At 36.0% G+C, this 288358-nt stretch overlaps 5 protein-coding genes and 1 non-coding gene across 24 annotated transcripts; 3 read left to right on the forward strand and 3 right to left on the reverse strand.

The window, feature by feature from the left end:
- Window positions 1-10915: 10915 nt before the first annotated feature.
- Window positions 10916-73891, reverse strand: TMTC3 (transmembrane O-mannosyltransferase targeting cadherins 3). Of its 2 annotated transcripts, none has more exons than XM_032644611.1 (14): window positions 73630-73891; window positions 59018-59234; window positions 56169-56387; window positions 54728-54827; window positions 49653-49768; window positions 49029-49201; window positions 42708-42960; window positions 37468-37616; window positions 28616-28736; window positions 27033-27144; window positions 19093-19196; window positions 17637-17806; window positions 15482-15708; window positions 10916-12317 (listed from the first exon to the last, which is right to left on the reverse strand). In XM_032644611.1, exons 2-14 carry the CDS (start codon window positions 59204-59206, stop codon window positions 11503-11505), a joined length of 2748 nt encoding a protein of 915 aa, XP_032500502.1. In that variant the 5' UTR covers window positions 59207-59234; window positions 73630-73891; the 3' UTR covers window positions 10916-11502. The 2 variants fall into 2 exon arrangements, with proteins under 2 accessions (XP_032500502.1, XP_032500503.1); XM_032644612.1 differs by lacking the exon at window positions 73630-73891 and adding an exon at window positions 73475-73537.
- A 13-nt stretch (window positions 73892-73904) lies between these two features.
- On the forward strand, window positions 73905-171698 carry CEP290 (centrosomal protein 290). 8 transcript variants are annotated; one of them, XM_032644615.1, is made up of 54 exons: window positions 73967-74044; window positions 74421-74479; window positions 74751-74880; window positions 75032-75109; window positions 76094-76163; window positions 76526-76572; window positions 78277-78420; window positions 82604-82657; window positions 83410-83559; window positions 83949-84131; window positions 84771-84860; window positions 88162-88284; window positions 89230-89353; window positions 93230-93402; window positions 94132-94294; window positions 95831-95931; window positions 96004-96091; window positions 97816-97928; window positions 99491-99575; window positions 100115-100257; window positions 112971-113135; window positions 113533-113700; window positions 115272-115387; window positions 116848-116950; window positions 117041-117271; window positions 120935-121108; window positions 125216-125327; window positions 128984-129189; window positions 130127-130278; window positions 131869-131980; window positions 132593-133048; window positions 133851-134015; window positions 134980-135087; window positions 135307-135441; window positions 136653-136919; window positions 137534-137641; window positions 138297-138496; window positions 141128-141341; window positions 142291-142428; window positions 144355-144576; window positions 144926-145048; window positions 148994-149139; window positions 149472-149627; window positions 152200-152323; window positions 156715-156849; window positions 158223-158309; window positions 158997-159161; window positions 159678-159800; window positions 161811-161983; window positions 165215-165356; window positions 166500-166573; window positions 167146-167240; window positions 170117-170196; window positions 171159-171698. In XM_032644615.1, the coding sequence occupies exons 3-54, from the start codon at window positions 74779-74781 to the stop codon at window positions 171402-171404; spliced, it is 7452 nt and encodes a 2483-aa protein (XP_032500506.1). In that variant the 5' UTR covers window positions 73967-74044; window positions 74421-74479; window positions 74751-74778; the 3' UTR covers window positions 171405-171698. The 8 variants fall into 8 exon arrangements, with proteins under 8 accessions (XP_032500507.1, XP_032500510.1, XP_032500508.1 ...); XM_032644613.1 differs by having other exon boundaries at window positions 74028-74216; XM_032644620.1 differs by having other exon boundaries at window positions 74028-74216; window positions 113533-113682.
- Window positions 87632-87755, reverse strand: LOC116761423. Its single transcript, XR_004351990.1, has one exon. It is a non-coding gene; the product is annotated as a U6atac minor spliceosomal RNA (small nuclear RNA).
- Window positions 152425-156353, forward strand: LOC116760169. Its single transcript, XM_032644630.1, has one exon. It carries the CDS (start codon window positions 152724-152726, stop codon window positions 153420-153422), a length of 699 nt encoding a protein of 232 aa, XP_032500521.1. The 5' UTR covers window positions 152425-152723; the 3' UTR covers window positions 153423-156353.
- A 132-nt stretch (window positions 171699-171830) lies between the features above and the next one.
- On the reverse strand, window positions 171831-183383 carry C10H12orf29 (chromosome 10 C12orf29 homolog). Of its 9 annotated transcripts, XM_032644627.1 has the most exons (9): window positions 183116-183382; window positions 182642-182804; window positions 179961-180078; window positions 178764-178860; window positions 177270-177365; window positions 176394-176510; window positions 174584-174781; window positions 173356-173525; window positions 171831-172057 (listed from the first exon to the last, which is right to left on the reverse strand). In XM_032644627.1, exons 3-9 carry the CDS (start codon window positions 180030-180032, stop codon window positions 171869-171871), a joined length of 939 nt encoding a protein of 312 aa, XP_032500518.1. In that variant the 5' UTR covers window positions 180033-180078; window positions 182642-182804; window positions 183116-183382; the 3' UTR covers window positions 171831-171868. The 9 variants fall into 9 exon arrangements, 7 of the variants coding, with proteins under 7 accessions (XP_032500518.1, XP_032500519.1, XP_032500517.1 ...); XR_004351671.1 differs by adding an exon at window positions 172175-172302 and having other exon boundaries at window positions 179961-183383; XM_032644628.1 differs by lacking the exon at window positions 182642-182804.
- A 3342-nt stretch (window positions 183384-186725) lies between these two features.
- C10H12orf50 (chromosome 10 C12orf50 homolog) lies at window positions 186726-221048 on the forward strand. Of its 3 annotated transcripts, XM_032646331.1 has the most exons (13): window positions 186745-186804; window positions 189237-189356; window positions 189640-189760; window positions 202112-202270; window positions 203480-203557; window positions 203639-203752; window positions 210926-211036; window positions 212445-212552; window positions 213896-214012; window positions 215466-215570; window positions 215822-216025; window positions 217421-217513; window positions 220734-221048. In XM_032646331.1, the coding sequence occupies exons 2-13, from the start codon at window positions 189345-189347 to the stop codon at window positions 220757-220759; spliced, it is 1248 nt and encodes a 415-aa protein (XP_032502222.1). In that variant the 5' UTR covers window positions 186745-186804; window positions 189237-189344; the 3' UTR covers window positions 220760-221048. The 3 variants fall into 3 exon arrangements, with proteins under 3 accessions (XP_032502224.1, XP_032502222.1, XP_032502223.1); XM_032646333.1 differs by lacking the exon at window positions 213896-214012 and having other exon boundaries at window positions 186726-186804; window positions 215825-216025; window positions 220734-220960; XM_032646332.1 differs by lacking the exon at window positions 213896-214012.
- The last annotated feature ends 67310 nt before the right edge of the window (window positions 221049-288358 follow it).

Consider the following 288358-nt stretch of genomic DNA (forward strand, 5'->3'; position numbering starts at 1 on the left):
ACCCTCACGACCTCATCTAAACCTAATTACCTCCCAAAGGCTCCACCTCTAAATACCATCACATTGAGAGTTAGAGCTACAACATATGATTTTGGCGTAAACACATTCAGTTCACTGCAGAGTGAAAGAAGTCAGACAAAATGTATGATTCCATTATATAAAACTGTAGAAAAGGTAAACTAATCTATAGAGACAGAAAGCAGATCAGTAGTTTAGGGACAGGGCTAGAAGGCAGGGATGGAACTGGAAAGGTTTCAAAGGGCATGAGGAAATTTTGAGCAGTGATAAATAAGTTCACTATCATAATTGTGGTGATCTTTTCACAGGTGTGTTATTTGTGTCAAAGCTTATACAACTTAAATATTCCACTTTTCATGCATATTTTGGTTATTTGTTGTGGCCCTAAGAATCCTGCTAAGAATATTCTTATAGCTGTCTTTTAGTGCACATTATATGTATTTCTTTCATCTACGCAACTCAGAGTGGGAATACTAGGTCATGGATATTCACATACTCTTAAAAAGTTCCCTTGGGCTCCTTTGCTCCTGGCCCCAACCCTGTAGTTCTAGACAGCCGCTATAGATTAGTTGTAACTGTTATGGGATTTCATATAAATGAAATTGTATATAATGTACTCTTGTGTATGGCTTCATCTGCTCAGAGATTCATCTATGTAGTTGTATATGTCAGTTTTTTTTTTTTGTAATTGCTGAAAGATATTCATTGTTGGAATATATTACAACCTTTTTTTCCATTTACTTGCTCATGAGCATTTGGCTTGTCTCCAGTTTTGTGTTACTATGAATAAAGCTGCTAAGAACATTTGCATTATGGTCAAAGAACATCATCTTTTGGAATTTATTAAGGTTTCCTTTGGAGACTGATACATAATCTACTCCTGTAAATATTCCATATGTGCTAGGAAATGTGTATTCTCCATGTGTCAAGTAATTCTACATAAATTTACTAGTTCAAACTTATTATTTAGGCATTTATCTGCTTATTTTTTTCTCTGCTGCATTCATTAGTTTCTCAGAGGGTTCTAACATATCCAGTTACAATTTATCTATTTCCCTGTACTGTTGTTTGTTGTTGCTTGGTTTATTTTTAGATTGTAATGTTAGGAGACATGTACATTCGTGATGGACATATCTTGTTGTTCTATTGTTCCTTTTACCAGTATACACCACTCATTTTCCCTTATTTTTTTTTCTTGTTTGGCCTTAAATTCTATTTTGTTGTGTATTAAAATTGCTACCCTAGCTTGTTTTAGTTCATATTTACTGGTAGACTTCTTGTCATAGTTTTATTGTTGGACCTTGTATTTATAATTCAATGTAATATATATATAATTTAATTGAATATAATTAAAATATTAAAAAAAACTATTTTGTTAGGTTTAACCCATTTACATTCACTTTAATTACTGCTACATTAGCCCTTTAGTTTAACACCTTTTGTACTGCACTTTCTATTTATTTGCCCTGTCCTCATTACTACATTTCATTGGATAGTGAATTTACTTCTGATGGATTACAAATCATAAATTTTTTGTGTACAATTATAGTATCTATTTTTAACCTAAGTCCCATAATCATGTTTATTTACCCTATTGCTGTCTTAAACTTTGAGTATTTGAGTAGATACTATACCATTATCAAGATCTCATGTCCCTTTGGACTCTACCTCCCTTCCCTGCTTTAAGCTGGATATATTTTCTTTCTTAGAGTAAACTTATTATCCAGTAGGCATGAGATTTGGAAGAGAGGATGGGAGGAATGAATGCCTGTGGATGTAATGTTCAGTAGACCACTGGACTCATAGGTCGGGGGCATAGAGAAAATCTGGGCTGGACATTTGGAATCACATATAGCTAAAACCATTGCTCCAAGAAGAGGGGGAAGAAAGGATGGAAGAGAGAACACTAGATTTTAAGGTATAAGCAGAGAAAAAGCCTGCAAATGACACTGTAGATCCACCTAAGGAAATGGTGTCATATAAAGGGGCCATTTTAAATGTACACACTATATCTACTGCCCAGGAATTAATTTTACAGATATCGCTATTAGGTGTAGGTGCAATTCTGCTGACAGCCCAGTTATGCTGATTCCACTTCCAAGGGGCAGTCACCTCCCAGAGCCCATCAAAACCAGGACTCTGGTCAGGAGTGGCCTTGCTGTGGTTACAGATCTTTTTTGTGGCCTCTTTCAATTTTATGCAGAATTCTCCCTCAATTAAGAATGGGGGAGAAACTCCATATTCCTCAAATAGATCCTACTACACTGCCTGCAACTTTACAAAGCAAGAGGTTCACTTGAATTAACTGTTGAGATGGCCACCCATCACCCATACTTTAGTAAGGATTAATTTAATCAGACTGTGCTCCTAATATCAGAAACTAAAGCCACAGGGGAAAGAAGGAGTAAAGAAGACTGAGTTTTAACCATATAAGTCTTTAAGAAAGGGCAAAGTAGAATGGTTTGGTAAGGGGTATTCCGCTCAAGGCAGAAACATGAAGGTAACAGGTTCTTGCAGAATATATATGCTACTTAATGGGAAATACGCTACCCATTACTATAGTCACAGAATTCATCAAGAAAAGTATCAAGTCTCCAGAGACTTTTAGGTGCTAATATTTCATCTTATGCTACCTCTTAATGGCAGTGAAGAGAAACAGTGAGGTAGTACAATTTTAAGGTCTTAGTTTGAGTTATTTGTGCATTTTAATAATTTATTAAATAAATTTATACACTTAATATTTAATAAATATATATTATTTTAGGTTATTTATGTACCTGATGCCTATGGAACAAGCATTCATATTATATTTCTAATAATTTGTTTGCTATCATGACCATCATTGACATTACTTCTGCTAACACATATATAAATCAAATAATATACATCAAATGCAAGCCCAAATCTTGCAATTACATTAATAACTAACATCTATTATTTACTATGTGCCAAGAACTGTCCTAAGCAATTTAAATCTATTAATATATTTAATATAAATATATAACATATTTCCATTTGCTGAATTTATTTAAACAAAACACAACTTGACATGTAAGCATACTATCATGTTCCTGAAACAGACGATACCTGATAAAAGTTAATAATTGCTTGTTGGAAAGCTGTCCATAAATAAGGCTAGTCTTCAGCAAAACTAAAAATATTTTGTTTCTTTAGCTTTTCTCGTATGACAATGCAATACTATCAAACTATAATCAAATATAATAAAGAAAACATTGGATGGATCCATCAGTACCACTGGTTACAGCTGTTAAAACTGTTTAGTTCTTGGAGACACATAAAAACAATTAAGCCAAACACATCAAATAATTTTCATGGCTTAAAAAAAATCACAATTCACTGAGTGATGTTAATTATGGTTGTGGTCAAAACTTTTGGTAAAGGCTATTTACAGTGTGCATGGCTGAGCATGCACTATTTATAAAGATACTTGCCGAAAAAAGATGTGGTACATATATACAATGGAATATTATTCAACCATAAAAAGGAACGAAATTGGGTCATTTGTAGAGACATGGATGGATCTAGAGACTGTGATACAGAGTGAAGTAAGTCAGAAAAACAAATATTGTGTATTAACACATATATGTGGAATCTAGAAAAATGGTACAGATGAACTGGTTTGTAGGGCAGAAATTGAGACACAGATGCAGAGAACAAACATGGACACCAAGGGGGGGAAGCGGGGGTTGGGGGGTGGTGGCGGTGGGATGAATTGGGCAATTGGGATTGACATATATACACTAATATGTATAAAATGGATAACTAATAAGAACCTGCTGTATAAAAATAAATTTTTAAAAGAAAAAAGATACTTGCCAATTTGTTATGAGATATATATATCCATTATAATACATACACATAAATATGTAACATACATTTTACATATATATGTATATATCCCCTTTTAATAACTTTATGAGGAAAGTATTTTCCCCAACCTGCAGATGGGGAAACTGAGGACATACAGGTTAAACAACTTCCCCTAAGTTATACTAGCAAGTGTGGTACCAGTATGTGAATCCAAGTAGATTCATAACTTAAACTCCTAATTATTTCACTACACTGACTTTCAACTGTGTATGTCTATAAAATTTCACATTTGAGTTTGTTTCATTTTCTTAACTGAGTTTCTGTCACTCTGGGTTGGAAATGTATCACTGTTAGGAACTAAGTTAACATGTATCTTTCTCAGGTCATTGCTTATAAAACTACTGGCCAGCTCTTCTTTCTTTGTGGGGGAAGAAATTTCTTGATATGCTATTATATTTTTCATTTTAACACTAAAAGGCAATTCAGGATAAGGTTTTTAAAAGTATCAATTTAATACTGAATATTTAGAAATATGGTACACACAGACACCACAGTAATATAAAATGCATACAATTATCAACTATTTTATGAAAACTTAACATGGATGGCTGACATCTTCCAACAGATAAAACTCTAGACAAAGGTACCAGATATATTTGAGTTTTCATTTTAAATACGATTTAGTCATGCAGACAATTAGGTTTTTAAAAAAATAAATATGACAAATATATGGATTTCTGAAGTATAAACTGACATACAAATCTATATATTTTCATAATATTTTTCATTAAAGCATCCTTAAAGAAGCATTCTGTAACATGAAGTTGAGAGCTCAAATTAGATGAAAGGCATGAGGTTTTTTTTTTTTTTTAACTTTTTCAAGCAGTAAATAGTATTTATTTTCATATAAGAGGCATGATTAATGCAAATGAATATTGACAATTCATTCAAACCAGCGGAGCTGATCTGTTAACTGCCAACAATTTCCTGGCCATTGCCATGGATAACAGTAATGTTTATTTTATTTTTATTTTTTTTTTATTTTTATTTTTTTTTAAACATCTTTATTGGGGTATAATTGCTTTACAATGGTGTGTTAGTTTCTGCTTTATAACAAAGTGAATCAGCTATACATATACATATGTTCCCATATGTCTTCCCTCTTGCGTCTCCCTCCCTCCCACTCTCCCCATCCCACCCTTCCAGGCTGTCACAAAGCACCGAGCTAATATCCCTGTGCCTTGCGGCTGCTTCCCCCCAGCTATCTACCTTACTACGTTTGTTAGTGTGTATATGTCCATGACTCTCTCTCGCCCTGTCAAAACTCACCCCTCCCCCTCCCCATACCCTCAAGTCCGTTCTCCAGTAGGTCTGCGTCTTTATTCCTATCTTACCCCTAGGTTCTTCATGACATTTTTTTCCCTTAAATTCCATATATATGTGTTAGCATACGGTATTTGTCTTTTTCTTTCTGACTTACTTCACTCTGTATGACAGACTCTAGGTCTATCCATCTCATTACAAATAGCTCAATTTCATTTCTTTTTAAGGCTGAGTAATATTCCATTGTGTATATGTGCCACATCTTCTTTATCCATTCATCCGATGATGGGCGCTTAGGTTGTTTCCATGTCCTGGCTATTGTAAATAGAGCTGCAATGAACATTTTGGTACATGACTCTTTTTGAATTTTGGTTTTCTCAGGGTATATGTCAAGTAGTGGGATTGCTGGGTCATATGGTAATTCTATTTGTAGTTTTTTAAGGAACCTCCATACTGTTCTCCACAGTGGCTGAACCAATTCACATTCCCACCAGCAGTGCAAGAGTGTCCCCTTTTCTCCACACCCTCTCCAGCATTTATTGTTTCTAGATTTTTTGATGATGGCCATTCTGACTGGTGTGAGATGATATCTCATTGTAGTTTTGATTTGCATTTCTCTAATGATTAATGATGTTGAGCATTCTTTCATGTGTTTGTTGGCATTCTGTATATCTTCTTTGGAGAAATGTCTATTTAGGTCTTCTGCCCATTTTTGGATGGGGTTGTTTGTTTTTTTGTTATTGAGCTGCATGAGCTGCTTGTAAATTTTGGAGATTAATCCTTTGTCAGTTGCTTCATTTGCAAATGTTTTCTCCCATTCTGAGGGTTGTCTTTTGGTCTTGGTTATGGTTTCCTTTGCTGTGCAAAAGCTTTGAAGTTTCATTAGGTCCCATTTGTTTATTTTTGTTTTTATTTCCATTACTCTAGGAGGTGGGTCAGAAAGGATCTTGCTGTGATTTATGTCATAGAGTGTTCTTCCTATGTTTTCTTCTAAGAGTTTGATAGTTTCTGGCCTTACATTTAGGTCTTTAATCCATTTTGAGCTTATTTTTGTGTATGGTGTTAGGGAGTGATCTAATCTCATACTTTTACATGTACCTGTCCAGTTTTCCCAGCACCATTTATTGAAGAGGCTGTCCTTTCTCCACTGTACATTCCTGCCTCCTTTATCAAAGATAAGGTGTCCATATGTGCGTGGGTTTATCTCTGGGCTTTCTATCCTGTTCCACTGATCTATCTTTCTGTTTTTGTGCCAGTACCATACTGTCTTGATTACTGTTGCTTTGTAATATAGTCTGAAGTCAGGGAGCCTTATTCCTCCAGCTCCTTTTTTCGTTCTCAAGATTGCTTTGGCTATTCGGGGTCTTTTGTGTTTCCATACAAATTGCGAAATTTTTTGTTCTAGTTCTGTGAAAAATGCCAGTGGTAGTTTGATAGGGATTGCATTGAATCTGTAGATTGCTTTGGGTAGTAGAGTCATTTTCACAATGTTGATTCTTCCCATCCAAGAACATGGTATATCTCTCCATCTATTTGTATCATCTTTAATTTCTTTCATCAGTGTCTTATAATTTTCTGCATACAGGTCTTTCGTATCCTTAGGTAGGTTTATTCCTAGATATTTTATTCTTTTTGTTGCAATGGTAAATGGGAGTGTTTTCTTGATTTCACTTTCAGATTTTTCATCATTAGTATATAGGAATGCCAGAGATTTCTGTGCATTAATTTTGTATCCTGCTACTTTACCAAATTCATTGATTAGCTCTAGTAGTTTTCTGGTAGCATCTTTAGGATTCTCTATGTATAGTATCATGTCATCTGCAAACAGTGACAGCTTTACTTCTTCTTGTCCGATTTGGATTCCTTTTATTTCCTTTTCTTCTCTGATTGCTGTGGCTAAAACTTCCAAAACTATGTTGAATAAGAGTGGTGAGAGTGGGCAACCTTGTCTTGTTCCTGATCTTAGTGGAAATGCTTTCAGTTTTTCACCATTGAGGATGATGTTTGCTGTGGGCTTGTCATATATGGCTTTTATTATGTTTAGGAAAGTTCCCTCTATGCCTACTTTCTGGAGGGTTTTTATCATAAATGGGTGTTGAATTTTGTCGAAAGCTTTCTCTGCATCTATTGAGATGATCATATGGTTTTTCTCCTTCAATTTGTTAATATGGTTTATCACATTGATAGATTTGCGTATATTGAAGAATCCTTGCATTCCTGGAATAAACCCCACTTGATCATGGTGTATGATCCTTTTAATGTGCTGTTGGATTCTGTTTGCTAGTATTTTGTTGAGGATTTTTGCATCTATGTTCATCAGTGATATTGGCCTGTAGTTTTCTTTCTTTGTGACATCCTTGTCTGGTTTTGGTATCAAGGTGATGGTGGCTTCGTAGAAGGAATTTGGGAGTGTTCCTCCCTCTGCTATATTTTGGAAGAGTTTGAGAAGGATAGGTGTTAGCTCTTCTCTAAACGTTTGATAGAATTCACCTGTGAAGCCATCTGGTCCTGGGCTTTTGTTTGTTGGAAGGTTTTTAATCACAGTTTCAATTTCAGTGCTTGTGATTGGTCTGTTCATATTTTCTATTTCTTCCTGATTCAGTCTTGGCAGGTTGTGCATTTCTAAGAATTTGTCCATTTCTTCCAGATTGTCCATTTTATTGGCATAGAGTTGCTTGTAGTAATCGCTCATGATTTTTTTTATTTCTGCAGTGTCAGTTGTTACTTCTCCTTTTTCATTTCTAATTCTATTGAGTCTTCTCCCTTTTTTTCTTGATGAGTCTGGCTAGTGGTTTATCTATTTTGTTTATCTTCTCAAAGAACCAGCTTTTAGTTTTATTGATCTTTGCTATTGTTTCCTTCATTTCTTTTTCATTTATTTCTGATCTGATTTTTATGATTTCTTTCCTTCTGCTAGCTTTGGGGTTTTTTTGTTCTTCTTTCTCTAATTGCTTGAGGTGCAAGGTTAGGTTGTTTATTCGAGATGTTTCCTGCTTCTTAAGGTGGGCTTGTATTGCTATAAACTTCCCCCTTAGAACTGCTTTTGCTGCATCCCATAGGTTTTGGGTCGTTGTGTCTCCATTGTCATTTGTTTCTAGGTATTTTTTTATTTCCTCTTTGATTTCTTCAGTGATCACTTCATTATTAAGTAGTGTATTGTTTAGCCTCCATGTGTTTGTATTTTTTAAAGATCTTTTCCTGTAATTGATATCTAGTCTCATGGCGTTGTGGTCGGAAAGGCATGAGGTTTTTAATAGAACTGAGTAATTCACATACCAAACATCTACATAAAAGTAAAGACAAAATTGCAAACATATTTGCTTTATCCTCCAAGTCATCAACTTCATAAAATTACTTACTGGAATAATTATTATAAGATAAAATTCCCAATTCTGAATGTTAGTAAGGACACACATATAGGAGCAATATGAGAAAAAGTTTCTTTTGTAAAACAGCAAGAACTAAAACTACATCCCCTTATTAGTACATAAACCTATGATAAGCTTTCTTTTTCAAACTTACAGATGCTCACAACTGTGAAACACAGGTTAGTGAATTGGGCTAAAATGTCCCTACCCTCCATTTCCCCCAAATGGCAGCTTCAAAGGAAAAAACTCTCCATTGACTTTTTCACCTCAACAGCTTGAATAAAATTTATATTACGAATTTAAAGAGAAAAAATAATCACCTCACACATAAGCAAACTTGATGGAACTTAAGATGGAATAAATACTAGGTATCAGAAGAGCATATTCCTTAATGGAAGTTAAAACATCAAAATTAATTGGATTATGTCACTAATTTAAAAGTTAACACAGGAGAGATAAGAGGATTTTCTTGAACGAATTTAGAGCAGTGGTCCCTAACCCTGACTACAAATTAGAGAGCCTCTGGAAAAACTGAAGCATGGCTCTACCCATAAGAAATTCAGATTTAATTGTTGTAGGGTGGGGTCTAGATGATTCTAATATGAAATGAGGGTTGAGAAACAACTGATTTGGAAAAGCTATTGATTACTCAGGGTGAATTTGATTTAAATAAATTATTCAAAATATGAGCACTTCCTACATGATAGGCACTCTTCTAAGTGCTAATGTGGAGAAAATTCTTTTTTCTATAAAAATCATTGGATATTAATATATCTTTTATCTTTTGAATAGTTACATAATTTTATTAAATTATTACTCAAAGCTTTTATTATGGTCTGCTGTCATAAAAGATTTCCTTCTACTTTTTTGAACTATCCTCAGTTGATATTATAACAGAATAGATCAAACTCAAACTTCTTCTCAAGATATATGTAGAGAATGTAACAATAACAGTTTCATTTTTCAAGTCATGGTATATGAGGTATTCTCCACCTTATATCTGGAGTCACAAAGCTATAATTTAAAAACTGAAATTAGGTATTGTTTTAATGAATCAAAAATGTACTACCATTGATGTCAGTGCTTGCTTTATATTGCCTAAAAAATAATCTATGACAGCGCCTCAGAGAACCTAGTAAGAGTAGGTCTTTAATACAGACCATGTTTCTTATGACCTATTTATAAAACATCCCTTTAAGAAAAAAGTTACAGGAATATGGGTTTTGAAACATAATTAGAAATTAATTATTTCAAAGGAACAGAAATATAGTTTTTGAAATGCTACATAATTAGAAATTAGTTACTATCCCAAGACAATAGCTTGAGCTTTAACATTTTAAATTAAAGCCAACTTTATTAGGTATTATAAAATGCATTTTAACTCATGAAAAAAGTCAGATTTAATAAATTTGATTTGTATCTACTCTTCAGAATAACATTTTTCAGGTTTAAATTTGCTAAAACCAACTGATTAATTTATTAATCACATACTAGGCTAATTATCTTTTTTCTAGCTGGACAACAGGCCAAAACTGATGAAATTTTGGTTCAACCATAATATATGCATGTATAGAAAAATACAATAGCAATTTATTTTCCATACTCGATGGACTTAAAACAGCATTAAATTTTTTTTTTTTTTTTTTTTTTTTTGCTGTACGCGGGCCTCTCACTGTTGCGGCCTCTCCCGTTGCGGAGCACAGGCTCCGGACATGCAGGCTCAGCGGCCATGGCTCAGGGGGCTAGCCGCTCCGCGGCATGTGGGATCTTCCTGGACCAGGGCATGAACCTGTGTCCCCTGCATCAGCAGGCAGACTCTCAACCACTGCGCCACCAGGGAAGCCCCAACAGCGTTAAATTTTTTGTGGAAGCTCAGTAGTCAAAATAAATATTTAATAAAAATATACACCATAAGATATCAAGAACTTAGTGTTTAAAAATAAACTTTGTCACATTGTTTTGCCTTCAGTTAAACAGAACTCAATTTAGGTATCTAAGGTATCTTAAGAATAATTAAGGTATGTTTTTGGAAACAAAATTAAAATTCAAGTAACACTAGAAAGATAACACTAAGATGAAAGAGAAACTTACTATGTTTTAGCTCAAAAGTTTAATCAAGTTATAGCTACTGGGACTTCTCAATATGACTATGACCCTCATAAACAGGAATAGTTTGGGAAACAAAAGTCAAAGAGTCATGATTATGTGGTTCATGCTGTGAAACCCTCAGTACGTAACAAAATGAAAATACAGTATATATGAGCACCATCAGAAATGTGTGTGCGTATATGTATTTAAAACTTTACCTGATTAAAAGTTGCCATTTAGAGTGAAGGACAAGCACACAGTTACGAAAACACATTCTTAAGCTAACATGTCATACGACTTATTTTAAAATGTTTAATCTGGTGTTCCTTCTAAAAATCAAAAAAAGAATACAACATAAAGAAAGCCAGCCAGCATTCTTTTGTAGTGCAAAGTCCCTTGGAAATAGAAGGTTACTGAAGAAAAAGAATGTGTTCAGTAAGTGTTTTCAAATCCATAGTCAAATTCCAATAGTTAAAGGAAAAATGAAGTTAACTAATAAATATGAATTCACAGAATAAACCAGCACATGTTGGATTTGCCCCCATGGGATTACCATTCAGGCCTCAGATTATTTTTAACTGAGGGTAATCAATGTTATTCTGCTGAAAGAATCTTCCTTCTATAAGAAAAGATACAAATTTGCCACCTGTAATTTCTGCTATAGTCACCAAAACTCTAATAACTACTGTCATATATAATACATACCCTGGGGTAATGAAAGGGTCTTTAATGAAAATCTTATTTTGATCCTACGTAGAGGCAGCTTATGATAGACTGTTAGTATCCTTGCTATTTTTCAAAGCTCTCAGTATAAGTAATCACGTGATATAGACTGAAGTTCTTTGAAACCACTGTCATGTGATAAAGGGTAATGCTATTCACCATTTAAAATACGTTCAATCTCTTCTAGTCTTTTTAAAGCAGCAATTCTTTTCTTCTCAATTTCTTTGATTTCTTTTGTTGTTTTGTGGGGGGTTTCTTTGTCTGTATTTTTTCCTAATTGTTTGTTGGATTTTGACTGACTTTTATTATCACTTGTTTTTATTATCTGTATGGGTCTGGGTTTACTTTTGATTTCTTTTTCATTTTCAGTTGGAATTTTGTCTCCTTCTATACCTGAAGTCTTACCAGCTGGGAATACTGGCTGTTCTACAAAACTAGATGAAGAAATTTTATCCCTGACTATATTCAAATGGCGTTGAATATATTCTTCATGTGGTGCTAATGCCAATGTTTCAACCAGGCATCTTTCAGCTTTTAATAAGTCCTTCTCTTCAAAATAAACAACACAAAGATTGTGTTTTCCTTGCACATTGCTTGGATCCATCTCCAAAATCTTTTCAAAACATTTTTTTGCTCCAAGTATATCTTTCTTTTGATTCATCAGAATGTCTCCTTTTAAAATGAGACCTTTGATGTGATCAGGATAGTATCTGAGTAACTCTTCCAAGATTGGCAAAGCCATTAATTCCTTTGCAGTCTGAGAATACAGGAGAGCCAGATTAAACAGAGCACTTCTGAAATCGGCTTGTAATTTTATGGCTTTCTTCATCCACATCTCTGCTTCAGTGTCCTTTTTGTCATCCATGGCAAGCATTCCCAGATTGAAATAACCATTAGCATCTAGTGGCTCCTCATTTACATAGCTTAGAAGTCGTTTTCTAGCTTCAGGTCTGAGTTTAACCTCACCTAAGAATTTAAAAAGAAAAAAAATTATATTATGAGCAAATGAATAAGTCTGAGGAACAAAGCCACTTGCAAATATTTATCTAGATTACAAAAAGAGAGCATCAAAACAATTAATTGCTGTGCCTAAACTAAAAAGCAGAAAGAAAAAATCTCAAAGTTTTCATAGGAAAAATGTGTATGAAGCACTGAAATGGTAGCTCATTTCCTTTCCTTTAAAACAGTAAAAGTGCCTCAAAAACTAAAAGGGGAGCCAAAGCAATCTTGAGGGAAAAAAACGGAGCTGGAGGAATCAGACTCCCTGACTTCAGACTATATTACAAAGCCACAGTAATCAAGACAATATGGTACTGTCACAAAAACAGAAATATAGATCAGTGGAACAGGATAGAAAGCTGAGAGGTAAACCCACACATATATGGTCAACTAATCTACGACAAAGGAGGCAAGGATATACAAGGGCGAAAAGACAGTCTCTTCAATAAGTGGTGCTGGGAAAACTGGACAGCTACACATAAAAGAATGAAATTAGAACACTCCCTAACACCATACACAAGAATAAACTCAAAATGGATTAGAGACCTAAATGTAAGACCGGACATGATAAAACTCTTAGAGGAAAACATAGGAAGAACACTCTTTGACATAAATCACAGCAAGATCTTTTTTGACCCACCTCCTAGACTAATGGAAATAAAACCAAAAATAAACAGATGGGACCTACTGAAACTTAAAAGCTTTTACACAGCAAAGGAAACTATATACAAAATGAAAAGACAACCCTCAGAATGGGAGAAAATATTTGCCAATGAATCAACAGATAAAGGATTAATCTCCAAAATATATAAACAGCTCATGCAGCTCAATATTAAAAAAAAAAAACCCAATCAAAAAATGGGCAGAAGACCTAAATAGATATCTCTCCAAAGAAGACATACAGATGGCCAAGAGGCACATGAAAAGCTGCTCAACATCACAAATTATTAGAGAAATGCAAATCAAAACTACAATGAGGTATCATCTCACACCGGTTAGAATGGGCATCATCAGAAAATCTACAAACAACAAATGCTGGAGAGGGTGTGCAGAAAAGGGAAGCCTCTTGCACTGTTGGTGGGAATGTAAATTGATACAGCCACTATGGAGAACAGTATGGAGGTTCCTTCAAAAACTAAAAATAGAATTACCATGTGACCCACCAATCCCACTACTGGGCATTTACCCAGAGAAAACCATAATTCAAAAAGACACATGTGCCCCAATGTTCACTGCACCACTATTTACAATAGCCAGGTCATGGAAGCAACCTAAATGCCCATCAACCGGCAAATGGATAAAGAAGATGTGGCCCATATATACAATGGAATATTACTCAGCCATAAAAAGGAATTAAATTGGGTCATTTGTAGAGATGTGGATGGACCTAGAGACTGATACAGAGTGAAGTAAGTCAGAAAGAGAAAAACAAATATCGTATATTAACACATATATGTGGAATCTAGAAAAATGGTACAGATGAACCGGTTTGCAAGGCAGAAATAGAGACAGAGATGTAGAGAAAAATGTATGGACACCAAGGGGGGTAAGTTGGGGGTTGGTGGTTGTGGGATGAATTGGGAGATTGGGATTGACATGTATAAAATAGATAACTAATAAGAACCTGCTGTATAAAAAATAAATTTAAAAAAAACATGAAAACAAACAAACAAAAAAACAAACAAAAGGGATGAAATATTTCCTGATAGTTTAGATTCTAACGGGGAGTAGACAAAGAATAGAGAATTAAGAGGAAGAGGCATGGGATTTGCCAACAAAAACAGATGTTCAATCTTGATTCTGTTAATGTTATGACTTTATGCACTAAACAAATTATTAACTTGTCTGGGTTAACCTACTGAATTTTCTAATAATTACATGAGATATATAAAAAATGCTCAGTAAATAGTAACTATGACTGGATAAACAAAATGTTCTAGTCTTATTAAATCAGATATTTTCTGTATGTTATTTAAAATTTTTAATACTTTTCAAAGGTAAAAATACACCATTATATATAAAGCCTATGTCCAATGTCTCACTACACATAAATCAGGTTTTAGGAAACAAATATTTTATTGAGATAATTTCTATTGCAAATAAATACAAAAAAATTCAATTTCTAAAACTACACACCCCAGGGTGCAATCTTGTGTCAGATAATGGGCACCTTTCATGATTACTAAGGTTAGCTAACTTTACAAAAACATTAGTTTCCTAAACATAGCTTTTTTGAATAACAGACATAAAGATCTTCCTCTATTCTTTTATGTGACAATATGATAAATAAAGAAAATGTGAAATAAATCAGTAGGCTTAAGTTCTTGTCTTGGACTAGTTACTAACCTAGCCATATAAAGTTAGGGTAGTTATTACATCTGTTTGGTCCCGACTCTCTAATCTACAAAACAGATGACTGGCAAAAACAAACTCAAAGGCCCTCTTTAGCTATAAAATATGATTCTTACATTTTTTGCAAAAGTTTTATAAAAGTATCTAACAATTAATATAGATTTTTCCAAACATAAAAATTAAGACTATAAATTATATATATTGCCTTCTGAAGCCATACTAAAATATATCAAAGATCCTGATTTATTGTGATGAATAATTTAGTTTTGCTAAATTTATAGAAAATATAGGAAATTATAATAACGTCTCAGAAAACAGTAAAATGATACAAAATGATATCAAAAGTATTTGGACTTATAAATCAAGAGAAAATAGAATATACTATTTTGTCTAAAACATATAATGCTCCTGGCTCCCTAGAAATAATTACCTAAAAATTTTTACAAATTCAGATTATTTGAATAGTATGATATTTATACATAAGATATATTTCCAAGAATAAAATGACAAAATAGATAAATATGGTATTGCTTAATAGACTGTCTGAAAAATCAGTTTTAACATATACCAGAAGAACTAACAATTAGTATTGTCATATATGTTAAGGCTATTACTTGAAAAGTTTACTGCAAGTATTTTAAATATTCTTCTTATAAATTATTTATGCAGTTTTGATATAAACCATCCATTCATAAAATGTTTGCTGGGGGTAAGATTAGGTTTTATTATATTTCAAACTAGAATATGTTTAAATATAGAAATATTTTGAAAAAACATACCTGATTCTTGCATTAATATAGCAGAATTGAATAATGCTAGCTTATGCTTTGGATTTAGTTCTAAAGCATGATTAAAGTTTTTTAGGGCTTCATTTGGTTCTTTAAGTTCAATATGAACAATCGCCAAGTTGTACCAAAGATCTGCATTGTTTTTGTCCAGCTCTAGTGCTTTAAGATATGCTTCTTTTGCTTTGACAGGTTTATTCATTTTTAAAAGCAATTCTCCTCTGTGGAAAAATCAAACACAAGCTTTACTTACATTACCGTGTCAGTCTATAGATACTATTTTTCACAAGTTTTAAGCTTTTCCACATATTCACAGCTTTTCTTTTAACTTAGGTTTTTAAAATTTTCTTTTAAAAATAACAAACTGTCCTTAAACCTGAACACATTAGTTTAGCAAATTTGGCTTGATACATTTTCAAATATGTTTAAAGAAGGAAAAAGCATGCCTGATGCTAGAGAGTAAGATGTCAGGAGGTATCAAAGAAAGGGTAACAGAGAAAATATATTCTTTGAATATATCTTGAAAAACAGCAGACTAGTCTACATCAGAAAAATGATAGCAACTAGAGTGGGAGATTAATTTGTCAGATCAAGTAACAGCATTTGAAGAAGGAATATAAATACAGTAGTGATGGGGAAATTCCAGTATTCAAATCTGTTAGCAACGTCTCACTATACAAAAAGAAGAACATTAGGAATTGTTTACCCCTTAAAATTATTTAGTTTTCTTCGATGTATTCTTATAAAATGACCATTCATTAAAAAGAAAAGGAATTTAAAAAGCCGATCTGGTAGGATGGAAGGGCAATAGTGCCACCTGTAGATACTTTTGAGGAACACATCTGAAACTAATGATCATAGTTTGAAAATCATTTTAGAAATCATTCTAATATGGTTACATTTTCTGTTACAGAGCTTAAAAAAGTCATTTTTACATACGTGCAAATCAGTTTAAGTACTGAAATGAGTTACTTTTATTTTAATACTACTCTTTCTTGAAGTATTAGCATAGGCATGAAATCAAATAAACTACTAATATTCCCAATTTCTAGAATAAGTGTCCAAAATGTGATTTTTTTTTTTTTTTTTTTTTTTTTGCGTGACACGGGCCTCTCACTGTTGTGGCCTCTCCCGTCGCGGAGCACAGGCTCCGGAAGCGCAGGCTCAGCGGCCATGGCTCACGGGTGCAGCAGCTCCGCAGCATGTGGGATCTTCCCGGACCAGGGCACGAACCCGTGTCCCCTGCATCGGCAGGCGGACTCTCAACCACTGCGCCACCAGGGAAGCCCCAAAATGTGATTTTTTTAAATGCAGAGATTATTAATTCTTTATAAATTAACATATGACAGGTTTTATTTATAGAAACAACCCCAGTAAACTTAGTGAATTTCACCAAGTACTAGATAAGGCTGAACAAAGACAGCTTCCAGCTATGAATGGATTTTATTTCAAAAACTTAAATTCTGAATGCATTTTCCCCATATAAACAATGTGACAAATTATAATTAAGTTTCTGGAGCACGCTGCAAAACAAAATTCAACATAAAATTTTCCTCAGGTACAATACAAATGATAAGACTTACATGAGAAAATATATCAACTTCTAATATGTATTACAAAAATTTTTTTACTGGCAACTAAAAAGTTTCTTTGTAGTAACAATAACCAGTCAATTCTCAGTATTAATTTAAGAAAGCTCTTGAGAGTTTGATATTATATAATTATTTCTTAATTAATTTTATATATAATGATTTCTTAATTATTCTATAATAATTAAGAATAACTTCTTGTAAAAATAACTTAATTATTTTGTAATAATTATGAATTATAAAAGGTAAATTTCAGCTGTTTTAAATAAAAGTGAATTTGTGATGAGAAGCAAATGAAATTAAAGAGGAGCTTTTCTTACCCTTCCTTTTGTATAAATAAACCTAAGTCTGCTATTATGAGTTATGGACTTCCTTGTCAATTTAAAATGAAATCAATTAAATTTGTTAGTCTAAAACAGGCTGTAATTTCTATGCTCTTGGTTGCTAACTAAGATTTACTAGAAGAAGAAAAAAAAGCCAAATTAGTCAAAATAGCTTAAAAGTATATGCAGGTGCAGCTTTAATCTTCTATAGTGAAAGCCTAAAGCGAACTACAACACCTGCTAATGTAAGCCTGCTTGAAGTCGGGTCTCATGCTTATTGCTTGTCGGTACAGCTGATCTGCTTCTTCCAGTCGGGACTCATTTGCTCGTATCAGGTTGGCCAGATTAATGTAAACATTTAAGTGGTTAGGTGCAATTCTGGCTGCATATTTTTTACCAGGAATAATCTGTTAAAAAAAAAGGGGGGTTTATAATTTGACATTTCAGTACCAAATAAAATCTGAAGTAAGTAGTCCTAGTGTTTTATTTAAAATTTACATAGAACATAAAAAGATACACTGCAATACTAAAATAATACATAAAAAATGTGAAATAATCTGCAGTATCCACAAAATGTAAGTAAAATAATTAATGTTTAGTAGCAATGAAGGTTGTATTTTTTCATTCATGCCAGCTCAACAGATAACTGTTAGATTTTTATATATGTATTATTTTATGAAGTCATAGAAATCAGAACTTCTAGAGGCTAAGGTCCCTTAGTATGTTTGAGTCAGACCAGGAATAGAACTTGGATCTTTTCTCTCAGTCTACTGTATTTGTTACACTATGTCAGCTTTCATGTTGTCAGCAAAATATTTACTGGTTGTGATAACAGGGTAGTTAATTTTACTTCAGAGCTATAGTAAACCCTCACTTGTTTGGTGGAGTTAGGAAATAAAATTCTCTAATTAACTGATTATTCAGGTTAAGTAAAGGTTATTATATATAATATATATGAACCCAAATTCTCAATGAACATAATAAATTATATCTGATAAAAATCTTTATTGAACAGAATTTAACTTTAGGATCTTAGGACTGAAATAATTCTTAATGTATCATGTGGTCCAACTCTATTTTTAAAACATTTAGCAAACTGTCAAATCATTTCAATATTACTACTGTTATTAATACAGTATTAATATAAACTACAACTGAGAAAACTGTAGCCCAGGGTAAACTATCTTTGCAGATTACACACAGCTAGCTGGCCAAGGGCAGTATCAGGTTTTCTAACTTTGACTTTGTATTGTGGATATCCAAGAAATCTTGTACTTGTGACATTATAGCAAATGATGGGCACAGGACAGCAACAGAGATGTATCCACTCATTTTATCACTTTGTTTTCTTCATTTATTTCTTGATAGGAGTAATGTTGAATTTAGTGCTTACTGCACATAAATAAAATTCTTTTCATTTAAAGTCACTTTACTCATAAATAACTTGTAATCAAAAATATCTAAAATTCATAATATCATAATTTGGTTTTCACAGACTATAAATTTTTATTAAGTGAGCTATGAAAGTGAATGTAATCTTTTATAACACTTACAGTAATAGATGGTTCACTGGACAACTTACTTTTAATATCAACAAATTGAAGAATAGATAAAGATTTTCCATTTGGATAATTCTATTCAATATGGACATCTAGCAGACATGACACAATAGAAATAATTTATGACTACTTACTTGAGGCATCAGCGACTTAGCTGTCATATAAGATTCTTCAGCTGCTTTGGTTCTATTTAAATTTTTATAAGTTCTTCCTACATTCATGTGGGCACCAATATCATCTAAAATTAAAAAAAAATCATTTGTTGGCAAATACACTAAATAGCATTCAATGTAAACTACTAAGAAGACATGTTTCTAGAAACAAACACACTAAAGCAAAAGAATGCAAAAGGAGGCAATAGGTCCTGCTTCCTCCTTAAAGCTCTTCTAACACAATTTATTATAACTTATGAGCAAGGCCACACTAGAAAATTATTAAATAAAGTACCATAAGAACAGAAAATACACATATGACATGAAAAAACTATTTGAATGGCTCCTGGAAGGGTTAAGATATGAGAGGGGAGAAATAAAGGTAATGATTAAATTTACATCTTTTTTTTCCCACTATATTTTACTATCCTATACTAAGGCTTACTCTTATTTCCTTAATCTCATAGCTTTGGAATTCACTCAAAAGCAAAAAGGATTTACAAGTGAAAAGGATCACCATGATTACTAGAATTATTTCAAGTATTATAAATAACAAAAATGAATCCATGGTGGCATAGGGGCAAAGAGCCTGTGAAAAAAACTTTGTGACTTTGTTTTTAAAAATTTTTGTGAATGTGGTTGGAGTGCAAGTTATCTGGATTCTATAATATTACTTAAGATGCAGCAGCCCAGATCTCTTAAATGATGATACATTCCCATATAATTTAATTAAAACTTTTAAAAAGGTTGTCTTAATATCGAATCCTCAGCAAATTTATTCAGGGATAGAAAAATATAAAATTTAAATAAAAAAGATATGAGGGTTCATTGCACACTAGTTTTAAGATATACTTCCCAGTAAATATTTCAAAGCTTTGGAATAAAGATAGAAAGAAGGGAGATCTTAAATTAGACAAATTTTACTCAACATGAATCTCTAACAGACATGACAAGGTTTCAAATTATGATTACTACTTGCCTGTGACACCAATGATGATTTTGCAGTTGTGGAATAGTTCTCTGCCTGCAACTCCCAGGACACATAGGGGCCAAGCATATATATTTTAGGCATTCCTCTAGGAGGAGAGTAACAGTCCTAAGATCTTGCTAAATTATGTTTCAGGTTGGCAATTGTGTGCACTGTACAAAAACTGTTAGATGCCATATGGGTTTAGTTAGAGAACTAGGGGACAGGATTGGGGGAAAGAGGTTGATTTCTTGTTTTTAGACATATTGCTGAATCTCATGGGGTCTCAGGAGGCGGTCAAGCCAAAAAAAAAAGAGAAAAGAAGAGGAAAAAAGGCTTCCCAATACTGGCTGCAATTCAGAATACTTGTGTAGCTTTGAAAAATTCAGATACCTTACCCTACCCAGCTCGATCAAAACAGAATCTTCAGGAATAGGATTGCAAAAATGTTTTTAAAAAGTTTCAGAGGCAATTCTGATGTAGATCCAAGGTTGAAATACATTACATTACCAAGAGTATATAGAGTTTTTGCTCTTATACAGCTGTTAAAAAAAAAAACCTTTTTATTGAAGTATAGTTGAATTACAGCATTGTGTTAATTACTGCTGTACAGCAAAGTGACTCAGTTATACATATATACATTCTTTTTCCTATTCTTTTCCATTATGGTTTATCACAGGATATCCAATATAGTTCCCTGTGCTATATACAATAGGACCTTGTTTATCTAAGCTCTTTTTTTTTAAACATCAGATAAATCTATACCATTTACTATAGAGATCAGAAAGTTACCCAGAAAAAACTAAGGGTATATAGAACCTGAAAAAATTATTTATACAGTAAAAATTTAATCTAAGAAAAGAACAAACTGAAAGTTTAAGTAAATAAAAGTGAAATTATGTCAGGTAAGTATTTAAAATGTTACTGAAAAGAGCCCCAACCAACCTTAGAAGAGGCTATCCATTAGGATGAAAGACAAGGCAAATTACTATCTACTAATCAGGTTCTTAGAACTATGGCAAGGAGATACTCTCATCAGTGAAGACCACAGACACTAGAGTAAGGCACCCTTACTTTCTCAAAGAACAAAGATGGCAATCAGATAGCATTTAGCATCAAAAAAACCTACACAACACAGCTAATAAAATGAAACAATTTTTAAGCAATTTTTAAAATAAGTTACAAAGTTTAAGATTCTAGGAGGAAACAGCATTACTGGTAAGGTAAATCTATATTTGAAAAAAAAAAGGTAAGAAAGCCAGCAAGATATAAAAATCAATTACATTAGAATGACTAAAAAGCTACAGAATTTCAAAAAACAATCTTGCTATTATGAGTGCGCTATCCAAACCAACAGCAGCCTGAATCTAGCAGTCTGTCTTTAATTCAATGTAAACGAGGACTGGCAAATATCAGGCAACTCTGTGCCTAATAATTCTTCAGCCACCAACAGTGAAGTTAAGTATTGTCACACTGATGGCCCAGGCATATTTGCTTTCCAGTTATTTCCTACTCACAAATTTGTCAATTTATTTAAAAAGATATATTTATAAATGTCTGGAAACTCCTGAAAACTCTAAAAATCATTTCTACCTTGATGGCATCAAAGTTGAACTAGAAATCCATGATTATTTTCGTTTCAAAGATTTGAAGTTAGATAAAAACGAAATCATTGATTTTAAGGCAAAAATTAACCTTGGAGAAATCTGGTGTTTCTCGAGAAAAACCTACCCTCGTCTTACAAAGGTGTTTACGGAAACTGTAATTCAATTTGCAAAAATTTTATCTTGTGAATTGATTTTTTAAAAAAACTTGTAACCTTGATAAAGGAGGCAGGAATGTACAGTGGAGAAAGGACAGCCTCTTCAATAAGTGGTGCTGGGAAAACTGGACAGGTACATGTAAAAGTATGAGACTAGATCACTCCCTAACACCATACACAAAAATAAGCTCAAAATGGATTAAAGACTTAAATGTAAGGCCAGAAACTATCAAACTCTTAGAGGAAAACATAGGAAGAACACTCTATGACATAGATCACAGCAAGATCCTTTTTGACCCACCTCCCAGAGAAATGGAAATAAAAACAAAAATAAACAAATGGGACCTAATGAAACTTCAAAGCTTTTGCACAGCAAAGGAAACCATAAACAAGACCAAAAGATAACCCTCAGAATGGGAGAAAATATTTGCAAATGAAGCAACTGACAAAGGATTAATCTCCAAAATTTATAAGCAGCTCATGCAGCTCAATAACAAAAAAACAAACAACCCAATCCAAAAATGGGCAGAAGACCTAAATAGACATTTCTCCAAAGAAGATATACAGACTGCCAACAAACACATGAAAGAATGCTCAACATCATTAATCATTAGAGAAATGCAAATCAAAACTACAATGAGATATCATCTCACACCAGTCAGAATGGCCATCATCAAAAAATCTAGAAACGATAAATGCTGGAGAGGGTGTGGAGAAAAGGGAACCCTCTTGCACTGTTGGTGGGAATGTAAATTGATACAGCCACTGTGGAGAACAGTATGGAGGTTCCTTAAAAAACTACAAATAGAACTACCATATGACCCAGCAATCCCACTACTGGGCATATACCCTAAGAAAACCATAATTCAAAAAGAGTCATGTACCACAATGTTCACTGCAGCTCTATTTACAATAGCCCAGAGATGGAAACAACCTAAGTGCCCATTGTCGGATGAATGGATGAAGATGATGTGGCACGTATATACAATGGAATATTACTCAGCCATAAAAAGAAATGAAATTGAACTATTTGTAATGAGGTGGATAGACCTAGAGTCTGTCATACAGAGTGAAGCAAGTCAGAAAGAGAAAGACAAATACCGTATGCTAACACATATATATGGAATTTAAGAAAAAAAAATGTCATGAAGAACCTAGGGGTAAGACAGGAATAAAGACACAGACCTACGAGAGAATGGACTTGAGGATATGGGGAGGGGGAAGGGTAAGCTGTGACAAAGCGAGAGAGAGGCATGGACATATATACACTACCAAACATAAGGTAGATAGCTAGTGGGAAGCAGCCGCATAGCACAGGGAGATCAGCTCGGTGCTTTGTGACCACCTGGAGGGGTGGGATAGGGAGGGTGGGAGGGAGGGAGACGCAAGAGGGAAGAGATATGGGAACATATGTATATGTATAACTGATTCACTTTGTTATAAAGCAGAAACTAACACACCATTGTAAAGCAATTATACTCCAATAAAGATGTAAAAAAAATAATAATAAAAATAAAACAAACAAAAAAAACTTGTAACCCAAAACAAACAAAAGACTGTAATCAACTGTTTGTCTAACATGTCATTCATGTTACCTGGTCAGCGACCATTGTATAGTTTATATTCTTATTCTGGCTAAGCAAAAAAAGCCTTCAGACTGAATGTCTTTTTTTTTTTTTAAGCTACTTTAAATGTTAAGAATCTCTGCTCTCTGTGATCCTATACTGTTCTAGGATTTTAAATACCATCTATATGCTTGTTACTTCACATTTTTATCTCTAGTCCTGACCATTCCCCTTATCTCCAGACTTATAGTTCTATCTCCACCAGTATATCTAACAGGGACAAAAAAGACTCTTGATTTCCTTCCCTACATGTCGTTTTAGCTGTCAAATCTATCTATGAAGAACACAGCTGAAAAACACAGAATGAGCCAAGAAGTCTCTGAATAACAAATTCAATTTTCCCAAGACTATGTACTTTTTCATAATAAATTGTAATAAAATGATTTGCCTGTTTTCCTAGCCCACTGTTTATTAGAGACTGCAATTTTGAGAGTATGGTAGGTAAGTCATACTAACTAAAGCAGATAGGTTCAAGTAAGTATCTTTTTTTTTTTTTTTTTGCGGTACGCTGGCCTCTCACTGTCGTGGCCTCTCCCGTTGCGGAGCACAGGCTCTGGATACGCAGGCTCAGCGGCCATGGCTCACGGGCCCAGCCGCTCCGCGTCATGTGGGATCTTCCCGGACTGGGGCACGAACCCGTGTCCCCTGCATCAGCAGGTGGACTCTCAACCACTGCGCCACCAGCGAAGCCCCAAGTAAGTATCTTAAAAACAGCCAAAAGTGACAACTGACAACGAGAAGAAAAATGATTTTAAACCAAACATCCACAATCACACCCACCCACCAACACGATTTCATTTTGTCCTGACAATACAATGAGATAGAAATTACTGTCCCAACTTAGAAATGGGAAAGATAGGGCTGAAGGGGCCTAAATATCACCTTCTAAGTCTCCAGGTCCCTGTGTGTCTGACATAAAGATGACGTTGCTTCTCTTTTTAAAAACTCCCAGAATGGGGCTTCCCTGGTGGCGCAGTGGTTGGGAGTCCGCCTGCCGATGCAGGGGACACGGGTTCGTGCCCCGGTCCGGGAGGATCCTGCATGCCGCGGGGTGGCTGGGCCCGTGGGCCGTGGCTGCTGAGCCTGCGCGTCCGGAGCCTGTGCTCCGCGGCGGGAGAGGCCACAGCAGTGAGAGGCCAGCATAGACAAAAAAAAAAAAAAAAAAAAAACTCCCAGAATGAACCTAAAAGGCTTCAGAAAGCAATGAATTGAAACTGCCATAGTTAGTGATCACTGACTGTGTGTTAAGACTATGCTAGATGACGCAGGGCCTATGAAGATGAATCAGATGTTCATGCTGCCCCTAGGAAACTCCTCAGTTTGAATACATAGATATTTAAAATGAATATTTAAATAACAAATATCACAGAAAAGATACAAAAGTTGTAAGGAGTCTTAAAGAGGAGAAATATTTGCTTCTAACTGGAAAGATAGGAGGGTTTTTTTGTTTTGTTTAGAAAAGAAGCCATGTGAGATGGGTTGCAAAAGATCGGTAGGGTGTGGTAGAAGGTGGATGGGAAGGAAAGGAGAAGGGAGGAATTCTAGGCTCAAGAAAGAACACGAAAAAATGCAAAGAGGTGAGGAAGCTCATGATATGTATCCGAGATTTCAAGAAAAATTAAACTACATGAAGAGCCAGGAGAGATAAAATTGGAAACATAGCTAGACCATCAGTTACATATTTCTACAACATTCTCTAACAGGAATTTGGCTTTGCTTTGGGGACACTGGCAGCTTTTCCAAGTGGTGACTGTGGTCTTTTTCTTATCTCTTGCAACACTGGGCCTGGAGTTAGGTGTCCTCCTTGATCCTTACCACTTCCAGACCACTGTAATTCCTTAAAATCACTCAACTCTGAATTTCAGATCATTAAACTCTATTATCCACTACCCTTCCTTATTGCAGTCACCGATCTCATATATAGCTCCTGGCTCCTTGTTGTTCTTTCCAACATCATACAGTTGTCAAAATTCTTAGTAATTTCAAAATCTATATAGATGTATCTTCCAATAGTTGCCTTGATATCCTTTCTTCCAATAATTTTCACCTCCATTCTCCTTTAACTAGTCAGTTCAATGGCCACAGTCATATCTAGTCGAAATACAGGGGGCACTGCCCACCACTCCCCACCCCTCCGAGTATATTTAGAAATGTGTGTGTGGGGAAATACTTTTTGGTCATCATACTGAATGGAAAGTAATGATTGTACTCGGTAGGTGGTGGCCACGTTTGGTACATATCCTGGAACACTGAAAACTAAAAATGCTCTAGCTAGACCTTACTCAGACACCAACAATTTTTCAGATCTATAAACAACTGATCTGATCACCTTTTCCTCATCTTTCATCCTCTCTCACATCCCTTCATAACCAGCTTAGGTTGTGTCTCAATATTCCCTTATCCCTTTGTTTAGTAATACACATCTGACAAAATTCTAATCCTGTTTAACCAAATTCTCCATGGCTGTACCACTGCACTTATAAAGTAGTGGGAGAAAACTTTTAACCACATCAACTGGTTTAATTGTAATTAAGTATTGCTAAGCTCAAGTAGGGTGTTAGAGCTGCTTGACAGTCATACCATATTTTCCTACTCTATACATTTTCCTAGATCTTTGTTTCTCAACACATGATTCATGGACTAAGTATCACCTAGGAACTTACTAGAAATGCAGAAATTCAAGCCCTACTCTAAATCTCTGTATATCAGAACATGAACCATATGATCTCCAGGTGATTTACAGGTACATTAAAGTTCGTGAAGCTATGTCCTAGATGATTACTTCAGACCCTCTCCTGGTCTTAGATTTCCAGCACTTCCTCTCCATTCCCCACACTTTACTATTGATTTTACTTTCTGTTTCACTGAGAAAACAGAAGCAAACAAAGGACAACTTCCAGAAGCTATTCATCTATTATTCACCTGCCTATATCATGTCTCTACACTCTGCTTTCCCTGTTACCACAGGTTAACTATTGGTTCAGTTGACTGAATGAAATCCTCACCCTGAGCACTAGATCCTATTTATCTATTCTCATCTGTTCAAGGATATTGACCCAGTACTTCGGTTCCCCACCTTGAATTATTATTTTTCCCAGCTTCAATGGATTAGTCACACACATGCTTTGTTTCTCTCACCTTAAAACAAAACCCCCCAAATTCCCAAAAAACAAAACAAAAATTCATCCTACTATCCTCTCTTGACCCCATACTCAGCACCAACATTTCTTATCAACACCCTTTAAAAGAGTTTTTAATATCAACTGTCTCCAATTATTCTTCTCCCACTCTCTTAAACTCACTATCAAGCTTTTGCATCTATCCCTTCACTAAAATTGCTCATCAATGCCACCCAACAACTCTATTTAAAAAAGACTCCTTAAATGTCTGATATAAATAGCCCTAACATATAATCCAATTCAGGAATAAGCCAGCACCAAACACTGTACCATTCCAGTCAGTTGGAATAAAGCTTGAAAATAAACTCTACCTATTTTCCACAAATATAATCATGTTTTTAAAAAGAAAATAAACTACCACAATAGCTTTATTAGTTAATAATGCTTACCTGGCTGAACATGGGTAGCCTGTAAGAAGTATTTCAAAGCTCTCTCAAAGTTCTTTTCATTTTCCAGAGCATGACCCACATTATTCCATAATTTGGCATTATTTTTATTTACCTTAAATATGGAAGTACAGATAGAAATTAGTTAAATTAAAAAAAATGAGTCTAATTAACACAGACTTTGTTTGGTATACTATTAGGAATGGAGTACTCCATAGAAATGTCCATGAACAGATGAAGTGGGTAAAAAGGTACAAACTTCTAGCTTTAAGATAAGTAAGGTCTGAGGATGTAATGTACAGCATGGTGACTATAGTTAACAATACTGTAACTATATGAGGTGACGGATGTTAACTTATTCTCGTAGTCATTTTATACACATATACACACACACACACACACACATGCATATAATCATTATATTGTACACCTTAAAGACAAAGTTATATGTCAATTATATCTCAATAAAACTGGAAAATAATCATTCCGATTTCTTCCAGAAAAAAAATGTGTATATATATGTGTCTGTGTATGTATACATACAACTCCAATTAACATGGATATCTGTTTGGTATATTATTAGGAATGGAGTGTTCCATGGAGATAAGGAAGAAGTCAAAAGAACACTGCTTCATGAAGTTTACCCTCTCCTCCCTTTCAACATTAAAATACTAAAACCACAGTTTATCTACTTTACATATTAAAATTTTACTAAAACTTTTATTTCATCAAAACATAGAACTGTTTGAAAACTCCTGCTCTATTATTTATGTTCTTTTGGGAAAGACAGAATTTGAACAAGTGAATATGTTTAAACACTGCACTGATGACTTATTTTGAGGCTCGACATAAAGCTATTTATGTAGTCTATTATGGTAATGGGAACCCTGGCGAGCACAGAAACAGCCAAAAGGAAGTTAAGAATTTAGAGATTTGAAGAGAGGGAGCATCTGAAAAAAAATCACTGCTTATAACTTTTGCAGAAAACAAATTTTGTGACTTATTCTCATTTATGCTGTCCATTCTATAAAAATGCAGTATCACTCCTTTCTGTCAGTTCCTATCTTTCCTACAGTATTATAACCATTGGTTATTCTCCATATGGAAGGGCACCATTTTTTGCCATGTATTTTACTTCATTCAATCTAAGATGCCATCAATTATAAGGCTCACCATTATTTTAGGTACCATTAAGAAAGAAAAAAGGTCACTAATTAATTGTAAAATGCCTTTTACTGTAAGATTTATTCTGATTTCAGAGATGTTGAGAGGTATAAATAAATAAAAAGGTACACCTTAAGAACCAATGAAACAAAAGCATTCATATTTAAACATTTTATCATTTGAGTGTCTAACAACGGTATAGCATTTGTGCAATTATTCACATATGCTCTAGACATACACCTAAGCACTAGTCAGGGCACTAGTTATGGTATATATTATACAAAGAAAAAATTCTTTTTATTAATTTTGTGGTGAAGTACTTAACATTGACAGTTAACTGCCTAGTTAAAAGTAAAGTTAAAACACTGTATCAGGGATGGCTATAAGAAATAATTGATGACATATTCTGAATAATACTTTACCTTCAAGGCTGACATAAACAGCGTATATTCAGACTCCCAATCCCAATTTCTATGGAGTGTTTTTAAGGCATGAGTGAGTATCACCATAGACAGACAAACCCAGGATAACTTTTTTAATACACTATTTAAGAAAAAAAAAAGCAGAACAAAAAAACATTGTCTACATCACCAAAACAGAGGTAAGAAATATGCTAAATATCTCTAAATATAATGTTTGAATTTATTCTAAAGATTAGGGATTGTTCTAATAATCATCCAACTTGAGAGGGAACAACACCGAAAAAATTAAATATTATGAACACTTATACACTTACACTTCACTCTTTAATTACATTAAATATTTCAGTATTTGCCTTTATTTCAAAAATTTTGTTTCGATTTAATGACAAAAAATTGATAAAACCATTTTTTAATTGTGAATTTTTATATTTAGAGTTCTTTTGTACCATTTACCTATAACTTGCATATTCTTAGTAGTGTTTATAAAGGGTCAATCTTATCCCCGGCTATATTTAAAAACATTATTGTTTTACAATAAATACCACAGATTATCACGGTATTCTTGAAGAATTTTACATTTTAAAGCTAGAATTATTTATTAAAAGTCATAGTAAAATTAACTCTATAAAATAGATGTAAATTACTTATATAGCTTTAGGTTAATCACTTGGGACTGAATTTCTCATTTAAAAATGACGGTTATGCAGAGATCAGTTCAAGATGGCAGAGTAGAAGGATGTGCTCTCAACCCCTCTTGTGAGAGCACTGGAATCACAACTAACTGCTGAACAATCACCAACAGGAAGACACTGGAAGTCACCAAAAAAGATACCCCATATCCAAAGACAAATGAGAAGCCAATGAGACAGTGGGGGGGGCGCGATCACAATAAAATCAAATCCAATAACTGCTGGGTAGGTGACTCACAAACTGGAGAATACTTATACCACAGAAGTCCACCCACTGGAGAGAAGGTTCTAAGCCCCACGTCAGGCTTCCCAACCTGGGGATCCAGCAACGGGAGAGGAATTCCTAGAGCATCAGACTTTGAAGGCTAGTGGGATTTGACTGCAGGACTCCGACAGGACTGGGGGAAACAGAGACTCTACTCTTGGAGGGCACACACAAAGTAGTGTGTGCACTGGGACACGGGAAAGAGGAGTGACCCCATAGGAGACTGAACCAGACCTATCTGCTAGTGCTGGAGGGTCTCCTGCAGAGGCAGGGTGAGGCTGTGGCTCACCGTGAGGACAAGGACATTGGCAGCACAAGTTCTGGGAAGTACCCCTTGGTGGGAGACCTTCATTACCGCCATTACCCCACCAAAGAGCTGAGTAGGCTCCAGCGTTGGGTGGCCTCAGGCCAAACAACCAACAGGGAGGAAACCCAGCACCACCCATCAGTAGAGAAGCAGATTAAAGTTTTACTGAACTCTACCCATCACCAGTCTCTCCCATCAGGAAACTTGCAAAGCCTCTGAGACAGCCTCATCCACCAGAAGCAAGAAAAACTACAATCCTACAGCCTGTGGAACAAAAACCACATTCACAGAAAGATAGACAAAATGAAAAGGCAAAGGGCTATGTACCAGATGAAGGAACAAGATAAAACCACAGAAAAACAACTACATGAAGTGGAGATAGGCAACCTTCCAGAAAAAGAATTCAGAATAATGATAGTGAAGATGATCCAGGACCTTGGAAAAAGAATGGAGGCAAAGATCGAGAAGATGCAAGAAGTGTATAACAAAGACCTAGAAGAATTAAAGAACAAGCAAACAGAGATGAACAATACAATAACTGAAATGAAAACTAAACTAGAAGGAATCAATAGCAGAATAACTGAGGCAGAAGTACGGATAAGTGACCTGGAAGACAGAATGGTGGAATTCACTGCTGTGGAGCAGAATAAAGAAAAAGGAATGAAAAGAAATGAAGACAGCCTAAGAGACCTCTGGGACAACATTAAACTCAACAACATTCGCATTATAGGGGTGCCAGAAGGAGAAGAGAGAGAGAAGGGACCCGAGAAAATATTTGAAGAGATTACAGTCGAAAAATTCCCTAACATGGGAAAGAAAATAGCCACCCAAGTCCAGGAAGCGCAGAGTCCCATACAGGATAAACACAAGGAGACACAAGACGAGACACATATTAATCAAATTGGCAAAAATTAAAGACAAAGAAAAATTACTGAAAGCAGGAAGGGAAAAACAACAAATAACATATAAGGGAACTCCCATAAGTTTAAGAACTGATTTCTGAGCAGAAACTCTACAAGCCAGAAGTGAGTGGCATAATATACTTAAAGTGATGAAAGAGAAAAACCTACAACCAAGATTACTCTACCCAGCAAGGCTCTCATTCAGATTCCATGGAGAAATCAAAAGCTTTACAGACAAGCAATGGCTAAGAGAACTCAGCACCACCAAACCAGCTCTACAACAAATGCTAAAGGAACTTCTCTAAGTGGGAAACACAAGAGAAGAAAAGGACCAACAAAAACAAACCCCCCAAAATTAAGAAAATGGTAATAGGAAAACACATATCGATAATTATCTTAAATGTGAATGGATTAAATGCTCCAACCAAAAGACACAGGCCTGCTGAATGGATACAAAAACAAGACCCATATATATGCCATCTACAAGAGACCCACTTCAGACCTAGGGACACATACAGACTAAAAGTGAGGGGATGGAAAAAGATATTCAATGGAAATCCAAAGAAAGCTGGAGGAGCAATACTCATATCAGACAAAATACTTTAAAATGAAGAATGTTACAAGAGACAAGGAAGGACACCACATAATGATCAAGGGACGAATCCAAGAAGAAGATATAACAATTAGAAATATACATGCACCCAACATAGGAGCACCTCAATACATAAGGCAACTGCTAACAGCTATAAAAGAGGAAATCGACAGTAACACAGTAATAGAGGGGGACTTTAACACCTCACTTCACCAATGGACAGATCATCCAAACAAAATTAATAAGGAAACACAAGCTTTAAATGACACAACAGATCAGACAGATTTAATTGATATTTATAGGACATTCCATCCAAAAGCAGCAGATTACATATTCTTCTCAAGTGTGCAAGGAACATTCTCCAGGATAGATCACATCTTGGTTCACAAATCAAGCCTCAGTAAATTTAAGAAAATTGAAATCATATCAAGCATGTTTTCTCACGACAGCGTTATGAGATTAGAAATGAATTACAGGGAAAAAAATGTAAAAAACACAAACACATGGAGGCCAAACAATACATTACTAAATAACCAGGAGATCACTGAAGAAATCAAAGAGGAAATCAAAAAATAACTAGAGTCGAATGACAATGAAAACAGGATGACCCAAAAACTACGGGATGCAGCAAAAGCAGTTCTAAGAGGGAAGTTTATAGCAATGCAAGCCTACCTCAAGAAACAAGAAAAATCTCAAGTAAACAATCTAACCTTACACTTAAAGGAACTAGAGAAAGAAGAACAAACAAAATCCAAACTTAGCAGAAGGAAAGAAATCATAAAGACCAGAGCAGAAATAAATGAAATAGAAACAAAGAAAACAATAGCAAAGATCAATAAAGCTAAATCTGGTTCTTTGAGAAGATAAACAAAATTGATAAACCATTAGCCAGACTCATCAAGAAAAAGAGGGAGGGTTTCCCTGGTGGTGCACTGGTTGAGAGTCCACCTGCCGATGCAGGGGATGCGGGTTTGTGCCCCAGTCCGAGAAGATCCCACATGCCGTGGAGCGGCTGGGCCCGTGAGCCATGGCCACTGAGCCTGGGCGTCCGGAGCCTGTGCTCCGCAATGGGAGAGGCCACAAGAGTGAGAGGCCCGCATACCGCAAAAAAAAGAAAAAGAGGGAGAGGACTCAAATCAATAAAATTAGACATGAAAAAGGAGAAGTTACAACAGACACCACAGAAATACAAAGCATCCTACGAGACGACTACAAGCAACTCTATGCCAACAAAATGGACAACCTGGAAGAAATGGACAAATTCATAGAAAGGTATAACCTTCCAAGACTGAACCAGGAAGAAATAGAAAATATGAACAGACCAATCACAAGTAATAAAATTGAAATTGTGATTAAAAATCTTCCAACAAACAGAAGTCCAGGACCAGAGGGCTTCATAGGTGAATTCTATCAAACATTTAGAGAAGAGCTAACACCCAACCTTCTCAAACTCTTCCAAAAAATTGCAGAGGAAAGAACACTGCCAAACTCATTCTATGAGGCCACCATCACCCTAATACCAAAACCAAAGATACTACAAAAAAAGAAAATTACAGGCCAATATCACTGATGAATATACATGCAAAAACCTTCAACAAAATACTAGCAAACAAAATCCAACAACACATTAAAAGGATCACACACCATGATCAAGTGGGATATATCCCAGGGATGCAAGGATTCTTCAATATACGCAAATCAATCAATGTGATACACCATATTAACAAATTGAAGAAAACCATATGATCATCTCAATAGATGTAGAAAAAGCATTTGACAAAATTCAACACCCCATTTATGATAAAAACTCTCCAGAAAGTGGGCACAGAGGGAACCTACCTCAACATCATGAAGGCCATATACGACAAACCCCCAGCAAACATCATTCTGAATGGTGAAAACCTGAAAGCATTTCCTGCAAGACCAGGAACAAGACAAGGATGTCCCCTCTCACCACTATATTCAACATAGTTTTGGAAGTCCTAGCCACGGCAATCAGAGAAGAAAAAGAAATAAAAGGAATACAAATTAGAAAAGAAGAAGTAAAACTGTCACTGTTTGCAGATGACATGATACTATACATAGAGAATCCTAAAGATGCCACCAGAAAACTACTAGAGCTAATCAATGAATTTGGTAAAGTTGCAGGACACAAAATTAATGCACAGAAATCTCTTGTATTCTGATACACTAATGATGAAAAATCTGAAAGAGAAATTAAGGAAACAATCCCATATACCATTGCAACAAAAAGAATACAACACCTAGGAATAAACCTACCTTGGGAGACAAAAGACTCGTATACAGAAGACTATAAGACACTGATGAAAGAAATTAAAGATGATACCAACAGATGGAGAGATATACTATGTTCTTGGATTGGAAGAATCAATATTGTGAAATGACTATACTATCCAAAGCAATCTACAGATTCAATGCAATCCCTATCAAATTACCAATGGCAGTTTTTACAGAACTAGAACAAAAAATCTTAAAATTTATATGGAGACACAAAAGACCCTGAATAGCCACAGCAGTCCTGAGGGAAAAAAACAGAGCTGAAGGAATCAGACTCCCTGACTTCAGACTATACTACAAAGCTACAGTAATCAAGACAATATGGTTATGGCACAAAAACAGAAATATAGATCAATGGAACAGGACAGAAAGCCCAGAGATAAATCCACGCACCTAGGGTCAACTAATCTATGAAAAAGGATGCAAGAATATACAATGGAGAAAAGACAGCCTCTTCAATAAGTAGTGCTGGGAAAACTGGACAGCTACATGTAAAAGAGTGAAATTAGAACACTCCCTAACACCATACACAAAAATAAACTCAAAATGGATTAGAGGGCTTCCCTGGTGGCGCAGTGGTTGAGAGTCCGCCTGCCGATACAGGGGACACAGGTTCATGGCCCGGTCCAGAAGGATCCCACATGCCGCAGAGGGGCTGGGCCTGTGAGCCATGGCCGCTGAGCCTGCGTGTCCGGAGCCTGTGCTCCACGACAGGAGAGGCCACAACAGTGAGAGGCCCGCAAAAAAAAAAAAATCGATTCGAGACCTAAATGTAAGACCGGACACTATAAAACTCTTAGAGGAAAACATAGGAAGAACACTCTTTGTCATAAATCACAGCAAGATCTTTTTTGATCCACCTCCTAGAGTAATGGCAATAAAAACAACCGTAAACAAATGGGACCTAATGAAACTTCAAAGCTTTTGCACAGCAAAGGAAACCATAAACAAGATGCAAATACAACCCTCACAATGGGAGAAAATATTTGCAAATGAATCAATGGACAAAGGATTAATCTCCAGAATATATAAACAGTTCATGCAGCTCAATATTAAAAAAACAAACAACCCAATCCAAAAATGGGCAGAACACCTAAATAGACATTTCTCCAAAAAAGACATACAGATGGCCAAGAAGCACATGAAAAGCTGTTCAACATCACAAATTATTAGAGAAATGCAAATCATAACTACAATGAGGTATCACCGCACACCAGTTAGAATGGGCATCATCAGAAAAGCTAAAACAAGAAATGCTGGAGAGGGTGTGGAGAAAAGGGAACCCTCTTGCACTGTTGGTGGGAATGTAAATTGATACAGCCACTATGGAGAACAGTATGGAGATTCCTTAAAAAACTAAAAATAGAACTAACATATGACCCAGCAATCCCACTACTGGACATATACCCTGAGGATACCATAATTCAACAAGAGACATGTACCAAAATGTTCATTGCAGCTCTATTTACACTGGCCAGGACATGGAAGCAACCTAAGTGTCCATCAACAGATGAATGGATAAAGAAGATGTGGCCCATATATACAATGGAATATTACTCAGCCATAAAAAGAAACGAAATTGAGTTATTTGTAGTGAGGTGGATGGACCTAGAGTCTGTTATATAGAGTGAAGTAAGTCAGAAAGAGAAAAACAAATACCATATGCTAACACACATATATGGAATCTAAGGGCAAAAACGGTCATGAAGAACCTAGTGGCAAGACAGGAAGAAAGACACAGACCTACTAGAGAATGGACTTGAGGATACGGGCAGGGGGAAGGGTAAGCTGTGACAAAGTGAGAGACTGGCATGGACATATACACTACCAAATGTAAAATAGAGAGGTAGTGGCAAGCAGCTGCATAGCACAGGGAGATCAGCTTGGTGCTTTGTGACCACCTAGAGGGGTGGGATAGGGAGGGTGGGAGGGAGGGAGACGCAAGAGGGAAGAGATATGGGAACTTATGTATATGTATAATTGATTCACTTTGTTATAAAGCAGAAACTAACACAGCAATGTGAAGCAATTATACTCCAATAAAGATGTTAAAAAAAACTGAGAAAAATGATTAATTTAACTACTGTATATTAAATTTGCATTAAAACAAAAGAAAAAAGACGCATGCACCCCAATGTTCACTGCAGCACTATTTACAATAGCTAGGTCATGGAAGCAACCTAAATGCCCATCGACAGATGAATGGATAAAGAAGATGTGGCACATATATACAATGGAATATTACTCAGCCATAAAAAGGAACAAAATTGGGTCATATGTAGAGACGTGCATGAATCTAGAGACTGTCATACAGAGTGAAGTAAGTCAGAAAGAGAAAAACAAATATCGTATATTAACGCATATATGTGGAACCTAGAAAAATGGCACAGATGAACTGGTTTGCAGGGCAGAAACTGAGACACAGATATAGAGAACAAACGTATGGAAACCAACAGGGGGTAAACAGTGGGGAGTGGGGATGGGGGATGTGGTGTGATGAATTGGGAGATTGGGGATGACATATATACACTAATACCTAAAAGTGGATAACTAATAAGAACATGCTGTATAAAAAAATAAAATAAAATTCAAAAAAAATTAAAATGATGGTTATAATTCAATAAGCCCTATGATCTTATTTAGTATTAATAGTATTAATGTTCTCTGAGTCTGTGCTTTTTGTCTCAGTAACAGAGTTCAATTTCTTTCATTTTGATAGATCCACTTAACCAGGATAATAGTGTGTGGATCAGAAGGAACATGGACATTGGAAGTAGTCAGGTGTAAATCTGAATCAAGACTCGGCTGTTGACTAGCTGCGTGGTCTTGTGTAATTCAGGTAACTTGTATGAGCTTCAATTTTCAAATGTGCAAAATGGAATTAAGGAGTGTCAAGATTAAATGAGAAAAATCTAAAGAGTGTATCCTGGAATTGGTACATGATAGGCACTCCAAAATTGGTAGTGAGTATAACTGGATATATGGATAGAAGCTAAGAGAAAAGGTTTGGTAGATGGCATTGAAAGTTGTAATCATGGATGAGATCATCCAGGGAGAACATGCAATGTGAGGGAAATGGCTATTAGTAAAACTCTGAGAAATAAAAAATATTTAAAGAGCAGGTGCAGCAGGGAGAATCTGAAAACTGAGCAGAAATGAACAAATGTGGAAGAGAATCAGGACAGAGACTTTTAATACATGCCAGGGAAATAAAATTTAAATAAAAGCATTGACTGGATTTAGCTATGAGAGGCAATTTGTTACATGTTAGTAAAGTGACGTGGAGAGAAGTCAGAATTCTGTGGGTTGAAGGGTGACTGAGAAAGTAAGAAAAAGGAGATAGTGACTATTCTGTTCCTTAACTATTGGTTTAAGGCAATTAGGACATGGTGGTTACGATGAAGCAAGAAATTACAGATTGCCTTCTATATGCATTTTACATATATTAACCTGATATAACTCACTTAAGGAAGAAGACTGTTATCTGAGTTCACTGCATATGGAAGTAGCAATGATCACCTGAAACTTTAGTCTCAATAATATTCTATTTTGCATTTGGGTCTGACTGAAAGTTTGTTATGTCTCAGGCTTTAAAATAAAATTATATAAATATGAGGAAGACCACAGGATGAGGTAGGGGTTATGTAGCTTTCCTAACCTGAATTACAGACAATGAGGAGACTGTCAATGTGAAAAACAAGAAGGTATAAAATATGACATAAAAACTAAATAAACATTTTAAATACTTAAATGTATTCTATAGTTAATAAGCATTAAATGCACTAACATTTTAATTCACCTTTTGTTTGATATTTTCTGCCATCCATGGGCTACCAAAATACAGAACCCCATGCTAGGAACATATAATACTCTCTCAGCAACAACAAATCCAACTGGGAAAAAAAGGTTTGATGCAGGAATAAACGGTAATGCCATTAAACAAAGTGCCTACAAAGAAAAAAAAGACATTTTATTAAATTAAAAAATATATGCACATAAACAGTCAAATCCAAATATTTTATCATTTAATTTGGATAATGTACTGGTGGACCATTTTTAATAATACTATAATGGATACTGATTTAAACATAAAGAAGGACGCTTAAGGATGGTAACAACAAACATGAGGAGGTATGTCAGCAAGGTGGAATGAAGTCTTCTTGAATGCTAGAACTTATACCTAAGGCTCATTCAATTATCAATAAATAAAAAATATTTTTTTAAAATATATCTAAAATAAAAAAGCAGTAATTTTTATATATCTAACTTATGTGCTTGTGGTAAAAATAAATTGAGAGTAAAATATATTAGGTTTTAATAAAACTACAAATTGTAGGTTGATAAAATAGCCAAACATATCAGTTTTTATTATTTTACTACTATCTGTAATACTGGAAATTGATAAGGTACATTTCAGACAAGACAGTAGACTACTTCTATACATTACTTCAGCGTTACTTTTCATAGTATTCTGATGGGTCACATACAATTAACGGAGACTTAGTATATGTATAAAAATAAACCTGGTCCCTTTAAATCAACAGTCTTATTCTATGAGAATTTCTAAAATTCTAACACTGTACACTGTGTTAGAAATAAACATCACAAAATGCTTAGACTTTTTGCCATTTTGAAAATGGGATGGCATATGGTTTCCAGATTACAAAGCCATTACAAAAGATAAGACACAAATAACTAGCACACAAATAACTTATGGAAAGAAATAAGTTGGTTGTCATTAGGACATCTGTTTCTATGGACATCTGCTTCCATATTTCATTACCCTGATTTGTTTTATAGTACCTAATGGAATAAAATTCTGAAGTTTGAGAGTCCTCTAACAGTTTGAGAGGAAGGAATGCCTATTTTATACTTTATTAGTAAAAATCGATGTAGAAATGTAAATACAGTGAAAAGAATACTTTCTCCATGAATCACAAATTAATAACTTGTAATAATACAAAAGATTGAATCTGAAGAAAAGCACTACCATCGAATTGCTCAGTATCATATCGACTTATATGTCTGAAATTGTAGTGTTTTCTTTTTAATCAAAAAGGTAAAACATTAAGAGTGCATAATTCACTTTCCACTTCGCAGAAATGCTTGATTTAAAAACAACCAGCTAGCTGTGAAACAGAGATTTGTTTATAAATACATGATCCTTTAAAAAAAATATATTCCCTACTAATTCATGGATGCCCTAAGGCAATTTCGCCGGAAAAAATTAAAAGTTTTAAATTCAGCCAAAGATGCATCACAGACTGATGCGTAAGCTACACAAAAAAGAAAAACCATCTCTCAAAAAAATCTGTTTTTTGAATAAGAAATGTCTCAATGATTAACTTACTCAGAAGTTCTAATATGCTCTCTATTAATGTATGCCAACCAAGTTTACTGTAACGAACATAATATCCTTCTTCCAGTGATGTAAACTCTCCTTAAAAGGAAGGATGGGGGCTTCCCTAGTGGCGCAGTGGTTATGAATCTGCCTGCCAATGCAGGGGACATGGGTTCGAGCCCTGGTCCGGGAAGATCCCTCATGCCGCGGAGCAACTGAGCCCGTGCACCACAACTACTGAGCCTGTGCTCTAGAGCCCGCAAAGCCCGCAAACTACTGAGTCCACGTGCCACAACTACTGAAGCCTGCGCACCTAGAGCCCATGCTCTGCAACGAGATGCCACGACAATGAGAAGCCCGTGCACCACAACAAAGAGTAGCCCCTGCTCGCCGCCAACAAGGGAAAGCCTGTGCACAGCAAAGAAGACCCAACACAGCCAAAAATAAAAACAAATAAGTAAATAAATTTAAAAAAAAAAAAAAAAAGGAAGGATGGTAGTGGAATAAGCCAGGAGTTTGGAGGCAAATCTGTTTCACTTCTTGTTATACAACATAAGGAAAACTATTCATATCACCTCGTGACTTCATTTCGTTATAAATAAATCAGGGATTAATAACTACTTACTAATATTGTTGAGATACATGACATCTTATTTAATAAGTGCTTAACGTGGTATCTGGTACCTGAGATACTCCTTTGATCTATGTATCTTGTTCAGAGATCTTCAGAAAATTATCACCATTAAAAAACAACATGTTTAGTTTTATACATATTTTCAGATTATTTTCTATTATAGGTTATTACAATATATTGAATACAGTTTCCTGTTGTTTATCTATTTTATGTATAGTAGTTTGTATCTGTTAATTCTATACTCCTAATTTATCCCACCCTTCCCTCCCCTTTCCCTTTGGAAGCCATAAGTTTGTTTTCTATGAAATTAACACAATACTGTAAATCAACTATATTTCAAATTAAAAAAAGTTTAAAAAAAGTATGCTTAGGACTATACTTAAAGCAGTTATACCTAAGGTCACAAGTGTTCGTTTTTTATACATATAAAACATAATTAATGTAATTAATTAATATGTTTATTTCACTGGCAATATCCTATTTTTCATTCAGCTTGAACTACACAAATCATTATTTTATTTGCCAAAACTCTGTGTATTTACCCACCCCTCCTTTTTTGCCTTTCTTTTAGTTAGAACCCTGGCTTTGGATGTATTCTACCACATATACACTTCATCTTTATTTATGAGAGCAGCAAAGCACTACTAGAAAGTCCCAAAGCAAAATAGATTAATATCATCATAAACTCATGATCAACTTCAAATTGATCCTTAAGACTGTTGAGGATTCCTAGGCTTCTTTGGTAGGCTCACTCCCACTCTCTTTGACTATTTTGAATCTTGACTACTTTTCTCAAACTTTTGACCCATGTCACTTTCAGCAGGTGACCACACTTCCAAATTTTCAGAGAAAACTAAAGCAATGAAACAAGAATTCCTTCAATTCTCCATTACTAAACCTACCAACATCCACATGCATGTTCATTTCCATCTTTCCTGTAACCATAAGCGGTGTCTCCATCTGTCTCAGGCCAAACCTGAGCTCTATACCTCTAATCTATCAATCATCTCTTCTTTCATTTACTTAATCACTTTCTTATGAACTTTCTACCTATGTTAAAAATGCTCTTGCATCTCCAACCTTAAAAATCTTCTTATCTGACAACACATCTTTAAGTTATCTTACCCAATTCATTATACCCCTTAAGTATAAAACAAGTTCCCACACTCTTAGGAAAATTGGTTGTAAATTGGTTGTAATCTCACTTAATCAACATTTCAACTCAATGAATATGTTTTTGTAAGCCAACCCATTAGTGATATAAACATTTCAACTCAATGAATGTTTTTGTAAGCCAACCCATTAGTGATATCTCTTTGTGTCAAAAAGAGACAGCCAACTGAGTGCTCCAATGAAAGTGATTCTACATGCCAACCAAGCAATAGTCTTCCCCCACCATCAACCCACTCCAGCCTCTGAAGGTCCATCAATTCCAGATCTCTGTGCTTCCCCCAAGCCCTACAGAAGATCAGCAGTTTATTACACTTGAAGCCCTTGCCTGACTGGCTGTCTTTCCTAAGTTAGGAAATTCAAGCTTGTCTCATCCTTTGAAATATTCAAAGTTAAAGCACCCCTACAGGTTACCTACACTAGCAATCTTCACTTCCTCACTTCCTAATCAAATCACTCCACAGAAATAAATTTCATTTAAGTAACTAACATACGTAAAAGAGGTCAAATCCAACTGATCTCACTTCTCTACTTGACAGCAGCTGTGTTAACCATTCTATCTTTCTTGAAACACTTTCCTACCTTTCTGTACATTTCGTGTACCTCCCATTTAGGTTCATTTTCCTTTATATGGTATGTAATGTGGAAGCTTTTCAAGACTTAGATATAGGCTTCTTCTCTTTCATTCTATAAAGCTCCTTCAACTATTTATTGAGGGAAAATTAAGACCAAATACTCTAAGGCATGCGTTATGTGTATGAATTAACTTCTGTACACCTAGAATGGTGCCAGCTAGTTACCATCTCTAAGAAATATGACAAAATCCCAGTTGAGAAAGGCTGCTCTATAACCTCTCCATAGGCCTTCTTCTCCACATCCTGGTTTCAATTACTATCTCTACGGCAATTATCAAGTTTCTCTACGGTAATCAATCAAATTTTTACGTGTAGCTCAGTCTTCGCCACTGAACTCCAGGCACAAAGTGCTATTCGAAATCTCTATCATATTGTTTCATAGGTACCTCAAACTCAACAGGTCCAAAAAGAATAGTAAATATTCTTTTTTCAAATCCTATATTCTTTCAAATCTCTCTAGAATGCAAGTTCTCTAGAAATGGGGACCCTGTATTTCCTTTTATTATCATATACTCAGTGCCTAAAATGCTACCTGGTACACAGGCTGAAAATCAAAAATTTTTATTGAATGAATAAGTGAATCTAGTGGCTGCAGCCAGAAATAATATATTTGCAAAGTATTAAAGCCACTTTTTGGCATATAGTAAATGCTCAAGAAAAGTTAAAGATTATTATCTTCTTCCATAATTTAAAGTAAGAGGCAACAGAATTATTATGAGTAAGATGTGAGGGCAGAGTTAAGAAAATTACAAAGAAACAGATCTCAGAAAAACAAGAAAAGACTTTAATCAGAGTTCTCTGAACACAGTAAGAAAAACCTCAGGGAGTAATGAAAGTCTTGCTAATGAAAAATAAAGAGCTATGTATTTCTGGTTGCTTATCTTACCTGACACTCTTCTCTGTGCCAAGAAAACAAAGAAGTATATAATATGACTCATTTCTTTAAACAGTGTATAATCTAGTTGGGTAAAGGTAAGAAATATATTTTTAAAAATGATGCTAAAAAGAATGCTTCATGATTTCAGAGTTCCCATCAAATTATGGAAATTCATAATCACTCTTTGTTTCATATGCTGAATGTGCAGCATTAGTCAAATTCTGACATATAATTCTAGGATAACCTAAAATAAGTTCATAAATTAGGATGACATGAACAAAGAAAGACAGTAGTTCTTTAAAGATGCTTTTGATGAATTAAAGACACTCTTAATTAATAAACTGAATATAATATCACCTAAAAATTTAAGAAACTTTCTTACCATTAAAACAGTCTTGGAGGAATTACCAGGGTATCTGAGACTGAATACTCCCAAAGCCCCCAAAAAGCAAAAAAAAATAAATGTGGCAAGATTTCGAATATCTAGAAATGAATCTATAAGTGGTATTGTTCCCATGGTCCAATCGCAGCAGAGCTCTGAAGGATTTAACAAAAGCCAAGCATTCACAGGAAGGAGGTAGTTAAAAGTTAGCTGCCTTGTAGGAGTTGGGCTTACAGCAGCTGGGTTATCAAACCTGTATAAAGAATGAAAAAAAAGTTATTTAAACTAAAACATTTTTTAAACACAAAGTTAATACATAACAGATATAAATAAAGTACTGAACAATAATAATAAAAGCAATATTCTACATGTAATCTTGTTAAACCAAAGACAAATATTTTTATGGATATTTCAGACTCTTGCCAAAGTTCAAACTGTCTAACCTTTATGAAATGCCTAGTTGAGAGCAATGATATTTATGAAGAACTGTTTGAAGGGCAAGCAGGTGATCTATTTTTAGTTTATTATGATTCAGACATGCATTCTATAATATTATGACATTCTGCAGAAGCGCTTTCATTAAATTATGACCTTCTGATTAAAAGTCATAAGAAAAGTTTTATAAGATTCATTGTTGCATGTGTTTATGAATGCTTCTGAGAACACTAACCAATGTTTTCCTACATGAGACGTTTCTTTCACCACTAAATGCTAATAAAACTTATGCTTCCTAGAAAGAATTACTATGTTTTTCTTTTGTCACGAACAGAAAAAACTATATTACCTATGGGCTTTTCCTCTTTGCTTAGACTTCTAGAAAGCTAAAAACCAAATTCCCAGTACAGAGGAGTAACTGTACCTATGTAACATTTTATTTGTGTTCTACTTAATATAAGCTTATATCCTAGTTTATATAGGCCATGATACATTAAATGTACATTTCATTAATTTAGTCTATTTTCTGCATATTAAGTCAATTCATTTTTTTTAAAAGTACATTTAAATGAATCATTTCAGATTTTTATTTCTTTAGGCTATGTTCTAAATTGTATTGGCTATATTAACATATAGTCCTTTAAAAACCCTATTTCTCATTAAAATGAATAAGCCAATGAAAAATCAACCTCTACTACTTATTTGACTTGGTCTTCTTAAAAATATCAAATGGTTGAGAAAAAGTACACAATTTTTGAACAAATAATATTTTCTAAACTTTCATATTTGAATATATACATATATGAAAAATACTAAGTCTTGAAAGTCAGGACTTGAATTCTCAAAATAACCAACAGAACTGAATACAAAGCTTTTCCCCCGTAATCCACTTTCAGAGCTCATTTTAAAAAATTAACAGTTTATCTAGGATAGGTGATTTAATAATTGAACTGCAGTCAAAGAGTACATGTCAAAGCAAGCCAAATCATATTACAATCAACCTCACAGGGTAATAGAATAAAATTTATATAACGCACACAAATACATACACACACACACACACATTTTTAAATGCTTATATTTGGAAAATATATAATTATAACATACCCCATACAGTCATCCACACACACATATACAAAACAAATACATTCACACCTATAAACCACATTTTCATATTGTAAAACTAGAGATAGAAAACAGTTGATTCAAATTGTCTGAAAGGAATGATAAACAGAACAAAAACACTAAAACTAGTGAAGAAGGAAATATAAAATATCTATCTACAATTCAATTTATTTCCCATACTATCATGCTTAAATGAGCTGTTTAGTTCAGCATGGCTAGACTCAGAAATTCTGAAAGTTAAAAAGTAATTATTTTTTAAAGAAAAAAAATGCTGTTAAGAAGGATAATTATTACACAATGGAATACTACACAGCCATAAAAAAACAATGAAATAATGCCATTTGCAGCAACATGGATAGACCTCGAGATTATCATACTTAGTGAAGTAAGTCAGGCAGAGAAAGACAAGTATCACATGGTATCACTTATATGTGGAATCTAAAATAATGATACAAATGAACCTATTTATAAAACAGAAACAGACTCACAGGCATAAGAAACAAATTTATGGTTACCAAAGGGGAAAAGGCGGGAAAGGGATAAATTAGGAGCCTGGGTTTAACAGATACACACTACTATATATATTGATAAAACAGATAAACAAGGTCCCACTGTATAGCATAGGGAACTATATTCAATACCTTGTAATAACCTATAATGGAAAAAAATCTAAGAAAGAATATATATATATATATTTATGTAAAACTGAATTACTTTGCTATACACCAGAAACTAACACACTGTAAATCAACTATATCTCAATTTAAAAAAGAAAAAGCAAAGAGAGAGAGAAAAAAAAGGATAATTATGTGAAAATCACAAAGAATGTGTTGGGCATAAAAGAAATTATCTGAATAAAATTTATTCTAACCAGGGCCAGAAATGAACTATCATGGATAGCAACATGAACAATATTTTGGGCTTTTGTTTAAAAAAAAAGTTCTTGCATGTAATGTCTGTCACTTAAAACTGAATAGGGAACTAGTCTAAGTTTCCTCTTAAACTTTAGATAAGTAAGGTGAAATGGAATAATCCTAATCTTAGAGCAGGGAAAAAACGATATGAAGACTGTTAAAATTCAGTAAAACTTTTGCTTCTAGCCTTAAACAACTAAAAAATACACAATATATATAAAACAACTTTTTTTTTTTGCGGTATGCGGGCCTCTCACTGTTGTGGCTTCTCCTGTTGTGGAGCACAGGCTCCGGATGCACAGGCTCAGAGGCCATGGCTCATGGGCCCAGCCGCTCCGTGGCATGTGGGATCTTCCTGGACCGGGGCACGAACCCGCGTCCCCTCCATCGGCAGGTGGACTCTCAACCACTGCGCCACCAGGGAAGCCCTAAAACTTCTTTTAATATACTGAGTATCAGGCAAAGAAGGACAATGCCTGATAGGAAAAAAAAAAACAAATGAGGGGAGCCCTACCTGGAGAGATTAAATAGAGTTTTTAGTCTGTGCAGCAAGAGAGAACCTGAGTGGAATCCACTTGGATCTCTGAGTTGAGAAAATAGAGCTGGGAGCCCTAGAAGTCCAGGGGGTTAGAATTAGTGGGCAGAATATCAGAGAGAAGAAAGCTGCTGAGAGAGAACTCAGATCTGTAGAGGATCTCTCTCCAGTTTCCAGTACTAATGAGAACTGATCAGCACACATATGTGGGGAAATACCTAGGGGACAGTGTAGTGGGTTGATTCATGTCTCCCCAAAGTTCATGTCTATCAAAAACCTCAGAATGTGACTTTATTTGGAAGTAGGGTCTTTGCCAATGTAATTACAGTTAAGGTGAGGTCATACTGGATGAGGGTGGGCCCACTATTCAATGACTGAGGTCCTTATACACAGAAGAGAAAATACAGAGAAACAAACATGGAAGAAGTCCAGGTGAAGATGGAGCAGATTACAGTGATGCAGCAACATGCCAAGGAATGTCAATACCAGAAGCCAGGAAAGAGGCACAGAACAGATTCTTTCCCAGGGCCTTCAGAAGGAACCAACTATGCCTGACACCTTGATTTTGGACTCTGGCCTCCAGCACTGTGAGAGAATAAATTCCTGCTGCTTTAAGCCACTCTGTTTCTGGTAATTTGTTAAAGCATGTCTAAGAAAACTAATACAGTTAGGAAAATACCTTCTGAAAGGATTAAACATTCACAAATATAAAATACAACTGGGAATAGTTCCTCAGCAGCCAGAGTGGAAATCCTCATAATTTGTAGTCTATTGGTAGAGTGGTCAGAAGGGTCTTGTGTCAGCAAGGAAGCAAAATTAGCCCTATCCTAAATGCTACTGTGGTCTCCCAAAACAAAGCTTAAAAGCAAGACTTGAAGATGAAACATTTTTCAAATAACTTACATGCATCCCAGAACAATGGTCTACGATACAGGAATACATTAAGGTAAAGTTCACATATGGCACCTATTAAAAAAACTACCAGGCATGTGAAGTAGAAAAATACAATCCATGAGGAGAAAAACTATACAATCTAAATTGACCAACAAGTGATAAAATTAGAAGACATTAAAGTACTAGAACATGTAGAAACATGGAATACACAAAAAAGGCCCCAAAAGAACTCAAACAGAGATGAAAACAATGTCTGAGATGAAAAATAACTAGAAAAAATTAAGGGCAGATTAGATTATGCAGAAAAAAGATTAGTAAACTTGAAGATACAACAAAAGAAACTATCCAAAATGAAAATGGGGAAAATAGCTTTGGAGGGAAGGGGAATAAACAGAGCATCAGTATGACTTCAAGAAGCCTAAAATACATGTAACTGGAGTCCTAGAAGAAGAGTGGAGAGCAAAGTAAAAAATATTTCAAGAAGTAATTTCCAAAATTTATATAAAGTAAGACCTACAGATTCTAAAAAGCTCAATTAACCTAAGCATAAGAAACAAGAAGATAAAAGAAACATTAACTGAAAGTTTGTACCTTTTGTCCATCTTCACCCAAACTTCCAGTTATAAGATAAATAAGTCCTGGGGATGTAATGTACAGCATGATGGCTGTAGTTAACAAGACTGTATTGTATATTTGAAAGCTGCTAAGAAAGTAGATCTCAGAAGTTCTCATCAAAAGGAAAAAAAAATTTTGTAATTATGTGTGATGATGGATGTTAACTAAACTTATTATGATAATCATTTGTGTGTGTGTGTATATAAAACCATTATATTGTACACCTAAAATTAATACAATGCTATATGTCAATTATGTCTCAATTAAAAAAATATATAAGAAGAGAAACAATGATAAAGAGAAACTATTAAAAGCAGGCATAGAAAAAAAAGATACTACATGCAGAAGCATAAAGATAAGGATAAGATTTCCCATTTAAAATAACACAAGCAGAGAATACAGAGCAACATTTTTATATTAGTGAATGAAAAACAGTCAATGTAGAATTCTACACTCATGGGAAATATTTTTCAAAAATGAAGGTAAAATAAAGATTTTTTAATATACAAAAGCTTAAAGAATTCATCACCAGCAGTCCTACATGTCAAGAAATGTCAAAGGAAGTCCTTCAGTCACAAGGAAAATGGTGCCAGATGAAAATCTTGATCTAACAAAGAAATGAAGAACACTAGAAGTGGTAACTCTACGCGGTAACATAAAAGAATTTTTAAATTTAAATCTCTTCCAAAGATAATTGTTGAAAGCAAAAGTTAACAATGTATTGTCAGATTTACAATGTATACTCAATAAAAATGTATGCAAATAGCACCAAGGCTAAGTTCTTATTTATAATAAGTTTATATATTTACATAAAAATTTATTGTATACATAATATTTGTACTATATATGCTGACATTTATACTATATATACTTGCAATTATAATATGCCTTTCAGATAAACTGTGATAAGCAAAGAACATAAACAAAAAACCCTAAAGCAATCACTAAAAATACACAGCAAAGATATACAGCTAATAAGCCAACAAGGAGCTAAGAACAGAGTATTACAATATACTCAATTCAAAAGAAGAGAGAGAGAAAAAAAGGGAACACAGAACAAAACAGACAAGACAGAGAGGAAATGATTAGTTAGATGGTAGATTTACAACAAACTATCAACAGTTGAACCCCCCCATTTAAAAGACAGATTATCTGACCAAACAAAAAAGGAAGACCCAACTATATGCAGCCTACAAGAAATCTACTTTAAATAATAAAGATATAGATAGATTTAAAAAGTAAAAGATAAACCATGTAACACGAACAAAAGATAGCTGGAGTGGTTACATTAATATAAGGCAAAATGAATGTCTTAGTAAAGACTACTACTGGAGATGAAGCTCATTTAATAATGATAAAGGGATCAATTCATTAAGAGGACATCACAATCCTAAACACTGATACACTTTATAACAGAGCTTTAAAGAACATGAAGCAAAAACTGATAAAACTTCAAGGCAAAATAGACAAATCTACAGCTATAGTCAGCGATTTCAACATCCTTCTCTCAATAATTAATAAAACAAGTAGACAAAACTCACTAAGGATATAGAAGACTTAACCAATTTTGGGGGGTCATTATCTTGACTGTGATGTTTTCATGAGTGTACACGTATGTCAAAACCTATTAATTTGTACATTTTATATATATGCAGGTTTTTAAAAAGTATTAATTATACCTCAATAAAGCTGTTAAAAAACCTCAATGTAAATCAAAGACTTTCTGGAACATTTACAATCACTTAAAATGCAAAGTTAAAAAAAAAAAAGATGGAAGAAAACAAAAGAACCAGAATATCATACCTGGTGAATACTGGAAGTTGGGATTGAATAACCTGGACTCTAATCACAACAAGTAATAGTGTACTGAACATCAAAACAATGAGTTTTATTAGTGTCTGCAGCATAGAAAATGGAATACTACCCTTTCCGCGAAGAAACTGTCCGGCAGTAGTACATAATAATGGCAAAGTATACTAGAAGAGAAAAAAAAAGTTTAAGTAACAAATAGCACTTTACTGTAATTTTTCAACAATTATCATACTTTCTAAATGCAAGATTAAATAAAAATTGACCAAAATTATAAAACCAACATGGAGCAAATGGTGGAGCTGATAATCAATAAAACTGAGCCCAATAATCTTATCCAATAATTAATTATACTGTACAGTATTACTGTGTGCTTTCCCAAGTTGCTTAATGGTTTCATTATTGAAACTTTCTTAAAAAACTGAAGGTATAATATAAAATGTTAAGTAATTTTCAGTGGGTATGAAGGCAAAACATGCTTGTTTCTTGCAAATTTTTAATAATCATAATTGGTAAACAGTCCAATTTATATAATAATACACTTAGAAAATAAGTTTATTATAATCTGATTCAAATAGGATAAAAGATAGCAACAAGGAAATTTAGATTTCTCCTTACCCCCTGGGCAATAAATACTTCATACACACAGCAAATTCCCACAACTGTTATTCCCTGCTCTTTACACAGTGTTGCAACAGCCACTAAAAACACTGTCAACGCGATAGGAGTCCACACTGCAATTTAAGAACAGAAAAATATAAAAACACACAAAACAATTTTATAATATCATAAAAGGATATTTTAAGTTAGACAACTATTAGACATTACTGAAAAACTTTACTTGTGATTCTATGTTCACATTTGTTATTTTCCACTGACATACTTTATATTTTAAAACATATTGAAATGCTGTAACTTTTGCTTTATATATTAAAAAAATCAAGATATATAATTTGAACTAAAAAATTTTTGTGGACAGGAAAATTATCTAACCAAATGCTAACATTTAAAAACAAAGGTAGAGTGGCCAATCTGGAGAAGGGAAACTTACAGGGTTGAGTGTGGTAATTAATGAACTATCAATTTGAAATGAAGATAAATACCTGAAATTATCATAGAGGTACCTATATACTTTATTATATCTGTGAGTAATTAAAAAAAAACTTGAAAGTGAAAAATACTGGGCAAACTACAGTACGATTCTTACTAAAAAAAGACTATAAAAACTAAAACATGTTAGCAATAAGCATTTAAATCAATACTATTCTTTAAAAATTTGTAACAGAATATTCACAAGTTCTATTTAAGTGGAAAACCTACTTCATCAATTTTAAGTAAATGTCTACTACTCAGTAGTAATTTGATTAAAGAACCATGAATTGTGAGAGTAAATCTGGATCTACTACTAACTTGCTTTGTGATTCTGGGCAACTTTTCTGAGCTTTAGTTTTCTTATTGGCAAATACGATTTCTAATTCTTTTCTAGTTTAAGAAACATGGTACTTTGATTGTGTGACCTCAGTTTTTATTAAGGACATTAATCAAAGTAAACTCAAATAACTGACTTAAATCCAGGTATAAATAAGAACAGAATTCATGAATCTAATACATTTTTCTTTTGTCACTGGGCTTCATATAGAAACATCTGTTTTTGAAATCATTTTCAATTTTAAAATACTCTATAGACTAACATTACCGAAAGGAAAAACAACTGAAAAAAAAAATGAGAACACTATTGGAAATACTAAGTATTGATATAATAGTATTCCTTCCTCAAAAAAGTATCTCATATTCTAGTTAGGCCTAAACCATCAATATTAATGTAACAGATTATATCAAGGGTTGAACTATCCTGCTAAAGTCACCAAGAAATTCACAGAGCAAAGAAATTAGTAGATGATTATTTACAAAACAAGTTGAACCTAAGTTGGACCTTGAAGGATATACAGGACATGAAAGAATTGGGAAAGGGGTATGTATGAATAAAGGAATAGAGGAGGGAATAAGCTTGGCAAATGAATGATACAGATGATACAGAATGGTATGCCTGAATGGGTATGCACAGATTAAAAACTAGTGGGAAACAATGGCCTTGAAAATAGGTATATTAAACAGTTTATATAACCAGTTTATATTACCAGTATATTTCATTGCATTTCAATCACCTAATGGGATATGAGGGCAGGTGCAATCGTACTCATTTTGAAGGTTTAAAAAGGGTCATGCACAATAAGGAGACCATGACTTTAACTTGGTTCTTCTGATACTAAATTCAGAGCTTCTCACTAATTTGTATTTTCACTCCAAGGAAGAGAAATCAAACAGCTGCCTTCCAAGATGCTGGATTCAATGTAAGCAACTAATAGTTCTAATAAAGGCAAACGTTTTGCTGAAACCAGTCACTTCAGTTCTTTGGTGACTAAATTACTTTATGAACATACACACTTTGATTTTCATAATCAGGTCTCTGTGGCTAAAGTTACCATGTGTGATTTTGTCCAAAACAAGTACCCGTGCTAAATAAGTTGACACTGAAAAAAAAAAATACATGTATAAGTGTAGAATCAATTTCAATCCTCAAAATCTATTCCAATTTCAAAATATAGGTTTCCAAGCTGACTTTACATGTGTAAAGATACACACCTTCAGTAATCATGTATTTAAATAGTTATTTTAAGTATTTACTGCATTTGTAGGGGAGAGAGATAACAATAAATAAATATTTTTTGTCAAATGGTGACCTAAGTATTATAGAGAAAAACAGAAAGTGAAGGGAAATAAAACGGAGGGGGGAAGATGAGTGGCGCTACTGATGACATTTGAGCAGAAACCTAAAGTAATGAAAACTCAAGTGCAAAGGGCCTATGATGAATGATGCTTGTGAAAAGGGTATGGGACATGAATAACCCAGAATTTGAATTGATTAAATAATTACAAATTGAAAATCTTTGCATAGGACAAATACCTTAGATAGAATGGAGAATACAAAGATGATGACAAATCTGTGGTCTCAGGAGTGAAATAATGAAATGTGGCGTACAAAATACCATAGCGGAAAAGAGGACAGAGAGAGGTCCTGAGCAAGTTTCAGTATGTTTTCAATTAGAATTTAAAATATATTATATTCATTCACCTAAGCATTTCCTCAACAAATATATACTGAACACTCACTGTATACCAGGAACCATCTAGGAAATGGAGATAAGAAAGCGAGAGAAAGTTACCTACTCCAATGAAGGTTATATCCTATTGTAAGAGAACAATAGATGGGTTAAAAAAATTATGTATTTTTAGATTAAAAATGAGTTTTATGAGAAATGTAGGTTAAAGGGATAGAAAGCAACATGATTTGGTTTTTGTTTTGGTCAAGTGGTAAACTAGCATGACCTGTTGACCTGTTAGCCCCTTTCCCCAAAATCAAGCCTAGAAAGATTAAGTGAGAGGAAAATATGGCTTCTAAGATATAAAAAAAAAAAAGAGAGAAATTCCTGGGCATTGAAGGTTATCTTAAACATCATGTATGTTTGCATGGGTGTTTCGAGGGACTACATCTAAAGCAGAGAGTGAGAAAATTTTTTTTAAACGTTTTTCCTAGCCAATCCTGACTGCCCTGGGTAAATCATTATTTGCGCCTTTACTGTAGAAATCTGCAGCTACCGTAGGTTGTGGGTGTTCCAGGGATTAAATGAGAATACTTCCGAAGCCCTGCTGGGATAAGGAGTAAGATTTTTTTTAAAAGTACAAAATGACCAACCACTCTTCAGCAGTCTCTTCCACCCACAGACCTTCCATCTAAATGCAGGGGGGTGGTAGACTGGCCTGTTCTTAACGCTGATTCTCTTTAAGAGACCAGAGCAGGTGGTTGGTAGAATGGTAACAATAGTGATCAACAGTGGCCCTGGGGAACCTGGAGATCTCCACCCTGGATTTTAATGAGTCACCAGATGGACAGAGTGGCACTGGTCTTTCTCTTTATCACTTTCTCACAGTGGTTGGTAACTTTCAGAGAACATGTGGCCTGAGCTCACAAGTCAAAATAAGTAGATACCTGAAGGGTACCACAGTTACAAAAGAGAGCGCACAAATATAACAACACACATGACTAATTAATAATTAACTGAAAAGACTAAGAATTTAAAATAAGTAATTCTAAAGGAAAAATACTGGAGTTATAAAGAATATGAAATCATTAAAAAGGACCAAGTAAAATTATTAAGGATCAAAAATATAATAAAATGAAAGGATATTTTAGTTAGAATGAAGAACTTCTCTAAGAGGGAGACCATTGAGCTGAGGCCTGATGATGTAAAGAATATAAATGAAACAACTATGTGAAGATCTAAAAGACGAAAATTCAAGAAAGAGGGTACAACAAGTATAAAGGCCAGTGCTTCACTTGTTTAAGAGTAGCAAGAAGGTCTGCTTGGCTATAGTGAAGTGACTAGGGCAAAACTGCAGGAGACATGTTTAGAGAGATAGGCAGGAGCCTGATCATGGTCTTGAAGTTCACAGTATTTTCTAAGTTTATCATTCATGTTTTGCTTAGGATGGTATTTAAAGACGATATTAGTTTGCAATTCAATATTAGCTACTGAACTACCTCTCACTGCATTACAGGCAACAGGGAAAATAGGGACACTGCTTCCTATGAGCCAGGTACTGCTTTAAATCCCTTAACATGCTTAACTCAACTAATCCTTCTCAACAGGTAGGGACTATTATTATCTACATTTTATAAAGAAACTAAAGCACAGAGAGGTTATGTAATGACCAACATAGTAAATGGAGCTACTAAATGGTGGACCTGAAATGTGAAACCAGACTCCAGAGTCCATGCTTTGAACCACTATGTTATACTGAACTCAAAACTGTTTTAAGAAGGCATTGTGCATAGCATCAAGAGGGAAACCTACTCATATTACAGATCTAAGAAGCTGTTTAACTAAATTGCTTCTCTCTTGACACTTTGTTTTCATACATACAAAATTAAGCTCCTTATCATCAGTGCCTTGGGTTTATAGTGAGAAAATTCTCCAACAACATAGAAAAAAACCTCAGCATTAAATTTTAAGATTAACCAAGTACAGGTTAATGTCATAATGTGCTTCACAGTATGTGCCCTTTCATGCCCATTGGGCCCACACTCTTAAAAAATCATTTTTATTGCCTGGAATTTGTTTTCTGACATCATTAGGGCTAATGGGTTAATGTATACAAAGCATTTTCCAGGGTGGGCTACATGGAGGAGACTCATTAAATAGCTGAACTATGATCAACACATAATAAAAGTTATACTCTAACAGGCTTTTAACTTTGCCTAAACAATACAATTCATAGCCTTCACATGTGTTACCTATAGAAAGACAACTGAAGTATTGGTACTTCATCATTTACAGGTAACAGCAAATGGAACTAAGAATGATCCTAAAACTCTTACATTCTAGGGAAATTTTTAAAAATTAGATCAAATAGAAACTGTTAGTCATGATAAAATATAAACTACAAACAGTAATTTTTAATATTGACAATGTCACATACTTTTCTTATGTCCATAGATGCTAAAGTACAATAGCATGATATATAAAGATAAATACCAAAAATGGCATATGTTTTATAAGAACCACTTGAAGTAAACAGAAATTACTTGATTGAGTTTTATAGCTAAAGTAAAAAGTTAAATGTTAGACATTTACCTATAGAATTATCTGGTCCTTTTGATTTGGTATATGACAAAAATGCAGCTAGAAAAAAGATAGATGACAAAAGTTCTGCTCTTCCTACAACACCTGTTACCTAGAAAGGGAAGGAGAGGGGTTCATATTAATAAAAAGCATCTTGAAAATTTAACTATAATTGCAACAGCAGTTTAATTAGAAATTAAACTGCCATAACTTTTCAAGTGCACATTTCTGTTTTTTAAGCATTCTTTGAGTGCCCTCATGTGGTGAATTTGTATGTCTTCTATAAAAGTAAATTTATCAGTGACTGTAACAGTTTTTTTATTATTCTGGAGTAATTATAGACTCAGAGGAAGTCGCAAAAATAGTATAGAGAAGTCCTGTTTACCCTTTACCCAGCTTCCTCTAATGGTAACATCTTACACAATTATAGTACACTATCTAGATGTAGTTCTTACATGTTTTCTTAAAATACAAGTGTTCTTAAAATACAAAAATATAATAAACTCAATACATTATAGCTCACAAATAAACCTGCAAACTAAAATTTAAAAAGACAATAAACTTTAAAACATCCTTTTAAATTCAAAAAATTTAAATATAAAGCCCCCAAATCCCTTTAAAGTATTCTGAACTCACTATAAAACTTAAAACAACCTATTATTTTTGTAGACGTATAGAAAAATGTTCAGCTAGACACCAAAAGTTTCAAGATACTGGGAGAGACACACAACTCCCCTCCAACACACACACACACACACACACACACACACACACACACACACAGACACAGACACACACACCCCGGCAGAGTTTAAGCATACAGACTCTTGTTTAAAATTGAAAGCTTGTAACAAAGCAACTGAATAGAGTCCTCTTTGCTCTGCTGAGAGGCAATTCTGGAGTCTCAAGATTACCAAGAAAAATACAGTTATAGTTTGTGAATGTGATGAGATGAGCATATTGGCAATAGTAGAGACAGCTCACAATTTTTAAACACATGGCAATAGAAAATAAGAAATTACTGAGCATGATTTGTTAGGATATCTGTCCATGTTTGCATATATTTTGATAAATTTTGATCCCTTACATAAGTTTCTCTTATTATTTTCTGTCCTTTGAAACAAAAAAAATGCCAAGTTGACAAATATTTAAAATCTTTATTCATAAAAAAATTAGCAAAGAAAATTACTGTATTCATTTATATTTTACATCGCTAAAGTTGAGTGATTACATCTTATGTTCTTGAATAAATGTTTGTTTCAAAATTTGTTTTAAAAAATTTTACATAGTAGGAAAGTTAGACTCTACACTAATAAGTTAAGACACTGTACCAATAGGAGTCTTCAAATACTTGGATTAAAGTCATGGTTAATTTTTTTTTCCTTAAAAATATATACCATTATAGACACGTATAGGAATAATGCAAAAAACATCAATTTATAGTTTTACTTACTGCTTCTGTGTGTATTGGGTGCACTGCAAAAAGTAAAGAAGCAATCACACTACTCCGGTTATCCAGAAAGAGTTTGCAGACTTTAAGAAATATCACACTAACCACAGCATGAAAAATCATATTTAGGAGATGATATGACATAGGTTTCAGTTCACTAAACAAATAATTTAAGCGAAACGTCAATACTGTTAAGGGACGGTAAGACTTGTGGCTTCTCTCCTAAAAGGAAAAAAGAATCATCAATCATTGATTATTAAAGTATCTCGGCTCTTCTGGGTACATGAACTAATCACTGCTTTTACTACATTTGGCTGAGAAATAACAATAAAATAATGAAATGCCCCAAGAATAATACAAACATAAAAGATAGCTCTACGTGGGTTTTTTTTGTGTTTTCCTATTTCCTTTGTACAAAAACAAGGCAATTTCATCTCTGATATATAGTAGTCAAAGAATTAACAGTAAAAGAAGACCTAACTACTAATTCCTCTTCAATGCACAAATTTTAAAAAGTAGGACAAGAGTGATATTAATCAAGTTGTAGCACAGGATTTCTTTCCAAAACCAGCTACCCAAACTATTACCAATACAAGCATTCATGTAATTGCTGGCTAGATCTTCAAAAGAAAACATAAGAACAGAATGCTTACCCAGTGCAGTTTAAACAATGATGACTCAAAAAGGTACTGTCTAGTTGTCTTTTGAAACGACACCTCCATAATGTATAAACCTGAATATATTAAACCAAACATACTACACAGAGAGTAATACAAGAGCAAAAACTTTCTTAGAGAATAGATACCTTTGTTATTGCAGTCTCTATTGGCAATAAATCAAATTCTATGTGAGGTACTGAATTTCTTTATAAACTACAAGTTATATTTAACAAGAAATATTTTTACTCTAAGACAAAATCAAACCAGATTTAAGAATAAAACACACAAGTTAAAAAGATATAAAATATTATCTTATTTATTTTTTGTAATTTTTTTTTTTAAGATGTTGAGGGTAGGAGTTTATTAATTAATTTATTTATTTTTGCTGTGTTGGGTCTTCGTTTCTGTGTGAGGGCTTTCTCTAGTTGTGGCAAGCAGGGGCCACTCTTCATCGCGGTGTGCGGGCCTATCACTATTGCAGCCTCTCTTGTTGCAGAGCACAGGCTGCAGACGCGCAGGCTCAGTAGTTGTGGCTCACGGGCCTAGTTGCTCCGCAGCATGTGGGATCCTCCCAGACCAGGGCTCGAAGCCGTGTCCCCTGCATTAGCGGGCAGATTCTCAACCACTGCGCCACCAGGGAAGCCCTATTCTTTGTAATTTTTTATAAAGGCATTCACTCACCTTCTTTGCTCTCCTACCTCTTACCATAATTTGCTGTAACTCTGGTATATAGCTATAGACTTAAGCCTGCTCATCCCCAATAGGGAACATTAGGAAGCACAAGAAGCAGACAGTTCCCATTTTGAAATTAAAAGCATTTTAATATCTCTGTCTGTATTGACTATACACAACATGAGTGCTATCTACCTAGAATGCATTTTCCTGCTTGGCTAATTCCTATACATCCTTCGAATTTCACCTCAAGCACACAAAATTGCTTTTAAAGGCAATGTACTGAACTGAAATGACTTGTAACAGAAAGCAGAAAAATGTTGTAGAAACCTTTTGGTTTCAAACCTTTCAGGTCAAAATCTAATGACATGATTAAAATCAAAATAGATATTAGCATAAATTGGGGGAATGGACATATTTCTAAGAGTCTCTGGGGATAAAGGGTATGGGTAGAGGGGAATAAATTATCTAGAATACATGTTATAATAGTACCATATTTTCCCCTTGTTATCAAAAGACTTATTTCTTCTAAAGGCTAGAATTCGGTGAGAATAGGAAAGGTTGCAGGAAAATAAATAATCTGCTTATTTAATAAGAAAAAATACTTGTTTGTGACGAGAGGAATGAAAGATTCCATACCCCTCCTTGAGAAGCTTCCAGATTTGGAGAATGCGGAAAGGGGCCAAGAATGACAAATGACAAAAAGTGTTATATGTTATGTTTCAACAACTATGGGCTATGTACTACAGACAGATTAATTAATCCTCAAGGTATTATTCTTTTATAGATCAGGAAAATGCCTCAGTCATCTAAAAGCTGTGTTCCCACCTATTTCACACAGCTTTTACATGACAGAACTAAAATTAGAATCTAATCTTTATGATCCCAAGTTAACAAAGATTTAATCCCAAACAGTTTACCAGTGACCTTCAAAATAAAGTTACTGGCAAAGTAAAAATATCTCCATAAACATGAACTAAACTTTTGGGTTCTCAATATAAAATCAAATTAAGTATCAGGTAGGAGATATGGCACAAATTAAAACTTTTAATAAATCATTTTTTTCTGCAGAAAAACAGGCAATATGTATACTTAGCATTTTTACCCTTAAAGTCTAATCTATTTATATTGAAGTTACATATATTTTTAAATGGTTAAATACCACAAGCAGTCATCTCTTCTGCCTGACTCATAAGAGAGAAAAAAGAGAAATAAATTCAGTTAGATTTGTGTTACGCCTACTGTTCTAACACATTTGGTTTTTACACACATATATTATTTCTAAAGAGATTAAGCCAAGGTACACAACCAAGGAAAGAATCAAGTACTATAAAAAATATGATCACATTTTCAACTTCCTATCTAATTTATTACAAACATGTTATGTCTCGTATAAAATTTTTGAGGAAAAAAATCCATAATTACTATGATGATGGCAATGCAATGTTGATAAAAAATTAGGAGTACTAAACTACTGGAATAATTTAAAATCTGAGATACATATAAGTAATATATACTTACTTCAGACATAGGGGTTCCCCAGAAATCATTCTGAAATAAAGTTTTTAAAGGTGTAGATGGATGCAGGTCTTTATTATCCAGTATTGCTGACACATCATCAAAAACAAAACCACAAAAGAGGCTGTTCCAATAGCAAGCAGCAACTACGCCTATTATTAAGGTTACTTCTTTGAGGTTAATATCAGCCATCTTTTCCACAAGCACTTGTGGACAAAATCTGGGGGGGGAAATCATGAAGATAAAATGAAATAAGCAACATTTTTTTCTCTAATAAGTATAGTTTTAATAGAAGAATAAGCAAAATAAAGATAGAATGCTAATTCTCACAGAGAATTAATTCTTTAAAGCTCAGTTCAAATTCCATCCACTTAAGGAGTATTAGCTGACCACCTCTCCATATTCCTAACCTAAGACAGAATTAATTGCTCTTTCATGTGTGTTTTCATACCTCTAATACAGCCTTTTTCACATCACTCAATCTTTAAACCTATCTCTTTAGCTAACTAGATAGTGAACTCCTTATCAACCGTCACAGGTCAGGTCACCTGGGAAACAAATATATATAAGATATCTAAAAAAAAACCTGGCATGATGTGCTCCAGCAGTATCTAAATGAATCCTTGTGGGAAAACAAATACATACTTAAAAAGACACTGATCATGGGTTTTCTGAAATGTAAATAAAGCTGTTTAAGTACCTTATGACTATAAAGATCAACTATTACCTAAATCAGGAGTCCAAACTTGAAGCCTGAAGCCCTGTTCAGCTTGATCAAAAGCCTTTTAAAAATATATGTCTTGCATGCCTTTATGCTAACTGTACACTAGCCAGTTTAACTACTGTTCCTTTATCTTTTACTGGATTGAGTTATTTGATGGACTTACCTGTTTGGTCCCTGGGGCATAGGAGTAGTTTATGAAACAGATATAAACTATGGTTTTTCTTCTTCCCATTGCAACAAAAGCTTTTAATCTAGAGACTGGTCTTCATACATGACAATTCATAACTAAGTCATTGCTTTAGAAAAGATTCAGTGAGGGAATGTTTATAGAGTAAAAAGAACTATATGAACTGGAGGATACTGGTGAATCAACCCTACTATAAAAATAAGGTTTGAAGGTATACTCTAAAAAAACAAGCTGATGAGATATTTTTCTAGCTTGAGTAGTGTCATTAGTATCACTTTAGTGTTACCACTTGTGGAGGGAAGAATAATGGTCCCCCAAATATGTAAATCATCTGAACCTGTGAATATGTTACCTTACAGAGCAAAAGAAACTTTACAGGTGTGATTAAATTGAGGATTTTGAGATAAGGAAATTATCCTAGATTTTCTTGGGTGGGCCAATTCAATGATAAGAGACCTCACAAATGAATGAGGGAGGCAGGAGACTTGAAAAAGCAGAGGTCAGAGTGATATGATGGCTGCCTGTGGGCCACAAGCCAAGGATTGACAGCAGCCTCTAGAAGCTGGAAAAGACAAAAAAACACATTCTTCATTAGAGGTTCTAAAAGGACCCCAGCCCTACTGACATCTCAATTTTAGTCTAGTGAGATCCATTTTGGACTTCTGACTTCCAGAACTGTAAAATAATAAATTTGTTATTTTAAGCTACTACATTTGTGTTAATTTGTTATAGGAGCAATAGGAAATTAATATATCACTCACAGAGCCAGAAGATCTGGAACCAGAGATATATCTGCAGGAATTTTTGTCAGATCAGAGAAGAATAAGGTAGAGACCTTAAACCAGATATGAGCTGTATAAGAATATATATATATATATATATATACATAAACACCTATGGGAAGGTATTGAAGTTTCTTTAGAATGAGACAGAAAAATTTCAGAATACATTAGACTTTTGAAAGAAATGTTAAACTGAAACCAACAAATCAGAAAGGAAATTAGCTGTACCTTTTGAAGAAGTCTAGTTTTCAATTAACAGAAAAATTATCTAAGAGTTTATCTTGAATCCAGAAGAAATTTAGCATCTCTAAATGGTATGGTCTTGTACACATTATTATCAAAAAAAAAGTTGATGGTGTGTGTTTAAAGATTGGAGAGATCTGGCTCAACTTCTCAACCACAGTAAAATGACAGTCAATAATTTTTTAAAAAAGGAAGGCTATAAATTCACAAGGATAAAGACAATTGGAAAGGAGACCACAGCACATTTTGGAAGCTGGAAAGGTAAAATGTTTAATAAGTGACTCAATAGAGATCAAGAAAGTGAATCCTTACCTGAAGGGGGAAAAGCTGAAAAGTTTTCTGCACTCCTGCCGGCATCATCACAAAAACTGATGCCAAGGATCTCAGGAAGTAGGGCTAGGAACAGATGGACCTCCCGGGTGGGGCAGTGGCTAAGAATCTGCCTGCCAATGCAGGGGACATGGGTTTGATCCATGTTCTGGGAAGATCCCACATGCCGCAGAGCAACTAAGCCTGTGTGCCACAACTACTGAGCCCTTGTGCTGCAAATACTGAAGCCGGCATGCCTAGAGCCCACGATCCAGAAGAGAAGCCACCGCAATGAGAAGCCCGTGCACTGCAATGAAGAGTAACCCTCAATACCCTTCTTAGTATAGTTTTAGACCCTCCAGCTATCTTCTACCAGTTGAAAACAGAATCTTATAAAATTTTACAACACTGGAAACAAAGAGAGGGTACTAAAAGCTTCCAGAAAGAAATAATGCAGGTTCCATACCAAAGGTTACGAATCCAAATAAATCACTTTTTTTTTTTTACCAACAACGTTAGAAGCTCGGGGGGCAGGTGAAATTCAGAAAACAAAAAGGGAATAATGCTTCAAATTTCTGATGGATAATAATTTCTACCTTAAAATTCTATATTAATAAACCCAAATTTGCCAAGTAGAAAGTAGAATAAAAATACTTTAAAACATTCAAGGTCTCAAAAATGTACCTCTAATGTTTTTCTTCTCAGGAAACTAATAGAAGAGATACCCCAATAACATGAGGAAGTATACTAAGAAACATAAAGATAGGGAAATCAGGAGATAAGGGATGCAACACAGAACTATAGCCATGCAAGCAGGTCTACTACCCAGGCAACAATGAGATAGGTCAGCACATTCCTGAATGACAGTCCCAAGAAGATATAACTGACAGAACACCTGATGTGTTTAAACACAGCATAAAGAACTATTTTCCCTTTAAACTGTGTGTGTGTAATTGTAATTCAGAAAAACAAAAACAAGTCAGGATATCCACCATCGGGTAGTGAAAATCAAGTCTTGTGTATGGGGTCACAAACCTCTCAGGTTGGGGTGACAAACTGCTGTTTGGTTAAATGTTTTCACAAAAAGAAACTTTAAAATTAATAGAGGAAAAATAAGTAAATTAAAACTATGGCTTTAATACTTTGAAATTATATTTGGGAATAAGATATATTTGATTTTTAGAGTACTTATAATGTTTAAGAGTATTTACATAGGGCAGACAGCAGAAGCAAGAAGAACTACAATCCTGCAGCCTGTGGAACAAAAACCACATTCACAGAGAGACAGACAAGATGAAAAGGCAGAGGGCTATGTACCAGATGAATGAACAAGATAAAACCCCAGAAAAACAACTAAATGAAAAGGAGATAGGCAACCTTCTGGAAAAAGAATTCAGAATAATGATAGTGAAGAGGATCCAGGACCTCGGAAAAAGAATGGAAGCAAAGATTGAGAAGATGCAAGAAATGTTTCACAAAGATCTAGAAGAATTAAAGAACAAACAAACAGATGAACAATACAATAACTGAAATGAAAAATGCACTAGAAGGAATCAATAGCAGAGTAACTGAGGCAGAAGAACGGATAAGTGACCTGGAAGACAGAATGGTGGAATTCACTGCTGCAGAACAGAATAAAGAAAAAGGAATGAAAAGAAATGAAGACAGCCTAAGAGACCCCTGGGACAACATTAAACGCAACAACATTCGCATTATAGGGGTCCCAGAAGGAGAAGAGAGAGAGAAGGGACCCGAGAAAATATTTGAAGAGATTATAGCAGAAGACTTCCCTAACATGGGAAAGGAAATAGCCACCCAAGTCCAGGAAGCGCAGAGAGTCCCAAACAGGATAAACACAAGGAGAAACACACCAAGACACATAGTAATCAAATTGGCAAAAATTAAAGACAAAGAAAAATTATTGAAAGCACCAAGGGAAAAATGATAAATAACATACAAGGGAACTCCCATTAAGGTTAACAGAGGATTTCTCAGTAGAAACTTGACAAGCCAGAAGGGAGTGGCATGATATACTTAAAGTGATGAAAGGGGAGTACCTACAACCAAGATTACTCTACCCAGCAAGGATCTCATTCAGATTCGAAGGGGAAATCAAAAGCTTTACAGACAAGCAAAAGCTAAGAGAATTCAGCACCACCAAACCAGCTCTACAACAAATGCTAAAGGAACTTCTCTAAGTGGGAAACACAGGAGAAGAAAAGGACCTACAAAAACAAACCCCCCCAAATTAAGAAAATGGTAATAGGAACATACATATCAATAATTACCTTAAATGTGAATGGAGTAAATGCTCCAACCAAAAGACACAGGTTTGCTGAATAGATACAAAAACAAGACCCATATACATGCTGTCTACAAGAGACCCACTTCAGACCTAGGGACACATACAGGATGAAAGTGAGGGGATGGAAAAAGATAATCCATGCTAATGGAAATCCAAAGAAAGCTGGAGTAGCAATACTCATATCAGATAAAATAGACTTTAAAATAAAGAATGTTACAAGAGACAAGGAAGGACACTACGTAATGATCAAGGGATCAATCCAAGAAGAACATTTAACAACTAGAAATATATATGCACCCAACATAGGAGCACCTCAATACATAAGGCAAGTGCTGACAGCTATAAAAGAGGAAATCGACAGTAACACAATAATAGTGGGGGACTTTAACACCTCACTTACACCAATGGACAGATCATCCAAAATGAAAATAAATGAGGAAACACAAGCTTTAAATGACACAACAGACCAGACATTCCATCCAAAAACAGCAGATTACACTTTCTTCTCAAGTGCGCATGGAACATTCTCCAGGATAGATCACATCTTGGGTCACAAATCAAGCCTCAGTAAATTTAAGAAAATTGAAATCATACCAAGCATCTTTTCTGACCACAACTCTATGAGATTATAAATGAATTACAGGGAAGAAAACGTAAAAAACACAAACACATGGAGGTAAACAATACGTTACTAAATAACCAAGAGATCACTGAAGAAATCAAAGAGGAAATCAAAAAATACCTAGAGACAAATGACAATGAAAACACGACGATCCAAAATCTATGGGATGCAACAAAAGCAGTTATGAGAGGGAAGTTTATAGCTATACAAGCCTACCTCAAGGAACAAGAAAAATCTCAAATAAACAATCTAACCTTACACCTACAGGAACTAGAGAAAGAAGAACAAACAAATCCCAAAGTTAGTAGAAGGACAGAAATCATAAAGACCAGAGCAGAAATCAATGAAATAGAAACAAAGGAAACAATGGCAAAGATCAATAAAACTAAAAGCTGGTTCTTTGAGAAGATAAACAAAACTGATAAACCATTAGCCAGACTCATCAAGAAAAAGAGGGAAAGGACTCAAATCAATAAAATTAGAAATGAAAAAGGAGGAGTTACAACAGACACCACAGAAATACAAAGCATCCTAAGAGACTACTACAAGCAACTCCATGCCAATAAAATGGACAACCTGGAAGAAACAGACAAATTCTTAGGAAGGTATAACCTTCCAAGGCTGAACCAGGAAGAAATAGAAAATATGAACAGACCAATCACAAGTAATGAAATGGAAACTGTGATTAAAAATCTTCCAACAAACAAAAGTCCAGGACCAGATGGCTTCACAGGGGAATTCTATCAAACATTTAGAGAAGAGCTAACACCCATCCTTCTCAAACTCTTCCAAAAATTGCAGAGGAAGGAAAACTCCCAAACTCATTCTATGAGGCCACCATCACCCTGATACCAAAACCAGACAAAGATACTACAAAAAAAGAAAATTACAGACCAGTATCACTGAATATAGATGCAAAAATCCTCAACAAAATACTAGCAAACAGAATCTAACAACACATTAAGAGGCTCATACACCATGATCAAGTGGGATTTATCCCAGAGATGCAAGGATTCTTCAATATATGTAAATCAATCAATGTGATACACCACATTAACAATCTGAAGAAGAAAAACCATATGATCATCTCAATAGATGCAGAAAAAGTTTTTGACAAAATTCAACACCCATTTATGATAAATACTCTCCAGAAAGTGGGCATAGAGGGAACCTACCTCAACATAATAAAGGCCATATATGACAAACCCACAGCAAACATTATTCTCGATGGTGAAAAACTGAAAGCATTTCCTCTAAGATCAGAAACAAGACAAGGATGTCTATTCTTGCCACTGTTATTCAACATAGTTTTGGAAGTCCTAGCCATGGCAATCAGAGAAGAAAAAGAAATAAAAGGAAAAAAAAGAGTAATTAACATACACTCGAGATTCTGATATATTAGCTTCAAAACTGTAATTTTAAATACAACGTTATATAATAATATATATAACATACATAATATTAAATTATTGACCATGCTATTTTTGGATTTAAGACTTTTAGTTGAAAAATATTAAGAATTTAGACAAGTTTACAAATAAATATTCAAGTTTTTATAAGACCTTGGGAGTTGCTACGGCTTTAAGTTTAGTTTACTAGCTTTATAAAAGTTGTTTGAGAAAGTCTTGCTTGTTAAGTTAGGCATCTGAAGTCCTCAAATAAAAATGAATATACTAAAACTATAAATGCAGTTTTAAATTCAGGCAACTTAATTAGGTTTTAAATGTAGCTGATTAAGGGTATTCAGTCCTTTCAATTATTATTTATTTGTTATACGTTGAAAAGGGATATGTTACTTTATAAACAGAATAAGATTTGTAGGTTGAATTTAAAGGCTTAAAGAACACAAGGTTATAAAATGTTACTTAAAGAAACTTGGACTGATCTCATGATTTCTAAATACAATTAGGTAATAAAAAGTTATGCAGTCACTTTAAGCTGCAAAGCAAATTCATTCAGTAATTGAAATACTCAACTCCAACTTAATAATCAAGACCCTGAACTCGATTTAACTCTTGGGCACTGTCCTCTGCTCTAGGCTTGGGATCACTGCGTAGGAGAAGCGTGTTGTTATGGAATGAGGATACAGTTTATTCTTCTCTTTCTTTACCTACATTCTTGTTAAACATAATTTCTGAGCACTATAGTGTTAGAGCAGAATGGAGAGAGAAGAAAGGAAGGAAAGCAAAAGAGCTTACTTGACCTCTATATTCAAGATGAATCTCTTATAGGTGTTTGAGGGTTCTTTGGGGACAAACCCCACACCATTAGGGACTGTCACCTGAAATTCCCTTTATGTCTACTTCCTCCTTAGAAACTGGTGGTATCCAGCTTTTCTTTGCTGGGTCCCTTTGCAACCACCACCCCTACCTCCAAGCTCTACTCCCACAAGTGGTTTTTTGGGGCAGGGCTTCAGATGAGTCCACAACTGAGCTCATGAGCATACACTAAAACTAGCTCTCTCCCTTTCTCTCATTATTAAGCTCCCTGGGGTAATGTTTTAAAATTTTATTTTCTTGGCCTTTTATAAACTTGGTATGGGTGAGGTGTTTAAGCAGAACCAAGCAGATTTATCAATGGGGTGCTAATCTTCACTGAGTCAATGGCGTCGCAAAATGTTTACTGTTCATGACTACCACCATTATGGTTAGTTTTATGTATCAACTTGCCTAGGCTATAGTAGTATTCAAACACTAATCTAGGTGTTGTGAAGGTATTTTTTTTTTTTTTTTTTTTTTTTTGCGGTACGCGGGCCTCTCTCTGTCGTGGCCTCCCCTGTTGCGGAGCACAGGCTCCGGATGCGCAGGCTCAGCGGCCATGGCTCACCGGCCTAGCTGCTCCGCAGCATGTGGGATCCTCCTGGACCGGGGCATGAACCTTGTGGACCCTGCATCGGCAGGCGGACTCTCAACCACTGCGCCACCAGGGAAGCCCCCTGAAGGTATTTTGTAGATGTGGTTAACACCTATAGCCTGGTGATTTTAGGTAAAGGAGATTATACCTAAATTATACCAATGTGGATGGAACTCATCCAATCAGTTGAATCACCTTAAAAGCAAAATTGAAGTTTCCCTGAGAAGAAACTCTACCTCATGACTGCATTATCAGGTCCTGCTGAAGAGTTTCTAGCCTGCCAGCCTACTCTACAGATTTTGGATTCACTAGTTCCAAAATCCTCTAAGTCCATCCTTTCATATAAATGTCTTGATTTGATATATGCTTAGTTATCTGGTTTGATTAAAGCTGGATATCTAAAGGGTAGGTGGGGGGGAGTCTCAGCTTGGAAAGCTAGCCTCTGCTACTTGTGGTCATATCCTTCAACAGGTAGCCTAAACTTCTTTAAATGGTGTCCTCAGGAGAGCTGGAGGGGAAATCCCAACGGACAAGCACTTTTCAAGTCCTGCTTACTGCATAATTTTTACTATCAATCAAGCAAGGTAAACCCAGAAGCAATGTGGGAGAGGTTATAAAGAGTCAAGACAGGGCTTCCCTGGTGGTGCAGTGGTTGAGAGTCCGCCTGACGACGCAGGGGACACAGACTCGTGCCCCGGTCTGGGAAGATCCCACATGCCGTGGAGCGGCTGGGCCTGTGAGCCATGGCCGCTGAGCCTGCGCGTCCGGAGCCTGTGCTCCGCAACAGGAGAGGCCACAACAGTGAGAGGCCCGTGTACCGCAAAAATAAAATAAAATAAAAGAGTCAAGACAATACTATTTTTGAAGGTTCTCCAAGGAAGCATATTATGAGAGAAAGGGAGAGAGCGCGCTACTTCTCATGCATGTCATGAGCTTAGTTGTGGAGTCATCTTAGGTTTTGTCCAAAAAAAACCACCTGCAAGGGAAGAGGTTAGGGGAAAGGAAGAGGGTTACATAAGGACACAGATAGAGGGCAGCATAATTCACTGGGGGCCATTATTATAACAATGTAACACATCACTGTTAAATGTTAGTTGTGAGAATGCTATAGACTGGATATTTGTGTCCTCCCAAAATTCATGTTAAATCCTAATGCCTAATGTAATGTCATTTGGAGGTAGGGGGCCTTGGGGAGGTGATCAGGTCATGAGGGTGGAGCCTTCATGAATGGGATTAATGCCCTTATATAAGAGATCTGAGAGAGATCCCTTGCCCCCTCTGCCATGTGATGACACAGTAAAAAGATGCTCACTAGGAACCAGCTCCTCACTAGAGACTGAATCTCCTGATGCCTTGATCTTAGACTTCCCAGTCTTTAGAACTGTGAGAAATAAATTCCTACTGTTTATAAACCACCTAATCTAGGGTATTGTGCTAGAACAACATGAACAGGCTAAGAGAGGGAACTTCCAGTTCTTTATCTAGGCACAGAAGCATATTCACCCAGATGCACATAGTCTGAGCAAATAGAATGACTGATTTATGTTTGCTTACCAAAATGGGATGTCACTATATATGTGCAAAGAATCCAAACGCAATTGAAGACCACTCATGAGCATGTTACAGGCATACAAAACAATATAATTCCTTCAACACAATTGTACTGAATGCTCACTTTTCCTAATACTCCCGCAGTACAATTATGGAAAAAACAAGCCTAGAGGAAAAGTTTATATGAAATCTGGGAATATTTAGTCTGGAAAGGATAGTCTTCTCAGCTCAATAATTTCATGATTATATCTTTTTCAATAAGTAAAACTTTGGCTTGCATAGTTTGCAAAGTCTGTATTCACAATGACTCCTACTAATCTTTCCAGTCTCCTCATGTTGGGAGAAGACAAGTGTTTGCTTGCTGCACACTGATTCCTCTCCACAAGAACAAGGCAAAACAAAACATTTTCTGTACACAGTGGAGACTAAATTTCTCACAGCCATGCTTTATGTTAGAAGCTGGAAAAGTAAGCTACCATTCATTTTCTTGATAAGACAGCATAAAAGGAATGGAGATTAACATTTGGAATATAGGTTGATTGGTACATAGAACAGAGGTAGCAATTATAAAAGGCAAGTCTTTTTTTTTTTTTAACCGCTTTACTGGAGTATTATTGCTTTACAATGGTGTGTTAGTTACTGCTGTATCACAAAGTGAATCAGCTACTCATATACATATATTCCCATATCCCCTCCTGCTGCATCTCCCTCCCACCCTCCATATCCCACCCCTCTAGGTAGTCACAAAGCACAGAGCTGATCTCCCTGTGCTATGCGGCTGCTTCCCACTAGCTATCTATTTTACATTTGGTAACGTATATATGTCCATGCCACTCTCTCACTTTGTCCCAGCTTACCCCTCCCCCTCCCCGTGTCCTCAAGTCCATCCTCTACATCTGCATCTTTATTCCTGTCCTGCCCCTAGGTTCTTCAGAACCATTTTTTTTTTTTAAGATTCCATATATATGTTAGCATACAGTGTGTTTTCTCTTTCTGACTTACTTCACTCTGTATGGCAGACTCTAGGTCCATCCACCTCACTACAAATAACTCAATTTTGTTTCTTTTTTTATGGCTGAGCAATATTCCATTGTATATATGGGCCACATCTTCTTTATCCATTCATCTCTCGATGGACACTTAGATTGCTTCCAGTCCTGGCTATTGTAAATAGTGCTACAACGAACATTGTGGTACATGACTCTTTTTGAATTATGCTTTTCTCTGGGTATATGCCCTGTAGTGGGATTGCTGGGTCGGGTGGTAGTTCTATTTTTAGCTTTTTAAGGAACCTCCATACTGTTCTCCTAGCGGCTGTATCAATTTACATTCCCACCAACAGTGTAAGAGGGTTCCCTTTTCTCCACACCGTCTCCAGCATTTATTGTTTGTAGACTTTTAAAAAGCAAGTCTTTCTTGTGAAGTGATTTTGGTCATCTAATACTGCTCATAAAACAACAGAGATGAAAGAAGGCAGATTCAGGCAAGCGTTCCTGTAGTAAGGCCATTTATAAAATTGTCAGATAATTTCCCTTGGTGAAAACTGAATGATTCAGAAAACTTCATGAAAAATAATAGTTGGTTTTAGTGATTTTCTCAAAATTATATATAGTGAGCAAATGAACTAGAACTTGAGTTAAATTTCTTAGTTAACAGTTAGATACAAACATATTTTAGTGCATTAGAGCCTAGACCCTAGCTAACTTGTTTCCTACTGCATCCCTGGTGTCTAGCACAGTGTATAAGCCCAAAAATATTGTTAGAGTGAGTAAAGTAATAAAATTTAAGCAAGATTTTGGGGCTTCCCTGGTGGCGCAGTGGTTGAGAGTCTGCCTGCCGATGCAGGGGACACGGGTTCGTGCTCTGGTCTGGGAGGATCCTGCATGCCGCGGAGCGGCTAGGCCCGTGAGCCATGGCTGCTGAGCCTGCATGTCCGGAGCCTGTGCTCCGCAACGGGAGAGGCCACAACAGTGAGAGGCCTGCGTACCACAAAAAAAAAAAAAAAAAAAATTTAAGCAAGATTTTGCACTTAGTCGGGACTGTAACTGAGACCTGGCTTACAACCTTAGCTTCACTAATTATTGTGAAATTGCTTAGGTTCTCAGAACCTGTTTTCACTTCAGAAAAATGAGAATAAAACTTGCCATTACGCCAGGTACCTTCAGTTCCTGAGAATATAAATATGAATAAGAAGGTGAAGGAAGTAAGGGTAGAAAAGACCAACACAGACAAAATGAAACGAATAAATAAATAAATAGAAAATAACAGTTGTAATGAATGAAAAAACAAGAAGAAAAATAAGGTGTTGCAATAAAAATAACAGATTACTACTACAAAAATAAATATGCAATTTTAAGCATAGTAAATGGCATAATATGTGCTCCATAAACATTAGCTTTCATCTCTGCCTTCCCCTGCTAAATTATGAATAAAAACAATGAATGAAAAAAAATAAAAACAATGAATGTGGGAATTCCTTGGTGGTCCAGTGATTAGGACTTTGCACGCTCAGAGCCAAGGGCGTGGGTTCGATCCCTGGTTGGGGAACTAAGATCCCACAAGCCATGCAGTGTAGTCAAAAAACAAACAAACAAACACTGAACATGAAGAGTATCTAATTCAAATTCTTGAGTAATCAAAGTTACATAATTAGAATATGATGATATTTAATGTAGATTGTAAGACTGAAGAATAAGTACATTACAAGTACTGGCTCCCAGCATGCCTGAGAAGGCAATATAGCAGTTATGAACATATCCTTTAGCCAGAAAGATTCGTGTTCCATCATACTATTTAAGTTTGAGCAGAGTATTTAACCTTTCCAAACTTTGCTTTCTTAACTTAGCTGGAAAATGAGGACAAATTAAGCAGCTATTTCATTGGATTGTTATGAAGATTAAATAATGAAAAAGCTATAGTAATCAAAATAGTTTACAGCTAACATAAAAACAAACACGCAGATCAACAGAACAGAATAGGGAGGCCAGAAATAAACAAAGGAACCAAGAATATACAATGGGGAAAGAATAGTCTCTTTAATAAATAGTGTTGGGAAAACTGGAGAACCACATGCAAAAGAATAAACTGAACCCCTATTTTATACCACTCACAAAAATCAACTCAAAATGGATTAAAGAAGTGAACTTAAGACCTAAAACCATAAACCTCCTGGTAGTAAACAAGGGGGTAAGCTCCCTGACACTAGTCTTGGCAATGATTTTTTGGATTTGAAACCAAAAGCAAAGGCAACAAAAGCAAAAATAAATAAGTGGGCCTATGTCAAACTAAAAAGGCTTCTGCACAAAAAAGGACACCAACAAAATGAAGAGGCAACCTATGGAATGAGGGGAAATATTTGCAAAAATATATATATGAAAACAGGTTAATATCCAAAATATATAAAGAACTCTTACAACTGAATATCAAAAAAAAAAAAAAAAAAAAAAAAAATCTGATTAAAAAATGGGCACAGGAACTTCTTTCCAAGAAGACACATAATGGCGGACAGGTACATGTAAAGGTGCTCACCATCACTAATCATCAGTGAAATGCAAAGCAAAATTACAATGAGATTATCAATTACTTTACACCTGCTAAGAATGGCCATCATCAAAAAGAGATAACAAGCATTGGCAGCAAGGATGTGGAGAAAAGGGAACAGCTGTGCACTGTTGGTGGGAATGTAAATTGATGCAGCCATCACAGAAAACAGTATGGAGTTCCTCAAAAAATTAAAAACAGAACTACCATACTTTCCAGCAATTCCACTTCTGGGTATATATCCAAAAAAAACAAAATCACTATTTTAAAGTGATATTCATTCAGCATTATTTACAATAGCCAACCCATAGAAACAACCTAAGTATAAATCGATGGATGAAAGGATAAAGAAAATGTAGTATATACACACAATGGAATATTATTCAGCCACAAAAAATAAATCTTACCATTTGTAACACCATGACAACACGGATGGACCATGAGGGCATTACACTAAGTGAAATGCCAGACAGAGAAGGACAAATACTGAGTGATCTTGTTTATACGTGGGATCTAAAAAAACCGAATTCATAGAAACAAACAGATCCATCAACAGGTACAAACTTTCATTTAAAAGATATATAATTTCTGGGGATATAATGTACAGCATGGTTTAAAAAAACGTTAATGAACAGTGTTTGACATATCATCTTTCAGTAAAGGACTAGACAAAATTATAATTCCTACAAATCTGATGAATGTCTTTAAATGTATCTCACAAAATCAGTATATATGTTTTTATTTTCTACTGAGCTATTTCTACTGAACGGTTTGGAAAGAAATCTATTGTTTTCAAAAGTAAACTTCAATATCAATTACAGGGAATAAATGCAAGAAAGTGCTTAAAATAAATAAATAAAGATGAGAGGCACTGCTCCAAAGAGTTGAAAATGTCATTTGGTTTTCAAGTCTACATCTTCTTAAGAAAGTTTTCCTAGTGGTGTATCATACTCCAGCACGGCTGAGCAGCCAGATGAGCAAAACTTGCACAAATAAGAGCTGTAAACACCTGAGAAGGCGTTTTCATAGGAAGGCACTCTCCGTCACCAAACAAGTGACAGCAACAGGGCTGGTGAGTACTGAGGCCCCTTCTCTCTCCACCCCCCGCAGTGGCCTGGGCAAGTTATAACCTCTCCTCTCTAGAACCTTCCCTCTACACCTACTAGCTCCTCAACCTTCAAGTCCTTCAATCCGCGAAGGTAATAGCGCTACAGGTAAGGCGACCAGGGTCAGAAGATGCGGTGTCCCCAATTCCTCACTCGCCGCCAAACCATGATCGCGGCCCCCAGTCCACTATACAGACAGATTCTGATACAGAAGAAGGCTAAAACTTTTTCTTCTTACAGAGGGCACCACCCGGAGCGTCGCCGGCAAACGCCCAAGGAGAGGGCGGGGTCTTCCCACCTCTTCAGACTCCAGCCCCAACGTTAAGAGCTTCTCTCAGCCGGGATCGCTAACCTCAACTCCTCCCCCACCGCTGACCGACAGCCCGACCTCACCTGGAAGCGGTTCCACCAGGGAATGGCTTAGAGAAACCTCGGGAAGAGCGGTCCGGCGAGAGACGCCACCGAAGACACAGTCATGGTCCGCCTCGTTCAGCCGACCAGTGCAGACACGCCTCGGCCGCCGCGCCTCCCGCCTCGAGGCGGTTCCCCCGCACCCCGGTACAGTCGCAGCCTCCCGCACTGCACGCCGGGAACGGCCTATCTCCACTTCTCAGACTTCAGCGTCCAGGACGCCCCGGCCTCCAAGCAGAACTGCACTCTGGGATTTGCAGTCCTCATCCCAGGCCTTCTCCCCGCCCTTAACACAGAGTCCAGGGACCTCGCTGCGGAATCTAAACGTAAAGCATCGCCCACGGTCGTGAAATGTAGGCGATGCTTGCATTCGGGCTCTTGTTCCGGCCTCGGCTAGGTGGGAAATGCGTCGCTTAGCAGCCGCTGCAGCTATTACTCGCTAGAGAACAGTTGGCGGTATCCAGTGTCCGATTGGAACCGCGCTGGGGAGTCGTCAGGCGTGGCGGCGGGGCTCGGCTGGGTGGGTGCGGTAGCTGAGGGGCCGCCGCTGGATGCCAGGCTTGGTTTAGGTGGGTGGATCCTGGAGAGCGCGGACAGAGAGTTCTTCCCGCAAAGGTTCTTTAAGCCTAACGGCCCAAATAAACAACAGCCCCTTAGCCTTTGATTTGCAGTCCATCTGCCTTCCCCTCGCTTCAGCCCTGGTTTCTTCGGCCCAGCTGCACTCATTTCAATCGTTTACATTCTCGCTTTTTTTTTTTCCCCCTTAATCCTAGCTCCTGTCTCTCAGAATCAGGGGTCAATTTCAGCCTTCCAAGCATCGCACGCTTTGGTGGTAAGGGGGCGTGGAGGAAGGGGGCACAGAATCCTAGTTCTAGCTTACATTAGTTTAACCATGGAAGCCGTCATAATTTAGCCGATAAAATATCTGATGATTTGTCGCAACTGCTGTAATTTTGATCAAGGCTATTTTACCCACATATCTGTTATACAGTTAAGGAGCCATACCTCTTTGCTAACATCGTGGAGAGTTGTAATAGCGTAATCTGTAAAAACAGTAATGCTGTTTACCTTGAAAATGCTAATACCCACTTGTATTGTTACAGAAAGTAAAGCACAGTGAAAGAATTCAAGATGCCACCTAATATAAACTGGAAAGAAATAAGAAAAGTTGACCCAGATGAGTTGCCTCGTCAAGAAGAATTGGCAGATAATTTATTGATTTCCTTATCTAAGGTACTTAATTGATAAATAATGCATAGATATATACATACAACTATGATAGTCTAAGTTGTCCCTGAAATCACTGAATGGTACAACTGGAAGATTTCTTGTATTTTGCTTAAGGGTTATAAAATATGAAATAGTTGCTTTTCTCTTTACTTAGGTGGAAGTAAATGAGCTAAAAAGTGAAAGTCAAGAAAATATGATACACCTTTTCAGAATTACTCAGTCTCTAATGAAGGTTTGTATACAGTAGGTTTTAATAATAGCTTTGACTATTAGAGAAAGTGTAAGAATCTCATCTTAGATAATTTAATCTCTGTGAAAGTACTTTGCAAAATCTAAATGACCACTAAAAAATGAGATATCTTCAAATGTCAACTGAGAATTTTAGGTGAAAAACATTACTAGTTTCTGCTCTAAAGTTCCTAAAAGAGTGTGTAGGGGAAACAGAATAGTTATGTTTAAAAAAGCATAGAGAGGTCCTATGTTAATTATGATACAGCTTGTTACAGTAGCTGACTACTTTTGGGATTTGTTAGGAGGGGAAGAGATTTAGGTGTGAGAAGACTGTAAGGGTGAAAGACTGATGAATAGTTTTAGGTAAGTGGAGGGCAGTGATAAAATGTTAAGGAGATTCTAGAGCTGGAGGTTACTATAAATAAAAACTGGGAATAGAAAGTATGCATGTTCTTTACATTTATCGAGACAAGTGCAGAAAGTTTATAATAGCAGGTTGTAGAGGAAACAATGTTGGCTATAGTTTAGAATAGGCTGTCTAGGGCCTTTAAAGACGTATTTTATGATATCAGCAATTAGGAGCCATTAAAGGTTTTTGATTTCTAATTGGTAGATACAAAAATATGTCTTAAGAGGGTTAAACTTATGAAGGAAGTTAGACAAAATTATGGACTAGAATAATGAAAATTAGAATAGAATAAAAGAGATAGTTGAAAACATTACAAAGAGAAAAGTTGCAATACTAGATGTAAGACTTGAGGGAAAAGAGGAATAAAAGATATTTCAAACTCTTAGGAATCTAGAAATTATAGCCTTAAGAAAATCATCTATTCGTTCAACAAATGTTTGCTGAATGTCTCCTTGTGCCAGGCATTGCAGGCAGTAAGTATTGGGATAGCAAATACAAACAAAATTCTTATTTTCAGTGCTTACATTCTAGTGTAAAGGCATACTGAAATAACTTTTTTTTATTCTTAACGTTTAGATGAAAGCTCAAGAAGTAGAGCTAGCTTTGGAAGAAGTTGAAAAAGCTGGAGAAGAACAAGCAAAATTTGGTAAATGCCTTGGGGAAAAGATTATTATGGTGTTAAATAGTGGATTTCATTTATTCACTAAGCAGTGAAGAATTAGCTTTAATATATTGGGTTGACCAAAAAGTAAGATCTTATGGACAAATCCAAACAAACTTTCTGGCCAACCCAATATTTTATAAAATGTGTATACTCAGTTTATTTTGAAATATTTTTCTACAACTCCTATTTCATGGATCAGGTACAAAATAGTTATTTTCTTATGTTACCTTATCATTACAACCATGATGGAATCTTTAAAACTTAATTTTATTTTATTGAAAATTATTGAAAAGTTTGTTTTGAGATAAATCTGACCAATTGAAATATTTATCTTTTTTCAATAGAAAATCAATTAAAAACTAAAGTAATGAAACTGGAAAATGAACTGGAGGTATGTTCTTTTGTATTCCTTAGGGTGTAATCGTTGTAAATATTATTTTCTAAAAATTTTTTCATTGTAATTAGCTGGAAAAAGTCACTGGAATGATATTGTGTTTATAATTGTTCAGTATATATTTTACGTGCCTATTTATGTATCTTAAATTCTGCTAGGGATTGCACATCCAATTGTGAACAAAATAAAAACATTGAATAACCTCATGGAGCTTGTAGTACAGAGAAATATACAGAGAGATTACTATAACTGAGGTGGAATGAGGCATGTTGGAATTTGAGGAACAGTGACAGAAGGGTATAGGAGAAGAGGTAGCTTTTGAGAAAGCCAAGAGCCAAAATGTGAATGTATTGTTAAGGAACTGAATACATTGAGATTACTGAGACTGTGGGAAAGAATGTGATAGAAATGGATTAGCCTTTATAAGGAGGAAGGACCTTTTTCCTTGGTAAAAGGGAGGAAGGAAGAATGGATATGAACAGAAGCTTTTGATGTTTGTAGGTTTAGTGCCTGGAATTTGAGAGGATGGAGAGGTCATCTGCTAAAAATAAGAGTGAAAGATGTGTGGTCAAATTTTAAAGGAGTCAGATAAAACCAGAAATATGGTGGGGAATGAACTGGAGATTTCAGGATCTGGAGTCAGATAGTTTACGTTCAAACCCTGTTTTTTTAGCATGTTAACTCTGCGAATTTAGATGGTTTATTTTCTATTCCCTGTCGTATATCCAGCTTCTAGGGAAATACCAGTCATTCTCAATAAATACTTGTTGAGTTATGAAGTAAGGTCGATTCTGTGTTAGTGTTTAGCAAGGCAACTACTACAGAATAGAAGGATAGGACAGTTGGAGATGTTGGTAAGAAAGTGCTTTTTGAAGGAGGTTAAGAGTAAGAAAAGTTTAGTTAAGGTAGAAGAGTAACACAGCTGTATGCTAGGGAGATGAATGTGAGACAGATTAGATGACTAAAGGATTTTTGATGTTTTTGACTATGACCCAAAGCAACAGGAAAATGAAGCAAAATGTATTTAGTCTGCTGCAAACTTTTAAAGATAATCTAATTTTGGGTGTTCAATATGGTAGCACTAGCTACATGTGGCCATTAGCATTTAAATTAATTACAGTTAAAGTTAAGAATTCAGTTCTTTAGTTGCACTAGCCACATTTCAAGTGCTCAGTAGACACATGTAGATAGTGGCTACTGTATTGGGCAGTGTAGAGAACATTTCCTTTATCCTAGAAAGTCCTTTTAGAGAACACTGGTCTAAATAGTCAGTGGTATGAGGGAAAGGACAGGTTAAGAGCACCATGGCTCGGTGGCTAGGGTGGAGGCTCTGGTGATTTGTAGCCTGATTTCAGAGCTCTGATACTCAGGGGAAGCCTAGATAGTTCATCTCAAGGATCATTGTATGCCTTTGCACTTTACCCTGGTGTCTGTGGCTCAGCGGCTATAACAGAGCCTGAGTGATTGACTGTTAATTCTTCATACTCTGGATGGCTCAGGAAGAGCTTAAGGGGTTGTCAGCCTGTGAACTAAAGCTTAAATATGCTTAATTTTAAAAAATTGTTTTTAAGCAACATGATTTTAAACATCTCGTGCTGATTATGATAAAATTTAAAGTCAAGATAATTATTTTTGTTGTTGATTCATTTGAATCTCCAGATATAATGGAATTAATTTATACTTTTGGTTTATTACTTTAAGATGGCACAGCACTCTGCAGGTGGACGTGACACTCGCTTTTTACGTGATGAAATTCGCCAACTTGAAAAGCAATTGGAACAAAAAGATAGAGAATTGGAGGACATGGAAAAAGAGTTAGAAAAAGAAAAGAAAGTTAATGAGCAAGTAAGGCCCAGTTTTTTAATGACTCTTAACTGTTCAAGTTACCAAAAACACCACCTGTTTATGCTTTTTATAATTATTACTGACAGTTTCAATTTTTATGTTTTATGTTATTTGTGGGAATTGATGTATGCTTATTGATAAGGTTTTATATAACAGTTCATGTTGTCATCATGTCTTTAAAATGTAATGGATCAGGTACATCTAGTGAATGAATATGACCTAGAGATTAATTCTTTATACATGGAGGTACCTTTTTCTCCGGATGTTAGAATTCTTCACATAAAGTTGATGATTTGATCTGGAATATTGGTATGAAGAAATTAATAGGCATTCAGAAACAATTGATTTGGGCTTCCCTGATGGCACAATGGTTAAGAATCCGCCTGCCAATGCAGAGGACACAGGTTCGAGCCCTGGTCCGGGAAGATCCCACATGTCACAGAGCAACTAAGCCCATGCACCATGACTATTGAGCCTGCGCTCTAGAGCGTGTGAGCCACACTACTGAGTCCGCTTGCTACAACTGTTGAAGCCCGTGCCCTAGAGCCCGTGCTCCACAACAAGAGAAGCCACCACAATGAGAAGACCGTGCACCGCAATGAAGAGTAGCCCCCGCTCGCTGCAACTAGAGAAAGCCCGTGCACAGCAATGAAGACCCAATGCAGCCAAACATAAATAAATAAAATTTAAAAAGTTTTTTTATTTTCTTATTTTTCATAATATATTTTGGGAAAAAAGATATTTGTATCTATATTAGTAGTAGACTTAGAAATTAATCTTTTAGTGATGTATTCAATAATAAGTTTTTTATTTTCAGGTGTACCTCGCTTTATGTAATACGTAGGTTCTTAAAAAGTGTTAATCTCACCATTTTGTAAATCACTTCATATTTTAAACCATGACATGTCATCTTTTATACAAGCATAGTTTATTATTACCTCTTATGTTATACTTGTTATTTACAAAATAACTCATGCAATGTTCACTTAAATTTAGTTTGAGGAAAAAATTATTTTTTTGCTGATAAGTTTGTATTTCCTGTCAGAAAATAGTATGCTTTCTTTTTTTGCCTCAGCTGTCAGTGAACTTAGTACAAAATCTGGTGCATGTATTAACTGTCCCATCCCTGGTGCCCAGAAGCTTTTTCTACCTTTGTGTCCTTTATAAGGTCAATATTGTATCACATCCTGATAATCTTATTTTGTCCATTGTTCTCTTGGAAATAGATGGTTATAAATTTTAAGTAAATGACATTGATTATGAGGTAACATTGCTATTTAAAAAGAATTCATCATAGACTGATTTGTAAGGAAAAGCATCCCCATTCTTGATATATCTATTTTATTATATAGTTTGGAAGTCACGTAAAAGTGAGCCATCTGTACAGTTTTTGCAGTGGAAAAAGTATGGATTGATGCCACCTGAAGGTTAGGAATAAGCTCTTAGAGGATTATGTGTTTAGTTGACTCAGAGAAACATAACAGATCTATAGATTTCTTAATCATAAAGGGTCCAACCTATGCTATACAGTAATAGAATTGCTTAGGGAGGTGGCCGTGTATGTGTTTTTCTGGGCTATTGTTCTTTTGTCTAGCCCATATATTAGTCAGCTTCTCACCAATGATACCACACACTGTTAGCTAATCAGAACCACCATGTCTATTCATATCTTAGACTACTATCTTCATTCATAGGCACACACACAGACAACTTGAATATATGGCTTATGTACCTTTCCAGCTGCTAGATTTCTTGAAGTAGAATATGGATATGAGTTGCTTTAGCAATTTTTTCTTTGCCCTTAACCAGTCATTCAGTTTTACTGAGTACTTATAGCATGCCAGAGACTGTGCTAAATACTGAGGATACAGTGGGCAACGCTATTCTGCTTCTCAACGTTATTCACTGTCAATAACAAAGGTAACATAAGATAATATGATAGTCTGGGGATACATAAGGATATAAGAATACTCTGGAGTACTCTGGAGAGGTATACCTGAGTCAGTCTTGAGGTTCAAGAAATGATCTATAAACTGAGACCTGAAATAAGAGTTAGCCTGGAAGAGGGAATGAGATGTAGGTGGTGGTTAAGGAAAAGGCATTCTGCGTAGAAAATACAGTGTTTACTAAGACCTAGAGGTAAGAGATAGCATGGTGTATTCAGGGAACTACAGTTACTCATTCTGGCTGGAATATAGGTAAAAATAGCTAGTGTAGAGTCCTTACTATGTGCCAGACACTTTATATGCATTAATTCATTATTCCTCATTTGATACTTATATGAGAGAGGTGACATTTCCCCCAGGCTACAGATGAAGAAACAGACACAGAAAGGGTAGGTAATTGCCCATGGTTATACAACTAATAAATGATAAAGCCAGGATTTGATCCAGATTTATTCAAATTCTGTGCTCTTATCTACTGTGCTACCCTACCTTTCCAGCTTTAACATTTATGATCCTCTAGAGAGATAAGCAAAGGCCGGTACCTGAGGAATTTGGTCCTTTTTCCAAAAAGGAGCCAATGAAGGATTTTGAACTCAGGGATATCATGATCAGATCTGTACTTTGCAAGTTTACTCTCCTTTGTGGAGAGTGGATTGAAGGAGGCCAAGACTAGTAAGGAGACATTTATGCTAAGTCAGTGTGACGATGGACTAATTAGTGACTGAGGGGGATTAGGGACATAGACATGTTTGAGGGATGTAGATGTAATTGGATATGATGAATGATTGGTTGTTGGTGAAGAGGGAGGAATGGGTAGTCCACCTAATTTTCTGGGTTGGGCCACTGGATAGGTAGATAGCGCCATTCACTTAGAAGTGACACAAGGGGAGTTTAGAAGGCTTGTGATTATTATTTGTTTTGTACATGTTGAGTTTGAGGTCCCTGTGGGCATATTCAGAAAGGATATCTGGATAAGAAACTCAGAGATACCGGATAGATGATAAGAATTTGTGGGTCATCAGCATAGATACTGAAGCAATAGAAGTGATTGTAAGGCAGATGTCTAGATATAGAAATGTCTAATGCAAGAGGAAGTGGTGCTTCAAGGAATAGACCAAGAAAGGACAAATATCAAGAGTATGATGTTTCAAAACCAAGGAAAAGGAGCATCAGTAGTATTAAATACTTCAGCCTTAAGTTCCTGACATGCCTCTTCTTGTTAAAATTTTCCAATTCAAAACAGGATGGGACTGTTTCTTAACTCCCAGATGATAATAATAATAATGGTAAAATTCTAAGATTCGTATAGCACACTGCATTTTATTATGAACTTTCTTTAAACTTTTTTTTTGAAAACTTTATCTTCATAAAGATGGTAAGAAAAACAGTAAACACATAGTCTTCATATAGGTTCACCTGTTAACACTGTGCCACATATGCTTTATCTTTGTACACACAGACTTATTCTCCTCCCCTCCCCTCCCCTCCCCTCCCCTCCCCTCCCCTCCCCTCCCCTCCTTTCTTTTTTGCTGAGACATCAGAGTTAATTGCAGATATCATGATACTTCATACTTAAATATTGCAAATATCATGATATTTCATTCTTAAATATTTCAGTGTGTTTCCACTGAAAGGAAGTAGTTATATTTCCTTTATAACTATATAAGTATTATATTTTCCAATATAGCTACTTATATAATTAGCGTACTCAGAAATGTAATATCAATTCAGTACTGTTGTCTAATATGTAGTCCATAATCAGATTTCCTCTATTGGCCCAATAATGTCCTTTTAGTCTCCCCACCCAATATCCAAGCATCCATGCTTCTTTTTAACCATTATGTTCTACTGCTTTGTATTTCTAAGTAATTTAATGCTCACTGAGAGCAAAGAGTATTCTAGCTCTGGTAATAGAACTGCAAAATGATGAAGATCTTGGTTGGAAGACTACTCATTTTTAGGTTTTACGCTGGGGGAAGAGGGTAATGTTTTGTTTTCTGTATCCTTTGGTTAGAGGTTTTTGTTTTTTGTTTTATAATCTTTTAAACTCAACCTGCTTCATCCTTCCTAATCCTTAGTTAGTTAGTTTTCAAAATTTTGGCATATAATTCATGTCTTGGGTCGACCTGAAGTCCTCAGTAGTTAAACATTCTCTGTGTTATTGGAAAGGAACTGAAAACCTGGCATTACATAGAACTACTGCTGAATTTTATCTTATTTGTTTTTTGCTGTTTTAGTTGGCTCTTCGAAATGAGGAGGCAGAAAATGAAAACAGCAAATTAAGGAGAGAGGTTGGTAAAAAATTTTAGTAGTTGTGGTGGTTCAACAAAGATACTTATTAAAAAAGTGTTCATAAATTAATTCTGTAACCAGAACTGGCATCGTCTAAGTAATTGATGTTTTCAAACCGTGTTTTATGATATGACTTTGTCTTAGGGAAATAGAAAATAAGTTGAAAGGTGAGGCCGTTAAGTACTACATTCATCTCTTAGGTCTATGTGGGTAAATCTTGCTTTGTTTTTTTAAGCTGTTCTTTGCTAGTTTGCTAACTGAATATATGACTGGATTTCTGCCTTATTTCCTCCTACTTTATCTGGCATTCTTTTAAAACTTTTGTTTCTCATTAAATATTACAAATTCTGATTATTATTTGGTTCTTCTGAGCCAAATAATATTTGTACATTGTTTATCCTGATAGTGCTTATCTTTTTAACATAATCAAAATGTTTTTTTGTTTTGGTTGGTAATTAGTATTCTTGCTTTCTTTGATTATCCAAAATAATATCTCATTCTCCTAAAAATTTTTTTTTTGTTTTCTTTAATTTCTAATTATTATATTTAATTATATATTGCCTTTCTTATTTCTAATTAACTTTTTCCTGTCCTCTTCTGGAGAACAAACGTCTAAAGAAAAAGGTGAGGCTTTAAGGGTGGTGAAACCTTGGAATTTTAAAGATGTGTTTTGAGATCACTATTCAGAGGGTGAAATTTTGTTTCTTTGGATAGTTTTTTTAATAGGATACTGTGTTTGATCTGCCTTCAGAATGAACAGCTTCGTCAGGATATTATTGACTATCAAAAACAAATAGATTCGCAAAAAGAAACCCTTTCATCAAGAAGAGAAGACAGTGACTACCGATCACAATTGTCTAAAAAAAACTATGAACTTGTCCAATATCTAGATGAAATTCAGGTAAAATGGATAGAAGTCATTTCAAAGCAATGATCTTTATAAAGCTTTAATTTCATTATAATATAAAATTAGTATTTAGCCCTACATTTCAATATATTTAGTATAAATCTGCAACTATGTATTTGTAAAACATGAAATAAATTGCATCTTTGAAGTTGCAAATCTTGCAAATTCATTCTTGTTATATGCCTATCTTGGGCATTGTTTAAGAACTAAGTACTTACACTTTTCTTGATATTTAATTTGGTTTAATTGACCAATAGCAATTGATACTAAATATCTATGAAGAATTCTGTTTTCTCCAGCAGACACGTATGACTCCATTTAGTATTAATTTAAATTTTAGTTTCTTAAATTGTTTTTAACTGTAGCATCTTTACCTTTCTTAGACTTTAACAGAAGCTAATGAGAAACTTGAACTTCAGAATGAAGAAATGAGAAAAAATCTAGAAGAGTCTGTACAGGAAATGGAGAAGATGACTGATGAATATAATAGGATGAAAGCTATTGTGCATCAGACAGATAATATAATGGACCAGTTAAAAAAAGAAAATGATCATTACCAGCTTCAAGTAAGAATTCCTGTTTGACTTATTTGGGCAAACTTCATATTGCCTCATTACTATTTATATGAAACTAGAAAGTACTTTTAACTTTCTAGGGTATGAATTTTTGTCTTATGCTCTAGTATGTCATCTTATACTGTAATATGTTGCCATGGTAATATACTTGTCTCTATGTGTTTCTCTAGTCCCCTTACATATACCTTGTAATTACTGCCATGTAGAGTATATGGGTGATACCTGAATGAATATGTAGATAACAATCCTGCAAATTTTCTGCTAAAGCCTCTTAGAAGTCCTGTGGATCATCAAGCTTAATTTTATACCTTAAAATAAATACACTCTAAGTATCATAGAAACCAATATATTGTTTACTACTTACAGGGGATTAAACTTGTTTAAAAAGTAGAATAATACTTAAAAATACAATTCTCTAATGACAAAAAATAATTATACAACTGTAAAGATGCACAAACAATTAAAGGTCACCTTAACTACAGAACTGCTCCCATAATGAATATGCATTTGTAATGTATATGTATATATGTGCATGTGTATGCTTATCATGTGTGTAAATATTCATATACAACAAATACATGTATAGTACACTAATTTGCAACAGTTCTTGAAATAGTTGTTGCCTTTTAGGTGCAGGAGCTTACAAATCTTCTGAAAGCAAAAAATGAAGAAGATGATCCAATCATGGCAGCTGTCAACGCAAAAGTAGAAGAATGGAAGGTGCTTTTTTCAATTGCTATAATAGCTTGTTCATTTTCATTTTAGATTTCAATTTTTTAGTCTTAATTTTCTTTAAAGTTCTTGTACTAGTTAATGACATTTTTATTAGGCATTTAAAAAAGTGTATTAAATGTTTTAGCTGGAAAACTCTAAAACTCGTGTGTAGACCTCTAGCTTATCTGTTGTTGAATGAGCTCTTCTACATCAATGAGTTAAATTTAAAATTTTTAGTTTTCTGATAGAAATCTAAGTCTAAAATATAATATGTCATCTAAAATAGATAATTATAAATAAAATTTAAATGTTTTCATGTAAACCATAGGTACCTTGTATATATTAGTTATATAGTTCCAGGTTTAATTTTAGTTTTTCTGGCTCTCCTTCCATGTTAGATTAATCAAGGTATTGGCATTCAGTGGAAATGGGAGTAAGGAAGTGGATCAGGAATGGAAGTAAGGGAAGGGATCTTTCAGAATTACCTGAGAAGTCTTTTCAGAAGTCTGTTCCTCCTCACCACTCTCTAACTCCAACCACAACCCCAAGCCTTACCATATCAGAAGTTAGGATTGTGATGATTATATATTTTGAAAAATCTGAAATGATTCTGAATAAATCTAATTTTAAAAGCTATCACTTTTATAGTCTTTGTTTCTAACAAGGTTCACATAAATCTTGTTGGCTATTTGAAATTATCATGTGGGAATCTCAGCTAACCTATATTTTAAACAAGAGCAGTAGCAGTGGAAATGAAGTTTATAGAATCAATCAGAGGTCAATAAACTTTCTGTAAAAGACCAGGGAGTAAATATTTTAGAATATTTGGTTTCTGGTGTATCTATTCAACTCTGCTATTATAATATGAAGGCAGCCATAGACAATACATAAATAAATGAGCAAGGCTGTTTTCCCAATGAAACTTTACAGAAGCAGGCAGCAGGCCAAGTTTGACCTGTGAGCCATAGTTTACCAACACCAGGAAAAAAAGAGTTGTTTTTAATCGTTTAATTTTGGGGGAGAGATGTTAGCAAATGTATTCTTCTGCACTTCATTTTTACTTAGTATCTTTTACTTAGTTTATATCAGTATGTATGGTATTACTTTGTTCTTTTTAATGTAATTTTTCTTGTAGATATGTATGTTATTGATTCCCTATTATGTGGCGTTTAGGAGGTTTCCAATATTTGCTATTAGAAACAATGTTTTAATGAATATCCTTGTATATTCATTTTGAAAATGTGTATCTGTAGAATAAATGCTACAAGTGTAATTGTGATATATATTGCAAATATATTCCTCTAGTTGGTCACTTGTCTTTTGGCTTTATGGTGTTTTTTTACTATGAATTTTTTTTTGTGTGTGTGTTATGCGGGCCTCTCACTGTTGTGGCCTCTCCCGTTGCGGAGCACAGGCTCCGGATGCATAGGCTCAGCGGCCATGGCTCAAGGGCTCAGCCACTCTGTGGCATGTGGGATCTTCCCGGACTGGGCCACGAACTTGTGTCCCCTGCATCAGCAGGCGGACTCTCAACCACTGCACCACCAGGGAAGCCCCTGAAGTATTTTTTTTATATTGCATAAATTTAATGTTTTTTATGGCTTTTGGCCTTTGTATCATAGTTAGAAAGGATTCTGAGTATAAAATTATTTTCTTATATTTTCTCTAGTATCTTCTAGTTTCATCTTTTACATGTAAATCTTTGAAGCATATATTATTTATTTTGGTATGAAGAGTGAGATATGGGTGTAACCGAGCTACTCTGTTGTCTAAACATCATTTATTGAACATTTCATTTTTCTCCTACTAAAATACACTTCCATTTTTATTACATACAAAACTGTTGAATTTGAATTTATTTTGGGACTCTCTTCTTTATATTGATTGATCTGTTTTCTAACCATGTACACTTTTTTTTTTTTTTTGGCGGTACGTGGGCCTCTCACTGCTGTGGCCTCTCCCGTTGCGTAGCACAGGCACCGGACGCGCAGGCTCGGTGGCCATGGCTCACAGGCCCAGCCGCTCCACAGCATGTGGGATCCTCCCAGACAGGTGCATGAACCTGTGTCCCCTGCATCGGCAGGCGGACTCTCAACCACTGCGCCACCAGGGAAGCCCCACTTGTTTTAATTATTATGCTTAAATATTTGAAAAAGCTGTTCTCGTTATTTATGTTTTTTAGATTCTTATAAATGTGCTTTTTAAATACAAATTTTAGAAATAGTTCTTTAAAATATTTTAGGTATTTTATTGGGTATATATTAAATTTATAAATTAATTTATAGATTGATTTTGATATTTGGTCCTAGCAAAGAACACAAGGTACCTTTCATTTTTTTAAAATTGAGGTAAAATTGACATAACATGATACTAGTTTCAGGTATACAGTGTAATGATTCGATGTTTGTATGTATTGCAAAATGATTACCCCAGTAAGTCCAGTTAACATCTGTAACCATACATAGTTACAATTTTTTTTTTTTCTGGTAATGAGAACTTTGAAGATCCACTCTCTTAGCTATTTTCAAATATGCAGTACAGTATTAAAAAATGATGATTAGAGGCTTCCCTGGTGGCGCAGTGGTTGAGAGTCCGCCTGCCGATGCAGGGGACACGGGTTCCTGCCCCGGTCTGGGAAGATCCCACATGCCGCGGAGTGGCTGGGCCCGTGAGCCTTGGCCGCTGAGCCTGCGCGTCCGGAGCCTGTGCTCCACAACGGGAGAGGCCACAGCAGCGAGAGGCCCACGTACCGCAAAAAAAAAAAAAAAAAAAAAAAAAAAAAATGATGATTAGAGGCCATGAAGTGGATGGCAATGCCTTAACCATATGCATGTTGTCAAGCCTGAGGACCTCTTCCATTCTTGTCCAGAGGAATGCTAGCCTTTTCCTTTCATACAACATAACAAGATACCTTTTATTCATTCAAGATATTTTATGCTTCTTAGTGTCATTTTAATGTTTTCTTCATAAAAGATTAGTTGTACAAAACCTTTTATAATTGCAGGGAGTTATTTATAGCTTAGTGTTCTAGGAATGGGTTTTGGAAACTAGAGATTGTTTAAAAGATTGAGTTTCTTAAAAAGCAAAAAATACAGTGTATATTTTTGAATCATTTCTTATTTGAATTTCAGGTTGTATGCACAAAAGAACAGTGGTCATTCCAATAGTTGCTATTTTCTCACTTCAAAGAATTTTATTTCCTGTATTTTCTCGAAATCTGCTAATGGTATATATTAAAATACCATAAATGAGGAATGGTTTATTAATTTTGCTCTTATGTAACAGATTCTATTTTGTTTGTTTCTAGTTAATTTTGTCTTCTAAAGATGATGAAATTATTGAGTACCAGCAAATGTTACATAACCTGAGGGAGAAACTGAAAAATGCCCAACTTGATGCTGATAAAAGTAATATTATGGCTCTACAACAGGTAAAACTTTCTCAAAATTTGGTTTATCAACGAGGTTTATTAAAGTTGGCAATGAAACTCTAAATTATGTCTTATTTATTTCCTGTGCCTAATCTAGTCACTTGCACTTTTGGGTATATAATAAAGTCTTTTGAAATTTCTTACACCGTCCAGTCCCAAGAAAAAATTAGAATTAAGTTTAGAGTTAGGAATAAAATTATTTTATGTATTTTTCTCTATTGATGCAGATAATACATTTATTGTTTTGCTTGGGAATTATTTAATAAGAAACTTTAAAAACTTTTAGAAATTAAAAAAATATCTTAATTCTCTGTTACTAAAGTCTATTATGTTGTGTTTTAGTGCTGAACTATCCTGTACAATGTGAAATAAGCTAAAGTATGGTTATAATTTGTACTATATAAAATTTTTGTTTTTATTGATAGTACAAATATATTCATATAGAAAGAAGTTACACTTGCATCAGCTGTGCTCTCTAGTCATAGTCCAAAAGAAAGAAGGAAATTTGGAAAGTATTTGGAGAATAAGGACGATCGCAAGGGACAAGATTTTTGAATGAAGTACTGCAGGGGTGAAAGCTAAGTTGAGTAAAGGAAAAAGCACAAGGTAAAACACAAACATAAAATGATAAAAAGATAGAATTGGATGATGAGGAAAAGTAACACAAAAGGAGTTATTAGAAGCCACAAATATTAGAGAGTTCTGGAATTTGTATTTGTGAGAGTGCTAGCCCTTATATCATCTTTAAGTACTAGAGTGACAGCAGTATTCCTACAGTGATTAGTGCAGTTGAGGTATACAAAATAGTAAAAGCACAGTTTTGACTCACAAGAAATATATTCTATAGTCTTGTTGAAAAAAACAAGACCTACCTTTTCTCTTACTTTAAAAATGTAGATTAATATTCATGAAGTGATAATATGTAATATTCAAAATATTTTACAGGGTATACAAGAACGAGATAGTCAAATTAAGATGCTCACTGACCAAGTAGAGCAATATACAAAAGAAATGGAAAAAAATACTTTTATTATTGAAGATTTGAAAAATGAGCTCCAAAGAAACAAAGGTAATTCAATGTTTTATAAGTATATAGTCATTTTATATACCATTAAGTTTTTAAAATATTTTATTTTTATTAAAATGAAATTATATTATGCCAACAGATATATTAGTGATTTTTCTGTATTTGAATTTTGTATTCTTAAAAAATTGTACAAGGTATTATTGACTACTGTATATATGATATTAGTATTTACACATGTAAATGATGGCAGTATTTTCTGTAGTTTTTCTCTGATGAAAACTACATTAACCCCTATTACCAGATTGGCTGTATAAAAGAAATGAAAAATGGTGATATAATTGTATTTATCCTCCTTTTTGTAATTAACAAAGAATGGAAGAAAATAAAATTTTGATCAGTGTAGCAACATTGCAGAGATTTTTCAGAAGTAATTGACTTGTCAACATTTGAATTAACCTTACCCAACTTGATATGTCATCATATTCTCCCTACCTTGGGTCATGCTAGCTTACCTAACTCATCAAATCCTTTGAATGTAAGCCCTTACAACATTAGTGATCTTGTATTTCCAAAAGACTATATACTGTAGTTATACCAGAACACATTAATGCAAACTATTCATAATAAGTTCATGACATATTTATTGTAATTGCTGAAGATAAAAAAAAATTAGACACAAAGGGGAAATAATGAGTGTGTGTTTGTGTGTAAGTGAAATAATGGTAGTGTGGTTGTAATTTAGGTAGTGAGGCAAAAGCCTCACTGAGGAGATATTTGAACAAAGACTTAAAGAAGATGAGGGAGTGAGCCATGTGGATGTCCCTAAGCAGTGAGGATAAGTGCAGGGCCCTGAAGCAGGAGTGTACTGAGCATGTTTGAGGAACAACAAAGAAGCCTTTGTGGCTGGAGCAGGGTGAGCAAGTGGGCAGTAGTAGGTGATGAGATCAGAGAGGTAACGAGGGGCCATATCATATGGGGCATTACAGTTCATTGTAAGGACTTCGGCTTTTCTTTTAAGTGAGAATGGACATCAAAAAATTTCTGAAGAAAGGAGTGATATATTTTGACTTGGACTGTGTCTGCCATAGACTCTAGGAGTGGTAAGGAGAGAAGCAGGGAACCTGTTATAAGACTACTGCAATAACCTGGAGAGAGGTGATGGTAGTTTAAAGCATGGAGGTAGCAGTGGAGTTATATGTAGTCAGTTCTGGATGTATTTTGAAGGTGATAGAAATGAAATTTGCTGACAGATCAGATCAGATGTAGGATGTGAAAGTTATCAGAGCTTTTGGTCTGAATGCTGGGGAGGGCTGTGGAAAGAGCAGGTTTAGAGGTGGTCAGGTACTTAGTTAAACAGGACATGTTAAGTGTGAGATGGCTATTAGACATCTGAGTGAAAGTGTTAAGTAGGTACTTGTATATAGAAGTCTGAGGTTCATGAGGACAGTCTGGGTTAAACATATTAATTTGGGAACTTTATGCATAAAAATGGTACTTGAAGTCATGAAACTGGCTGAGATCATCAAAGCAGAAAATGTTGGTTAAAAAGAAAAATCTTAAGACTGAGCCTTGGGATGCTTTTACTTTAGAACTTGGGGAGATGAAAAGGAACAACCAAAAAGGCTGAGAAGGAATGACCAGAGAGATGGGAGGAAAACCGGGAGCACGTAGAGCCCTGAAACTCACAGTGGAATGTCATCAAGGAAGAGCCTAAGCAACTGTGTTCCATACTATATTCATTGCTGCTGATAAGACAAGAGGAGCACTAAAAATTGACCACTGGATTTAGCAGTAGTCATTTTTGGTTCAAGAGAAAATGGGTAGAGATGAAATAGAGCCAATACAGAGACTTTTGAGGAAAAGGAAAGGAGAAAAATAGAGTGGTAGCCTGAGGGGAAAGGGGGATAAAGAAAATGTTTTTCTCTTTTAAATGGAAGAAATAATCATGCTTCTAAGTTAATAGGAAAGATCCATTAAAGAGGAAGCAATTCATGAATTGATGAAGCAAGGGAGGGAGAGAAGGACTTCTGGAGTAATATTCCTGAGAAGGCAATGGGATGGGATCTAGTGTTCAGTGGAGTAGTTGGCTTAGGAGCGCAGAGAGTTCATCCATAGTAACAGGAAGAAGGGTGGGGTGTGTAGTTACTGTCTGATGTGGCTGGGTAGATGTCCTGACAGTAAAAGTTTTGGTTTTCTCAGTGAATGAGAAAGCAAGGTTCTCAGCTGAAAGTGAGGATAGAGGCAGATATATTAGAAGTTTGAGGAGAGAGAAGTAAAGAGAAGGTAGGAAATGGTCATCTGGAAGAATGAACCAGACTAGGGAAATATAGTGTGACTGTTGAGCAGCGTCAAGCCCCACTTGCTATACTTATTTCTACATGTGTCTGTATTATGTATGTACTAGAATTATTCTTTGACAATAGCTTAAATTGCTTTAAAAGGATCACTGATGTTGTGGGGTTTGCATATTCCAGTCACCAGGAGAAAAAGTGGCGGTTGATTTCTGCTGTCAAATACGGAAAGGTCTTATATAGTGACGCTTTTGTCAGTCCATAGTCATGTAATTCCTAAAGTCCACAGAAGGTGTGTGTACTAGACTATACTCTGTATCTTGAATTTAACTTGTGCATGACAGTTAATGGTGGTCTCCTTTATTGGTTAAGATTAGTTTTAGCTCGTAGAAGCATCTGAAAAATGGTGGCAAAATCAAGATAGAAGTTTATTTCTCACTTGTGTATTGGTCTAGTTAGGCAGTCTAGGGTATTGCCTTCATCTGCCTCATGCAAAATGGAACTTTACCCTCACATCCAATCCCAAACAGCGAGGTAGAGGAAGAGGAGGCAAGAAGCAAAGAGCATGTACTGAAGGATAGGCAGGTAATATATTGTGGAGGGCCTTGCAGAAGAAAGGGAGAATAGATTTTGGGGACAGGAGCCTCTGTCACATTCTCCAGCTAGGCTGTTAACTCCAGAGAACAGGGCTCACTTCTTATAAATGTGTGTGATCTCCCACACTAGTCCAGTTCCTGTATGTAAGTATATGACCTATAAATCAGTAGATGTTTATTATGGATGAGTGTAAGAATGATTGTCAGTACATTTTAGAATGATATGAATACTATATTTTGGTCTTAGCAACAGTTTGTTAAGATGTACAAGTAGGAATTTTTAAACTATTAGTTACAGTTGAGTTTAGCTGCAACTGACAGAAAAAAATCGAATGTAACAATGGTTTAAACAGGATGGAAATGTATTTTTCCGTGATATAATCAAAGTTGAGGCAACTAGTTTAGTGTAGGTGTGCTACTTGTACAAATACCAGATACCAGGGACCCTGTATCTTGTTGCTTTGACTATCAGCATGAGGTTTCCATCTCATGTTCTAAGAAGACTGAGCTCCAGCCCTAATGTCCATATTCCAGCTGGCAGCAAGGAGGAAGGAGAAAAGAAAATTTCACTCCTCTCCTTTAAAAACATTTCCTGAAATGTGCACATGGTCTTTCTGTTTATATCCTATTAGTCTTATGACCACACCTAGCTACTGGAATGTAAGTGGAAATTTAGTCTTTATTTCAAGTGGCCATGTGTCCGTCTAAAAATCCATAGTTCTATTACAGTGGACGAAAGGGAGCTAACTATTAGAAACAGCAGCCTTTGCCACAATTATCATTCTTTGTAAAGCAGTGTTTTCCAATCTTTTATAATCCATACCCTTTCAGCTAAGATTTTATTAAAATTTCCTTTTTAGTTTTATAAATAAAACCAAATCAAAACTTTATTTTACAAATATAAAATTATAATATTAAATGGACTTTTTTTAGTGACATACCACATTTCCTGCTTCCCATGCTTCAACCAGTGTTTTATAGGAGTAAGTAGTCAATTCAGTTCATTCATGATTTTAATTTTTACCCTGTAGGAGCTTCAGCACTTTCTCAACGGACTCATTATATGAAAATTCAGTCTAAGTTTCAAATTTTAGAAGAGAGAACTAAAGAGGCTGAGAGAACAGCTGAACTGGCTGAGGCTGATGCTAGGGAAAAGGATAAAGAACTAGTTGAGACTCTGAAGCGATTAAAAGATTATGAATTGGTATGTATTTTTATCTTGTCAATCAAGGAGCTTAGAATTATCTTGCCACTTATAGACTGTTCTGTGCCATTTTCTTTATACCATTTAAAAACATTCCAGAAGTATCTCGTGATAAAGATTATCCTAATTGATTTATACTGAAGTGTTCAAACTTTTGTGCAGCATTTACTTTTTGGCAGAATTGTTTTCAAGCCATTTGATTAAAGCATTTTGCCCAGATAATCAGCTTTGGTGAGGCAGCAGGATTAGATTCTTTGTAATCTGTGTCATTGTACCACCATGTAGATGTGACACCACTGATGAGTTGTCTAAAAGTTGTAACAGAGACAGTTTTACCACCTACTGTGCCAACACAGCCTTACTTTGTACTTTTTATATTTTTAAATCTGATTACTGCTAAGTCAGGCAACTAATAACCTACATATTCTAATGGTATTGCTGATTCTCCCTTACTATTCCTTTTCTGTATTTTATTAAGTGTTTTATGTGTAATATTCTGAGTCACTTTGCCATTAGGATGCTATACAGGGAAATTTCAACTGTTCCATTTCCCGTTATTATTATTACTGGATTTGTTTTTTAAAAGTACAGTAAAAAACACAGTTTATAGTTGTAAATCTTAGTTATATGTGTACTTCCCCTCAGACTTAATAAGAAAACAAGTTCATGAATTTGACAGTTTATTCAAATAAACAATGTTATATTTAAATTACATTGGGTATTTTTCAGGGAGTTTATGGCTTAGAAGATGCTGTTATTGAAATAAAGAATTGTAAAAACCAAATTAAAATAAGAGATCAAGAGATTGAAGTATTGACAAAGGAAATCAATAAACTTGAATTGAAGATCAATGATTTTCTTGATGAGAATGAGGCACTTAAAGAGCGTATGGGTAAGTCATCTTTTAAGATACGTAGTTTGCTCAACCTAATTGTCACGTCATTTTTTTTTGCATGTGATTATTTTTAAATATTTGGATGCTTTTTTTAATTTAATAATTCCTCCTATAAAAATACTTAAAACAAGTAAAAATGGAGCTGTTCCAGTTGAAGTGGGATTATGGATTTGATGGAGCTGCGATGGTGGTTGGACAGACCTGGAGCACTGCTATATTCAGTCGGAGATCTCCTCAATAATAATTGCATGCTTAAAAAATGGAAAGCTACTTAGTTAATACCACTATTAGAAATTAACCTTTTTTTTTTCCAACAAAAGTAGTGTGTTAGTTTGCAAAATGCTCTAGTTTCAGATGAATGCATGGGGACATTTAGAAATACTGTTTAATCCTTTTTAAGACTTTTAAATACTTGACTTTTATAATTGGCACTAAGTTTTACTTGGGTTAAGTATTTTAAGGTTACTATTGATTCTAAGAAGTAATTAATAAATATAGCTTGAGAGTTTATATATTGATATCAATTAATAGTTCATTAGTGAATATTACTAGTTTGAATGTTACGACAGTCCAATCTAAATTGCTACTTTAAAATGGAAATAAATATCTAAATCATGATTTCATTATACTTGGTAAATACCAGTTAATGCTTTCTTAGAGTTAAAATGATCACCTGTAAAAACTATTCTCTAAAGGAAGGAAAAATAAATATTTTATACATATTATTTATTCGTAAAAAAGTGTCTATCTAGGACCCAGAGTAATGCCAGGACCTCAAGTTAGACTTAGTCTAATCAACTTGATCTACCAGATCATGGCCAACTTCAATCTGGACGTTCCTAAAGGTGACTGAGCCGTCACAAACACCAGATTTTCTGTTTTTTAAAGGCCCCAAATCTTGCTTTATAATTACTTGAGACAATCTTGATATCTGGTTTTCAGAGCATAGCTGCTTAGTAATGGGAAGTTAGGAAAGTGGCACACTGAGAGCATCAGTCTAGTCATGATAAAATATAATTGATAATGATATTAATATTGACTACTATGTGCCAAGCACTGCTATAAGTACTTTATTTGGGTTAATTTTATTATACCCCTGACAACAAGCCAAAAAGAAATACGTGTATACATTCATACACATGTACTTACATATAGTATTATCCTTACAACCAGTTAATAGTTGAAAGTGGGAATTGAACCCAACTTTGTTTTATTACAAAGCTTCTATTCTTAGTACATTATAGTACCTCTCTGACAGTCCAACATGGAAGACAGATCATAATATGTCTTTGTCAGGATTTCCATTAATAATTGTGATAAAAAAAATAAAATAAAATAATTGTGATAAAATTTTAGCTTGTATGGTTACAGTTCAAATACCTGAAAAATTCTTGCACAAAAATCCCCCATTCTTCAGTGATGGTGGCTAAATAGATTATAACCAGTTGCTTGATGATAACCAGTTGCCGTATGAAGTTTTTGTAGTTCATTTGAATATTAATAAGGTTTTAATCATTCTGCTTTTTATTTTAGGCCTTGAACCAAAGACAATGATTGATTTAACTGAATTTAGAAATAGCAAAAGTTTAAAACAGCAGCAGTACAGAGCTGAAAACCAGATTCTTTTGAAAGAGGCAAGTGCAGTAGTCAATTGGTTATTTTCCTGGTTGAAGTAAAGAAAAATACTAACAATTTTAATTTTGTAGATTGAAAGCCTAGAGGAAGAAAGACTTGATCTGAAGAAAAAAATTCGTCAAATGGCTCAAGAAAAAGGAAAAAGAACTGCAACTTCAGGTATACTGTTATTCCAAATCTTTAAAAGAATCATTGGAAAATGAATTGTCTGGATCTGTTATTTTCTGTATGTGAGAAATAGTATTGCTGTATTACTGTGGTTTTGCTACAAGTTTGATAAATGAAAATAATGGCCTGATGAAGAGTGTATGAGTGAGTGTCATTGAGTTTAGTCCTAAATCTAAACAGTTAAAAGAATGATAAGTGAACAAAAAACAAACATCAGAATCATGGACTTTTGAAAAATTTACAATATAGTCTGTATTAATTTCTAGACAATCCCAGTATGTTGTGATTAGTAATGATAAAACAGTAATTTTTGTTAATATATGTTACTGTTAATATTTTCTTTTTCTTTAAAAGCTATGCATTGGAAGCTTTAATTGTACATTATTCTTTACTAAGTGAAAGTAATGTTTTATTGAATAAAAATAACAATTTTTTGTTTTGTTTTATCTTACATGATATAAAGAGAACAGCTGGTTTATTTTTTAATAGCTATTACAGTGCTTTTTTGTAAGACCATAGAGAAGGCATTTTTTTTTCTAACTTGGCCCAAGCCCATAAGTATCTATGAATAATAGAGGTTTTTTTTGCTTGTTTATTTTTGTTTTATTTTTTTTTTAGCATTATGCTGTCTATAGTACAATACATCAAAAATTTCTAGAAGGGCAAAACTTCATAATTTATTAGTGTATTAAGCAATTTAGTCATTATTCATGATTCTTATCTACTTTCTTAATATGTGTCTTTTAACTATTTAAGTACTTATTAATATGGGAAAAGAATGATAGCGAAGATAAAATTTGTAATTGTTTTTCATTAATATCTTTTTTAAGATTATTTTTATTATATTTTATTTATTTTTTTGAATACATCTTTATTGGAGTATAATTGCTTCACAATACTATGTTAGTTTCTGTTGTACAACAGAGTGAATCAGCCATATGCATACATATATCCCCATATCCCTTCCCTCTTGAGCCTCCCTTCCACCCTCCCTATCCCACCTCTCTAGGTCGTTGCAAACCACTGAGCTGATCTCCCTGTGCTATGCGGCTGCTTCCCACTAGCTATCTATTTTACATTTGGTAGTGTATGTGTGAATGCTACTCTCACTTTGTCCCAGCTTCCCCCCATGCCCCCTCTGTGTCCTCAAGTCCATTCTCTATGTCTACATCTTTATTCCTGCCCTGCCACTAGTTTCATCAATACCATTTTTTTTTTTTAGATTCCATATATATGCATTAGCATACAATATTTGTTTTTCTCTTTCTGACTTGCTTCACTCTGTATGACGGACTCTAGGTCCATCCACCTCACTACAAATAACTCAATTTCGTTTCTTTTATGGCTGAGTAATATTCCATTGTATCTTAAAAGCTTTTGCACAGCAAAGGAAACCATAAACAAGAAGAAAAGCCAACCTTCAGAATGGGAGAAAATATTTGCAGATGAAACAACAGACAAAAGATTAATCTCTAAAGTATACAAACAGCTCATGGAGCTCAATATCAAAAAATAAACAACTTATTAATATCTTATTAAAAGTGAGCTAAATCAGGAAGTTGTATAGGAGGCTACATATAGATCAAGGATTTTGGAAATAATTATTCTACATTTTGTTTGAGTTAAAATTTGATTCTAGTTTTTAAGAGTTAAAGTATTGGAATAATAGCAGAGTTATTTTTATGTTTCTCATTTGTTAATTCTTTTATATGTAGGATTAACTGTTGAGGACCTGAACCTAACTGAAGACTTTTCTCAAGAGAATAAAATGGAAGGAAGAAAATTTGATTTCATGAGCCTCAAAAATATGAGTGAAGCACAATCAAAGGTAAATAGTAAGGTACTGCTATGGTGAAGAGAATAAAGAAAAATATTATTATCAGGGCTTTCATTTCTGCCCCCATTGTCTCATTTTGGACACTGCTTCTTTTTATACTTGTTAAATAAAAGGAAAATGTTTTATTTCAATAACCTGTCAATCCCAAGATTCATTAATGAGACATTATTTACTCTGAATACAGATTAGGAGTTCAGATAAAGTAGAGCTGCCGCATAGGAGACCATCATTCAATATTCCACAGTCATGTCAGAATGAGCCTGAAGAGAATATGACCATAGGATCATTATCAAGAATGTTATCTGAAATTCGTCATAGTGTAGAAAGTGAAGTGGATCCTTTTGTCTCTTTAACTAGACATTCTTCATCTATACAAGTGAAAGATAATATTTCACCTCCAGAAACTATTACAATAAGAGAGATTTTTAAAGCACCCTGTCTATAGTCTTTAACAAATCTAGAATCATTAGTCAATACCTTTAGTAGGGAGAATCGTGAAGAAATAAATGACCATTTATACTCTGTTTCTGATGAATCTATGAAGAAAGTATCAGGAAGCCATCAGGCACTTGAGAAGACTAATTTCACACAAAAAAGTGATTCTTCTTTACGAGCCTTATCAACAGCTTCAGACTTAATGCAGAAATTATCACTTAGGCAAAAATCTGCAATACTTTGTCAACAAATTCATGAAAATAGAGCTGACGTGGCTAAATCACTAGTAGCAACATCAGAAGATGAACAGGTTCGTACCCCAATAAACTACGCTTATACCAATTTCAAAGAAGATGTAGGAAAAAGTGAAGTACCCGTACAGACAGAGATTTTGAAAAGTAATCTTGAAGTTAATGTTCTGGACCCTGTGCCAATTACTGCACAATCAAAATTATCTCAGATAGATCCACTTGCAAATCTTATAGAACAGCTATGGACAGAACTAGTATTTCTTAGATCTCAGGTGAGCTCTCCTCCAAATTACATTCCTGGGATTTTTTTTAAAAATTCTTTTTTATGACTAACAGAATTCGATAAGTAGCAATTATAATAAGAATTCTTTTATGTTTGCACATTAACACTAATTTATACACATTCTGTCTTTTAAAAGATCTAAAAATGCAATACATCTGAAATGAACTCATTGACTTGCCTAATTTATTAAATGTTTCTTTAGAATGAAGCCATAGCACAGGATTTATTGATCAAAGAAGCACAAAGTAGAAATGCAGAAATAGAGCTTGAACGTCATAGAAGCCAGGCAGAACGGGTAGTGTAAAGGCAGATCATTAAAAGAGATGATTGTAGTGCCAAAGACAAAAACCTTCCTTATCTGTTTGCCTTTTGCCATGGGTGTGGGGTCGGGGGGCGGGGGGAGAAGGTGGGAGGAGGATCATTATCTGTTTTACCTTTCAGATTTTATTTTATTTTTGTGAGTGCTGCTACGTTTCTGTAGCTTGCTGTGGGTATGTTAAACCTCAATTGGTCAAACTTCTTTAAGCTTCAAAACTATTGTCATTTTTTTTAAATCATTTTTTTTCTCTTTATGTTTTGTTTAGAATGAATTTCTTTCAAGAGAACTAATTGAAAAGGAAAGAGATTTAGAAAGAAGTAGAACAGTAATAGCCAAGTTTCAGAATAAATGTAAGTCACTATTATCTCTTAGTTTTCTTATTTATTTAGTCTGTACTGAAAATTATGGGATTGAAAGGACTTTACTCCATTCTGTTTTCTAGTCTGTTTTAGCCTTAACTAACTATAATGTATAGACTTCAGTCTCTCATTCATCTATTTGGTTTGCCTTGCTATATTCATTTTCAGAGCATGTTATTAGTCTGAATTTATTGTGATGATAAATAAGTCTATTTTTCTCTTTTGTTCTCTAATGAAAGTACAGTTAGAAAAACAAATTTAAGAAATTTTTAATATAAAGTAAAGGCAAAGTATGCTTATGGTTTATTTCTTTCAGCCATGAGATATATATGTATATGCACAGGATTTAAATAGGTGTGTGATTTAACTTCATTATTCACACATTGGATTTATAGTTGAATTTTTTGTACATTTATTTGCATTTTATAAATGGGTTATTTTTACTGTGTGTGAAATATTTGTAATCTATATAGCATAGTGTAAATTGTAAAAATATCTATTCATTCAATGAAAAAAATATTTCATTTTAGTAAAAGAATTAGTTGAAGAAAATAAGCAACTTGAAGAAGGTATGAAAGAAATATTGCAAGCTATTAAGGAAATGCAGAAAGATCCTGATGTTAAAGGAGGGGAAACATCTCTAATTATTCCCAGTCTTGAAAGACTAGTTAATGTAAGTTATTTTTATATTAATGGTTTTATTTTGTTGTTTCATCACTTCAAAGATGTTGTTCCATTCTCATTGATCTCCACAGTTTCTGATGAAACATTTGCTGTCATTTGAATCATTGTTCTCCTGTATGAAATGTGTAGTTCTTCTTGGGCTACTTTCAAAACTTTCTCTTTTTATTTGGTTTTTGCCAGTTTGACTGCAATGTGCTAAGGGTGTGTGTGTGTGTGTGTGTGTGTGTGTGTATGTGTGTGTGTAGCTTGTTTGGGGTTTGCTGAGCTTGAATCTGTTCACTTATGCTATTCACCACAATTGGGAAGTTTTCTGCCATTAATTTCTTCAATCATTTTTTTGCCTCATTTTCTCTGGGACTCCACTGAAACAGTTAGACCTTTCGGTATTGTCCCACAACTTCTTTAGGCTCTGTTCATTTTTTCATTCCTAATTTTTTATCTTTTCTGTTCCCAGTTGGATAATTCCCATTGATTTATCTTCAAGTTCACTGATACTTGCTTCTGTCTTCTCCATTTTTCTGTTTTAACGGTCAGCTTGAGACCTGGCAGAGCTTTTACACAGAATTTGAAGATCACTTTTGTTGGTTCTTTTCTTTCTGGAATTCCCCTCTCACTATTCTGTGGCTTTGGGTCCTATCCTCTGGTTTTTAGGCCAGAAAGAAGACAGGTCACTGGAACTGCAGCTTGCCCTCTCAGTTAAGCCTTAAAAACAACAAATTTACTGCTTGCTAGTCCTGTCTTCCAAGTTTCAAGTCACCTCCAAAATCTGTTGCTTTTGTTCATTTTCTAGAACTTTTATGTAGTAGTTTTTTGTATTCACTTGTTAAATGTGGGAGGGTAGGTCTGTTAGGACCTTACACCACAAACCTAGAAGGTAATAGGATGTAGTAAGAATATTTTGAATACTTAAAGACTTAAGAATTACTATGAGAAAGATTTTAGCCATTAAATGATGTTCTATTTATATTTACCATATAGGGACTAAAGAGTTCTACAGTATTGATGAGTGTCTGTTATATAAACTTGAATAAAACATAAATTTTTAGATTCTTAATATTTAAATCTATGTCAGTTACATGATCTGAACATACTTAACATGAATTATTATACTATGCTTGATTTATATAGAAAAAAGTCTTATTCATTGAATTGCTTTTTTTATGATTAGTCAATAGTTGAATACTTTTTTTTTGAATTTTATTTTATTTTTTTATGCAGCAGGTTCTTATTAGTTATCTATTTTATATATATTAGTGTATATATGTCAGTCCCAATCTCCCAATTCATCCCACCACCACCAACGCCCACCACTTTACCCCCTTGGTGTACATACGTTTGTTCTCTACATCTGTGTCTCAGTTTCTGCCCTGCAAACCGGTTCATCTGTACCATTTTTCTAGGTTCCACATATATGTGTTAATATACGATATTTGTTTTTCTCTTTCTAACTTACTTCACTCTGTATGACAGTCGCTAGATCCATCCACATCTCAACAAATGACCCAATTTCGTTCCTTTTTATGGCTGAGTATATTCCATTGTATATATGTACCACATCTTCTTTATCCATTCGTCTGTCGATGGGCATTTAGGTTGCTTCCATGACCTGGCTATTGTAAATAGTCCTGCAATGAACATTGGGGCGCCTGCGTCTTTTTGAATTATGGTTTTCTCTGGGTATATGCCCAGTACTGGGATTGCTGGGTCATATGGTAATTCTATTTTTAGTTTTTTAAGGAACCTCCATACTGTTCTCCATAGTGGCTGTATCAGTTTACATTCCCACCAACAGTGTAAGAGGGTTCCCTTTTCTTCACACCCTCTCCAGCATTTGTTGTTGTAGATTTTCTGATGATGCCCATTCTAACCAGTGTGAGGAGATACCTCATTGTAGTTTTGATTTGCATTTCTCTAATAATTAGTGATGTTGAGCAGCTTTTCATGTGCTTCTTAGCCATCTGTATGTCTTCTTCAGAGAAATGTCTATTTAGGTCTTCTGCCCATTTTTGGATTCGGTTGTTTGTTATTTTAATATTGAGCTGCATGAGCTGTTTATATATTTCGGAGATTAATCCTTTGTCCGTTGATTTGTTGGCAAATATTTTCTCCCGTTCTGAGGGTTGTCTTTTTGTCTTGTTTGTAGTTTCCTTTGATTTGCAGAAGCTTTAAAGTTGCATTAGGTCCCATTTGTTTATTTTTCTTTTTATTTCCATTACTCTAGGAGGTGGATCAAAAAAGATCTTGCTGTGATTTATGTCAAACAGTGTTCTGCCTATGTCTTCCTCTAAGAGTTTTATAGTATCTGGCCTTACATTTAGGTCTCTATTCCATTTTGAGTTTATTTTTGTGTATGGTGTTAGGGAGTGTTCTAATTTCATTCTTTTACATGTAGCTGTCCAGTTTTCCTAGCACCACTTATTGAAGAGACTGTCTTTTCTCCATTGTATATCCTTGCCTCATTTGTCATAGATTAGTTGACCAAAGGTGTGTGGTTTATCTCTGGGCTTTCTATCCTTTTCCATTGATCTGTGTTTCTGTTTTTGTGCCAGTACCATACTGTTTTGATTACCGTCACATTGTAGTATAGTCTGAAGTCAGGGAGCCTGATTCCTCAAGCTCCGTTTTTCTTTCTCAGGATTGCTTTGGCTGTTCGGGCTCTTTTGTGTTTCCATACAAATTGTGAAATTTTTTGTTCTGTGAAAAATGCCAGTGGTAGTTTGATAGGGATTGCATTGAATCTGTAGATTGCTTTGGGTAGTAGAGTCATTTTCACAATGTTGATTCTTCCAATCCAAGAACATGGTGTATCTCTCCATCTATTTGTATCACCTTTAATTTCTTTCATCAGTGTCTTATAATTTTCTTCATACAGGTCTTTTGTCTCCTTAGGCAGGTTTATTCCTAGGTATTTTATTCTTTTTGTTGCAGTGGTAAATGGGAGTGTTTTCTTAATTTCACTTTGAGATTTTTGATCATTAGTGTATAAGAATTCAAGAGATTTCGCTGCATTAATTTTGTATCCTGCTACTTTGCCAAATTCATTGATTAGCTCTAGTAGTTTTCTGGTAGCCTCTTTAGGATTCTCTACGCGTAGTATCATGTCATCTGCAAACAGTGACAGCTTTACTTCTTCTTTTCCAATTTGCATTCTTTTTATTTCTTTTTCTTCTCTGATTGCTGTGGCTAAAACTTCCAAAACTATGTTGAATAATAGTGGTGAGAGTAGGCAACCTTGTCTTGTTTCTCATCTTAGTGGAAATGGTTTCAGTTTTTCACCATTGAGGACGATGTTGGCTGTGGGTTTGTCATATATGGCCTTTATTATGTTGACATAAGTTCCCTCTATGCCTACTTTCTGGAGGATGTTTTTCATAAATCGGTGTTGAATTTTGTCGAAATCTTTCTCTGCATCTATTGAGATGATCATCTGGTTTTTCTCCTTCCATTTGTTAATTTGGTGTATCACATTGATTGATTTGCATATATTGAAGAATCCTTGCATTCCTGGGATAAATCCCACTTGATTATGGTGTATGATCTTTTTAATGTAGTGTTGGAATCTGTTTGCTAGTATTTTGTTGAGGATTTTTGCATCTATATTCATCAGTGATATTGGCCTGTAGTTTTCTTTCTTTCTGACATCTTTGTCTGGTTTTGGTATCAGGGTGATGGTGGCTTTGTAGAATGAGTTTGGGAGTGTTCCTCCCTCTGCTATGTTTTGGAAGAGTTTGAGAAGGATAGGTGTTAAGTCTTCTCTAAATGTTTGATAGAATTCTCCTGTGAAGCCATCTGGTCCTGAACTTTTGTTTGTTGGAAGATTTTTAATCACAGTTTGCATTTCAGTGCTTGTGATTGGTCGGTTCATATTTTCTATTTCTTCCCGGTTCAGTCTTGGAAGGTTGTACATTTCTAAGAATTTGTCCATTTCTTCCAGGTTGTCCATTTTATTGGCATAGAGTTGCTTGTAGTAATCTCTCATGATCCTTTGTATTTCTGCAGTGTCAGTTGTTACTTCTCCTTTTTCATTTCTACTTCTATTGATTTGAGTCTTCTCCCTATTTTTCTTGATGAGTCTGGCTAATGGTTTATCAATTTTCTTTATCTTCTCAAAGAACCAGCTTTTAATTCTATTGATCTTTGCTATTATTTCCATCATTTCTTTTTCATTTATTTCTGATCTGATCTTTATGATTTCTTTCCTTCTGCTAACTTCGGGGTTTTTTTGTTCTTCTTTCTCTAACTGCTTTAGGTGTAAGGTTAGTTTGTTTATTTGAGGTGTTTCTTGTTTTTTAAGGTAGGATTGTATTGCTATAAACTTCACTCTTTTTTTTCTTTTTCTTTTTTTTTTTTGCTGTACGTGGGCCTCTCACTGTTGTGGCCTCTGCAGTTGCGGAGCACAGGTTCCGGATGCGCAGGCTCAGCGGCCATGGCTCATGGGCCTAGCCGCTCCGCTGCATGTGGGATCTTCCTGGACCGGGGCACGAACCCGTGTCCCCTGCATCGGCAGGCGGACTCTCAACCACTGCGCCACCAGGGAAGCCCCTATACTTCACTCTTAAAACTGCTTTTGCTTCATCCCATAGGTTTTGGTCGTCGTGTTTTCATTGGCATTTGTTTCTAGGTATTTTTTGATTTCCTCTTTGATTTCTTCACTGATTTCTTGGTTATTAAGTAGTGTATTGTTTAGCCTCCATGTGTTTATATTTTTTACAGATTTTTTCCTGTAATTGATTTCTAGTCATAACGTTGTGGTCAGAAAAGATACCTGGTATAATTTCAATTTTCTTAAATTTACCAAGGCTTGATTTGTGACCTAATATATGATCTATCCTGGAGAATGTTCCATGAGCACTTGAGAAAAATGTGTATTCTGTTGTTTTTGGATGGAATGTCCTATAAATATCAATTAAGTCCATCCTGTTTAATGTATCATTTAAAACTTGTGTTTTCTTATTTATTTTCATTTTGGATGATCTGTCCATTGGTGAAAGTGGGGTGTTAAAGTCCCCTACTATGATTGTGTTACTGTCGATTTCCCTTTTTATGGCTGTTAGTATTTGCCTTATGTATTGAGGTGCTCCTCTGTTGGGTGCATAAATATTTACAGTTGTTATATCTACTTCTTGGATTGATCCCTTGATCATCATGTAGTGTCCTTCTTTGTCTCTAGTAATAGTCTTTGTTTTAAAGTGTATTTTATCTGATATGAGATTTGCTACTCCAGCTTTCTTTTGATTTCCATTTGCATGGAATATCTTTTTCCATCCCCTCACTTTCAATCTGTATGTGTCTCTAGGTCTGAAGTGGGTCTCTTGTAGACAGCATATATATGGGTCTTGTTTTTGTATCCATTCAGGCAGCCTGTGTCTTTTGGTTGGAGCATTTACTCCATTTACATTTAAGGTAATTATCAATATGTATGTCCCTATTACCATTTTCTTAATTGTTTTGGGTTTGTTATTGTGGGTCTTTTCCTTCTCTTGAGTTTTCTGCCTAGGGAAGTTCCTTTAGTATTTGTTGTAAAGCTTGTTTGGTGGTGCTGAATTCTCTTAGCTTTTGCTTGTCTGTAAAGGTTTTAATTTCTCCATCAGATCTGAATGAGGTCCTTGCTGGGTAGAGTAATCTTGGTTGTAGGTTTTTCCCTTTCATCACTTTAAATATGTCCTGCCACTCCCTTCTGGCTTGCAGAGTTTCTGCTGAAAGATAAGCTATTAACCTTATGGGGATTCCCTTGCATGTTATTTGTTGTTTTTCCCTTGCTGCTTTTAATAATTTTTGTTTGTATTTAATTTTTCATAGTTTGATGAATATGTGTCTTGACATGTTTCTCCTTCAATTTATCCTGTATGGGACTCTCTGTGCTTCCTGGACTTGATGAACTATTTCCTTTCCCATATCAGGGAAGTTTTCAACTATAATCGCTTCAAACATTTTCTCAGTCCCTTTCTTTTTCTCTTCTTCTTCTGGGACCCCTGTAATTCAAATGTTGTTGCATTTAATGTTGTCCCAGATGTCTCTGAGACTGTCCTCAATTCTTTTCAGTCTTTTTTATTTATTCCGCTCTGCAATAGTTATTTCCACTATTTAATCTTCTAGGTCACTTATCCGTTCTTCTGCCTCAGTTATTCTGCTATTGATCCCTTCTAGAGGATTTTTAATTTCATTTATTGTGTTGTTCATCACAGTTTGTTTGCTCTTTAGTTCTTCTAGGTGCTTGTTAAACGTTTCTTATATTTTCTCCATTCTATTTCCAAGATTTTGGATCATCTTTACTAATAATATTCTCAATTCTTTTTCAGGTACACTGCCTATTTCCTCTTCATTTGTTAGGTCTGGTGGGTTTTTGCCTTGCTCCTTCATCTGCTATGTGTTTCTCTATCTTCTCATTTTGCTTAACTTAACTGTGTTTGAGGTCTCCTTTTCGCAGGCTGCAGGTTCGTAGTTCCTGTTGTTTTTGGTGTCTGCCCTCAGTGGCTAAGGTTGGTTCAGTGAGTTGTGTTGGCTTCCTGGTGGAGGGGACTAGTGCCTGTGTTCTTGTGGATGAGGCTGGATCTTGTCTTTCTGGTCGGCAGGTCCACGTCTGGTGGTGTGTTTTGGGGTGTCTCTGACATTATGATTATAGGCAGCCTCTCTGCTCATCTGTGGGGTTGTGTTCTTGTCTTGCTAGTTTTTTGGCATAGGATGTGCAGCACTGTAGCTTGCTGGTCATTGAGTGGAGCTGGGTCTTGGCTGAGATGGAGATTTCTGGGAGATTTTTGCCGTTTGGTATCCCGTGGAGCTGAGAGGTCTCTGGTGGACCAATGTCCTGAACTTGGCTCTCCCACCTCAGAGACACAGCCCTGATGCCTGTGTGGAGCACCAAGAGCCTGTTATCCACACAGCTCAGAATAAAAGGGAGAACAGATGAAAGAGAGAATGAAAAAGATGAAATAAAATAAAATGAAATGAAATGGTTATTAAAATAAAAATATTAAAAAAAATTTTAATGTAATCAAAAAAGAGAAAGAAGAGAGCAACCAAACCAAAAAACAAATCCACCAATGACAAAAAGAGCTAAAAACCATACTAAGAGAAAAAGAAAGAAAAAACAGACAGACAGAACCCTAGGGCAAATGGTAAAAGCAAAGCTATGTAGACAAAATCACACACAGAAGCATACACATACACACTCATAAAAAGAGAAAAAGGGAAAAAATATGTATCGTTGCTCCCCAAGTCCACGTCCTCAATTTGGGATGATTTGTTGTCTATTCAGGTATTCCACAGATGCAGGGTACATCAAATTGATTGTGGAGATTTAATCTGCTGCTCCTGAGGCTGCTGGGAGTGATTTCCCTTTCTTCTCTTTGTTCGTCCAGCTCCTGGGGTTTAGCTTTGGATTTGTACCCGCCTCTGCGTGTAGCTCTCCTAAGGGCATCTGTTCCTCGCTCAGACAGGATGGGGTTAAAGGAGCAGCTGATTCTGGGCTCTGGCTCACTAATGCTGCGGGGAGGGAGGGGTACAGTGTGGGGCGAGCCTGTGACGGCAGAGGACCACGTGACGTTGCACCAGCCTGAGGATCTGTGTTCTCCCAGGGAAGTTGTCCCTGGATCACGGGACCCTAGCAGTGGCAGGCTGCACAGGCTCCTGGGAGGGGCGGTGTGGATAGTGACCTGTGCTCGCACACAGGCTTCTTGGTGGCGGTGGCAGCCGCCTTAGCGTCTCATGCCCGTCTCTGCGGTCCGCACTGATAGCTGCGGCTCGCGCCTGTCTCTGGAGCTCGTTTAAGCAGCGCTCTTAATCCCCTCTCCTTGCGCACCAGGAAACAAAGAGGCAAGAAAAAGTCTCTTGCCTCTTCAGCCATTCCAGACATTTTCCCGGACTCCCTCCTGGATAGCTATGGCGCACTAGCCCTGTTTAGGCTGTGTTGACGCAGCCAACCCCAGTCTTCTCCCTGGGATCTGACTGAAGCCCGAGCCTCAGCTCCCAGTCCCCGCCCAACCTGGCGGGGCAGCAGACAAGCCTCTCCGGCTGGTGAGTGCTGGTCGGCAGCGATCCTCTGTGTAAGAATCTCTCCACTTTGCCCTCCGCACCCCTGTTGCTGTGCTCTCCTCCATGGCGCCAAAGCTTACCCCCTCTGCCACCTGCAGTCTCCGCCCGCGAAGGGGCTTCCTAGTGTGTGGAAGCTTTTCCTCCTTCACAGCTCCCTCCCGCTGGTGCAGATCCCATCCCTATTCTTTTGTCTCTGTTTTATTTATTTTTTTTCTTTTGCCCTACCCTGGTACGTGGGGAGTTTCTTGCCTTTTGGGAGGTCTAAGGTCTTCTGCCAGCATTCAGTAGGTGTTCTGTAGGAGTTGTTCCACGTGTAGATGTATTTCTGATGTATTTGTGGGGAGGAGGGTGATCTCCACGTCTTACTCTTCCGCCATCTTGAAGCTCCTCCCTCCCATACACATTTTAAGATTTTTTGTTCTAGTTCTGTAAAACATGCCACTGGTAATTTGATAGGGATTGCATTGAATCTGTAGATTGCTGTGAGTAGGATAGTCATTTTCACAATATTGATCTTTCCAATCCAAGAACATGGTATATCTCTCCATCTGTTTGCGTCATCTTTGATGTCTTTCACCAGTGTCTTAGGGTTTTCTGAGTACAGGTTTTTTACCTCCTTAGGTAGGTTTATTCCTAGGTATTTTATTCTTTTTGTTGCAATGGTGAATGGAATTGTTTGCTTAATTTCTCTTTCTTATCTTTCGTTGTTAGTGTATAGGAATGCAAAAGATTTCTGTGCATTAATTTTGTTTCCTGCAACTTTATCAAATTCATTGATTAGATCTAGTAGTTTTCTGGTGGCATCTTTAGGATTCTCTATGTATAGTATCATGTCATCTGCAAACAGTGACAGTTTTACTTCTTCTTTTCCAATTTGTATTCCTTTTATTTCTTTTCCTTCTCTGATTGCTGTGGCTAGGACTTACAAAGTATGTTGAATAATAGTGGTGAGAGCAGACATCCTTGTCTTTTTCCTGATCTTAGAGGAAAGGCTTTCAGTTTTTTACCATTGAGAATGATGTTTGCTGTGGGTTTGTCGTATATGACCTTTATGATGTTGAGGTAGGTTCCCTCTGTGCCCACTTTCTGGAGAGTTTTTATCATAAATGGGGTGTTGAATTTTGTCAAAAGCTTTTTCTGCATCTATTGAGATGATCATATGGTTTTTCTTCTTCAGTTTGTTAATATGGTGTATCACATTGATTGATTTGCATATATTGAAGAATCCTTGCATACCCTGGATAAATCCCACTTGATCATGGTGTATGATCCTTTTAATGTGTTGTTGGATTCTGTTTGCTAGTGTTTTGTTGAGGATTTTTGCATCTATACTCACCAGTGATATTGGTCTGTAATTTTCTTTTTTTGTAGTATCTTTGTCTGGTTTTGGTATCAGGGTGATGATGGCCTCATAGAATGAGTTTGGGGGTATTACTTCTTCAATTTTTTGGAAGAGTTTGAGAAAATTGGTGTTACCTCTTCTCTAAATGTTTGATAGAATTCACCTGTGAAGCCATCTGATCCTGGAACTTTTGTTTGTTGGAAGATTTTTAATCACAGTTTCAATTTCAGCGCTTGTGATTGGTCTCTTCATATTTTCTATTTTTCCCTGGTTCAGTCTTGGAAGGTTATACCTTTCTAAGAATTTGTCTGTTTCTTCAGGGTTGTCCATTTTATTGGCATAGAGTTGGTGTAGTAATCTCTCATGATCCTTTGTATTTCTACAGTGTCAGTTGTAACTTCTCCATTTTCATTTCTAATTTTATTGATTTGAGTCCTCTCCCTCTTTTTCTTGATGAGTCTGGCTAAAGGTTTATCAATTTTGTTTATCTTCTTAAAGAACCAGCTTTTAGTTTTATTGATCTTTGCTATTGTTTTCTTTGTTTCTGTTTCATTGATGTCTGCTCTAATCTTTATGATTTCTTTCCTTCTACTAACTTTCGGTTTTGTTTGTTCTTCTTTCTCTAGTTCCTTTAGGTGTAACGTTAGGTTGTTTATTTGAGATGTTTCTTGTTTCTTGAGGTAGGCTTGTATTGCTCTAAACTTCCCTCTTAGAACTGTTTTTGCTGCATCCCATAGGTTTTGGATCATCGTGTTTTCATTGTCATCTGTCTCTAGGTATTTTTTGATTTTGTCTTTGATTTCTTCAGTGATCTCTTGGTTATTTAGTAACATTATTTAGCCTCCATGTGTTTGTGGTTTTTATGTTTTTTTCCTTGTAATTGACTTCTAATCTCATAGTATTGTGGTTGGAAAAGATGTTTGATATGTTTACAGTTTTCTTAAATTTACTGAGGCTTGATTTGTGACCCAAGATGTGATCCATCCTGGAGAATGTTCTGTGTGCACTTGAGAAGAAAGTGTAATCTGCTGTTTTTGGATGGAATGTCCTGCAAATATCAATTAAATCTAACTGGTCTATTGTGTCATTTAAAGCTTGTCTTTCCTTATTAATTTTCTGTCCAGATGATCTGTCCATTGGTGAAGTGAGGTGTTTAAGTCCCCCACTATTATTTTTTTTTTTTTTTTTTTTTTTTGCGGTACGTGGGCCTCTCACTGTTGTGGCCTCTCCCGTTGCGGAGCACAGGCTCCGGACGCGCAGGCTCAGCGGCCATGGCTCACGGGCCCAGCCGCTCTGCGGCATGTGGGATCCTCCCGGACCGGGGCACGAACCCGTGTCCCCTGCATCGGCAGGTGGATTCTCAACCCCTGAGCCACCAGGGAAGCGCCCCCCACTCTTATTGTGTTACTCTCGATTTCCTCTTTTATAGCTGTTAGCTGTTGCCTTATGTATTGAGGTGCTCCTATGTTGGGTGCATATATATTTCTAATTGTTATATCTACTTCTTGGATTGATTCCTTGATCATTATGTGGTGTCCTTCCTTGTCTCTTGTAACATTCTTTATTTTAAAGTCTATTTTATCTGATATGAGTATTGCTACTCCAGCTTTCTTTTGATTCCCATTTGCATGGAATGCTTTTTTTTATAATAATACCATTTTTTTAGCAGAGAGCGATACTAATATGTTAAAATCTTTCTGAGGTAGAAAATCATTTAACAAAATTTATGAAACCCTTTTGATTCCCTTTGTTCCCTATATATCCCTTTATAGTTCTGACTTTTCTTCTCTGGTTGGTGACTTTGTTTTTTCTCCACTATTTTAAGTATCTAAAATGATTCTTCATACTTTCTTATGTGACCATCTTTTGTCTGTGATGCTGCCCACTACTAATACTCAGATCAAACTCTGTTCTACAAGGGAAACTCTATTTAGTGACCAAATAGAAACAGAATAATAGCCGAGAAAGATTCTACGTTTTTTTATTTTTATTTATTTATTTTTTAAGTTTTTTTATTTTAATTGACAGCCTGTGGCCTTCCTAGGATTCTTGTTTCCATCGATTTTGTCTGCTTCTCTTCTGGGTTATCATTTTTTTTTCTGATTGATATGCCCCATCTGAATGACCTAACAGTACGTCCTCTAAGAAATCATCAGAATCAATGACACTTTAGATCAGATAATTCCAGCTTCTGCACTTTAGTTCACTTTCTATTGCTATAGGGTGTTTTTCAGGGCCCCTAATCACCATCTACTTCAATCTCATTTTACCACAAGGATCTACAGATAACATGTTGCTATTTTTCAGCAAGACAACTAACTAGACTACTTTGTCATCTGTCAGAATACCTCCTTCTGCCTACCTCTTTCTGCTATCCCCTTTGAATTAGTATAAATTATTACTCCACATGGCCTGCTCTCATCTCCTTAGGGTAAAGGCTTACTCTTACAGACCTACTGCCTTGAGTTAAATCCCAGATCACCCTCCTGAATAGGATATTACATATGATTTTACTCATCTTACTTTCTTTGTCTTCTGCCTTCATTTCTGAAGCTTTACTTTGCATTTAACAGTTTTGTTCCATAAAGTCCAGATCTGTTGGTATGTATGTATTGTGTATATGTGTACGTGGGGGTAGGTATATTTATATATGCCATTATTGGGGAATTAGGAGCAGTGAAGCCTCTTGGATAGTATTTTAATATTTGACAGATTATTTTTGCTTATCCAGCACTCTTGGATAACACTGTTTTATCATACTTTGCCTTTGTTATTATGTATGCTTCAACTGGAGAGGAAGCAATGAAAAATTTAATTAATTAAATGTAGTAGCTATTTCATTCCTTTGCTCATGCTTTAAATTCAGATGCTTCATGGTTTCAAAGCATTTACATATAAATTATCTCATTTTGACTGTATACAAACCTTGTGAAGTTGACAGAGCTAACATTATTTCCTCTTCTTTAGAGTTAAGGAAGCTAAGGTATAAGAAATTTCAAGTCACTTGCCCAGCAAATAAGAGATTGGTTAATATTTGAACCCTAGTCATGTTGTTCCTGTCTAGCTGTTTTTCTGGTCTACCAGTCTGTTTGGATTAGCTAGATATTGTTAATTGTTAGAAAGAAGTGATTAGTATGCTTGGTAATACTGTTGTAGGTTAAACTGGTATTTTATCAATTTAAATTTATAAATAAGAGATAGATTTGGTATATTTTATTATACATGGGAATAGTAAAATGCTTAAATGTGAATTTTACTTAAACATAGATTTTTTACTATGACTTTAGTGTTTTTCTTCACATTTCTTCTATATAATTTAAATATATTAGGCTATAGAATCAAAGAATGCAGAAGGAATATTTGATGCCAATCTGCATTTAAAAGCCCAAGTTGATCAACTTACTGGAAGGAATGAAGAATTAAGACAGGAGCTCAGGGAATCTCGGAAGGAGGCTATAAATTATTCTCAGCAGTTGACAAAAGCAAATTTAAAGGTGAGAATTTTATTATATAAAAGAAAATGCTAAGCATATGAATAAAGATTTAATGTGAAACATTTAATTTTTTTTTAAATGACTATTTTATGAGAAAATGCCCCTTGAATTAATTCTTTCAACATTCGGAAAGCTTCTGTTTGAATTTTTTAAATTAAATTAGTGGAAAAATAAGTACTGTGTAACATAAAAGGATACAAAAATTCTAAATATATTCCTAGACATTTCTAAGTAGTAGTAATTATAAATTAAACTATAATTTAATTAATACTTGGCAGAGCATTCATATATCTACTTGTTCAAGATATTCAGTAGGAAGTGTTAGTTACTGCTTTTAAATTTGTCTTTCTTTGGGTATAAGAGATGAGATTCTCATTTCTGAACTGTTCGTTTGCAGATAGATCATCTTGAAAAAGAGACCAGTCTTTTACGACAATCAGAAGGATCAAATGTTGTGTTTAAAGGAGTAGACTTACCTGATGGGGTAGCACCATCTAGTGCCAATATCATTAATTCTCAGAATGAATATTTAATACATATCTTACAGGTACTGAACATTTTATATGTGAGTAACAAAAATAGTTGATAGTATGTTTTATAATTTAATCATCATATATTCCTTTGCATTCTTAGAATATTAACAGTGAAAAATTTTTTAATGATTTTGATATTAGATGGAATGTTATGAATAAAAGCAGTTTATTCCATTCATCTGAATGAGAAGCATGCATGCCATTCATATGAAATATATGATTGACAGATAGAATAACATGCAGCTACTATGAGGTAGTAATGTATAAATAAGGTGAGCTCTTTTATTTATTGCTGGTTGGAAAAGCAATTCACATGAATAAAGTCTGACACAGCTTTTTGCGTAGTGATTAGAATCGTTCCTTTTTTTGTGTGTTAACTACGAGAAGAAACTTTTAAACAAAATTGTCTTTTATCTCTTTCTTCCCTTTACCCTGTAAGGTATTAGTTAATCTGTTAGCAAATTAGAAAGGATACTGCTTGCCTTGTGTTTGTTTCTCAGTTTTGCTGTCTATATTACAGTCATTATGAATGGCATAATGAGAGATGCTTTTCATTATTTCATTTGAGTGTGAATACCTGTAATATCACATACACTGCAAATATAATCACAAAAATGTGTTCAGAATCAATGAAAGTAAGTTTTTGATTATAAGCACTGCTGTTTCCCTTTCCTAAATAATCCATTTGTGAATATACTTGCATTATGATTATCAGATGCTTGTATTTGTATATTAATTAATCATTTTTTGAGTATTAGAATTTACTTATTAGAACATTATAATTCATGTTATATCATTACTTTTAAATTTATAATTTTAGCATTCTTCATGAATTTATTCTTCTTCAATACAGGAACATTGTCAATAAGTGATAGAAGTATTGCATTGTCATGTTACTTGTGATAAGATTCATTTTTTTCATCTTTATATAAAAAACACATGAGAAGCATTGTGGTAGATTAGAGAACCAATTGGGAATCTGAAAACCTGTTCAAAGTGGCAAAACAAGTACTTGGACTCCCAATCCTAAGGCAGCATAGAGTGATAGAAGTAGCAAGGTCTTTGGAGTCAGCCAGACCTGACTGCAAGTGTTAGATCTGCAATATGTAAAGCACCTGGCACTGAGCTTGGCATGTGTGCTTAGAAAATGGTTACCAAGGGTAGTATTAATGAGTTTTTTAATGTTGAGTAAGTTACTTGATCTTTCTAAGTCTCAAGTTTCTTCATCTTCAAAATGAAATAATTGGAAAGGACAATTTGACTGGAGCTATGAATGCATATGTTCACTAAAGGGTATGTGGGACTGAGTGGCTAAAGGTAAGTTTGTAACCACTGTATCTGATCATTTGTATGGTTACTGTAACTATTCTGTATGATGAAAATAATTTTATCTGTTTCATAGCACTTCTCATTTACACATATTACCTCATTCCATATGCCATAAGGTGTTCAGAATAATCATAGAAATGACCTGTGCTGCTTATGGATTTGCTATTATCTTTTGTATATTTTTCTATAATCTTGTCAGAATATGAATTTATACCTTCAAATTTAAAATATGTCCTGATGCTTTTTTCATTCTCATTTTTAAACCAATTTTTAGGAACTAGAATATAAAGAAAATAAGTTAAAGAATTTAGAAGATTCTCTTGAAGACTATAACAGAAAATTCGCAGTAATTCGTCATCAACAGAGCTTATTATATAAAGAATACCTAAGGTATAGGTGTTAGCAAAACTTTATAAATGTAATTGAAGAATATTCGTGTTAAAGCTAAGTAACAAAAAATATTTAGATATTTTCTTTTACTTTTTCTTCCTGCCTCTTCACCTCCGCTTTGTGTCTTAGTTCCTTATGTATAAAATTCTGTGATAGTAATACTTTTTCATAGGGTTATTATGAAACTTAAATGAATTATGTGAAAATGCCCAGATATGAGCATTTTGTGAATATTATAGCACATATGAACTGTTTATAAATGTCAGCTGTTTGCATCATTCTTCATCATCACCATCATCGTTATTCATATATTTTCATGGGGAACTAACCTGTTTGTGCTTATCTCTGCCATCTCATCTGTACCAATGGACTAATATCCTTAGTAATAGTTAGAATACCTGATTAAAGGTGATTTAAACACTAAGAGTGACTACGATTTGATCTAACAAGAAAACCAAAGCTAATTATAGGGTAGGTCATGTTTGGGAGTCTTATAATATAGGTCATATTATCTCCTATGTTGGTTATAAAATAGCTGAAGGAAGGAGTTAAGGAAGATGGAACCATGACCATTGAAGAAGAGGGGCATTTTTTTTTTCACATAACTTTTTATTTTTACATGAAACTTTTTCCAGAGGCTGCTGGCAGACTTAGACCTCATTAGTCAGAATTGGGTTAATGAGCTGTCCAAGTCATATGTCCAGGTTTGAATCATTCAGTTCAAAGAGAATGCTGACACCATAATTGGTTTATGCCAAGCAGATTGCAGGTCTGGGTAGGCAACAATGTCTTATACACCTTCTTTTAAGTCTAATTATTTCTCATTTTGTTTGTATTCTAGATATTTTATAAGTAACACTCAAATTTTAAGAGTACAGTCAGGGGCTTTCCTGGTGGCGTAGTGGTTGAGAGTCCGCCTGCCGATGCAGGGGACATGGGTTCGTGCCCCGGTCTGGGAGGATCCCACATGCCGCGGAGTGGCTGGGCCCGTGGGCCATGGCCGCTGAGCCTGCGTGTCCGGGAGAGGCCACAACAGTGAGGGGCCCCTGTACCGAAAAAAAAAAAAAAGAATTTTACTGTAAGAGTAGGGTCAGAATACTGAGACTTGATTTCCAGAATTAGTTTGGGGTATTGATTATTTTCTTAATTGTTTTCTGTTTTTAATAAAATGTTTATAAGATTCAGCTGCAATTGTTATATTGTAACAATTGTAAAGTAATAATTTGTAGATTAATGAAAATAATTTGATAAAATAATTTCTTTACCTCTCATTTATTAAATAAAAATATAACTTTCAGGATAAATCCTTTCAAGTGGCATTTCTACTTATGTTATCAGATATTGACTAGTTATGATTTCTCTTATTTTATAGAAACTAAATTTCCATAATCTATAGCTATCTCTTCCTATAGTTAAATATTTTATTAGGTTTACTGTATTGTCATTTTTATTTTTTTAAGTGAAAAGGAGACCTGGAAAACAGAATCTGAAAAAATGAAAGAGGAAAAGAGAAAACTTGAGGATCAAATCCAACAAGATGCTATAAAAATAAAAGAATATAATGTAAGTAAAGCACTTTTAAAATCAATATATAATACCATACAAACTAAAATAGCTAGATTTAACAAGTAATATAAATGTGACTTTGTGCAGAATTTGCTCAGTGCTCTTCAGATGGATTCAGATGAAATAAAAAAAACACTTTCAGAAAATAGCAGAAAGATCACAGTCTTACAAGTGAATGAAAAGTCACTCATAAGGCAATATACTACTTTAGTAGAAATGGAGAGACAGCTTAGAAAAGAAAATTGGAAACAGAAGAATGAATTGATATCAATGGAGGCTGAAGTTGGTGAAAAAATTGGACGTTTGCAACGTTTTAAGGTATGTCTGATTTTTTTCAACTCTGAAAATTTTCAAACGTGAAGAAGAAAGGATAGGGCTTCCCTGGTGGCGCAGTGGTTGAGAGTCCGCCTGCCGATGCAGGGGACACGGGTTCGTGCCCCGGTCCGGGAAGATCCCACATGCCGCGGAGCGGCTGGGCCCGTGAACCATGGCCGCTGAGCCTGCGTGTCCGGAGCCTGTGCTCCGCAACGGGAGAGACCACGACAGTGAGAGGCCCGCATACCGCAAAAAAAAAAAAAAAAAAAAAAAGAAGAAGAAAGGATAGTATGATGAATACCCATCACCTGGATTAATAGTTAACATTTATTAACATTCCACTCTAATTGCTTCATCTGTTTTTTTGTAAGAATATTTTAATTGCAGACATTTCTCCCCTAAATATTTTAGTATGCATCTCTAAAAAAGTCTTTTTCTGTTTACATAACCACAATAACTTTATCACACTTAACAAAATTGACAACAATACCTTATATTATCTAACATCCAGATCATATTCACATTTCCTCAGTTGTCCCAGGACCCAGTCAAGGACCCTGCATTGTATTTGGATGTTACATGTCCTAAGTCTTTTAAATATAGAATCTCCCCCTTTTTTTCCTCCTCTCTCTGAAAAATAATGAATATTTATCTGATTATTTTCTTTCATAATTCTACTTGTTCCTGTATCCATTGTATTTACTAAAAGTTAGCTTTGAAGCCTTGGTTATATTAAGGTTAAACATTTTTGGCAAGAACACTTCCTAAGTAATGTTTTGTACTTTATAAGTAATACTTTATAGTGTATCACTTCAAGAGATGGAATGTCTGGTAGTCCCATGTTTCATGATTGATTACTTTGTTAAGGGGGAGACAGCCATATATCTCTATTATTAAGTGATTTAGTTAATTCTTCAGTGATATTTTGATACCATGCAAATAACCAGTTCTTCATCAATTCTCCTAATGGTTTTAGTGTTCACTGGTGATCGTTGTTGCCTGACCCAATTATTTCATTAAGAATTGCAAAAATCATGATTTTCTAATTATATTATGTTCTCTTCATTTACTAGCAGGTATTCTTTATAAAATAAAGAGCTTCTCCTCATTAGCCCAAGCTCTTTGGTTATCTTGAAGTATGATTCCTAACTAGAAAGGCAAGATAAAAACTGGTCATTCTTTCCTTTTAATGACCAGTTTTCAGAATACAGAGTTTGTATAGTCTGCTTATGCCTATCCCCTCCCACCCACTGCACCCTCCAGCTTTCTCTTCTTTAAGTATCATAACAGACTCACACACTTTTAAATATTCAGTGTGTTTTACTCAGGTGTAGTCATTATTCTTTTGTCTCAACTTTGGCCAGTGAGAGCCCTTTAAAGAAGATTCTTGTATCCTATTTGACAGAAATACATTAGTCTTTGAACCAAGCTGCAAAACTTAGTTTGTTTTCTGGAACAACATATGTCCAGGATGTACCTTGTATACTTCTTAGGCAGGCTTGGAATAAGCCATTTCTCTAAAGAGCCCTGGTTCGTTTTAGTGGGGACAGCATTTAGATACCAAAAACCAGTCCTAGGTGTCATTGCTCTTGGAGTGTCATTGCTACTAGTCCAGTTAGGAAAATATGTATAGATTTAAATCATGAGTTCATATTGTTATTTTTAATTCAAATTTAACATTTTAGGATAAGTAAGAGTATGGAGTTTTTACTAACCTTTGATTTTGTACTTTATTTTTTTAACACGGAAATCTATTAAAATAACATTAAAATCATTATATTTTTATACTACAATATTCATACATTAATTTGAAAACAATAATCTTGTATTGGTATTAACAATAACAATACCAGTGTTACTAGATATAAAGTTTCTTTACAGTTCTTATTTTCTTTAGAATATCTCTCACTAAGGATGTATCGTCATGGTAACATATTCTATAGTGACTTGAAGTAATTCTCCTCTTTGTGTGGTTATGCCATACAATTGCTATATAGTTAGGTTCATTTATTTTACATTTGTTTTCAGTTTTAGGGATAACTTTTTAAAAAATTAAATTTGAATATATAAAACATTTACATGTACAAAAGATGTCAGCAGAGAAATCTTATGTCTGTCCTTATACCTTTCACTTCATTCTACTTCATCCTTCCACCCCCTTTAGGTAACTGATAATCCTTCTAATGTTTCCTTTTGCAAGTTATTAACAAAGACACAAAAAGTTGCATGCCATGCAACTCTTCTGCACCTTGCTTTACATCTGATCAGACCTTATTTAAGCATGTGTATGTTCATTTGACGTGTCTAAATTTACATAGGAGCATGTAAATAGAAGAATTCAAAGTAAAATTAAAATGAACTTGAGTTCCTTGCCACCCCCTTTTAAATATAGTAATGGGTGAAATTGTCATGCTAATAAACCTATTTTCAATATGAAATGTTCTTGTTTTTATTTTGTGTTAGATTTTGTAGAATGTACTTTTCTTAGAGTATTACAAATATAGCTAGTGTTTGAGATAGAAGGGAAGAAAGAACTAGAATCTTCTTCCTCTTCAACCTGATTGTTCAACCTGGATTTTTTGTTTGTTTTTGCAACAATTGGAAAGCCAAAAAGAGGGATATTTTTAAGGATGGGAAACATGATTTCCCTCACCACAAAGCAAAAGTGAAACTGAATCCCAAGGGTAAGGTAGACTAGGGTGTATTTATTTATATAGAGAAGTTTTCAAATTGAGATCTGAAGCACTATTACAAATATTTTCCCCTCATTACTCTACTTCAGAATGAATTATAACCATAAGTTCTTTTTATTTTTTTTAAATTTTTTTATTTAAAAAATTTTTTGGCCAAGCCGCACAGTTTGCGGGATCGTAGTTCCCCAACCGGGGATTGAACCCAGGCCACCACAGTGAAAGCACTGAGTCCTAACCAATTTATGAGTTCTCCAGGGAACTCATAAATTCTTTATCTTCCTCACTTCATAAATTTGGTTTTATGTTCAGTCATTTCTTTTTGGTGTTAATACAGTGTCTTTGAATAGTGACTCTTATAGCTCTGTAGCTAAAGAGTTGAAGATGAACCAAGTAATTTAAAGCCTTTGATATTATTTGTTACAGATAGCTCTGATGCAGAGAAGTTTTTTTTCCCTAAATAATGTTTCTTTCCTGTGAACAAAAAATTTTCTTTTATTATAAAGCTAGTTTGTTATTAATTATAAATAAGCAGAAATAGCAAAGTTGGAAATGTTACCTGTGATGATGCAAATTTTGCCATTTAAAAGACAAGTTTTTTTTTAATCTTATGAAATTTAGAAAAGCCATCCAAAGATATATTCTAAGTGATATGTTTTTTTGCTGCTGTATATTACGCATTTCTCAAATTAACTGAATTTCATTTAACTATGACAGGAGTTATAAAAAGATTCACTTTATTTTTATTATGATTTAAAATTTCCAAATATTATTTCTTGTATGAAAGTATTTAATAGTTATTGTAATATATTATAATATATGCAATATATGCAATTCTTACTTGAGAAATCTAATTTTTTAAATTATTCTAAAATCTGTTTTGCTTTCAGCTGTATTATCTTATCCTCATAAGTGGCTAGTGCCTTTACCAGAAAAAAATACACCACCTTAATCCAGTATATCTTTATTTACATAGGAAATGGCTGTTTTCAAGATTGCAGCACTCCAAAAAGTTATAGATAATAGTGTCTCTCTGTCTGAACTAGCATTGGCCAATAAACAATACAATGAACTGACTGCTAAGTACAGAGACATCTTGCAAAAAGATAATATGCTTGTTCAAAGAACAAATAACTTGGAACACCTAGAGGTAAGTATGTGTGATCCTTAAACCTTGTGATTTTAGCCATTCTTCTTTGGTGATATCTTATCTATAGGTGCAAAATGACTTCTGGATGACTTCTTCCAGGTTATCTTCCTTAGCCCACTTGTGTGATTTAGCTGAATGAAATCTCTTTCCATCAGGTACTTAAAAAAGAAAAAAGAACATGGAACAGATAGGATAATGTAGTCAGAAGAGGAAGCATTATTAAGTACCCATTCCTTTCTCTTGCCCTGATCCCAGTGTAAATTATTCCCTCATGGTCCATGGCTCTTTGGGGTGGATGTAGCAGAGAGTAGATGAGATATCCATGGTTCTTCCTGGACCTTGGATGAGTTCTGCAAATCCCTATCCTTTCTTACTGTAGAGAGAGAAGAATAGGATGGAGTATCATTAGTTTAATTAAAGGAGTCTATGAATGTGGCCCAGACCCTTTGTAATTGTCTTGTAGCCACTCGACCTTCGTACCTTTTACAGCAGGCAAAACAAGCTCCTGATTTTGTTTATCTTTATGAAAAATAAAGGCTTATGTCTTTTGGTTCATTCTCTTTTATGATCCTCTCATTGGAATGGAAGGAGATATAATTCTTTTGGCTCAAAAGTTCTCACTTGCTTAGGGGGACATATTCAAGAAAACATTCTGAATAGCTTTCAATGACTCCTACAAAGTTATCTGAGTCATTATTTATTAATATTAACTAGAAATAATCATGATCAGTTTACTTTTTATTACTTTTGAAGAGAGATGATTATGTTAATTTTTATGGAAAATTCTAAATATTTAAGTGTGATAAAAATTTATTTTTTCCCATCTTTCATGTCTGTTGTCTTCTCTTCTCTAGCATTAGACAATCATAGATAAGAAATCTCCTGCAGGTAGCGTATTAATGAGTAATTTTTAACTTTTAAAACTTATTTTCCCAGATAATATTTTTCATCTCTACTCAAACCTTAAAAAATTTTGTCTCTGTATTGTATCCTTTTCTCTCCTTTACTTCCTGTATCTCAGTTATAATTCTGAACATATGTCCCTCTCTGTTGGCAATGTCTTAGTTTTATTCTTTATTATCTTCACTGTGGTAACCATTACCCATACCATTACCTCCAGTGTTGTATCCTCCTTGCTGCCACCAAAGTGATCATTCTAAACCTGCATCTGACCATGTCCTTCCCTTGCTTAAAACCTCTCAAAAGTTGCCAGTCACTTAAAAAATAAGTGACTTTTGTGATTAGCCCGCACGTAACTCATGTCATCTACTGTGACATTCTAAGGAGTTTCACAATTAATGTTTTAGAAAGTGAACTACCAGTTTTCTCCACCACAGTGTTTCGTATGTTCTTCTGTACATGCAGTTTTCTTTGGTTAGAAAGCCCTTCCTCCTCTCCCAGTTTTTCTGCTCAGTGAATTTCTATTCATGTTTCAAAACTTTTTTCAGACACTACCTCTTTTCCTGTAGCATCCTTCTTTATAGAAAAAACTCACCCTCTCTGTTATTTCTATATTTTGTACCTAGTTCTGCTATTTATATCACATCATATTATATGTGTTTATATGTGTGCCTCTCCTACAGGAATATAAGCCTCTTGATATCAGAAACTCTACTTAGTTCATTTTTGTGGGTTTGGTACCTGCTGTTTGGCACAGAGTTAGAGCTAATAGATGTTAACTTCAGGGATTGAATAAAGGTGATGAAAATCAAATTTTAAAAGATGAAAAACAGAGTGGGTGGTAAAGAAATAAAAAAACCGAATGGGTGATAAGGCAATTAAAAACATGGAAATTTTGATAATAGCAGACAAGAGAAATAGATATGGACTAAGGTAAAATTAAGAAGAGGACTTGCTGTGTTTTTTCAAAAAATTTTTTTTTGATAAGGAGACCAATGAAGTTTGAGAGGAGAGGAAAAAGAAAATTTAGAGCTAAAAGGGAGAGAATGATTGAATATTAGAGGTAAGAGTGGTAATAAATGAGGGTGCAGTACCAGGGCAGGAGTATGGAAATGGGATATGGAGCAAGGCCACAGTTATCCTTTGAAAGAGTCTGGAAGTAAGAGAAGCAAAAAGGGTAGCAAGATATTTAAAACACCTTAAGCCCTTTTTTGTTTTTCTCCTACGAATTTACAGTACCTAGGAACTGAGCTGTAATTGTGCGTGTTACCAGAGAGTCATGTTTTATTCCCTTATCTTCCTTTTCATTATAACATCGCCCTTTAAAAAAAAACAATCTTGGGACTTCCCTGGTGGCGCAGTGGTTAAGAATCCACCTGCTAATGCAGGGGACACGGGTTCGAGCTCTGGTCCGGGAAGATCCCACGTGCTGTGGAGCAGCTAAGCCCGTGCGCCACAACTATTGAAGCCCGTGCGCCTAGAGCCGGTGCTCTGCAACAAGAGAAGTCACCACAATGAGTAAGCCCGTGGACCGCAACGAAGAGTAGCCTCCGCTCATCGCAACTAGAGAAAACCTGTATGCAGCAACGAGGATCCAACCTAGCCAAAAATAAATAAATAAATTTATTAAAAAAAAATTTCATTACCCTGTTTTATTTTTCTTCATAATGGTTATTACCTGACAGTATGTTGTATATTGGCTTATTTTCAAATTGCTCCATTAAAATACAAGTTTTAGGATGGAATTTGTTTACCATTGCAGTCCAGTGCTTAGAATACCTGGCACGTAGTAGACATTCTATTTGTTAAAATGAAGAATAAATTAGCTTAAAATATTATACTTATGTGCCAACTCCTACATTTTATGTTTCCAGCCTGACTTCTCAGAACTCTGTTCTTCTGTATGGAATTACCTACTTAACAACTCATGTTTCAAGGGGATCTCTAATTTAACGTGTCCAAATTTAATTCCTGATGTCTATCTATTTCTGTCATAGTTGTTTCTGTTTCAGTGTATGCCACTATTATCTACTCATTTAGTTAAGGCAGATATCTTAGAATTATTCTCTAGTCATTCCTTTCCTTTATCATTTTCCACCCAAATGTAATTAATTCTTATGTGTCCTCTTTTCTCCATCTTCCCTGCTATAACTGTAATCTAAACCAGTGTCATCTCTCATCTGGACTTTACAGTATCTTCCTGACTAATTTCTCATTTCTCTATTTACCCCTTTATTGATTCTCCACATTTTATTCAGAATGATTTGTTAAAAGTTCTTCCTTTAAATCTTTAAATGATTTCCTGTTATACATTAAGTTAAATTCCAGTTACTTGTCTTGACATACCATGCCTTGCCTGGTATGGCCCCCTATTATCTCTCCAACTTTTTTTTTTTATTCCTCTTCACTCTGATTGTTGCTCACTGTGTTCAAGTCCTCTAATACTCCAGACTCTTTCCTGCTTTGGAGCATCTGGGTTTACCAGTAGTATATCAGTTCTTTCCATGGCTGGTTTCTTGTCAAGATTGGCTCCTTCTCTTACCATCAGTTTCAGCTTAAATACTACCTCTTCAGTGGTTAATACTTTCTTTAAGCACTCTATCTGGATATGCTACTTTTTATTATTCTTTGGTTTTGTACTCTGTTTCTTTCTAGATCTTGACCTGTTTAGTGAATTTTTTTCTTTGATTATCTGTTCACATTCTGCTGCATTCCACACTCTCCCCAACTCCTACCACACATATATCCACAGACACCAAATGGTGAGGCCTATGAAGGCCAGAAGTTTGTCTGTTTCTTTTCATCATGAACATACAGTACCTGTCACCGATGGCATGCTATGGATGCTTAGTAACCCTTGGTATGAATGAGGGAAGTAAGCACTGGTTTATGAAGATTGTGAGACTCTTCAGTGTTCCACGTTGGCCAAAGTGAACATGGCAGAAGCTAATACTCAGGAGTTTAGGGCCACATATCGGATATACAAGGTTTTGATGATTATTTTAAAATAATATATGTGTGTGTATACAACATATATGTTATGTGTATGTCTATCTGTATTACATGCAGAGGAACTTCTACATTCGTTAAAAAAAAACTAGATTGTGAGCTTTAGGAGATTATTATATAAAGTTCAGACAGTGTCACATCTGTGGTATTAATCTGAATTACAATGTAGTTGCTCAGTGATGTTTCTATTTTATTCAGTGTGAAAATGCATCCCTAAAAGAACAAATGGAGTCTGTAAGTAAGGAACTGGAGATTACCAAGGAAAAACTTCACACTATTGAACAAGCCTGGGAACAAGAAACTAAATTAGGTAAGTATTATGACTCATAATATAAAATGATTAAGGTCTGATAGTGAATATTTTTCATTTAAAGTGCCTATCTATACCAGATAAAACGGAAGTATTTTGATAAAAATTCACTCTCTGCCTAACAGTTTAATTTAACAGGCAGTTGATGAATAATATCTTGTACTAACCTTTACCAAAGTTAGGTTTTTAGTTATTAAATTGGATTTGTTTCTAATGAAATCATATATGTTAAAAATGTATGACTGAGCATTAGCTATACTGAACCATTTAACAATTAAGACTGATGATAATTTTGAAATACCTGTATTTTAATGATAGTATTATGAGTTTTTTCACTGTATAAAGTTATATTAGGAATATATCATTTTATATTTTTAAATTAAAAGATCACCTAGAACATCAGAAAATTTGAGAAGAATTTATATTGCTCATAGTTCCACTACTGTATCATTTTTTTGTATGACCTTATACATGCTTATATATTTTATATACTTTAAATTATAATAAACATTATATGCTATATTTAGTAGATATCAAAATATTTCATTTTTTATTCATCATACTTAAAAATATTCATGCAGTAAGTTACTGTGTTTGGGTGATTAAATCACTAGCTTTTCCAGTTTTTGCTATTGCTTATAGTGCTGCAGTGAACATCTTCATTTACATCTAACAGAGATATTGTCTTAAAGGGTATTAAAATCTTTGTGGCTTCTGCTAGGATTTTCCATGTTAGTTTTTCAAATGGTTATCCTAGTTCACAACATTTAAATAATTTTATCTCACTAGCATTATGCTTTATAATTTTCAAATAAATTTGCCCCTTTGGATAAAATGTTTTAATTTGTTTTCTAGACCTTAGAGTGCTAATGCTATTCAAAGTTTCTGTTACTATTAAATTGGTAACTGAGACATGTAGCTTAGAGAGGCTTAACACTGGGAAGTCTAAAATAAGCTACTCTTAGAAATGTACTTTTTAATTCATTAAAAGATTAACAGTGAATTGACTTCCATGTAGCTCTTACACAAAAGAAGATACCATTTTAACTAAGATATAGAAAAGGATATTATATACAGTTTTAGTAAGCTCTTTGTTCATTCTATCCTGTGTTTCTTTAATAAGTGCTGAATTCCCTATAGAAATTCCTTAATTTTCAAATACCTTAATCTCTCCAATACATGGCTTTATAGCACTGAAGTTTTTTTTTTTAATATAAAGTCTAGCTTTATTTTTTTTAAAGATTTTACAAGTCTGTCAACCTCAAACATACATAGGTGAATTATTCATATCTTCCATCAGATGAGGCTTACAGTTTCAATCCCTCTCAGAAAAAATAAGTAAAAAATAAATTTTTTCACAAATATTTATCCACTACATTACTCAGCTTAGTTCTGAAATTTTCTCTCTATAAATACTTTAACACAGCTGCTAGTGGTAGTACTGTTGTTGTACAGCTGCACATGGCTGTAATTTTAAAAGCATGCCTTATTCTTGCTAGCTCCCTGGTTTGGCTCCAGGGTCCAAATCTTATAGAGGAAAAATAAAGGTTAACTGGGCTGCCAGAAAAGCACACTGAATGCATCCTGTAGTGCTCTGTGACAAGCCAGAGAAGAAGTACAGCCTCCAGCAAGGTCCTGTGGAGAGGCAGCTCTGAGGTGGTTTAAATACCTTTGTTTAAGGTGTTCCCTTACCTTTGAATGACCTCACCATTGCCTGTCTTCCAAAGCCGAGGTTCGAATGTCAACCCCTCAATTCTGAACAGAGACATGAGAAGCTTCGCTCCAAATTCTGGAACTCCACAATACATCACTGAAGTTTAAAAGCTTTTATTTCCTGGTGCCCTTATATCTTTGTTTAAAAGTGTCACTTTTTTAGCTTTTTCCATGCAGGAATTGATTGGTGTTGGACTGTTACCCTCTCTCTAGGACACTCCGAACACAAGAATATAGAGTAGACTAGTGTCTATTGCAGCCCCTGTGATGTGCCTCTTTTCATTATCAAAGTTTAGCACTAAAGAGAGTGGAGAAGAGTTTTTATGTTCCTAGTATATCTGTATTTACTGCAATTTTTTTTTCTTTTCTTCATGGTGCTTAGGGTTGCCTGAATGAATCTCTGTACCATAATGGTTTCCTAACACTTTTAGCTTCTTTCAGTAACATTACTGTTAGCTATTTGATCACTGCTTGCAGCAGCTATTCTAAAATCATATACTATTTAAAGACACATACAGAACAAAATGAAGCACTTCTTAAAGCTGAGACAGACACCAAAACAGTTTAGTTTCAAAAATACATATATCTTTGAGCAAACTCAGTTATAAAACTCAAGCTTGTGAAGCTAGAAAGATAGGAGGTGGCATTATCGGTGTTACGACTGTTTACAGAGTAAATCACTTCTTATTAGTTCCTTAAAATAATTGGCTTCCCTGAACATATGGTTAATTGACTCTCTAAAAAAAATAAAACTACCAAATTTTTTTTCCTGGAGCATGTGTGTTATGCAAAGCAAAAGTATTAGTTTTCTCTTCTTAAAAGGTGACTAACTTATGATAATCCTACATGATGCCTTTTCATGGTCAATGAGGGGGCTTTCGTTCTCTTTTCATTTAACCACAAATTTCTGTGTCCAAAGATAAGCTATACAACTGCATACATGAGATAAGGGTATAATAACTGATAAAATAATTTAAAGTAAAATATTTGATATTAGATGTATACAAAGGCCAGAAAAAAGTCAGGGTTAAAGAAGATACTTGGCGAAATCCCTAAATCACATGGCTTCAGATTTTACTTTTTTACTCTGAGTCATTGCACTTGTATTCACAAAGTCGTGTTGCTTCACTGTATTGCCTCTTAATACAGTTTATCTCCTTTCAGTTAAAAAAATATATTTATTTGCCCTTTTTTGACTGTCTGCATGTGACACCTCCTACACTACATCTTTTACATTGTTATTTCAGTTCAGGCATACCTTGGACATATTGCACGTTTGGCTCCAGATTGGCACAACAAAACAAATATTGCAATAAATGAGTCACAGGAATTTTTTGGTCTCCCAGTACCTATAAAAGCTATGTTTACACTATACTATAGTCTATTAGTGTGCAACAGTATTATGTCTAAAAAAAAATGTACATACCTTAATTTTGAAATACTTTATTGCTAAAAAATGCTGATCATAGATACCATAACAAATATAATAAAAAAGTTTGAAATATTGTGAGGATTACCAGTGTGACACAGAGACATGAAGTGAGCAAATGCTGTTGGAAACATGGCACCGACAGACTTGCTCGACTCAGGGTTGTTTGCCACAGACCTTCAATTTAAAAACAAACAAAACCAAAAAAATGCAGTATTTGCGAAGCTCCATAAAGCAAAGCACAATGAAACAAGGTATGCCTGTAATCCTATGAAGAATAATTTGTGTTATCATTTGATTGACGAAACATGTAAATCCCAGAGAGATTAGGATAGGCAGCATACGGATAAGAAGTAACAGAGCTGAGACTCTAGAGTCCAGGTCTGTCATAATTCAAAAGGCTCATGTGTTTTCTGCAGAACAATATTGCCTCCTTACATACAATGTCTAAAATATCTGGGATAAGCTTTAGATAAGAACAGTGTGAGATTTACCAAAGTATTGTTGCATTTAGGAAATGAATCTAACATGGATAAGGCAAAGAAATCAATAACCAATAGTGAGATTGTTTCTATTTCAAAAAAAATCACTATGCTGGAGATGAAGGAATTAAATGAAAGGCAGCGGGCTGAACATTCTCAAAAAATGTATGAACATGTGAAGACTTCATTGAAGCAAGTGGAGGAACGTAATTTTGAATTGGAAACCAAATTTGCTGAGGTTTGATATTATAATTTTTTTCATGCAGTTAGAGAGTAAAAAAATTAGTCGTGGTAGCCATTGTATTATTGGAAGAGGTTTGTTTGTAACTCAGAAGTAGCATATTAATATAGTGCTTGTGTTTCATGTAATGGGTAAATAATATATTTTTAAATCTGAAATGTTTAAAAAGAAAGCAGGTATTTTTGTGATTGAGTTTTTATTTCTCACCAGCATTACATTATTAGATTTAATGTGCAAAAAGATGTTATTTGCTTAATAATGGAATTGCCTTCCACTACCATCCCTTCATTTAACAGTTATTATTTCTGAGTGCCTAGTACATGCCAGATGCTGTATGGGAACTGGAGTTATAGCATGAAATAAAATAGACAGTAATCTCTCCTTTCAGGGACTTCATTCTAATAGGAAGTTTTAGACTTTTGATATGGTCAAAATTACTAAATTGGCTGGTAATAATATAGTTTGCAAATATTCAATAATTTATGATGAAGTAGCACTCATAATATTCCTTTACCTTGAGGATGTGTATTTCTCAAATCATTCATGTTATTTTGTTTATTTTAAATGTCATTATATATTAATAAGATTTTATTAACTATTTAGATTTATTTATAGATGATATAGTTGAAGTAAAATATAATGAGCATATGGCATTTCAAGTAAATTAAGAATATCAGAGATTCATATCTTATTAGATTGTGAGTTGATTAATATAAATGACTTCGGGTGGGTTGACATACAACTAGAGTTTTCATAATTTGTTCCTGGCTTTTTCTCCCCTTATCTTCATCAATCTATTCTTAATACTTCACACCCAATGCAGTATCTGGACTAATGCAAAGTAAAGAGGACTGCAGTGTGCTGAAAGGTATAATAAAAGGAAAATGTCGCCAAAAACTAACGTTTCTGAACGGTTTTTGTTACTTTTTCTCAGCTTACCAAAATCAATTTGGAAGCGCAGAAAGTGGAACAGATGTTAAGAGATGAATTAGCTGATAGTGTGAGCAAGACAGTAAGTGACGCTGATAGGCAACATATTCTAGAATTAGAGAAGAGTGAAATGGAACTAAAAGTTGAAGTATCAAAGTAAGTTCATGTGGAGTTTTTAGTCATTTGATTAGCTGTGTCTACTCTAATTTGTGTTTATGAACTCTAATTACAGTGGTAAAGGGGTAGTATCCGTAGTGGCAATTGTTACTGGTTTCTTTTTATTAGAACAGGGTTAAACAATATTAACAAGATTGATTTTTAACTAGCATAAGTAATAATATTGAAGAGGAAATAACTTCTCAAGATTTACATTTTTCAGAGCCCAGGAATAGTATTACAGGAAACACTGAACTTGAAATCAAGACTCTCTGAGATCTAGTTTTTCCACATACTAATATTTTTTTGGAGGGAAGGGTTGTGGCCATTTAATTTGTTTAAACTTAATTTATTAAGGGAGTAATAATACTTATAAGGTTGCTGTAAAAATAGAAATAAAATACAGATTTTGATTCAGTTTACATCTATTAAACATAAACATATACTGACTCATCTAATTACACTTAATAACCCTGATAACAGTGTTGTTTTCATTTTACATAAGGAAACAGTTTATTCTCTTAGAATTCAAAGTGTCAATATATGTAAGGAGGAAATACTGTGTATACCAGGTAGATTCTGTCTAATCACTCTTTTGTAATTATGTGTTACTTCATTAGAAAAGTATGAGGATCCCTGAGTTGATCTGTCTAGCACAGATAATTAGTAAAAAGGGTTTATGGCTTACCCATAAAGTTATAGCCACTGTTTTAGAGTCTTGATAGTCCTTTTGGGAATATCAGTTGTTCCCAGCCCTTTTCACTATGAATGACCCCATTTTTTATTCTTCCTTTCACCTCATGTACTTCATCTTTTGAAGTAAACTAATTTATAATTACTCATTTTGTTATATTTTAATTGGTGAAAACTTACATAATTGGCGGTAAGAGCTTCTAATCAATATGAGGAAACCTGACTTATCTGTTACGCTGAACTAAAGTTATTCCAGCCCAAAGTAAAATGCATTTTATTTTACCTGTTTAATCTTATCAAAATAGTCATATAGGAAATTTAATAACTGACCATCAAGCTCCACCCTTTTTTTGCAATTGTAGTAATTGTGTAATCTCTTTTTCACATTTCTGGTAACTAGCAAATTAAAGCGAATCAAAACATACATTAATTGATCTAGGGAACCTGGCAATTTTAAATTTCTGTATTCTTAACTGTACAGTTTATCAAGTAAGCCTACTTAATACCTTATTCCGTCTATACCAAACCATGATAATAAGCATCTCATGAAAAAAAGTGTGAGAGAGGAGTTCTTTGACCATATACATTTGGAAAATGCAAAAAATGTACAGGTTGAAATAATTTTTTACTCTAGAACTTCTCAGAGCATTTGATATGATATGTATATGAGTCTTCAAGGGAGAGGAATGTTGGGAATGGAGTATTTTTTACAGAACATTTGTTAACTCCTCACGGAATTATGTTTCATGAAACAGTTCAGGAAACTTTAGTATTTCATACAAAGAAGAGATGCTGCAAACTAATGGCTTTTCCAAGGGTCTAGAAATTTGAAATTTTAATATTTATTTACTTAGAAAATGTACCCAGTTGTATCTGAAGTATCTTATCACTTCCTAGACTAAAAGAGATTTCTGACATTGCCAAAAGGCAAGTTGAAATTTTGAATGCACAACAACAGTCCAGGGAAAAGGAAGTAGAGTCCATCAGAATGCAGCTGTTAGACTATCAGGTATGTGCAGTATTAACTCTTCTATATAGATTCTTTTCTTTTTCCTAAATTTACATTAGATATTGGGATGATTTTGTAGTTTTAATCAGAGGATATATCAGATAGAGGCTCCTATTTTTGTTAGTTGTAAGTTGATTAGAAAAACTCGTTAATTTGAAATGCCATTCATAACACAGAAAAGCATTTAAATGCTTACAGATGCATTGTGCTGGCTGCTGATCAAAGTCCAGACAGTGAGGAGAAACATGTCTTTCATAACAATATTTTCTCTTGTATTTATATATAGTTTTTCACATATTCTCACATTATAAGTTTTTTTAGGATTAAAAAACCCCACATTGTCTGCATTAGTATTATTATCAGTACTGTTATTAATTTATGGAAGTTTTCAAAAAAACAGTAATATTCCAACTGTTAGATGCCAGATTTAGATTTTAAATAAGTTTGATTCTAGGTTTCTACACTTTTGCAATTAAAACAAGGTTAGATTTTTGTAGGATCTCATGTAGCACCCTGTTTTAAATTTTATTTAGTAAATTGTGATTTTAAAACCATGATAAGTTTCATTGGGAAAACTTGAAACTTCCTACAAACATATATTTTTTATATTAGGCACAGTCTGATGAAAAGGCACTAATTGCCAAGCTGCACCAACACGTTGTCTCTCTTCAAGTTAGTGAGGCTACCGCTCTTGGTAAGTTGGAGTCGGTTACGTCTAAGCTGCAGAAGATGGAGGCCCATAATTTGCGCTTAGAGCAGAAACTTGATGAAAAAGAACAAGCTCTCTATTCTGCCCGTTTGGAGGGGAGAAACAGAGCAACACATCTGCGCCAAACAATTCAGTCTCTACGACGGCAATTTAGTGGAGCTTTACCCTTGGCGCAGCAGGAAACGTTCTCTAAAACAATGATTCAGTTACAAAACGACAAACTGAAGATAATGCAAGAAATGAAAAATTCTCAACAAGAACATAGAAATATGAAGAACAGAACACTGGAGATGGAATTAAAGTTAAAGGGGCTGGAAGAGTTAATAAGCACTTTAAAGGATGCCAGGGGAGCCCAAAAGGTAAAACATTGATTTTAAGTTCAGTATTTTCAAAAGAGTTATGTAATAACTTAGAGTTAATATGTGCCTATGTGAATAATGCTTAATATATGAACAAAATTCCATGTATAATTTATTAATTCAGGTTTTATAAATTAGGAGTTTGGGCTATTTGGATATCTTTTTATAAATAAAATGAGACTCCTCTAAGCCATGGTTTCAATAGAAATGCTTAGATAGTATAATATCAAAGAATTTTAAACACTCTAGGAAAGTTTATATATTAATTAAATACTAATTATAATTATTCTTAAACATTATAGTGGTTAGTTGAATTCTACTCTTCATAATTATTATGTTTAAAATTATTTACAAGTAGTAGGCCCACATTTATTTTTTAATATAAATTTGTTTTTGCCCTCATTTGGAAGGAATTAAACGAAAAATAATTATTTTGAAATTAAATTTTATTCTCTAGGCTAGAAACATTTAGGATTTTTATTTACGAAAGTAAAATGAATGTTGCAATTACATACATACACTAAGGACACAGTAAATATGTGAAAGTAAATGAATAAATGAAAGTGAATGTTAGTGATATCCATTCCAACATCATTTGAAAAATGTTTTATGTTAAGATCCCACATATTAGAAAAGTCTGGAAATTCTAAATAAACTTTTCCTTGTGGAACAACCAAGGATAATTTTATATCTTATTTTGTTATAGAATGTCCATTAATTTGAATTAAAATCATTAAGATCAGTGGAGAAATATTTGTTTATATAGTATTTACATTTGTATGTATAATTTGTAAATCTCCAGGTAATCATTTGGCATACGAAGATAGAAGAACTCCGTCTTCAAGAGCTTAAACTCAGTCGAGAATTAGTCAAAGATAAAGAAGAAATAAAATATTTGAATAATATAATTTCTGAATATGAGCATACAATCAGTAGTCTGGAGGAAGATATTGTGCAGCAGAATAAGGTTTCATTTTATATTTACTTTCGTATTTGTTGCTAAGATTTTTAACATAACAACATTGCATGGGTGACTACATTATTTTCCTAATTGAGTGTAGCTCCCATTATTATTGTTATAAAATATTCTGTTCCTTATTTTTTAAACTATTCTAAAAATACATATTTATTTAGTTGCATTAATAGTCTTAAAAGGAATAATTCATAAGCAAACTTATTTGGTAAGTTAATTTTTATTTCAATATTAGTTATTTGACTTTTCATGGTTACAAGTTTCTACTGGCTCTCACTGATGGAATAGGAGAAGGCAGCTTGGTGTAGAATAAAGCACAAAGGCTTTGGAGGCAGATGATATTCACTAAGCACATGCTTGCTTGCTTCAGAAATGCTGTTGTTCCTTCTGCTTAGATTGTTCTTACCCCAGATAACAGTATTGATAATGCTTTCATTGCCTTCTGGTCTTAGCTCAAATGTCTTACCTTATCAGTGAGGCCTTCACTAGCCACTTGGTCTACAACAGTAAATCTTATCATCAGGATTCCCTGAATAGGGATTACCTAGTTTCATTTTACTCCATAGCACTCATCACGCTCTGACATATTACATACTTACTTGTTTATTGACTATCTCCCCCTCAGTAGTGTATAAGTTCTGTAGTGAAAGGTACTTGGTTTTGTTCACTGCTGTGTTCTCATTGTCTTGAATAGTGCTTGCCACACAGAATGTGTCATTAAACATGTTTTGGATGAATGGATGGATGGGTATATGGATGGATTGAAATCCTGACTCCATATCTGCCTGTCTCTGTGATCTTAGGCAAATCACTTCATCTCTGAATTTACTTCCTTTTTCCATAAAATGAAAATAATAGTGACCTCAAAGGGTTGTTGTGAGGATTAAATAAGAATAATGTGTGTAAAAATTCCTGGTGAGTATCTCTGTGTGTGTCTGACCCAAACTGTCTTTTTCAGTTTCACGAAGAAAGACAAATGGCCTGGGATCAGAGAGAAGTTGAGCTAGAACGTCAACTAGATGTTTTTGACCGTCAGCAAAATGAAATACTAAGTGCAGCACAAAAGGTATGAATGATTAGTCTTGTTTGCTACTCTGTAGCACGGCCTATAATGTTAACAAATAGAAATATTTTCTGAGGTCGGATGGAATTTTAATTGATGGTATCTTTTTATGTTTCAACTGTAAGTGGAGTTTAACCATGTCATGTCATACAGTTGTAAAAATTAATATTGTTCTTCTCAATGCTGCAACTGCTTTTTTAAAAAAATTCTATTTCTCAATAGTTTGAAGAGGCTACAGGATCAATGCCAGACCCTAGTTTGCCCCTTCCAAATCAACTTGAGATTGCTCTAAGAAAAATTAAGGAGAATATTCGAATAATCCTAGAAACACAGGCAACGTGCAAATCACTAGAAGAGGTAATTAGAAGAATTTGCATTTTGATTAGTGCATTATTAGGTATGCTTGTGGCATTTTCTAAGTAATATTTTTAAATGAGGATGAAGTGTAAAATGATGAATCTGTTGCTTATTCTGTTCTCCTTTTTTATTCTCCTATAATGTTTCTAGTAGCTGATAAAGAACAGCAGATATGGCTAATTTGAAATTACTCTCCTTTTAATCATTATTTGCCACTTTTGGGCATGTTCTTCAGTTGCTAGCGTGAAAGGAAACAAAAAGAGCATTTGACGGTAGCTTTATGAGCAATGTATTTCTTTCCTCTCTATGATGAAGAACTGTTTTCATCCTTGTTTATTTTTATGTTTTATTTTGAAGTGCATGTTTTATACTCTGAATCAATTTTCAGTTTATTCCTTTTTGTAGATAGTTAAAGGATTTGAATGTAAATTAGAAATTATTTCTTAGTTTAATCTAAGTCTTAAATTTGGTTAATAGATGATTAGATCTGTCTTCTTTATTAAATTCTACAGAAAATACTATAAACTGAGTATGTTTAGATGTCAACTAAAATGAAAATCATATTAACTGTAAATACATTTAAAATAATTTTTTAAATTGTGCACTTCTAAACCAACTGAGGAAACTTAGATTGTCTTCTGTAATTGTAAATTTGTTGTTTATGTGTATTGCCGCTGAGTGTACTAGATTTTAAATATCTGCCTTAATTCTGTTGAGGAGAACACACTTTCTTCTGTTTTGTTTTGATAAGCTGCAGATTTTATAATAGTGACCCATTGACTCAGGCCACTAAAATTCCAATTTTTATACTTTGTTGACTTTATAGGTTACTCTTCTAGTGCTTTAATAGTCAGTGGACCAAAATAAAAGGAATGGTTTATTACATTTTCTTTCTAAATCTATCACCACCACACATTTCTAGTTCTAAATCTATAAGACCTAAATAAAGTACTGTAAGTAAATTTCATTTTCATCATAACAGTGAAATTTCTAACACATGTGATAATCTACAAATAAGTAAAATATACATGTAGATAACTGCTGTCACATAGAAATAGTCGATTAACCTTATTAAGTATCATTTGGCTATTATAAGTATGATGTGAAAAATAAAATGAAACTCCTTTCCTTGCTTATAGCTAATCTGACTAAAATTCAGATGAAGCATTTTTAAAAGAAAAATGTATTTTTTTATGATTTGATCATTGCAGAAGCTAAAAAAAAAAGAATCTGCTTTACGGTTAGCAGAGGAAAATATTTTGTCAAGAGACAAAGTAATTAATGAACTGAGGCTTCGATTGCCTGCCACTGCAGAACGAGAAAAGCTTATAGCTGAGCTAGGAAGAAAAGAGGTGGAACCAAAATCTCATCACACATTGAAACTTGCTCATCAGACCATTGCAAACATGCAAGCAAGGTTAAATCAAAAGGAAGAAGTGTTAAAGAAGTATCAACATCTTCTAGAAAAAGCCAGAGAGGTATTTTATTATATTATGTTATGCTCTTTTATTTATTATGATGTTTTTTAGACAAATGCCAAATACTGTTCTGCCCTGAAGTGGTATTTCATTTCTTGTTTTCAAATGATTCTATTCAGGTATTGTTACTTTCACGTGATTGGATTACAGATCTGTCAGTAAAACTGGCAGTTGTGTTATGGACCGACTAAATTGCTAAATTAGGCTTTCATGGTGAAACTGTGTGATTTTGAAAAATATCATTTGAGTTAATAGGTAAAGACTGAGGCAGTAAGTTAGAATGAAATCTGTCACACAGGTATCAGTGGACATCAAATTTGCTAGAACTTGGAGGGGAAAAAAATCTGACATTTAAAAATTTGCTAGAAACAAGTTAAAAGCTGATGGATACATATTATTCTAATATTAACAATAAATTATGCTCTAAGGCTGGGCTTGTCAGTTTGAACATGTGCTAGGGGAAATACAGGTATAAATAAATATATGCAGATGTTGTTCCTTCCCTATCTCATAAGGATTTTAGAAGGTAAAGATAAGAAAATATTTAAGACCTTTAGAATGTGAATTTATTTGAATCATAATATAAGATATAGTTTTGATTTCTTGTAAAACAGGAACAAAGAGAAATTGTTAAGAAACATGAAGAGGAACTTCATATTCTTCATCATAAATTAGAACTACAGGCTGATAGTTCACTCAGTAAATTCAAAGAAACAACTTGGGTAAGATTCTAAGAACTTTGTTCTATTCTTTATTGATTTTTGAGACCATGCAATTGAAAATTTAGCTCTCCCTTTTTTTTTTTTTTGGACTAGAAGCCATCCTACCTTTTTTTTTTTTTTTTGCCAGAATAATCTTCTGAAGACACAGCTGTAATCATTTTTTTCCCTAAACCGACATTTGTTAGTAGCTTACTGCTGCCTACAAAATCATGTTTATGTTTCTTAGCCACGTACTCAAAGCCTTCCATGATCTGACCTCAATCTTTCTTTTCAAATCTGCACATTAAGTTTACCTGTGTCTAACTGCTTTCCATGTTCTGAATTCAGTTCATTCTTGCCTCTTTTGATCACTGTGTTCTATATGTGCGAAATGACCTTAAGCAAACCTTAGCTTCCTCAAGCCTTAACTCATTAATTCAATCAACATTTATTTATTGATCCCCCGCTACATGTAGGCACTTTGCCATATACTGGGAATACAAAGAATAAGATCCATATTTCCTATCTTCTTTAAGCCTTCATTACCTATTAAATCATTACATTTTAGATTTGATATTATATTTTGATCATTTAAGGAACCAAGTTAAAATTATGGAGTAAGTATGGCATTGCGTTGTACCTGCTCATGGCTAATATAACCAACCATATTTCGTAGGATTTAATAAAACAGTCTCCTACTCCAGTTCCTACCAACAAGCATTTTATTCATTTGGCTGAGATGGAACAGAGAGTAGCAGAACAAGATGACTCTCTCTCCTCACTTGTGATCAAACTAAAAAATGTATCTCAGGATTTAGAGAGACAAAGAGAAGTCACTGAATTAAAAGTCAAAGAGTTTGAAAATATCAAATTACGGTAAGTCTTAGAAATGTAGATATTGGCAAATGGGAATAATGATATAATAAAGATAAATGTAAGCATTTGTTATGTCATGCACTGTTCTAAAAATGTTGAATATATTATCTCATTTTATACTACTTGTGACATAGCATATTCACTCCATTTTGCAGTTAGGAAACTAGGCTATAGGAAGCCTCAGTTACATGCCTAGGAGAAGATGGGAAAGCCACGATTTGAATCTAGTCAGTCTGACTCAAGAGCCAACTCAGATTCTTGTATAGAATCTCATCTTTAACCTTTTTAAATTTCCATTTTATTATCTAAAAAGTGAAATGACAGTGCTTACCCTGGCTCTTTCAAGGTGGTTATATAAAGGCCAAATGATGATGTATGTGGAAGTAATTTGAAAATTGTAAAGTAACATATAAATATAAAACTTCTATTTACATACCTATAACAGTTTCTGGCATACATTAAAGGCTCAAATATTTGTTGAATGAAAAATTAACCAATCTTTTTTATTAACCACAGTGACGGTAGAGGGCTCACAGCATTCTCTATATTAGAGATTCGAAACATTGTTCAACCATTTATCAGAATGTGTATTTTAAAACTAAAATAGGTTTATATTTAGGTATTTTGTAATCATTGTAGAACTATCTCTCTGAGGCTCAGTTTCGTATCTGAAAAAAATAAGAAAGCTAACTACTTGACTTATAATTCCATTCCATCTCTGAAGCCCTTATTAGAACCTTTGCTTCTTTTTTTCATTTATCCAAGATGCTTCTGACAAAACTAACACTATTTGTGCTTAAGAAGCTGCTACTTTAAATAAGTTATTCTCTAAGAGAAAAGAGAATTAGCAATAGCATATGGTATATTTTCAATCTGATTTTCCCCATTCTGTTAAATTTTATACATGAGATGCTATTTTTGATATAGTAAGTTTCTGTCATATTTTAGAGCATAAAATTTCTTGCATTTTTTTTAATGTTTTTTTTAATTTCTTGCATTTTGAATCTAATTCCTGGATGTAGAAAATAATCATTTTTTTGACATTACCTTGTATATATAATTTTTTGCCACATGAAATACTTGAAGTTGTTGTTTTGTACCTTACCATGTCATTTTAGCCTAAAATTATACTTCTATTCTCTGTGTGCACATTGGCATACATATTTTAATGTGTCATAAGAAATTATAGTTCTTTGTCATTTTTTTAGTGAAACCTTGTATTTTTACACTTTGATGATTATTTAAAGTGACTTAAGTTTTTGCTGTAAGCAACAAGTCTCAGAGTGTTTAATACCTGTTCGTGGTTTAACAGACCTTCCTCTCACTGATCAAAGTTTAATCATTTGAATCTCCGTATTGGTGACCTTATTAATGCAGTGTCTATATAAGCACAGTGAACTGGATATAATTCAGTTTATAAGGGTAATTAATACTGACTGGGCAGTAGGATTAATTGAATTAACTAAGTCTTTTGATAGTATCTACTTCTACATAGTATACAGCTATAGAGTTATAGATACAATACTAGTGACTTTAGAACCATAATACATGTGATTTCTGTGAAGGTTTATATTTTGTCTTTGTAACATGTTGTTATAGGGCAGTGGTTCTCAAGCGGAAGTAATTTTGCTCTCCTCTCCCCGCTCCAGGGACATTTATTATTGCCTGTAGACATTTTTGATGAACAACTAGGAGGTACTACTGGCATCTGGTTGGTAGAAGCAAAGAATGCTGCTAAATATGTTTTAAAATGCATAGGACAGGGCTTCCCTGGTGGCGCAGTGGTTGAGAGTCCACCTGCCGATGCAGGGGACACGGGTTCATACCCCAGTCCGTGAAGATCCCACATGCCGCGGAGCGGCTGGGCCCGTGAGCCATGGCTGCTGAGCCTGCGCGTCCAGAGCCTGTGCTCCACAACGGGAGAGGCCACAACAGTGAGAGGCCCGTGTACCGCAAAAAATAAAATAAAATAAAATAAAATAACATAAAATAAAATAAAATAAAATGCATAGGACAGTAACCCCCACCCCAATAAAGAATTATCTAGTCAGAAATGTCAATAGTGCCATGGTTGAGAAATCCCTGATACAAAGGAAGCAGTCACATCTCGCAGGAACCATAATATTTAAAGTGTTATTTTGTTCATTCTCTATATTATTTCATCTAGAGCCACAAATTACTTGATGCAATTGCTGCAAAAAATAGTAGAAACTGGAAGAAAAAACTCTATTTTATGTTAAGTTTAAGAGTAGTTAAGTAGAATAAAGAATTGTTCATCTTTTGGATTTGGATCAAACCTTAGATTTTTTTTTTTTTTTTTGCAGTACGCAGGCCTCTCACTGTTGTGGCCTCTCCCGTTGCGGAGCACAGGCTCCGGACACGCAGGCCCAGCGGCCATGGCTCACAGGCCCAGCCGCTCCACGGCATGTGGGATCTTCCCGGGCCGGGGCACGAACCCGTGTCCCCTGCATCGGCAGGCGGACTCTCAACCACTGCGCCACCAGGGAAGCCCCAAACCTTAGATTTTAAGGATGCTGAGGACCAAACATTTGTTCTTTGTAAAATTTGTGTCAATCAAATTGTTAATTGCAGCAACTACTCTATTAAGTACATATGTTTGCTTTATATTAGGCTCCAAGAAAATCATGCAGATGAAGTGAAACAAATAAAAGCACAAGTAGAGGATTTGAGGTGTCTTCTGGCCCAGTCACAAAAAGAGTCGCAGAGTTTAAAATCTGAACTTCAGGCTCAAAAAGAAGCAAATTCAAGAGCTCCAACAACTACAATGAGGAATCTAGTAGAAAGGCTGAAGAGCCAATTAGCCTTGAAAGAGAAACAACAAAAAGTAAGTAACAATAGAAAATTATCAATATTTAAGAAAAACATGTGGTAGATTGCTTTTACAAAAGATTTGTAGAAGATGATAGCATGTATCTCTCTCGTAATAAAAAGTATAAGCCTTATCTTGAACAGGGTTGGGTCTTTATAATTCTTTTAAATAGCTTTATAGATAGGTGTTGTTTTTAAGTTCAGATATAGTCTAATTTATCTTTTTATGTTTTCAACCTGATTTGTGGGTTAGCTGTAGGAAATAAAGGGAAATCTTCATTACATTATTTATTTTCTCTCCTTTCCTATTAGGATTGTATGTTACTGAGGCTATTTTGAACAATTTGAATAATTGAAAAATTTTAAGTAACTCTGGGGATTAAGAGGGAGTTAGGATAAGAGGAGGAAAGGTTAAAGAAGGAGACGCAGAGATAGTGTTATGAAAAGGAGTTGGTCAGTGGATTAACAGATTTATTAGTTTTTTTATTTATCTCATTTTATACACTTAACTGTTTTAGAAGGTGCTGCTGTTTTTCTGTGCTAGCTCATGAAATTTATTGGCAAATTTTAAGTCTTCTAATCTTGTAACTTTCCTTGTCTACTTACATTCAATTAATTTCACATGGAAGTATGTACTAAGTGAGTAATTTAAATAAATATTTCAACTTGGAAGTTTGAAAACAAAACATGCCTGGGTTTTGTAGTACAGATTGCTTGATTCGATGCTGGGTTCTCACAATTATTATTATCAAGATTTTGAATTCACACTCAATTTGGAGAGAATTGAATTCACTTACTAAAGGAAATTCATTTGAAAAAGTTGGGTTGTTAGTTTGTGAATTCTGTTTGATTAAACACATGGTATTTTAGGAAAACAGTTTAAAGTAATAAAGCTTATGTATATTTTGTATTGCTTATATGAAATACCAATTTTTAAAAAATATTACGTATGTTGTAACTTTTAGGCCCTTAGTCGGGCACTTTTGGAACTTCGGGCAGAAATGACAGCAGCAGCTGAAGAACGTATTATTTCCACGACTTCTCAGAAAGAGGCAAATCTCAATGTTCAACAGATTGTTGATCAACATACTAAAGAGCTAAAGGTGAGTATCGACATGTGCATTAATATAACAGAATTCCTGCTAATTCCCATTGGAAGAGAATCCACTTGGATATATAGTAATTTTAATAATGAATAGGGAATTTATTCTAATGAATTATTGGTGGATATACACATGTCCACACAGTTGGGGTTTTTAAAAATAAATTCATTTATTTATTTATTTTTGACTGCTTGGGTTTTCATTGCTGTGGGCAGGCTTTCTCTAGTTGCAGTGAGCAGGGGCCACTCTTCGTCGCAGTGCGCAGACTTCTCATTGCAGTGGCTTCTCTTGTTGTGGAACATGGGCTCTAGGTGCAAGGGCTTCAGTAGTTGTGGTGCACGGGCTTAGTTGCTCTGTGGCATGTGCGATCTTCCTAGACCAGGGATCAAACCTGTGTCCCCTGCATTGGCAGGCAGATTCTTAACCACTGCGCCACCAGGGAAATCCTACACACAGTTTTGAACACTAAGCATGTTTATTGTACTCACTGAATAGCATCTTGGGGATTAGCAAAGGATAGGCCATTATAAGCTATTTCTCCTAACAGAATTAAATTTAAGAAACATTTTTCTTAGGATTTTAAATTCTATATTGATAAGCAAGATAGGTGTACAGATTCCTTTGTTTTGTTTTATTTCTTTTGCCTTTACAGAATTTTCCATTTAGTTTTTGCTAAGTTCATAATATGAGTTAGTTAGCTTTCCCTTTTTAGCCCCTGAAATAGTTTATGGAAATCATGTGGTCCTTGACATTTAATCTACAGAGCTGCCTAACTTTAAAGCCTTTTTTTGAAGTTATTTATTATTTTTTGACAATGTATTTTATTATTTTCTTACCCAATTGTTACGTTTGGAACTGTATAAAATTTTTTCTCCAAAACATATACATTTAATGATGATTTTCAAATTTCTTCACATAAAGTTTCATATAGTATATTTTGAGTAAAATGAAAAATCTACTTTGTATATGTTTTGTTTGTAATTTTTATTTGCTCTTGGTTTATTTGTATATACCCTTCATCGCCATTAAACCATATACCCTTCATTGCCATTAAACCATGTAAGGACTGGATTTTAGTCCGATTTTTAAAATCTCTTGTGCCTATCAAGATTATTAGCATAGTTGACAGTAAAAATCCATTCAGTAATAAATTTATAAATAGGTATAGCCCTTTGATGATGTCTTCTTCAGTACCTTTCTCTTTGCCTGAAATTTCTGCTCTGAATTCTTTACATTCTTCCAGTCATTTTTCTTGAAGCCTTTTTTGACTCTCCAGGAGAGTTTGTTTGTCTCGTAACTGCACTATAATACTACTAGTTTCCTATTAGTGCTATTGGTAATCCCTCTTGGCCTGTAATAATTTACTCAACAAGACATATAATAAGTACCAGTATTCCCATCAATGTTACTATATGGGACAGCTAAGAACTCCTTTCTAGTGGCTTATATATACTGTCTAGTATTGTGAGCTACCCTTTTATGTCTTGTCTTTACAAAGTAGATTAGAAACTACTTAGAGTAAAAGATTTTGTTTTATACTACTCTTATGCTTCAGTGTTCAAAAAAGAAATTTCTGTGTACGTTGATATGTACTTGTTTTTCTAATAAATTAATTCAGCCATAATGAAACATTTGCTTATTTGATGAAATTTTGGTTCTAGGTGTTTGTTAAAGATGAATTGCTTTAGACAGCTTCTTCATGTTTTGTTTTTTTTTTCCCCTCAAAGTAAACTTGGTTCATTTGAAATGAAGCTAGAAAAATTTATGTAGTTTGTGGTGGTTTTTTTTGCATGTATGTGCTTAAAAATTTAGACTGAAACTTTCTTTTTAGTAAGTATTAATGGTGTACTTTCTCTATTATTGTTGCTTTTATCATTAATACTTGCTGAACATTCATGAATTAAACCTTTCTTTATCTTGTATTAGTCACAAGTTGAAGATTTATGCGAAAAAATTTTAAAACTTAAAGAAGCTCTTAAAACAAGTAAAAACAGAGAGAACTTACTAACTGATAATTTGAATGACCTAACCAGTGAACTACAAAAAAACCAAAAAGCCTATAATAAAATGCTTAGAGAGAAAGATGGAATTGATCAAGAGAATGATGAACTGAAAAGGCAAATTAAAAGATTAACCAGTGGATTACAGGTAATTTTATATTTAATTGTGATAATGTTTTGATTTATAATATACAGGTAGTAGTTTATTCCCACTTTTTAATTCTGTCTATAATATTTGCTGAAACTAGCTTTCAAATCACTTTGATTAATGTAGTTGCTAATTCTCTCAGTGACCTTTACTGTATTTGTAGTTTCAGGGTAGCATATCTTATTAAAATACAGAAGTAGCTACTATGTTATTCTTAAATATCAATAGTGTCATTTAGAAAGCATGGTTAGCTGTAGTCTCAGAAAGTTTCTACAACTGGAGTATTTGTTGTGTATTTTGTTTGATACTTTTTTATTTGTAAAATGTAAAAATACATCTTATTTTTCAGGGCAAAGCTCTGATAGATAACAAACAAAGTTTAATTGAAGAACTCCAAAAGAAAATTAAAAAGCTAGAAAGCCAACTGGAAAAAAAGGTGGATGAGGTAGAAATAAAACCTATGAAAGAAAAGGTACGTGAAGAAATGTACTGATATGTTTAAGGTAGTGATGGACTTAGTTAAATATGTAATTGAAGAACAGATAATTCATTGATCTGAGGACCTGATACATATACCATAAATGGTACTGGATAACATAGAGAAGTTTAAGACAAGTTTCAGTCCTTTAGGAATTTACAGATCAGCTTGAAGAGACACCAATAATGTAACTCTTATTCAGAAATTACTATATCATCTTCCTGACGTTACAGTACATCCCAAATCCCTTCATACCATACATACCCAGCTGTATTTATCACTTTTCTCAATATAATTGTTTATATAGATTGGTTTATATAGACCTTTGGGAAAGAAAGCTGGGCATTTTTATTCTACTATCTTGACCCACATGTGTCCTTTTTAATCCTTCAATGAACTGGACTATTATTTCAGGGTAAACAAAGTGACTTGGAGTATATTCAATATTTGCAGTAATAATCAATAACCAACCCACTCATAAATTGATTCTGTAATGTGAGAAAAATAGCTTAAAATTTTCTTACAAGTTAACTAGTAAGCTATTTTGTAATAAAAATTACTGATAGACATAACCCAAGGAAAAACTAAAACTGGCTAAAATCCACATAATTAAATATGTTGTAAATAATAAACTGGAGACAAGATATAAGTAGCATTGACAAGATCAAAAGTGACCTTGGAAATATTGGTGTTAGTAGTAATGTTTGCCCCTGAAGAAAATCTCAGTGGAGGAGCCATAGTTAGGAAGAATGTTTATTGTAACGTTTACCCAGAAAATATTCATATCTATAAGATAATTTCAATAACATGAAAGAAAATTAAGTATCTTTAATGGCACTGAATAGAAAATAGGTAATGGGATTAAAATGTTTTAGTAGGGTATGTTCTAGAAAAACATTTTCCTCATGAAAATTTATCATTGTCAGTATAATTTTGATCTAAATGTTTGCATTTATATACATGGAACCACAACATACTTGTCAGAAGCTTTGCTGGTGAAAACTGCAAGGTCAAAATGTCCTTACTCTTCAGGATTGCTTTCTTTGCTGCCTCCCTACTTGGCCTTAAGTCTAATCCTTGGGTACTAGTTCCTAACCTGATTCCTATCAAAATACCTCAGTAGCCTTGTGGCTTTGCCTAGACCTCTAACTTCTGTGCTTCAGTTTATTTCTCCTTAAAATAGAAATAATACTATTTGTAATTCCAGCTTCTCAAGATTATTTTGACATGAAATGAAATAATATATGAAAGTCTTTGTAAGCCATCAAGTCTATACCAGGGTATGATATTAGAAAAAGAGTGAGAACACAGAGAGCTACAATAATATTACAATCTATATTCAGGAATTTGATGAGACTATTCTTTCAGATTCCACAGCACTGGTCATTTCTAATTTTTTTTTTTACTCAAAAAATGGTTTCATATTGAAATTTCAACACCTTTTTCTCTGTAAACAATGTTTGAGGGGCTTCCCTGGTTGCGCAGTGGTTAAAGAATCCACCTGCCAGTGCAGGAGACATGGGTTCGAGCTCTGGTCCACAAAGATCCCACATGCCACGGAGCAACTAAGCCTGTGCGCCACAACTAGTGAGGCCGTGCTCTAGAGCCTGCGTGCCACAACTACTGAAACCTGCGCACCTAGAGCCCGTGCTCCGCAACAAGAGAAGCCATTGCAATGAGAAACCCACACAGTGCAACGAAGAGTAGCCCCCGCTCGCCACAGCTAGAGAAAGCCCGCACGCAGCAACGAAGACCCAACGCAGCCAAAAATAAACTAATTTAAAAATTAATTAATTAATTTAAAAATTAATTAATTAATTTAAAAAAGAAACAATGTTTGAGGCCTATCTATATAAGATAACAAAACCCACCCCCAATCCTTACATTCCTGTGTTTCTTACACTTCTCTGCTTGTCTCTGTAGCATTTATTACTATCTGACATACTAGAAATTTACTTATCCATGTGTTCATCTTTTGGACTGTTAACTTTGATGGCAGGAACTTTGCTGGTTTTGTTTATTTTTGTATCCTCAGCCACGGGGACAGTCCCTGTCACGTAGTAGATGTTCAGTATTCGTTGGATGAATGAAAATTTTAAAATGCAATAACATTATCCTGAAATTTATGATAAGAAGCTATTGGTACAGAAAATACAAAAAGAGAACTTCTCGTCCTCTCTTCTCCTCTTTTCTCCCCCAGTCAAGATCAGACCGTTGGTGACATTTGCCTTTGTTGTTTTTCTGTTTATTTTTAAATTACTTCAGTCTTGTTTCCCTACTTCACTCCTACTTCAGAGAATAATATCACATGGGATAGAACTGCCCAATCTCTACAGAATACACCATGCTGCAGAATTGTTTACATATACCTTTTGCCCTCAACTAATACTTACATTTCTGGAAATACACAAAATTCCTTGTATGTATTTTAGAAAAAATAGAAGTTAAAAACTATCAAACACTTACTGAAGTCTTTTACATTTTTTTAAAGGATACATGTTAGCTGAACTAGATAAATAAGGTAAAAAATTGGCCACTATGGGAGAAGATCGTTTTGATAGGGCTACTTATCTTAGTTGGGTATTTGACTTTAAACTGTGGCTTTTAATCCTTTCAGCCCCAACATTCTCTTTTATAGTAAATACAGTGTTTCATAATGTCCCCTTTACTATTCCAAATGAAATTTTTAGTTAATATAAACTACCTACGTGCATAATTTCAAAATTTCACCATAAATGCCCTAAATGAAATATGGAGAAACATAGAAGGAAAATAATTTATAAAAATAATAAACATATTAATATATTTTTCATAATTCACCATGTAAATGCTTCATAGAATACCTAATGAAATAGTCATGTGCTTCCACCTTTAGGAAACATCGATGTGAATTCAGAGCTACAAACGCAGACTAATACAAATGTGGTCTGTTGGCTCCCCACATGTCACAAAGGCATTGCCATTTGTTAATTTGATTTCCAAAGTGGTAAACAGTTGTTTCTGTAGTTCTCAGCAAAATGACGTCTATAGTCTTTACTTTTATAAGACTGCTGTATTCCTAGAAAATTCAGTACATAATAAAACCATTAAAAAATTGCTTGGTGGAAAGGACATAAATTCTTAGCTCAGACAATTGTGAACAGAATTTTTAACTATATGAATGTTCAGTAGGACACTTGATATTTCTTCAGTACATGGGACTGTTCTGCATTACATAGACTTTCCTTGGACACCTTATCTCAATTATAACAAACCATAACACCTAGCCCTGAAGTATCCTAGTTCCTTCCCCCCCTTTTTTTTTTAAAGCACTTATCACCAGCTAACATACTTCAAAAAATTTTTTTTCTTGTTCTTTGTCTGTATTTTGCTCCCTTCCCCTAATCCAGCCAACCAACCAACCAACCAACATAAACTAGACTGTAATTAATACCCATGAAGATAAGCCTTTTTTGTCTGGTTTATTCATTGTTTCTATTCCTAGTACTTAGAGTAGTACCTGGTGCATGATTCATGCTAATAAGTAAATATCTCTTGAATAAGAGAAATAATGTGCATTGAAGATTTGAAGGAGTTGTGGCACTAGGAGATTGCTATGGGCTGACAAGATCGGGTTGGTCATTTATACATATACATTTTTTGTTGGAAGTTTACTTTAGTCATCATCCATTTGTATTAGACTCCTTTAGGAGTGTTGCTATTAGTCCAGACTGTTCCCCAGAATTTTATCTGTCAAGTTATAGAATACAGAATCTTAGACTGAAGGGCATTTTTGCTTACAGCTTGGCAGGCCTAAAGATTCTGGAAGTGACATAGCAAAATGAACCTGTTTACATATTCTTTAGGAAATATTGGTTTACCATTGTTCTAGTAAATTGTAATTGATCATTCTAAAAAACAATATTGGTAATTTTCTTCCTCCTTTATTATTATTTACAGAGTGCCAGAGAAGAAGTAATTAGGTGGGAAGAAGGTAAAAAATGGCAAACCAAAATAGAGGGAATTCGAAACAGGTTAAAAGAGAAAGAGGGGGAAGTCTGTATTCTAACAAAGCAATTGAATACTTTGAAGGATCTTTTTGCCAAGTGAGTTTAAATTTAATGTAAACCTAATTAATTATGTATAGTCTTTAATTGACCTGGAAGTTAGTTTTTTGATAATATGAAAAATGTTTTAGTTTTAATTATCATTTATTATCTATAGTTCAATTTTTATTTTCTTTAAAATGTGTATTAAATATATTTTAACAATTTATAAGTGTAGTTTCCTATAATTTTGAAATAAATTAGCTCATAGCAAATACAGAATGATCCAATTTTTGTATATTGGCCTTACAATAAGGAAGCTACAATTTAATAAATTGAACAAGCCAAACAGTGAATGGTATCTTTTCATGATTCTGTATTAAATCCCACAGAGCTGATAAAGAGAAACTTACTTTGCAGAGGAAACTAAAAACAACTGGCATGACTGTTGATCATGTTATGGAAGTGCGAGCATTGGAGTCAGAAAAAGAGTTAGAAGAATTAAAGAAGAGAAATCTTGACCTAGAAAATGACATATCATATATGAGGTAAGCTAATACATGGAAATATAGAAACTGACATAATAAATGTGTGTCATCTTAAGCTTGGGTTCTGTTGATTCTTTTCCTATGTGAGTTGAAATATTCCTGCTTCTTTTTATGCCACATAAATATGGATTATATTCTTGAACTTTTGAATATTATATTCTGTGACTCTGGATCTTGGTTAAATTGTATGGAAAATGCAGGTATATTTTTGTTTTAGCAAGTCTGGATAGGTTCAGGCCCCATGTGCTAACCTGATTTATGTGGGCTGTGGTTCCGGTATCATTTTCAAAGCTTTTACAATGCTCTTTGGCTCTGTTCTGCCTATGCAACTCCCTATTGACAGTCTGCTATGTGGGCTGTCTTCTATTCAGTTCTCAGACTCTTTAATATTCTGATTAGGATCAGATCCATGCATTCATGCTCAGGGGTGAGCCCAGAAGTTCATAAGCAACTTTATAAGGTTCCTTTCTTGAGCTCCTTTCCTTCTGTGATTGATCTCCCTGATACATTTGGTTTCTCTCGGGCTCCCCTTTCTGGTACTTCGAACCAAATCTGTTGCCCTGTTGCATCGTGCACTTCAGCTATTGTGATCTTGTCTGCAGCTAAGCCAGCAGCTGGAGGGCAGAAAGGGGACATGGCGGAGGGGGAGGGGCACTACTTTGCCTTCCCACCTTATTAATTACAGCTCTACCAATTGGAGAAGAAGATTCCTCTCCCTAAAAGTTTTGGCTCCTGTGAGTTCCCCTTGCAGCCTCTGCCACCACTGCCTTGGAATGGCCTGAGGGTTGGGACATGAGAGAATGCATAGAAGAGAAAAATAAGAGGGATTTTTGCACTGTCTGTGAGAGTTGTTAAGCACCCTTTCTCCTTACTGGAGCTAGAACTTTAAGCCTTGCCTGTGGAGCTCTCTCCCTCTGTGCTGAGGCTCATCTTCAGGTTTCAAGCTGTGTTGTGTTCAGGTCAGGAAATACTAGAGGAAAGGAAAAGGTAAATTTACCACCTCTTTGCTGATATTTCAGCTTCTCGTGTTTTGTCCCAACCTGTAAAATATTTACTTTTCAAGGTCCTTGTGAGCTTTCAACCTACGTTCCATCTCATTTCCTTCTAAGTCATTGTTTCTTAAATTCTTCAGAATTTTCCTTGATGGAGAAGAACAAAATGAAACATTTTTCTTTGTTTTGACATCTATTTATAGCTACTGTCTGGTCCTAGCTTCCCTGTTTTTCTTAGTCTAAACATATGTTCAGAATAAAACCGAATCCTTTTATTCTCCTTTGCAGTTTTCTCAAGGATCAAAATATTTTAGTTTTGAAACCTTCTAATACTTTTAGATATTTAATAGCTTTTTTAAAACATCTTTATTGGAGTATAATTACTTTACAATGGTGTGTTAGTTTCTGCTTTATAACAAAGTGAATCAGTTATGCATATACATATGTTCCCATATCTCTTCCCTCTTGCGTCTCCCTCCCTCCCACCCTCCCTATCCCACCCCTCTAGGTGGTCACAAAGCATGGAGCTGATCTCCCTGTGCTATGCGGCTGCTTCCCACTAGCTATCTATTTTACGTTTGGTAGTGTATATATGTCCATGCCATTCTCTCACTTTGTCACAGCTTACCCTTCCTCCTCCCCATATCCTCAAGTCTATTCTCTAGTAGGTCTGTGTCTTTATTCCCGTCTTGCCCCTAGGTTCTTCAGAACCTTTTTTTTTTTTTCAGATTCCATATATATGTGTTAGCATACGGTATTTGTTTTTCTCTTTCTGACTTACTTCACTCTGTATGACAGACTCTAGGTCCATCCACCTCACTACAAATAACTCAATTTCGTTAATAGCTTTTTTTCTAATATGAATCTGTGGAGGCTGAAGTAATTGGAGAAGACTTTATAAAAGAGATTGAACTTGTCTTCTCAGTTCAAATGTGAATTTCCGAATTTTATGAATCAGATCTAGATTTTAAAGGTGGAAGGGACATTCTGAGAAAACAGAACCCTAGCAGAGACATAGTGGCAGGAGTGAATCTTTCATGTGTGGGTAAGAGTGGATTTATTTGCCGAAGTAAGGGAAGAGTCCTGGACAAATGTGCTGAACAGGTGTGCTTGTGCCAGATAGCGGAGGGCCTTGTAGGCCATGCAGGTGAGTAGTATAGATTGAAGAAATAGATTATTATCTGGCTCCACTAAGAACCTTATAAAATGCTTGACCATCTTGAGAAGTGCATGGATGTTATGAAATTATTATATAATGTTTTAAAAATAGTAGGTATTTTTATTCAGCTATTTTACACAATCCCCAAAATAGATGCATGTTCTTTACATATATTAATGTATTTTTTTAAAATCAAAATACCCTTTTTAATTCATAGTTTAAAGGAGGCCAGCCGTGAATCCTCTGTAGAGGATCAGTTTATAATATAGTCATGTTTTAATTTAATTTTGTAAAGTTTTCAAGTTTTGTAGAATTTAAAAGAAATACAGTGTTAAAAATATTTTTTTCTATTTTTTAATATGATAAAACAGTAAAAAGTTGGAAGTTTGAACAGTAAAGAGTCTGTGATTGTTGTTCATAGGACCCATCAGGCTCTTCCTCGAGATTCTGTTATAGAAGATTTACGTTTACAAAATAAATACCTCCAAGAAAAACTTCATGCTTTAGAAAAACAGTTTTCAAAGGATGCATATTCTAGGCCTTCAGTAAGTGCACATCTTTTCATTTTTTGTATTCTAAAGTTTAAAAGTGAAATCAACTTCTACCTTTAGCTAGCTAAAAACAGATCCTTCTCATTCATATTAATGCAATAAATCCAACTTTTATTTTTACTAGGTAATGATGTATGTTAACTTCTATAATCCTTTTTACATAATAATGGTAAACTTATGATTCTTATGCTTTGCATAAAATGTCATTACCAATGATTTCTGGAGATTTTTAAATGTAGTTATGAGTTTTGCTGTGACAAGAACATATAGTTAGATAAAATAGGAAGGTGTGTTATAACATTATTTCCATTCAAATATGTGATACATTTCTCGTTTTTCTTTATAAAGTCTCATTAATGTAGAATTATTTGTTGTATCTTATTTTAAAACATTCATGTGTATATTTTTATTATTTTTTTTCCTTTTCTTTTCCTGTTTCTTCTCTTTCGTCTGCTTCAAGCAGAATCTGTTATGTGATGCAGCTACGCTTTCTCCTCTTGCTACCAGTGTTAATAAATACAGTCATAATATTTTTCACAAAAAGAACAATTTACACAGGAACCAAAAAAAACCCATAACAGTACTCAGAATCAAAAATAGGAAAGGAATAGATGTTAGGGGCAACTTATATCATCAGGTACCTAGGAATATTCTACAGTGTTACAGTAATGAAGAAAATCACAAAGCAGAAGATATTGTAGATCCTACTGAGTTAAATAAATCTGAGTCAAGACCAAATAATAAATCACGTCCATTTAGGTCAACTAATGGTACCTTGATGGATTTTAACTCCAATTTTGAAAAGGAACCAGATTGTAAAGTTGAAAAAATTAATCAAGACTGTTGTGAAAATAATAAACAGGAATATAAAAACAAGGAAGAGAATGAGCTAGGCAAGAATGAGAAAGAAAAGGGACACATAGCTGAAGATGTGAGTCACAACCACCACATGGATCCAGAAGAATCTGCTGGGAAGGACTGTGGTTACGCCACAAGCGCTGCTGCAGTGAGGCAGTGTGCTGAGGAGGATGCACAGGCAAACTCTGAAACTGCTGTGTCAGTCCAGCCAAGAAATGAAGCGTCCCAGGTTTGAGTACATGGCAGTCCTTTATTTCTCTTGGCTGAGTTTTCTCATAGCAAGTGGTGTACATATTTGGTGCAAATGGAAACAAACTGTGTAGGATTTGTAAAGAATATGAATTGTTAATAAACTTCTCCTTAAACCCTAATATTTGACTAGTTCCTACAAAAACTTAGTGGTTGTACACTTCCCGATTCATTTTAGTACTCACTGTTTTACCATTGGTATTGGTATTGCCATTAGTACTCACTGTTTTACCAAGTATTAGATTAGATAACAGAATAACAAAAATAAGGCACTTTAGATGAGTTCGTTTTGCCTTAGAAATTCCTACTTCAGCATGCTGTAAAATCTCACTGTGAGTAAAATTTCACTACAATGAATAATATCAGTAAAAATCTGTTATGATGCTGTGTAACATTCTAACATATATAGCAAGTTCCTTTAATGGTCTTTTTGCCTTGTAACAGATGCTTTTTTATAATGAGAAAAGGAAGCTTACGTGTATTGCCTAGGTATAGTTTTCACAATACCCTGCAGAGAATTATTTCTACTTTATGTGGGAAGCTTGGAGAATAAGTAACATCTCTAGTGATCAAGAAGATGCAGAACCAGGATTTAAATGGAGGTCTGATTCTACAGTTTATGAACTTTCTACATACACACACTACTTTTGGTCAATTTATTCAACAGAATAAGAAGTTTGTTCCCAGTTGAAATCAAATAGCGTTCATTCATTCATTCATTCCTTTCCACTTTGGATATTCCAGTCACCTAAGTCCTCATTCTCATTAGATCAGACATTTAAATTAAGAGAAAATGGATGAAAATGTCTTAATTCTTATTTCGTTTCCTTATCCAGGTACATAATGCTTCTTTTTTTCACTTGATAATAAGTAATTGAGAATTTGAGACTTCCACTGTGTGTTATCACTAACTCTCATCCACTAAGAATTTGACTTTTGGCAGTGTATACCTTTTAACAGGATTCTTCTTCTATAGAACAATTTGGAAGTCCCCCCAAAATTGATTACACAAGAATTTTATTTAACTTTTATAGAAGTTTCATTAGAATTTATTTTCCAAAAATTTGGACAATCTCAACTAATACTTTTAGTTTTGTTTTCTGAGAATAGGAAGAAAAAATGATCCACATTCACTTACACAAAGAATTGCATCCATATTTTAGTGAGGAGAACTGTTGAAAAAATTCAGCAGTTCATGTAATATCATCAGATAGAATTATTCTCTTCTGTGAATGAAATTTAGTATATTTTATATTTATCAGTTAGGGGTACTTATTATCATTTATTAAATAGCTATCATAGACTGAAGAGGTGAAGTAAGGGAGACAGAAGAGCTCAGGGATAGGGAACTATAGATTTCCACGTCTGAAGAGACCTTAAAAATCATCCTGTCTAGTGCCTTCATTTGTAAGATGCAAAAACAGAGGACCCGGGGGCTTCCCTGGTGGCGCAGTGGTTGAGAGTCTACCTGCCGATGCAGGGGACACGGGTTCGTGCCCCGGTCCAGGAAGATCCCACATGCCGCGGAGCGGCTGGGCCCGTGAGCCATGGCCGCTGAGTCTGCGCGTCCGGAGCCTGTGCTCCGCAACGGGAGAGGCCACAACAGTGACAGGCCCGTGTACTGCAAAAAAAACCCACAAAAAAACAGAGGACCTTGCAGGTGGCATGATTTGCCTAGTGTTAACCTTAATAGTAGTAGAATCAGAATGTATACTTGGGTTATCTGACAGAGAATAAGTAGGAACATATTGCTCTAGTTTACTGACACCATGAAATATGTCTGTCTTCTTTTTCTTGCCACTGTATATGTTCATATGCACACACATTCCCTCAAACAGTTAGAAATCAGGTAGATACATGCAATGTTTCTGCCCGTGTTGTGTTGTATGCCCTCAGGTCAGAATCAAAGTTCAGCCCAGAATATCTTTACATTTCTGTATCCTATTTTCTAATTTCTTTACTTTTACTGCATTTTACCTAAGAAAACTTTTTCTTTTTTTTACTTTTTTTTTTTTAACCTAATGGTGAATATGTCAGAATGTATTTAACCTAGTGCTAATTAAAAAGATGTTACAGAGCCATGTATAATAAATGTATTTATAGAATATTATACTTTAATAATAATGAAATGTGTAATATATAACTGTATTATATAATAATATGATAATCATCATAATGTCTGTGGAGTTATTGAGTTGATCATCAATCAAGCCAATAGAGAATGGAATGGGGGAGAAAAAACTAAAGCTGTTCTGAGTGCTTTCACAAAATTATCTCATATAATGCTCTTAACAAGTTTATGAAGGTAAGGGGTATTCTATCCACTTTATAGGAAAAAGTAACCAAGCACAGATTTCTCTTTCAAATAATCTATAGCTTAGAGTGAGAACTGAAATTGAACATAAATAATAACCCAAGGTGGATTCATGCCAAAAGAAATGCAAATAAAGTGTTACTGGATTTCAGAGGAGGGAGTGATTACTTTAGCTCAAGGAATGATGAATAGCTTTCTAAAGGAGGAGGAATTGAGGCACTTTTTGTAGGCTTGTAGATTTGTTTGCTAGGGCCACCATAACGAAACACCACAGAGTTGATGACTTAAACAAGAGAAATGTATTCTCTCACTTCTGAAAGCTGGAAGTCCAAAATCAAGATATTGGCAGAGTTGATTGCTTCTTTAGGCCGTGGGGGAAGGCTCTGTTCCAGGCCTCTCTCCTTGGCTCATAGATGGCTAGCTTCTCCCCATCTCTACAGTGTCTCCCTTCTATGTATGTCTGTATGTCCACATTTCCCTTTGGTATAAGAACATCAGACCTTGTTGAATTAAGGCCCACCCTAATGACCCTGTTTTAACTTAGTTATCTCTGAAAAGGCCCTATCCTCAAATAAGGTCATTCTGAGGTACTGAGAGTTAGGACTTCACATATGAATTTGGGGCTGGGTGGGGCTTGGGGCATGAGACAATCTGTAACAGGTAACAGTACTTTATTTTTGGATGGAAGGACCACTACAAATTCGTTTAGTCATTATGAGAGTATATATGGAGGCATTATATGTGTGGACATTATTAAATCACACTGACTTTGCTTTCTGTATTAATTACAACAGACTGATTACCTTTTCTCATGTGAGTTTGTTTGTTTGTTTATGGTTGTTTTCTCTAGAGCTCTCCAATTTTCTCATTCCTTTGAGGAAAAATGTTCCTTTTCAGCGTAGTGTTTCAGCGTAGCTTTTATTTGTTACACCTTAAAAATATTCCTAACTTCATTTTCCTGAAGACTTCAGGAATAGAGTCAGATGATCATTATCAAAGAGAACAGGAGCTCCAGAGGGAAAACTTGAAGTTGTCATCTGAAAATATTGAATTAAAATTTCAGCTTGAACAAGCAAATAAAGATTTGCCAAGATTAAAGGTAAATTTAATATTCTTTATTATAGTTACGAAATCTAATGCCTTTTTCTCCCTACTTAATTGTTATGTTTACCATGTTAGCTTATGTAGAAGTCAGAAACTCATATTCATAAAATATCATGGTAGTGTTATACTTTCTACATTTGCTCATTTAACAGTTATTTGTTGAGGGCCTTTTTTGTGTGAGGTACTCTTCTAGGTGTTGGTAAACAGCAATCAAAAAAATTCTCGCACTTGTAGAGCTTACATTCCAGTAAGGGGAGGCTCATAATAGGTAAGCAAGTCAATATGTAGTACGTCAGCTGATGTTAAAGTGCTAAGAAGAAAAAGCACAGTTAGTGTGAAGGGTGTGTGTGTGTGTGTGTGTGTGTGTGTGTGTGTGTGTGTTGCATAGAGGTATAGCTGACCCTTGAACTGCGAGGGTCCACTTATATGGGGATATTTTTCAGTAGTAAATACTGCTATACTACCTTTTCCGTGGTTGGTTGAACCCACGGATGCAAAGGAACTGCAGATATAGAGGACCAACTATAAGTTATACCTCCACATTGTTCAAGGGTCAACTGAATATGGGATTGCTCTTTAAAATAGGGTAGTAAGGGGAGGCTTCCTTAATAAAGTGATATTTTAGCAGAGAGCTAGGGGACAGGTAAGGAAGTAGGTCATACAGATACTAGAAAAAGAGTTCCAGGCAACAGAAATAGCAAGTTCAAATGTCATGTGTGTGGCAAGATGATGGTTGGTGTATTTAATTAACAGTTGTCACACTTTAAAATATTAGGATAGCTCTAAAAATATAGTCTTTAAATTAAAATATTTTAGGATAATTGTCTCTTTTAGAAATTTATTTTGATGTTTATAATAAGTTTATTTTTGGTTTTCCAAATCTTATCCTATTTAAGGGAGTCCTTTTCTCTTGACTGATTGTTTCATTTGTGTTTTTTAACTTAGAATATCAGCAATCTGTTAATTCCACTGGTAACAGTATAATTAAGCTATATCCTGCTTCTCTCATTCTGATTTTTACACTTAGAACCAGTGTCAGAAGATCAGTTGTCTCTTTCTCTGTACTATATGGGTAAGGTTCTACATATGTAGTCTCTGGGAGAGTTGAAATCAGGAGTTCTAAACTCAAATTTCTATTGTATACTAAGGCAATAATGCAGGAAATATTTCTTGAAATTCATATACAAAATGCTGTTATATTAATTCAGCATATGTCATGGTTCAAAATCCTCCTCATTGGTGTAAAGACCCACTTGTTTAATTCAGCTATACAGTTGAAGAGACTGGTAGGTCAGATGAATTGTTTGCCTTTCCTTTTCAATGGCTATAGCTATGTTAAATTGTTACATGTTTTCTTTAATCTTCTAGAATCAGGTAAGGGATTTGAAGGAAATGTGTGAATTTCTTAAGAAAGAAAAGGCAGAAGTAGAGAGGAAACTTGGCCACGTTAGAGGGGTGAGTATGTGAGAGTATGCCATATGTTTGTTTTGGCTTCAGAAGTGATAAGCTGGAAATGAAAAAAAAAAGTTTGGATATGTCATAACAGTATTGATATGCCTTTACTAGTGCCTCTAGTTTCAATTTTATTCTGCTGCATCTATAATGTAAAACATCATTAAGCTTTCTCTGTTTCAAGTTAATGTATTTTATCATCTGTCTCATCTTACATGCTTTTTATCCCACTTGGACTCTATACCATCTCTTTTTTCATTGCATATCCCTCTACACCTTGAAAACATTTAACTTCCAGGAATCTTCCATCTGTTCATTGAGGTAACTGCTAACTGCTCCTTGGTCTGATTCTAACATTTTATAATTACTTTTTTATGATATCCATGGCAGCTTCCTAGTTATAATGCTACTATACTAATGTTCTTTCCAGTATACTAGGGTTTAAGGTGTTACTTATTAGCTGCATGACTTTAGGAATATCAAATTCTCTGAGTCTTGATTTTCTTGTATGCAAAGTAAGGGTAATTCCTCTTTCACAGGGTTATTATAACGAGTTGAAGTCGTACAAGCCTTGGCTTCAAATGTTAGGAATCAACAATGAGTTTAATAATAAACCTCTTATATTCTTGGTACTTTATGTTATACTCTCTAAAATATTTGATTAAGTAAAAAGTTAACATTTTTTCCTAGTCTGGTAGAAGTGGAAAGACAATCCCAGAACTAGAAAAAACCATTGGTTTAATGAAAAAAGTAGTTGAAAAAGTCCAAAGGGAAAATGAACAGCTGAAAAAAACATCAGGAATATTAACCAGTGAAAAAATGGCTAATATTGAAATGGAAAACGAAAAACTGAAGGTAATATTCTTAATGTGGTCATTTGTACAGAATGTTTTACTGATATAATTTTTAAAGACAATTTAAAATATAGTGTATAAAGTGGCTTTAATGGATGCAGTAGATATTTTACACATACAGAAAAAAAAATGTTGGAGACAAGGCTAAGAGTAGTTAGAGTAGCACCACTTGGTCATTTTATTATTTCCAGACCATTGCTTCTCAGTCTGGCAGCATAAAATAATTAACTGTATCTATTTTCAAAAATACATCTGCCTAAGCCCCCAATTTTGAGATTGATCAGATTATTTTGGGATTGGTCCTACCATTGGTATTGTGATTCTTTTTTAAAGTCATCAGCTCATTCTAAGCCAAGATTGGGAACCTCTACTCTAGATGACCAGTATTAAAGGGAAGAATTTAATTCTAATTATATCAAATATGGTCTCTAAAACCACCTTAAACTAAGTTTTATGAGTTTACAAGATCATCGTTTATTTCCTTGTTTTGATAATGTAGGTTTTTTTAAATTACTAGGCTGAATTAGAAAAACTCAAAGTTCATCTTGGACATCAGTTGAGCATGCACTATGAATCCAAGACCAAAGGCACAGAGAAAATTGTTGCTGAAAATGAAAGGCTTCGTAAAGAACTTAAAAAAGTATGGCTTTCATTACTGACTATACTTATTTTTATGTTAATTAACTGCTACATTTTGGGAAAACAGAATGAAAAAGTTGATGAGAGTATCTACTCAGAGTAGGTATTAAGAGATTTAGGAATTGTGCTGTTTTGTTTTGTTTTTATTTATTTATTTTTTAATTGGGGTATAGTTGCTTTACAATGTCATGTTAATTTCTGCTGTACAGCGAAGTGAAGCAGCTATATATCCCCTCTTTTTTGGATTTCCTTCCCATTTAGGTCACCACAGAGCACTGAGTAGTTACCTGTGCTATACAGCAGGTTCTCATTAGTTATCTATTTTATACATGTTAGTGTATATATGTCAATCCCAATCTCCCAATTCATCCAGGAATTGTGTTTTTATGCCCACCATCCTTTCACTATGAGGAACATTGAAAATAAAAAATTAATAAATTCAGAGGCAGTATAATGTAGAAGCCACTTAGCCAGTATTCAAATCCTAGCTTTATTACTTCTTTTTTTTTTTTTTAATAAATTTACTTATTTTTGGCTGTGTTCGGTCTTTGTTGCTGTGCGCGGGCTTTCTCTAGTTGCAGCGAGTGGGGGCTACTCTTTGTTGTGGTGCGCGGGCTTTTCATTGCGGTGGCTTCTCTTGTTGCAGAGCACAGGCTCTAGAGTGCGTGGGCTTCAGTAGATGTGGCGCGAGGGCTCAGTAGTTGTGGCTCTTGGGCTCTAGAGCGCAGGCTCAGTAGTTGTGGCTCACGGGCTTAGTTGCTCCGCGGCATGTGGGATCTTCCTGGACCAGGGCTTGAACCCGTGTCCCCTGCATAGGCAGGCGGATTCTTAACCACTGCGCCACCAGGGAAGCCTGCTTTATTACTTCTTAACTGTGGGAGCTAGGGGAATCTACTATTCCCTCTCCTATCAATTTCCTCATCTGTAAAACTGGGAATATTGAGTATATCTATTTCACAGAGCTGCTACAGGGTTTAAATGAGTTAATATTTATGCACATGTCTTAGAATAATGCTTGATGTACAGTAAAGAGTATATGTGGCTTCCCTGGTGGTGCAGTGGTTGAGAGTCCGCCTGCCGATGCAGGGGACGCGGGTACTTGACCCGGTCCGGGAAGATCCCACATGCCGCGGAGTGCCTGGGCCCGTGAGCCATGGCCGCTGAGCCTGCGCGTCCGGAGCCTGTGCTCCGCAATGGGAGAGGCCACAGCAGAGAGGCCAGCGTACTGCAAAAAAAAAAAAAAAAAAAGAGTATATGAAAGTATTTTGTTAAACAGTAAGATTCCTTTCTATTTAAGTGGCAAAATATACTCCTTGCCCCAGAAAAATAGGTGTTGTTATTTATATGGATGATCCAGTGAATAAATTGCAATTAATATTTTTAAACTAGTTACAGTGGTATATGAATGTATTGTGAGGCCAGAGTGATACTGTGCTGTGAATGTGGATGTTTAATAGTGGAAATAATCTGTGGTAATTACACATAGTTTATACTTACAGTTATGTCTCTCAGGTACTAAAAAGTCAAAACATCTTTTAAAAATCTAAAGACATTTCCCCCACGGCATTTTAAAACAACTTGAAATCTAATCCCATTAACTAATTAACTGGATATATGTACCTTATGAATTTATTTAAATACTTAGAAAAATTGTGTTTGGGTAATGGTATTGAAATTAAAATACTCAGTGAATGATGAAAAAAATCTAAAGACATAAACTATCCCATTTTCTCTAACTATTACAAATATGACAAATTTAAAGTAACCACTAGAGTAAAATATTGTAAATGTATTTTTCTAACCTCATTTACGTGATCTGTTCTAATTATTATGGCCATATTGCTGTTTTAGAGTAAAAGAAACATTGGATTTTTATTGGAATTTTAATCAGCATTTAGAACTCCAGGTTATTTTCTTTCTAGTTTGTAGTGATTGATAATTTTGAATATACTATGTCCATGAGAACAGTATTACATTTTGGCATAATATACTAATTAGCTTTTAATGATAGGAAACTGAAGCTGCAGAAAAATTACGGATAGCTAAGAATAATTTGGAGATATTAAATGAGAAGATGACAGTTCAACTAGAAGAGACTGGTAAGAGACTACAGTTGGCAGAAAGTAGAGGTCCACAGCTTGAAGGTGCTGACAGCAAGAGATGGAAATCAATTGTTGTTACAAGGTAGGAACAAACAGTTTAAAATTTGCACAGTTTAATGAGCTCTAATTCTGCCATTATTGTTTTTAAAGAATATGACAGTATCCTGATTCACTTAGTTCTTTCGTGAAGAACTGTTTGGTTGTTTGTTTTAGCATGATCCTCACTTTTTCTTCCTTAAAATATTTAGCTAATTGGGGTGTCGGCATGGGACAGAGGAGAGCTGGGGCTGGGCTAAGGGTGTTGGAGCTGGGTGGGCATTGTGAAGCTGCCGTCAGCCATGAGCCTGGACTGATGGTGCCAGCTTCTCCTGGCAGCTTCTTCTTCTGCTTTTCTCCAGCTACAACTGCAATTTTGGAGTTATGTTTTGGGCATCTTGCTCTTCAAGTAGCCTCAACAGATGAATTCAGCAAACAGTTTTAGTGTCTTACTGGCCTCTGCTTTCTGGCACTTGATTTTCTCCCATCCCTTGAGCCTTTTCTGAAAGTATGTGCAATTCCTGCCTGTCAAATCAACTTTGTGGCTATGAAAGAGGTGATAGGAATTCAGTAGTAAACATTCATATGTTCGTTGTCACTATCCCCGGAGGTGGTTCATCATAACTCCGATGAGTCAGTAAAAGGCTTTGGTGTCATTCTCACTTCCAACGTTAAGCAGCTGCTTCAAGGAGTATATGTAGAAGCCAGAGACCAGTGACATCCTGCCCATGTCCTGTCCCAATAAAGTCATCCTGTATGAAGTGGTGTTCTTGACATCTACCGGCCCCATTTCAGAAGGCAAACATATCTTTATTTTACCATATTCCTAGAGTTCTTCTGTCTGTGCATCTCAGTATCCCCTTGGATATCTACCTGCTGTTCAGAATGGACTTGATGTGGATGGGCAGTCACCATCACTACAGCTGGGATGGGAATCTTAGCACTGTGAGGCCACAGCAGGTCCCATAGTGGGCCTGTTGCACTCACTTGACCCTGTCAGACAAGTCTAAGGAGAAAAGAGAAAGGTTTTGCAGGTAGATTAGAAGGCCCAGGTGGCCAGGCAGTCTTGGAGAAGGGTCCTTGGTTCCTGTCCCAACATCATACTGAGAGTACTCAGAATCTACTCTTCCCCCATAACTGTTTCTTAATTCTGTCAGAGGGCTGGTGTGAGGGCTAAATGAAATAATATGTGTGATAGTATAAAGGGGAGAAGGGGTCTTCTTTGGCCTACTTGGACTCCAGCAGAGGCTCTCAACCAGCAACCCTATCAGTTGATTTCTTGGTTGGCCCTTTATTTCCTTCTACAATCACACATGGACTCAAAGAATTTTGAGTTGCTTCGAGATGTATTTATCCAGCAGGTATTTTACTCAGTACCTGCTGCATGCCAGACTCTGCTTTATGTTAGATGTATTTCTTTCTTTTTTTTTTTTTTTTTGCGGTATGCAGGCCTCTCACTGTTGTGGCCTCTCCTGTTGCAGAGCACAGGCTCTGGACGCGCAGGCTCAGCGGCCATGGCTCACGGGCCCAGCCGCTCCACGGCATATGGGATCTTCCCAGACCGGGGCACAAACCCGTGTCCCCTGCATCGGCAGGCGGACTGTCAACCACTGCGCCACCAGGGAAGCCATAGATGTATTTCTAAAAGGCCTGCTTTGACTAGGTTCCTTCAGAGAGCCAGGTAGCTTCCAGGGCTTAGAAATACCTATTTCTCACTATGCCCTTAAGTAAATTACAGTTCTTCTGTGAATTTAAGGTTTTTTAAAGCTGTGGAAATGATAATCCCTGTCCTCTTCTTTTCTAAAAAAGGGCTCTTTGGGGCTGCAGAAAAGGTTATTAATGTGAAAAGGGTTTATAAAGTTTATAAATATTTTAAGGGGTGATGAGATTTAACCATAACTGAAAATGACTTTGCCCTTTAGATCATTTATGTGTTTTTCATCTGAGAACTGTACAGATTACTGAGTATAGAGTAGGCCTTCAGTAAGCATTTTTTAAAAAAACTAAGTCCTAGTAGAATCCACTTGACAGAGGCTAATTCTGATCTTTGGCCTCAAGCCTCTCTAAATCCACCAAAAAAATTGCTGAAGTCTGCAGATGGGATTAGACACCCAGTTCGGTAAAGTGGTTTGGAGATAATCTTTTGGTACCCATTAACCATTATGTTCACGCTGAAATCTTTACAGTTGCTCTGTTATTTATTCAACAAACTGATAACATCTATTCCACATCCAGCTTTATAGTACTGACTGCTGAGACAGGCCGGGGTGATGCAGGAGCTGTTTTAGATAGGGTGGTCAGAGAAGGCCTCTCTGACTGGGTGGCATTTAGAGCTGGGAATTGAATGACAGAGTGAGCTTCAGATATTTCACCACTTCGATAGCTTTTGTCAGGTTAAGAACGTTGCCTTCTAATCTAGGTTCCTAAGGTTTATCACAAGCTCTTTGATAATAATTGTATTATTTTGTTGTAATACTGAGATAATAATTTTCCTTCTTTATCCTGTCCTTACCTGATTTTGTTGCCAAAGTGTTCCTTCTTTCCTTTTCTCTGGAAAAATTTGAATGTTATAAGCATTGTCTCCTTTAAGGTGGTATGATGGGTTTGTAAAACCATTTTGGCTCAGTGTTTTAGAAGTTTCTTTTGGAGTCTGGATTTCTTTTTGAACTATTGATCATTTCTTGAAATTTTACAAATCTATTCAGATTTTTACAAGCTTCATCCCTCCATCTTATGCCATTTTTACAAGCTTCATCCCTCCATCTTATGCCATTTTTCTTACCCCTGCTTTTACACATTCTTTTCCCTCTCCCAGCAGTGTTCTTTTGGTTTTGCTCTACCTGGATACCTCCTACGTGTGTGTGTGTGTGTGTGTGTGTGTGTGTGTGTGTGTATTAAATGCTTTAGTTTGTTATCTCTAAGTATATTCCTAAGAATATTCAATAATACAGAATTTGATATTCTTATGAATTTAATTTCTATTTGTGATTGAAAAAAGGTATTGATTTTAATCTTTGACAGTGGTAAAATTCAGGCTCCATCCTTGTTACAACTTTGGGAAACATCTAAATCCTCTATTTAATTGGCCTGTTAATTAGGGGTACTTATCCGTTGCTGTCACCTAATGCTAAGTAAATATGTAGGAAAAGATTTGACTAGAAGACACAGTATAATAAGATATTCTTTATTTTTAGTGCAGTAACTTGAACTAGCTTTTAAATGAATTAGAGAAATTATTTGCCATGTCTACACCATTTTTTTTTCTTTATACTTTTAGAATGTATGAAACCAAGTTGAAAGAATTGGAAACTGATATTGCCAAAAAAACTAAAAGCCTTACTGATCTTAAACAGCTTGTAAGACAAGCAACAGAGAGGGAACAAAAAGTTAAGAAATACACGGAAGATCTTGAGCAACAGGCAAGTAATGTCATTTTTTTTATGTGATAAAATAATGCATCATATTTCAAACCACCCCTCGGCATTCATTGTCTTATGCAGGTAAAAATGAACTCTGGACTAATTCCTCTCCTACAAGTTCCATCTAAGTGAATGGCCCCACCATTCACCTATTTGTTTAAGTCAAAAACCTTGGATCATAGACTCCTTTCTTTTCACTCATACCCCGTGTCTTTTTCATTAAATCCTGTCAGCTCTATTTCAGACGTATCCCAAATCTGATGATGTCTCAGCACCTCCAACACTGCCAGTCTAGTCTAAGCTATTCTCTCACACCTGAATAGCAGTAATTTCCTAACTGGTCTCCCTGCTTCCGCTCTTGCCTTGTTTCACCTTCTCCTTATCCCTGACCTATTTTCCACATAGTTGCCAAGTAATCCTTTTAAAGGTATAAAGCAAATCATAGCAGTCCCATTCTTAGAATCTTCCAGTGGTTCCCATTACCCCAGAACAAAATCCTAAAGTTCTTTTCATAGCCTGCAAAGACCTACATGGTATGGCATCTGGTTTCCTCTCTAGCCTCACCTTTACTTTCTCCAGCACTCATAGTGCTCTAGCCACGCTGACATTCTTTCAATCCTCGGGAAAACCAAACTCATTCGAACTTATGGGCCTTGCTTTTGTTCCCCTTGTTTAGAATACTGTTTACCCAAATATTCTCATAGCTCACTCCTGCACTTCATGTCTCTGCTTAAATGCAAGCTCCTCAGACCCTCCCAAACCTATACTACTTTCCATCACTCTGTCCTCTTACCCTAGGTTATTTTTCTTAATAGCCCTTCCCACCATCTTGAAGTGTTATCGAGTCACATCACATGCTCACTGTTTGTCTTCCCCCACTAAAAATGTAAGGACCACAGGATCATGAAGGAAGGGATTTTGCTTATTCACTGCTGTATCCAGTGTGCCTAGGACAATGCCTGGCATGCAGTAGTTCCTCAATAGATAATTGTTGAATAAATAGTGGATAGATCACCATAGATGTACGATCATATGAACTTTTGAAAACTCAACTTTTAAAATTATGCTTCATTGAAAGTATCTTTATAAAACCTCATATTTCCGTGTCAAACTTTGTCTTCTAACTTTTCATTGTGCCCAAAGATTGAGATTCTCAAACATGTTCCTGAAGGTGATGAAACAGAGCAAGGCCTTCAATGGGAGCTTCAAGTTCTTAGGTATATTATTTGTTCATATGACTACTTTTTAAAAATTATTTTTCAATATAACCACATTTGGTATATCTAGACAGTTAAGATTTTTCAACCTTGCTGCCTAATAGGTTTTTCAGCCTTATTTCATCCTTCTAATGCCAATCACTCTTTTATATAATGGATGCTAAAAAAAAGGGTAAACCAGATCTTAATATAGGTGTCAAGTTTGTAATTTAAACTTTCTTAATAGCATAGAATATATTAAACCTTAGCTTCCAAAGGCAAATGTTAATTGAAATGAGGAAAAAAAATCTTCCAAGGCTCTGTGTAGCGTACTTTTGTGAGGCTCCTCCCTGCAAGAGAAAAACTACTCTTGAAAATGACATCAGATCAGATTTTAAGAACATGAAGGATTTTGATTCTCTGATCTCTGAGAATGGTAGCATTGCAGCAGGGAGAGTAAATGGACAAATGTTTACCTTTATAAATATCAGCAAGTTCTAAGCACTGTACATCACACAATTAAAGAAATGCTCATGTATTTTGTGGAGCAATGTCTGTTTGTCTTTTTTTAACACATTATCATTGTGTTCTAGATTAGCTAACAGTCAGCTGGAAAAAGAAAAAGAAGAATTAATCCATCAGATAGAAGTTAACAAAGACCAGAATGGACCTGAAAGCACCATACCCGGTAGTATATTTTTTAACACACTCATAGCATATTAGATAACCCAAGTTTTTGAATTAGGGTTTGCCTTTCTTGTTTGTTCACACATTTCTGATAACTGTCTTCCTTTTATAAAATCAAATCCTTGATTTAAGTTTTTAAAGCTGTCTCTCTGTCTTCCACGAAACAATATTCCCATTGAGCCCTTTGAGTTGTCTGTAATATTGAGTAGCAAGTATTCAAGTGTCTTTCTCCTTGTATTCCATCTGGATGTTATGGATTTAACCGTGATACAATGCTAAGTAATAAATATTAGGTCTGTTGCTTCCAGTTTCTCAGTATAGGCCCTTTTAAGCCCTTTGAACATTTTCTTCTAAATGTTACTTTCATCTTATTAATTTAAAAACTACATGTATATAAGTAAACATTGCCTATATCCTTTCTTTTTTCCTTTTACAAAGTAAAAAAGTCTATCCTACCCTCTTCCGTTTGCATTCAGAAGTGATTACTAATCATTCCCGTTCCTGTGTGCATAGGTATGCACATATACACATAGGTATGTAATGTATATGTATATGCGTGAACACACATACAGTGAATAGCTGATCCTCATTATTTGCAGATTCTGTATTTGCATATTCACCTACTCAGTAAATTTACTTGTAACCCCAAATCAGCACTGTGTGGTACTTTTGCAGACATACACACAGAGCAGTGAAAAATTTAAGTTCTATGATCCACACTTTCCTAGATGAGATTCAGCAAGGTGATGCTCTGCATTGTTTCAGCTCTCATACAAGGATGACCAGAGGAAGAGACAACAGGGGGCACTGCTGAACAGGGCAGGAACCTCTGGTTCTGGGACCAGCTGGACTGGGTTTAAATTTCAGCTCTGATGCCTGTCATTAGGGCAGCCTCAGGAGTCACTTGATACTTCCAAACCTTGTTCTCTCCTGTATAACAAAGAAAATAGGACCTACCAGGATGAGTTGTTTCCAGGATTTAAGATTATGAAATCTATGTGAGATGTATGTGTATGTAGGTTTATTTTCCCTAAGAGCAGTGGTTCAGTATTCACTAATTCATTGTTCATGTTGACTTTATAGAACATAACTACTGCAAATAATAAGAATCAATTGTTTGTATGCATATTGTATTTGATAGCTTTTATGAAAATGCCAAATTCTGTTCCAAAGGGTTATACCAATTTATATCTAAACAGTTTTTGACTATTTCACATAGCTTTTCAATATCCTAGCAAGTAGTCTTGTTGCTACTTTGTATTAAGGCTGTCATGTATGAGTCATTCCAGACACGGTGCTAAATGCTTTACAAGCGTTTTATAATTTAATTCTTATAGCCCTGAATTTTGAGTACCTCTGTCTCCATTCTACCTGTGTTAAACAGATTCAAAGCAGCTAGGAAGTGGCAGAGGCAGGATGAAGCCTAAATCTGTGAAACTCCAAAGCTCCCTGCCATTTCCTGTTATTGACCATTAGACTGCCTCCTCTCTTGGTGACTAGAAGTACATACGTAAACCTCTCTTGATAACATCTCTTCCAGCAGCCAGCTTGGTGTACTAAACCAGACACAGCACCAAAGAGCAGTTAATGCTGTTGATGTTAGGCAAGTTCTCTTTCTAAACCTCAGTTTCCTGAGAAGGAATTTCTGAACCCTCATTTTCTCATCTTCTATTTAAAAATAAGGATATCTACCAAAGACTGTTAAGGCTCAAAATCAAACCAAAACTGTTTTGGAAATTTTAAAGCACTATTTAAGTATACATGATCATTAAGCTAACTTTTGGAAAGTGCTATACATAATAATCACTTTTACTGCATAATTTCATTGCCAAGCTATGTAATATATAGCATCCCACTGATTAAGACAACTCAATATAGCATTCCAGTGATCAAAAATCAACTCTGTAAAAAAATCATTAGTACTTTCTGCAGAGGTGAGGGAAGCTTTGAAAAGTATGAGGAAAATATTTGTCTCCAACTTAACAGTAATTGGAGGACCATTCCAAGGTCACTTTAATAGAATATGCTTCCTGTCCCATTCATGAAAATGTACTTGCTGACCATTATTTTCTCAAAATTCAGCGTTATTTTAAAAATTTTACCCCTCAATGGATGTAAAATATGACCACATGACACATTATATGCAGTTTAAAGAAAGTACGTTTCTAGCAAAGATGGCAATAAAAGCAAAAATACTATTGCCCATTGATTCTCATTATAAAATTAGAGATATGTTAACTCTGGGGGAAATCAATAAATTAAAGCCCTTGTGCTTTTTATGTTTTCCTACCAAAATATCAGGACTTATTCATCTTTGTGTTATCCATCCTGCCCATCACATTTTTCACATAGTATTGGGTTGGCCAAAAAGTTCGTTCAGGTTTTTCTATAACATCTTACGGAAAAACCCAAATGAACTTTTTGGCCAACCCAATAATTACAGTAAATACGCACTGAAGTACACGGAATAGTCAAAGCTGTTGGGTAACAGGAGCATTTGGCCACCTTATGGTTGTAGCCCCTTCCCTAATAGTCTACTTATTCTAATGTTGTACTATTAGCACCTAACAAATTTTCTTGGTTCTAGAAATTTTCTCTGAAAATAATGGTTTCTTCTATGTAAAAAATCAACCTGGATCTATACTTCTAACAAACATCTAACGTATGCCTCCTCTTTGTCTACTTATGGAATTATAATACCTGATACAGAGGTAGCATACAGAATTCACAGCCTGAAAAGTGTTTCAACCATAAAAGACAACATTTTCCAGGCTCTAGTTTCATAAATTTCCTCCTTATCCTCTAAAATAAATCCTTTATCTTGAACTTATTCAGAGTGGGAAAAGCTTAGTCTAATTTTCACTTTTTTGGAGGCAGATCCTGATCAACTAAAGGAAAAGGTCAAAGATCTAGAGACACAGCTCAAAACCTCAGATCTAGAAAAGCAGCATTTGAAGGTAACTATTTTAATTATAGTATTATAAATGTTTTGTGAAAACAGCTGTTGAAAACTGTTTTTATGCTCACCATCTCTGAGTTTTAAGTATGTATCCTAAATATTCCTGGGATCACATTTTATACTTACATTTAACCTTGATACTACAAAGTTGATTATATTCATCTGACTGTATTAAAAATATTTATTAAAACAGAACCATCAAAAAATTGAGACAAATAGGATTAAAGAGTAAATATTTTTAATTGTCACAAATATAGCTCATTATTTTAATATTTTTCTAAGTTTTGGGTCACATTGGGAAGTGTCTTTTATTTCCTTTAGAAATTCTTTTCAGGAATAGTTCCCTTAAAGAAAGATATTTGATATGCTTTATCTCTTTAAGAATCTGTAAACAGAACAAGAGAGCATAAATATGAAAATTAACTAGTGATCACTGGCTATTCTACATGGTCATTAAAGCTCAAATTGTTCCTTTACCAGATGCCTTTTAGCCAGGCAGAAGCCCAACAGTTTACCTGATCATAAATATATTTATAACAAGTGACCATTATTCATTGAAAATTAGATATTTGTAAAGAAAATACAAGTAAAGCCTAACCAAAGAATCTTAACCAAAATAACTTCAATGTTGTGAATAGCCAAGTTTTTTGATTGCCTCATTGAGAGTATCTTAATATTCTTTTGGAGAAAGATTAAATCCCCTCTGATTTAAGAGCTGATAAATTTTAGTCCAAGACCAGGACATAACTTAGAGAACAAATAATTTGACAGTTAACAAGTTAGTTACTTACACTGTACAATGAAACCTTATTAATAAAATCTTAAGAAAATACTTCTGCCGTATATTTGACTATTCAGGTTACTTTGGCTTTCATGTTTGTAATTAATCTCTTTAGTTCACACCTAAAGAATGTATTTTTTTCCTATATATACCTTTTAAAGATAATATGTTCTTATTAGGAGGAAATAAAAAAGCTGAAAAAAGAACTGGAAAATTTTGATCCTTCATTTTTTGAAGAAATCGAAGATCTGAAGTATAATTACAAAGAAGAAGTGAAAAAAAATATTCTCTTAGAAGAGAAGTTAAAAAAGCTTTCTGAACAATTTGGAGTTGAATTAACTAGTCCTGTTGCTGCTTCTGAAGAGTTTGAAGATGAAGAGGAGGAAAATCCTGTTAATTTCCCATATACTAAGGGCCACCTCTAACTATAGTTTTATTTAACTGTTTATTAACTTTATAAGTTAAAATTCCATCTGGAAGTTCCATCTGGCAATCAGGCAAGTCTCTGACCTACATGATTTCCTTCCCAATACCTTGTACCTTTAACTAAATTGGAATTTTTAGTAAATAAAATTATACGAAAATTTCAACGTATTAGAAAAGTGTATTTTTGAAGTCTTTTGGGATAAGTTATATCTGTCAAATAGGCAATGAGCTATGGTATATTTTAAATTCCAGACGTTAAAAACTCACTTGCTGTTTCTCAATAAAATTTTGAATAGATATTTGCAGGTGGGAAATTCATTTCTTCAAATGCTAGAAGACATGATGCTATATTAGACAGTGAACAATAAATAGAAACTCAGATATTTTTACCTTCTAAACATGGCAGAGTATTCAATATTGAAATATAATAACAAAGAAGCTGGTTTTTAATTGCATTTCCAGTTTATACATTGAGTATTATATCTTTGAGCCTACCAAATTTCTGATTATCTATTTTTGAAAAGTGATTAAATAAACACTTAGCATCAAAGGCATACACATAATTGTTCAGATTCATGTTGATAATAACTGGTTTTGAATTCATATAGGTATCTGGGATTGGCCAGCATAAACCAAGATGGTGGCGATGGACCTGAAAAGGAAAAAAAAAAGGGCATTAGCTTTTAGCCTGTATTATCTTCATTCACTTACAAATTTTTTGAGTGCCTACTATCTCCCAGGCACTATTTAAGGCTCCATGTCATCTTACCCTTTTTTTTTTTCATAGCTGTTCTCCTGACATATTACATATTTACTTGCTTATTGTCTATCTTCCCCATTAGAATGTAAGCTTCATGAAGGCAGAGGCATTGTTTTGTTGACTCTTATTTCCAGCACCTGGAAACATGCCAGGAACATAATCAGGGGCTCCATAAAAATGTAATGAATAATAGAGTCTATTGCTGAGTGCAGAAGTTAGCCAATTCAAAAATGTGGGCAGAAGGCATTCTAACCAAAAGAAATATCATGTGATAGAATCGTGTTTTTGCTCTGGTTGCATTTAGTTAAGAACATATACAGCGTGGGTGTGTTTGGGAGATGGGGGTAAAGAGTTCTGGAAATTTGAGCAGGGGCCAGATCATGAAAAATCTTAATGTCACTGAACACCTTTATGCAGGGAAGTAGTATTCTCATTCATTTGTGAAGCACGGACAGGACAGGGATACGACTGAAAGATAACACTGAGGAGGGTGACAAAATAATTCAAGCATGAATCTTGTTTTAAATTAAAATCAACAGCCAGTTGGTTGGTAAGAAGTACACAGATGCAACAGATGAGAATCTTTTAGAACTGATAATTGGATGTAGGAAGTGATGGAGAGAGGGGTTAAAAATGATATCTAAGTTTTTGGCTTCAGTGAATTGTTTGGAGTTGGGGTTGGTCCAAACTGGACTAGGGTCCAGTTTTGAACATTACAAACTAGAACCTATGTGAAATCAAACAGACAAGTCCAGGAGACAGAAAGGGTGCAAAGGGTAAAAGAATTCATTCTGTATATATTAACTGTCACCTTGGCACTCTTTTAACTCAATGAATTCTATAATCAGGTACCTTTGAGAAATGCTGCGTTAAACTAAGTTATTAGTACAGATGTCTTAGAGAACACTAATGTTCAACATGAATTTCAATACAAGAAGGCAATACATAGTATGCAGGGTTTTCCGGACATTTTCATCACTTTAATTCTGAAACACATCTAGAAGAACCAACGCCCCACAGAATAAATACATATTGGGAAACACAACTTTATCATATAAAGATGGTGGCATGTGAGATGAAGAAATTAAATTACTGCAAATCAGAATTACTGCAATTTGTAGAGCATTTTAGTGCCACTTCTACTTTAAGAACATAAAATGACAATCCCACTAATTATTTTCTGCCGTTACCTTGATTAAACAGCCATCACTGCAGTGCCACACGATTCCTTCAATTTTACCCTCTCTGCAACCTTCAAACCAGGACAACAGATCATTGTGCTTCAAAGTAGGTAGATTTCTTATTTGAAATGCTCCATGTGGTATAAGAAGATGTAATGGATGCTTCTTGCTTCCTAACCCTAAAATTGTAAAACTTTGCCATTAGCCATACAGAAGTTTCAAAAAGAATGAGGAAATTTCTCCCTCCAAATTAAAAAAAGCCTCTAAAACACTGAGGAATAAATTTACCAAAAAGTTTAATTCCTTGAACAGAGACAAGTGCCCTCACTCAAAAGTCGGCACCTTATCCCATTAAAGCTAAATTCCACCTTTGTGTGCTCTATACCAGGAATTGGCAAACTATGACTAAACCCAGCCAGGTGCCTGTTTTTGTAAATTGTTTCAATGGAACACAGCCAACCCATTCACTTAAGTACTCTCTATGGCCTCTTTCAGAGATATGGCCCAAAAATCCTAAATATTTACTGTCTAGCCTTTTATAGAAAAGTCCACCAACTGCTGCTCTACACCATTAGCCACATTCAACTATCATTCAGTATTTACCAAACAGCCACGCTGTATCTGATAACTTGTATAATTACTGTCTTAGATTCTTTTCACCTGCCAATCAGTCTGCTTCTGATCTCTATACAGGATTTTGCTATTCCAGCTTTAATGACCTTGGGTCTGTCTTCATCCCTGGGTTAACAATACTCCATAGTGCCCTCAGGACTTGTACTCAGATCATCATGGTGTATATTCTAATGCTTGATATACTATCCATTGCTAATTCTTTTATTTACTTTACTCCTAGCTGTTAATTAATGCTAAACTAATTACCTAGCCATGAAAAGCAACCTAAGTGCCCATCAATAGATGAATGGATAAAGATATGGGGTGTGTGTACACACACACACACACACACACACACACACACAGAAAATGGAATATTAGCCATAAAAAAGAATGAAATCCTGCCAATTGCAACAACATGGATAGACCTAAAGGATATTATGCTAAATGAAAGAAGGAAAAGACAAATACTGTATGATTTCACTTATATATGGAATCTAAAAACCAAAACAAATAACTCAAGTTTATTAGTCATTTCTTTAGTGTGTATTTTTTTTCAGTTGAACCTAGGAAGTTTTCTTTAAAAATGACTACCGTAACTAAACAAGAAAAAGGCTTTACTCACCATATGGGTTTCCATTAATATTGGTTCCTATAAGCTCCAGTGTTTGTTCTAACAGATCTGAGAGTGGCACTGCACTAATTTCCAAAAGACCAGGATCATCAGAATGATGCCTCAGTACCAGGGCGATTTCAAATTCATAATTTACTACAGAGGAATGCCAGCAATACTGTTTGTTGTTTTTCTCCACTGGTACCCAACCTATCATTTAAAGAAAAAAGTGTTTTTTATTGCACTGTTTTTCTTTGGATTAAGACCTAAGGTAATTTTAATTTTTGTTGCAAATTTTCTGTATTTTCTGGATGTTCTATCACACATAGGTATCACTTTTAACATCAGTGGAAATATTAGCAGTTTTACTACTTTGTAAATCATAATCTTTTTCTTTAATCATAAGGTCTCATTCTTGATTCTGCTGAGGAATTAACCTGTTTGATTAGTCACTTCAGAGCACTCAGCATTCTTTTAATAGAAAATTCACATTTTCAATAAGAATTGAGCACCATTCTAAGACACAGCACCAAAACCTTTTCTTAAATTAAGTTTTCTCTCTACCTTCTCTCCAGTTTCAGGGACGACAGACAGATGCAAGTGTTCCGCAATTTACTGTATTGTTCCAGTATTTATTGAACAATTTATTGATTCTACATTTATTGAATGTTACTGCTACTCCCTTCCTAACTACTGATGGCAGATTAGGCTTCTTTGTTGTGGAGAATTCCTTACCAAAAAAAAAAAAAAAAAAGACAAACTAGGGCATAAACACTTTTATGACTGTCACATCTTTGGCATTCATTATTCACCCAGATTACTATAATAACCTCTTTGCTGATCTACTATCTCCCTTGTAATTCTATTTCAAGAATTTAAATTTAGTTCTGCTGTAGCTCTGCTTAATAATCATCTTCAGGATAAACTTCAAACTTCTTCAGATGGAATATAAACCCCTTTAAGATCTGAGCCCATTCCACATCTCCAGCCTCTACTTTTATAGCTTCAAGTGTCATACACTCTAAACATTCCAGCCACAATAAGGTGTTATTTAAAATTTCTCAAAGACTCCATGATCTCTCCCCTTCATGGGAGTTTGCCTAAGCTGACCTTCTCCCTTCCCTCGCCAACTAACTTCCTGGTTCTTAAGCTTCAGTTTCAATGTCCACTCTACTTAGAAGCCTCCTCTAACCACCACAGGTTGAACTAGGAGTTCTTCCTCTTTTCTCCATTTGTACCCTGTGTATTTCCTTTTAGTTCTTAAATCATACTATTATTGGTAGATTTTTCCTATTGTCTAAAAGATCATCAAGGATAAAGGTTCTGATCCTCCTCACTTTTGCATTACTAGAATCAAAGAGTACTTTGCACATTATAGGTTCTTTTAATCTGGAGTTATCCTTCTACTCAGCACACTTCTGCAAAATTTCCCCATCTCCAGAAAAACTACTGTGAGACACCTATTTTCACTTCCCTTCGAGACAGTCTTCTAGGATCTTTGCAAAACAATATACATATTGTTATCCTCAGTCTAAAAAGTAAAAAGCTTAATATCCCATTTCAGATTAGAACATACCGTCATCGTGACAACACTTCAAGGCTATTCCCACACTCAATGCTTTATTAATCTTCACAGACTACAGGTAGTAAACTGTCCACCTGAGAAAAGATTCTAAACTTGAGAGGACGTTCTTGATATGAAACATCTTTGGTATCATTAAACTTAAATTAGACTTAGAAAAGTTGTGCTATACAGATAAATACCATGAAGAACCATATTAAAATTAAGTTCTGTAATTTCCAATTGAATGTATAATAATACCAGGAATGTGTCCATTTTCATCAGGCATTGGATTCCCATTTAATTGTTCTATTTCCTTCGCTGGTATCCAGCACTCTGGAACAGGTTTGAAGTCCTCCTCAACATTCCAAAAAAATTCTAAAAGAGTTAAACAATCTTATGTGTGGCGATACTTTAAAAAAATACATATAACACTGAACAAATTCAAAGTGGGAACAGCTAATGAACCCCATAATGTCAGGTATCATATAATTAGTCTCCATTCACTACCACCACAATGTGACTACTCAGGGTTAAGGTACTAACACTTTAAATTTTCAATTTTGAACCCACCACTATCTGTAACAGTAGTAACAGTCTAACTAAAGCAACCAATGTTCCAGCATGTGTGATTTATGGTAAATTTTTAATGCACTATGAATATAAATATATAAAGATTATATGTATGAATCAGTGGATATATAACAATAAATGTATGTATCTACTGTAATAATTAAAAATATTAATAATCCTTTGAGATTTGTGCCTGATTTATAAAATTACCCATTTGTCTCTTAGGGAGACAAAACCAAATTGTGTCACTCATTATATATATATATATATGTGTGTGCGTAGATATATATATATATCTACACACACACAATAATTTGTATGTTTTAATAAAATGGACATGCTACAATGAAGAGTCACAGAAGTGTTAGGAAAATATTTTGAAATATTTTTCAAGAATATGCTTTTACATATAAAGATATTCAATTATAATTTTTTCTTTTCCCAAGGTGCTTAAATTGTAAAGAAGCATATAATATAAAGAACACCATAGCAAGAAATAAGCCAAAAATTTCAACTTAAATCATGTAAAGCTTTAAAAAAAAAAGAAAAAAAGGACCCACTAACCTTTAGAGTTTTGTTTTGAATGTAGAAAATTTTTAAACCTTTTCTCAGCTAGTTTGTTAGGTTTTCTATCTAGCCGAGCCCAAAGGTATGGCTGACCTAAAAAATAATGAAAGGAAAAAAAAAGTTTAAGAGGCAAACAATAAAATTTATCTTGAAAGACATTTCCGTATAAAATTTTTCAATAAACAGTAGGAGTCATCTCCTCTAAGAGAAGCAACCCAGAAGACAAAGGGAGATAAGCAGTATAACAGACATCCTACCTAACAGTACCTGATGTATAAGACTTAAGTCTTTGATTAGAGAGTGATGGGGATGAGATAAAAAACAAATGTGACTCTTTCATAAGGACATTCCACAGCCATATTTTATTAGAAACTAGCAATTGTGAGAAACCGAAGCTACCTCTATACTAAATGGAAACATAACCAGAAAATTGTATTCACACTTTCCCTGAAACCTATGTGCTATGAGGGTTAATTCCCAAAAATGTGGAGTGAGGCTAAACTGTTTTGCATGGCTCTGACCCCTGGGGTCAAGGCAAGGAACATTGATTGATAACAATGCTTTACAGTCAGGGATCTGAGAAGTTTCAGGGCAGGTGCCAGCACTCTTTATTGACAACAGTGAGGCTAATGAGTTGCACCTGGTCTCAGTGAGATTCCTGGAGGGCTGATGTTGAGGCTGGTTACTTAGCAGGAAGATACCTTCAGGGCCAGCAAAATATAAAAATCCCCAGCTGATACTCCATTTCAGATTCCCGGTTTCTGAGGTGTTCCCTGTCTATATCAGTGGTGGTCCCTGCTTTAAGAAAGTGTGTCCTGCCTGGATTTGTCAGGAAGGTGGGGGAGGAGTCGGGGCGGGACTTTCACCTGGTCTCACCATATGCTTTGCTGTGAGAGAGTCTTTGGTGTGACGCGCATCCTTTTAATGCCTTTGCTGCACTGCCTATCCTTTACCTGTAATAAACTGTGACTCTGCAAGCACTGTCACTCTGGGTTCTGTAAGTTTTCTTTAGCAATCCAATCTTGTTTAACTGCTACCATTATACATGATTACACATATGATGCCCACTGAAGTTTCTTAATATAAGTCTAAAAAAATCTTTTAGTTTCTTCAAACATATAAATCAGAGACTTATCTTAAAAATTATTGATTAAAGTTTGGTTTAGGCACTATATATTACTCATTAGCTATACCAATAAATAATATGAAGAACCAGATTAAAACTACATTGTCATTTCTATTGAATGGACCTTTTGTTCTTTTCACAATAAACATAAAAGAACGCATTGCACTCACACCCATTAAGATGGCTACTATCAAAAAAATAGAAAGAAACAAGTGTTGGTGAGGATATGGAGAAGCTGGAACCCTTCTGAAGTCCTGCTAGGAACGTAAATAATGCAGCTGCTACAGAAAACAGTATGACAGTTCCTCAAAAAATTTTAAAAAGAATTAGTATATGATCCAGCAATTCCATTTTTTGATACATACCCCGAAGAATTGAAAGCAGGGACTCAGATATTTGTACACCATGTTCATAGCACCACTGTTCCCAACAGCCAACAGATGGAAGCATCCCAAGTACACACTGATGGATGAATGGTATATACACACAATTATGTAGTATATACAAACTTGTGGTATATACATACAATGAAATATTATTCATCCTTTTATAAAGGAAGGAAATTCTGACATGTACTACAACATGGATGACTCTTGAGGACAATATGCTACGTGAAATAAGCCAGCCACAAAAAGACAACTACTGTTAAGACTCCACTTATATGAGTTACCTAGAGTAGTCAAAACCCTAGAGACAAAGTAGAATGGTGTCTGGAAGAAGGTGGGGATGCTGAGTTGTTTAATGGGTAGGAAGTTTCAGTTTTGCAAGATAAAAAAGAGTTCTGGAGATGGATGTGTCGATAGCACAAGGATAAGAACTGTACACACCACTGAACTGTACACTTAAAAATGGTTAACATGGTAAATTTTATGTCATATGTATTTTATCACAATTAAACATGAAAGAAGATGCACTTCAGAAGAGATTTCCTGATATAAAGAATGTGTTCAATATGCATTTAACTGTTCTATTTCTCTTGCTGGAATTGAGAGGTAATTTCACTATCCAGAAAAAAATCACAATTATTTCTCTCTTTTCAATGCATTTTTTTCCTTAACATAGTTGACAATTTCTATTTGAGTTTAAAGTACATTAAAATGAAATAAATTAGAGACATTGCCAATAGTAATAAAAACAATGGAATCAGCACTGGGACCAGTGGAATAAGAACAAGCTTTAGGGTCAGATAAACCCTATTACCAGTTGAGCCTTCATTAATTTTATGGTCTCGAACAAATTATTTACATTCTCTGAGCTTCAGTTTCCATTTCTGTGAAATGGAGAGGCTTATTGTGCAAATTAGAGATAACACATATAAAGCATTTATCATACTGTCTGGCCCTTAATGGGTATTAAGTAAATATTAGTTATCTTTCCTTCTTCCCCCAAGAGAAAGATACAATGATATAATAAATAAGTATAATGTACCAATTGTGATTTTATTATTTTCCTATTATACTTAGGTTTCCAAGGGTTTATGAAGAGCAATGCCCCATTTCAGATATATATAGTTTAAGTGACTAAGAAAAATAAGTAATATTTGTAGTACAGTTTTATATTACCTTTGTAAGTAGTAACATAACAACATGTTCCATCCACTTTTTCTGTTGGAATTGCACTGTGTATATCTGCATCTAATGCCTTGTGACTTATAGTTTCAGTTGCCAAAACTTTAAATGGCTTAAAAAAGAGAAAGAGAAAACTGGTTTAAGATAAATAGCCTCTATACCTTCGCACACACTCTTACCTGGAAGTTCTTAATTTCACTAGCTCTAAGGGATGATCACCAGTTTATCCTTCAAAATATTTCCCCTGTGAAGTTCTTACAAATCACCCACTCCCCTTCTATGCTATCACAGCAATACATGTTTTTCCACACAGATTTGTAATCAGAGTCGACTTGAACAACACAGGTTTGAACTGCATGAGACCACTTATACACAGATTTTTTTTTTCAATAGTAAATACCGCAGTACTACACATTCAAGGTTGGTTGAATCCTGGTTGCAGAGCCCTGGTTATGGAGGAAACTCGAATATGAGGGCCAACCACAAGTTATACTCGGATTTTCCACTGCTGTAGGATCCAAGCCCCTAACCCTGGCATTGCTCATGGGTCAACTGTATTCACATGTTTCTTTATCCACCATAATAAGCTTGACAACAGGAACCATGTCCTATGCAGAGCTACATCCCTAGCACAGGTGTTAAGTGTGTTCAGTCATTTACTTGACAATTATTTGCTAAATGCCTCCTATGGGTTAAGTATTGTCCTCAGCACTGGGATAGAGGTGAACAAAAAAGGACCTGCCTTTGGTGGAAGGTTCATTTTAAGGAGGGAGATGATAACAGCAACAAAATGTATAGTACAATGTTAGCTATGGTAAGTGCTGAGGAGAAAAACAAATGCGGACCCTTTCAGCTTTATCAGTAGTGAACTGTTTGCATATTTAACTTACGGTTTTTCTACTGTCAGGAAGACAAGCCAAGAGTACCAAGAATGGAGGAAAAGACATTTTCTAGGATTCCTACCAACTTTTTATCTGTAATTTATTTTCATTTATGAGAAAAGACTATGCCACTGTTTTAGTCTAAATTATCTGAAGTAATACTCACCTTACATAATGTGAAAAAACACTGTACAATATAAACATACTGGTGTGATAGGCTTAAGACTAAAAAATGAAGTACTGTTTCAGAGTCTGGCAAACTTAGGAAATTAGCCCCACTCTGGTACTGATTCAGTATTTTTAAGATAAAGCTGAATGGTTAGGGATTTATCAGTAACTTATAACATTGGTATCAGAGGATATCAATTTAACCTGTGACAGTAGGACCAAGGTTTGGCCCAATAGCTCTCCGCGTGTGTGTGTTTAAATTTATCAAAGATTCTAGGGAGGAGATGACTTTATGGAGTTTTTGATAAGAACAAATATCCCTTCCATAAGAATGAATTACCTACCACTCCATGCTACTGACATGTCCAAAGGACAGCATAAGATACCAAGGGGTACGCAGAGTTCTCCTTCTCTGTTACTTAAATCTTTAAACTCTGACTGGAAACAGAAGGCATGTGTGTATAAAAAGTAATAGCTAGTATCAACTGAGTGATCCTCTACAATTTCTTGGTAGGGGAAATCACTAGAATAAGTAAGCTGATGAAAGATTTCATAGAGAACTTCTGATCCCAAATTTTTAAAATCCTGAAAGTGATCCAGGCAGGGTGCGTAGCCTGAGCAGAGAGACAGGATTGTGCTTGCTATGTTCACAGGATGAAACAGACTTTGCTAGAACAGATATGTCATTTTAAGTAGGCACCTCTGTCACAAACACACATGGCATTTTTCACTACACTGAGCTCAGGCACCTCATTGTGGGCCTAAGAGGCACTTTACGACTGGGCCTGATTAATGAGAATCCTTGAATTGCAGTTAAGAATTTGAATGCTATGCTATAAACAACACTATAAGCTATACTTGACTGCAGAGGGACAAGAGAAGGGGCTTATTTTCCTGGTGGAGAGTGCTTTCACAAACTACTCGCCTCTCACCCAAACATACAAAGTTGAGAATCACAGCTAGAGCGAACCACTATTCAGGATGCCATTGTTTCGTATGAATTAAGTTTGTTAGGGCTTAAAAAATAAAATCTTGACAACTACTGCTACAGACATTTAGTAGTAACTGCAGGGTTTTGACTAGGAAAGAATAATGATGATCATTCTCAGCGGCAAGAAAGAACAATTTAGTGCAAAAGGGCGTAAAATATTAAGAACTATAATAGCAGTGGCAGTGAGACGTTATAAGGTAAAAAGCATCAAGGTAAATGGAAAGCTGGCATGAAATGACGCCAGGGTTTATCCAGTGCCTACCATGTGCCAGGTCCTAAAAACTGGGACTAGAAATAACACAGCAGTCTTGGCCTTAAAAGTCTTTTAGCCTGGGAGACAAGAAGGCCAGTGTGAACGACGTTAACAGGAAGTAGAGGTGGAGTCAAATGCACATGCTGATTTTGTATGATGAGTTGAAGCACCCAACCGGTAAGTGGTGATTTTGCTATCAAGGACTTTACTATGTATTAAAGAGTTATCCTGATACAGGATCATTCACCAGTATTTATTAAGGGCCCTCTCCATGTGTAAAACACGTTGCTGCCAGAATAGAAAACCTTGAGATGGAAACACCAAAATTAGAATCAAGTAGTTAATTACTGGTAACAATACACGAGGTCTGATCTTTAGTGACCTATTTAGGTTAGTTGTCAACACTGTCATCGGTTCCCAGGTTTGAACAGGTGAAGCAAGTCTTCTAAAATCTCCACTTTGACACCACACTCGTGAAAAGTAGGAAAGCTTGTTTTGCGGTGACTATACGACTACTTAAGGGACTTTCCTCAAAAGGTGGTAACCTAAGAAGAAAGGAACATTATTTAAGATGCGGGTTTTCAATTTCCATGCGATGGCAAGTTTGAATCGCCGGATCAGAAAAATTCTCCCGTAGATTCCCTCCCTTGCAACTAAGAAGGTACAAGAACCTGGAGCTCGGGGCGTAGAAGACCCGTACCCTAGACCGCCCCAGCGAAACCTGCAAACCGCCCCCGCCCCCAGTCTACAGGGCGGCTCCACCGCGCCTGGGAGCCCTCTCCGAGTTCAAACGCAGCCCGCGCCACGGGGAGCAGCCCACCCGCGGCCGCCCCGCGGGCCCCGCGCTCCTCGGTACCTGATGCTCCCTTTTGGTGGAAGGCTCCTCTTTCACCTCCGTCACAAACACACACGGCATTTTCCGCTGCACCGAGCCCAGGCGCCTCATGGTGGGTCCACAGGCAGTGCGAGTGGAAAGCGCGCTTGCGAACAGCGCCGGGTCCGTACCAGGACAACATCCACAGCAGTCAGCCGAGTTGCTCAAGCCACGCACGTTCCGCGCGCTGGCCCAACGGCCGCGCTCCCGCGTCCCCCGGCACCGAGGTGGGCCGGGACGCACGCCCGGAAGCGGCCTCCTGGCCGCGGAGCCTTCTGGAAGTTGTAGTGCGGAAGCAAAAGGTACCTCCGTGTGTGCTCTCGCGAGCGTCCCTCAGGGTTGTGATGACGTTGAAAACACGAAGATCCGTTTCTGGTGTGTGTGTGTATTAGTAGCCGATGATATTTATGAAAATTAAATGCTATGAAGTGATAAGTAATCAGTGATTTTACGTGGCGATTTAACACCATTTTGATGAAACCGATTTGCCTGTTCCCTTTAATATGTTCCTGGGAGAAGCACTGTAGAAGCTTAGAAATATCCGGAGACATCTCAAGGCGAAATGAAAAGTAATTTCCCTGGAAAAATGTTGGAAAACGCTACAATTAAAACATCTAGGACCCTCCCAAGAAAGAAATATTACCGTTTGTATTACGCCTCATTGTGCGGCATAATATGGTCAAAATTGGTTCTGGTGTCTTTTCCAGAGTGAATGCAAAGTGTAGCCTTAGACCAATCCAAAACCACACGAATACCAACATCCAGCTTTCAATCTCCATCTTTCATAGGAACCTCATTTACCTTAGTTAAGTATGAGCTCCAACAGAGTCCGAATGGCTTGAGTACTTGTCGTCAATCACCTGCAGAGGTAAAAACAGCTTTGACTTATTGTTCAAAAGAACTTTGGAGGGTAAGTAATGACAGTCAATGACTGAATAAAAATTAATAAATATTAAATATTTAGTAATAGTAGCCTTTCTATCTCATTGAAGCTAGTAGTCCCTAGTAGGAGAGTTTTGATTACTGCCATCTTTTATGTGTCTGGACAATGCCCAGGTCTCATTCCTATAATTGTCTTATCTGCAGGTATCAGACTGCCCAGCAGTTTCCTGATTTAGCCCTCATGAAATTAAACGACTATATCTCACTTGGAGTCATCCATGTATAAGGAAATTCCCAAAGAATAAAATAACCCTCCGAAAAATTCACTGGTGTTTGATTGCTGGATTCAGAGGGGAGGGATGGAAGAGATTTGCTGTATAAAAGTATTTACTTTCTCTTCTGCTATCTTTGATTTTCTCATAGGAAAAATAAATTAAATAAATAAATAAGGGGGTTAGGGGCGAAAACACCTGATGTGAGATCCTGGGACCAGAAACGTCTTAGCATTTTGTAGTCAAAAACCAGTGACTTTGTTCCTCCAGAAGAATCCTAAAAAGCAGCTTGTTTCATTGGTCTCAAGGAGACAACAATTAAATAACCGTCACAACTCTCAACTGTCATTTCCCAAACTGCCACAGTCTTTTAGTTCCAACATTCTATCATTTCTGAGAAAAGATCATCTTCCAAAACATTCCACTTGCTGTTTGAAAGTAGCAGCAAAGCTAACCATTTTTTAGGAAGCACTCTATTTCTAGTGCTTTGATTTCATCAGTGCCTGGAGCAAAGCTTCTGGCAGAAACAGGGGAGTCCAACGCAGGGGACAGCCACAGAACCCATTCACAGTTACAATCTGGACTCCTACTCTCTCTGATGGGTAGCAGCCGACCCCTTTGCCCGATTCTCATAAGTCTGAAGAGTCAGCAAGGAGTGACTACCAGCCCCAGTACTTAAAGTGGTGTTAACACAAACTGGAAGAAAGCCTTTTTTCTCTCATGTGTTAGTGTTCTGACACGAACCCAAAATGAAAGATTCAGTGCAGAGTGTACTCTGGCCAACACAGAAACACAGAATTTTCAGGCCTACCGTGAGCTGTGCAGGCAAATTTCTCATAACTCTTCTTTACCCATTACAGGGAGAAAAAATCGTCCTGGGTATAGTCATAGCTTTCCCTGAAAAACTAGAATGAATTTCACTACAGGAAAGGAGTGAAGAGAATAAGGAAAAGGTGTGTGTGGCGGGGGAGAGGAAGGGTAGAAAGAAAGGAAAAGAAAAGAGAGTTGGAAAAAAAGAAGAAATTAGAGTTCCAGGCATTCTAGACACTACCAAAATGCACAGATCTATTTACAATGGCAAAAAAAAAAAAATTCCCTTCTGGGTTTGATGTGTTTTTGCTGTTTCTAATGGAACATAATTGTTCAAAACTAACTTCAAGAGGTAAAAGCATTTCTTCAGGCTTTCCCCTGTGTAAAACATGGGTTCTCACAATGGCTTTAATCATGATGTTAATGTAATCATGCAACAATGGTGTTTGGTAACAGTATTTGAAAATAGTCCAATGCAGCTAAAAGTTCATAGGTGGAGAGGAAGTTTATCTGGAGGCAAAGACCACTTAAAGCTATTTCTTAGGGGTGTTTCTCCCAGTAACCTATGTGCTTAAGATGGGTACATTGTTATTCTAGAGTTAGAAGGTAGGGCAAAACAAAAGTTGAGATATTAGATTTTTCTATATATCATTGCTATTATTTCCAAGGTTTTAGTCAAGTCTTTGTTCTCTACTTGATTTACTTCTAATGCATAGTTCTTTTTATTATTTTCTTTTATTTACAGTTATAGGTGAATAACTCTTTTCTAAATTTTAGCTTATTTCCTAGATTTTTATCCTAAAGCAGTGTATTCAAAAAGTTCATACCAACTTAGTCTTTTTTACTTAACCAAAATGAAAATCTATATGTCTTGATCTTTTAAATTTACAATTAAAAGTACACTGCAATTTAAAAATATATTTTGATCTACTGTAATTTGTCTTCTCTATGGCATTTTCTAAGTTACCTTCTATGGATACTTTTATTAATTTCTGCTAGGTTCTAGTTCTTTTAGTAAAGATACTAAGATGAAGACCTCAGTAACTACTGACTGAAATGTCTCATTCTGGGAATCAGAGTACTTCATTTTGCTTTCAACAAATTCTCAAAATTTGCAAGCATTCTGGAATCTTTCTGCTATAGGAAGAAGCTATTCCCCTTTTAATGATGGATGAAGAGTAAATGGAATATAGCTACAAGATGAATAAGTAGTCCAATTTATTTTCAGGCATCTATTAAATATCACAATCTGAATGATTTTTTTCAAATCAGTGGATAGCGGTGAGTACATAATTAAATAATTTTACTTTTATCTTGAAATATAGATTAGTATATTTACCTATTTAAAAATTTTAGTTTTGTTTCCAAATCATGTATAGAAATAAGAGTTTAGAAAATATTTACTTGTGAAATACTTAATACTTCTTAATTATGAAAGTATGAACTAGTTTATGTTCCAATTTCAATCAGAACATTGAAGGATAAAACATACTATTTTATTTTTATTAGCTTTTTCTGGTCAATATACTAGAATTGAGTAAGAGAAATTACTGTACAGTATTCACTAAGGTAACCTAGCCTACAGTTAGATGTGAGGTCATTTATGATGAGCAAATAATGGATTAGGTAACAGTGAGCAAAATTCTGGAAGTTTGAGTTTGTGTGCTTATAGCAACCACTTTCAACATTTCTGCCAAGCTAGAGAAGGTATCTTCTAATTTAAATTTATTTAAGAATTATCTATTGTGTAATATACTGTCAACAGGAGATCAGTTTTAAAAATACTACTGATAGCCTGAAAGAGTGTGGAAGAGAAATTATTTTTCCCCGTACACACTCATAGTTCTTATATTTGCATTCCTGCAATTCTTATATTAAAAAACATAGGATTAGTAGCAAGAGAGTTGAAAATGGCAGAAGTTGGGAATGACTGCTATTTCTTTTTTAATTCCATATGCATAAAGGTAAATATTGTACAATTTACGGTACTTCACATGCTTAAGCTTTTTAGTAGAATGAAGGAAGATATGGCAATAATTTGCATTGCTGAATCAAAATTTACTATTTTCCCACAAAATACTTTATGTATTTAAAATCTGAAGTAAATCCGTATCATGTTTTTTTTTTGCGGTACGCGGGCCTCTCACCGTTGTGGCCTCTCCCGCTGCGGAGCACAGGCTCCGGACGCGCAGGCTCAGTGGCCACGGCTCACGGGCCCAGCCGCTCCGTGGCATGTGGGATCCTCCCGGACCGGGGCACAAACCCGTGTCCCCTGCATCGGCAGGTGGACTCTCAACCACTGCGCCACCAGGGAAGCCCCTTATCATGTATTTTTGATATATTGAATTTCTCTGATAAAATCTGGGATAACTTAAAATTGTTTGAAACTACCCTTCTATATGCCAGTTATATGCCCCTGGCTTTTTAGTCCTCAGTGTGGCACTTTTGTCTATATTATGGCTCCTTGAAACATCAAATTCCTAATATTGAAACATTATATGATACATTGTACTGTTTTGGTTAATGTGATTCCAGTCATATAAATTCGAATAAATTCAGGTCACTATCAAACAGTTAAATAAATCTAATTTACCCCCTATTTTGAAATTTATTAACGAAATTACTGAATTTTCCCCTGTCAAAGTAACAGCAAATAATATTATGGAAAAAGGAAAAGAAAGTAATACAAACAAATTGGCCAAACATGAATTGAAGTTTATAAAGTTAAAATGGGAAAAAATATTTAATCTAAGTGATTAGGATTAATGGATCTCAATGAAACCAAATAAGAAATGTAGAAATTCAGAGTTTGGAGCTTCATGTTCATATCAGAATGAACCCAGTGAAAGACATGCTGTGTCTGGTTTAAAGCATTTCATCTCTGCTAGGACAACTGAATGGAGTCAACTTGAGTGTAAGAGCGAGATCTACTTCTCTTACCTGTTACTTTAAGATTAAACCCTAGGTTGATAAGAAATAATAGAACTTATGTTCCATGTGGGCAGAGAGTTTTGTCTATTTCACTGCTGTATCCTCAAATACTTAGTAAGTTCTCAATAAATAAATGAAAAAATAAAAAAAATAATAGCAATGACAATACTTTATCTCCCATAATTTTTACAACAATCTGTGAGGAGGGCGCTTTATTCCCTTTTTACAGGTGAGGAAACTGAGGCACAGAGAGGGTGAGTAACAGATTGACTTTCTGATTATGGGCAAAATAGAGTTCAAATACCAGTTTATCTGGTTCCTGCCTACTATCCTGGACTACGAGACCTACAGATCCACCTTAAAAGGGAGAGAGACTGAAGACAGAGAGTAAGAGGGTGGGAAAAAAAATAAGGAACAACCCTGAAACACGTGTCTAAAAAAGGGATGAGTTTAATAGGATATTTTTATTCTATGTTACCCACCCTCTGCCCCAAAAGCCAATGACCTGAAGTTTTCCCAATTGTGGATCTATGTGTAAAAGATACAAAATAAAAAAATAGCAGCCCTTTAAAATAATCCATATCTGCTTTTGTTGGGATATAATGATGTAAATGTGTAAATGTATAGACACAATTGTAGACCAAGGGCATATAGCATATACGTGTAACATAGCACATTGTACCAGTTATTAAAAATTCCACAATAATATAAAGTTTAAGCTCCATTCACTTTCCCTATATAAATACACTTAGTATCTCCATAAAGTAAGAAAACAATTATCTAATAAAAGATATGATTAATAGAGATCATCTCTACAATTAGAATATGGATGATGATTCTTAAAAAAAAAATTCTGGCTTTCTTAACAAAGAAAAATTAGATCCTTCTGTCATTGGATTGTGATTAAGAGTGTCACTGATCTTTTGTATGTATATCCTTAGTGAGCCATATGGATTAACTGATAACAAGAAGGAGAATTTTATCAGTGACTCATGGCGTGTTGTACTATTTAATCATTAGATTATCTTGTGTCTTTCATTAAAATTAGACTGCTTTGCTAGAATTTAGACTTTATGGCATTGTATTTGTAGTATTTTTTAAAATTTTAATTTGATCTCCTCATATTTTCTTTAGTTGATTAGTAATCCGTTGTTAAACACTAACATTCATATATTGAGTTTTCTACACTGTTTACTTTTTCCTTTTAGGGTTCCCAGTGCCGATTCCGACACTGTGAAGAGGCCCTTGGCAGTGACACTGTGTGCTCATTATGGAGAGAAGGAAAATGTTTAGATCCACTTTGCAGATTTAGACACATGGAAATGCAGGTAGAATTACTCAGCATCATCGTGTTTGTTAAAAGCATCTCCCTTCGATAATACTGAACTATACTCTTACAACACAATTGAGAAGAAATGATTTTTCCTTCCATTACTTAATTTTAGGCATTTTGCACTTTGCTCGCTTAGAAACACTCAAAGCCTAGAAACACACGTGATCTTAAATCGGCAATTGCAGTAGTTTTTGTCACATTGTGTTGTGTTGTAGCACATTGTATTTATTGTGAATATGGCATCTGATCATTACATTTCCCCCACCTCCTTTGTCTAGCAAAACTGCAGCATTTCATGCTTCTGGGAAACTCAGCCTCTTGGATGTGTGAAGATCAGTTGTATCTTTTATCACAGCAAACCTCGAAATATCAATGGATTATTTTTGCCACCAAGTAGCAGTGAGTATTTTTTTTGAATAACACGGATATACCATATTATAATCTGGTTTTGGAGTAGCAGCATAGAATGACACGTTAAATAAAGTATGAAAGGTGAGTAATGCAGTTTAACAGCCACTGAATGATTTGTGATGGTTCTATCAAGAATCATGAGATGAAGCTTAGAATGAGCCATCAAGTAGCCAACAAAAATGTAGTGAACAAAGAGCAAGTCAAACTTTCTCTGTGTTTCTAAAGTGGATTTATTCATCTGAAAAGTGAGAGGACTACTGACCTCACTAGGTAGAGGGGAACTGTCTCAGCAAATCATCGCACAACTGGCCTCACCGTTGTGCCCTTATCTCATAGGTGGGGAGAGCAAGGGCATGCTCTGGTTTGCACACTTCTGCTTCTAGAAGAACAGCTCGATGCGTGGTTCTTCCTAAGACTTCATTTGTGGATAAAATGCAATCCCATTGTTGCAGAGTAAGCATGAGTGGCATACTTCAATCCAGCTAAATGACACTGAGGTTCTACTATGTGATGAACCTTAAACTAGGTTCTGGGAAGGGGATAGGGAAGACACCATGCCCTATAACAGTGAATGGCAAGAACCTTGCTTAAGAAATTGGGATTGTCAGGTTTCCCTGGTGCTATAGCTGTGCCACTCTCCTGCTGTAGCCACCATATTTCTTACGATGGAATTATTCTAGAAATGAGTTTACAGAATATCAGTCTTTTGGATTTGAAAACGTGGCTTCAGATAATCCTTGGCAAATGAATGACTAAAAATTATGTTTCTTTGTTATAGTCTTCTGGAAAACTCTGATCTCATAGCATTCATTATACATGTGGTACCTTGATCAATGTTTTTCTTCACTAGACTGTAAACATCACAAGGATGGGGATCATAACTAGTTTCCTTACCAATGCTTTGCACAATGTCTGGAGCACAGATGCTCAATAAAATTGGATGTATGGATAGATGGATGGGGATAGATAGATAACTACTGAAGGTAACCTACTGGGATGAAAGTTATTACACTTACTAAGTGGTTAACTTGATCCCATTGTTTTACATCTAGTGTGATTTTATTTCATGAGGACATTGTACTAAATTCCCTATATCTAGTGTAATAGTTTGCTTCCTAAAGGTCTATGGATAAAATTGCTATCTTTCAAACTAATTCTTTTAGGACTAGAGGAAAACAAACACTCCATCTCTGGGCAAAGGAAAGGTAGAGTGTCTGTGTAACAGTTATTGGGCTCCCCACTATAAGACATGCCCTGGGCTAAGTTCTGTAGGGATACATTTTATTATTCTCATTTATTAGGCATAGAATCTGGACATCAAAAATAAATTCTAGCTTTTCTGGAAGTCTCAGTTTCTTCAACATGTGTCAAAACTGCTCCTGGCTTTGGAATAAGGTTTCCTCTCTCTCAATAGGGTCAAAACCAGATCCATGCACTGGGACCAAATCCTTCCCCTAGCCATTCTACCTCCATCATGAGAGGGGATAAGCAGGCTTCATAGGCTGCTAATACCCTACTTCCTCAAACCTCCTTTCATCTGTCTACAGGGAACAAATCCACTTATGTGTTTTGAATTCACCAGGACTAATTTTATTCTGCCCTGTATTCCAGTTTATGTCAATTTCCCTAGGGGGAAAAAAAATACTCCTGTGTGTTTCTCCTTTATTCTCACACTAGTACCATACTCACAACACTTCTGACACCATACAAGTGGGTTTTTTCCCACACCAATCAATTCTCTGTGACATTAGCTGGGTGTCCTATAATTTAATTCAATTCTGACACTAACCCGAGTTTGCACACATCCCACAGATTAATGGCTGTATCCCCAAAGATTACCTTACACTTTTCATATTAATTGCAAGTAGAAAGTCCCTAGGTTACCCACAGCCTCTGTCTAACTTGGGTACAAATTGGAGGTTTCCATGATCTCTCTCCCTGGATTAAATAATTTGCTAGACAGCTCAAAGAACTCAGGGAAACGCTTCCTTATCTTTACCAGTTTATTGTAATAGACGATGCCATAGAGGATGGCATCCTCTACTGTAATAGAGGATGTTCATCACACAGATGAACAACCAGATGAAGAGGCACATAAGGTGAGGTCTGGAAGGGTCTGAGCACAGGAACTTCTGTCCCTGTGGAGTTGGGGTGTGCCACCGTCCAGTACGTGGATGTGTTCATCAACCTGGAAGCTCTCTGAATTCCATACTTTTGGGATGTTTATGGAGGCTTCGTCAGGTAAGCATGATTGATTATTAAACTAACCTCTAGCCCCTCTCCCCTTCCTGGACAGGGGGGCAGGGCTGAGAGTTCTAAGCTTCTAATGCTGGCTTGGTCTTTCTGGTGACAAACCCTACTCATGAAGCTACCAGGAGCCCACCCAGAGTCACCTCATTAGAACAAAGGACACTCCCATCACTGAGGAAACTCTAAGGGATTTTCAAGTTCTGTGTCAGGAACCCGGGTCAAAGGCCAAATATTAGAACAAAAGATGTGCCCAGTGCTCCTTTTACTTAGGAAATCACGAAGGTTTTAGGAACTCTGTGCCAGGAACTGGGGGCAGAGACCAATGTATTTTCTATTATTTCACATCAGTCAAAAACCCCATCTTTCAAATGACTCACTCCTCTCCCTATTTGGCCCCTTTCATCCACTCCTCCCCAAACTTAATTATCAACAGAATTCTTTTTCAACTTCTTCCCTGAACTTTCCCTTTGTCTTCATAGTCGAATGTAAGCGTCACTCCCCACTCCTTCTCCAGCAGCACTCTCCAAGTGGTGGCTGTTTTTATCCCCAGTTCTCAAGTACCACTTGATTTGGAGATGACGTAGAAGGTTTCCTTGGGTCCTATTGCCAATTTCAGATTGTTCTCTATCACTTCTCCTTAAAACCATCCAGTTTGTATCTCATGCCATTATCCCCCCTCGGCGTTGCTGTTCTTTTTGCTTTTGTCTACATCTGTCCACATCCTTCCTCCCCATTTTTCAGAAGTATGAACTCCTGGCTCATAGTCAGTCTAACTGTACTCCTGTGTCAATTCTTGGTGATTCCAATATGTAAGTATGTGATCTACCACCCTAGCCTCTCAGTTCCTCGAACTCAATTCCTCCACTGAGCTTACCCTTCCCCATCTCAGTCATTCTCTCAGTTATACTCTAAATCCTAATTGCCAGCCTTTCTTCCTCTGGAGGAAATGGCCTGGGCTGTATTATGGGACAGGCCAACTGATGGGTACAGTGGTAGGGTGTCACTTTTGATCTTTTGTAGTTTCTATTAAACTTGAACTGAGGGAAAAAAATCTCCTTTGTCTTAATCCATCCTCTTACAAGCTACCACCCCATTTTTTTCTTTCTCTTTGTAGCAGTTCTCAAAATAGTTATCCTTGACTTGGTATTATCAAATCCTCCCCACCTATTCTCTCTTAATCCCATGTAAATCATCCTTTTCAGCCTCTTTCACCATTGATATACAAATTATTAAATCCAGTGGTCAATTTTCAGTCCTTCCATAACTGGAACCATTAGCAGCATTTGACAGACTTGATCACTCCTCCCTCATTGATATAATTTCCTTATCTAGCTTCCAAGACCCTGTACCTCTTTGTTTTACTCCTATCTACCTAGTATTCTGTTTTTGCTCTCCCTCACTGGTTTTTCCTCTTTTCCCCATCCTCTTACATGAGGTATGTTCTAGGAGTTAGTTCTTTGTTCTCTTTTCTTCTCTGCCTACTCCCTTGGTAATCTCATCCAGTCTCATGCCTTTGATTATGATCCACATGTAAATTACTCCTAAATTTACATATCTATTCCAGACCTCTCTCTTGAACTTCAAAGATCCTTATATTCAACTTTTCACTTGGGCTCTTAACTTGAGTAGATATTTCCCACTTAACACATTCAAAACTCAACTCACAATTTTACTCCTATATCCCCAAACCTGCTATATCCATGGGCTTTCTATCTTGGTTTAATGGCAGTTCTATCCTTCAGGTCAACTGAATCATCCTCAAACTCTGTTTCTCTCATATCCCACATCCAATCCATACAGAAATCCTGTTAACGCTACTGTATTTAATATATCCAAAATCCGTCTTTTCTCACTATTTCTACTATTCCCACCTTGGGCCAAAACACAGACATCATTTCTTGACTGGATTACTGCAATAGCTTAAATGGTTTTCCTACTTTAACTCTTGTCCCTCTATGTCTGTTCAAAGCACAGTCAGTGATAATCTTATGCATAAATCAGACATCACCCCTCCAATTGGTTTTCATTTCATTCAGAGTAAAATCAGAGTCCTGACAAAGGCCTAAATGACTGTACTTGATGTGGTGCCCTGTTTCCTCTCTGAATTTATCTCCTGCAGCTGTTCTACTTGCTCACTCTGCTCCAACCATACCAGTTTCCCTGCTTCTCCTTGCTAGTAGGCTCCTGCTTCAAGGGCTTTGCATGAAACGCCCTTCTCTCAACAGCTTTATGGTAAACTCCTTTACCTTTTCAAGCCCTTACTCAAATATCATCTGTTAATGAGGTCTACCCTGAATACTCTGTTTGAAATGTGGCAGCCTTCCCACTTCCTCTCTACACATTCTTCCTGGCCTTGCTCTGCTTTCTTTTGCCATTTCCCTTATTTTCTCAGATAAAATATAATTTATTTCTTCACTACATCTATTGTTTGTTGTCTGATTCCTCCCTATAGAATGAACATAAGAGTAGGAATCTTTATTTTGTTTACTGATGAATCCCAATGAAACATAGGTACATAGTACTACCTTTCACATAGTGGCTAATTCTATCCCAGGAAGTCCAGAAAAGTATTTATTCATGTTAAGCAGGTAAATATTTTTTCTCTGCCCAGACAGATGTCTGTGCTCTAGGAAATAGGATTCAATTTCCAGACTGGAGGAAACTACAAAGCTCATTTGAATTATGTGTTGAACCTACTGCATCATCTGTTCATTCTAAAAATATTTCAGTACCTCAGAAGGTATAATTTGATCTTTTGTAGACCTAATATTTCCTAAAATATTTCCAGGGACATTTACCTACCAAGGTTCATATTAACCAAAACCGGGAAAATAAATCATCTCACCTTAGGCAAAAATTAAATTACAAAGTTATATCTTTATTTTAAAATCTACCTTTATGTTTCAATAGGTGCATGTGATCAGGGTGGGATTAATGACGATTTTTTGGTAGTGAAATATAACTATTGTTTCATACATAGCATTATGCAATTCACATGTAAGTTTGTAGCCAGTTAAAATAAGATAAAATTTACGCATTTAAATGTGTAATCTGTGAAAATTTCTAGGGCCTCTGATCAAGGAATTAGGACCCATCACGTGGTCCATATTAAGTAGGTGAGTTGGAGCCACAGCAATGCTATCTAAATTACCAGCTGTGCTCTTCCAGAATGAGGTGTTTGCCAAAAGCAATTTCCCATTAGTTGATTTGCCATTGTCTGTTATCTTTAAGCACTCAGTTCAATACTTGAGTCCTGCATTTTTTGTCTGGGAATATAAAACTGCCAGTTAGTCTTTTTGCAATTTAAACTTTAATCTGCTAACAAATTTAAAAAGGTTTTGGACTCTTGAAAAAGATTTCATTTAGGGACGTCCCTGGTGGTCCAGTGGCTAAGACTCCATGCTCCCAATGCCAGGGACCTGGGTTTGATCCCTCATCAGGGAACTAGATCCCACATGCCACAACTAAGAGTTTGAACGCACAGCTAAAGATTCCGCATGCCACAACTAAAAAAAAAAAAAGATCCCACATGTCGCAACTAAAAAAAAAAAAGATTCTGCATGCCAAACTAAAAGATCCCACACGCCGCAACTAAAGATCCTGCATGACGCAATGAAGATCCTGCACGCGGCAACGAAGATCTCGCATGCTGCAACCAAGACCCATCACAGCCAAAAAAAAGATTTCATTTAACTGTTGCTAAACCAGATATTTTCAAAAGAGGCCTAATCCTTCTGGTGATCATCTCCAAGTTTAAAAGCAAATAGGTGTCAAATTTAAATATAATAAAAATAAAATAGGATAAATTAAAATCTAAATTCACTATAAGAACAAGACTCCACATTATGGAGACTTATAGTCATTCACTTATCTCTTTAATACATTTCTTTAGGATTGAGTTGTCATTGCAATTATTATTGATATATAATTTATTAAAATAACATAATTACATTACAAACTTAGATAAATAATTACTGCACATAAAATTAGAATTTTATTGGAAAAGTATATAAACTATGAAAAATAATGAAATAGAAATTCTAGAGTTGAACAATAACCAAAATGACAAATTATTAGACGGGTTCAACTGCAGATTTAAGCTGACATAAGAAAGAATCAGTAAACTAAAGATAGATCAGTGGACATCATATAGTCTGAAAAAGGTATAGAATTGAAAAGAAAAGTATTTGGTAGAATTTGCCTGTGAAGCCATCTGGTCCTGGACTTTTGTTTGTTGGGAGTTTTTAAATCACAGATTCAATTTCAATACGTGTAATTGGTCTGTTCACATTTTCCATTTCTTCCTGGTTCAGTCTTGGTAGATTGTACCTTTCTAAGAATTTGTCCATTTCTTCTAGGTTGTGCATTTTATTGGCATATAGCTGCTTGTAGTAGTCTCTTACGGTCCTTTGTATTTCTGTGGTGTCAGTTGTAACTTCTCCTTTTTAATTTCTAATTCTATTGATTTGGGCCCTCTCCCTTTATTTATACAATGGAATATTAGTCAGCCATAAAAAAAGAATGAAATAATGCCATTTGCAGCAACATGGATGGACCTAGAGATTATCATCCTAAATGAAGTAAGCCAGACGTAGAAGACAAATATCATATGATATTACTTATCTGTGGAATCCAAAAAATAAAAGGGGGGCAGAGATACAAATGAACTTGTATGCAAAACAGAAATAGATGCACAGACATAGAAAACAAATTTATGGTTACCAAAGGAGAAAGGGGGAGGGGGAGGGATAAATTAGGAGTTTGGGATTAACATATACACACTACTATATATAAAACAGATAACCAACAAGGACCCTACTGTATAGCACAGGGAACTATACTCAATATTTTATAATAACCTATAAAGGAAAAGAATCTGAAAAAAAGAGAAGTATATGTATGTATAACTGAATCACTTTGCTGTACATGTGAAACTAACACAACATTGTAAATCAATTTTACTTCAATTAAAAAAAAGAAAAAGAAAGATGAACAGAACCTCAGAGAAATGTGGGACATGCATACTGGGAGTACCAGAATGAGAGGAGGGAAAATAGAAAAAAATATTCAAAGAAATAATGGCTGAAAACTTCCCAAATTTGATGAAAATTATTAATCTGCATATCCAAGAAGCGCAACAAATGCTAAGTAGAATAAACCCAAAGACAGACACATCTAGACACATCATAGTTAAAAGAGTAAATGCCAAAACAAAAGCAAATTCTGGAAAGAAGCAAAATAACAATGATTTGTCATATATAAGAGAACCTCAGTATGATTAACAGCTGACTTCTCCAGAAAAAAAGTCATCCAGAAGGCAGTAGGATGACATACTCAAAGTACTGAAAGAAAAAAATATATATATGTACATGTATATAATTGTATTTTGAACCTATAACATTTGGAAATGTAATATATTTGACAATAACAGCACAAAAGAGGCATGCGAAAGCAAACCTGTATTGTAAAGAAATGATACCAGGTGATAACTCAAATGAAGAAAACTAGAAATGATAAATAAGAAGGCTAATGTATCAAACTCTATAGATATGTATTTTCCTTCTCCTCTCAACTACTTTAAGAAATATAAAGTTATAGAAAGTAATAATTATAACGATGTGTTTGGGGGTTTGTAACACATTACAGATGTAATATAATATTAATAGGATTATACAGAATATACACACAAAAATACTTGATAAAATTCTAGGAAACTAAATCCAACATTAAAAAAAGGATTTTAGTTCATGACCAAGTGGGATTTATCCCAGAAATGCAAGGTTGGTTTAACTACAAAAAATGAAATAATGTAATACACCAGATCAATAGAATAAAGGGCAAAAAAACCATGGTCATGGTCATCATAGTATATGAACAAAAAGCACTGACAAAAACCAACACTCTTTCATGATAAAAATCTCAACAAACTAAAAGTAGAAGGAAACTCCTTCAACTTGATATAGGACATATATGAAAAATCCACAGCTAATATACTTACTGGCATAACTGAAAGCCTTTCCCCTTAATCAGAAACAAGATAAGGATGTTTTCTTGCCAATTATATTAAAGCCAGGGGGATTGGGAAATAAAGGTAAATAAAAGGCACTCAGATTGGAAAGGAAGAAATAAAATGATCTCTATTTACATATGGCATGATCTTTCATTTAGAAAAATCTAAAAACTTGTTTAAAACTATTAGAAGTAATAAATTCAGCAGGGTGCAAGATTAATATACAATAATTGATTGTATTTCTATATACTAGCAATGAACAAAACAAAGATGAAATGAAAAAAAAATTACACTTACAACAGCATTAAAAAATTTTAGTTATTACTTTAACAAAAGAAGAACAAAACATTCAAAAACTACAGAACGTTGTTGAAAAAATTAAAGAAACTTTAAAAATGGAAAGATAGACCATGTTCATAGATTGGTTTTATTGCTAATATGGCAGTACCCCCCAACTTGGTCTATAGATTCAATGCCACTCCTATCAAAATCCCCAATGACTTATTTGAAGAAGTTGACAAGCTGATTCTAAAATGTACAGTTGGCCATTGAACAACAGAGGAGGTTAGGGGAGCTGACCCTCCAAGCCATATAAAATCTGAGTATAACTTATACTCAGATAACTATAGATTCAGAGGATTCTCTGGAATTTGCAGTTCCTCCATATCCATGGTTCTGCATGCTCAGATTCAATCAATCTTGGATTGTCAAGTACTGTAGTATTTACTATTTTAAAAAAAAATCCATGTACAAGTGGACCCTTGCAGTTCAAGCATGTGTTGTTCAAGGATCAATGGTATATAGAATTTCAAGGGACCCAGAATAGTAAAGACAATCTTGAAAGTGAAAAACAAAGTTGTAGAACTCATACTTACTGATTTTGAAATGTAGAAATTACTACAAAACTAGTAATCAAGACCATCTGGTACTGGCATAAAAATCAATATGTAGATCAATGAGATAAAATTGAGAGACCAGAACTAAACCTTTCCATAAATCAATTTCTGGTCAATTGATTTTTGAAAAGGGTGCATAGACCATTCAATGGGGGAAAGAACAGTATTCTCAACAAATGGTGCTAAGAAAACTGGATAGCCATAAAAAAAAAATTAGACTTTATACTGTACAAAAATTAACTCAAAATAGACGAAAGACCTAAATATGAGCTAAAATGATAAAATTCTTATAAGAAACTGTAGGTTACTCAAACCCCTCTCAGTTATGACACCAGAAAAACAAGCAATCAATGAAAAAAATGAATTGGATTTCATCAAAATTATAAACTTTTGTGTTTCAAGAATACCATCAAGAAAGTGAAAAGACAACCTACAGAATGGGAGAAAATCTTTGCAAATCTTTCATCTGATAAGAGACACATCTAGAATATATAAAGAGCTCTTACAACTCAATAATATAAAGACAATCCCATTACAAAATGGACAAAGACTCTGAATAGACATTTCTCAAAGATATACAAATGGCTAATAAGCTCATGAAAAGATGCTCATCATCATTAACCATTAGATAAATGTAAATCAAAACTACAGTGAGATGCCACTCACATCTACTAGAATAGTTTAATCAAAAAGATAATAAGAGTTAACGAGGATGTAGAGAAATTGGAATCTTCATACATTTCAGGTAGGAATGTAAATGGTGCAATTGCTTTAGAAAACAGTCTGGCAGTTCCTCAAAAGATCAAACATAGAGTCACTATATGTCCTACTTATTCACTCCTAAGTATATACCTAAGAGATATGTCCTCACAAAAACTTGCACAACAATATTCATATCAACATTATTTATAACAACCAAAAAAAGTGGAAATAACAGAAGTGTCCATCATGTGATGAATGGATAAATTGTGGTATATGCATACAGTGAAATATTATTTGGCTATAAAAAACACTGCGGTAAGTGGAAGGAGTCATGTATAAGGACCACATATTGTATAATTCCATTTATATGAAATATCCAGAACAGGCAAATCCGTAGAAACAAAGTATACTAGTGCTTGTGTAAGACTGGGGACATTGGGTGGACATGAAGAGTAACTGCTAACTGGTATGGGTTTCCTTTTTTGGGGTGATCAAATATCCTAAAACTGATCATGGTGATAGTTGCACATCTCCCTGAATATACTAAAAAACATTGAATTATACATTTAAATGAGGAATCACATAGTATGTGAATTATATCTCAATAAAGCTTTTATAAAATGTGATTTTAACTTGTATTAAATGTTCGGTGAAGCTTTTCTTTGAAGCTAATGACAAGTCTTGGGAATATGTATTTCCTTCACAGTTTCTTACTAATGCTCTCTTTTCATTGACACCACAAGACTTTTTTTCAAGAGTGACATATTCTTTCACAATAGTCTAGAAATGGAGCAAGCAAAATTTTTCAACAAAAATTCTTAACTAGCAACATACTCTATTATGCATTTGAATTCAGAACATTCCAACCAGATAGGACTTTTTTCTAATACCCCGTGTATTCATTTTCTGTTACTGTTGTAACAATTTACCCTTAACTAAGTGACTTCAACAACTCAAGTTTATTGTCTTGTAGTTCTATAGTTTAGGAATTTGATGAGATCTCTCTGAATTAAAATTAAGGTGGTCTCCAGGGCTGCATTCCTTCTGGAGATTGCTGGGAGAGAATCTGTTGCCTTGCCTTTTCAAGTTTCTAGAGGTCTTCAGTATTCCTTTGTTCATGTCCCCCTTCCGCCATCTCGGAGTCAGCAATGTATCCATTCTGACACTGTATCACTCTGACTTAGCTTCCACTGTCACATTTCTTTTCCTGGCTCTTTTCCTCTGCATCTCTCTTTTACTTTCAAAGGCCCACCTGAATTATAAAAGGATAATCTGCCAATTCTGAGGTCAGCTGATTAGCAGTCTTAATTCCTCTTTCCTGTATAACCTAATGTATACACAGGTTTCAGCGATTAAGACTTGGACATCTTTGGGAGAACATTATTCTGCCTATCACAAAATGATTTTCTGCTGGTAGAAATGTGTATAAGTCAAGGTAATGGAAAAAGCCCTATGAGTTCATGGTGGTTTGATTAATCAGTAAAGGAGGATTTCTTTTTCGGGCAATGTGTTATAGTAAATTTTGGCATGGGTAAAGTAGAGCTTTATTTTGTAAAATGGAGAAACGCTACTGTGAACTGAGGCTTGCTCTCAGGCAAACTAATTTTAGGGTGAAAATGGATGTGGAAATTAAGGATCTGGAATACGATAGATTGCTTTCAAATTATTGGGATGGCAAACCCACTGAAAGCCTTCCCATGACCCAGGACCCCACATAGATGATCATTGATTCGGGGCCGTGGTTTCCAAACTTGACTGATTTTGTAATTATCTGAGGCATTTAAAAATAGTATCATATTGCTAGGCTTTAATTTAGACCTGCTGAATCAGAAATTTGAAAAACAGAGACCCAAATGATGATTTGAATAATTTTTAAATTTGATTCTGATAATTAGCCAAATTTGATAACTATTGGTTTGAAAAACCAAGAAAATTGAATAAGTAATGATAGACGATACATGTGTTCACTGGCTTTTTCTATTATTTGCTGGTTAGTTTTGAAGGTTACAGAACATTTAAATATGACCTAGAGCTTTGGTCAATCTCATTTTGAAGTTATCAACCCCCAGCCATTGGATTTTTTTCCTCTTTTGAACACGTATACTCTGCCATTATAAGCTATGTCTTATATGAGTTTGCCTTTGTTAAATTATTGTAATGTGATTAGTTAAGTTATTCTTATCCCATGGATGTAATGTAAGAATACAGGAATGCTTATGATCACTTTGTATTTATATCAAAGTATCATATATACCAAGTCATGGTTATAATTACTATCTAAAGTCTATGAATTAGCATATTTTCCACACCTTACCAGCAAAATGTTGATATGTTTTGCAAGTTAGTTCAATAACCTTTCCAGAAATAAGAAAAGACACCTTTTAACAAATATGCAGTTAATCAGGAGGACAACAGTTGATCATTGAACATGCACCAAAACGTGTACCTTGAAAAGACTGAAATGTTGCATTTCCTCTATAGATATCACACCGCAGAAAGAAACTCAGGAAGGCATTCCACCCCCAACCCAGAGTCAGGAACCTCTGAAACCTCAGGAGAATATATCACGACCCATTCACCATCCCTTAATTTTAAAAACAAACTTTGAGGAAGAAGAGGAGGAAGAAGATGAACAAAATGGTTAGTAAAACTTTTCTCAGATTTACAGTGCGCATTCAAAAACCTCATGGTATTTTCTACATATTTGTTTAACTATTAGAAGTGTATAATGTAATATATAAGGCAGATTTGGGTGAGAAAATAGCTTTCATTTTATTAAGTATATTAAATTCATTATGTTCTAATTTGTTCTATGTGTACACATATGCTTATCATTTGGATTGGAAGTTTTTTGTTGTATGATGGCTAGAAGACAGATCTCATGTTTAAATATGCACAGTTGCTTGTAGGTATACTAATAACCTGTTTTACTTTTATATAACTTAATATTGATAACATTGATTTATATAACCTTTATTATTTATATATAACTTAACATTGATATACATGAGTGTCAATCTATTACATGATTATATCCATCTGTCTCACATTTAATCCTTCAAGTTATAGAGATCAATAGAGTAGTTTATAATTTATAAAGCACTATCATCTGCATTATCCCAGGTAATCCTTGCCAAAGTATAAACAAGGTTAGAAGCCAGGTCTTTTGCAGTGTAGCCCATGCTATTCCTCCCATATCGTCACAGCCCTGCAGTGCCAATAAGTATGTACAAACAAGATAGGCATGTGGAAAAATAAACTCTCAGTCTGTCTCTACCCTGGAATATGTCTTTCCATGGAGATACAGGAGGTGGGCACATTGAGAAATTGAAATGTGACATATTTTCTGTAGGTGTTTTACTACAGAAACAAACTCAGGAGGGAATTGCACCTCTGTCCCAGAGTTGGGAGCCCCTGAAACCTCAGGAGGATATATTGCAACCCATTCACCATCCTTTAATTTTAAAAACTGACTTTGAGGAAGAAGAGGAGGAAGGAGATGTGTCCTTTTCTTCTGTACCTCTGGGTCTCCCATACTTACATCTTCCTTCTCCAAACAAACAAGCAAGCAAGCAAACAAAGATGATCTCAAATGTGAATCTGTACCTGCAGCTTCTCATCTCAAGACACATAACGTATAGTCATTTCCTTCCTCTTGACTGATTATATCTAAAATGTAAAAAATAGCAATGAGAAACATTTGACAATGCGCAAAGTATTGATTTTAAATGTTTTTTAAAACAGTAATCCATTCATGAGAACAATGTGTGGGATGTTTCATTGTGGTTTATACATTTTCAGATTATTTGGTTTTGGGACAATTTAATTTAAAATATATATATCCTATAGATGCTTCTAGTTTATGGACAAAGACTCCTGAAGAAATTGAAGAAAAAAGAGCAATAAAGGAGATGTGTCATAAATCTGGTAAGGAATCAAACATTTGTGGATTTTCTAATATTTGATGTGAGACGTACACTAACTGTTAATTTTCTTGTGGGAGATTAGGTGAATACTACAGATTTCATACTCCTCCAGATATTTTATCATCTAAAAGCATAGCCTCTACAGTGGAAAAAGAGTTAGAAAAGCCTTTGGAAAATGGAAGTGAATTGCAGGAAGGTAAGGAATGAAAAGGAAGCATTTCAAGGTGATGAATAAGAGGTACTTGGTATGATAGGCTGTGAATTATTTAGTAAAGTATGCACTGAAGGCAAATGATAATACATCAGAATTGAGAGTGAGAAGGAAGTGATTTTATTGGATGACCTAAATTTAATATGAAAAGCTGCTATTAATGTAATTGTATTTCCAGAGGAACCACAGAATGAATAGACTTAATAAACACATGGTAGCACTACACACCCCATGCAATAATTCTGTAAATAATTTGGTTTTACCATTTTATTTGGCTACGAAAATAAATCTCCCTGTGAAACAGGTGTAGATTTTTCTTTATAAGTAGAAGGGACAACTTAGCCCTAGAAGGACAAAAGGGAGATCATAGAACAACGTTAGCAGCAGAACAAAGGTGTTTGTTCATTGAATGAGTGCCTCCTGTGTACCAGCCAATTTCAAGGGCAAAGCAGGGGAATAATTCCAAAGCTGTGCCTTTTATGGATCTTATGTTCTGATGAATCTTACTTTTCTGTTGGTGAACATCTTGCCCTTGAAGGCAAGATAAGAAGAACGTTATTTTCTGCATATAAAACAAGGAACTCATGAGAAGCCAGAAGAATTACAATCCTGCAGCCTGTGGAACAAAACCACATTCACAGAAAGACAGACAAGATGAAAAGGCAGATGGCTATGTACCAGATGAAGGAACAAGATAAAACCCCAGAAAAACAACTAAATGAAGTAGAGATAGGTAACCTTCCAGAAAAAGAATTCAGAATAATGATAGTGAAGATGATCCAGGACCTTGGAAAAAGAATGAAGGCAAAGATTGAGAAGATGCAAGAAATGTTTAACGAAGACTTAGAAGAATTAAAGAACAAACAAACAGAGATGAACAGTGCAATAACTGAAATGAAAACTACATTAAAAGGAATCAATAGCAGAATAACTGAGGCAGAAGGATGGATAAGTGACCTGGAAGACAGAATGGTGGAATTCAATGCTGCGGAACAGAGTAAAGAAAAAAGAATGAAAAGAAATGAAGACAGTCTAAGAGACCTCTGGGACAGCATTAAACACAACAACATTCACATTATAGGGGTCCCAGAAGGAGAAGAGAGAGAGAAATAACCAGAAAAATTATTTGAAGAGATTATAGTCGAAAACTTCCCTAACATGGGAAAGGAAATAGCCACCCAAGACCAGGAAGTGCAGAGAGTCCCATACAGGATAAACCCAAGGAGAAACACGCTGAGACACAGTAATCAAACTGGGAAAAATTAAAGACAAAGAAAAATTATTGAAAGCAGCAACGGAAAAACAATAAATAACATATAAGGGAACTCCCATAAGGTTAACAGCTGTTTTCTCAGCAGAAACTCTACAAGCCAGAAGGGAGTGGCTTGATATACTGAAAGTGATGAAAGGGAAGAACCTACAACCAAGATTACTCTACCCAGCAAGGATCTCATTCAGATTCCATGGAGAAATCAAAAGATTTACACACAAGCAAAAGCTAGGAGAATTCAGCACTACCAAACCAGCTCTACAACAAATGCTAAAGGAACTTCTCTAAGTGGGAAACACAACAGAAGAAAAGGACCTACAAAAACAACCCCCCCCCCACAAAGTTAAGAAAATGGTCACAGGAACATACATATCGATAATTACCTTAAACGTGAATGGATTAAACGTCCCAACCAAAAGACACAGGCTTGCTGAATGGATACAAAAACAAGACCCATATATATGCTGTCTAAAAGAGACCCACTTCAGACCTAGGGACACATACAGACTGAAAGTGAGGGGATGGAAAAAGATATGCCATGCAAATGGAAACCAAAAGAAAGCTGGAGTAACAATACTCATATCAGATAAAATAGACTTTAAAATAAAGAATGTTACAAGAGACAAGGAAGGACACTACATAATGATCAAGGGGTCAATTCAAGAAGAAGATATAACAATTATAGATATATATACACCCAACATAGGAGCACCTCAATACATATGGCAACTGCTAACAGCTATAAAAGAGGAAATCGACAGTAACACAATAATAGTGGGGGACTTTAACACCTCATTTACACCAATGGACAGATCATCCAAAATGAAAATAAATAAGGAAACACAAGCTTTAAATGACACAATACACCAGATAGGCTTAATGATATTTATAGGACATTCCATCCAAAAACAGCAGATTACACTTTCTTCTCATGTGCGCACAGAACATTCTCCAGGATAGATCACATCTTGGGTCACAAATCAAGCCTCAGTAAATTTAAGAAAATCGAAATCATATCAAGCATCTTTTCTGACCACACGCTATGAGATTAGAAATGAATTACAGGGAAAAGAATGTAAAAAACACAAACACATGGAGGCCAAACAATACATTACTAAATAACCAAGAGATCACTGAAGAAATCAAAGAGGAAATCAAAAAATACCTAGAAACAAATGACAATGAAAACACAATGACCCAAAACTTATGAGATGCAGCAAAAGCAGTTCTAAGAGGGAAGTTTATAGCAATACAATTCTACCTCAAGAAACAAGAAAAATCTCAAATAATCTAACCTTACACCTAAAGGAACTAGAGAAAGAAGAGCAAACAAAACTCAAAGTTAGCAGAAGTAAGGAAATCATAAAGATCAGAGCAGAAGTCAATGAAATAGACACAAAGAAAACAATAGCAAAGATCAATAAAACTAAAAGCTGGTTCTTTGAGAAGATAAACAAAATTGATAAACCATTAGCCAGACTCATCAAGAAAAAGAGGGAGAGGACTCAAATCAATAAAATTAGAAATGAAAAAAGAGAAATTACAACAGACACCGCAGAGATACAAAGCATCCCAAGAGACTACTATAAGCAACTCTATGCCAATAAAATGGACAACCTGGAAGAAATGGAAAAATTCTTAGAAAGTTATAACCTTCCAAGACTGAACCAGGAAGAAATAGAAAACATGAACAGACCAATCACAAGTAATTATATTGAAACTGTGATTAAAAATCTTCCAACAAACGAAAGTCAAGGACCAGATGGCTTCACAGGGGAATTCTATCAAACATTAAGAGAAGAGCTAACACCCATCCTTCTCAAACTCTTCCCAAAAATTGCAGAGGAAGGAACACTCCCAAACTCATTCTATGAGGCCACCATCACCCTTACACCGGAACCAGACAAAGATACTATAAAAAAGAAAATTACAGACCAATATCACTGATGAATATAGATGCAAAAATCCTCAACAAAATACTGGCAAACAGAATCCAACAGCACATTAAAAGGATCATACACCATGATCAAGTGGGATTTATCCCAGGGATGCAAGGATTCTTCAATATACTCAAATCAATCAATGTGATACACCATATTAACAAACTGAAGAATAAAAACCATATGATCATCTCAATAGATGCAGAAAAAGCTTTGGACAAAATTCAACACCATTTTATGATAAAAACTCTCCAGAAAGTGTGCATAGAGGGAACCTACCTCAACATCATAAAGGCCATACATGACAAACCCACAGCAAACATCATTCTCAATGGTGAAAAACTGAAAGCCTTTCCTCTAAGATCAGGAACAAGACAAGGATGTCCACTCTCACCACTATTATTCAACATAGTTTTGGAAGTCCTAGCCACAGCATTCAGAGAAGAAAAATAAATAAAAGGAATATGAATTGGAAAAGAAGTAAAACTGTTACTGTTTGCAGATGACATGATACTATACATATAAAACCCTAAAAACGCCACCAGAAAACTACTAGAGCTAATCAATGAATTTAATAAATTAGCAGGATACAAAATTAATGCACAGAAATCTCTTGCATTCCTATACAGTAATGATGAAAAAGCTGACAGAGAAATTAAGGAAACACTCTCATTTACCACTGAAACAAATAGAATAAAATACCTAGGAATAAACCTACCTAGGGAGACAAAAGACCTGTATGCAGAAAACTATGAGACACTGATGAAAGAAATTAAAGATGATACAAACAGATATAGAGATGTACCATGTTCTTGGACTGGAAGAATCAATATTGTGAAAATATACTACTCAAAGCAATCTACAGATTCAGTACAATCCCTATCAAATTACCAATGATATTTTTTACAGAACTAGAACCAAAAAATCTTAAAATATGTATGGAGACACAAAAGACCCCAAATAGCCAAAGCAGTCTTGAGGGAAAAAAACGGAGCTGGAGGAATCAGACTCCCTGACTTCAGACTATACTACAAAGCTATAGTAATCAAGACAATATGGTACTGGCACAAAAACAGAAACATAGATCAATGGAACAAATAGAAAGCCCAGAGATAAACTCATGCACCTACGGTCAACTAATCTATGACAAAGGAGGCAAGAATATACAATGTAGAAAAGACAGCCCCTTTAATAAGTGGTGCTGGGAAAACTGGACAGCTACATGTAAAAGAGTGAAATTAGAACACTTCCTAACACCATACACAAAAATAAACTCAAAATGGATTAGAGACCTAAATGTTAGACCGGACACTATAAAACTCTTAGAGGAAAACATAGGAAGAACACTCTCTGACATAAATCACTGCAAGATCTTTTTTGATCCATCTCCTAGAGTAATGGAAATAAAAACAAAACTAAACAAATGGGACCTAGTGAAACTTCAAAGCTTTTGCACAGAAAAGGAAACCATAAACAAGACACAAAGACAACCCTCAGAATGGGAGAAAATATTTGCAAACGAATCAACAAAGGATTAATCTCCAAAATATATAAACAGCTCATGCAGCTCAATATTAAAAAAGCAAACAACCCAATCCAAAAATGGGCAGAAGGGGCTTCCCTGGTGGCGCGGTAGTTGAGAGTCTGCCTGCTGAAGCAGGGGACGCGGGTTCGTGCCCCGGTCTGGGAAGATCCCACATGCCGCGGAGCGGCTGGGCCCGTGAGCCATGGCCGCTGAGCCTGCGCGTCCAGAGCCTGTGCTCCACAATGGGAGAGGCCACAACGGTGAGAGGCCCGCGTACCGAAAAACAAAAAAAAAACAAACAAACAAAAATGGGCAGAAGACCTAAGTAGACATTTCTCCAAAGAAGACATACAGATGGCCAAGAAGTGCATGAAAGCTGCTCAACATCACTAATTATTAGAGAAATGCAAATCAAAACTACAGTGAGGTATCACCTCACACCTGTTAGAATGGGCATCATCAGAAAATCTACAAACGACAAATGCTGGAGAGGGTGTGGAGAAAACGGAACCCTCTTGCACTGTTGGTGGGAATGTAAATTGATATAGCCACTATGGAGAACAGTATGGAGGTTCCTTAAAACACTAAAAATAGAATCACCATATGATCCAGCAATCCCACTACTGGGCATATACCCAGAGAAAACCATAATTCAAAAAGACACATGCGCCCCAATGTTCATTGCAGCACTCTTCGCAATAGCCAGATCATGGAAGCAACTTATATGCCCATTGACAGACAAATGGATAAAGAAGATGTGGTACATATATACAATGGAATATGACTCAGCCATAAATAGGAATGATATTGGGTCACTTGTTGAGATGTGGATGGATCTAGAGACTGTCATACAGAGTGAAGTAAGTCAGAAAGAGAAAAACAAAAATCATATATTAACGCATATATGTGGAACCTAGAAAAATGGTACAAATGAACCGGTTTGCAGGGCAGAAATTGAGACACAGATGTAGAGAACAAACGTATGGACACCAAGGGAGGGAAGCCATGGATGGGTGGGTGTGGTGGTGTGCTGAATTGGGCGATTGGTATTGACATGTATACACTGATGTGTATAAAATTGATGAGTAATAAGTATCTGCTGTATAAAAAAATAAATTAAAAAAAAAAAAGGAACTCAGAGAAAAAAATCCATGGATTCCATGAGTTTAAGTAGATTTCTTGCCCCTGGGATGAGCTGAAAAACAAGTTTTGCAGGAGTAGGAGAGATCTGAATCCTTTTCTCCTCTTAAAAAAAAAAAAAAAAAGAGATAGTTGGCAAAGTCTCCCAGGATCAATATGAGCATAGGGTAAAAAGTAGAGTGTCTGTCTTGCAAGTACATATGTGTGGCAAACTATTTAAACATATGGCAGTAGGTGGCAGCAACATGCCATCAGATGGTAGAACAATCGAAGAGACCTAGCTGATAAATGGGAGCCATCTAGTGAAGGACAGATTTCTTGAATTATGGAGACAAGAAAAATTAAAACAATAACAAAACAAAAACAAACACATTAGCAATGAATATTAAAAATGGCAGATTTTAAAGACAATTATATGCATTTTTGCTTTATATTATGGTTTTAAAAAGCTTTTTATTTTTAAATAATTTCAGTTAACTAATGAATATCCTTTACCCAGATTTCCCCATATGTTAGCATTTTACACATTTGATTTTTCACTCTCTCTCCCTCTCTCTCACAACACACACTTTGTTGTTATTTTTTTCAAATTGTTTGAGAGTTAGTTGCAGGCATGATGCCCCTACATAACTCTCACCCAAATGCAGTATAAATATCAATATCAGGAAATTACTACTGATTCAATATTATTTAAAGACTTTTTAAAAAAAATTTCACCAATTGTGCCATCAATGTCCTTTAAAACAAAATGAAGTTTTTTCCCTGGTTTAGAATCCAGTCCAGAATCACGAGTTGTATCAGATTGTCATAGCTCTTTTATTCTCCTTTTAATATTTTATTTTCAGAGAAAATTAGCTAGAGATGTATAAGGAAATGGTGAGAATTAATTATCAGTATAATTAGCATTTTTTAATCAGTAGTTGACCCTAATACTTTTTACTTTGTTCATGGTTAGTAGATGAAAACAAAACAAATATTACAAAATTCATTATATGAAAAGCACATCAAATAAACTAAATATACATACACTATAGAGTTAGATTGCTTAACTTTTTAAACTGCCACTTGATACATTTTCCACATAGGGAAATAAACTTGCCTTCTGCTTTCCTCCTAATTATAAATTGGCTTAAAATTTGTATAATTATAAATTTATTGCTCATCAAATCACTGTGCAAACAATATTTCCATTAACTTTTAGGCTTTTTACTGTCATCATAAATTCTATAATAAACTTAGGTAAATGCCTAATGGTTCCTAGAGTGATTTTTTTTTTTTCCTAGGGGACAGTCTGACAGTTCCAACAAAATTCAGCCTATTTGAAAGGCAAGGTGTGATAAAAGCATCACTGGATAGGAAACCAAGGACTGATACTGCTGCTTTTGAAAATGGAGGTGAATTAGTTTATTACTGATTGATTCTGAGTATGTCACCATATAATAAATGAGTCTGAATTTTCTCTCTCATAACTGATTTGTTTCATCAACATCTTTTTAGCATTTTATTCATTGGCTTTGGATAACTCCTTGAGGTCAGGAATTGTGTATAATCAATTGCTCTGGACAAATCTCTAGTAGAATGTCTGGCACATGATGTGCACTCCATAAATATTTGTAGAATAAATGATTTTACGTTTAAACAATTGAATGACTAGATGTATAGAGACGCGTTTATAAAATTTACAGATGACTGGAAGTTAATATGCTGGAACAATGAGCCAGATTTAACAAGGTAAACTCAAACTGTGATAAAACAAAATCTCTTGTATTTAAGTCCAAGACATTACCGGTAGGTTCTCTTCAAGCTGGGAAAGACCTGACATGATATATATTGTGAGGGAAAAAAAAATGTTTTTGTTGGCCATAAGGTTTCAATATAATTCAGTAACATGTGTCAGCTACCGAATAGCTAAGGTAAACTTACATTGAATTATTAGGAGTAGTATAGGAAAATAATTAAATGTGATAAGTCATTTAAAATACTCAGTAGAGTGTATAACTTATAGAATGATGCTCCATAAATGTCATCTATTATTATACTAGTTCCACTGATTTCTTCACAGGGTAGTCCACATTTGGGCATCATTTTTTTTTTTTTTGCGGTATGAGGGCCTCTCACTGTTGTGGCCTCTCCCGTTGCGGAGCACAGGCTCCGGATGCGCAGGCTCAGCGGCCATGGCTCACGGGCCCAGCCGCTCCGCGGCATGTGGGATCTTCCCGGACCGGGGCACGAACCCGTGTCCCCTGCATCGGCAGGCGGACTCTCAACCACTGTGCCACCAGGGAAGTTGGGCATCATTTTTAAACAAGGTTACTTGAAACAAATATTTTATGTTAAGAAAGGGTAACTTGTATGGTCAAGGATCTGAAATTAAGTATTTAAGTAATATTTAAAGCAACTATGAATATTTATGCTGGAATATAGAAGATCTTTAAGGAACATAAAAACTGCTTTCATATATCTGAAGATATTGTGTGGAAGATAAATTATATTTACTCTGAGTATCTCTAAAATGTGGTAAAGATTGTTATATGGAAAATTGTGTTGACTGTGTGAATTTTCTTCCAATTATTTGTAAGTGTACATACTGTATTTTCACACACACACACATATATATATATATATACACATGTATTAATCGAAACATATATGATATGTATAGAGATGGTGATGGTATCACTGAGAAGTATTTACATAAAACTGTGCAAAAGGGGTATTTTAGGGGAGGATTATCCTGTATTAAAAGATAGTTTTGTACAATTTTCTGCCATCATTGCCACTGACAGTAAGTTATTGTCATAGGAGGTGACTGCTACATTCCACAGAGGATCATATTTCTTGGAGTAGATGAAAATGAAGCTTTAACTGAAGAGAAAGAAATCACGATGTCGAAATATTCAAATGCTAAAGGTAATAAGCCAGTCTATATTTTGATCCATTTGTAATTTGTACAGACAAGTTAAATATAAAGCATGATTGTTGTAGAGGCAAGGTTATAAATAAAAATATACACAAAATACACTAGAGAGGAGTCAGAAGCCCTAAGTTTCCAGTCCTGGCTCTATCCCTAATTATTTGCCTATGGGGCTTCATCTTTTTTTTAGCTTCAGTTTCCTTATCTGAAAAATTAGCCTGTTGGACTACATAATTTCTAGGAGTCTTGCTAGCTCTAAAGTTATTGGTCCTCTTAAATGGTAATACCCAGTCCTCTTTAGTTGTTTTTTTTTTTTTCATCTTCCAATATTCAGTGTGATTGAATTTTCTTAGAAAGACTTGTGAAGATATATATACTGAGAAGAGTATCAATTCTCACGCTGACTTCCCCACTTTATGATTATTACTAATTATAGTCTGTGAATAATCCAGAGATATGATAATAAAATACACCCTCTATAGTGTTATGCTGCCTTTATTGTGCTTAGAATCCCCCAGCTGGGACCTCTGCTGGGCAGCTCTCTCAGTCACAGGCAGTACAGCTGTCCTGTAATTAGAGAACTTTACATGTTCTCCATCTAAATATTAACCAGTTACATCTACTGTTTTCCCCACCATTAAATAAATATTCTCAAGAACAGGAAGACACTTGTGATCAAATTCTCCTTATGGAGAATTATATGTAAATCTTGTTTCCTCTCTTTTGCTCAATCCATCAAAAAACACACACCTCTAACTACACTAATAACCATAGCCACCATTCACGTGTGGCTGTTTAAGTTAATTAAAATTAAATAAAAATTTAAAATTCAGCTCATCAGTTGCACCAGCCATATTATAAGTGCTCAATATCCACATGTGACCAGTGGCTATCATTTCAGACAGCACAGATTTAGAATGTTTCCATCATTGTAGAAAACTCTATTGGATGGCCCTGCTCCAAAGCTTAGAACAAATGACGACTGTTACAGATATTTCTTCATCCTTGGTTTAAACTGGCACACTTGATGTAAAATTGATAACCTTTTATTTTTTTGTATTTTATTATACAGAGGTATTAAAAATATTGCCACAAATATATAATTTACATATTGAAGATAATGGCTGTTATTTCTGAATTTTTAATGTTTTGTTAGTGACAAATTTGGGGGACTCAATGTGGTAATTAGGGAATTTCAGTGGTGGGTTCTAAAAATTAATATACGTATATATATTTTAAATAGGTATGCCCATCATATAATGCTTGCAAAGTGAAATACCAATGGAAACACTTCCTTTTACTAATAGTGACATTCTATTTTCTTAATTTGCTTTAAAAGATAACAAGGACAGTCCTCAACCAAAGCGTTCACTAACTACCCGACTAGTACCTACAATGCATGTATTAAATGCTACTGAGAATATCAGTATGAAGTGCAGAGAGGACCCTTCTTCAAGTGAGACATCAGCTCTATCACTTTTTGGCCTTAGATATATTTGCCTTATTGTGGATTTATTTTGCTTATTTGCAGTAGAATTTTAAAAAGGAAAGAAAAAAGGATGGTTTGAAAACTATTCAGGATTAAGAATTAAAGACACAATATTCTTCTAATTGACAATGAATTGTGATGTAGGTCCTAGTAAATTATACACTTTCCCACTAGTTTAATTTAGATATTAAAGTTAATAATATACTACGTTCTCTGAAGCTTCATTAGTACATTTTAAATTTAACCCGTGCTGGGATACGTTGACAAATTTTTATTATGTTTCAGATTATTTTTCTTGATTGGGCTTCTCCTTGCTTTTTAGTACTTGGAGCTTCTTCTCTTGATACAATTAAGACTCATGAATCTTCCTGTTTCCCTCCCTCCTTCCTTCCTTTTCCTTATTTCATTTATTGAACCCCTGTAATATTCTTCAGCCCCAGCTGAGAAACAAAGGGAACCGTGATGGTTTACCTCAGAGCAGCTTAGTTTAGTGACACTTGTGAAAAATATGGTTTCCAAGTTCTAGGAGTGGGAGCATGAGAGTAAGGGTGGAGCATGATGTTTGGAGAGGAGGTGGTGAATCAGAGCTTCACTGAAGGTTTACTGCTGAAGCTGAAGATGAGAGCTAGGGCAAAGAGAGATTAATCAGCCCACTGTAGAGAGCTAATGTAATCTACATAGTGAATTTGATGTTCATTTTCTCTGTGTAGTAGTTACTTGTGAATGTTTAGGATCTCCACACAGAGAAATAATAAAAAATGCTCCTCTTTACTAGATGGTTTTAAGATACTCTGGAGAAATGTACCTTAGAAATTCCTGGAAAATTGAGCATGCACATAAAATTTTCCACGTAAAAACATGCAAGCAAGAAGTGAATAACTTAGTGATATTAGCACTTACAAATTCTGATTATTGAGGCTTGTTTCACCAAACTATCTATACCCCCAACTTCTTAAGATCTTAAAACAGTAAGGTAATAGTCATTAAAGTATTTTACACTAATGCAACTTCTTAAGAAGTAGTAGTTTAGGCTTAAAAAGTACAAAAAGATTTATGTTCAAAATAACTATTCTAAAACTACTTAAAAATAACATTATAATGAGATATATAATTATATTTGGATTGTAATTTTATGTTCTTTTAAACCTAAAAAGATCCACACATTCCTTTGGAGAAAAGCATTTTTCTCCAAAGGAATGTTACTTATTGAAAGTTTTCTCATCAATCAATTTCCAAGATAGATTTTTTTGGTACTTAAAATTAAATAACCCTTTGTTCTAGAAAGTAAAGTATTGGGGTGGTACATTTATTTTTTTCTCTTGCTTGACATGTGAATGCACAGATATGTAATTATCACCTTCAGTAATTTTCAGATGAAAGTGTCTCTTTAAAAACTGTAAAACTTTGTATCTTCTTTAAGTAAATGATGTCCAGCCAGTGAGGAAGCCTCATTTTAAAGGCCTGAAAAAAAGAAAATGGATTTATGATGAACCAAAGAACTTTCCTGGCCCAGAAATGCAGAGAGGTAAAGTGTCTATGTATTTGATATTCCTAAATTGTAATTTGAAAAGAGATTAAATAATATTTTCTAGCAGAAAAACAAGTCATTGTCATGCAACATGTTATTTTAGATGTCAGCCCAATTCTTATAAACTTAGTTCTTTTAGCTTACATTATCTTCCATTGTGCTATCAAACATTTAAAGTGCAATATGTTATTTACGGGTGTGAAACCAGCTTGTTTTATCCCTCACTCTCTTCCCCCTTTCTTTTATAGCAGTACAGGCTCCAAATCCCAAAAATAAAATGAGTTACCATCGCAATAATAAAAACAGAAACTCTGAGAATGACTCCTATATCCATGGTCAGAGAGATGCTGTCAGAACTGTCTCAATGAATGCACCTCCCCGCAGCAGGCCCACAAACGGGTCCTACAATAAAGTTGATGTTAACAAGGAACCCAAATTCAACCTCTGTTCAGGTGGAGTTCTACACTTATATAGGCTCTTTACTCATGTCTGTGGTTTGCATTCCCATGGAATTTCCTGATGGTCCAACTAATCTTAATTGCTATCCACCCCCTTCTTTTTCCAGGCAATCACCACCATAACATCTTAGAAAACTAGTAAGAGGATTTTTGTCTATGTGCAGGAGTGCACGTGATTTAAAGGATATTGGAGAAAACATGTTGGATGCAGATGGCTTGACATGACCCTCTCTAGAATTTTGTCTCAGAGCACTGCACTTTGTTCCCCCTGGATAACTTTATTTCACTCTTGAGGATTGTTTTTGAATGGTTGACATTTTCTTGTTCCACTGACTGCATTGTTCAATTATCACTTTCTGTCTAGTGCTGTGGTTTTTCTTTAGGCCTTCATGATTACTTTCTGAAAGGGTTAGTTTGGGGGTTAACTGCAATATTTTTGACAACCTCTCATCTCTCCCACCCATGCCCAGATTGCTTCTAAATCATTTCATCATGTAATAGGCAAAGTCATAGTATTTCTCAGGAAGTACAAGGACACAAGGGAGGAGGGAACCAAATCTCTCTTTTTTTTTTCCCCTCTCTCAGATGAATTTGGCTCTTTTTAAAGTTGGGTTTGTCTTCTCAACTTAACAAAAGGTCACTCAATTCCCTGTAATTTCATGTTTGTATTCTCCTGTGTGCATAGTCTAGTTAGTAGAGTTCTGAATGTTGTGTACTTTCTGAAACATAAGTGAAAACTCTATGTCTCTCTTAGGTCCTCCTTTTACAGTTTAAATAGAAGTTAGCTTTTAAATTATTTTCTTCTATTTGTTTTAGAATGGAATGATGTATGGATTTATATATAAAAATAAGGATATTCTTAAGTGAAACAGACTTTTAATTTTATTTACTACTATTATTTTATTATTAATTTTATTATAATTTTACTGTGAGTAGTTAGCTGTGAAGAATACAGTAACTACCAGAACAGTTTGATGCCACAGTCTAGATTTGTGTTAAGGTGGCCTCACCAACCTACCTACCTACCTTCCTTCCTTCCTTTCTTTAGCTCTGCAAATGTTAACAGAATTTTATGTAAAATCATGGTAAAGCCAGGCAATGAAACATTTTGATTACATACACATATCATACTCTTCTCTAGCTTAGCCTCGTGGGAGCAAGCCTTATTTGAGGAACTGAACAGTCAATTAAGAGATGTATAACCGTGTTCATTGATAACTTAAATGGTTTTAATAAGCTCACTTGTATCCCTGATGCCTTAGCTTTGAAATGGTAAAATGAATTATTAGAGAATAGCTTCACCTCTGAGACATTTATAACTTTGAAATGCTCCTGGAATATGATTTTAACATTATAAAATATTTAATTCCTGTTTCCTTTTTCTCTCAGATAAATATATGTCAGCATCATATAATGGTTCAGCCTGGCAAAAAAGAATTCCTTTTTCAAAAACATATTCAAAAACTGAAAAGATATATTCAGGTAAATATTTACTAGTGATTTTAATGTATCATACAATTCTGAAAATAAATGACAAGTTTTTAAGCTCAAGGAACATATTTTAGAAAATTTAGAAAGTTTTCACCATATACCTGAACATAATTACTTGGAGTTTAGTAGTAGATATCTTCTCTACTAGCAATTTAATTTTACTTTTTTATTGTGTTTTCCTTTGCCTATTTTAATTTTATCAGAAATCTTTTGATATATTTCTCTCCTTAGAAGCATAGCAGTTTCAGCAGTTATGTAATATAAGATGCATTCTTTGTTGAACTACAAAGCAATATATAAATCCATATTTTGACACAAAATATTAAAGCCCTACTATATCCACCATGGACACATATTGGCTGGGCTGGCTGACAAGGCATCTAAGACGTAGTTTCTAGGCTGGGAGGTTCAAAGTGACTATGGTCTCCGCCTTGTGCTCTGTGCTCTGGGAGGGTGTAGGGATTCCAGGAACCTCCTCAGTGTAAAGGTTTGTAGCAGATCCAGCCTCAGGTTTGGGATCTGGTTCTTATACTAAAAAGCTTGTTGTCTTCTCCCAGCTTATTCTGGGGCTGGCTCAGTGGGTTTGGAAAACCATATAGGATAAAATGGTTTCAGTTATTTTTTGGAAAGCTGAACCTTTCAGAAAAAGACCTAGATAGGGAGTTCCTACCTAAATCAGTAGCCTAGAACTTTCAGAATCATCTGAAATCCATCAACTCTTATATGAGAGGTTCCCAGAATGAATCAGAACACATCCAGACTAGAAACTGTACACTTTCCAAAATAAACAGCTAAGATCTTCTAAAGCAGTATTTCCCTATAAACTCTTGACTATAACTGTGATGCAGTATTCAGACCTGTATATATATTTATACCGGAGTCAGTTGTTTTCTTTTTTCCCATCTCTTCCCAAATCATATTGTACTGCAAGAAAACTCTGCTGTGGCACTATTTCATTGATTATATTTCCTCTTCACTTCATGTGGGTTGCACTTAATTTTGGGGGGAAGGAGGTGAAAAGGCAATGAAAATCCTAGATAAAACTACCAATTGTCAAGTCACATCTTTTTCTCCCACCGTTTCCTTGTGGGTGGAATGTTATTTGAAGTATTAAAGGATGTGCTTCTCACCCCCCTGCCCCTGTCCCAGTGACTACTCTTGTATTGCAGCAGCCTTCTCCCCTCCCATCCCACACAGTGAAACATGAATCACTAAAGGATTTGGAGGAAGGAGGGGTCACTTGAGAGTATGAAGCACATACCATCCACATATGCCACAGGAAAAGGGATGTGACAGGGGATGTGAGCCAACAAAACTGCTCTTTTCTTTCAATCTGAAGAGTAAGGAGGAGGGTATGGTGAGACAGCAGGAGAGCAGAAACTGTGAAGCCACTTACACAGTACTAGTTCCCTCCTCCCCTTCTCCCACCACCTCCAGCTATGCCAGGGCCCAGGGATAGAAAGGTCTATGATAGAATTCCTCTGGAACTTTTAAGAATCTGAGTATAAAGAGGCTCTGCATTGTACTTCCCAGATGCAATCTAGGGAGGAAGCTTTGGAGAGAGTTTCTCAACGCCATCTGGTGGTGGGGTTGTGGGGGGGACGAGGCACGTCTAACGCAAGAGGGCTGGAGACAGAGCCTCTTGAGATTGCCGAGCTCCAGGGTTGATTGGGAGGGCATCACATAACCCTGTGAGTTTCAAGTGAGAGTGAGTTCCTGGGAGAGAGGACCAGCAGGTCTACACAAAGTCTTCTGGCTAGGCCTAAAGGGATAGCATCAAAAAGATGCCTTTGTGGTTGGGTGCTATTCCGGGGAGGACTCAGCTGGAAACTCAACTGTTTGCTGTGCCAGGAAGTCGATTAGAAACCAAGCCATCATCCACTGATCAAACCCCTGTTACGTGAAGTATGGTCTGGGGGCCACCAGCAGTGATATCACCTGGGAGCTTGTTAGGGGTGTGGAATCTCCATCTCAGACCTACTGAATCATTATCTGCATTTTAACAAGATCCTCAGGTGATTAGGATACACATTAAAGCCTGAGAAACCTTAGACTATGTTATCTGGGCCACTGTTCACCAGCACAGGACCCACACCTTGTTGAAACCCAAGATTGTTGAGAGGACATTCTTTTCCTACCTGTCACACAGCAGCAACCATCCTCCCCAGTCCCAACCCTAGAAATTAGGATAAGCAGCAGGAAGGTAAGGGAGGGAGAAAAACCCTCAGAATTTCAAATCTGAATGTGATTGACATATACATGTGAAGTAGCTAAGAAAGCACTGAATGGGACTAAGTTTATATGCAAATTTTCTTTTTTTTTTTTTTTTTGCGGTACGCGGGCCTCTCACTGTTGTGGCCTCTCTCGTTGCGGAGCACAGGCTCCGGACGCACAGACTCAGCGGCCATGGCTCACGGGCCCAGCTGCTTCGCGGCATGTGGGATCTTCCCGGTCCGGGGCACGAACCCGTGTCCCCTGCACCGACAGGCGAACTCTCAACCACTGCACCACCAGGGAAGCCCACCCCTAAACTCTTATCCTTTCCAGTTGTTGTTGTCATCACCAGAATAGGGAGAGAAAGAGTAGCTTGTGTTTCCTCCCCTGCACTTCCTGCCAGGGCACAAAGGAGAGATTTCAGTGTTTCCCAGGGGACAGGTGGACTGCTAGAGAGAGCCACTAGTCTACTCCTCTAAGGAATATCTGGAGCCAAGGCCTCAGAAGTGTAACTGGGTGAGAGGAGTCTTTGGGACAATGTTGGCTGCTATGAGGCTAATGCAATAGAAGAGGAAAATGTGTCTGCAGGAATCGAGGAAAGGAGCTGAAGGCAGTTAGAGATGTCATTGTCAGCCTTTCCTTGAGGCCACTTGTCCTTTCTGATAGACATACAGCTGGTGTGACTGGAGGTGCCTTTCTCCAGAGGAGGGGACATTCATTCTGTTCATTCTGGGTGCCCCATGTTGCAGCCTTCTACATACTGTAGTATTATTTCCATTCCTCTCCACCCCTCCATCTAAATTCAAATCACAGCGAGCGAGCTTCAGAAAGAAGTGGAATTAGTTTGAATGGCATTCTGAAAATTTATGAATTAGAACGATAAGCTTAGTTTTTGTTTTGTCTTTAGATTTATGGTAACTGATTAGCAAAAGAAATGCAAATTTTCGGTACCCTGAAAAAGAAAATAATTGAAATATTTTTTCTACTTTATTATTAGAGCCAAGAAGAAATGGGAGGAAGTAAACCTGGAGGTTGAAAAATGAGAAAAGAGAAAAGTGCCAGAGATCATCTGGTTTACAATCAAAATGAAAATTCCAAGAATGAGATACTCAAGTAGTCCATACTGTATACTGGATAGCCAAATATGATAATTGCAAATTCTGAAAATAAGATGCAGGAAGTACATTGTGCTCTTTCAAAACTGATAAAAATGCAAATTACAAACAGCTGCCTGTGTATTTATATAAGTCTGGAATTCATTCAATGCATTGCCACAAACATTTAATAAAATTTAAAAGTTTGACAATTAAAATCATTCTTTAATTGTAAACTAAGATTGCACAGATTGAGGAGTAAAACTGTGCCTTTGATTTCTATTTTGCAATATTCTTTAAGGAAGAAACCTCACATTTTCTTTCTTTACCTAGATTTTAAGCTGGGCGTCCGTGATAGTTACAGATAAAATGTAAACAAATTCAATGAAGTCCCAGGATTACAGTTTGGTGGTAAGTATGAGAGGAATTCTAATAGAAATACACTTCAGTGTGTTGTAGAAAGAGACAAAGATTGGTTTATTATTCAGGGAAGTTGCTGAACAATGTCTTTTAATTGACAACTACAAAATCTATCTGCTGAAATGTGCTACATTCAAAACTGAAAAATAAACATTTTCCTACCATGAAAATAAAAATTATATGATCATACTGGAGAAAAGAACTTGTAAATGGAAAAGAAAAAGTGAATTAATAACATGGTATCCACAAAGTCTAGAGTGAGCTTTTAAGGCTTCAGTAAACTCCAGAAGTATAAATGTTTACAAATATAACAACTATACCCTAATTTAAAAAAAAAGTATGAGAGCAATATAAGTAATTAACCTTTCAAGTGATGTTTTTCTAAGTTTGTAACACTTATACTTCTGAGTTTATGAAGGCTCAGAACTTCACTAAGTCTTTAGAACACCCTGTTTTTATATTTGCATGCATCTTGTGGTTATTGGTAGCTTCTTGTTCAATATTTATTGGGGAAGGGAGGCAATCAGGGTTCTTAGAAATATTTTATTTTAAAACATTTTATATGGTGTGATTCCAGCTTGTGGAATAATAAACCCTAGTTTCTGGCTTCTAATGGTGCTCTGTCTCCACATTTGCAAAAACTTGAGGTTATAGCCACTTTGTTTTTTTTACAGATAGAGCTGATAGAAATGAAAACTGTGTCAGCAAAGTATCTTGGTAAGATAGTTTGAGAGGGATGTAAAAAAAGAGCTGAGCTGAAAAGATGTCTAGATGGAAGGTGATAGGAAACAGCCTATAATTCCATTTAACAGACAGATCTGTGTCCTTCTAAAACTTTTCAACTAATGATGAAGAAGGAGGGGTTCAAAGAAGGAAATTCAAGATCTCTTTCTTGAAGTACAGATTCTCAGTGTGTATCTGCATTGCATGCCCAATGCTGAAGAATCAATGAGGAACGAGGAAAATGTAAAGGAAGGCTTGAATGTGATTCTTCTGAATGTATACATGTATAATTCCTGAATAAATGTACATTTTTATTATGATAAACTTTGTCTAAAGGACCAAGTCAGACAGTGGCATTAATCAACCTTGTTTTAATGTTTGTGATTTAGAGAAATGGCACTTGATTTAAATGGGGGTAAACCAGTAACCAGGAAGGAAGAAGATAACAAACCCCAAAATAAGAAAAGATAGGGGATGACAAAGGTAAGTGGACAACCAAACATTTGGAAGCCAGCAAGATGCAATGCTTACTGACTCCTAAATATACAAGTAGTGCATTTAAGCTTCAATTCCACAGTGCCACTGTTGGGCAGTTGCGTATCTGGCACATACAAAAGCTTTCAATGAATTTCACTGGTGTTCAATGATTCGACTCTTTTCAAAATACAACAGTAATAAAAATAATAATAAAAATAGCATTTATTGGGTGTTTAGTATGTTAGTTAGCTAGGGCTGCTATAATAAAGTACCACAAACTGAGTGACTCAACAGAAATTTATTGTCTCACAAATCTGGAGGCTAGAAGCCTGAAATCAAGGTGTCAGTGGGTTGGTTTTTTCTGAAGGATCTATTGCAGGACTGTCTTCTTGGCTTATAGATCACTGTTTTCTCCTTGTGTCTCTTCGTATCATCTTCCCTTAATGTGTGTTTCTGTGTTCATATTTATTCTTTTATAAGAACACAGTCATGTTGGATTAGGGCCCATTCAAATGACCTCATTTTAACTGGATTACCTCTGTATAGACCTTATATCCAAATAAGGTCACATTCTGAGGCATTGGGGGTTAAGCCTTCAAAAACATATGAATTTTGGGAGGACACGAAGGTGGCTCTGGGACCCTTCCAGGGTGGGTGAGTAGATTTTAAGTGACAAACGTACTCTAACACTCCAATCTCTCTAAACATTTAAATCCCTTCCTCTACAATAAATCAAGGCAGGTCTGGACTCACTCTGGATTTGCTCACTCTGGACTACCTTTTAGTCCATATTTAAACCAACCAACCAATCAACCAATTAGAACACTTTCTAATTTCCCAAGCTGCACGTAAGTGCAGAATCTCTGCTTAGTGGGCCCATATCAACAAATTTGGCTCGATCCAATTCTATGTTCCTTCCGTGATTATTCCACATCTTTAAAATTCATTCCCACACACATTCCTTGGACTTTTGTCTGTATAAATTAGAAAACTCAAGCAGCTACTTTGGAGTGTAGCATACTTCCTCATGGTTCCCAGTTTCATCAAGTCTTCCTATATGTTCCTATTTCAACTTTCAGGATTATGTTCCTTCGCAATCAATGCCATAATTGTAACAGTAAATACCCTGTGAGCCTGTGAATTCAATTTGCATTGTAATTCAGTCACTCCAGGATGAGATTTTAGGTTTGTTTTCCAGCATTCTCAACCCTGTGCCTATGACAAATAAAGAGCCTTCTTTCAGGGCAGACATAGAAATTTTCAGGTTTCACTTTCTATGTGATGTATGAGCTAGGAATTTGTCAATGTAAAGAAAAATGTACATGACTGTTGTGAGTTTAAGTTTTATTCAGGGTCTTACTGAGGACTACCACCTGGGAGATAGCTTCTTAGTACCTCTGAGTAACCAGCTCTGGAGAAGTAGGGGAGAAGCCAGTATATATATATGAATTTTTTGGCTAGAAAAAACATAATCAATCATGCATGTATCTTAGTAAAAGATTACTGCTAACCACAAAGAACAAATGATTTTACTGCTTTTCTATGTATGGGAAGATGCAAGAATCTGGGATTATTGAAGTTCTTCCTGAGATATATATCTAACTATCTAGGGGTCTGTTTATTCCAAAGCTCAGAATGTCTCATCCTGTTTTTTCCATCCTGAATTCCTCTCAGGGCATGCTCTGTCAGTGGGTGACTGCAGTGGGTTGAGATTTAACCCTTAGTATAACTGGATGGTGAGTGGTACTCTTTGTTCCTTTTTGTTTTTAAATATTCAATTTCCTGAGTTCATTTTGTTTTTCTTTTTTCATTTTGTTCAGTGACATTAGGAGCAACCAGCCCATCTCATTATATTTGTTAGTTTGACAAAAATGATCAGAAGTATCATATACATGGTTACCTAGATCCTTGCCCCATAGAAGTGTTTGATTATGAGTATCCAATGGTATTTTTGCATATTTCTATTGCCACATAACACCATTAATTATCAATGCTCTACTGCTAGAAATAGAGTAATTAGTGCCTTTAAAACTAGTTAGATTAGAGATCCAAGGGCAGAAACCCTAGAACCAATTCAGAAAACTTATCCTTAGGTTATGTTCCCATAGAGCCACTCTCAGTACCAAAATTTTTATTAGGGTTCTCCAGAGAAACATGACCAATAGGATGTGTGTGTGTGTGTGTGTGTGTGTGTGTGTGTGTGTGTGTGTGTAAAGAGAAAGGAATTTATTTTAAGTAACTGACTCATGAATGGGCAAAAATTTTGTGCATAAATCTATAAAACTTTAAGGAAAGTTTCTAACAACACCTAAAAAAAATAAATGAAATGCTATACCATAATCATGGATAGACAAACACAATATGTTAAAAAAATGTCAGTTGTCTGCAAATTGACCTAGTCATGACATCATGTCAATCAAAATCCTAACAGGCTTTTTTCATGAAACTTGACAAGCTTATTCTGAAACTAATATGAAATTCCGAAGCCTTAAGAATAACCAAGATAATACCAAAAAGAATAAAGTGTGGGGCTTTGCCTGTCATATATCACGATTTGCTCTAAAGCTATCTAATATTATAAAACTATATTTTATATCTGCTACAGCATAGTATTGACATTATTATGATATCTGAGGCAAAATTGAAGAGAACAGAGAGCCTAGAAAACCAACCTACCTATCTATGTAAATCTGACATATGGCAGAAATGGTATTGTAGATCAGTAGAGAAAGAAGAGGTTATTAAATAAATGTTTTGGGAAATTGAGTATCCCTAAAGAAAAAAAAGACAATGGATCCCTAATATCACACAAGAAGTAAATTTCAAATGAATCAAACACAATGGCACAGGCAAAACTTAAACTCTACAAAAACTGCTTGTTGAATGTATACACGAGTCATAGAATATTTAGAAATGTACCACTGAATGAAAAGTTTGATAAACCTCTCTTTACTGCTATGCTTGCCAATATTTGGGTAAAGGAAGGAAGGCTGGAAGAGGGACAGGCAAGCATGTTCCACTCCTAAAGTCACAAGAACCCCCTAAATATACTTTCCAAATAAACAAATATACTTTCCAAATGTTTTTTTATAAACATTTATAAAAATTAGGCACTAGTCCTCTTGCATTTATCACTTAAGGGGCTATGTTTTATTTCTCTTATTTAAAAGCCTTTATTCCTTTGATGTAAATAACTTCTTATCTTACAATAGGACTATTATACATTTTTACCTAAATCCTCTTAGATTTACTTGAGGGATCCAAATAGCTTGTTTTCACTTCTAATCTTAGGACATATCTATGCTATCTTTAAGAAAAGTTTTCTATAGACAGCATTTCCTTTGAAAATGAATTTTGGCTCCTTTTACCAGAGGCTGCCATTTGACCTGGAAATCAGTTTCTTCCTACTTACAATTATTTTGTCACAAATTGGAGTTTAAACTGCCTGAAAAAATAAAAGCCACAACTTCTACTTTGCTCCTGGCATAAACTCAGGACAATTTGTACCATTTGCAAGCTAATCAGAACAGATCATCCACAGTAGGCTGGGAGAACTTCTGGTTCCAATTCAATCTGCTTTGGGTTGGCTTTGGATGGTAGTGTTTGTGAAGATAATTGTCCCTATTGCCAAGTTGATATTTATGTTCTTTCCCCCAGGGAAAAACTGCCACAGAACAAATTAAGGGTGATTTTCAAGAAGAGTAGGTAATTGCCAAGGAGTTCAATAAACTTACATGAGCTTTGGAGCCAGAGGACATTTTTGGGCTCCTGGGTTTGCCTTTTGCTAGTCATTTGGCCTAGGAGGAAATACTTAGTCTCTCTGTGCATAAATGTCCTCATTTGTAATAACACCTTCCTGATAGAGTTGTTACGGGCATTAGAGATAATATATGAAGTGCTAAGAGTTGTGTCTGGGATAGAGGTGGTTTTGAATAAATGATACTCATTTATTACTGGAAATTATCTGACAGGTTACCACTACTTGTTGATCAATATAATAGAAATAATGTGACCATACTCTTAGGACTTAATCTTTGCCTGATATTAAACAGCAACTTAGTATAATAAAATCTGTATATTTCTGCTGGAGCATAGGCTAGAAATACAGTTTGAAGTTGTTTTTGAGAACAGAATGATAATTCTCAGACTCACTTGCTCCTTTCCCATGAGATCTGGTAACTAAGGATGCAGAAATGTTTCCCTTTCTTATATTTTTGATTCAAAAACAAATCTATATCCAATTTTAATAGGTATATATATATATATAAAACACAATAAGAATGAAAATAAATTTGATACATTATACCATTAAAAATTAAATACCAGGTCATAAGTTGTAGGAGAATTTTTAAGATTCCTTTTTAGTTTTTTTAAAATTATGATTTAATAATTTATACTCCCCAGGCATGCGGCCCCGGGACATTTCTAGCCCAGGGCACTATAGCTCTGCATTCCACAGGGAAGTAATTTCAAATTTGCTCCCTCCTGACATCCAGAAGCTTCTTTTTTCCCTCCATAGCTAGTGGGTTATGTTTAAAGGATATAAAATTGCTTTCATCATACTAAATACTTATTCAAATTGCAAATTGTTTTATCAAAAAGCTATATTTAGGGCTTCCCTGGTGGCGCAGTGGCTGGGAGTCCGCCTGCCGATGCAGGGGACACGGGTTCGTATCCCGATCCGGGAAGATCCCACATGCCGCGGAGCGGCTGGGCCCGTGAGCCATGGCCACTGGGCCTGTGCGTCCGGAGCCTGTGCTCCGCAACGGGAGAGGCCACAACAGTGAGAGGCCCATATACCGCAAAAAAAAAAAAAAAAAAAAAAAAAAAAAAAGCTATATTTAAAATTATAGAGAGAACATTTGTTAGTTGGTTGATTTTATGGGTTATCCACATTATTGCTTCTTGCATGGGCCTGAATAATCAAGAGATGGTTACTCATTATTGGGAGAAAATAGCTCCATTTAACTAAGTATATATTTTTGAATCATCTTCAGACTAGCATTGTGTTATATAATTTGTAAATTTGACTCTCTGAAACATTAACATATTAATGTACTATTATATTAATATATGTTAATGTATTAATGTGATATATTAAGGGTTACTTATTTTCAGAAGTGCATAAAATTCAGATTCCACACTTTGTCAGCCTTTATCGAGTGGTCTGCTGATAAATGTTTGACAACTGATTCTCAGGAAAAACGGCTTCAGTCCGTAGCACTGGTGATTTCTGTAGTGTAAAAACTCTCACCACGGTTGATTTAAAGCTACCAAATTGAAGTCACTGAACACAGAATTAGGAAGGAATGCACACAACTGGCTCTCCTGAGCTGGAAAGCACTCACTCCAGCACATCTCTGCATATTCTCTATGTAATAATAAAATAATTTAACATAATCAAATTAAATTTAATTCATATTAATTGAGTGCCTATTCTGAACCAGTTCCTATTCAAGGTATTGGTGATATCCCACTAACTATATAATATACATATTGTATGTCTGTTTGTTTATTGCCAGTTTTTATCCTTAAGAATAAAGCATCATGAAGGTAAGGAATTTTTCTTTTTAGTTTATTATTGATTTCTCTGAGCCTAGAACGATGGCTGACACACAGTAGGCGATAAGGATGCTGAATCAAATGAAGGAGACTCAATCTCTGTCTTTAACAAGATTACAGTCTATCAGAAAATGAAACAAAATGTTTCTTAAGGAGAAAAACAGATTACAGCATGTAATAATTAACAAGCCTTAGTATTTTTCTAAAGTTGAATATTAAATTATAATAAAATCCATAATACTATAATTAATAACTTTTATCTCTAGCAAAAGTTATATTTTATTGAAGTGTTATATGTTGATTGTGATTCTGCAAATAATAACAGCAATAACACCAACAGTAATAGTAAAACTTTATAGAGTGCTTACTCCGTGGTAGGCATATGCTAAGTGAATTACATGTATTATTATAATTCTTAATAATTATATTATTAATTCTCACACTATTCTTTCAAATATGCATTAATTTTACCTTTCCACCTTATAAATGAGAATGCTGTGATTCCAAATTTCTCAGTAACTCGAGTCAATAGCCAATAAGTGTAATGCTCCTTTTTGTACCTAAGTCTTCCTGATTCTAGAATCTATGTTCTCAACCTCTGTGTTCAGTCTTGTAAACACTAATTTTCTTCTTTGTTACTACAAAACGGTCATGGAGGGTTCAAATTTTCATTTGGATGCTTTGCAAAGTGAATAATACTAGGAAAGGGAAGTCAAAGTCCTAGAGGCAGGAAGAACACTGTCTAAACTTTAGCCAAGCTGAGGAGAACTTTCAGGTCATCTTGGTCAGTGTCTTTGTTTAAGAAATAGCCAAGAAGCCAGTGCGGCTGGATGGAAGGGAAAGAGAGGGAAAGGGATTGTTGTGAACGATGGGGTTAGAGAGGTGTGCTGTGGAGGCAGGTCAGATGGGCATTTGCTGTCATCTCTAGACTTCAGCCTTTTCTCTGAGAGCCCAGGAAGCCATCTGAAGGTTCTGAGCAGAGGAATGCCATGATCTGCCTTCCATTATTCTGAAGGAGCACGGTGGCTGCTAAAGCTAACAGACTCCGTGTAGGAGGAGAGCTATAGCCTGGGAGAGACCAGTTAGAAGGTTATCACCATAATCCCAGTGAGGGAGGGTGTGGCTTGGGACAGGGCGGTGGCAAGAGGGTGAATGAATAGTGGCTGGATGCTGATGTGTTCAGCAGTAGAACCCATAGGATTTCTCATGGGTTCCCATGAGGGAAGTAGAGAATTCAAGGTTAACTGCAAGATTTACAAATGGCAGGCTGGCGACTGTAAGAGGAATAAGGAGTTTGGTTTTGGGTTATGTTCAGTTTGAGATGCTTCAAAGGGAATGCCTGTGATGACAACTGAAAATGTTTACATCTCTTCTAACAATTCATATTTTAAAAAGACCCCACATCTTAATTCTAAGATTCAGTACTTATATTAAAAAGACAGTCATTTACTTATTACTAAACTTAGAATTTTTATCAGATTCCACTAAAAGGAGAGCCAAACCCATGAAGTTCGAAAATACTAAACACAAGTGAAGTTAAAGAAAATATTGGTGTTCTGAACACTAGAGGTCAGCAGTATCACACAAACAGAAAACGCATCTAGGTAGAAACCACAATAAGACAGTTTGAGAACATTTATTTCTAACTCACTGATGCTAGCAGTAGGAGTCTTCAGGAATAAAAACAAAGCATAACCTTTTCATCGAAGACATTTTATATAAAGAAAAAATAATTTATTTCAGTTTGTAAGGATCCATAGAAGCTATAACGTAGCTTGGGGGCTTCTATAGTATTTGAAAATAAAAGCCTAAAGATAGATGGAGCAAAGGACACTCTGGGGCATATTTTTCTCTGGATGCCCTTGCTGAAATCATGCTGGCAGCAATTAATCACATTAGGGTAGAGAACAGAGCAAGCTGGTATTCCTCTCAAGGGCCAGGCTGCAGCTTTGGTATACGTGCCTCCTAAGAAAGGTGACAGTACCGCCTGAGGCCCTACTTAAACCGGCTGTAGCTGTTGGGTCCAGTAGGTCATGAGTGCTTGAGTCAGGGATGGTAATCTTCCTTCCAACAGGGAATAGAGGAAGATGTAAGAAATAAAATGAAAAGAAATAGTGCATAAAGGAAGAAAGTGCAGGGTCACGGCAAAAGTAATAAAACTTTAGAGTCTGCTGGAAAGAATGAGAAAAAAGAAATATTTATTTATTTGAAAATGAGTGAAAGGAACACACAGACTTGTGTAAAATAGGTGGTGTATCTATTTTTGTTAGAAAATAGAGTAGGTACTGATACAGATAAGTAAATGACCAGGAGGTAATGTACTAGATTTAAATTTGAGGGAGGGTGATTATCTATTGGAGAAATTTAGTTATTTTGATAAACAAATTGAAAAGGTGTGTGTGTGTGTGTGTGTCTGTGTGAGAAATACAGAGGCAGAGACACAGAATATCTGTTTTTCCAGGTACTGCTTTACCTTCTGTTAAACTGCTATTTATAATGCTAAAAATACATTCAATCAGGATATGTTTCTTCACAATGGTATTTAAAAATATGATGCCACAGAATGACATTATTATGTGTCAAAACTGCTGCCTCATTTTTTCTGTGGAATAGAGAAATATATAAATGTTTATATTTTTTACAGGGATACAAGACAAATGCATTGTAATTTATTGCCCCCAAACCCTGAAGAGGTAAATGGACTAAAAAACTATTAAAGCCAATCAGGCACACATGATTACAAAGTTCTATAAATATAACTCATTATTTGCATCCACAGTGAAGTTCTCGTTTTGTCTTTACTTCAGTCACCTGTGAGATCAATTATATATCTTTGCTCCTTTCAACCACAGTCCCCCTATCTCCTATATATAAAAAACTTTGACTAGGACTTTAGGTATTGATACATTTTGTTCCGCTTTCTCTTTCTTTCTTGGATCATTAAAGCCAGACTTCCTCCTTTCCTTCCATCCTTCCTTAATTCCTCCTTGTCTCCCTTCTTTCTTCCTTGTCAACATCCCTTGTTCTCTCTCTTCTTGGCTCCTTCCCTCCTCTATCCCCTCCCTCCCTCTCTCCCACCCTTCCTCCTGTCTTCTTGTATTTAATGAGCATGTATTAAGCTCACTATATGGCAGACACTATGCTAGATGGCAAGATTAGAGAGCTGAAGAGGACAAATCATCCCTGCTCCCAAGAAACTCAGGATCAGTTAGATAGACAGATATGAGCACAAATAAAGTGCTGCTCAATAAATGCTATATCAAAGGAGTTCACGTTTTCTCTATTTTAAAGCTCCTAACCCAGTGGAATATTCATCATTATTTTCACTTTATACATACGATGAAAGGATTAGAGAAGTCAAATGACACACATGAAAATTCATAATCATCAAATAGTGAGTAGGTTGCATGAAGTATTTATGTTGCTGTTTACAAAATTACCGTGCTGCCACTCCAGTTTCACCCTTCATTATATCCTTTTTCATGTTTCTATAGAACACTTACATTACTTCTTTTCTTTGTGATTCTTATTTCACTTCTAGTTCCTTCATTGCTAGATCTCTTTCTCAACTACCTCTGTAGCTAATATAGAATAATTTTTTTGCAATGAAGAATTGAGTGACTGTCTTCCCCTGCCTATTTTCCAACTGTTCAATACAATAGAGAATGCTTTCAGTGTTACGAATTGGTTTATTTGTTTGCATCCTGTTAAAATCTAGAGAGACCCTAGCTCTTGAAGGATGAGGTATGGTTTATAATATTTTTTTAAATTAAATTTTATTTTTAGGGCAGTTTTAGGTTCAGGGCAAAATTGAACAGAAGGTACAGAGTTCCCATATATTACCTGTCCCCTGCCACACATCCCACTCTATAGTGGTTCATTTGTTATAAAAGATGAACCTATACTGAAACACTGCTATCACCCGAAGTCTATTGTTTACATTAGGACTGTCTTGGCATTGTACATCCTGAGTTTTGACAAAAGTATAATGACATGTATCCACTATTGCAATATCATACAGAATAGTTTCACTGCCCTAAAAAAGCTCTGTGCTCTGCCTATTCCCTCCCTTCAAAACCTTTACTGTCCCCATAGTTTTTTGATTTTTCAGAGTGTCACATAGTTGGAGTCATACAGTACGTAGCCTTTCAGTTTGGTTCCTTTTATTTAGTAATATGCATTTAAAGTTCCTCCATGTCCTTTCATGGACTGATAGTTCATTTATTTTTTGTGCTGAATAGTATCCCATTGTCTGGATGTACCACAGTTTATCTGCTCACTTACTGAACATCTTGGTTGCTTCAAAGTTTTAGCAAGTTCTTTCCTTTCTTAGCACATCAATTATGCTCCTTTTAAAACTATATTTTCAGTGGTTGCTCTAGAGTTTGCAATATACATTTGCAATGAATCTAAGCTCACTTTCAAATAACACTATACTACTACAGGGGTAGTGCAAGTACCTTACAAAAACAAAAGAATCCTAATTCCTTCTTATTGTCCCTTGTATCACTGCTGTCACTCATTTTACTTATGCATAAGCTTACATAAACACACACGCATATATACATAAGCATACATAACCGAGTACATTTGTTGCTATTATTATTATGAAAAAAACTGCTGTTAAATTAAGAAAAAGTCTTTATTTTATCTTCATTTATTCATTCTTCTAATGCTCTTCCTTTCTTTATGTAGATCCAAGTTTCTGACCTATATTATTTTCCCTCTCTCTGAAGAACTTCTTTTAACATTTCTTATAAGGTAGTCTACTGGCAACAAATTCCCTCAATTTTTCTTTCTCTGAGAAAGTCTTTATTTCTCCTTCTTTTTTGAAGGATATTTTTTCGGATACAGAATTCTAGGTTGGTGATTTATTTCTCAACACTTTAAACATCCCACCCATTCTCTTCTTCCTTGCATGGTTTCAGAGGAGAAGTCAGGTGTAATTTTCATCTTTGCTCCTCTGCAGGTAAGGTGTTTTTCTCCTCTGGCTTCTTTCAAGATTTTTTATTTTTTATGTTCTAAGTTTGAATATGATATGAGTAGGTGAGGTCTTTTTTTTTTTTGCATTTACCCTGCTTGATGTTCTCTTCTCTGAGCTTCCTGGATCAGTGGTTTGGTGTCTGATGTTAATTTGGGGGAAATTCTCAGTTATTATCGCTTCAAACCCTTCCTTCCACCCTCCTTCCCTCCTTCCCTTCCTCCCCACCTCCTTTCCTCCTTCCCTTCCTCCCCACCTCCTTCCCTCCTTTCCTCCCCCCACCTCCCTTTTTGGTGTTCTCATTATGCACATTTTTACACATTTTTAGTTGTCCTACAGTTCTAGCATATTCTGTTTTTTTGTTTCACTCTTTTTTCCTTTTGCTTTTCAGTTTTGGAAGTTTCTATTGTCATATCCTTAAGTGCAGAGATTCTTTTATTCTTTTATTGAGGTATAATTAAGATAACATTATATTAGCTTCAGGTGTACAACATAATGATTCTCATTGCAAAACAATCACCATGATAAATCCAGTTAACATCTATCACCATAGAGTTACAAAAATGTTTTTTCTGGTGATGAGAACTTTCAAGATCCACTTTCCTAGCTACTTCTAAATACTCAATATAGTATTACTAACTATACTCATCATGCTGTACACCTTCATAATATTGGGTTGGCCAAAAAGTTTGTCTGGGTTTTTCCATAACATCTTACAGAAAACCTGAATGAACTTCTTGGCCAACTCAATATATTCATTTTATAAGTGGAAATTTGTACCTTTTGACCCCCTTCACCCCTCCTCAGGCATCAACCAATCTGTTTTCTGTATCTATGAGCTCAGTTTTTTTTTTTTAAAGAATCCGCATATAAATGAGATCATGAAGCATTTATCGTTTTCTGTCATGCAGAGAGTCTTTCTTCAGTCATTTCAAGTCTACTATTGAGCCCATCAAGGGCTTTATTTCTGTTACAGTGTTTTTGATCTCTAGCATTTATTATTTATTTATTTATTTATTTTTTTGAGGTACACGGGCCTCTCACTGTCGTGGCCTCTCCCGTTGCAGAGCACAGGCTCTGGACGCGCAGGCTCAGCGGCCATGGCTCACGGGCCCAGCCGCTCCGCAGCATGTGGGATCCTCCAGGACCGGGGCACGAACCCATGTCCCCTGCATCGGCAGGTGGGCTCTCAACCACTGCGCCACCAGGGAAGCCCTGTATCATCTTTACTATTGTTACTCTGAACGTTTTCTCAGGTAGACTGCCTATTTCCTCTTTATTTGTTTGGTCTGGTGGGTTTTTACTTTGCTCCTTCATCTGCTGCATATTTCTCTGTCTTCTCATTTTGTTTAACTTACTGTGTTTGTGGTCTCCTTTTCTCAGGCTGTAGGTTCATAGTTCCTGTTGTTTTTGGTGTTTGCCCTCAGTGGTTGAGGTTGGTTCCATGGCTTGTGTAGGCTTCCTAGTGGAGGGGACTGGTGCCTGTGTTCTGATTGGTGGGGCTGGATCTTGTCTTTCTGGTGGGGAGGGCCACGTCCAGTGTTGTGTTTTGGGGTGCCTATGAACTTAGTACGATTTTAGGCAGCCTCTCTGGTAATGGGTGGGGTTGTGTTCCTGTCTTGCTAGTTGTTTGGCATAGGGTGGCCCGCACTGGAGTTTTCTGGCCATTGGGTGGAGCTGGGTCTTAGTGTTGAGACAGAGATCTCTGGGAGAGCTCTCGCCAATTGATATTACCTAGGGCTGGGAGGTCTCTGGTGGTTCAATGCTCTGAACCCAGTTCTCCCACCTCGGAGGCTCAGGCCTGATACTAGGCCAGAGTGCCAAGACTGTCAGCCACATGGCTCAGAAGAAAAGGGAGGAAAAAAAGAAATAAAAGAAAATAATAAAAGAAAATAAAATAATTAAAATTAAAAAAATAATTTAAAAAAAAGAGAGCAACCAAACCAATAAACAAATCCATGAATGATAACAAACGCTAAAAACTAAGATAAACATAAAAATCTGAAATAAATCAGTTGCCGACAGCAAACCCCAAGTCTACAGTTGCTCCCAAAGTCCACTGCCTCAGTTTTGGGACAATTTGTTGTCTATTCAGGTATTCCACAGATGCAGGGTGTATATCAAGTTGATTGCAGGGATTTAATCCGCTGCTCCTGAGGCTGCTGGGAGAAATTTCCCTTTGTCTTCTTTGTTCTCACAGCTCCTGGGGTTCAGCCTTGGTTTGGCCCCACCTCTGCGTGTAGGTCACCCTCAGGCATCTGTTCCCCTCCCGGACAGGACGGGGTTAAAGCAGCAGCTGATTAGGATGCTCTGGCTCACTCTGGCCGGGGTACAGGGAGGGAGGGGTAGGGTAGTCATAATTGGAATGCAGGGGCAAGCCTGCAGCAGCAGAGGCCAGCGTGATGTTGCAACAGCCTGAGTTGCGCCGTGTGTTCTCCTGGGGAAGTTGTCCCTGGATCACAGGACCCTGGCAGTGGCGGGCTGCACAGGCTCCCAGGAGGGGAGGTGTGGATAGTGACCTGTGCTTGCACACAGGATTCTTGGTGGCTGCAGCAGCAGTGTTAGTGTTTCACGCCCGTCTCTGGGGTCTGAGCTGATAGCCGTGGCTCGCGCCCGTCTCTAGAACTCACTTAGGCGGTATTCTGCCTTCTGTGGGCACATGTGGAAGGAATCCCCTCTCCTCGTGCACCCCGAGACAATCGTCTCTTGCCTCTTAGGCAGGTTCAGACTTTTCCCCGGACTCCCTCCCAGCTAGCTGTAGCGCACTAGCCCGCTCAGGCTGTCTTCACACAGCCAACCCAGTCCTCTCCCTGGGATCTGACCTCCGTAGCTGGAGCCTTAGCTCCCAGCCACCACCTGCCCCAGGGGGTGAGCAGACAAGCCTCTCAGGCTGGTGAGTGCTAGTTGGCAACAATCCTCTGAGCAGGAATCTTTCCGCTTTGCCCTCTGCACCCCTGTTGCTGTGCTCTCCTCCATGGCTCCGAAGCTTCCCCACCGCCCAATCCCCTGTCTCCACCAGTGAAGGGGCTTCCTAGTGTGTGGAAACTTTTCCTCCTTCACAGCTCCCTCCCAGAGGTGCAGGTCCCATCCCTATTCTTTTGTCTCTGGTTTTTCTTTTTTCTTTTGCTCTATCCATGTACAAGGGGAGTTTCTTGCCTTTGGGAAAGTCTGAGGTCTTCTGCCAGCGTCAGTAGGTATTCTGTAGGAATTGTTCCACATGTAGATGTATTTTAGATGTAGTTGTGGGGAGGAAGGTGATCCCCACGTCTTACTCGTCTGCCATCTTTAGCGTCCCCCTAATTACTACCAATATATTCAGTTTTGTATTTATTCTTTTCATTTCTGTATCAGCCCAGTTTGGAACCTTTGACTAAATCTATCTGGGCAATTAAGTTTTATTACTATGGGGCCTAGAATAATAATACCTAGATTATTTTACAAAAGAGGTAAGCAGGAAGACTTTGCATTTCAAAGTTAATTGTTGTTGCTCTGTAGTGTAGCTTACTATGTGTTAGGCATTATTCTATTATTCCAGGTGCTTTATGTGCATTAATTAATTGAATCCTACATCAACCCTATAAGGTAGGTACTGTTATCATCCCCATTTGGCACAGGAAAACACAGGCACAGATTAGTTAAGTGTTTTACTGAGGTTCACATAGCTAGTAAGTAAAGGGGTCAGAAACTGAATCTGAGCTGTTTGAATCCCGAGTTCATGTTCTTAACTACTACACTCAAACTGCCTCTCAGGGTCCTGACTCTCCTCTAGGTTAGTATACCGAGGAAGTAACTAGCTGTGTGAATTCCTTAAAAACTTCGCACTACAAAACTTTGGGACCTTAAATGTGGTTTGTCTGTGGCCTAGCCCAAATTGGAGAGAGTGGAGTTGCTGGTACATTGGTCTCTTTCAAAGACTTGGAAAGACCTGGGGAGAGACTTCACTGTGGCATGGGCCAGCAGGGCTGGGGTAAACCCTTCTGCACAGCACACCTGTGAGGTTGGGAGGATCAACTACAGTGATGGCAGCTGCAGACTGGTATACAGTGGATCTCTCCCTAGCCTGGGAAAGGAAGCCTGGCCCAGCCTTCTTTTGTACTGCATAAGCCCTTATGGCTCTTGGATGATGGGTAAGGGGCATGAGCTGATGGGGAGAGAAGGAGTCCCAAGAGTGTGATAAAACTTTTGCCAGTATGTTAGGTGGAGGCTCAAGTCAATTCTAATATAATATAAGTTATAAACAAATACAGTGGGCACAAAAAGATCTACCACATTTATGTAACCATTGCTCTATCATTGAATATATAGGTTACTGACATAAGTAATGCTGTAATAAACATGTTCGAAATTTCACATTTTAGAGCAAGAATTTTATAAAATAGTAAGTCCTCAGTCATAGTGTTGAGCAACAGAAACCTCACACAACAAGTTATAAATTACCTGATTCCTTTCATATGACATTCAAGAATAGGTAACATTAATTTATATTGATAAAGTAAGAATGGGGGTTACTTCTGTGGGTAGTGAATTCAGAAGGGAGATAAGAGAAACTTCTGAGGATGTTGAAAATGTTCTATATCATGATGATCTGGGTGATGCTACAGGGGTGTGTGTGTGTGTGTGTGTGTGTGTGTGTATATATATATATATTTAAATAACTATATCAAGCTGTACATATAAGATTTATGTCCTTAACTGCTGGAATATTATACCTTAAAAAAATAAAAAGTTGAATAATCAATAGAGGTCAGATATTTAGGACCTCTTTTGTTTTCCTACTTAAAAGAGTTTCTTCTTTCTGTTTTCTTTTTCCATCTCATGGCTGAATAGTCTAGATCAAGGGTCACAAACTTTGACCCATGGGCAAAATACAGCCCACTTCCTCCTGTATTTGTAGATAACAATTTATTAGAACACAGCCATGCTTATTTGTTTATGTATTGTAGACACTGCTTTCATGCTGCAACAGAAGAACTGAACATTATAACAGAGACTCTATGGCTCACAAAACCTAAAGTATTCAGTATCTGGCCTTTTACAGGAAAAGTGTGCTGCTTCTTGATCTAGATGACCTTTTGGGTCCCTTCTAATACTGAGATTTTGGCTGTATGATTCTTGAGTCCAGCACATTTTCCTATGGAAACTTCTCCAGAACTGATGCCAATATCTCTTAAGATTTATCATTTGTAGAGAGAAAGTAAGAGGACCACAGCCCATTTTATCTTCATCTTGAATTTCCACCTTATAGGCTTCTATTTAAAAAAAAAAAAAAAAAAGGAACAGAAGTGTTTTGAGTATAAACATTTCCAAAACACTTACACGGATTTTGACTGAAATTTAGGCCATGAATCATATAAAAAGTGTTCATCTTTGTACAGGGAAGATGATGAAATTCACAACAACATAGGGATAGGGAAGTGGAATTGTATTCTTACCAGTTTTTAGGATATGAAGGCAAAAAAAGGAAAAAAAAAATTGGGAGAAAAACCACCCTGAGAAGTCTTCCAACTCCACCTCTGCAATGTTTCAAGTCTGAAAGTTGGCCAATGCTTAATGCTTCTTACCTCTTAACTTAATGCCTCTTGAGGCTGTAGATACCTGCTGTTCAAGGCATTAGAAAAGCGATCAGCTTGCTCTGGATGAAATTGCTGCAGAATAAACAGCCTTAGAAGCCTAGCAGTACTGTGCTTTCAGTGTATTATTCACCCCTTCAGTTTCTCTTCACTCTTTGGAAGCTTCATAGCGTTTCACAGCATCTATTCTGAGCCGATGATATTAATGATGGCAACAGGCAGGCGCCAGAGACTGCTCTTTTAAGAAAGCTTTACTGGAGCAATCTTAATATAACTGTCCTGAGTTTCTTGGGTTTTGTATTTGCTTTGGCTCTTTTTTCCCTTTGCCATGGAGAAGCTGCAATTTGCCATTTCTTGCTGCTGCTTACATTTTCTCCCCTGCTGACACTTTGAATTAAGGTTGTTATTGTTACCATTCCATTCCTTTGGGACAACCCTATCTCCATACACTGCAGGTAGACAGCCTTTCCAGCAAACTGCTGTTCACAAATCAGGAATTACAGCAGAAGCCAAGCAATTCTTTTGTTGTTGTCATTTCAGATATATTGAGCACTGTCAATGTACTGAGCGTACAAAACAGAAGGTTCCTACCCTCTACATGCTTACAATACTGGTCTTCGAAGATACATAAGCTCTTAGGGCAAATGGAGCAGTTAAAATTAGTGAAGGCAGTGATATTAACAAGCTCTAAAAACAGAGTAAAAAATGTTTAACAGCATCTGAAAAATTAATTCTTCAGCTTTAAATCATGATCTCTATCTCCCGTTTAATCTGCTAGCACACTCTGCAAAAGTGTGAAGATCTTTAGAGTTCACAGACAGAGTCTGATACTTTGTCATTCAGCCATCTTTATCCTGGCCCGGGGCAAGCCAGGCTCTAGCTATGCCACACTTCTCTGAAGAGAGGGTGCTGCTCAGCTGGTACGGCCATCTCTGAGCTCAGAAGAGGGGTCCCACAGGGCTGTAAGCCAGACTTCTGAGGAGGGGGTACCAGTGAGATGGAGCTGGTATCAGTGGAGCTGGTTCTGCAATTGCTGGGGAGACTGAAAACTGGATTCACTTGCTTCGATGGGAAGGAACTGCCTCTGTCCGGGTGACAGTGTGCTGCTGGTGTGATGCTCTCAGCAAACTAAGGCAAAGAGGAATCCCAGAAGAAGCACACAGGGAACACATGCAAATAAGCTTTCCTTTTTTGGTTCTGGCTTCCCATTCTTCCTCTATCGTTCTAAGAGAAGAAACTGCCACTGCCAGGGTGAAGAAGCCTTGCTGATATGATGCTTACAGGAACCATGGCAGTCAGGAAACCAACCAGAAACCAATAGAGAACAGGAAAAAGCAAGGCCCTTCTCCTCCAAACTAGAAGGCTCCTTCTAGCTCTTCTCACTGTCAGAGCTTAACAGGCAGCACTTTGCGAACAAGAAAAGTGGTTTGCAGAGTCCCATCACAAAGAGTAGGAGAAGGTGGGTTTGGAGCTGAGAGACAGTGGCTTAATATGTGGCAGAATTACTTTCCCCACAAAGCTGTGTTCTGTGTTCACTGATTGTATTGAAATGATGATGGGTACTAAGAAGTACAATATTTCTCAACTGTGCTGTGGACTATTCATTAGACTCTCCAGGAGTAAAGAAGAGAAAGGGAAAGAAGAAAGACTTTGAGGAGGGAGCTGTAGATAATGTGCTAGGCATTGACTTCACTCTCAGTTTATTACTGGTTAGTTAGACATGTTCTCAATATGTAGGGAATGGAAGAAAATGAGAAAAAGCAAGTAGAAAGAGAGGCAATTGTTTCACTGGAAAGTTGTCTTCATTCCCAAACATCATACTGTTTCTCTGTACTATTTATCCCATTCCTCACACCCTCTGTAATGCTCTGGGTGGAACACGATACATAAAATATCTAGAATAGGGCTTCCCTCGTGGCGCAGTGGTTGAGAGTCCGCATGTCGATGCAGGGGACACGGGTTTGTGCCCTGGTCTGGGAGGATCCCACATGCCGCGGAGCGGCTGGGCCCGTGAGCCATGGCCGCTGAGCCTGCGCGTCCGGAGCCTGTGCTCTGCAATGGGAGAGGCCACACCAGTGAGAGGCCTGCGTACCGCAAAAAGAAAAAGAAAAAAAATATTCTATATCTAGCATAAGCTGAGCGGCTTCCATTAAGAAAGGCACGGTGAGCATATGCTTGCAATTCTCCTCCATGTGTGGAAGGCTCAATGTGGTTTCTGTTTGTTTTACTGGCTAAATGCTATGCATTTGGCTGTCATCTGGTATATCAGTTGGTGTAGTATACAAATGGCTCTACTTCCTCATTTCCCACAGGCAGTATTTATAATGGCATAATTATGTGTCCAGAATTCAAGTTAAGAAGAAAAGGAAAGAAAGTCATAAGCAGAGTGATACAGGCTTGAACTTTAGTGCGTTAGGAGGTAATGGTTTACTGGCAAGTGTTCTTTGCTACACATGATAATGAAGAGACCGTACATGCTGTAAAAGTTTCTTTTATTTCAACCTGCAGTTTATTCAGATTGTTGTGTGTTTTGTTTTATTTTTTTTTCACATCCTTGGAGTGAAATTGGCCATACTCTATATCTTTAAGGACTTCAAAAACTTCATGGAAGATACACCTGAGTGTGAATCTTGCCTCTGGCACTTATGAGTGAGATATCTTCGATAAAACATATGAATAGGTCCAAAGTTCAGTTTCTTTTCTAAAATGGGGACTAAGAATAGGCTTAGGGTGGTTACATACCTCAACACCTTAGCTACATATACCACCAAAATATTAGCTATTATTATTCTTAGCTAGCATTATTATATAATTATATTATTTGTCACTATTAGTATTACAATTAATAATATAAAGCATTGTTATCATTATTTTGTTAGCTGTATCTATTTCTCTAAAGTCTAACTTATACTTGTAGACTAAAAGCAGCGCTTGCTTTCCTTACCCATGTGTCTTGCCTGCAGGAGCAGTAAACTGGAGAAAATAAAACTCTATTAAGGGAAGTGAGCACGAGGCTATTCTGCAGCTGCTCTGTATAATCCAACACATCCATGGGCAACATTCAGTTTCCAGCTTCAGTTTACCTGCTGGAGTGCTCACTGTGGGCATATCCAGTTTTCATGTCTGATATAACACCTTGGTGATCAAGAAGGCATTTAAAATTCAAATTGATATCATCTAGCGGTGTCAATACCAATGAAATAACCATTTTTATTCCTATATGCTAACAATGATATGGGAAATCAGTGAAAAATAATACTTGATCTGTATAACTGTTGAGCAACACTTCATAATTTATTGCTAGATCAACACACAAGAATTTGAACTTTTAGCATGGAAGATAAATGAAAGATTCCTAATTTAGTCTTATTAACTGCCCAGGATACTGCTAGAGCTTATGGGATTTCTGTGAATGATTTGAACAGGTTTCTATCTTTCTGAATAATAACACACCTGGGACATATATAGGAGAAGTAGAATTTAGACACACATATGGCAAGGCTACAAGGTGGAAATAATTTGGAAAAATTTCCTAAGGTTTTGGCTAGATTACTTAAACTAATTGGTAATCTCTTTCCTGAAATGTCAAATAACTGTGACATGTCGAAATGATGTGCTTGGTTTTAACTACTTGCAAGTGAAGTTCCAGGACTCTAGCATCTGCTCGTGTGCCAAGACTATGACTAATGCCTGCTGTTAGTGTTGCTGGAAAAGCACGTCATTCTTGGGCACCTTTTCTTGGTTATTAAAGACTGTCTTCAAACTCACTGTCCTTAGGGGAGAATTTTCCTCCCCAGTCTATTTCTCTACTTAGAGCAAACAATTTATAATCATCGCATGGTAGTGAAAACAATTATTCTATAAACCCAGCACTTGCATCTAATAGAGTAAATTATCCCTCCAAAAGAGAAGTTTCAGATATTTTTGTTTTTACATTTAATGAATGTAATACAGGTTCATGAGTGGCTCAATTGTAATTGATGTAAACAATGTAATCTCTTATTTAAAATAATCTAACATAGCTCAAATTTATCTACTTCTTTCCAATCCTAATGATTCTTAAAAAATTCAGATGTGGTGGACAGATCTTAAGATGCCTCTACCACCCAAACCATGTTGGGGAACTCCACATGGCAAAGAACTGCTGGTAGCTTCTGAGAATGAGGATGTCCCCTGGCAAGAGTCAGTAAAATAAAGATCTTAGTTCTACAACCACAGGAAACTTAAGTTGCCAAAAACCATGAAAGTCGGGAAGCAGATCCTTCCCTGGTCTCCAAATGAGAACACAGCCCTGACTGACACTTCATAAACCTATAAAACCTTGAGCCAGGGAAGCCATGGAACTCCTAATCCACAGAAACAGACAAGTATTATTTTAAGCCACAAAGTTTGTGATGTTATTATGTAGCAAAAGAAAATTAATACAATAGGTGACTATCATCAAAGGCTGAATTAGTGCCCCAGCTTCCTAATTAACCTCTGTGAGGTTGCTCCTACTCTAATTCATTGTTTACTCTGCAGTCACTGTTCCAAGACACAAATCTGATTATGTCACTGCCTTGCTTAAATCTCTCCAGTGACTTTACATATCTTCTGAAGACCCTTCATTATCTATTTCCTATGTACCTCTCCTGCCTACTTCTGAGTACTTTGCCTCCACCTCATGGCAGCTATGGAAGACCTTCAGTCTTTGCACATGTTCCATTTATTCTCCATTTGCCTTTCAACTTTCAATTTAGGTATGGCTTCCTAAATTTAGGTCACAAGCTTCTATTTGCTACTGTAAAACTGTATACAGTTTTCTGCTTCTATTTGCTACTGTAAAACTGTATACTCTAACACTGAATTTATCAAAGTGTATTATAATTGCCTACTGACTGTGTATCTCTTCTTCTGGAAGTGCTTAGTAAACAAAAGCCGCCGCCACTTGTTCATCACAAATTTCCACTTACAGCACCATGGCTAGCATGTAGTACGTAGTCAACAAATAGCTCATGAATGTACATAGTACACATTTCTAAACTAAAAAGAATGTGTACAAATCTCTACTAAACTGACTTGTATTGCATCCCTGTTTTATAGTTATGACCATAAACTTTGGTTTAATTAGTCTAAAGTCAGTGGTTCCTAAATCTTCCAGATTTCAAGACTCATGATTATGGATATTTGTTTAAAATGCAAATATTTGTTTCTATCTGATACCCACTGTGAACCTCTACAGAGGAAGATCCATGAATCTATTTAACCAATACTTTGCAACTCTTGTGATTTAACACGTTTGGAAACACTGGCTTAAAATGGTTACATACTATTCACTATTGCACACCTACTGGCTTTTTTTGTTTTTTTAATTGGGGTACAGTTGCTTTAAAATGTTGTGTTCGTTTCTGCCATACAACGAAGTGAATCAGCTATATGTGTACCTATACCCCCTCCCTCTTGGACCTCCCTTCCACCCCCCACCCCATCCCACCCATCTAGGTCCCCACAGAGCACTGAGCTGAGCTCCCTGCGCTAGACAGCAGGTTCCCACTAGCTAGCTATTTTACATATGGTAGTGTATATATGTCAATCCCAATCTCCCAATTCATCCCACCCTCCCCTTTACTCCCCTGTGTCCACACCTCTATTCTCTATGTCTGAATCTCTATTCTTGCCCTGCAAATACGTTCATCTGTACCATTTTTCTAGATTTCACATAATGCATTAATATACGATATCGGTTTTTCTCTTTCTGGCTTACTTCACTCAGACTCTCGGTCCATCCATGTCTCTACAAATGACCCAATTTTGTTCCTTCTTATGGCTGAGTAATATTCCATTGTATATATGTACGTACCGGCTTCATTAATTATTTACTGTTGCTAGAATTTATGCAGAACTGAGCTCTGCTGGCTTGTCCCTGGCTCAGCAGTTGATTTTCTGTTTTCCCACAGCTCACTTCCCAGAGTCGTTTCATACATTCGCCTGTGCTGACAACCTCTGGGGCCCACCACGTTATCATTTTGGAGGTGGCCACTGCTTGGTGTTGATTCATTCTTTCTCCTTTGCTACTAATTTACACCAAAATTAAACCTAATTCAGTGAAGCCCCTCACTTCCCAGAATGGAGTTTCCTAGTTTACTTCATACCCAGGTGTTCCTGAGTCACAAAATAGCAATTCCTGTGGGAACGCTGATGTTGTAACTATGTAAAACCATTTATCACATTTTAAGTTAGTGTAATTTTAAGTTTTTGAATTTTTTTTTTTTTTACTTTGAATTACATCTCCTCTCAGGGGATTTAAATGCATAAGTAAAATAGATGTAACTAAATATCCCCCATGGTTCTATAGAACATAATAATAAGTTCCTTGAGAGAAAATTCATATTAATCTTATTATTGTTATTTCATACATACTATAATACTATTTTATTCCAGCTACAGGGTTGTCTTGGATGGGCAGCAGGGAGCTGCCATATCCATTGTGAATCCCAAGTCTTTGGAAGTTTCAGAGATCAATTCCATTCATTACTGACTGGACCACTTTGGGCAAGTGACTTGATTGCTCTCTACCTTGATTTCTTCATCTATAGAAATGGGGCTATTAATAGGGTTTTTGTGAACAAGACAGAATTCAGTATAAGTAAGTTGCTTAGGGAAGTATCTGGCATACAGTAAGTGCTATGCTAATACTGAATTTAAAAATGCAGGTGGAAAAATGCTAAATCAGTTTTGTCAAAAATTTAAAACCAGCTCATACTAGATTAAAAACAATATAGAGAAAAAAAAGAGAAAAACAAACAAACAAACAAAAAACAATATAGAATCTGTTCACTCATAACTGGGAATTAAAAAGTGGAGTAGGGTCAGCACCAGTCTCAGTTCAGGGATCAGATTCCTTTTTTCTCTTTTCTATTGGTTCTACCCCTTTTTGTATGTATGATTGTCTTAAGGATGGCTCCTATCTTAACTGAAAGATGGTTGCCAGCCAAAACAAGGTGACTTTTCTCCACACTCACTTAAGTAAAAGAGAGAGAACAGAATCCCAGCTTTCTTATTTAAGGAATAAAGTAGAATTTTCCCAGAAAACTCTAGCATTCCTCTCCACTGAAGTGGATACTAGCCCATTACAGAGGAATCACTTATAGGAGGGATAGTTTTCCTTTAAGTAATCAGACTTTACACTTGATTTAAGGTCAATTGTAAAAACTGCACTTTTACGTCTTATTGGGAGGAAAATATTAGGGAGTCAACTACGGTATTCACTACATTTTATTTTTCAATTATAAAATGAAGAAGATGGATTAAATGATTAGTAACATCCTTTTTATCTCTATGGCTTTCCATCAGAGAGCAGAGGTTAGAGGTTCTCAACCATTTTTTTTTTTTTTTTTTTTTTTTTTGCGGTACACGGGCCTCTCACTGTTGTGGCCTCTCCTGTTGCGGAGCACAGGCTCCGGACGCTCAGGCTCAGTGGCCATGGCTCACGGGCCTAGTCGCTCCGCGGCATGTGGGATCTTCCCGGACCAGGTCATGAACCCGTGTCCCCTGCATCAGCAGGCGGACTCTCAACCACTGCGCCACCAGGGAAGCCCTCAACCGTTTTTTGACACCTCAGAATAATTGCAAAATAAAAAGTCTATATTGGCATGTAGTTAGTAAAACACCAAACTATTATGTATAATAATAGTTTTGTTTTTTAGTAGCACAATATATAATAATAATTACGTAACTTTGAAGTAGTGATAAGAGTAAACAATATTTTAAGATCTCTCTTATGATTTCAGACATTGCTAATACTACTGTGGATTTATTAATACATTAATAAATGCAGAAATTTACAAATTTCAGTTAGAAATTAATGAAAACAAAGATATAATTATTTTTCCCACCTTAGTCTACCAAGTTCCTTCTATCCATGGACCTCTTTGAATTTAATGGACCCCAGATCAAGAACCCCTGTCATAGAACACTGTTTCAGGAAGTCAATAAAAATCCATAATATAAAGGATCACAAGCTTTGGGGTTCAGTTGTAATTCTGTTATAGCATTTACCACAATTTCCCCATAATCTGATTATGAGAGTATGTGGTATATTTTCATAACTAGATTGTGAGCTGCTTAAAGGTAAGAGCTGTATCATCTACGTCTTTGATTTACTTATAGCACTATTCTTAAAACTGAGTCTTCAGTAAAATCACTTTGGGAGATTGAAAAAAAATACGGATGCTCCCCACCTAGAGTAGACCCTCTGAATCACAATGTCTTCACAGGAACATGGGAATCTGAATTTCTAAAGCCTTCCAAGATTACTTTGAAAAAAAAGGTAGCTTTCACCATGTTGATGATTGACATAAGAGAACTACTGTGATTTAACACCTGGCATAATGCCTTTGCACAAATTACATCCTCAGTAAATGACTAGGGATTTGAATGAGAGAAACTAGAACATATAAAAGGAGTTTACATTACAAAACATCACCAAAAAACCCCTCTCACTCAAATATGACATATAAATGTCCACAAGAAAAAGGTTCAGGGGAGCTTCAAGATGGCGGAGGAGTAAGACGTGCAGATCACCTTCCTCCCCACAAATACATAAGAAATACATCTACATGTGGAACAACTCCTACAGAACAACTACTGAATGCTGGCAGAAGACCTCAGACCTCCCAAAAGGCAAGAAACTCCCCACATACCTGGGTAGGGCAAAAGAAAAAAGAATAAAGAGAAAAGAATAGGGATGGGACCTGCACCAGTGGGAAGGAGCTGTGAAGGAGGAAAGGTTTCCACACTAGAAGCCCCTTCGTGGGTGGAGACTGTGGGTGGCGGAGGGGGGAACCTTCGGAGCCACGGAGGAGAGCGCAGCAACACGGGTGCGGAGGGCAAAGCAGAGAGATTCCCGCATGGAGGATCAGTGCCGACCGGCACTCACCAGCCCGAGAGGCTTGTCTGCTCACCTGCCGGGGCGGGCGGGGGCTGGGAGCTGACGCTCAAGCTTCGAAGCTTAGATCCCAGGGAGAGGACTGGGGTTGGCTGCGTGAACACAGCCTGAAGCGGGCTAGTGCGCCATGGCTAGCCGGGAGGGAGTCCGGGGAAAAGTCTGGACCTGCCGAAGAGGCAAGAGACTTTTTCTTGCCTTTTTGTTTCCTGGTGCGCAAGGAGAGGGGATTAAAAGCACCGCTTAAAGGAGCTTCAGAGACTGGTGCAAGCTGCGGCTATCAGCGCGGACCCCAGAGATGGGCATGAGACGCTAAGGCTGCTGCTGCTGCCACAAAGAAGCCTGTGTGCGAGGACAGGTCACTATCCACACCTCCCCTCCCAGGAGCCTGTGCAGCCTGCCACTGCCAGGCTCCCAGGATCCAGGGACAACTTCCCTGGGAGAACACACGTGCACCTCAGGCAGGTGCAATGTCATGCTGGCCTCTGCTGCCGTAGGCTCGCCCCGCATCCGTACCCCTCCCTCCCCCCAGCCTGAGTGAGCCAGAGCCCCCAAATCAGCTGCTCCTTTAACCCCATCCTCTCCGAGTGAAGAATAGACGCCTTCAGGAGACCTACACACAGAGGTGGGTCCAAATCCAAAGCTGAACCCCAGGAGATGTGCGACAAAGAAGAGGAAGGGAAATCTCTCCCAGCAGCCTCAGGAACAGCGGATTAAATCTTCACCATCAACTTGATGTACCCTGCATCTGTTGAATACCTGAATAGACAACGAATCATCCCAAATTGAGGAGGTGGACTTTGGGAGCAATGATATGTATATTTTCTTTCCTTTTTCTCTTTTTGTGAGTGTGTATGTGTACGCTTCTGTGTGTGATTATACCTGTATAGCTTTGTTTTTATCATTTGTCCTAGGGTTCTGTCTGTGCGTTTTTGTTTTATTTTTTTGTATTTTTTTTAAGTATCGTTTTTAGCACTTGTTATCATTGGTGGACTTATTTTTTGGTTTGGTTGCTCTCTTCTCTCTTTCTATTTTTTTATTACTTAAAAACATTTTTTTAATAATTATTTTTTATTTTAATAACTTTATTGTATTTCATTTTACTTTATTTTATTATATCTTCTTCTTTTCTTTCTTTTTTTTCTCCCTTTTATTCTGAGCCATGTGGATGAAAGGCTCTTGGTGCTCCAGCCAGGCATCAGGGCTGTGCTTCTGAGGTGGGAGGGGAAAGTTCAGGACACTGGTCCACAAGAGACCTCCCAGCTCCACTTAATATCAAATGGCAAAAATCTCCCAGAGTTTTCCATCTCAACTCAACGAAGAGCAAGCTACAGTGCTGGACACCCTATGCCAAACAACGAGCAAGACAGGAACACAACCCCATCCATTAGCAGAGCAGGTACCTAAAATCATAAAGAGGCCACAGACACCCCAAAACACACCACCAGATGTAGACCTGCCCACCAGAAAGACAAGATCCAGCCTCATCCACCAGAACACAGGCACTAGTCCCCTCCATCAGGAAGCTTACACAACCCACTGAACCAACCTTAGCCACTGTGGACAGACACCAAAAACATCAGGAATTACGAACTTGCAGCCTGCAAAAAGGAGACCCCAAACACAGTAAGTTAAGCAAAATGAGAAGACAGAGAAACACACAGTAGACGAAGGAGCAAGGCAAAAACCCATCAGACCTAACAAGTGAAGAGGAAATAGGCAGTCTACCTGAAAAAGAGTTCAGAATAAGGATAGTAAAGATGATCCAAAATCTTGGAAACAGAATGGAGAAAATAAAAGAAACGTTTAACAACGACCTAGAAAAACTAAAGAGCAAACAAAAATCGATGAACAACACAATAAATCAAATTAAAAATTCTCTAGAAGGTATCAATAGCAGAATAACTGAGGCAGAAGAACGGATAAGTGACCTGGAAGATAAAATAGTGGAAATAACTACTGTAGAGCAGAATAAAGAAAAAAGAATGAAAAGAATTGAGGACAGTCTCAGAGACCTCTGGGATAGCATTAAACGCACCAACATTTGAATTTTAGGGGTCCCAGAAGAAAAAGAGAAAAAGAAAGGGACTGAGAAAATATCTGAAGAGATTATAGTTGAAAACTTCCCTGATACGGGAAAGGAAATAGTTCATCAAGTCCAGGAAGCACAGAGAGTCCCATACAGGATAAATCCAAGGAGAAACATGCCAAGACACATATAAATCAAACTATCAAAAATTAAATTCAAACAACAAATATTAAAAGCAGCAAGGGAAAAACAACAAATAACACACAAGGGAATCCCCATAAGGTTAACAGCTGATCTTTGAGCATAAACTCTGCAAGCCAGAAGAGAGTGGCAGGACATATTTAAAGCGATGAAAAGGAAAAACCTACAACCAAGATTATTCTATCCAGCAAGGATCTCATTCAGTTTTGACAGAGAAATTAAAACCTTTACAGACAAGCAAAAGTTAAAAGAATTCAGCACCACCAAACCAGCTTTACAACAAATGCTAAAGGAACTTCTCTAGGTAGGAAACACAAGAGAAGGAAAAAACCTACAATAGCAAACCCCAAACAATTAAGAAAATGGTAATAGGAACATACATATCGATAATTACCTTAAATGTAAATGGATTAAATGCTCCAACCAAAAGATATAGACTGGCTGAATGGATACAAAAACAAGTCCCGTATATATGCTGTCTACAAGAGACCCACTTCAGACCTAGGGACACATACAGACTGAAAGTGAGAGGATGGAAAAAGATATTCCATGCAAATGGAAATCAAAAGAAAGCTAGAGTAGCAATTCTCATATCAGACAAAATAGACTTTAAAACAAAGACTATTACAAGAGGCAAAGAAAGATACCAGTTAATGATCAAGGGATCAATCCAAGAAGAAGATATAACAATTGTAAATATTTATGCACCCAACATAGGAGCACCTGGATACCTAAGGCAAATACTAACAGCCATAAAAGGGGAAATCGACAACACAATCATAGTAGGGGACTTTGACACCCCACTTTCACCAATGGACACATCATCCAAAATGAAAATAAATAAAGAAACACAAGCTTTAAAAGATACGTTAAACAAGATGGACTTAATTGATATTTATAGGACATTCCATCTAAAAACAACAGAATACACATCCTTCTCAAGTGATCATGGAACATTCTCCAGGATATATCATATCTTGGGTGACAAATCAAGCCTTTGTAAATTTAAGAATATTGAAATCATATCAAGTATCTTTTATGACAACAAAGCTATGAGACTAGATATCCATTACAGGAGAAAATCTGTAAAACTTACAAACACATGGTGGCTAAACAATACACTACTTAATAACCAAGTATCACTGAAGAAATCAAAGAGGAAATCAAAAAATACCTAGACAGAAATGACAGTGAAAACACGACGACCCAAAACCAATGGGATGCAGCAAAAGCAGTTCTAAGAGTGAAGTTTAGAGCAATACAATCCTACCTTAAGAAACAAAAGCATCTCAAATAAACACCCTAACCTTACACCTAAAGCAATTAGAGAAAGAAGAACAAAAAACCCCCATAGTTAGCAGAAGGAAAGAAATCATAAAGATCAGATCAGAAATAAATGAAAAAGAAAGGAAGGAAACGATAGCAAATATCAATAAAACAAAAAGCTGGTTCTTGGAGAAGATAAACAAAATTGATAAACCATTAGCCAGACTCATCAAGAGAAAAAGGGAGAAGATTCAAATCAATAGAATTGGAAATGAAAAAGGAGAAGTAACAACTGACACAGCAGAAATACAAAGGATCATGAGAGGTTACTACAAGCAACTCTATGCCAATAAAATGGACAACGTGGATGAAATGGACAAATTCTTAGAAATGCACAACCTTCCGAGACTGAACCAGGAAGAAATAGAAAATATGAACAGACCAATCACAAGCACTGAAATGGAAACTGTGATTAAATATCTTCCAACAAACAAAAGCCCAGGACCAGATGGCTTCACAGGCGAAATCTATCAAACATTTAGAGAAGAGCTAACACCTATCCTTCTCAAACTCTTCCAAAATATAGCAGAGGGAGGAACACGCCCAAACTCATTATTGAGGCCACCATCACCCTGATACCAAAACCAGACAAAGATGTCACAAAGAAAGATAACTACAGGTCAATATCACTGATGAACATAGATGCAGAAATCCTCAACAAAATACTAGCAAACAGAATCCAACAGCACATTAAAAGGATTATACACCATGATCAAGTGTGGTTTACCCCAGTAATGGAAGGATTCTTCAATATACGCAAATCAATCAGTGTGATACACCATATTAAGAAATAAAGGAGAAAAAACAGATGATGATCTCAATAGATGCAGAGAAAGCTTTCAACAAAATTCAACACCCATTTATGATAAAAATCCTCCAGAAAGTAGGCATAGAGGGAACTTATGTCAACATAATAAAGGCCATATATGACAAACCCACAGCCAACATCGTCCTCAATGGTGAAAAACTGAAACCATTTCCACTAAGATCAGGAACAAGACAAGGTTGCCCACTCTCACCACTATTATTCAAAATAGTTCTGGAAGTTTTAGCCACAGCAATCAGAGAAATAAAAGATAAAAGGAATCCAAATTGGAAAAGAAGAAGTAAAGCTGTCACTGTTTGCAGATGACATGATACTATACATAGAGAAGCCTAAAGATGCTACCAGAAAACTACTACAGCTAATCAATGCATTTGATAAAGTAGCAGGATACAAAATTAATGTATAGAAATCTCTAGCATTCCTATACACTAATGATGAAAAATCTGAAAGAGAAATTAAGAAAACACTCCCATTTACCATGGCAACATAAAGAATAAAATATCTAAGAATAAACCTACCTAAGGAGACAAAAGACCTGTATGAAGAAAATTATAGGACACTGATGAAAGAAATTAAAGATGATACAAATAGATGGAGAGATATACCATATTCTTGGATTGGAAGAATCAACATTGTGAAAATGACTCTGCTACCCAAAGCAATCTACAGATTCAATGCAATCCTTATCAAACTACCCATGGCATTTTTCACAGAACTAGAACAAAAAATTTCACAATTTGTATGCAAACACAAAAGACCCCGAATAGCCAAAGCAATCTTTAGAAAGAAAAACGGAGCTGGAGGAATCAGGCTCCCTGACTTCACACTATACTACAAAGTGACAGTAATCAAGACAATGTGGTACTGGCACAAAAACAGAAATATTGATCAATGGAATAGGCTAGAAAGCCCAGAGATAAACCCACGCACATATGGTCAACTAATCTTTGATAAAGGAGACAAGAATATACAGTGGAGAAAAGACAGCCTCTTCAATAAGTGGTGCTGGGAATACTGGACAGCTACATGTAAAAGAATGAAATTAGAACACTCCCTAACACCATACAGAAAAATAAACTCAAAATGGATTAAAGACCTAAATGTAAGGCCAGACACTATCAAACTCTTAGAGGAAAACATAGGCAGAACACTCTATGACATAAATCACAGCAAGATCCTTTTTGACCCACCTCCCAGAGAAATGGAAATAAAAACAAAAATAAACAAATGGGACCTAATGAAACTTAGAAGCTTTTGCACAGCAAAGGAAACCATAAACAAGATGAGAAGACAACCCTCAGAATGGGAGAAAATATTTGCAAAGGAAGCAAGTGACAAAGGATTAATCTCCAAAATTTACAAGCAGCTCATGCAGCTCAATATCAGAAAAACAAACAACCCAATCAAAAAATGGGCAGAAGACCTAAACAGACATTTTCCAAAGAAGATATACAGATTGCCAACAAACACATGAAAGGATGCTCAACATCATTAATCATTAGAGAAATGCAAATCAAAACTATAATGAGATATCATCTCACACTGGTCAGAATGGCCATCATCAAAAAATGTACAAACAATAATTGCTGGAGAGGGTGTGGAGAAAATGGAACCCTCTTGCACTGTTGCTGGGAATGTAAATTGACACAGCCACTATGGAGAACAGTATGGAGGTTCCTTAAAAAACTACAAATAGAACTACCATACGACCCAGCAATCCCACTACTGGGCATATACCCTGAGAAAACCAGAATTCAAAAAGAGTCATGCACCACAATGTTCATTGCAGCTCTATTTACAATAGCCAGGACATGGAAGCAACCTAAGTGTCCATCAACAGGTGAATGGATAAAGAAGATGTGGCACATATATACAATGGAATATTACTCAGCCATAAAAAGAAACGAAATTGCGTTATTTGTAGTGGGGTGGATGAACCTAGAGTCTGTCATACAGAGTGAAGTAAGTCAGAAAGGGAAAAACAAATACCGTATGCTAACACATATATATGGAATCTAAAAAAAAAAACCAAAAAAAGGCCATGAAGAACCTAGGTGCAAGATGGGAACAATGACACAGACCTAGTAGAGAATGGACTTGAGGATGCGGGAAGGGGGAAGGGTAAGCTGGGTCAAAGGGAGAGAGTTGCATGGACATATATACACTACCAAACGTAAAATAGCTAGTGGGAAGCAGCTGCATAGCACAGGGAGATCAGCTGGGTGCTTTGTGACCACCTAGAGGGGTAGGATAGGGAGGGTGGGAGGGAGGGAGACACAAGAGGGAAGAGATATAGGGACATATGTATAACTGATTCACTTTGTCATAATGCAGAAACTAACACACCATTGTAAAGCGATTATACTCCAATAAAGATGTTTTAAAAAAAAAGAAAAAGGTTGCATTCCTAAGGTTTTTTAATAACAAATTTATATGTGAAGACATAGTCCATGGCTCTTACATAAGAGTTCTTAATACAAATTGCTCCTACAATTCAGTGCCAGGGAAATTTTAATTCCTCAGATGAACAGTTATGATTCTATTTATTATAGTATAAAAGCCAGGTAGCTTTGACTTGATTATATAGAATTTACTGCAGGTGGTAAGAGACAAGAGGTGGAGCTACTGTTAGGTTACGTATGCCAGTTGCATGTCAACCGTGACAGGTGACCTGGAGGAATCAATAAAACAAAATTATTTTAACATTGGCACTAAACTATGACCAGCTGGTCATTTGGATACAAATTTCAGATATATTCAGCCCCAATACCACAGTGTTATCTCTGAAACATAAGAGAATACACTTCTTGAGAAGACTGCCAAAGGAACTATGGGTTAGCTATTTGCAGATTTATTTAAATATTCATCAATATCCATTTATTACAAATTAACCATAGGTAAGATATGCCCATGTACATATACTACTTGTGCCAGTTGACTAACAAGAGTGCTCTCAATTAATCATGAATCCTTTACAAATGGATTAGAAAACTCTTCTTACCATGGATGGCTATAGCCAATGACAGAATTTACACTTCCCTTTTATTCTGCACCATTTGCTCTTCCTCTTACTTATTGAATATGCTGTTTCCCCTTGGTTGAACTCAGGAGCTCTCTAAATTCCTTTGCATTTTCTCACAGTTTATTATCTCAAGACCATGCCATAACAATTTTACTATTCCTGTTGTCTCTGCTTTCTGTATATATTGTACTACTTCGCTCTGTGCATAGCCTTGTTTCTCTGCTTCTTTCTTTTTCCTTAAGCTCTCAAAGTTACAGTTTCACATTTTGCTACCTATCTTCCCCTGAAACTAACCTTAGGCAAATCCCTCCTTTAATAAACTGCATTTATGGACGTACAAGAAAAAGATACCAACCTAGTTGTCACTTCCACCAGGAGTCTTCCTTGACACCCAAAGTACAGGTTAGGGTTGCTCAATCACAAGCAACAACAACTTTCAGCTAACAGAAGCACAACAGAATTTATAAGATGACGATGAAGGCTCTCAGAACTGATAATTAGGGGAAAAGTGTTGGAGGCTACAGAAGCAGGAAGCTCAGCAACTATCTTATAACAGCAACCATTTGCTTTGGCTGCTTCACTGGGGATGAATAATGAATTCCAATAGTTTCTTCTATATTTGTAATACTCACTCAAGGTGTGTGCTCTGGAAAAAAGCAACCGATTACTGAGTTAAGCTAACATACCTGTGCCCTGAATTAACTGGGCTGTGAAAAAAAGGAACTTGAACATTTTCATTTCTGTAGGATGTCAGGCATATGAATTTACGATTCTATCAATACTAAATGGAAAGGTAATTCTCCAAAAGGAAATCCAGGAGCTCTAGGAAGGGAGAATAAAGCAAGGGTCCTCAAAAATACAAATGTCCACTATGTTGTGGCTTATGATTATTCCCACAGTACTCTATGCTTCCCTCCTCATGACACTTACCATGTTATCTTGCCTATTCTCTAAATACTTCACTGGGTTCTAAATTCTGGGAGGGCAAAGACCATGCTTGTCTTGTTTACCACAGCATGCACCTTCTGGACTTAACACAGGGTTTGGTATGTATTTTAAATAAATGCTGAATAAATTAAAAAATATTTTTAACAAATTTGACTAAAGTTGTTGTGTTACCAGTCTCACTATACTTCTGTGGCAATAGCAGAAAACCTACCTCAAATATACTTAACCAATAATGCAAATTTATTGAGTCATATAAGTGAAAAGATCAGAGGTAGAGTAGGTTTTGGGTATCACAAAAAACCAACTTCTTTCTCTCAGCCTAGCCCTGGGCATGGACAACATTTCCTCAGTAATTGTTCCCTCACCATCTTGAAATGGTTGCCAACAGCTACCAGAACTACGAATGTCTTTTTTTTTTTTTTTTTTTAATGTCCATCAGACAAGAGACAGATTTGGATCCAGAATTCCTGGATCAGAGTTGAAGAGAATAACTCCTTGATACACTGGTTTGGTCATAGCTTACCCCTGGACTAAATCCTTTGCCTAATAAGAGGAAATGAGCTTCTTTTTCAACATGGGACTAGGTTTGGAGTCCATTTTCCCGGGTTTCCTTCACTTCTTTTAATAATTTGGGAAGTGGCAGGAAGGAAAGATTTCTGGTAAGACTACCAACAAATGTCCATATCACCAGTCAAGCTTTATAGCCAGTAAAGACCACACCCTGACCTCTTTTGGGTATGACCCCATCCCATAGATTGTACTATCATTCTCTTTAGTCTGCTATTCTCTTTCAGAATCCTAGAAAAGCGTATTAATCTTGCTTCTGTGGTTGAAGTGAAAAACAAACAAAAAACCCCAGAAATGCTCCTGTGTGGTCAAGAAGAATTAAACTCTGAAACAACAGATCTTTTCTGTAGTAGCTTCCCGATTTTCTCTTTAATCCTTTCTTCTTTGCCGTGTCTGTCTGATGGAGATGGCAAGCAAACTTCTGCTTCTATCAAAGGTTGTTCAGAGACAGAAAAGTCTTAGTCTTAGTCCTTTGTAAATCCCTATACTCCCTTTTCTTAATTCCCACAACTACAATTTTGTTTTGCCAACACAATTACGGAGAGTGATTTACTGAGGCAGGGAAAAGAGAGAGCTGAAATAGCTTTTTGCCTAATCCCCAGAAGCCTTTATGTATTCCTCTTCAAGTGAGAAAAAATCCAGAGGGAAGCTTTATAGAGGATGTTCCAACAGCTGCATTTATCAAAATACCATAAAGTGAACTGGTTATTCAAGGGTATTAATGGAGTGCAGCCTTTAACCAATTCACCATCTTATTTTTCACTTGTTAGCATCTTATCTATTATCTATTATGTGTTATTACTGTTTGCTTTCAAAACACTAAGCTAGGCACTTGCCCATCATGGGTAAAGCATCTGCTCATTGCTATTCTCTGAGAACTTCTGGGAAGTAGAGAGATTTCTTATCAATAAAGGCATCATGTGTGAGAGGGATACAATATTAGTATAAATTACCCTAATTAAATATAAGGTACTTAAGTGCCCAAGTCATGACCAAAGTAAGGTAGCATAAATACTTTTAGTGCTTTAGTATTACTGAAATGCCACCTTATACAAGACCACTAGTTCTTAGAATTCTCCAGTTGTGCAAAATGAAAATTCTGTGGAAGGTGAATTATGTCTCTTACTTTCTGTCTGCAAGACAGTGTAATATCTTGCCACAGCCTTAAAGATGCTTTTAACTAATGAACTATTGTTAAAGGACTTTTAAAACTGGTTTGCCCTAGAATTGATATTTTACCAAATCTGAGCTCAGCTGCAAAGGTTAAAAAGTGAATTTTATCCTGCTATTTATTCAGACATCTATTTTAACATTTAAATAATTAAAGTTGAAAACCATGTCAGAATTTTAAAATAGTCAATAAAATTCAGAATGTAGCTCATGGCAAGCAGAATGCTGGATTTTTGGTCTAAGAATTCATCCAAAACCAGTGACATTTTAGCCCCAAGATGTTGATTTTCTGAATAGGAACAAGTATTTTCTACTTGCAAACAATGTCCAACATCTATTTTCAGGCTTTAATTTTCTTTTGCCTTATTTTCTTTCTTCTTTTTTTTCTTTTTTTGTTTTTCACCTAAAAATCAATGATCCCTCAGGATTTGTCAATGAATTTTTTTTTTCCTTAGGCAAGGAGCCTTTAATCAGACTTGCTCTTTTTCATGCTTACTCTACCCTTCAGAGGGATAGCAAGATTTTTGCAACGATTGTCAGCTGGTATGAATAGATTGTGATCATCTACAAAAAGTCTGTGAACACTTGCAGAAATTGGAGTGTTTTGTGTTGAATAGCACCTGAAACATAATTAGATGCTGGAGATGAGAGGGAAATGCTTCTTTTTTTTTTTTTTTTTTTCCTGCGGTACACGGGCCTCTCACTGCTGTGGCCTGTCCATTGCGGAGCACAGGCTACGGACGCACAGGCTCAACGGCCATGGCTCATGGGCCCAGCCGCTCCGTGGCATGCGGGATCCTCCCGCACCGGGGCACGAACCCGCGTCCCCTGCATCGGCAGGCGGACTCTCAACCACTGCGCCACCAGGAAAGCCCGGAACTACTTCTTAAGGCAACAAAACATCTTTGCAAAGTGTTCATTTCATTACATATTTTAAAATATCATGAACTTTGATGGCATGTGACTGAAAAATATTCTGTGAATTCTGAGGGGTGACTTCTGCCTTTGTAATGGCTGACCGGAAACACTTCTAAGGGTTTATTTATAACTAATACTAATAAATGAGGTACAACTTAAAAAGTTATCCTTGAGAAGTGATGAAATTAACCCTCATATTTCACTTTCTGCCATTCATTTAAAATTTTTCTTTCAACTTTTTTTTTTTTTTGTATTTTCCCTGTTCTTTCTAGATATTATGTCTTACAGGACTTTTTATTATCCGCTATCATAATACTGCTATTTTGTTGTAGCCTGTGGAGGGCATGGTATCAATCCCTGCAAAACCAAAACTGGTTTTGATATGGAGACTGAGGACACCATGCATGCACAAAGACAGTATGGAAAGGTTTATTACTCATATAATATGAGACTTTGTAGGGAGAACAGGGCAGGCACCCAAGCAAGTCTGGGATGGCCTGAGCAAAGGGATGGATGATGGCTTGGGTTAGGGGGTAGGGTCACAGTGAGGGTTCCTGGAAGGGCTCCAAGCTTGTGAGCTTTGAACTTTCCCACTGACATCAAGAGAAGGAGTACCTGGGCCTTTTTATTGACTTTCTCAGATGAAGGCAACAGGAAAGGGCCAGGGGTGAGGCCAGAAAGCTTTGTGTTCAAACATCCAAAATGGAGGGAGGCTCTTTATTACGATCGCTCTAAATGAAAGTCTATTTTTCATAAAAAATTTTTAAAAGGAATCAAAAACATTTATGAGGTTAAAAACCAGGTGCATTATGGGGATCTTTGAATTTTAAAAAATATTTTGACATAATTTGAGACTTATAGAAAGGCTGACTAACATTGTTCTCCCCAATTCTTCCCTCTGAGAGTCCTTGGAAAAGTTGTGCATGAGAGTCACAGCTGGTCCTTTTTGCTGTCATTCCTCTCTAGTGTCTATTGCTCTACTCTTCTTCTACTCCATGACAGCTGCTGCCTTCTCTCCTATGGTGGCTGCCTGTATCGGTACCCTTGTGTTGCCAACCTCCTCTAAACCCCTGACTTCCATGACCTTTTGACAATAAAGCTCCTTCAGCTTCTTGAGACCTGCTCAGTTTACTTAGAGGGTTTCCCTTTGGGAGAACTGTTGAGCCTCTAGGTACACCTTAATCCCCCCTGACATGTGAGCTCTCTCTTCTTCCTTCTTGAGGTTGCAGGGTGGAGAGAGTGTTTCAGGAGGGGCTGGGTCAGGCCAGCTAAGTAGCACCTCATAGTGGACCTGGAATAACTTTTCCCTCTGCATTCCAATCCTTGTTGCCCAGTCTCACCCATTTTGCCAGACTTCTTCACTCAGGTACTTTTTATCTTTTTGAAGCTCCCCCCTTTTTAATCTCTTTCCAAATCAGCTTCCACTGGGGCCCCCAGTCCATTAGATAGTTGTTTGCCTACCTATACCTCATTTATGGGTTGTGTTCAAATTTCTTACCCATAGGACTCCTGGGCCCCAGGCAAGTCAAGGATGTGGCTGAACATTTACTTCAGAAGTCAAGTGAAAATGTGTTTAAAAAGGGAGTGTGAGCTATGTTATATGTATTGATAGACTGAGTAAAATGAGGCCTGAGAATTGATAAAGCTTGGGAAAGTAGAGGTCATTGCTGACCTTGGATTTTGATATTTTCAGTGAATTTGGGGGAAAAAATCATCATGGAGTGTGTTCAAGTGAGAACATGAGGAGTGGAAGTAGAGACTGTTGAATGTGAACAATACTAAGGAACTGTGCTGTGTGAGAATCACAGGAGAGAGAGAAAAAGAGACAGAAACATCATTGCATTGCAAAGGCAATGCTTTGAGTAGTTAAAAACGAATGTGATTGAAAAGAGTGATGACACAAGTGAATGTATGTGTTGGCCTTAGAGAGGAGCATGGATCATTTATCCATTGTAACAGGAGGGAAGGCAGAGGAAACAGGGAAATAGGGACAGATGTTGGCAGTTTTTTTGGCAACACTAGGAGAATTCTCTACTGATTGTTTCCATTTTTGCAGGGAAATGAAAAGCAAGTCACTAGAGTATACTTATGCTTAGGTTGAAGGTGTATAGTTTATGAGATCATTTGGGTTAAAGTCTTCACAATTTTTTCCTTTCAAGGTCAGAATTCTTAACATAAGAAACCATGTATGTGAGGGAGATGCACTTGAATCAGGTTGGCCCAAATCAGAGAAATTGCAAATTGGTGACTCACCACCTGGAGTAGTCCTGTAGATGGATTTTTTTTTTAAGCCTTTACACAGTTGCAACATCTTAAAACTTGGTTTTCATTATTTAAATATGAGGGCATTTTATATTTAAACCAAATTTCATATCTCTCCTTAGAAAAATGGATTTCCTAGTTGCACTGGGCCTGCATTCGTGCATGGCAAGAGAAGGATGGAGTTGAGTAACACTGAGCCTTTGGACAGGGCACTCCAGTATTCTCTAGTCCCTAACACTCCCCATTATTATCTTACAATTGGCTTGATTTATTCCAATAGTTTGCTCCTGTAAAGGATTTGAAACTGAGACACAGGCTTTGCACTGTGTAACTCCTGGAAGCACCATTATAGCTTCTGTGAATGGCACCGCTGGAGTTGTGTCCATTGGAAATCCTTGGCCTGACAAATATTTGCACTTCCTTTCTTGATGTCCACATTGAGGTAAACAACTGAAGAACACTCCTAACAGACTGGTTCTCATACCTAAATTTATTTCTATTTGTTATGCCACATTTTTCTTAAGAAAAAGCTCTTCAATGTAATTTTCCTTCAGGGCCTGTACATTCCTTCCTTCAGGGGTTCAATCCTATCATCCAAAAAGGTATATATTCAAGTCCTAATTGTCAGTACCTGTGAATATGATCTCATTTGCAAACAGGGTCTTTGCAGATATAATTACCATACAAATCAAGATAAAATCATACTGGATCGGGGTGGGGGGGATCTAAATCCAATCATTGATGTTTTTATAAGAAGAGACAGAGACAGAGAGAAACAGGCACAAATACACTCAAGGAGAAGAAGACCATGTCTGAGGCAGAGATTAGAGAGATGCAGCCAAGGATTGATGGCAATCACCAGAAAGTAGGAAGAGCTGAGGAAGGAGTCTTTCTATAGCCTTAGGAGGGAGGATGGCCTAATGACACATTGCTTTTGGACTTCTATTCTCCAGAACTGTGAGAAAATAAATTTCTGTTTTTTAAGCCACCCAATTTGCAGTAGTTTGTTACAACAGCCCTAGGAAACTAATAGAGGGCCCATACTTCTAAAATTTTCTTCATTACTTTTTCCCTAAGAACCTTTAAAAACTCTTGACATTCATATTCATACTTTACCTTTATCTTCTTATTTGAAAGAGTTTTGATTTTCAGGATTAAATAAGGATCCTGAATTTGAATTATTCTTATTGCCTTTTATCAATGCTGAAGTAATTTAAACTCCCTAGGCAATCTATACTCAATTTTCTCCAATAAAGTCTATACATGTCTTTAGGATCTATATAATATATTGATATTTATAGATTCCTAAATAAATGAGGTACTCTGATGTATTCTTTAACTTTTGGACCATTAAGTGTATAATGATGATTATGTCATCCAGTGATTAAAGTAGAGCTTCATTCTGTTAGTACATTTAGAAAAAACTAGGAAGAACCTTATTTAAGTGTTATTTTTAGTGAATGAAGATGTAGACCATCAAAATGAGTTATTTCATAAAAATCAACAATTGTAGTGTTGTCTAGGGGTAATTTACCAAATGTAGAATTTATATTAGAAAAAGGATACTGTTCTACTTAGAAGAAACAAATGAAAAGAGGTATTTTAAAATGTTTATCAAAACCTTTATGTGTTAATTAAATTTTGGTTCCAAACTTTGGAAATACCAGGTAGTACCAACACTTTAAACTAGATTGTAGTATCACATGTAAAGACAGCAATAAGATAAAGAGTGAATATAAATATTGTGACAGATGACTTGCTCTAAGTCAAGAAAATAAGAACCATAGAATGATCCTCACTCTCCAGTGAGCAATGTATTTCTTGAATTTCTCTTACGTAACTGTATATTTTTGGTCCAATCAGAAAATAAGTCATGCAAAAGAAAATGCATTAGGCATTGAGCTTTGTGAAAGTTACATTGTAATTACATGAAAAAAATATGAACATTTTATTAATTTAACATTTTGGTAACCAGAAAATTAATTGTAAGATGAAAGTCTTTCTTTCAAATGAATGACCCCATTAAAACATTTCATAATCTCCATCTCATTGAAGTAAATTCCACTGTTAAAAATCTTATGAATAATTAAACTGTTCTAATGATTACAAAGTTAGATATTTTGTTATATGTCTAAGTAGATATAATAAATTAAATGGTGGTAGCTTTAGGTGTATGAATGTCTAACTCAAATAGGGAAATAACTTTCCCAGAATCCAGAATCAGCTTTCTTAACAAGTTATCAAATCATAGATATATTTATCTTTGGTAATAACATGTACAGTTACTTTTCAGAGATGTGTTAACATTCAGTCACAAGTAATGAATTATTGGTATGGTACAAAGCTAAATCCTTTCATATTTAAAAACGATTAATCTTTCTTTATTATCATAGGGAGAGTTTGTTTTTAAGCTACCTGGACTCTTTTTGCTACTGACTTTCCATGTTGGAAGCAGCAACTGCACAACTATAGCAAAATATTTTTCTGCATATAGTCATTGTTATCATTAACAACCCTAATAATACCACCCTACCTAGATATGAATTTACTGATAATTATAATGCATAACAAGTCAGTCTCCATAGTATGACTGTATGAATCAGAACCAGTCTAATTCCATTTAGTCAATTCACTCTGTGATATGTTAGAACTTTAAAATGCCATGAACACAAAGGCAATATTTAATGAGAAATTATTTATCCTTTATTTATCAAAATTTAACTGAACTCCTACTATGTCCCCAATGACCTAGAGCTTTATGAAGCTTATCATGTATGGAAAAATAATGAATGTTTCTGCATAAGAGCTTTTGTTTTCTCAAGTTTTTATTGTATATAATAAATGGGTGCTATAGATTGAATGTTTGTGTACCTGTCAAATTCATGTGTTGAAACTTAATTCCCAATGTAATAGTATTTGGAGGTAGTGCATTTACTTGGTGATTAGGACATGAAGATGGAGCCCTCATGAGTGGGATTAGTGGCCTTGAAAAAGAAACCCTAGAGAGCTCCCTCATCCCTTTTACCATGTGAGGACACAGTAAGAAGACAGCCATCTGTGAACCAGGAGGTGGCTTCTCACCAGACACTGAATCTAAAGGGGTCTTGATGTTGGACTTTCCAGCCTCCAGAGCTATGAAAAATAAGTTTATGTTTTTTATAATCTACCCAGTCTATGGTATGTATCTGTTATAGCAACCTGAATGGACACTAAGTGGGGCAGGTGTAAATGTCTAGCTAAGTCAATACATTCTTTGTTCCTTGCTTCTATTGGATGGAACAGGTTAATCATTTTGCTCTTGTGTCAAATATTTTCTTTACAAAGTCACAGTAATACTTAGTTCCTGCCTCACTCTCCCCATCCTAGGTACTGACAATGATAGTAGACAGTTTCTGCTTTATCCGGTTTCTCCTGATGTTAACATTTCATATAAATATGGTTCATTAGTCAAAACTAAGAGGTTGACACTGGTACATTACTACTAACTAAACTTCTGACTTTATCAGGATTTCACAAGTTTTTCCACTCACGTTCTTTCCCTGTTCTATAATTCAATTCAGGATACTACATTGCATTTAGTGGTGCATCAATTTTGTGATTTTTCTTAATTTTAAATCATGTTTTGACTAGAGAGTACACAATTTTGCTGCTTTTCTCTCTTCTGATTTACTTCAAAAATTATTGTGATTTTAAAAAGATTCTTTATGTCTATGGAACTACTCAATAAATTTACAGCTCTGCCAAGTTTCAGGATGTAGTTTTAAATGCAAAGTCAGAAAGAAAACTTTAGGAGGGGAGAATATGATGAACTCTTCTAAAGTTCCTAAGACAATTTGAATATCATAAGACCCAGTAGAAACATTTACTTTTCCCCTGCAATTCCAGAAAAAACATTTTGTTCTTCTAAGTTAGAAGTAAAAATTGATCTGATTGCTGCCTGACCTACAAATTCAGTGTGTTCACAGAGACTGAATTCCTGTTTGTAGAAAATCAAACTGAAATAACTTAAAGAGTTACAAGATCAAAGTTACAGAGAGGTCTTGGTAAAACAGGTCAGCAAGAACACTGGAAACTTATACAGGATTCCTTGCATTGCTTTACTCTTCTGACATCTGTGAGCACCATAAAGATGAACAAGACGATGAGTGACACTGTCACCCTTATTTTTCCAAACTCCCCTGTATGTTAAATAATTTTAGTATCTCATAGATGAGTTCTCTTTTATTTTAAACTATGGAGATTTATTTATGGTCTATAAAGAATGTCTAGAAAAGTTCAATGATTTTCAGTTTCCTCAAGATGAACATTTCATTTTTGTTTTATACTTAAGTAATTTTTATTCATTCATTTTATCATTACTGTTTCTAAAAATAGAAAAATTGTGAATATGGTGAAAAATTTAATTTTACCATCGAGCTTATAAGACAAACAACAGGTACCCTCCCCTATTCCAGGCCCATACCCCAGAGGTAAATTCTTTTAACTGTCCCTGTTTTGGTTCTTCTGGTGGCTACACTTGAAAATCTAAACAATATGTTTACACTATCTTACTAGCAACTTAACTTCTCTCTGGAAAATAAGGAAACTTAATCTGTACTCAGGTATTTGCCTCTTCTATTCCAACCTGGCCTTTGCTATCCTCCCATGTTTTGATAGTCATTATTTTCACTTTTCCCACAAGTCACCTTTGCAATTTAATACTAGATTAAGCACCCAATTCTTGTTCCACTGGCTTTAGACAATGCTTTTATTTTTCTTTTCCCATTATGCACAACAGGGTTATTATAACCTTATTCCTTCCCCACTTTTTTTTCTAATAACTATTATGGAGGCTTTTATTGTTTTGTTGTTGAGGTTAATAACATTTACATTTTATTTTATAATTGTTTTGTATAACTTATCTATAGATTAATTTTAAAATATGAAAACCAGTAAATAGCATTCACATTATGGTCATAAAGCAAATCTTATTCCCTGTTGTTCCCTTAGGGTATGCTAGATTTGCATTTTCATCTTTAGAGGGCCAAAGTAATGATCCCTCTTTCACTCAAAAGAGAGTGTTCCTAGAATTGATATTTTACTACTCATACCCTATCAATTCATTCATTAATTTGCTTAACACATATTTACTGAGTGCCCACTATGTGGCAGGTACAAGGCAGGCAGTGAGTAAATAGTAGGGAATGACACAAGTAGAAATCTCTGTCTCCTAGAAGTAGAGATGGAGTATAAGAGGGTGGTGGTGATTGTGGTTATAATTTAAAATAAGGTAGTTAGAAAAGACCTCCTTGAGTATCAGGTATTTGAACAAGTTATAAAGGAGGTGAGGGAAGGGGTAATGAGTTTGTGGATAGGATAAACTTTAATTGTATTGAATGTGCAGGGAGTGGAGGATTGTCTGAGTAATGTTAAATTTAGCCTTGGTTATAGACAAAACACCCCTAAATTCCATGGCCATAAAGTACTTCTCATCCTCTTCTGCTCGTCTCACCTGGGCTCACTCATGTGGGTTCATTAGGTTGGAAGTTCAGCTGGGATTGATGATCTCAAGTTCTGAAGCTCAGAAGTCAGGGCTGGACAGGCAGGAAGCCCGGGCAGTCTTCTTGATGTGGTCTTCCATGCTGGGCTTCTTCTCACGATGACAGAAGTAGGAGGATTCCAAGTGGATGAAGACAGGAGCTTCAAGAGCTCGCACAGGGTCACTTTTGTGACATTCTGTTGGTCAAAATAAGTCACAAGGAGCAGTCCAGGGATGGGAAAAGAGATTCTACTTCTCAATAGGAGGAGCTGCAAAATATTATAGCTATGTTGCTTTCGAGGTACTAAAGGTCAGTTGCCTCACAAATAATATGATGAGGGTTATGCACTGGGTATTAACTCTCATGAGAGTCCCCCTAATTTACTTTCACACAAGTATTAAGAGAAAACAAATTAATTTTTGGCCAATTTAAACTGCTTTTTATTGATTCTATGCATGAGAGTGTAGAGATGGGAGCAACTGGCATAGTGGTTAATAAAAAGATCTTCAGTTAATCTCTTTCTGTACCTTTACCTTTTCTTTATCTTCTATACCTGTACACCCTGAGGCTATGCCTGGTCATAATTACACTGCAAGAATAGGCTGCCTCATTCACTGCAGCCCAATTATCTGCATATTCTAGACTGCTGCCTTTTCCACTTTCATTTTTTTCTAATATAAATTTATTTATTTTTGGCTGCATTGGGTCTTCGTTGCTGCACACAGGCTTTCTCTAGTTGCAGCAAGCGGGGGCTACTCTTGGCTGTGGTGCATGGGCTTCTCACTGCAGTTGCTTCTCTTGTGGAGCATGGGCTCTAGGCGGGTGGGCTTCAGTAGTTTCCACTTTGTTTCTTTATCAGAACCCTTCCATCTGATTTACATCTTCTAGAAATATGTTGCAATTTCTTGATGTTGAACACTCTCTCAATCTCTTTGTTAGTTGTGTTATTCATTTCCACTTTTTCTATGCTTTCTACTCTTAGGGGGCTGAAAGTATGGGAACTACATTTCTAGAATATGTTGGTTCAACAGTTTTGATGCAATTTATGTTCTAATAAGATGCACTCGTGGAGACTTGGAAAGAAAAAGAGAAGCAGAAACCATTCTTCCTCTGGCAGGTGCATAAAGCTTGAGCAGATGTGTGCTTCTGCAGCATCCAGCTGGACTCCATGTTCTACTGCCAGTCATTGGCTTGGGGGTTGAGAGCAACTGTGGCTTTTTGAACTTGTATGGTGGTTTCCTGACCTCTTGATTACAGTTTGCTGCTTTGTGATCTAAAGAACTAGTAGCTGTTTATTTCTTTTTTTTTTTCTTTGAGCCCTTCCAATTATTTTGTAAACTTCCTTTTTTTTCTGTATTAATTCCCTTTATGCTTGAAATACCTAGAGTTGTTTCTAATTTCTTAGTGGGTTCTTAAAGTTATTTCTTTAAGCATTCCTTAATTGTATTTGTAATTGTAAAAAAAAAACAAAAAATAAAAAACGAAAAATACAACCCTACCCCATTGCGGGGTTGCTTCTGGTTTCTGGAGAGCTCACTCTCATCCTTTCTTGGGAGCATAATTTTGCTTTGCTTAATAAAACTCTTGCTACTTAAAACTGCTCTATGCCTCTTGCCTGAATTCTCTCCCTTGAGAGGGCAAGAGCCAAGGGAATTGCTGTTCCACTAGTGACAGGATAACTGCAAGTTTTTTTGGTTTTTTTTTTGCGGTATGAGGGCGTCTCACTGTTGTGGCCTCTCCCGTTGCAGAGCACAGGCTCCGGACGCGCAGGCTCAGCAGCCATGGCTCGCAGGCCTAGCCGCTCCGCGGCATGTGGGATCTTCCCAGACCGGGACACGAACCGGTGTCTCCTGCATTGGCAGGCGGACTCTCAACCACTGCGCCACCAGGGAAGCCCAGAAAACTGCAAGTTTTAATTCACTATAACCTGAATTTGAGCTAATGATATTTTGTTGGTTTATGCTATTTAAAAATTAGCCCGTTCTTAGTTTGGACTAATAGAAATGCAAGAAATAAATCATACAAAGTACATACCCGACTATTCTCTGTCCTAGACAGACTCTTTTGGCATTACTGTATTCAGTTTTGAATCATATTTTAAGAGACTTAAAACTGGGATTTGTCAAAGAGACAGCCATTTGGATTGTGAAACTGGTGAGGTCTAGAAACCATATTATCGGAAGAAGTATTAGAAGTATCTGAAATTTTGAGTATAAAGAATAAAAGACTGAAGGCAATTGCTCTTCTAGGAAGTCTTACGTGAATCTCTGTGTTTGTCCAAAGGCCCCTCTTCTTTGCCTGTCCCACATACTATACATTCATTACCTCATTCCACTAAGAATTGTGTGGGATGCCTGCTATGTGCCAGGAGATGTTCTACATGGTGGGGCACATAGTAGTGAAGAAAACAGACAAGATTCCTGCTCATAGAATTCACTCTGTGGGCGTCACAGACATTAAACAAGCGCACACATTAGTGATAAGTGCTGTGAGAACGTAAAACAGGGCATGGCAATAAAGAGTAACTAAAGAGGGGGTACTTTTTTATATCTTAGTTATAGAAGACCTCTCTGAGGAGATGACATTTGACATGAAATGAATTACAGGAAGATATTAGCCCAGATCTAGGATTGGCATTTTCCTTGCAGAGGGATTAGTAAGGGCAAAGGTCTTCTGTTGTAGGAATGAGCTTGGCTTGTGGAAGAAGCAAGGGATAGAATGGGAGGAGATGAAATTGGAAAGATAAACAGGGCTATTTCTTGTAGAAAGTTTAGACTGTGATAATGAGTTTGAATTTTAGTCAAAGTGCATGAGAAGTTTATGGGAGGTTTAAAGTGGGAAATTCCATGGTCAGATTTGTAAACTATGAGGCTCTATGAGGTATATTGATTGTAGGGGGAAGTATGGAAGAAAGGAAACACTTAAAGCACTTCAGTTTTAGCATTTTCCATGTTATGTAGACCTTATTTGCTTATATAAATTCATTTTCCTCTAAACTATAGCTTCCTCAAGAACATGAATCATATCTTATCTATTTTTGAAAGTCCAGCACCCAGAAAAATATCTGAAACCCAAGAGATACTCAATAAATTCTTTCTTATTCAATACATGAGTTTCTGTTTTTGTCCAAGGGTCTCTCTTAAGATGTTAACTTTATTCTGTCTGATCCCTTAAAGGGAAGAAATAATATTTGGAAGCTGATGATGTCTATTTCTGCCACAAAGAATAGAAGCAAAGAAAGCTGGTTTGTAACAACAGTAGAATGAAGCAGACATGTAGAGAGAAGCAAAGATCGAGACGTTTCTTTGTCACCTGTGGTACAGCTCAGCTAGTTCCAGTTTCTTCCTGTTTGTATTCTGAATTACAAGGTCAAGAGACAATACCCCAATCCTTATTGTAAACTAGTTTTCGTCTTTTTGTGTTTCGTTAACTGGCATTGATCTCTGTTACTTTCAAAGAAAAGAGTCCTAGGATTAATTCTCAATTTTTATTTACTTACTGAATGATTTTAGGCAAGTTATGTAACTTCTTTAAGTTTTAGTTTCCTATTTCCTTAAAACAAGTTTGACAAAATTGTAATACTTGAGGATAATACAAATTCAGATAATGCAATTAGCATTGAGTTCTTCTCTGTCTAGCTTCTATTAATCATACTACATGTGGAGAGTAGCCATGATGGGATTTGAATGGGAGCAAAAGGACAGGTGAATGAATGACAGGCTAGCCTATTTTTGTGAGAGGAAGGAGAGTGAGTCCCCAAGTCCCTGGCATTTTCTCAGCCCAATCACCTCATATCTATTTGACCAAATGGGCGTTGAAAGATTCCTGGAACTGCTGCCTATGACCTAGGAGTCCAAACCATCATTGTCAGACACACAGAGATATGTAAGCCAGAGTTGACAACGGTTATAATGTGATACCAAGCTACAGCTGGGACCAGGATGGCTGCATTCTGCATCTCACCCCTTCCCCCCAGCAAAAAAATCTTGTGCAGTCTCAACCTAGTCATTTAATTACACTTGCAATAACATTAGTTTATATTATGCAGTTGAAAGTTTTATACTTCACCTATTACATTATGGTGGGGTTTTTCTATAATAAAATCTACCAATAAATTATTAAGAGAATTAAATGAGATTATATATGTAAAGTTCTTGGTATGGGGCATTGTCTACCCAATAAGTGTGAAACCAATATCAATCATTATTATAATCCTCAAAATTATGGTTATTACAATTGAAAGGGAAACACATAAAGGAGTTGAAATTCAACATGGTTAATTCTAACATTTCTTATATATTTGGAGAAGAGCGTTAATACAAATGGCTGAAGTGATAATCTGTGAATTATTTCTTCCTCCTCTATCCAGACTAATTGTGAGTTGGATGCATATTTAATATTGTCAAAAGAGGAACTGGCAGCAAGTTTGCTCTGTTGGCATTTTTGCTCACACATATGCTCTATTTATGTCTAGAGATGGTATTATTTTTACCTTCCTGTCATCACACTCATTTCTTTATAAGAGCAAACATTTCAAAATATGAATATTTTAGATTTAGTTTATTCATTTTAAAGCACCCATCTTTTTAACTTGTATTCATTTCCATTGATATATGAAGTCTGTAGATTTTATGCTACTTAGGATTTGTAAAGTAATTATTAAGTCTTTGATATTTATAAAGTATCTGAAGTTTTCAGAGTAATTAATTATTGATAATCCAAATGATTCAACCTATCAGGCCATAATAAATATTTAATATTTAGTGTTGCATTTCATGAAGTCTTTTTCATTATATTATTCTTCCGTGTTTAAATTTCTAGTGTGCTGTATTGCAATGAGATATAACCCACTTTTAGTAAATAGAATTTTTTGGTCCTTACAACATGTTAGTGTTATTTTAAATAAACCAAGCATATAATATAGTTAATAACCATACATTTTTCATTCAAATGTAGATGACTTTAAATGTATCTTTGTTTGGGATTTTTGGGGGTCTGACATTCTTTATTAACAAGCAAAAAAATATATATTTTTCACCAAACAGCTTTGGATGTTTTCACTGTTCTGACTAGGTATGTCTATCAATACAAAGTCACTTTTCAAAAATTGATTGGTTCAGATTAGTATTTGTAAAGAATTGTTAAACTCAAAAGACAAAGTGCTGTTACCTGTCTCCATGGAATCAATGGCCCATAAACAAATTGCTATTCAACCATGAAAAATACCAACCTACTCAACAACATAAGCTTTTGCATAAGCAACTGCACTCAAACAATGAAATACTTATAATAATATACTCTGTGTAAACATATTCAAGAGTCTTTGAAGAATACAGCTGTGTTAGCAGTATTATCCATTCATTAATTTAACAATTAAACATGTGTATATACTCTGTACATCATGGTAGATTCTGAGGATTTAACAATGGAAAGGACAGACATGGTTTGTACCTCTCAGAATGTGTAGTGTGAGAGAGAAATACAAAGCCAATTACCGTAAATGTGCTGTGATAATGAAAACACCCAACATAGTGAATATACCTAACCCTGTGCATATGTGTGTATGTGTGGTGGAAGGGGATAAATAGGAATTTGGGAAGTGAAGTTGGGGGAAAATAGTTGAAACAGAAGGAAGGGTCCATGCAAATGCTCTGATTTTGTAAAAGGTAATTAGTAACAAAGAGAGGAATGAAGGGGAATGAGAAAAACGTTAAATGAACGGAATGCAACAAACAGTGCAGGTGTTTTAAATAAACATTAATGACTAAGTAAACAAATGAAACAGTTAAAGGTGGGTGAGCAAGTGGAGGAATAAGAAATGGGGGAAAGATACAGAGGATAAAAAAATAGGAAGAAAACTCAGAAAAATATTAAAAATTAGAACATTTATGAATTTAATGTCTAAAAGGTAAGTGTGATAATGACAGACAAGGATTGGATAATGTGTTGTATGAGTGCTATTTAATATTATTTAAAAAATATCTTCATTGCAGTTAAGAGATTCGGGAAAAATTGGACAGATTTATTATTACAGAACTTCTCAGAGCCTTTAATATTCTAAAGTTCTTACAGAAAGCAATATTACTGTGTAGCTTTTCCCCATATTTCTTGACCATGATATTTTTTTTTCTACTAGTACTATTTCCAGGGATTAAACTTCTGAGAAACACCATGGGAAATATATTAACAGAGATATATTAAAAAAATGGAAGGGAGATGGGGAATAAAGCAACCTTACTTGTTTTTCCTGAATTTGATATCAATTCTCCCTGGGCAAACCTCTTCCTGTCTCAGTCACATCTCTTCCTACCAGTGTTTGGTCTGCCATAATTTATTTTTCAAGCAAAAATCCCATGATGTCCTGTATGTATGTATATCGGTGTGTATATATATGCATATATGTACGTATGTATATACACACCTATATACATAGGTATACATGCATACATTATATTTATATACCTTTGGTTCTCCCTAGAAATCAGTTTTCTAGCTTCAAAGGTAAATAGTACACACTAACCAAAGATATTCAACAATTTTGATAGTAGTTAAGAGTAGTCTATACACAAAAAAGTAGTAATAGAGGCATATGATTTAGAGTAAATATGAAAAAATTATAATAAGAAAAAAATGCAAAAATGTGGAAAATGCTATAGAAATATTCCCCCAGTCTTCAAACATATTACAGCACAGAAACTCTTAAGGGGTCACTAACCAGGGTGTTTATGCATGCCATATGGAAATATTTCCTCTGCAGTGTGCCTGCATTGCTGTTTAAATGGAGAGTAAATGTTATGTTAGCAATATTTTTATATAGCCTAGAATTTTATTTTTTAATTTTTTTCTCCATTGCATCTGGGTGATAAATAAAAGATAAAATTCAACTAGAGAAGTAGTTATTTATATAATTTTATACAATAATATGATTTAAAAGCAAACTTTTACAATTTCATTCTTGAAAGAATAAGCAGCTGTTTCTTTTTAAAAAATAATAAGCTCATTTGGTAAGTAGATATGTGCTGAAACAAAAATAATAAAAGATTTTATGGACTGTTATTCTATAACTTTGAGATAATGCTGGACATACAATGAACCTTATACATTAAAGTGCTAATTCAAATAGAAAAATTCAGTAGTTTTGGAATTTCTAAAGCTGCTGTTCCTGCATGTCTATCCAGAGGATTTTGATAATGTACCAATTGCTTTTCAGGATTTTTGTCGACCAAATAAGAGTAAAGATGAAAATCATCTTAACATTGTTAACTTTTCTTATTATAAAGCACTGTATATTATAAAGCATACTTAATCACAGGAAAACTGGAAAAATAGAAAATTATATAAAGAATGTTAAAGTTGCAGATATCCAACCACCCATTTTTAACCACTCTTAACACTGAGGACTTCCCTGGTGGCGCGGTGGTTAAGAATCCACCTGCTAATGCAGGGGACATGGGTTCGAGCCCTGGTCTGGGAAGATCCCACATGCTGTGGAGCAACTAAGCCCATGCGCCACAACTACTGACCCTGCGCTCTAGAGCCTGCAAGCCACAACTACTGGGCCTGCATGCCACAACTACTGAAGCCCATGCTCCTAGAGCCTGGGCTCCGTAACAAGAAAAGCTGCCGCAATGAAGAGTAGCCCCTGCTCACCACAACTAGAGAAAGCCTGCTCGCAGCAATGAAGACCCAACACAGCCAAAAATAAATAAATAAATAAATTCATTAAAAAAAATAAGTGTTCACATTTATTAAAAAAAACCCACTTACTGTATTTGTCTACACATGGATTCTATCTGCACTTCTCTATTTATGTTATAGACACACACTGTTTACTTTCAACACAGCATCACACATTGTATATATTCCAAGGCATATGTTGTTTTTTCCCCGCAGCTGCACTCTAGCCAGATTCTCTTGCCTACTCAGACATAAGTCCTGTAGTGTACCACATGGTATACACAGCTTGCTTCCTTTTCCGAGCTCTAGCAGCCTTTTCATGTTGTCACTTCTCCTAGATATCGTTATTGCATACTGCACTGCAAGCCTACAACAAACCCTCCGCCCTCCTCCATGGGGCCCCAGCAGAGCTGGTTTCTGTGGAACTCCTAAAGCATGAACATCCTTCTATTCTCTGGGCAGGAGGGAAGAAGGCCTTTCCCTAAGCCCTGAAAACTATGTTTCCCTCAGTATATTAAAGCTGTGAGGTTTGGGCTCCGATATATTGCAGATTTTTTTTTTTTCTGTAAAAAGGTTTTCTTTCTTTTTATTGTTTACTTACATTTGCAACTTCATCCCTCCATGAAATGAGGGGGTAGGGCTGGAGACGCATTTAAGTGACAACTGTCACTGTGTATTGAGAAAGTCCTCTCCTCTCACACCACTAAAACTTCATGATTTGGCCACACTTACGACTCTCTGGTGCAGTAGTATATTACCCCTTGTCAGTTCTGTGCCTTCAGGGTACAGAATATCATGTTTGTCATAGGATAAGCCCTGAAAATGTGTGTGTGTGTGTGTGTGTGTGTGTGTGTGTGTGTGTGTGTGTGTAGGGTAGGTGTAGCATTTATGTATATGTATGTGTATGTGATGAGATGTAGCCATTGTTTCCTGAATAAATGGTAATTATATTTGCAAAAAATGCAGAAAGAAGTATACATCTTGTTTTAGTATGAAGAAGCATTCATTTTTGCTAAATATAGCACTAAATTTTACCCCGGGTATTTCTCATATATATTAAGACACTAAAGCCCTCATATCACGGGAGAAACCAGTTTCCCATTGGTTATCTGAAAGCATAAAACTATACTACAGTTCAGGTGCAAAGCTATGTCATAGGAAATTTTACATAAAAGGAATGCAGAGCTCCTTCTCAGAGTGAATTATCATTAGAAAAATCCCCAAAGAGGCTTTCAGTGATGTTGCCCCATTCATCCTCTTTTCGAGACTTTAGGAAAGGAAAAAAATCTATTGAAAACATAGAAAATGGCTAATTTCATGGAAGATAGAAAAACAACTCTTAGGAAAACTCCCAGTTCTCACGGAAACTTCTGATTCTCTTCAGTTGACTTGCATCATTTTCTGTCCAGTAAATCATATTTCACAGTGATCTTGGAAATTCTTTTCATGGTTTTGGGATTTACCCCTGGGGCCCAAGTCATTAAATAGTCCTGTCAACTTCCACCAAGTAACTGTTTCTAGTCCCTGCCCAATGTGTTGCAAAGTTCCAGAACTACCATCCTTTTTGGGTGTACAAATGAAATATGCCTGTCTTCATCCCCAAAGCCTCACCAACCAGGGATTTCCAATGTGCCAAACTCAGCTGCCGATCATTTTAAAAAAATGCAAGCAATTTTCTTTAAATAGCAGACACTGGTCAACTTACTATCTACCATATTTTGAAATTTCCTAAAAGCCACTATGTAAGCATAGATGCAGATTTTACTGTTAGCCATGATAATATTAAGTAAAAGATATAATTCATGTTTATAATATATAGTTTTTCATTAATAACCTGTTAAATTGCTTCTAAGTTGTTAAATATTAATATTTATGAGGTAAATATCACTAAAAAATGTTTCAATTTTCTCATGTTACTGCAAACATTAAAGTAGAAAATATAAAATAAAAGTGAAACATGTAATAATACTTTTTCAAAACACTTGAGAATAATTTTTAATCAATAAAGTTTTGGTTATTGAGTTCATACTTAATAAGGATGCACAATATTCACTTAAGCTGTTCAATTATGCAGTGGCCACCCCAGAATCATTAGATATCCTTCTGACTTCTCATCAAGTCATCTTTTCCAAAGGGCAACTGATTTTTGCTGCTTGTTATAATCCTTAATTTATCTATAGGTGACTCTGAAACTCAGGCTTTTAGGTCAGTCGTGTCCGTGGTGATGTTGTTTTGTAAACATTAATAGATATATGAACCCATATTGTTGTCTAAGATTAATGGATAGAACATCAATCAGGAACCCTTAATTCCAAAAGACAACTGGATACAGGGAGATCAAAAAAAGAAAGACGTGGTTTTGCTTTGATTCTGGGCCCATGAATTGGCACTAGAGAACTCTCTACTTGTATGCATCATGCTGGGATCTTTGAGATGGCAACAGTATGACTGTGGCCGCCAATGGACTGCAATCCACATTTATGTCCAGCCACATTTTGGGGCCCCCAAACTAACAGTGGAGCTTCCTGCACACACAAGAACCCACATGCCCCAGTCAGGCAGAAAGCCAAGCTAAGTTCTCAGGACACAAAACAAGACAAACAAGAAGGCGATAGCTGGCCCTAGGAATATGTTGACAACCAGTGGGTGCCCGAAAGCAAATTCACAAGTCACGATTCGATTCAGAATAAATCTTACAAATGTTTTTGCCTGCCAATCTGAATTTGGAAAGAAAGGAACAACGAGAAGTTTTCCCTTGCTCTCTCGACGAGGCACCACAGATAGAGATCTAGGAGAGCTGACTTTGTTAAGAATTCTTACCCTTTGCTTGCTTCTGCCAGTTTCCCCAGGATTCTGTAGGCTCTGGAGTGAGTGGGGTGTCCCAGCAAGCCTCATCCTGGTCACGAAAAACTGAAGAGGAGGAAGAATAGTTTTCCCTCTACGCTTTATAGTGAGTGCTAGCCTGAGATCCCTTTTTCTCTAAGGCACCTTATAAATGGATAAGCTTATCCAGGTTAAAAGTTCTCAGCTGTGGCCACTATAATGCAAGATTATCCTCAGCTGTGGCCACTATAATGCAAGATTATCCTGGCTAAGGATAACCTGCTTGTTTGGACTTAAAATTTTATTCACGTCACTCCTCTCGCTGGGCCCAATCCTGCTTAAGTCAGACCCAATCTGACCCGGAACTAGTTCCCTGGTCCCACCTCCCTACCCGGTCGCGTTTCTAAGTCGGACCCAGTTCGCCTCCGACTGGATTCCAGACCGAGTCTAGAGAAAGAAATGTTCAAATGAAGTCTAAAAGCTCCTGAGAGAAAAGCCGTCGAGACTCCAAGAGGGGCGGACCCAGCACCTCCTGAGGCGGAAGAGGCAGCGAGCTCAGGGCTCAGCAGGTACCACGTCTGGTTGCTCGTTGCTCCTGGGGTCGTCGGGGGTCTCCTTCGCTCCCCGCTTCTTACTGTTACTAACAGAACTGTTAAAAGATAAACTGAGGCATAGAAAACATTTTTTTTTTTTTTTTTTTGCGGTACGCGGGCCTCTCACCGCTGTGGCCTCTCCTGCTGCGGAGCACAGGCTCCAGACGCGCAGGCAGCGGCCATGGCCCACGGGCCCAGCCGCTCCACTGCACGTGGGATTCTCCCGGACCGGGGCACGAACCCGTGTCCCCCGCACCGGCAGGCGGACTCTCAACCACTGCGCCACCAGGGAAGCCCTAGAAAACATTTTTTGTTTTGCGGTACGCGGGCCTCTCACTGTTGTGGCCTCTCCCGTTGCGGAGCAACAGGCTCCGGACGCGCAGGCTCAGCGGCCATGGCTCACGGGCACAGCCGCTCCGCGGCATGTGGGATCTTCCCGGATCAGGTCACGAACCCGTGTCCCCTGCATCGGCAGGCGGACTCTCAACCACTGCGCCACCAGGGAAGCCCCCTAGAAAACATTTTAAGAGTTTGAGCAAAAATCAATTTGAATCGGGCAGCATCTAGTCTAGCAGATAGAAAGGAGCTCCGGGCAGTTGTTCAAAATGAAAGACTTTCGTAGGCAGAAGGGAGCAGGAACGAGGAAAAATAAAGTAGGGAGAGAAGTGGTGGGTTAATGCATAGTTACCTTCCTTCAGGGGATGGCAGGGGTCTGTCAGGCAGGTGACCCCACTAGTGCTGATCAGGTGGTTTCTGATTGATTAGTTTAGTTTTCCTTCTAGGAGAGCCGAAACTGTGATTGTCTCAGTTTGGTGATGTGGGACTTAGCATAAACAACTCCATTTTGGGCTGGTTGTCTTGTTTTTAATGCTTTATGGCTTATATGTAATGTTATGCTTAAAAGGTCTTCCTCATAATTGTAACTTAAATATTTAGTGCTTTCTTGAATATTTTGACCTTAATATATCATGTATTTGTTTTTCTTTTCTAATTCTTTTGGTAAGAATACAAAAAAGATCCAGCTGTATAGTATTTTTTTCCAAATGACTAGTTGATATTCTCAACATCATTAGTTGATTTATCTATCTTCTATTTGGAATATATATTTTCCAAATTTCCTGTTTAATCCATCTCTGAAGACTACTTCATTGATCTATTTGTCTATTATAGTGTTTCTCAAATTGTGTATTTTTTCATTAGAGAAGATGTCCCCTTAGCCAATATGATTGGAATTACTATTTCCTCATTTAATAATAAAAAAACTGGTTAAAGCAGAAAATCATTAAAAAATACATAACACCCTAAATATTTTAATTTAAAACATATGAATGCACATTTGCCAGTCTCTTGAATTAGATCTTAGGCATTTTCTTTGACTGTGGTTCTACTGTTAATTTTTGTGTCATCAGTTTTGCATTAATGATGCTCTTATACCTTTCTTTAAAGTGAACAAGTCTTAGAGGAAGACCTTTAGGAGAAATCCAAGTGAGAATCCTTCTAACTTTTTATGATGTTATTCTAATCTGTTGGAGTTTTCTCATCCACACTAGTTCAAAATATTTTTTCAGCAATTTACTTTTATTGTATTTTTCTAAAACATTTAACTTAGTTTTCATAGAAACAGTCTTCTTTTGGAACTTACATTTTATGGGTTTACATAATATTTGTCATGATCCAAGTGCGGGATGGAAGAAGAATTTCCAGACACTAAGTATTTTAGAAAAGAGTGAGTTTATTGAGAACAAAGAGCAGAGTTAGTGAGGGGCTCTGCAAATACACTGGGCCAACCTCCTGATAGACCAGGGAGAGCCGACCCCCTTTGTGGGCTAGTAGTCAACTTTTTTTTTTTTTTTTTTTTTTGCGGTACGTGGGCCTCTCACTGCTGTGGCCTCTCCCGTTGTGGATCACAGGCTCTGGACGCGCAGGCTCAGCGGCCATGGCCCACGGGCCCAGCCGCTCCGCGGCACGTGGGATCCTCCCAGACCGGGGCACGAACCCGTGTCCCCTGCATCGGCAGGTGGACTCTCAACCACTGCGCAATCAGGGAAGCCCCTAGTAGTCAACTTTTATAGCCTCAAGACAAAGAAAATTTCTGCTGGCAGGATGGCATTAGGTGATTGGTCAGGATGCTACAAGGTTACTACATGGTGATTATTTTGCCTAATATGGAGTCGGGGGGCTGTCCGATTTAGATTAGGAGACCCATGGCAACAGTTGCTATGGGGGCTTGGTTAATTTCGGAATTTTTGTCCTGTGTCCTTGATGTAGAGTGTCCTTGATGTAGGGCTCCATGTTTCCCCCTCTTTTTATTTATGGGACAAATCTTTGGCCCCTTAACACACCGCTCATGACTATCTGCCTATCCCCATCTCAGGCCATAGGAACCCAGGTTACTGGCGAAAGGGGTGATGACCATTCCTAGCTTCTTCCTGCTGGACAGGGGCGTCGCGGGGCCCTGAGTCCCCATGCCTGCTCTCTGTCAGGGTGTATTTACAGAGGGAGATAAGAACCTGTGGAATGATAAGGTGGCTTGTTCCGATGTAGTCCGTGTGCCAACTGGCTGGTATCCTTGTTGTAGCACCATCTGGAATTGAATCTTTTGCACCTGTTGGGAGATGAACTTAGATAATGTGTTAATAATGTAGGGACTAAACAACAAAACAAAGGCTATCAAGATTAATGGTCCCAGCAAGGGCAATAGCCATGTCCATAACCAGATCCCCATAGAGGAGAGGAGGTTGGAAAGCAAGCTGGGGCCCTGTCCTGTTCTCTCTTTTAAATATTCTATTAATTTGATGTTTTTCTTTAGAATCTGAAGGTCTTCTTCAACCTGGCCAGAGGTATTAATATAGAAGCTGCATAGTAGGGCACAGACACCCCCTGCCTCATCTGTTATAACATTAAGGGCCCTCCTATTTTGTAAAACCACCTTGGTCAGAGAGCCTAGGGCTGACTGTTGTTCCTCAGTGGCTGCTACCGTAGCCTTCCAAGATTCCTGGATTATGATGGTGAGATTGAGGACACTCCTATCTAAGAGGGGTATGCCTGCAAACCAAGAGAGTCCTGTAAAGACACTATGTATTATTTTGGGCTGATCAAGAATTGGGTTATCATAAGCATGTCCCCCCCCCACAATCAGTGGTTCATTTTGCTCTCTCCTGGACAGGTCTTAAGACCTCCTCGAGGAAGGACCCAAGGTTGGGAATGCCTCCTGAGGAAGCTAAATCCTTTATAGTCATAATGGTCACCTCTGGGACTGCAGCAGTAATAGTACAGGAGCCCCTCCAAAGTGTGGGAAGATCCAGATAGACCCCATTACCGGATAGAAATGAAAATCTGGTGTCCCTCAAGGATTCCCCCATTGTGGGTCCCCAGAGCCAGGCCCTGACCTTTTGGGAGTTTTCCTCTGGAAACAGACTGAGGTCCCATGGCCTAGGCTTATATTGGGAAGGCAAAACTCCAAGGAAATAATCATCTACACATAAAGGGGAGAATCCGGGCTCTGACTGATTATGAGTGTGACGGGGAGATTGGCAAACAAATTTCTGAATATTAGCTGAATTATGTTATATTTTGGAGGAGAGTCTTGTCGGGAGGTTTAACTAAGTAAGTGTCTGGTGGTCACACCAATCCCCACATATTTAGTTCCCAGGGCCGAACTTTTTTGGGGGATTATGGTCTTCATTAGTATATTTCTTAGTTGCATTTTTCCTTGAATTTCCCCAACATAAAGTGAAATTATGTTCATGTACATCATATTCATCCTCCTCTGACCAGAGATCCTACTCCAGGCTTGTCTGATTAAAATTGAGGGTGTAGTTACAAAGAGAGTCATTTAGTCAGCCCCAAATGGGTCCCCATCCATCCAGGTTGGAAATAGTCCTTTAAATTGTGTCTTTTCCAGTGTGTATAATCCCCTGATTATATGTCATGGGGCATCTGATCTTCATCCAAAAATAGATTACTGAGATAAGCTTCAGAAACAAACTTAGAGTGTCCTTTAATAGTTCAATTAAACTTTTTAGCAATATAATATAACAGCAAAGTACTATCTGGGAAGTGAGTCTTGGTAACACAGACCTTAATGAACAAAACTAGAATTTAATATTCAGTGAAACGTAATTTTTTTTTTTCTCCCATTGTGAGGGCATTAACCCTGCAGCCAGGGAAGACTTATCCCGTCAAATAAAAAAATGAGGATTGTCAGGGAGCCAGAAAAAGCCAGGGGCCGTCTTGGATTTCCCATAGCCCTGACTGTTTGATTGACAGCTATTGTTTACCCACCTTAAATTCCCTGATTTAGGGGTAGACTGCTGCCATATTTTAAGGATATCCAGATGGCAAAAGTCTGGCAATGAGGGGTTAATTTTTGTAGAAGCAGAATGAACTTTCCATGCGACATAATCTTCATAGATCATTGTGAAATACTACTTATTTACTCAAGCAAAGTAACAAAAGGATTTTAAAAGCAAATATAAATCACTTAAATGCAAGGTAATTCACAGAGTCTGTTACCAAAAGCAGCATTCCAAGAAAACTTTGTTCTCTTAACAGAGAGAGAGAACCAAATTCCAGTCTGGTACCAGCTTCTGTTAATCACAAAATTTATTTACCTAATTAATTTCAATTCAATCTTAGAAAGTCCTTTCTATAAATCTTGAAGAGGTAGTATTTTTGCAAAAGCAGTTCAACATCTTAAGAAAACTTGTACCATGTATAAAACTCTTTTCTCAGGGTCTATTTTCCACAAACATTTTTTATCACTTTCTGTTTCCATCACTTTATTTTCCCATTCAGAAACAGTCACCTGTAAGTCAGTCCTACTTCCTTTTTCCTTAATAAAATGTAATTCCATTCCTCATACCTTTTTTACTGAAAACATACATCCTACTTTCCTTAAGCAACCATGAACTGTCATTTATATCAGCTCTCTGTAGATTAGTAAACATACATCCAAATAATAATTTTTGAAAAATGTGCTTTCTTATAGAAAATATCTCAGTGTGGCACCAAACACATTTTAAAAATAATTCCAAATCTTTTGTTTCTCTCTAAAAGGAAGCCAATGTTCAGTAATTAATGATTCAGTATCTTATTTTATTTGGAAATGGACTAGTTATTTAATAAGCTTCCATCCTTTAACTTAATTTAGCATAACTCTAAATATTTTAAGTTGTTGACTATCTGGAGAGATTATTCTTAAGTAGACATTCCTAAAACATAATTATTCCTAAAAAGTTCACCCAAAGCTCTTATCTCATTTGTATTTTCTTTTCTTAAAAGTTTCTTCACATTGAGTTATTTTCATTGCTGACAAATTTGCAACAGATATAATAAGAGCATATTTAGTTTATATTAAATCTAGGCACAATAAAAGTATTATACTTAATGTTGATGGCTCAAAAGACATGTCTATATTAATTAGATCAAGAAATGTAACCATTAACACCAGGTATTAATTTAATATTTCTCAGTTCACATGAATCTGAAATTTATTTAGCTTATTTTTTCTTGTATTTAGAATTGTTTGATTTGTAAGCACTTACTTTTCTTTTAAGCCAGTTAAATAGAGCTCATTTACAAATTAACCTCAGCAATATTATCCAAAGACAAAGACCCATACTGAGACATACACGTATATCCAAACAGTCAGAGATCTCATAGTTTCCACTTGAGATTTAAAATGTCTCTTTGCCTCTTTTTTTTTTTCTTGGCTTGAAGTTCTACTAATTAACCCAAGGCTGAAGTCTCAGGCAAAGTAGGCTGTATTTGTAGCTCAAGGACAGGATAAGAATAAACTTCAAACTTTTTCCTAGGCATCTTTTTGTTCTCTCTGGGTCAGGATTCTGAAAAAAATATTTCAACAGGCTAGCTCTTCTAATTGCACGTGCAAAAAGAACCCTTTTTGCAATTTCAAAAAAAGTTTTATTTTAACCAGTTTTCTCCAGAGTCTAAAGAGTATTGTGGGCATCCTGACTGAAGGAACCTAACTTGTTTTGAATTTGGGAAATGTCAGACTTGGGAAGGGGATAATGGGCTCTAATAGTGCCCATGTCTCCATTAGCTACTTCTCTTAAGGGAAGCATATTAGAATCTGTTTCCTTGTGTTGGGCAGTCCTTGATCTTGTGTGGGGAGGAGAGAGAGGGCTTTCGCCCTGATAAGGGGGTGGCTGTTGGGGACCGGTGGATTGAGGAGGGGGCGGGGGCTGAAGTGAAGGGGGTTGATGGAGTGGGGGACAGGAAAGGTCGAGTAGAGGGTCGTCTAGGATATCTGACGGAGAGGGAGACAGAGGGGGACTGGGGGATAAGGCGGCAACAGAAAGACGCATGTGACATGAGTCCCTCAGATCTGGATTCTGACTAAGGGCCATAAAGGTCTGGACCTAACGAACCTCTGAATCATTTCCTTGTTTCTGGCAAAAGAGATCAAGTTGGAGGATCATGTTATAATTTAGTGTGCCGTTAAGAGGCCATTGTTCTTGGTTCCCCAGTTTATACTGGGGCCAAGCCGTGTTACAAAAGAAAATGAGCCTCTTCTTTTTGAGATTTTCAGGGTCAAATTTTTCCAGTTCCTGAGGATACAGCCAAGGGGTGAGTCTGAGGGAGGCTCCCGAGACGTTCCAGAACCCATTCTTAGCCTGTGTGCCATAAAATGGGGGTCCTGAGAGTCACCGGCTGACAGAAAGCCGTCCCCTTTGTCCCAGTGATCTCTCCATGAGACAAAGGCACAAAATGGGCCAACTGTCCCAACAGTCATGTCCGACTGTGAGAAGTGATCCCTGAGCATGCGACTGAGGCACAAACTGTGTAACTAAGCACCATAAGACTCGGGAAGGGAATGAAAAGAAGAGAGAGAGAGATTCCCGGGACCCCCCGGGTGACTCACCATTTGGCGATTCCCTGAAACGTGAAAAAGCACTCCTGGGATGGCTCAGAGGCAACCCTAGGCTCCTGTAAGTCAGTACCAACTGAGAAAAAGGTGAAAGTAACAGAGAAGACAGGCTGAGGAATTACCCTCACAGTCCTGCTGGGAAGGCGGCGGCCAAGGGGAGGGGGCTCAGTGTTTTGCTTGAACCAATATGTGCCTCACGGTGCATGGAAATTGTCTTGCTGAGGGCAGATGCTCTAACAGCCTGGTCTGTCCTGTGACCCCTTTATACTTTGACGGGAGCTTCAAGCGCCAGGCGCCCTAATGGCTTTTAAATGCCTGATCCGTGCCCGCACAATATCAGTCGGCTTAGTCCTCAGTCAGAAGGAAGACAGACGGACCCTCACCCGTTCCGGGTGGCAGTTACAGGGGCGAAGTGAGCCGTGCAGCCTTTGGAACACACCAGGGTGTGGCCCTGGCCATAGTTCCTCTGTTGCTTCCATGGCAGCTTGCCTGTTCACAGAGGGTCCCAAGAAATGAGAGGAGGCCGGGGAGGAGATCCCTCCAAGAGATGTTCCCGTACAGGCCACCAAAATGTCGTGGTCTGAGTGCGGGTTGGAAGAAGAGTTTCCGGACATGAAGTATTTTAGAAAAGAGTGAGTTTATTGAGAGCAAAGAGCAGAGCAGAGTTAGTGAGGGCGCTGCCAATACAGCGGGCCTACTTCCTGACAGACCAGGGAGAGCCAACCCCCTTTGTGGGCTACTAGCCAACTTTTATAGCCTCAAGACAAAGAAAATTCCTGCTGGCAGGATGGCATTAGGTGATTGGTCAGGATGCTATGAAGTTACTACATGGTGATTATTTTGCCTAATATGGAGTCCGGGGGTGGGGGGCTGTCCGGTTTAGATTAGGAGAGCCCATGGCAACAGTTGCTATGGGGGCTTGGTTAATTCCGGAAGTTTTGTCCTGTGCCCTTGATGTAGGGCTCCACAATATTTAATTAAATTAGGTAATTATTTGGTGTAAATAGGCATAAACAGTTCTGAGTTTTTATTTTGCTTCTAAGAAAGAAAACAATGGACTCACCTGTGGGAACAGAGTGTGAATGCAACAGTGTGGTCCACTGGCTGGGTTTTCAGTATGCAGAGGGCATCAGATGATATGTTTCATAGTGAAAATAGAGTTCATTAGTTAAATTGGTAGATTAGTTAAGGGAAGGATAATTGTACTTCACTTGTGTTATTATCATCTGGGAATCTCATTTTAAGAAATGCATATTTTCACATTCTAGCCCTGACATAGAAAGTCAGAATTTTTAATGTTTGACCCACAGGGAAATTTCAGAGTTAACATGCATCCTAGATAATTCTTCTGCATTATTTGAGAGCCATGGGTACATAACTTCACTCATCAAGCTACCCTAATTTATGTCACTCTATTATATTTTAGTATTCTGTAGGGCTTTGCCCTCAGTTTTCTTATTTTTCTTGGCTAGTTCTGCATGTATATTTTAACAGATCAAAGTTAAAGTTTTATTTTCAGATTATTGCATTTCAGGTTATATTGATTCAATAGATTAATTTAGAGAGAATTAACATCTTTACAATGTGACATTTTGATTTCCACAAACAAGTTATGTGTTTCCATTTATTCAAGGCTTTTTAACCTGCCTCATTAGGGTTTTAAGGTTTTCTTTGTGTAAGCCCTACACAATTCTCGTTAAATTTCTTCCTAAATGTTTTAACTTCTTTTGTTATTCCTATAGAAAAAAAGGTCGATTGAACTTTAACTGTTCTAACTCACTTTGGTTTATATACTGAAAAGCTATTACTTTTATATTTTGATTTTGTAATGTCTCCTGATTCACTCTTTTTTTAAACATATTTATTGGAGTATAATTGCTTTAAAATGGTGTGTTACTTTCTGCTTTATAACAAAGTGAATCAGCTATATATACATATACATATAACCCCATATCTCCTCCCTCCTGCATCTCCCTCCCACCCTCCCTGTCACACCCCTCTAGGTGGTCACAAAGCACTGAGCTGATCTCCCTTTGCTATGCGGCTGCTTCCCACTAGCTATCTATTTTACATTTGGTAGTGTATATATGTCCATGCCACTCTCTCACTTTGTCCCATCTTACCCTTCCCCCTCCCCGTGTCCTCAAGCCCATTCTCTACGTCTGCGTCTTTGTTCCGGTCCTGCCCCTAGGTTCTTCAGAACCTTTTTCTTTATTTCTTTTTTAGATTCCATATATATGTGTTAGCATACGGTATTTGTCTTTTTCTTTCTGACTTACTTCACTCTGTATGACAGTCTCTAGGTCCATCACCTCACTACAAATAACTCTATTTCGTTTCTTTTTATGGCAGAGTAATATTCCATTGTATATATGTGCCACATCTTCCTTATCCATTCATCTGTCGATGGACACCTAGGTTGTTTCCATGTCCTGGCTATTGTAAATAGAGCTGCAATGAACATTGTGGTACATGTCTCTATTTGAATTATGGTTTTCTCAGGGTATATGCCCAGTAGTGGGATTGCTGGGTCGTATGGTAGTTCTATGTTTAGTTTTTTAAGGAACCTCCATACTGTTCTCCATAGTAGCTGTATCAGTTTACATTCCCACCAACAGTGCAAGAGAATTCCCTTTTCTCCACACTCTCTCCAGCATTTATTGTTTGTAGATTTTATGATGATGGTCATTCTAACTAGTATGAGGTGAAACCTCACTGTGGTTTTGATTTGCATTTCTCTAATGGTTAGTGATGTTGAGCATCCTTTCATGTGTTTGTTGGCAATTTGTATGTCTTCTTTGGAGAAACGTCTGTTTAGGTCTTCTGCCCATCTTTGGTATGGGTTGTTTGTTTTTGTGATATTGAGCTGTATGAACTGCTTGTAAATTTTGGAGATTAAACCTTTGTCAGTTGCTTCATTTACAAATACTTTCTCCCAGTCTGAGGGTTGTCTTTTCGTATTGTTTATGGTTTCCTTTGCTGTGCAAATGCTTTTAAGTTTCATTAGGTACCATTTGTTTATTTTTGTTTTTATTTCCATTACTCTAGGAGGTGGGTCAAAAAGGATCTGGCTATGATTTATGTCATAGAGTGTTCTGCCTATGTTTTCCTCTAAGAATTTTATTTTATTTTATTTTATTTTTTTTTAACATCTTTATTGGGGTATAATTGCTTTACAATGGTGTGCTAGTTTCTGATCTATAACAAAGCGAATCAGCCATACACATACATGTGCTCCCATGTGTCTTCCCTCTTGCATCTCCCTCCCTCCCACTCTCCCCCCCCCCACCCCTCCAGGCTGTCCCAAAGCCCCGAGCTAATATCCCTGTGCCTTGCGGCTGCTTCCCCCTAGCTATCTACCTTACTACGTTTGTTAGTGTGTATATGTCCATGACTCTCTCTCGCCCTGTCAAAACTCACCCTTCCCCCTCCCCATATCCTCAAGTCCGTTCTCCAGTAGGTCTGCGCCTCTATTCCTGTCTTATCCCTAGGTTCTTCATGACATTTTTTCCCCTTAAATTCCATATATATGTGTTAGCATACGGTATTTGTCTTTTTCTTTCTGACTTACTTCACTCTGTATGACAGACTCTAGGTCTATCCATCTCATTACAAATAACTCAATTTCATTTCTTTTTAAGGCTGAGTAATATTCCATTGTGTATATGTGCCACATCTTCTTTATCCATTCGTCCGATGATGGGCGCTTAGGTTCTTTCCATCTCCGGGCTATTGTAAATAGAGCTGCAATGAACATTTTGGTACATGACTCTTTTTGAATTTTGGTTTTCTCAGGGTATATGCCCAGTAGTGGGATTGCTGGGTCATATGGTAATTCTATTTGTAGTTTTTTAAGGAACCTCCATACTGTTCTCCATAGTGGCTGAACCAATTCACATTCCCACCAGCAGTGCAAGAGTGTCCCCTTTTCTCCACACCCTCTCCAGCATTTATTGTTTCTAGATTTTTTGATGATGGCCATTCTGACTGGTGTGAGATGATATCTCATTGTAGTTTTGATTTGCATTTCTCTAATGATTAATGATGTTGAGCATTCTTTCATGTGTTTGTTGGCAATTTGTATGTCTTCTTTGGAGAA

Source organism: Phocoena sinus, chromosome 10 (assembly GCF_008692025.1).
Source record: "Phocoena sinus isolate mPhoSin1 chromosome 10, mPhoSin1.pri, whole genome shotgun sequence".
NCBI classification, from domain to species: Eukaryota; Metazoa; Chordata; class Mammalia; order Artiodactyla; family Phocoenidae; genus Phocoena; species Phocoena sinus.

What these genes read in the sequence shown, in the direction of transcription:
- TMTC3 (XM_032644611.1), bottom strand. Translation starts at nt 59,206, where the DNA reads ATGGCTGATATTAACCTCAAAGAAGTAACCTTAATAATAGGCGTAGTT. An exon ending in CAACTTCCAGTATTCACCAG is followed by an intron (nt 42,961 to 49,028) that starts GTATGATATTCT and finishes TTCTTTATACAG; the next exon opens with GTTTGATAACCCAGCTGCTG. An exon ending in CAGAAAATATCAAACAAAAG is followed by an intron (nt 28,737 to 37,467) that starts GTGAATTAAAAT and finishes TTTCTTAAATAG; the next exon opens with TGTATTAAAAAAGTTATCCT.
- CEP290 (XM_032644616.1), top strand. Translation starts at nt 74,779, where the DNA reads ATGCCACCTAATATAAACTGGAAAGAAATAAGAAAAGTTGACCCAGAT. An exon ending in ACAGCAAATTAAGGAGAGAG is followed by an intron (nt 82,658 to 83,409) that starts GTTGGTAAAAAA and finishes ATCTGCCTTCAG; the next exon opens with AATGAACAGCTTCGTCAGGA. An exon ending in AACATACTAAAGAGCTAAAG is followed by an intron (nt 142,429 to 144,354) that starts GTGAGTATCGAC and finishes ATCTTGTATTAG; the next exon opens with TCACAAGTTGAAGATTTATG.
- LOC116760169 (XM_032644630.1), top strand. Translation starts at nt 152,724, where the DNA reads ATGTGTATATTTTTATTATTTTTTTTCCTTTTCTTTTCCTGTTTCTTC.
- C10H12orf29 (XM_032644622.1), bottom strand. Translation starts at nt 183,205, where the DNA reads ATGAGGCGCCTGGGCTCGGTGCAGCGGAAAATGCCGTGTGTGTTTGTG. An exon ending in TTATGTTACTACTTACAAAG is followed by an intron (nt 177,366 to 179,960) that starts GTAATATAAAAC and finishes ATTATTTTTTAG; the next exon opens with GTCAGCCATACCTTTGGGCT. An exon ending in TATTAATGGAAACCCATATG is followed by an intron (nt 173,526 to 174,583) that starts GTGAGTAAAGCC and finishes TTACAATTTTAG; the next exon opens with GGTTAGGAAGCAAGAAGCAT.
- C10H12orf50 (XM_032646331.1), top strand. An exon ending in GGAGATGTGTCATAAATCTG is followed by an intron (nt 203,558 to 203,638) that starts GTAAGGAATCAA and finishes GTGGGAGATTAG; the next exon opens with GTGAATACTACAGATTTCAT. An exon ending in TGCTGCTTTTGAAAATGGAG is followed by an intron (nt 211,037 to 212,444) that starts GTGAATTAGTTT and finishes TTATTGTCATAG; the next exon opens with GAGGTGACTGCTACATTCCA.